The following is a 288,358-nucleotide window of genomic DNA, read 5'->3' as shown; positions in this document are numbered from 1 at the left end:
GAAAGCAGATTTAAAGGTAGAATACCTCCAGAGGTATGACAATAAACTTTTAACAACCAGTTGGGGGGCGGAGAATGTAGGCTTGATGTATTTTTAAGTTTAATCTGTTTTATTAACATTTTCTCAATCACTTTCTAACCAAGCCCTGATTTGAATTGTTTGCTGATTCCCAAGATTTAAATGCTTCTGTGGAAAATGTAACAATTTGGAGCAGGTTCAATCTGGTTCCAACACACTCCAAATACCTCCCTAAGTACATACATAATTGAATTTGTTAACCATTTAGGCAAGATTTAAAGGGAAAAATAAGACTAAGACTTAGTTGTTGACTGAAAGAACAAGATGGAGTGGAGTGCTTGGGTATCATAACAAGAATGAAAAACGTATTTAGGAGAAATGAGACACAAGGAAGAGAGGGAAGAATAGGAACTTGTAGTCAGAGGGCAATAATCAGTAGTTTTGGTTCATGGAGGAAGTAAGATGGTATAACCATCCCTATGGATGGCTGAGATGAATGGAGGATGTAGATCACGGGAGGTAGGGAAGCCAGAGTATTTAAAGGAACAAAAACATGTGTATTGAAATCCTCAAATATAAGAGCAGGGTTGTCATGGAAAGGAAAACTTTGAGACACATTCTGAACTCCTGCAGAAAAGAAAGGCAATGACTTTGGGGCCAGTAGGTAACAGCAGACAAGATCCTGATAGGGTGGTAAAGAGGGATTAAGTGAATCTCAAAAGAAGAGAGGTTGCTGAGGGATGTTAGGAGAGGAAAGGTCTAGAAGTGGCCGTGAGAAACAAGGACCGTATTTACTCATCCAAGCTGCTTAGACACAAGCAGGCATCACTGTGGATAGACTGCTGGACCTAGAGTCACTCATCTTCGCATCTGCTGCTCCATCTGGTTTAGAACAAGATGCCCCTCCCAGGGTAAGCTCAGCACTTACCAGGGTAGTCCTAACTCAAGCCTTGAATGACACTGATTGGAGGGCTAGAGGGTAGTGTACCAAATTCTTCCCAATGCCTCCCTTTATAGAGGGCAGAAACTAGACTCTCAGCTCATTCCACTTTGCGTCTGCTGCTGTGCCTGGTTTCAACTCCATGGAATAAGATACCCCTTGGGGTCCCCAGTTCCCTGCCCCCTCCAACCCAGCTTTCCTGCTTGCTTTTGTGTGTTATCTCCCCCTTTAGATAGTAAGGGTAGGGACTGTCTTTCTTGTTAATTGTATCCCCATCACTTAGCTCATATCCGGCACATAGTACCATTAATAAATACTTGCTGTATTGGATTGGTGTGGATTAGATTGTATTGGAATCAGGAAGACCTGAGTTCAAATCTGGCATGGCGATAAATAAAAACACTTACTTGCGAAGGTCAAATGATATGATATCTGTAAAATTAGGCACATACTAAATGTTTTCTCCCTCCCTGCTCTTCCTCTTTGCCCAATGTGAAGGGGAGCATGAGAAAAGGTACACCTAGTACTAAGGGGTATAGACAGGAATTCAGTGTTTTCTGGGCGAAAGTAGAGTGTCATGTTTCCAAGATGGAAGGAGCTCAAGAGGAAGAGGCTTAATATGAAAGAAGGTTTGTTAATCATAAAAGAGAGGCTCGAAGAACCAAGAGAACATTGTACAAAGTAACAGCCATGTTGTGCGATGACTAATATTGATGAACTTAACCCTTCCCAGCAATACAAGGATCTAAGACGTCTTCAGAGGCCTCATAAATGGAAAATGCTATCCACATCCAAAGAAAGAACTATGGAGTGATTGAATGCAGATCAAAGCATACTATTTGCTATTTTTTTTCTCTTCTGTTGAGTTTCGTTTCATCTTTCTGGTGGTTCTTCCTATTGGTTCTAATTCTCACTTATAACATCACTAATGTGAAAATATGTTAAATAGGAATGTATATGCATAGCCTATATCAAATTTTGTGCTGTCTGGGGGAGGGTGGTCCAGAGGAAGGGGGAGAAAAAATTTAAACTCAAAAGCATACGGAAGTGATTGTTGATAAATCAAAATTTTTTTTAAAAAATTTAATTGAAAAAAAAGAAGAGAGACTCAAGAAGAGATAGTGAAAGAAGAGAGCTAAATTGGATAGGGACCCTAGATAGGTTGCTTTGAGATGGATGGGGATGAGACAGCATAGAAAAAAAATTGTCACTCCAAGTTATATTTGAACAGGATAAGGTCACTTGCTGGCTTTAGGATGGTTGGGTTTTGTTTTTGGTTTGGTTTTTTTACATTTCTTTAAAAGAATTAGGTTTTTGCCCTAGCTAGGCTGAATGGTAATGGATGACTGAAGTAATCAACCCCTGGTGGCTGAGGCTCTCATCTTGACAGCTCATAGGATCACAGACACAGAACCAAAAGGAGTCTTAGTGAGTAATTAATTCAACCTCTTCAATATATAGGTGAAGAAGGTGAGGCCTCGAGAGGTGAAATGACTTTCCCAAGGCCACACATTTAATAATTAGAAAGGAAGTAAAGAAATAAGCATGTATGAAGCACCTACTGTCTACCAAGCACTATGCTAAGTTCTTTACAAATACTATCTCATTTGATCCTCATGGTGATTCTGAGAGGGTAAGTACTATTACTATAATTATTTTACAGTTGAGGAAATTCAGGCAGAAGTTAAGTGACTTGCCCAGGGTCACAAAGCTAGTTAAGTGTCTAGGGCTGGATTTGACTCTAAGGTCTTCCTTCCTCTAAGCCTAGAGCTTCATCTGTTATAGCACTTAGGTCAACAGAACTGGGATTTGAACCTAGTTCCTTGGATTCTAAATACAATATTCCTCCCCCTACATCATGCTCAGTCAACTGTCTCCTGCCTCAGGAGACGTGCCTCTGGCTCAAATGAGATCTTTTTACTTGACCTGGGGGTTTGGAGAGGTTGCCTCACTGGTTTTCCATTTCCAGGACAGCTGAGCCACCTTAATCAAATTAGCATGAGATTTAATGAAAAGAATTCCAAAAGGAAGAGTCTGACTCAGCTGCTCCTAGCACAGGTGACTCTCCTAGGAGAGATTTGTTACTCAAATTTCATTTATTACCACAGGATACCACAGAGTAGTGATTTAATACTCCTGAAAAGGTGGTTCGCAAAGATCACTTACCAGCATGGCTCCATTTTTCTTTTTTGTGAACTGCCATTTTATCTACTTCCCCTGAATTTTTAGTACCTCCCTGAGGGGTAAAGAGGAAAAGGAGGCCATCACCTGCAAGGGCTTTGTGGTCAAACTGGAAGCTTAAGATTTATTTTAAAAAAAAACCCAATCTACAAGCTTCAGGAGTTTTATAGAATGATATTATGTGATGGAGAAGTCTATGGGGGAAATTCATCATGTGTGGGAAAGAAAGGAGATAGACACTCTCCTCTGCTGCTGGTCCTGGCATGCTAACACAAGACATCAGAAGAACAAATTGTCTCTAAAAGTTCAATAAGCTGTTAAAGCTAACTTTCATGAAAAAGGTAAAACAAGAAAAAAGTAAAGTGGGCATTATTGAAGCTGATGGGATGCAGGAGTGTCAAGAGAAAAGTGTGGTGGGAAGCAGTTAAGCTCATAAAGTGACAGATGAACACAAAATTTGCGCATGAAGTAAAAATTGCCCTAGTATGTCAAAAATCATTTTATTTTTTTTAACCTAAGTAAAAACAAAAAATTTGGTTTCCAATAAAGCAACAAGCATTTATTAAGTGCCTACTGTATACCAAGAACCGTGCACTGGGGATACAAAGACAAAAAAAGAAAAAGAAAAGAAACTATTCCTACTTTCAAGGCACTTATATTCTATCAGGACTTGTACTCTGAACTTTACAAAATCAGTCCAAGATAGAAAAATAAAAACTACAATAGGTATGTATCTGACACATAGTTAATAATATTTGTTGTTAACAGTCTAACCCACTGAAAAGACTACAAGGACTTCAGAGTAGTTTCCTCCAAACAAAGTAATTGCAATTTGGTCTGAGGACCATGCTCTTGATACAAATGCGTGTCCTCATGCTAATAATACTATTCAACATCATCACACAAAAGCTTCCTATTATCTACAATAAGCCTTTCATTCATTTATAAATAGCCTAATCTGAAAGTGGCATTTGATCTGACCTTACCAGTTGTTGCATGAGAGACCAAAATTCCATCAGTGAAGAAATATCTAGAACATAGAGGAAGGGTTTGAAAAAGAGAAGATGTTTAGAAAGAAAAAAAATCAATTAGAGAGATTGGAGTAATATGAAAAAGAAAGTTTTGGCTTCTGGTAGTCTGTAATTTTTTAGAAATTCAATGATAATTTTTCATATAGATGTTCTCATACAAAGAAACATCACCCTTAGGGTTTCTGCCCATTTCTCCTATACCATTTGATAATAAGTGATAACAGTTAATATTTAGTGCAACCTTAAAGATTGCCACTCACCTAGTAGAGAATAATAAAGAATAGTCATTTCATTTGCGCCTCTAATAAAACATGTCTGAAATGAGCCAGTCTGGCAACTCAGGTTCAAAATTCAAACAAAATGAGACATAGGCAAAACATCTAGAAGTTAACAAAAGGAGTTTTACTTAGCCATATGTAATCGAAAGGATTACGTACCGCACAGATTCAATTTGGGTTCGGATCTTGTTGAGGGCCGATCTTAAGAGTCTGATAAGGGTTTAAGATCCAAGGCAGAGTTTGACTCAAAGGATTAAGTGGTACGGCTCCCCAAATTCCTTCCTGATAAAGAGGTCACTGAGACATCCCTTCTCTCTCTTTGAACCTTAGGTTTACATATTTACTCCTCTATGCAGGTGGCACCAAGGTGCCTGGGAAAACCTTGGAATCTACAGCCCAATGCAGGAACCCTGGTAAGGAGGAAATTCATGATTGTTACATCCTCGGCAGATGTTCTGGGGAGTATCTCACGGGGAGGACTCTTTGAAGTTAGGCTAGATTTTCCCTATATATTCTGTGCCCTCGGATGAATAAACTGAGTCAGTAATTCTACTCCGCCTGGCCCATGTCATGAGTTATTTCACGCCTCTCCGTTCGGTGTACAATCTGGTTGCGGGCAACAGGATCTCAAGATATAATGACACATACTCAGGATAAACTTAACAAATAATCACATTTATTTACAATGATTATTAATAATTAAAAACCACACAAGCAATAAAGGTAAGAATAACATTCAATGCAATAAGTAATAATCAACATAAAGGAAAGTAGGAATAAGAAAAGAAAGGATATACACTCACTGACCAGGTGAGCTCAAATACCTAATAGACGAGGGAGACTGGAGAACGGCCAAAAGGTCTGGTCAGGGAGACAACAGGGAACATCCTACCCCAGAACACAATGGAATCGGTGCACGCAGTCCACCTCTGACAAAGAATTGGCATCCCTATCTTTGCAACCAAAGTCTCCGAAATCTCCCTTTCCAATGACCCTTTTCATATCCGTGTAAACCAGGGAAAAACAATCTTGATATTTTGTTTTGCGTACATCTCCTTGGCGAGTACTCAGATCCAGGGTGCATCAGAGCTCCAGCTACCTGTTTAATGTGTAATTGTCCAAGGAGTGATCAATTCCTTGGACAATTACATGCTTTTCTTGAGAAAAATGTTCCTTGAGATAGATTGTTTTCCCAGGTAACTGTGTAGTTGTTACTTAACGTTTTAGTTTCCTTGATCCTGGCCACACTTTGATGACTCCATTTTACCTTTATGTCAGGTCATAAGGCGGTTACACAGGGGGCTGGGGAGGATCTGTCCTCCTCAGTTTCCCTTACACCCTAGCAGGGGAATGATATTTAAAATGGGGAAAGGATATTCAGCGAGGATATAGCATTGATTCATTCAGCACAACCTTCTTGCCTCTATGTTGTCCATGGTCCTGGGTGATCTGTGGTCAGAAACCCGAGGGCGTTGACACTGAGCCATATGAGCAGCCCAAACCTTTGGTCCCTGGAACCAATTAAGTCTCAAGGATACTTTTTTTTAATTAATTTATTTATTTTTAATTTTCAACAATCACTTCCATAAGCTTTTGAGTTTTAGATTTTCTCTCCCTCTCTTCCCACCTCCCTCCCCAAGATGGCATGCAATCTGATACAGGCTCTACATATACATTCCTATTAAACATATTTTCACATTAGTCATGTTGTAAAGAAGAATTAGAACCAATAGAAGAACCACAAGAAAGAAGAAACAAAACAAAACAAGAAAAAAAAAGAAAAATAGTATGCTTCAATCTGCATTCACACTTCATAGTTCTTTCTCTGGATGTGGATAGCATTTTCCATCATGACACCTTTGGAGATGCCTTAGATTTCAAGGATGCTTTTGATACCTTCTAAGGAAATGGGGACAGGCCTTATGCCATTGCCCTCACTACATCCCATTCCTTAGTGGCAGAGTCCTAAAGGTCTTCTAAAGCAGAAATGTCAAATATGTTACCCTGCAGGTCTGCATTATAGCCCATGGCATTCCCAAGTTGGACAGAAACAGATTAAAATGCAATTGGGAAATCATTAACAAAATAATTAAAGATACAACAGAACACAGATAATGTTAATATGTGATTGTCTAAGTCATTATGTGGCCCACAGCATGTAGTTTAATAGTTTCTATGTGACTTTGGCACACTGAGGATCTTCTACTATTAAAATGTCTTCCAGCACTATTACTGGATCACTTTGACCTTGGCAATGTGAGAAGCCTTGCAGATGCAGAAAGGGAGGAGGTAAAGAAGAACACAGAAAGACAGCCAAAACAACAGCAGCCATAACAACAAAAGACAATAAGCAACATAACGGCTCCATGAAGGAGTAACTGAATATAAGACCAGAAATCCCAGACTTCATCTTACAGCTTCAGAACCATGGCCTGGATCTTAATAATCTGGTCCAGATGGTAGCATATGATCCCAAATCTTTGTAGTTCACAGTAGGTCTCCTGATGTTTAAAAAAAAAAAAGTGACCATTAACAGAAGTAGTACCAGGAAGAAGGATAAAGCACAGATAATGATACTTCCTGAATAGTCACTGATCCTCATCACAGGTCAAGGCCCACCACACTAAGGGGGCTGAGAGGTTTGTGGTGGGAGAAATTATGTATGTTAAGTTAGTTTTTCTTTAAAGAGTATTGAAACTAAGGGGCAGCTAGGTGGCACAGTGGATAGAGCACTGGCCCTGAAGTCAGGAGGACCTGAGTTCAAATCCAGCCTCAGACCAAACACTTGACACTTACTAGCTGTGTGACCCTGGGCAAGTCACTTAACCCCCATTGCCAAAAAAAAAAAAAAGAGTATTGAAACTGTCCCTGAGATTTCTGATTAGCTCAGGGGGAATAATCCTTGGACCCTCCACATACTTTCCTGGTCCTCTGGATATAAAACAACCAGGACATGAAAGACTGGGGCTCCTTCCTAAAGTTTTAGACCCTGCACTAGCAACATGACCCACGCCTGGGATGCTGTGCGCAACTGAATCAATACCTTATCCTGGAGGAACATCCCTTCCCTGCTCTGAATATCCTCCACTTGCTATGGCAAAGCTAAGGACAACGAGGTGGCACAGCAGACTGAGTTCCACGCCTGGAGTCGGGAAGACATGAGTTCAAATCTGCCTTTAGACACTTGTTGAAAGTTATGTTGACTCAGTATCCCATTGTTCCCAGGCCTGTTTATGAGTCAGTGTTGGGGGAGACTTTGGTGGGGAAGGAGACACCAAGTCTGCAGCTTTTTATATTACCTGTTCTTTGTCAGGTACCCCTATCTGCAAGTTGTCACATTCTTATTCCCTTGGGGAGGAACTGAGCTGCCAGGGCCCAGCTTCTTTTGCTGAGGTTTGCCTATCTGGTAAACTGTTTCCCACCTTAAAGCCATTGTTGATCTTCAGTGATCAGCCTGTCAAAGCATTGCTACTTTCATGTACTTATTTTTTTTCTTTTTTTTAGGCAATGGGGTTAAGTGACTTGCCCAGGGTCACACAGCTAGTAAGTGTCAAGTGTTTGGTCTGAGGCTGGATTTGAACTCAGGTCCTTCTGACTTCAGGGCCAGTACTCTATCCACTGCACCACCTAGCTGCCCCCTGATGTACTTATAATAAAAGACTGTTAGCTCTCTTTTTCCTTAGTTTGGCCTCATTAATCGAGGTGAAAAGCCCAAATGAAGAATTTTTCTTTCAACACACTTCCTAACTGTGTAACCTTTGGCAAGTCATTTAACCTCAGTTTCCTCAACTGTAAAATGGGAATAATAATAGCATCTATCTCCCAAAGTTGTTGTGAGGATGAAATAAAATGATATTTATAAAGTACCTAGCACAGTACCAGGCACATAGGAGGTGCTATATAAACACTAGCTATTATCGTGATTACTATTATGGCTGGGCAGCTAGGTAGAACAGTAGATAGAGCAGCAGGCCTGGAGTCAGCAAGACCTGAGTTCAAATCCAGCCTCAGACACTTACTAGTTGTTTGACTCAGGCTAGTCACAATGATGGGGTATGGGATCTGGACCCCTCCCCCTTTTGAACTTTCCCAAGAATTTCAGGAAGCCAGTCCCTGAACCCAGATCCCTGGCATTCACCTGAGGCATCAGGCTCATCCCAGTATAATCCTTTCAACTGTCCTTTCATTAAGCCCCCACCTCCACCTTTTCATTCTCTGTTACCTCTGAACCACCCCAGGCTACTTCCCACTACTTAATTCCATCTAGACTCCTTTCTCTGTTACCTCCAGACTGCCCCAGGCTATTCGCCACTCTTTAATCCCATCCAAATCTTCCCACAATCTTTTTTCCCTATAAAAATATCCATCTGTGTGGGACAGTGACCCTAACCCAAATTAAACTCAGAGACTTCTCAAGGTGGAAAGCAAAAGTTACTTTTGTTACAATCTCGGGAGAAGGGGTGTCTGCTCCCCCAGTATACTTCCAGGAGGAGAGAGGCCAGGCACAGAAAACAAAATGAGATTATATACCTTAACTCAAAAAAACCCCTCCGCTCACCACTATCCCTTACTCCCATTGGCTGGGGAGGCAGGCTTCCATTCTAGGCATGAAAAATCTTCCTATCCCATTAGCTGGGAGGCGGGCTTACATTCTAGGCGTGAAAATTCAAAGACAAAGAACAAGGAAACAGGGTATAGCCAATCCACACATACATGTCCTTATTTAGTAAATCTAATGCTGATATAGCCGTGGTGTAGTGATCAGGAGGAGGTTTAGGGCCGAATTCCCACGAGTTAGGTAATTCCTAGGAAAATGAAATTTACTGCAGTTTCCCCTCCCTAACCCCCCTTCCCCCTTATCCCAGAGACAAGAAAAGGCGGGAAGCTTTTCAAAGGGCAAACAGTTCAGGTTGGGGCAGGGCTATTCTTTCTGCTGAGCATTTAAAAAAACAGGGTCTGAGAGGGGGAGGGTTTCAATCAAGAAATATCGTCAAGAATCATTGATCCCCTGAGGAGGCTTCACTTCTGAGAGATCATGTCTCACACATCTTATCGTCATCAAATGCATAGACTCACTGGGAGTGTGGCCCGCTTGTTTTGGCCCCCCAAATAAACTTGCTACTTGGACTGAAAGAAGGCTTGAGTGGCTGAATTCTTTTGAGGCAGACCTGTGCCCTTTACCTTTGCATTTCAGGGTTCCCAGCACCCCTAGACTGCAACAACATAGCCCTCCCTATTTGTCTCAGTTTATTCATCTGTGAAATGAGCTGGAGAAGGAAATAGCAAATCACTACAGTACAATAATGAGGTCAGGAGAATCAGACAAAACTGATATGACTGAACAACAACTGTTATGGCAAGGTAAACATCCTTTTTGACTGGTTGATGAATTATGAATCTCATATTTCATTCCAGTGTTGGACCTAAACTACCCAAGGACTGACCTTTAGTCAGGCCCAGACCATTACAATTGTCATACTGATGGGGTTGAGATCTGGGCACCAGAAAGGAAAAACCCTGGACTTTGCTACATGGCCAAATCTCTGGCATTTGCCTGAGGCTATAATCCCATCAACTGGCCTTTCATTGCGGCTACACCCAATCTCCCTTCCATTGTCTTACCTCCCTATGGCCCCTGGCCATTTGCCTTCCCATCCAGATCTCCTTAGGCCCATCACCCCAAACTACTTGGCCACTCCTAAATCCCTCCCACAGGCTTTCTGTATATAAGGTCCATCTTGTCTCTATTAAGATTCTGGGATTCTTATAATCTAGCCACTGCTGGGATTCTTATAACTAACCATTGCTCAAATTCTTATAATCTAGCCATTACACAGATTTTCACAATCTAGCCAATAGCCCACAGATGCTCAGATTCCTTAAGAGTCTAGCTAATATGGCGAATCTTCAATAAATCTTGTTTTTGTCTGAAAGAAGGCTTGGGTTGATTTCTTTCAGACAGGACCTGTGTGTCGTGATTTTGGAATTCCAGGACCCCTAACCTCTAGACCTCATCAATAGCAGGTTTTGGAATGGGATAATCTCCTTGAAAGGGGAGTAGATGATGCAGAGGAAGATGAATTTTAAGTGGTCCCCATGCTTCTTTTATGATTTCTGGCAAAGGTAGCCACTTACTCTGAGGCTTCCCTCTATGGTATTAGTGAGTAAACTGTGGCTGTCCAGCAAGAAGATAGCAATGGGAATATGTTCTGTGTTCTTAAGAACTGCACCTTGAAGATAATCTTAATAAACTGTCCTTTATACACACCAACTGTGTTGTCTTTGGGCCTTCCAGGCTGGTAATTTAAGCCTCCTCCAACTTCTTTAGAACTCAGTTTACCTTCAAGCAACATAGACGGATCAAATTTGGAGGACTGAAATGATTTTTTTTTCTGAAATAGAAAAAGAAATGCAGAAAGATGAGATGTGCTTGGCTTTTGCTGGAACCTGATGTCTTTATATTACAGATGGTCTTCACCTAATTTGCATGGCAGGTAGATGGAAAAGCCCACTTACAGCTACTGAAAGCTTTAGAGTTTTCTATAATGTAAGTTTGATACTATTGTATCTTGGTAGTTTAAATGGAATGGTCTTTGTCTTCTGGGCTTTGCTATGAGATTTGTGTGTGAATGGGGAAAGAACCATTTGGTTTTGAATGGCTCTTTTGGACACGACAAGGCAGCTGAATAAGTCATCCTCAGTCCTTTAAGTCTTAAGTGTAGCCCTTCCACTGAGGGGTGACATGGTGGATCACCAGTGAGGGAATACAAACCAAGGCAGATCCCTGGAATGTGAGGGTTGTTTAACAACTACACTAAATGAACTTTGAGGGTTTTTTTTAAAATGTGGCACTTGAGAGGACATTGGGAATGGAGCTACATGGAATTTGTTGATTCACTGGTGAGAGGAGCTGAGGGATTCACTTGAAAGGACAATGATTGATTCTCCCCCGAGGAGTCCAGAGACCTTTCTGGAATTGGTGACATGGGCCCATTCTACACCCATTTAATTAGCTGAGAACAGGGAATGTAGGAGCGGTTTAATCAGAAAGACAGCTTCCCCTCTTACTCTCAAACTGCGATCTGTGTGTGTGTGTATGTGTGTGTTTGTGTGTGTCTCTGTCTGTTTCTCTTTGTTTCTGTGCCTTTGTCTCTGTCTTTCTCTGTGTGTCTGTCTGCCTCTCTGTCTGTCTGTCTCTGTCCCTTTCTCTTTATGTATGTGTCAGCCTCTCTCTCTGTCTCTGTCTCTTTCTGTGTGTGTGTTTACCTCTCTCTGTCTCTGTTTCTGTCTCTGTGTCTCTGTCTGTCTCTGTCTCTTTCTGTGTGTATGTCTGCCTCTCTCTCTCTCTCTCTCTCTCAATGGCAATGGATTTTGTTTTCCTATCTACTACACAAAGAACAATTCATCTGTCTGAAAGGTAACTTGTATGTTGATGCAGAAACATTTCAGCAATGTAGCTTTTTCATTGATCATTGTACAGCAGGGCATTTCATTCCCATCACTTCTGACTACTCTAATTTTGATATAAAATCAAGTAGTCTTGAGTACACAGCTCATTTCAAAGGAAAACATTTTCCCTGACAGTTCCCATTACCTTAGAAAGTGACCCTAGGCCCTCAAAATTTACTAGTAGTAACAAACGATATATCCCTTATGTTTAGGAAATAGCATTGATTTTTAAAGAAGACTTAGCTAGGTGCTACTAGCTCTTCTGTTTAACACTGGTATGGGCTCAAATCAGAGATGTTCTGAGACAAAGGACTAGTTTGTTTCAAGTAAACGGCAGTTTTTGGAACAATACAAAGGCAATCCAAGCATTTTCCCCTGCCAACACAAACTGACAGGAAAACCGGTAATCTCTACTGTCAGGTGCACTTAGCCAATTAAAAAAAATACATTAATAAAATTAATAAGAATCAGCTGGAACTCAGCAAAGCTTGATACCTGCAGCTAAGTCCTGAGGCCACTTATGTAACATTTAAATATTATTGACAGTCATTGAGTGATTGGCAGCCTTGGGCTCAGACTCTGATGACTTCAATCTAAAGGCACAGGGCATAAAAACAAAGCCAGGGGGATTCCCAAGGAGCCTTCTTAGGCACTGCAGATGTAGCAGTAAGAAAACTGGGGTTGGGGTAGATAGTAGATCCTTAAAATACTGTGATAAAATGAGATATGGATTTCTTTGCTTACTTTGTGTATTTAAAAGGAAACTCTACTGAGCAGATTTTAATAAGCTGACTACAATAAGTCATATTCTATCAACTAATCAATTAATAATTAAGCATTTCTATGTGCCAGGCACTGTGGGGTATAAAAAGAAAAATGAAATAGCCCCTATCCTCAGAAAGCTTACATTCTATGGGGGAGGGGAAGTAATAACATATACATATATGTAGCATCAGTGTTGCTATGGAGATGCGACATTCCAGCATACACTGTCCCAGAGTTTACCAGTTGGTGACATGTTTTCAACTAGGACTTCTGGGGAATTCTGTGAGAGAGGAGCCAAAAAGAGGATTTGTTCTCCATTTTCTGGCCAGATAGGCTAGCAAGTGTCAAGCAGTGCCTTTGAGTGCTTGCTATTCTGCTGTTCCTTCTGAGGCTTTGACAGATACAGTTGCTGCTACTACCATAACTGACGTTATTGTTGGTGATGGTCAGGTGGAAGATGGGCCAAGAGACTAAGAGATCTGGGGATGGTAGTTGGTGAGCAAGGGAAGAGAGCAACTCCTTTAACTGCCCACTTCCTCTGAGTTGGGTTTTTCCCACTTTGGGAAAGGAGTGAAAAGCAGAAGAGCGACTGGGCCAGGGCCAAGATAGCAGAGTGGTAGGAGGATGTACAGTCAAGCTCCAGAAAACATACCAGACTGAGTCCTGTTTAGGAAATCTAAGGGGAAAAAAATCACCATGAGTCATATTTCCAACCCAAGTTAGCACAGGGAGACAGAGAGGTCTACAGACACTGGGGATGGATTTTAGTCAGCAGAGCACCACACTGAGCATGCCAGTGCATGGGAACAGAAAGAGGACCTCGGCTACATCAGAAGAAGTCCCAGATCAAGGCCTGATTTTGTGCAAGATGTAGCAACAGGTGCCAACTGGTAGCTCTGGCATTAACTTCCTAGTTTCAGGTCACTGATGCAGGGTAGGTTTTTAAAAGGAACTAGCTCCTAGGGGTGGCATTCCAGGGTAAGGAATGGTCACAGGCTCGAGGTTGTATGCTCAAGGAACAAGTTAAGAAGCACATAGTAGCTATGCTTCTCTGACCCCAGGGTTTTAGTTATAGCCTCTAGCCCAGTCTGAAGCTTGCAGTAGAATAACCAGGCCAGGAATTCCAGACAAAAAGGGAGCCTAAAGGTCTGTCTCTGTAAGTCTGCAGAGCTTTGCAGCTGGATGGCAGTGGTTGAGTCCAGCAGGAGTCTACTGAAACTGCAACCAAAAGCAAGCCCATAGATGTGTTGTTCACACGTAAAATCCAGGTCAGAAAACTACAGAGCTCAATGAGCTCAATGGACGGCAACGATCAGGTTTTGTTCTGTACCAGACCATCTTGGTACTAGTAAAAGTTTGCAGGTGCCTGGCCTAAGCTATCCTTGAGAGCCTGGAAAATCACAATACTCAATACCCCCAAGAAAGTATCAGAAAGACCCAACAGGACACAATCTCCCCAGAAATACTCAGAGTAAAGCCTTAACACAAAGCCCAGAGTCAGGAAGCAGGTTTAGGAATGAGCAAACAGAAAAAGAATCTCACTATTAAGAGTTATTAAGATGGGGCAGCTAGGTGGCACAGTGGATAGAGCACTGGCCCTGGATTCAGGAGGACCTGAGTTCAAATCTGACCTCAGACACATAATACTTACTAGCTGTGTGACCCCATTCCTAGCCCCATCCCCAAAAAAAAGAGTTATTAAGGCAACATGAATATTCAAAACATGAACTTAAAAGAAGATAATGGCTCCAAAACATCTACAAACAAAGCCTCAAAGAAAAACACAACTTGAATACAAGTTCAACTAGAATTTCTGGAAAAATATGAAGCAAGAGCTGTTTTGTTTTGTTTTTTTCTGAGGGGGCGTAAGAGCTAATATTTTAAAAACCAAATGACTGTTACAGGAAAAAATGGGGAAATAAATGAAAGCTATAGAAGACAGATTTGGAAAGAAAATTAATATCTTGGAACAACAAATAGAAAGTCTTACCTAAGAAATAAATTTCTAGAAAATTAGAATGGATGAAATAGATGATAATGACTCCATGACACAAGAAATATTAGATCAAAGTCAAAAGACCCCCAGAAATGGAAGAATATGTAAGGCATCTCATAGCAAAAGTAAAAACAAAAAACCTAACCTTGAAACAGATCAAAGAGAGAATATATAAGAATCAGCGAACTACCTGAAATTCATGACCAAAATAAAGAGCACAGCCATCATCTTTCAAGAAATCTTAAAGGAAAACTGCCCAGATCTCTTAGCAAGTAGAAATAGAAAGAATCCATACCACTTCCTGAAGCTCCAAAATTCTAATTATTAAGAACATCTTAGCTGAAATCCAAAGCTTTCAGGTCAAAGAAAAAATGCAAGCAGCCAGAAAGAAAGAATTCAAGTACCAAGGAGTCACAGCAAGGATCACACAAGATTTAGCAGTCATCATTCTAAAGAAACAGAGAGCTTAGAGTATAATATTCCAGGAGACAAAGAATATAGACTTACAACCAAAAATAACTTACCTAGTAAAACTGTATAATCCTAAAATGAAAAAAAATGGACTTTTTAAATAAAATAAAGGATAAGAACATATTACTAAGCTCTGAATAAAGAACAGAGAAAAGGGTCAGAGGAACAGAAGATTACATCACACCTAGAGCACTGATGCTGAGGCACTCCTCTCTCATTACCCTCTTTTTCTTTATAAAGAGGGGGAGGGAAATAAAAAGAAAGAAAAATATAAGAGAACTAAGGAAAACAGTGTTAATTAACTATTACAAATATGAGTCTGAATAGGATGAATTTACCTAAAAAAAATAGAATGCATTAGAAAGCAGAATCCAATAATGTTTTGTTTTAAAAGAAACATACTTGGAACAGCAAGGTGCATGAAGAATGAAAATGAGGGGCGGGAGCAGAATCTATTATGCTTTAACTGAAGTTTAACAAAAAAAGTCAAGGAGAACAATAATGATCTCAAAGAGAGCAACAGCAAAAGTAGACTTAACTAAAAGAGATAAACCACGAAACTATGTTTTGCTGAAAGGTACCATAGACAGTGAAGTAATATCAATATTAGACACACATGTACCAAATGGCATAGCATCCAAATACTTAAAAGTTAAATGAATTATAGGGAGAAATTGACAGTAAAACTATAATAGTAGGAGACCTGAATTTATTCCTCTCAGACTAAGCTTCTAAACAAAACCAACCAAAAACAAAACCAAAAAAGAACCTATAGACATAATAGAATTTGAGAAAAAATTAAATACGATAGATAGCTGGAGATTATTGATTAAAATAGAAAGGAGTACATACATTTCTCATCTCTTGAATAGTACCTTTACAAAAACTGACCTTGTATTATAGCATGAAAACCTCATAAACAAATGCAGAAGAGCAGAAATATGAAACACATTTTTACAGGTCAAAATGAAATAAAAATTTTATTCAATAAAAGGCCATTGAAGAAACCATTAAAATTAATTGGAGATGAAATAATGTAATCCTAAAGAGTAGGAGGATGAAAGAAGAAATCATAATAACAACTGAAAATTTCATTAAAGATAATGACAACTATGAGACAACATAACATATTTTGGGAATGAAGCCAAAGAAGTCATTAGGGGGAAATGTATATCTCTAAACAGTTTTAGTCAGTTAACTAGTATTTATTAAATTCATACTGTGTGCAAGGCACTGTGCTAAACCCTGGGGAGACAAAGAAAGTTAAAAAACTGGCCTTGCTCTTAAGGAACTCACAGTCTATGGGGGAGACAACACACAAACAAACACACAATAGAAAAAAGTTCTATACAAGATAAATTCAAGGTAGTTTCGGAAGGAAAGCATTTAAACTCAGGAGGACCAGTAAAGGCTTCTTACAGAAAGCAGGGTTTTTGAATTTCTCAAACTGCATGTTTCTTAGGCATCAAAGGAATATCCAAATTTGAACTCCTCCGTTTTACTCCTTTCATCCTAATTTCCTTATTACTGTTGAGGGGGGCCACCATCCTCCCAATCACTCAAGCTTGAAACTTGGGCGTCACTCTTCACTCCTCACTTTTCTCTCTCTCCCCACTCTCCCTGCCCCTCCCTAATCAGCTATTGAGTCTTACCATTTCTGCCTTTGCAACGTCTCTCATATACATTCCCTTTCCCCCTCTGATACTGCCACTACCTTGCTGTGGGCACCTCATACTCACATTATTGCAATAACCTGCTTGTTTACTTCTCTGCCTCAAGTCCCTCCCGACTCCAATTAATTTTCTACTCAGATACCAAATTGATCTTCCTGACGGACAGGTCTGTGTCATTCCCACCCTGAGCCCTTCAAAACCTGACCCTTCAAACTCTTCCTACCCTTCCAGTCTTCTTATGCCTTACTCCTCTCCATATACTCTGATCTAGTGACATTGCACTGCTTGCCATTTTTTGAACGAGACACTCCATCTCTTGACTGAGCATCTTCACTGGTCCATGCCTGGAACTCTTTCCCTCCTCATCTCTGACTCTGAGCTTCTCTGGCTTCTTCAACCCTATTTGGAATTTGTACCTTTATTGAAAGGGAGATTAAGGAGAGAGGGAAAGATAGGTAAAACAAAAAAACATGAGAAGGGAGAGAATAGAGAAGCTGGGGACAGGTGTCTCCTTTTCACCTGTAAACTCATTACCATTTGCAAACAATGTTTAACTTCTTCAAGAGTTCTATGACCCTGCCTTCATCTACTTAACAGGGTAAAATCAATCATCACAAAATGAACTATTTTATATATTTAAGTCATGGGAGTTTTTATTTTATATCAAAGCTATAGCTCAATGATGATGATAAATCATACTGAATCTTTCTTTGCTCATCTCAAGTGCTATACAAATGGGAGCTGTGGTGATTATTATTACCATACAGAATTACATTGCACCCAGAATTCTTTAAAGCGTATTTTGAAGAATGAGATAAATTTCATGGTCCTCAGTGTCTCTCACATTGTCAGACATAGTCTTTTTCAGGAAAAGGAAAATTAGATTTAAGGATTTTAGATGAATAGCTCAAGCCATACTATAAATCTCTCGTAAGGTATCAAATAAAACCTAACTAAATCTTGACTACCAGTCTATTGCTTCCCAAACCCTCAGTCTTTTGATAATACCTTACTCTTGTGTGTGAGAGAGAGAATAGAAAAACAGATTATGCTCAGTAGGATGCCAATATATGTGAACAGAGACAAAATAATAATGATAATGATAATAATCACATTTATGTAGCATTTTAAGGTTTGTAAAGAACTTTACAAATATTATCTGATTTGATCCTCACAACAACCATAGGAGGTTAGGTAACCCCCTCAGACTAACAGCTAACAAGTGTCTAAGGTCAAACTTGATCTCAGACCTTCCTGATTCCAGGTTCAGCATTCTATATATTTTAACAATTCATTCGTGGCTTAATTCCTTTTTATAACAGAGGATTATTTGAGTATTCTATTTCCTCTTCTGTTAATCTGGGAAATTTATATTTTTATAAATATTCATCCATTTCATTTAGATTGTCAGTTTTAGTTCCATATATTTAGGCAAAAATAGCTACATTTTTGATACTGGTAATTTGTTTTTCTTCTTTCTTTTTTTAAATTAAATTAACCAGTGGTTGATGTATTTTATTGTTATTGTTGCTTTAAACTCATTGATGTTTAATTGGGGATTTTTAACTTACTCTTATTCTATTTTTTAATTGTGTCCAATTTGTTGATCTGCTCTTTCTCTCTGTTATTGATGTAAACATTTAGAGACATAAAATTTCCTCTAAGTATTGCTTTGGCTGTATTACACAAATTTTGGTACATTGTATCATTGTTATAATGATCTTAGTGAAGTAATTTGTTGTTTCTATGATTTGTTCTTTGACCCACTCATTCCTTAGGATTATTTAGTTTCCAATTAATTTTTAATCTATACTTCTAAGGCCCTTTATTGAATACAATTTTGTTGTATTATGGTCTGAGAAGGGTGCATTTAATATTTCTGCTTTTCTGCATTTGTTTGTGAGGTTTTTACACCCTAACACATGGTCAATTGTTTGTGATGGTGCCAAAAATGGATTAAAAAAATAGGTATACACCTTTCTATTACCATTCCACATTCTCCAGAGGTCTATCATACGTAGTTTTCTCAAATTCTATTCATCTCCTTAATTTCTTTCTTGTTTTATTTTTTATAGCTATATTTATGTAGGTCTGAGATGGTTAAATTGTGGTCCCCTACTACTATAGTTTTACTGTCTATATTCTCCTATAACTCATTAATTTTTTCTTCAAGAATTTGGATTCTATGCCATTTGGTTCATATATATTCAGTATCAATAATTTATTGTCTATGGTACCTTTTAGCAAAATGTAGTTTCCTTGACTGTCTCTTTTACTTAGGTGTATTTTTGCTTTTGCTTTGCCTGAGATCATGATTGCTACCCCTCCTTTTTCTTTTTGCCTTTGCTGAAGCATAATACATTCTGCTCTAGCTCCTTATTTTAAATCTGTGTGTATTTTTCTGTACTAATTGTGTTTCTTGCAAACCACATAACGCTGGATTCAGGGTTCTAATCCATTCTGCTGTCCTGTTCCATTTTATGGATAAGTCAATCCCATTCACATTCACAATTATGATTGCTAACTGTATTCTTCCATCTTGTTCTCTTATACTTAGCCTTCTTGTTTTTTATCCTGTCTTCTCTTTAAAAGTCTCTTTTTTTCTGACCACTGCCTCCCTTAATATATCCTCCCTCTTATAGCCCTCTTTCTCTTAACTCCTTTCACTCCTACTTCCCTGTTGAGTAAAATGAATTACGTGTACATGTATTCTTCCCTCCTTGAAACAGTTCACATGAGAATGAGGCCAAAGTGTTATCTACCTCCCCTCACAGCACCTTCCATTACATAAATTTTTCTTTGTGCATTCCATTTATGTGAGATAATTTTCCACATTCTCCCTATCCCTTTCCCTCTCTCCCAGATGGGTTCTTCCCTACCTTTCTATTCTTCTTTTGAGATCATCCAAACATAGTAGAATCACATCTAAATCCTCTGTCTACGTAGATTTTCTCTAAGACCCCTGGTGATGATAGGATTTTTTAAATCTTTTTTTTCTCCTTCTTTAACTCTTCCAGGAATTCTTGTTGAACTTGAGTCCAATCTGCATTTTTTTTGAAGCTTTGCTTGTAGGTGTTTTCAAGTCATTGAAAGAAGGAGACATTCTTCTGAGTTTGTGTTTTGAGCTTCCCTGTCACTATAGCAGCTTTTTATGATCAGGTTCATTTTTGTTTGTTCATTTTCTAGCCTACTTCTGGACTTTGGGTTTTATGTTATTGTTGGGCTCTGATCACCTCAGGAGTGGGGGATGTCTGGCCTGAACTTCTCTGTGTTTTATGTTCTTCTGTTGCTTCCACAGCTCAGTCTGGAACGTTTGTGAGTTTTCAGGACTTCCAACGTGATGTGATCCAGGAAGACATCTATTTGCTGCCTTCTTGGTCCGCACTCTGCCAATTCCTAATCTGGTTCAGATCTGTTAGCTTAGGTGTGTTTGTGCTTCGGTAGACTGCTGCTAGACTCAGGTACTTTTAACTGGGAGGTTCTGCGGGTTTAGAGCGACTAAACTACTGGTTCTCCCTTGGTTTTGGTCTCTTGCCCTGGTTTTATTCCACTGTAGGTTTATGTGTGAGTCTGCAAGTTAGAACTGAGTCCTCACTCTGTTGTTGGGCTCAGAGTCACCTGGCTAAGTTTTCTTAAACTTGTTCCTTGTTCCTTAAACAGGTAGAACCCCTGCTTCCTTCACCATTGTGACCACTCCTCTCTGCCCTGGAACTGTGACTTTGAATGGGGTAATGGACCACAGAACTGCCAGATGGCACCCATTCCTATTTCCAATTCTATTGTGGGGGTCCTGTAGGATCTCTTTCTTCTCAGGTGTTCAGTCCCTTACAGACCCTCGGTGCTGGACTGCTGCCCACTTCTGCTGCCACTGCCATAGCCCACTGCCACTTCCATCTTCTGATCTGTGTTCCTATCCAGCCCCGACTCTAGTGTCTGCAAACCTCTTTATCTTCCAGAGCTGCCTTGGGCTGGAAAAATGACTCACTGTGACTTTTTCTTGACTTTTCTGATCAGAATTCATTTTCACTCATTTTCTAGGTTGTTGTAGAGGAGATTGTAGAAAGACTAAGGCAAAAATTGCTACCTCTCATTCTGCTGTCTTGACTCCACCTACCCAAAAGACAACATTTGAGCTGAGAATTAAAAGAAGCTAGAAATATCAAGATTTGGTGGTGAGGACAGAAAGAGTTTTGAAAAGAATGCACAGCTAGTGGAAAGACATGGAAATGGGAGGTGTAGTATCATGCACCAGAAGCAGTAAATAAAATTGGTCTTGCTAAATCATAGCAACCCATTAATAAACATTTATTAAGCACCTACTATGTGTCAGGCACTATGCTAAATTCTGGGGATATAAAAAAGAGGAAAAAAAACAGTTCTTGTCCTCAAAGAGCTTACAGTCTAATGGAGCAGACAACATGCAAACAAATATATACAAAGTGAGCTATATCAGACAAATAGGAAAAGAAGGAAGGTACTAGTATTAAGAGTGGTTAGGGAAGGTTTCCTGTAGAAGATGAGATTTTCGTTGGGTATCAGTCTCTGGGGATAAGGCATTGGGAATCAAAGGAATTATAGAGGGTTCTGGCTTTCCTCACATGCCTACTCCTGCAAAGAGGTCTCCCATCTGCCCTTCTCTCTCATCACACCATGTCATCATCATTGCTCTCCTCTCTCTTTTTCCTGACCCCTCTCCTTCTTCCCCCTTTTTTTCTTCCCTCCTCTCTCTTTCCTCTTTCTCTCCCTCTCCCTTTCCTTTCATCCCTGCCCACCCCCACCTTTCTCTCTCTCTCACACACACATCCCTCTCTCGTCTCTCAGTTATTCAGGAATCATATCTCCCTCTTTGTACATGGCAGCGTGGAGAAGTTCTTCAGAGGACCACTCACAAGGGCATGGTGCTACATAGTGTTGACTTTGATTGAATGTCTAAGAAAAGGAGAGTGAATTCAGGAGTTTCTAGGTTTAAAGGAATGGCTTATTTGGCCCAGGAATGCTATAGTAGCTCACATTTATAATAAAATCAAAAAGTCAAATCAAACATATGTTAAGTTGTACAAAACTAGATTTCATAAATGAATTATGTACTGCTAATTTACCTAACTATATACAATGGGTATTCCAAATGAGACTCACACTGTAATATATATAGTACTATGGATTCCAAATAGCTGCATGAGCATGTAACATTCTATGACTATAAAGGGTTGATACATGTAAAAAGTAAAGCTGAAGTCTCAAGGTTTCAAGTAACAAAATCCTTTTAGGATGGAAATGACTAGTGGCAGATATGGAGCACCTGTTTGAGAGTGCCTCTAGTATTTTAATCAATTACACAGCTTTGTGTATATGTACAATGACTATTCCAAGAAAAACAAAAGACTTTCCCATTGTATTATGGGCCAGATTTTTAATAATGATAACAACAATAAATAATAGCATTTATGTAGCGCTTTAACGTTTGTGAAATGCTTTACAAATATTATCTTATTTTATCTACAGAACCAATGTGGGAAGTATGTGCTATTATTATCCTCATTTTACAAATGAGGAAACAGAGAGGTTAAGTGACTTGCCCAAAGTCACGTAATTAGTAGTATCTCACAGTATTTAAACTCAGGTCTTCCTGACTCCACGTCTAATACTACCACGCAGTCTACTATACCACCCAGATGCTGGAAGTGGAATGTATCCAACTCAACTAAAGGCATGTAGAAAAAACCCTGTATCAAGAGCTCTCCTACTTGAAGCTGCTTTCCTCTTCAAATTCTTTTTGCTTATCTGTGCATATGTTACATCCCTCAGAAGACAAGCTCCTTGAGGACAGGGACAATTTCATTATCTTTGAAATCACACCTTTACCTTTAACACAGTTCCTCAGGTCAATAAGTGATTATTTAATTGAACTGTTGAGATGAAATTTCTGCTAGGGAATGATACTTTGTGTTTTTGTGAAATTTTAATAAAGTTGAAATGGAGTAATGGAGTGGAAAATTTCTAAGAGCAGTTAGAAAGATATGATGCCAAAGCATAGAGGAGATCAAAGAATGTCAGCAGGGAAATAGTGAGAGGAGTTATGTTTTTTGCTTTTTATTTTTTGGTTTCCATTTATTTAAATCGATTTCCCTCTCATTTGGTGAACAAATATTCATAGTATAAAAGTTAGCTAACAATGTGAAAGGGATACCATAGAGTGAGTTCAGTTATGGATTTGGGATGTTGAACTAGATAATTTCTAATCTATCTTTTGACTCTAAGAGCTTAACTCCGATGGGCTGGCCACATTGTTCAAATACCAAATATACACTTGCCAAAAAGACCATTTTATGGAGAACTCACATAGGGCAAGCATTCACATGGTGGTCAGAAGAAGTGATACAAGGACACTCTCAAGATCTCTCTTAAGAACTTTGGAATTGATTGTGTGACATGGGAGACACTGGCACAGGACTGTCCAGCATGGCGTGCCCATCAGGAAAGGTGCTGTGTTCTATGAGCAAAGCACAACTGAAGTAGCAGAAAAGAAATGCTAGATGTGCAAATGTAGAGAACCCACCCCAAATGTTCACAAAGACTATTTGTGCCCAACCTGTGGTAGAGCATTCCAAGCTCTGATCAGCCACAGTCGGACACATTCATGACTTGACTCTAACATAGTGATGTCATTTTGGCACTCTTCAGGAACAAAGAACAACTAACCAATGTTTTACTCAGATAATTTCATACATACACTAAATAAAAGTAGCAGTTTAAATATTGATGTGAAAGACAATAAACTTAATTCCAAACACAAATTTTAAATTATCAATATGTCAAAAATAAAAAACCCTTCATAATTCATACTGTTCACATACTAAAGGCATCTTTGTTTTCCTACAATTGTCTTTTGAAAGAAAAATGTCCAATAGCTTTTCAAGAGAAAATGTTTATAGGAATTGTCTCCCTCTAGTGGCTATATTGATGAACACAAGAATCAATCCTTGGAATGGAAAAAAAAAGTTTCTGTTTTCAAGACCCAAATTCATCACCCAGTGACTATTTTTGGGGAATGAGACTCTTAGGTACACTGGTCCTCAAACATCAGACACAATTTATTACTAGGATAATGTTCAAAGCCTTTCACTTTGGTAAAACTGGCCAGTCAATAAATATTTACTAAGTGCCAGGCACTACACGAAGCTTCTGAGAAACAGAGCTGAAGCCCCCAAGCCAACCTTTCAAAATCATCTCAGGACAAAAAGCTGAGAACAGTGACCAGTGGCCGTGCTGGCTAATCCCCAGGAAAAAGAGGCCTGGACTATGGGACATTCACCTTATCTCTACCATTTTGGTAGAGATACAGTCACAGATTTCCCCTCCTGAGCTTCCCTGCCAACCAGGTCACAGTTTTTTACAGGAAGCTGCCATTAAGACGGAATGCTTAATTGTTAGTTAAAATGGGGCATGGGGGTGGGATCAGGGAAGGAGGTTACAACAGCTGACGTCTTTGCAGAACCCACCCATGTCATCTCATTGGAGCCTCAGAACAGCCCTAAGAGGTAGGTGCTAACATTATCCCCCTCTTACAGATGAGAAGACTGAGGCTCAGAGAGGGACTGAATTGGCCAAGGTCACACAGCCACTAAATGTCAGAGGATGGAGTTCAACTCAGGTTTCTCCTGGCTATGGTCTTTCCATTACCCCAGGCTATCCCTGGTTTATTCTGCAGCCAAAAGGCAAGAGTTTAATTTTTTCTTTTGGTTAGGCAATGGGGTTCAGTGACTTGCCCAGGATCACACAGCTAGTAAGTGTGATGTGTCTGAGGCCAGATTTGAACTCAGGTCCTCCTGAATCCAGGGCCGGTGCTCTATCCACTGCACCACCTAGCTGCCCCCAAGAGTTTAATTATTAAAGAAAACCACAGGTATTCCAGGATGTCGTGAATGGTTGGCACTGTGGTATTAGGGAAACTGGAGAGTTAGGAGAGCTGGGTTTGAATTTCACCTCTAATCCTTACTGTCCGGGGGAATATGGGCAAGTCATCTCATCTCTCTAGGCCTCAGTTTACTCAGATGTAAATGAGGGGATAGGACTGAAGTCCCTCCAATATCTTTTCCAAGTTTAAAAAAAATTTGATAATGGAACACAAGCATTTATTAAGTATCTACTATATGCCAGGCATTGTGCTGAGTACTTTACTAACATAATCTTATTTGATTTTTACAACAACTGTGTGAGATAGATGCTATTACCTCCATTTTTACAATTGAGGAAACTAAGTGACATGGTCACAGGGTCTGAAACCAGATTTGAATTCAGGTCTTCTTGACTCCATAGCCAGCACTCTATCTACTGCTTCACCTCACTTCCTCTACAGCTTTAAATACTTAAATCAGGAAACAGAGAAAGAGCCCATCAACCATTAGATCAATGCAAATGAAAGCATCAGAAAGCCTACAAAATTTTAAAATCCAATTAAACACTGAAATAAAAATACTGAAAGTTAAAGAAGAAATTAATAACAAGAGCAAAAAAACCCTATATTAATAAGTGAAACCAAGAACTATTTTTTAAAATAAAAGTTGATAAATCATTAGCTGATTTGATCTAAGAAAAGAAAGAAGACAACCAAACGATCAGAAACAAAACTGAAAAAGCTGAATTCACAACTAACAAAGAAGAAATAAATAAAACTGTTAGAACTTATTTCACTGGATTTTATGCCAACAAAATCGACAATTTAAATGATGGATAAACATTTACTGAAATATAAAAGCCCAGATGAACAGAGCAGGAGATAGAAGACTTAACCCAATCTTACAGAAAATGAAACACTCCATAAATTTTCTCTCAAAGGGAAAAACAAACATGAATTATAATTTAAAGAACATTATATTATGAACATATATAAACAAATATGTTATAAACATACATATTAAAGAATATTAATATATAAACTCTTGGCAAAAGTAGGAAAAGGAGCATTACCAAATGCCTACTATGATAGAAATACCGACTTGATTCCAAATCCAGGGAGTGTCAAAACAGAGAAAGAAATTTAAACCAGTATCCATAATGAAGATGATGCTACAAACTTCTATTTGCACAGCACCCTGAAGCTTGCAGAGGGTTTTCCTCCAGGTCCCGGCTCTGCCACTTTTTAGCCATCTGATTTTTGGAAAGCCATGCTAGCCTCAGTTTCCTCATTTGTAAAAAAGAGTGTGTCCTAAATGACCCTCAAGGTTATCTCTGGTTCTAAGGCACTATGAGCCTCTGCATCAGCTTTTAGCAAATACAAATTCATTTTGGAAATGACCTCTGGGGCTCCGGGTCTGTCCTGCCATTATTTCTGTAAAAGAGCTGAAGGGGCAGGAATGTCACCCACACCTGATGTCCACACCAGTGGCTGACGGCTCTGAGCCTCGGGACCTACCTGCAGTGAACAGCAGAAAGGATCCAGGGTTTTCACTTCTTTCAGAAACTTCAGCATCCCAATGGGGGTGAAGGGCACCCCAAAGTCGGGCGAGCTGGTGAAGTGGAGTGGGTCACCAGCTGTGGGGCATTGCAGCCATCGTGGAGCTGCTGAGAAGACCAGAAACCTAGGGTGAGCCTGGCGGGTGGCAGCGGCGGCCCCAGCACTCACAGGCGGCTGGAAATTCTGCCTGCTTCCCCTTAGTGCTGCCCTTAGTGAACTCCTGCCCCCCAGGGAATCCCTGTCTCACTCAAAGCACTCCAGGCAGGAAGATGTACGTTCAGCTCCCATGGACACTGATTAGGTGTGTGTCCAGGGTTCAAAGTCCCTTGATTTGTTTGAGCCTCTGGTTTCTCATTTGTCAAATGGGAATAATAACGTCTTTGGTGCCCACCCCGCAGGATTGTTGTAACACTCTATTAAAATGATGCAATTAAAGCACTTGGCTAACTATAAGGCGCCCCTTAAGTAGCAGCTATCATCATGATCCCTAGCGCCTGCAACACACCAGGCACTGAAGAAATGCTTGTTGACTCAATGAGTGATTACCCCTGGACCAAATTTCTCACTGGATGCGGGAATCAAGAGAGTGGCTTGTCACATCTGCTCCTTGTGCTAGCATCCTGAGTTTGGAGCCAGAAGAGACCTCAGCAGACTCCCTCATGTTCTACATGGGGGAACTGAGCCCAGGGACACTTGGCAAAGTCCTCAGGCTCTCTCTTTCCTATTCTGAGCAATGCTGACAAGCCTGGTGATCTGGATTCCCTACCAATGATGGACCAGAAAAAGGAGGAAGGGAAATTGTAGGGATGGAGGGAAACAGACAGCCTGGCAGGGAGGAAGGAGACAGGAAGAGGAGGAAAAGCAGATGCAAGAACGGAACAGGCTTCAGCCTCTGATTATAACTCTGAGGGGAAGAGTATGTCCTAAACAGCCCTTGATCCTGAGTTTTGTTTTTAATATAAATTTATTTATTTTTAGTTTTCAACATTCACTTCCACAAGTTTTTGAGTTCCAAATTTTCACCCCATCTCACCCCTCCCCCACCCCAAGATGGCATGCATTCTTAATATCCCTTCCCCTAGTCTGTCCTCTCTTCTATCTCTTCCCCCCCACTTCTCTTATCCCCTTCCCCTTCTGTTTTCCTGTAGAGCAGGATAGACTTCTGTATCCCATTTCCTGCATTTCTTATTTCCCAGTAGCATGTGAAAACATTTTTCTTAAACATATGTTTTTAAAACTTTAGGTTTCAGATTTTCTCTCTTCCTCCCCCCCGCCCACCCTCATTGAAAAGGCAAGCAACTCCATATAGGTTGTACATGTGCAGTCATGCAAAACACTTCCATAGTAGACATGTTGTAAAAACCCTCCCATTTATTCTATTCTTTCTTTTGATCCTGTCCCTCCTCAGAAGTATTTACTTCTGATTACACCCTTTCCCAATCTGCCCTTCTCTCTATCATCCCCCTGATCTCTTTCCCCTTTCCCCTATTTTCTGTAGGGTAAGACAGATTTCCATACCCAATTGAATGTGTATGTTATTCCCTCCTTAAGCCAAATCCTATGAGAATAAGATTCACTCATTCCCTCTCACCTCCCCCCGTTTCCCCTCCACTGTAAGAGCATTTTCTTTTCTGTTTCTTTTTTGTGAGATAATTTACCCCATTCTACCTCTTCCTTTCTTCTTCTCCAAGTATAATCCTCCCTCATCCCTTAATTTTATTCTCCAGATAAGACCCCTTAATCTTCAACTCACCCTGTGCCCTCTATCTATCTATCTATCTATCTATACATACATGTAATTTTTTTCCTCCAACTACTCTAATACTGACAAAGGTCTCATGAGTTATAAATATCATCTTTCCATGAAGGAATGTAAACAGTTCAATCTTAATAAGTTCTTATGATTTCTCTTTCCTGTTTACCTCTTCATGTTCCACTGGAGTCCTGTATTTGAAAGTCAAATTTTCTATTCAGCTCTGGTCTTTTCATCAAGAATGCTTGAAAGTCCTCTATTTCACTGAATGACATTTTTTCCCCTGAAGGATTATACTCAGTTTTGCTGGGTAGGTGATTCTTGGTTGTAATCCTATCTCCTTTGCCCTCTAGAATATTATATTCCATGCCTTGCGGTCCTTTAATGTAGAAGCTGCTAAATCTTGTGTTATCCTGATTGTGTTTCCACAGTACTTGAATTGTTTCCTTCTGGCAGCTTGTAATATTTTCTCCTTGACCTGGGAACTCTGGAATTTGGCTATAATTCCTAGGAGTTTTCCTTTGGGATCTCTTTCAGGAGGAGATCTGTGGATTCTTTCAATTTCTATTTTGCCCTCTGGTTCTACTATATCAGGGCAGTTTTCCTTGATAATTTCTTGAAAGATGATGTCTAGGCTCTTTTTTTGATCATGGCTTTCAGATAGTCCAATAATTTTTAAATTCTCTCTCCTGGATCTATTTTCCAGGTCAGTTGTTTTTCCAATGAGATATTTCACATTGTTTCTATTTTTCATTCTTTTGGATTTGTTTTACAGTGTCTTGATTTCTCATAAAGTCACTAGCTTCCAATTGCTCTATTCTAATTTTTAAGGAAGTATTTTCTTCAGTAATCTTTTGGACTTCCTTTTCCATTTGGCCAATTTTGCTTTTTAGGGCATTTTTCTCCTATTGGCTTTTTGGACCTCTTTTGCCATTTGGGTTAGGCTTTTTTAAGGTGTTATTTTCTTCAGTATTTTTTGGGTCTCCTTTAGCAAGCTGTTGACTTGTTTTTCATGATTTTCTTGCATCATCTCATTTCTCTTCCCAGTTTTTCCTCTACTTCCCTTACTTGCTTCTCAAAATCCCTTTTAGCTCTTCCAAGGCCTGGGACTGATTCATATTTTTCTTGGAGGCTTTGGATGTAGGAGCTTTGACTTTGTTGTCTTCTTCTGGTTGTATATTTTGATCTTCTTTTTCACAAAAGTAAGATAATATAGTCTGACTCTTTTTGCACTGCTTGCTCATGGTCCCTGCCAATTACTCGAGTTTTAAACTCTTTGTTAAGGTAAGAGTCTGCTTCCAATGTGGAGAGTGTACTGTCCCAAGCTTCACGGGTTTGTACAGCTGTTTTCAGAGATACTTGTATGGACCTGTAAATTTTCAGTTCTTCCAAGGTGATATGATAAGGGGCGAGGTGTTTACTCCTTTCCTGGCCTGTGACCACAAGTACTCCTTTCTGTCCTGTAACTGTGAGGAGGGGTTTCTCTGCACAGCCACTACGAGCTCCTCCACACCAGCACTCCTCCTCACCCCAGCACCACCACCCAGAACTGTGACCCAGATCCAAGTACAGGCAAAGCGAGAGATTCCTGGCTCAGCACTGGCAAAGAGATCCCTGCAATCCCTCTCTGATCAGTCACTGGATTCCCCCTCAGTCTGTGGGCTGGAAGCTCGGGAAGCAGCTGCCCCGCCCCCAGGGCCACGCTCTTGGGGAATGGAGCTGAGACCCCACCTTCCTTTCTCCCACCTTCCTCTCTCAGCACCGACAGAAACAGACTTTTTCCACTGACCTTCTAAGTTGTCTTTGGCATTGGTGGATTGAAGAGTCTGGAAACCTCCACAGCTGCCCGAGATTCAGTCCTCTGAGGCCTGCTCCAGGTTTGCTGCGGCCTGCGAGCCCACGCCACACTGCACTCCCAGCCCGGCGTTATACACCTTTCTGATCAATCATCCAGGTTGTCTTGGGCTGGAAATTTGTTTCACTCTGCCTTTTTGTGGGTTCTGCTGTGGCTTCAGAATTTGTTTAGAGCCATTTTTTATGAGTATTTGGAGGGGTTTGGGGGAGAGCTCAAGCAAGTCACTGCTTTCACTCCGCCATCTTGGCTCTGCACCTCTACCCCATCCTAGGTTTTTATGGAGGAAATCCCTGGTGTCGATGCTTACTTCGATCCCAGAGCCAGCCCTGGAGAGGCCCAGCTGCAGACAACACTCACCAACTGTATACAGAACTTCCGAATGGTGTGGTCCACCATAATGATGCAGTCCTCCACAGAGACACGGGCGTTCCCATACACCCAGCATCCCTGGTCTGGCCAGTACTGATGGCATTTCTTCTAGAAGAATGGGAGAGGACAGGTTAGCAGATTGGTGGCTCCTGCCTGCACACACACACACACATACATACACACACACACACACACACACACATATGCACACACACTCACACACATATACACACTCACACTCAGATGCACACATACACTACACATTTGTACAGAGGCATACACAGAGAGAAAGCTCATCGAAGTCTTTCTGAAATGTGAGAGCTGGGAAGACGGGAGCATTCCAGCTTTTTCCTCGGGAATACTCACAGTGAGTAATTTCTCAACCAAAAGAAGGACTTGTACCAGCCTATTGCCCGATGGTTGTAGAATTTAATCCTGAAAGGGAGCTTGGAAACGGCCTGGTCCAGCCTTCTCATTTCAGACGAGGAGGCTGAAGGGAAAGAGGGGAAATAATCTGGCCAAGACCATACTCGGTCCTCTCCCTGATCCCCATCTACTCAAGCAAGTGCCAAGTATTGCTGATTGTGCCTCAACATCTCTGGCGTCTGTCACTTTATCTCCCCTCAGCACAGGGGCTGCCTCCTACAAGAAGCCCACGCTGATTCCTCCCTCCTCAGTCATGGCATATTTATGTCATTGTATAAGTTGAGCATCCCCTTGGTAAGAGATTCTGACTTTATATGCCCACACCCCAGCTCAAGGCCTTGCACACAGTAGGTGCTTTAAAAAATAACTGCTGGAGGGGGCAGCTAGGTGGCACAGTGGATGGAGCTCTGGCCTTGGAGTCAGGAGGACCTGAATTCAAATCTGGCTTCAGACACTTGACACTTACTAGCTGTGTGACCCTGGGCAAATCACTTAACCCTGATTGCCTGACAAGCAAAGCAAAACAAAACAAAACAAAAATCCAAACAAATACACACACACACACACACACACACACACACACACACAAAATAACTGCTGGAGATTGAAGTATAATTTTTTTCACTTTATTTCTTTTTGTGTGTGTGTTTTCTTTTGCAATATTGCTAATATGGAAATACATTTTGCGTGACTTCACATGTATAATTGATAACATACTGCTTGCCTTCTCAAAGGGTAGGGAAGGGAGGGAATTCAGAACTCAAAATTTTAAAAAACTCAGTATTAACATTTTTTTAATGCAATGGGAGAAATAATTATCGAAATAAAAATATAATTCAAAATCAGCTGCTGGGTCGAAGGAGATGTTAGTGAATTGCTGAAGCAGCAGGTGGGGATTCCAGTCCAGACTGGAGGCCTGCAGACTTCCCTAAGCACAAGGGATGTCTTTGTCATCTGCATCTCTGCAGCACTGGTTGTTTCTGGCACGTATCACTTAGGAAATGGCCCCTTTTTCTAGGCACAGACATGATCTGTATTCCAAGTGAGGTATAAAACCAAGAAGCGCCAGCAGTCACAGGAGCTTTACCAAGGACACGGCATCAATACCTCCCTAACCCAGCCTCCTCTTGTCCTTCCTTCCCTTCTGATCTGTCAGTCCCCTCCACAGACCCTGCAAGCCAGGGACTCGGGCCTTCTGGCCACTCCTCTCACACAGAGCTTCAACTCTGTTGGACTCTGCTCCTCACACAAGAAATAACTTTCTTTCACTTTCCTGGGCCATGAGACCTGAGCCAACCAGTCACCGGCTGGTCACACCTGCTGCATCTGTGTACATAGAGTCGCTTTCCAAGGACGGGAGGCATCTCCTTTGGTGCTCAGATTCTGGGTCTCCTCTGAGTCCAGGAGCCTGGGTCCCAAGGACAGGCTCTTGACATGGCAGCCCAATGTAAGACTGCAGGTCCAGCTTCTCACTCGTCCTAGCAACCCAACCAGAGACGGTGATCACAGAAGATCAGCTGTCTCTCCCTGGCCCGGGCTCTGACGACACATGCGTCACAGTCATTACAGACAAGTTCCCATGGGTCTTGCTGGCTCTTTCTATTGAATCAAGGTGCCCTCTCCCACCTCAGTTTGGTTTTTAGAAAGCAGATTGCACTGGATATTGAAAAAGGGCAGGAAGAATCCAATGGGAGAATGTTTCAGGAGAAGCCAGTCCCACAAGCCTGGGAAGGTCCTGAGAATGAAATTCCAAAGACCCCAGAAGAAATGATTCCAGTGCAGATGGAGGGAGCTGAAAGAAGAGGCCAATGTGGCCCCATGGGGAGTTCATCTCCCTTTAAAATAACTTTATGGAGAAGGCCGAATAATGGTGGGCCGGCATTAATGTGGTGCCTGAAGGAGTTCATAGCAAGCTGTGATGGAACTCCTGCAGGTACGACTATACCCATTTTATAGAAGAGGAAATGGAGGCTAAGGAACTTGCCCAGGGTCACATGGCCAGACTCGAGCCCTGCCCTGGCCTTCCTCCCAACACCAAGTCCAGTATTCTTTCCCTGACGGCCACCTGCACCCCACCTGCTATTCTATGGGGAAGGAGGACCAGTAACTGAGCACAGATAAACAAGAGAGTGTGGCCTGGGGGAGCCCAGCATGACCTGGATTGGTTGGAAATAGCAACAATGATCATGAAAGGGTGGGGTTTTTAAGCTCTCTTGAGGGGCAGGAGAACCCAGTGTGGCTAGGAGCCTCGCCTGCATGGATGGTGGGATGACAGCAGACAGCACGAGGAACATGAGGCTATTTACCAGCAATATTTATACAGCGCCATGTATATATGTGCTAGCATATATTACATCACAACCCATATTTATGTGGCACTATGTGCCGGGCACTGTGCTGAGCACTTCTTCATTACTATCTCATCTGCTCCTCACAACCACCCTGGGAGGAAGGGCTATTATTACCCCCATTTTACAGATGAGGAAACTGAGGCAGACAGAGGTGAAGTGACTTGCCCAGGGTCATACAGCTAGTAAGTACCTGAGGCTGAATTTGAACTCAGGTCTTCCTGACTCCACTGCATCACCCCGCTGCCTCTTAATGGGGAACAAAAGGCACTGACATTTCCTCACCAGGGAAGACAACAAGCATGCCCGCATCCATGTGACGCTGAACAAAAACAGAATAAATAGAGGGAGGGATGGCAGGGAGGGCGCCCAAAGAGGCTGAAAGTACAGGTGGAGGCCGAGTGGTGGAGGGCTTTGAAGGGCAGAGGAATTCATACCTGGTCCAAGAGGCAGCAGGTGTTGTATGTGTGCGTGCGTGTGTATGTGTGTGTATGTGTATTGTGTAACTGTGTGTATTTGTGCGTGAGTCTATGTATGTGTATATGCATGTGCGTGTATGTGTGTGAGTCTGTGTGCATGTGCACATATGTGCATGTGTTTACACATGTGTGTGTGTGTGTGAGTGCATGTATATGTATATGTGCATGTGTGTGTGTGTGTGTGTGTGTGTGTGTGTGTGTGTGTGGCAGAGAAACAGAGAGACACCTGCATTCATCCCCACAGCTAGGACAGGCTCCCCTGCACCCTCCTTCCAGGCTCATCTGAAAGAGACCCCAGACACTATCGAGTCCAACCTCCTTATTTTACAAATGAGGAAACTGAGGTCGAGGGATGTCACGTGACTTGTCCAAGGACATATGTGTAGTATGAGTAGTCAGAGCTGGGTGCTCTGGCTATCGTGGTTTGGCCAGCAGAGAATCACTTGGCCTCCCCAACCCTCCTATGGCTCTGTGAGCACCTGATGACAGACTGGAGGAGGAGGCCTTGTTCCTCCTACCTGGGAGGCATTTTGGATTAAGGAAATGAAGAGCGCTGGACAGTCATGATTTTTCAGGAAATGCAACCTGGCCAGTGAAGGGGTGTCGTGGGGGAGTGCTAAGCCCAGGTGCCAAAGAATCTTATTTCACCAAGGTGCCTCCTTTTTTTTGTCTGAAGGGTCAGGATTTCACAACCTTGGTCCTTGTGGGTGGAGAGCTGAGAGCCCCAAAAAAGTCTCTTCAAATCAGGAAACAGGAACTCGATTGAGGAAGGCCTTGGTTAGCAATGATTAATCTCAGTAAGAGAGAGAGGGCAGAGAAGGGTGGGGCCTGGGCTGGGACAGAGTGTCCCAGAGGCACTTTTGGGAGGACGGAAGGTCTCCGAAGCCCCCCTGGGATCCCTCATTCTCCCCCAAGGATGGGATGCAGGCACCCCTGGTCCCATCAGAGTCTACTAAGAGGCTCCGAATCAGAAGCTTCTTTCTCTGTAGCAGTAAGGGCACATGATGGAAGCATAGAGGCTTCAGTTAAGCAGTGTTTCTGGTCATCGAGAGTTCTCAGGGGCAGCTCATTGAGGAGGGACCTTAGAAAAGCCGTCAGGCAAGTGGCCTTGGGTGCTTCGAGCTCTAACTCTGGGCTCTTTCCTAAGCCTCCTTTCTGCCAGGTGCCGCTGAGAATGGCCAAATCCCCTTGGCTCTGAGGCCTTCCCTCTGCTCATCTGTCCGAGGGATCCTTCCTAAGCCTTGCTTGGGCCTAGCTGCTGGCCTGTTGTCTTCCCCACTGGACTGACAGCTCCTCTTTGAATGCGGAATTGCCTAGCACGTAGTAGGCACTTAGTATATGTTAATGACTGACTATGTGCTTCACAAGTATATTGAGATGTAAGCTTCTTGAGGGCAGCACTGAATGACCGACTGAAGAAACATTTATCAAGGGCTGGGTACGGAGGATATAAGAAGAAAAGAAAACATGGCCCCAACCTCCAGAAGTTTGAAGTCTAAGAGGGGGAGACCGCACCTACAAATGGGGTGAGTGCTGCCAGATCCCAGGGAGAGCCAGGTACTCCCTATGGCCTTCCTGCTGCTCCAGAGCATCTTGATGGCTCTGATCCCCACTTGGCAAGGAGCTGGCATCGAGGACCCGGGAGAGGTGGGAGAGGCATCAGTGGGGGGATGGGGTCGTCAAGAGCTGGCGGTGCATCTGAGAAGGAATGGGCCCTGACACCCTTGGGCCAGCCTCTGCAGTGCTCAATGCAGGAGGGAAGTAAAAAGCCACCTTCAAGAAAGTTTGTCTTAGGCTCAGGGTCACTGGGCCTTGACACCAAGGAAGGAAACCACAGAAGCCCACCTTCTGCCTTGCCTTCCCAGTCCTCCTCCATCTTGGGGCCTTCCCTGTCTCACTCATCTCCAATTCACTGTCTCTCTCTTCTTTGCACACAGGTGTCTGAATGTTCTCTCCCCATGAGGCTATATGCCAGAGGCTTCGGGGGTGGCCATAGCACACAAAGTGCTGGGCCTGGGGTCAGAAAGACATGAGTTCAAATCCAGCCTCAGACCCCTAGCTCTGTGACCCAGGGCAAGTCACCTAACCTCTGTCTGCCTCAATTTCCTCAATCCTAAAATGGGCTTCATAATAAATAGCACTTATTGTGCAGAATTGTGGTAAGGATCAGCTGAGATAATATTTGCAAAAGCTTAGCCGGGCCCAGAATAAGGGCTTAATCAATGCTCTTTTGTTTCCTTCCTTCAGGGCAGGGACTGTTTATTTTTTGCCTTTCTTTGTATCCTCTGGGATTAACACAGTTAAGCCTGGCACAGAGTAGGTGCTTAATCATAAATGCTAGCTGACTGACTGATGTCTCCCCTGAAAGAAGCCAGGCACAGGTCAGTGGCTCAGCATGAAAGAGAGCCGTGGGGCTGATATCAGAACACCTGGCTTTGGAATCTGGCTCTTCTACTCCCTGGGTGACAGGAGGATAGCCCCCTTTCCTTTCTGGGCCTCAGTTTCCTTCTCTACAAAATGAAGGCCTTAAGCTCCTCACACCCAGGTCCCTTCTGGCCCAAAGGGATGCTGGGACCCCTCACCTGCCTCTTTCCCCCTGTACAGCATCTCCTGACCACGCCCCCTTCTTTCCTCTGACACAGTCCCCCTCTTTGTGAGGGTCATTTCTATGGAGTCTCTGAGCCCAAGACCTGGGCTGCAGGTGAAGACTTTCTTTTCAAGTGTATGGGAGCCCTCTCTCTGCCCTTTATCAACCCTCTTGAGTCTGGTTACAAAGAGCTTCGTCCTTCTCACTCTTGCCACCAGGGCCCTTTTCCCCGCCTCCATCACCAGCCCACCTCTTGCCCATATTCTTCAGAGTTAGCACTTTGCATGGCTCCCACTTACTGGGTGACTCCAGTTGGAAAAAACCACTCAAGTCAGATGAGACATTGCAAGAGGGGTCCACAGAATAAGACAGAAAATAAACGATCTGCCTTAGTCATCACAGGTTTGACTTTGAGATGAGAATGCTGCAAGCCCCTGAACCCTGGGCCGCTGCGGTGGGAGGAGGAAGGTAGGAAAAGGAAGTGGTTACAGTAGGCATCCCAAGGCCGCAGGGGCGGCCCTTCATAAGACGTCCCCCTTACCTTTTTTCTTTCTTTCAAGTTGGTCAGCATGACAATGGTCTCTGACTTCTGCTCCCAGACCATCCTCCAGAAGTCCCTGGCCATCTCCTGTTTGGGGCCTGCAGATGAGAGAGAGGGCCACAGTCGAAAGGCAGTCTGCAGGACCTGGCCCCCAGGCAGCCTGAGGCCGTCCACCAGATGTGCTCACCACCAGCTCTGAGGAGCACAGGGAGAGAGCTCTCTTCTGCCAAGCTGGACAACACGGACCCAACGTGTCGGGTCAGGCGGGGCTTACTAGCATTTATTAAGCCATGACTATATGGTGGGCACTGTGTTCATGGATTTCAGTCCATTCATTGACTGAAGCCCTCTGCTGGTTAGTTAAACAAATGGACCCTGGGAGAGGACCGAGTCTTGGCTGTGACAGAGCCTTGGTTATCTGGGAGTGAGGTCAGGGAGAAAGGGTTCTAGCATGAGGAAGGGGTGCTGGCTACACATGCTGAACCCACCTGTGCAGAGGGTGGCCCAGGCTGCCGTGGAGGATAGGTTAACACAAACCTCAGCCCTGCTGCTGCCTCCAATCATCTCCCACACAAATGAGAAGGAAGCAAAGGGGCAGAAATGAGCTGGGTAAAACACTTTACCTTGAGCAGCCATGAATTTATTCTTCTCTTTGTAACCCTGCAGAAGGAAGATGGTATTTGTGATTCTCTGCAGTGGTTTCAGTGACAGTCAGGAAGGGCTCGAGATTGACCCCGCCTCATGACTTCCTGAGTCTACAGAGCTCCCTGGTGAAAACAACCCCCTCTCCCAGAGCAGGCCCCAATCTTCCCTGCTGTTTATTGTTATCCCAGAGACCTTATTGGGGCCACTGAGAGACTAAAGCACTTGACCCGGGAGGAACCATGTGAACCCAGGTGTCTTCCTGACTCTGAAGCTAAGTCTCTACCCACTAAGGCACACTGCTAGTCATGATTTACCTAAAAACAGGTATTTGAGTAGCACTGGTTGAGGAGAAAACCCTTGGCTTACGTCTATGTACTAAGCATTGATGTAGTCTGAGCATGGAATTCCATCCACTGGGCTGAGAATCACCCTGGAGTGGTCATCTGGAAGAAAAGAAAGGGGGTGTCAGCAGAAGGGTGCCCCCAAAGCCACATCGAGCTGGTGTCTGCCCTGCTGCCTCCAGGAGCAGCCTGCAGCCGCATTGGAAGACCCATTCAAGTGGGCTGGGCCCCACCCAGCCATCTCCCTAAAGACACTTCTCCATTTCTAGGTGCTGGGCCGGGGTGTCCTGAATCAGGGATTGCTCTGTACTCATCAAGTCCAGAAAATTATGCATTCCCTGGGAGCCACAGGACAGTGGAAGATTCAGGAGATCTAAGATAGATGGTTTTTTCTCCAACTTAACCCTGAGCCAGTGAGAGCCTCTCACCCCCAACTCTACAAGATGTAGTTTCTGGGTGGACAAAACTTTGGATCTCTCCTTTGTCCCTATTACATTCCACTTCTAATTCTACTGACAGGTGAACAAATTCATGCAAGTCTCCCCTTGGACTTTAAACTCCATGAGGGCAGCCCCTTGTTGCCCAGAGCCCAAGGCCTTTCACATAGTATATGCTCAGTGGGGGCTGGCTTGAAATACATGAGGAAGCTTATGAGGCCTGAAGGAAGTGGGAAAGGCCAACACATTAATACTCAGAAAGATTTCTCTTGTTGATCCAATGGTTTGAACTTGGCAGGCCTTTCCAAGTCCATCGAGGTCAGCTTGTGCCTAAGCAGGGACGCCTCAGCAAGCCACTGGGTGAAGCAGTGAAGACTTCTAGGATGAGAGCTTTGCAATCTGGACTTGGAAATGTCCCAGGGGGGCACATGGGCTCTGCAAGCAGGGGGAGGTGGCTGGGATAGCAGATTCAGCTCCAGCCTTTGACCCAGAGGCCTACAGCTAGCCTCGATACCCAGGGCAAGCACTTCCCAGAAGCCCCCCCCTTCCCTCTCTCCTGCCTCCATGCTCTGAGACGACCTGCAGGCACCTGGGAGCTAGAGGGAGGGCAGGACCAGGGGAGGAGAGGCGTGTAGCTGGATCCAAGATGTTGGTGATATTTCCCTTTTCCTTTGTCCACAGCTCTGGAGACTGTGGAGGGCAAGGGCCTGGCTGAGGGGAGGTACTGCCTTCCCAGGGGCCTGGGAAGGGCTACCTTTTTTGCCCCCTAACAATGCTTGGTATCTGTCACAGGACATTAGTACCATGCCCAGGCTGTGGCAGACACTCAGAATGGGAGAGGAGATCTTGTGGGCCAATTGCAACACTGCCTCCAATGGCAGCCGAAGGGTATGTCTACACCATGATGCCAAGCAGCCAGAAGGCAAGAAAAGCTTAGTCAGGCATCAAGGCGGCCTTTGAACCCGAGACCCTGAGAATGGCCATCCATCTCACTGGAGGACAGGGTAGGAGCAGGCTACCCACAGCCAAGACTCCCAGGAGATGAACCTGGGGTGACCCTGGAGAATTCTCTGGGATGGGCCTTGGCTTTTACTTCCAAATATCTGGATGTTTGGTCCCAAGTAAACAAACCATACAGATGTTTACTTTAGAAAGCTGTGATCAGATCACAGAGGCTCTGGGGCTTTGGTCAAACTGCACACAGGTGTAGGATGTCTGCAGTATTCACGGCCACCCACTGAAGGCAGCAGTGTGGCCCTGGGCAAATCACTTTCTTCCTGAGCCTTTCTGAGACTCAGTTTCCTCATGTGTAAAGGGGATAATAGTCCTCCCAAGGGTTTTTGTTAGGACCAGATGAGATGTGTATGTGAAGTATTTTGCCAGCCTCGAAATGCTACAGCAATGTTGGTGATCACTGCCTTCATTACTAAAGGTGGATGTATTCCCAAGCAGCCCAGTAGTCTGGAAGCTCACACAGCATCTATCCATCCCTGAAGCCCTCCCTGGGTCTTCCTGAGCCCATATGAAGTCACTCCCTAAGGATAAGTGGTCCCTTCCTTTCCTGCCTTGGTGGGGATTCCCACAGGTGAGGCTTCTGCTGGGGTCCAAGGGCTGGGGACAGATTTCAGAGGGATCTATAGACTTGGATGGAAAACAAAACTGCATGTTGATTTCAACATAAATTGCTTTCCTTTGAAATCCTTTGGATTTTATCTTGGGCATTTAAAAACACCCTCTGGCCTCCCCATCAGCTCCCATCTCTTCTTTGCTGTCCATAACTCTGGGTCAAGAGAGGCCAGAGGAGAGGCCTTCCTGGCAGGGCTGAGAGCACCCCGAGTCCTCCAGAGGTGGCCTCCTGAAGCTGACCCAGGACAAGCTTCCTGGGGTGGCTGGCCAGCTGGGTCACCACGCCAGCATCAGGGCAGGGGCTTCATTCAGCCCAGAGGCTCCCCCAGCCATTGATGCCCAGAAGAAAAGCTGGATCACTGTGATAACTGTTATCTGTACAGCTCTGTAAAAACGCAATGTGAAGGCTTTTGTTTTGTTTTGTTTTGTTTTTCACAAGGAAGAATAGAACCTTTTGTAGAACTGTTTGTAAATTGTTTCTTGTGAAGTGGTGGCCAAAATTGAAATTCTGTTTTTCAGGTTTTTATTCTAGTGTGGAAAGTGCATACTTTCGGATATATTATTGTTTTTGAAAGGATGATAGTTTCCGGTATTCCCACCCCATCCCCACTGTGATCACCAGGTGGGTCCCCCCCTTGTGTGATGTCACAGGGCCCCTCCTTAAGCCCGGTCCCGGGTCCCACCCCTGCCATTTCTGCCCGACAGCAGAGTGAGGTAGGGAGGATAAAATGTGGGTGTGGTCAGCAGCAGGGGGGGCCACAGCCTCATTCCTTTTGGAATTGCGGGAGGGTCTGTGTGTGGGGTGCACTGGCCAAGGGTCGGTCTGACACTCTACCTGGGAAGGTGTCACTGGGGGAAGTACCCCCGAAGGGCCTGGGTCACAGGACCCCCACGCCCCTCCCTGAAACAGACCAGGGCTATAGACCCCCCCAATCTCATTACTGATCCACCTCCCTCAGGCTTGAGGGGGTCTGCCTGCCCAGCTGTCAGGTATCATGGGGGGGTGGAGGGCTTTGGACAGCTCCTCCTCACCTGTCCTTTTGTTTGGGTTTCGGTGGTGACCAGTGCACTGTTCCTGAGCTTGTTTGGGGTCTTCTTCGAAGAGATACTGGGTGTAGAGTGGTTTGCCATTCCCTTCTACATCTTACAGATGACGAAACTGAGGCAAACAGGTGTATCTGAGGTTGGATTTGAACTCAGGGAGTTGAGTCATCATGAGCCCAGGCCCAGCTCTGTCCACTGAGCCATCTAGCCTGGCTGCCCCCTTGTTCTTCCTATTCTGACATCTAACCTGGGGTGGGGGGTGGGCATAGCCCACTACCACCTTGTCACTGGAGGTGGTTTGGTGACTATTAGAGCTCTGTACAAAGGCATTTGAGGTATTCTGTGTTTTTTTTCCCCAGTGTGAATCTTTTTCCCCCCCACAAAGAAGAATGCTTGTAAAACTGTTTGTAAATTGTTTCTTCTGAAGTGATGGGTAAAATTAAAATTCTTTTTTTCAGGTTGTTATTCTATTGCAGAAAGTGAATACTTTTGGATATATTATTCTCATACGGATTGATAATTTCCTGTATCCCTCACTCCCCTGCAACGTGATTGCTAGGGTCAGCCCTCTGCTGGCGGCCCCTTGTGAGACTTCACAGAGGGCCTCTCCTTGAGCCCAGGCAGGCCCTGGAGCAGTTCCATCTTATCAGCAGAGTGAGGTAAGGGGATTCAAATGGGGGTGGAGGTTGGTCAGCAGCAGGGGTCCCCAAGGTTGAGCAATTTTGAATTGTGGAAGGATCAGTGTGTCTGGTATGCTGGCCAAAGGTCAGTCTGACACTCTTCCTGGGAAGGTGTCAGTGCAAGCACTCTCCTCAGACTGTGCCCTTAATTAGGGAATGGCCTGGGTCACAGGACCCCCACCCTCCTCCCTGAAACTGACCAGGGCTCAGGACTGATTCACCAGCCCCAGATGTCAGTGATCATTATTGGGGTTCTCTTTGGACAGCTCCTCCTCATCTGTCCTTTTGTTTGGAGTTCAGTGATGACCAGTGCACTATTCCTGAGCTTTTTTGGGGTCTTCTTCGCAGAGATACTGGGTGGAAAGTAGTTTGCCATTCCCTTCTACATCTTACAGATGAGGAAACTGAGGCATACAGTTGTATCTGAGGCTGGATTTGAACTCAGGGAGATGAGTCTTCATGAGCCCAGGCCCAGCTCTGTCCACTGAGCCATCTAGCCTGGCTGCCCCCTTGTTCTTCCTATTCTGACATCTAATCTGGGGTGGTGGGGACAGCCCACTTCCACCTTGTCATTCGAGGTGGCTTGGTGACTATTACATCTCTGTACAAAGGGAATTTTGAGGGCTTTGGGGGGTTTTTTCCAGTGTGAATCTTTGTAGAACTAATTGTTTGTAAATTGTTTCTTGTGAAGTGATGGGTAAAATTAATTTTTTTTCAGGTTTAATTCTAGTGGGGAAAATGAATACTTTTGCATATATTTCTATTATTAAAAAAATCAGGTGTTGATGGTTTCCGGTATCCACTACACAATACTACTTGTTATTTTGGAAGGTGAGAGCTAAAAATCCATATTCTTACTTTGATGACTAAAGACATGTCATAGCAAAACAGGAATGTTGCTGAGGGGCCAGCACTTGGCTTTGCCCTTCTTTGAAATTGCCTTTTTTATTTCTGCTTTGTTCTTTTTTACTTTATTCTCCGCCCCCCACCCTCATGGTTGATCCTCTCTCACATTGCAGAGTTTTGATAAAATCTTGACAAAACTGTATACTTTTTTTAAACTGGGAAATTAAGCCTAAACTTTACCTCCTTTGTTGGAAATGTGTCAAACATAACACAGGTGTTGGCAAAGACTGAAACATTTGATGCATTTTCTAAGCCTTAGTATAATATCCCTAAAGGAAATTAAAAGTGTTTGCATGTGTTCATTAAAATCATGTCCTAAATCTTGAATATGTGCAACTGCCCAGCTTTAACTAAGCAACCCTGCCCTTTATTCAATTGAATTCAAGGCCCAGAGAACTCTTGTCTGGTGAAGGAGACCAGAGCACCTGCTTGTCAGAATCCTTCTGCCGTGTGGGAGAGAGGAAGCCTTTCACTGTTTTTAGTGGAATTTAGTTGGATCAAAATTATGTCCACTTTCAACTAAGGTGATACAATTCTGCATGCAGCCCCCCTGGCTTTGGAAAAGACAGCCTAGGGCACCCACGAAGCAATAGGAGTGTGCTTTCTACTTGGCTGTAGAATTTAAAATCAAGAGTAATCATTTTTTTGCTAACTCATCCTTTATTCACATAATACCACCATGGCTGCTTTTGCTTTTAAGATAGATCAAACCAAGATAATTTCCTGATGTAAGGGAGAAATTTTGTTGCTCAGGAAAGTACTTTGTTTACCACATGAGGACTGGTGGTGGCAATAGCAAACTGTAATTTTTTTTTAACTCCTTACAAAAGCATATATTTGGTCCATTGACAGAACTTTGATGATAGCTAGCATTTTTATATTACCTATTACAAATCAGGCACCATGAAAGATATCTTGTGTGACAGATGTATCATTTGTGCCCATTTTATAGTTGAGGAAATTCGGAGGCAGAGACAGAAGGGTTAAAGTGACTTAGTGTTTTGAGTCTCTATTAAACTTGAAGGGTCTTCTCGGCTAACACTTAGAGAACCCTAATTCCTAAATCACATTTATGAGATAAGTTTGAAAGTATTAGAGAGAGAATTGAACCAATGTCTTTCTTTGACACTGACAGTGATGAAAGTCACTTTATAGCAATCCCTTAAAAGTTCATACTTTGTAACCAATTTTATAACATTATAACTTATTAGCTTAGACACACACATATACCCTCTGCCAAGTTTGATTAAAGAAAGGGAAGAAACTGGGTTCCCTAAACAAAGGCACTCTGTGGCCTCAACTTCTCCTAGGTAACTTTGGGGGGAGGACACCCCTTTAGTAGGGTTTACTGAGTGTGCCAATATAGTAGTGTTGGGGTTTTTTTGGTGTAGTGTACTAAGTCCCTTCTTTGCCTTAGATATTAGCACTTTCTTAGCCAACATCTTTATAGCTTTGTAAAAAAAAAAAAACCTCTAGTCATGCTTAACTAACCAGTTCATTCTCAAGATCAACACGGAGTGGTTAAAGAGGCAGAATTCTAATTTCCTGGAATGAAAATGAAGGTTTTGTTTCTCCCAAATTTTAACTGTTTCTGCTTTGAAAGCTTGCTTTCAGGTGCCCAATAACATCCAGCACAGACCCTGGCACACAGCAGGCAACAGGCATTTAATAAATATATGTTGTTTACTTAAATACTACTCCCATAAAAGAAGGAACAGATTTTTGTTTCTAAAAGATATTTTCATTCTGCCATTTAGTGTGAAAGGGTATCAATAATAATAATATCAAAACTTGTGTCAAAATTAGCTTTTTTTCCCTGAAATTCTTATAAGTAACACATTCTTTTACATTTGAATTAAGGGATACTAAATGCGATATCAAGCTTCAGCTTCCAGGAGTACCCAAATGGCAGTGCAAGATTGAATTTAATCTACAACTTAAGGAGGCAAGTATGGTTTGACCTGAGTTTCGTTTTGCTTCTTATATATATTTCAGTTTTATTTACTAAAATTGTCTCATTTTTAGGCCATACTGACTAATTTAAATTCTACAATTCCAACTCGGTTAAATGGATCTACATTTTCTCATCCCCACAAAGCTTGAACAAGGAGATTTAATTATCATAATTAATTGGTTGTTTGGGTAGGTGAAATTGGCAAGATCTTTCTCTCTTTCTCCCTATAACACACACACACACACACACACACACACACACACACACACAGAGCTTCTATCATAGGAGTTATAGTGTTAATTTCATAATTACCTGTTTCAGACATTTTTATTAACTTTGTTACTAAGATAAGGATAATTATCTATTTAGATGAGTGTATATTTATTAAATTTTTTAAAGAGAGAACAAATAGAGAGTAGATTGGAGGGCAAACCAAGCCCCTCATTCACAAGGAGAAACTTTTCTTGAATAGGACTTCAAAGACATGGCTGTGTTCCGACTTGAATTTGAAGCTTTTCAAGGTGGCATGTGTTCATAATGGGTCAGTGAAACTGGCCTCCAATTAATTGGCTTGTGGTTAATCAAAATTACATTTCATTTGGTTTCAGTTTGGTCCAGACTTAGCATTTAGCATTATATTAGAAACTTCCCTCTTCCAATGCTGGCTTTGCTGCTGTGCAGATCATCTGGTGCAATGACAGTCTAAAGAGATGCACTGATGACACTGAGAAGGAAAGGAATAGGACACACTTAAGTGGGCAAGTACGGCCCAGTCTCAAACCCAGCTTTCCTCCTCTCTTGTCTCAGCTATAGTGCCCTATTTTGCTATACTGTCATGCAAAAGATTTTTAAATCAGTGATTATTTAATTTACCAATTTGGATTGTGATTTGTTGTGTTACTGACCTGACCTACAAAGAGATCTCTCCTTTCCATTCTTACAAACTAGTTTAAACCCTACATCTTATAGGTTGAAGACCTTTCCTGTCTTTAAATTGCACCATTCCTACCAAACCTCCCTCCAAACACACACACACACACACCCCTTGCCATCAAATGATTGTTCTCCTTACTTTGCTGTTCCTTAAACAAGACATACACTTGACTTTTCAAGCGTTTATCTTAACCTTCCTTCTCTTCCCCCCTCCAAATGCCTGGAACCACTCCCACTCCCTCCTTCTCATCTTTACCTCCTGGCTTCCCTGGCTTTCTTTAAGTCTCGGTTAACATTCCATCTTTGGCAAAGAAGCCTGGCTGCCTCCTTTCTTCACAAAATCAGGGCCATAGTCACAAGTTCCTTTATTAAATAGGCAATCAAATATATGCCTTTGAATTCTAGAAGGAAAGAAAAAGCCAAGTATGATTAATTATTCTTTTAGTATGAAAACCAAGTGCTAATTTTTAAGCTAATAATTTTATACGCATGTGCCAATGTATACTATTTTGTATTATATATGTACATCATTAGGTGGTAATTAGCTTGCTTGCCAGTTTTTAATACAACATTTCAAAATCATTATTTTAAAACTATCTTTACCTTACCTCTAACCCTCTTCAGATTTGAATATCAACATGGCTTTCTAAGCCAAAGAGAGCTAAGAAGGCCTTCAGAAACAAAAAACAAAGAGGTATGAAAGTATAATGTTTTTTCTATTTTGACATTCTAGAAGTCTTCCAATACTTCTTCTGGGCTTTTCATGTCTAATTTTGCTCCGTCAGTGATAGGGTTGACAGTTTTAATTCTGTTGCTAACACTTAGAATTAATTCATGATTTTAACAGTGACATCTGTAAAAAGATTCAGACATTAATCAGATATTTTCTTGGCCATGTTTTTGAAGTCTGAGGTTGTTTCTTATAAGGTGGACCCTACTTGATTGATGCAAAAATAAGTTTAATAAAAACTCATATAGAATATGAAGCATGTTGTAAGCAATCAGAACAATGTATACGTACCTTGAGATTCAAAGAACTTTACAACAAAGTTATAATAGTTTATTTATTCATTAAAATAATGGGTGTTTAGCTTTATCATGGGAATTAACTTAATAAGGGGGCATGGGGAGGGAGGGGCATAGTATCTTTATAATAGTGGTATTCTCCTTATAGGCACAAAGTACATGTAAACATTAGTAAGCACCTGTACCAATTCATAGGTGATACCAACTCCATCCCAAAGTACCTCAGTTTTGGGCCCTGTCAATAATTGTTTCCTTGTTTATCTTTTGGGGGATTTTTTTTGGGGGGGTGAACAACAGTAGAACCTTGTTCAGCAATAGGTTAGAACTGAAACTAAATGAAGGAAAAAAAATAGATTAAATTCTAAGTAATACTTAACATTTTGGCCTGGAGCCAGATAGTGGGGTTAGGATAGGGGAGAGGATGGGGGGGGGTGTTGGAGGTTAGAGAGAGGCTTAGCTACTCTTGTTAGGATCATTTTATACAAGTATATGAGCTAACTTACTTTAGCATATAGTGTATATAGGGAAAGAGGTCGGGGGAGGGACAAGATTTGGTTTGGGAGAGAGGCAATAATTAATTAGGATTTTATATAATGGGTTGTGTTTGTTGGGTTTTTAGTGAAGCTGCTTCATTTGCAGCTAGCCTAGTTGTGGAACTAACTATACAGGGTCCTCAACAGTGTTTACATGTTGTTTTCCTCTTGGAAAATGAAACATTTACTGAGAATTCATACTATTTATATAAATGTTGTATGTGCACTTATGCTAACAAGTATACAAGAAGGACCTTCAATATAAACAGAAAATTAATTCTTAACTTAGGCTATTGTTATATGATACAGTATACATGTTATATATGAACCCGTTTGGGGGGTAACATGACTAAACTCATAGGGGATAGAGGGAGGTTTTTTGGTTTTTAAAAATTCGTTTATAGACAGACTTTAAAAAACCAATAATTTGAGGGAGGTTTTTCATTTTACTTTCAAATATTCAATTACTAATTAATTGTTAATACAATTGACTAATTACCAGTACTAATATATTCCAAGAACATATTTTCAAGCCTTCTCGTGTGTGTGTGTGTGTGTGTGTGTGTGTGTGTGTGTGTGTGTGTTTACTACAGATATAGACCAGGTGTCTTTTGGAAATATCCCTACAAAATACACTGAAGAAAATATTGTAAGACCAAACACATCTATAAAACATGCTGATGCTGATTTAGATAATGTGGAAGACCTTCTCACATGGATAACGCTAACTTCGGAAACCAAAGAACTGACAGAAGGTACCGCAGACACGATTGAAAAAACTGTCTCCACCCATGTAGCAGCTGAAGTTAGTGGAGGAGATCTGAGTCTTTTTTCGACTCCCAAACATCTAGGGAAGAATGAAGAGTTTTACTCTCCTTTTAATGAATTCTCTGGCCTGATAAAAAATAACTTGGACGCCCAGAGCCAACCAACAGTCGATCTGCACGATAGCTATAGAAAACCAGGGCCCTCAAGTAGGGATGATGCAGAGTGGGAAGCAGAGCTTTTTTGTTCGCCCCACTCCAGCACCTCATGGGGCAGCACCGTAAGGTGTGTTACCATCTCTGATTGGTCCAACGACAACAACAGTGACGGCGAAAAAGAACCCAAAGACCCCTTCTGGAGCAACCCTTTGTTACAGTGGGAAGAAAACTTCCTTGATGAAGAAGACCAGCAATCACAGCAACTGAGCATGCCCTCAAAATGGAGGAAGAGTGAAGAAGTACCCGCTGAGAATTCAGGGAAATATAGTGAGGGCTGTGGGAAAGAGGATGAGAGGGAGGTCAGCCCTTGGGAGGGCCCTGGTAGATGCCCAAAGTGGACCCTCTCTTCACACACTCTGGTCCCAAACCAAGAGGCCTGACATGTGCTTCTTGGGGAGTGGTGGCGATGCCCACCTGCCCAAACTGAAGAGAGAGGGTTCACCTACTGAGCAGCCTGTTCTCAAAGAGAGCACAGGTGAATCTGTAGATTTGGCTAAAAATAAAGGAAGTCCGAAGAACAGTGACAGTAACCAATTTAGTAATCCAAAGAAAGCTTCAAATGCAGAACAAACATTAAAAGAAATTGAAGATGAACCATATTTATTTCAAAGACTTGTTGGAAATGGAAGTTTCTAATACATATCTTTCTCCCGGACCAGGTAACTCCTCTACCGATTCCACAAAGAACCCGTTGATGTTTCTTCCAAAATTACCTCCAAAAGATGATGATGAAACCTCTAACAGATCGTTAGATGAGGATGAAGTTGATGAGATGCCTCACTGTGTATCACCTGATATCAGCGACTTTGATATCAGTGATTTTGACTCCTCTTCTGATTCAAGTACTCACATACTGGGTAAATCTTAATTTCTAAAGAGATTTTACATTTCTGCCATTTGCGTGTAGTAGTCTGTATAGTCTACATGTAAACATGTTTATAAGATACATTTAGTTTGGGTTCTTATTTTGTAGACAGAGGGAGTTTTTCTGATGCAAGTTGATCAGCTCGCTTCCTTCCCTCTCAAAATTATTGATTGCCTGCCTCCTCAACAGATCCGGTTAATGAAAAGTTAAATTTTTAGGGTCATTGATAACTGATAACCCATCCAAAGATGCCATCAGGAGGAGGACATTGGAAAGGCAACACTTAATTTTTTTGCTCCCAAAGCCCCCTCAACATATTTTAACAGTGCTTTCCAAGAGTGATTCAGAGTTGGATTCTAGGCAACACAGAACATCCTCTTGAGAAGCCTTTGGAAAGCTCCTTCACATCCCAATTTGTTTCAAGCTATAATGTCTGTGTATTCATATTTTTTTGTTGTATTCAGCATGTGGAGCTAAGTACATGAAAAACAAACGTTTATGTATGTATGTATATATATATGTATATGTTGTGTATACATATATATACATATATATATATATATATATATATATATACTTTTTTAGAAGATGTTACTGAGAATAATAAATCATGTGCAAAAAGGAGGAGAGTTTCTTTTGGAGCCCCTCTGAGACCCGAATTATTTGATGAAAATTTACCTCCCAATACACCTCTTGCAAAAGGAGAAAGCCCAGAGACGACCAAAACAGCATCCACAACCTGTGTCCCAAGAAAGTCAATAATGAAGGTACAATATTTTAGACAAGCATTTAATCTGTCTGTAGTTTAAATTATGCATTTCTCTACGATCCATACCCTAACTGCATTTTTAACAAGTAGTGGTATATATTATCCTATCTTCAAAAATGATTTCCTATTGAATATCTTTTTAAATGGAGAGAGTTCAGTTATTTGTTGTTATGTTGGCTTCTCATACACTAGCGACTCAAGGTATTCCAGCCTATAAGGGGAGCATCAGGTCTTGCCATAGTGCCCTGAGTTTCTCTAGGTCTGCTATGGTTATTGCAGTGTTTAAAAAAAAGCTGAGACATAAAATCTCATTTAACATTTCCCATCATACATAGCATGTGATTCAGAAAATAAGCAAAACCTTTTTTTGCCCATTATACACTCTGCCTTAATCAGACCCTAAACTTGCAAGACCTCAGAGCATCAAAGGGAGGTGACGTGTACACTGTAGGGCCCTCAGACTCTAAACATGTTCAGCTTCTGCTTTGTGCTGCTGCTATTAGTTTTATACTTAGGGGGGGCAAGTCATATAGTCCCTATTTCCTAGGGTCATTGGGAAAAGAGAAAGTTCTTTGCTACCCTGACAAGTGCTGCTAGGTAAAGAAATGAATCCTTTGCCAAACAACACTCCTAACAGTATGCCCCTGTAGTTATGGTTGCTGCCACTGGGTGGTGGTAGACAGTAAATCTGCAGCACTGAGCTCTAGTAGTGATGGAAAACTCCCTTCATGCTTTTCGAGCTGATGGCAGGGGTCCCATCTACAGCAAACCAGTGAACTTGCCAGCATTCCTAACAAGTGGCCAGACAGGCTTTGTCTGAGGACCTCATCTACCTCCAATTGCCTTGGGGAAGCAATCCTTTCCAACTTTGGGGTAGCGTAGCTTTTATTGGTAGGAAGGCAAGGCCTAAACTAACATTCTCAGGACCAATGGTGGCTGGCATCATTGTTATACAGAGACATACATGTTGCTATATCCATCTCACTGCTACCTGGCAGCAGGGGGGAGACTTTTGTCCCCAAAGCTCATTGAGCCTCGAGGGGTGCCTTTGCAGAGATCATCTCTGTAGGATTAGCCCTCAGAGGGTTGTTGTCAGACTCAAATGAAATGTCTGTTACAGGCTTTTGATGCACCTTGGCCATATTCAGTCATTTATTAGGGAACCATAGCACATCTTGTCATTTATAAACTGTATAAAAATGTCCACTGCAGCAGACGCATTCTAAACCACCAGAAAAAGAGCCTTCCCCCAGTGTAGTGGAAGGGATACCGCCATGTACAAAAGACCCACACCAACAGCTTCCTGCCATTCCTAATAAGAAGTCTGCACCGAGCAGGGATAACATCACCTTGTCAAAATTCGTGGAGGAGAGAACAACATCTATTCCCAAAATCTAGACAGACCATCCAGCCCCACAAGACCCTGAGCACACCGTCGGTCTGGAGGAGATCCTCCTCTGCAAGAAGAAGCCAGGTTTTTGATGCGCTACAGACGATTGACTCCAACAGAGGAGCACCAAAAGACAATCTCATGGGTATTTGAGCAGGGAATCATTTTCCGATGGTTTTTACAGGCAGGGGGCAGGCAGTCCCCTGGCTTCAAAGAGCTTAAGACGTTCAGTCTACCAACAGAGGGAACAGATGTAGGAGGAACAGTAAGAAGGCCAGTATATGGCTGGATCAGACAGTGCAGAGCTGTGTGCGGGGCTTGAGGTAAAAGGTGTAAATAAAACAAGGCTGGAAAAGCTAGTAATCTCATGGGAGTGATAGAAAGCTGCTTTTAGAGTTTGTCAGTAACAGGAAGGAGTGGAGACATGATGGGTAAGACTCGTGTGCTGGGGTTAGCCAAAATCACTTTGGCAACTACTGCAGGAAAGAGAAAAGGAGGGAAAACAGGAATTCGGCACTTGTTACAAATCAGTTTGCAGTGAGAGTAGGGGGGCAGCTTTTAGATACAGTATCTGGTGGTATTTGTGAGTGAAGAGAAAAGAGGAGTTTGACCTGATAGATGTGGGGAGAAGAGATAAATGGCAACATTTGGCTGGATGTATCGAGCAAGAAAGTGGGGGAGAGAATGCCTTGAAGTGAGTTGGGTGACTAGAAATAGAGAAGATATCAGTGGTTAGGGAGGTTTGGTTTTCTCTTTGTTGATTGTTTTATCCCAAAAATGTTCATTTATGTTCTGTTTGAATGAATTTTATTTGTATTAATTGTTGGTTACTTTCCTTAACAGTTGTACACTCTTGGGCAGATGTGGTGAGATTAGGTACTAAAAAAACCACAAGCACACATTGTTATAAAACATGGTCTTGAGAGAAGGATAATAAAAAAGCAGAAGAGATTAACCCCCAAGGTCAAGGTACATTACAGAAATGTGGAGATCATTTTTACATGTGTGTGTGTGTGTGTGCATGTTATACATATACATAATACATGTGTGTATATACATATATATCATCATGTGTATTACACATTTACATTTGTGTACTTATGAATGTCATCTGAGCAAACATTAAGAAATACTGAATTTATTTTTGGAAATGTTTCTTTTTCCTTTACAGAAGAAGCCTGCAAACCACTCACAGAATCACTTTAGCACAAGCTTTGCAAACTCTCCCTGCACCCTAGTGATTGGCAGAGCTCATACTGAAAAAGTGACCGAGCCTGTATGGCCCTGTATGATGCTGAACAACTTTGTTTTAAACCCTAAGATGGAGATGAATGAGGATTTAGCAGGTGAAAGAGTGTGCACAGAAGGCCATGAGAATGTCATGCAGTGTGTTTGTAGAAGCACAATTTTAAAAGAGCTGATAGAAGTGCTCCCCAACTCCTTACAGAAGGGGGAGCGTGCATTCTTGAGAGGTCCTGGCCAATTGTTGTGGTCGGATCTGGTGGGATAGCCTATCTTTTCAGCTACAAACAAACCAGCCCCATGATAACTCTGAGTTGGCATAGTTATGCCTCTGGGCAGGGCTAGGCTGTATCTTGCGGTATGTGGTCGGGAAGAATAAAGGTGGTTGTGAAGCAACAAGAGAAGCAGACAGACTGGCCTAAATGCCAGTCAAGAACTGAAAGCCAGTGGAAGGAAGCAGGAAAGGAGAGTTGAGTTTGCAGCCTAGGTTGGGGGCCTTGGACTTTGAAAAGAAATCATTATGCCTAATGAGCAGAGGGAGTCTGTTGCATTGTTTGAAGTAGGAATGAGAGTCAAGAGTTTGCATCTAGATTGATTGCATGCCAGGGATTTTGAGAAGAGATCTTTTTATGAATAGAATGGAAGGGGACTCTGTCCCATTGTTTTCTTGTTGGAAAAGGGTGGAATATAACTTTTTTACTTTTAAAAAATACATATCTGTAATATATACAGTACATACGCATATATGACGTTCTATGTTTTTATTGCATACATTAATGTTACTTATTTTCTTCATTAATAGCATTACCAGGCATGTTTGAAACCCCCATCAAAAAAAAACTGCAAATGTGTCTCCTGACATTGGTAGAGATTTACACAATTCTTCAGGAGATGAAGACTCTTTAGAACGTAGGTTACATGATGACTCTAGTGCTTGGTTTTTCTTTTTTTCTTCTGTGAAACTTTGGAATGGCAAGTTATGATTTGCCCTTGCCATGCCAGTAGAGGTTTCATGAGTTGCTATAGCTAACCTTCAACCCAAAGGGCTGGTCCCTCACTGAATCACAATGACATAACCTATCCATGTAGAATTTTTACTTTATGATGAATAAGGAGAGCTAACATCTAAACGTAGTTCAGACATTCTTGTGATGTGACAATTTAGACATTTCTTATAAGTTATACTTAGCAACTATACAAAGAATCTTTGACTTCAATCTCCCCCATCCAATTGCAAGTCTTGTCAGTTCTCTCTCCAAGGATAAAGGGATGTATCCCTTTTTTCCTACTACTGTGGCCAGCACTCTACTTCTAGGCCCTAATTGCCTCTAGCCCTTAACTGTTAAAATAACTTCCTAATTGGCCTCCTCTCCACAATCCTTCCCTTCACACAGTTTTCAACGTTATTTTCCTAAAGTGCAGATCTAACCCATAGTAATTAGTATGCCCAAGAATCTTTAGTTGGCTTCCTCGTCCTTTGGGATTAAACACAAACTCCCAAAACCCACCTTATTTCATATTGCTCTCTTTCATGTACTCTGTATTCCAACCAAACTGGCCAAATCTTAAAGTTATGTATGTCTATATATTATATTTACATGTAATGCAACATATATACCTATATCTAAATAGACATATATTTTTAACCTGGGTAGGCAGAGATTTGCATCATCTTACTAAATATTATTATCATTGGCCAGGAAAACGCAAGACTACAAAACAATAACTTGGGTAGACCTTTAATTCATAAAGAAGAATTAGTCCCTAGACTAGTGAGCGGAGGCATGGGCTTTGTTTCATAATTATCTTTATTCTGTCATTCATTACACCAGAGAGATTGATACCTACTATTCCTAACACAATGGAAGAGCTATATGGCCAGAGCATTATATGCTGCTGTGCCACAAATGAAATCGTTAAAACCTTCTGAAGAAGATCTCTGAAATTAGAAGTGGTGAAATAACAAAGATTATACTTCGAGAAGTCTTCACCATCTAGAAGTAGGGGCATTAGATTACTCCATGCTGCCAGGGTTGCACCCGAAACAAAGCTAGAAGAGCCAAAGAAGCCTGTGAAAATCCATAAGATTGGATTAAAGTCCAGCAGTAAAAATAAAAAGGATACAGGACTGAAAGGATCTTATCCTGTATCAACATCCAGGAACATAGAAAACTATGACAAATGCACAGGTATTTGCCCTGATAGCTTTAAAAGTTCATTGGTACCTCAAGGAATTTTATGTTTAACTAGAAACAGAAAGAAACAACCTCAAGACATTCATTGGATACCTAGTCTAAAAAAGATTGTTGAAAAGCAGCTTCCAAGCCTGGAAAATAAAGCCGGATAGAGTACAAGAATCCTTTAGAATTAGAAGTCGAAATGAAACTGATGAAGAACTCTATAGTACTCCTTTGCTGAGAGTGATGGAGATAGCTTGGGCTGAGAACAAAAATAGAGGTATGACTGAAGAGCGGTTACATTTAAGGTCTACCATAAGAAGCAGACACAGTTCAGAATGGATAGGATTTAATCCTTTGTCAAAGGACATCTCACCTTTGGGTAAGATTGGAAAAGCAACTGTTCCCCGATTTTTCCTGACAACAAGAAAGCGGGCGATACAGACCTGCAAAGATCTGCTAACCTTAGCAAAGATGACCCATCCACCACAGCAGGAGAATCAACCCCAGAAAAAGTCTCAAATTTCAAGAAAACTTTTTACAGTAGTCTTTTGAGAAAGAGAATAAAATCAAAGACTCCTAGTAGCAAACTCTCAGAGCCAATTGATGTTGAAAAGTATAGCCCAGAGAGGTGTATTCTAAAATCTGTCCCACGGGTCAGTGACAATTTACAATCGGGTTTGCTACTCCAAGGAACCCAGTCAGAGCCTTCTTAGCTTACAGAAACCAGCAGCAGTGCTGTGTTAGAAGATAACAAAAACCATACTCAAGAAAAGGTCGCTGCAGAGCCCATAAAATTAAGTAATCACCAGGAGTTTTCAAACTCATGGAAAACAGGAAAACACAACTTAAGCAGACCAGACCAGCTACCAGAAGTTCAAAAGAGGTATGATGTCATATTTTATGATGTTTCTTTTTAATGGGCATATCACATTTTTTGCTAAATTTCTCAAAGGTTTATGTTCAACTCTCAGTGTTATATAAGATAATCTAAAAATCATTTACATGACTTTGGAATGAGGTAATGTGTGTTTGCTATCTAAGGCAATTTGAATAAAATATAATGCAAAGCCCTTTCTTCTATACCAATCTTTACCTTATTCTGTGCTGGTAACACATATGTGGTCAACTTTTCCAGAACAGATGAAACAGATCTTGTCTGTCTTGGGGCAGAGGAGTGCCTAAGTGTTTGGAATATGTTGAGCTTTCTCCCTAACCTAACAAAGCAAAAATTTTAAATGAGCACTGTAGGGCAGGGAGGTAACCAAGTTTGCTTTTAGTTTTGTTATTCTGAAACAAAAGTGAAAAGCAACCATTTGTTATGAATGGTAAAACATTGATTCTTTTAGGTTCAGCATAATGCCCTGTTTATCCAAGTAGTATCAGATTTGGATAAATATGAAGCTTGGATAGTAGAAGCTAATTTTACAGATAACTGAACCCTCACTCTGCCCTTTAAGCACTAGCTTTTTTTATTTTTTTAACCACTTAAGATAGAAACCTTGCTAAAATCTATTACACACTTCTCTGCTTTCTAAAGCTGAGTATTCAAAATGTAATTTAACCTTTTCTTGATGAGTAGTAGTCATCATTGTGAACATCAATTACTATGCTGTAATATAATGATATTTCCACACCCACAATCGTCCCAGACTCTTCATTGTCAGCTATACATTTTTCTTACTGTCATTTGCTTTCCTTCTCCCCTTTTTCCCCTCCCCCAACCTCCTTGGCAGCTATAGAAAACTATACAACTAACCTGTTACAATTGTGTGTAAAGTAAGCAGACTATCTGGTCTCTCTCTCTTTAGGGTTCTCACACCTGTTCTAAATAGTTGAAGGCCCCACATCCATGAGATTTTTTTGCCCTAAACTATTTACATTTTAAAGCACCTATCCTGAAAGCCTTAATAAGCATCAATTAACTTTAATTTATAGTTACAATTTCCCTGGTATTCAAAAGGAGCTTCCTTACCTTATTATTTCAATATCTCAAGAATTTGTTCTTGTTGGAAGAATAGTTAGGAATTTTTGTGTACTATTCCATAATATTTCTTCTACAGATTATATTACAGTCACACCATAACTTCATTGGGCCCTTACTTGCCTACAGAGGGAGGGCAGCTTATCTTGTGGTACAATCTTGGCACTTTGTTTGGCTGCTCCACAGGCCACCTCCACACACTGTGAAGTCCCTCACTGGGTCTAGATCCAAAACCTTTGAATTGAGTGGAACCTGGCCCAGTTTGTGGCACAGAGATGACTTTCCAGAGCCCTCTGGTCACTGTAGTAGGATTAAAGCAGAGGGAAACCAGACTCTTCAACTGGCCTAATATTAGAATATAGCACATTTGTGAGAAATAAGAATTCAAAGGAATGTTGCATTATCTTGAATTTCATGATAAAAAGTGTAACTTAGTCCTCTCGTCATATGAATTTTAACATTCTGTGCATGTTAATTTGTTTATACATATTATCCATTTTGACCCAGTGTAGGACTCTACAGTTGAAAGTCAATGCTTTTTGAATTTAGAATTTCCTTCAGCCATTTCAAAAGTGATATGAAATTATACAAGTCTACATATCAATAAACTGAGAGGTTTACCCCAGTGTAGCTTCTGATTGATTATGTTAAATAAAATGTTTAAGTTAACTTGTGATTTGTCTTGCAGAGCTTTCCTTTTTTATTCATTGATTTGGAAAAGAAAAATATTAAACCTAAACTGAACAGGTTCTCTTGTAGAATTTTTGTAGAAAAGAAGACTAGTATATGGGATCTAATAGGAAATTGTGTTTCAAGTACTGTGGTTAGATAATGGGATATTGCTTTAATGTTTCTAAATAACTTTGTAATTAGAAATGCCATTACATCTATCTGCTGTTAATACATATGTATAGAAGATAAATATTTACATATGTCTATCTTGTGTTTTTTCTTCTAAATCCAGGCAACAAAGAAAGTGAAGACAGCAAAGATGATGGTCATCTTACAAATAGTAAAATATAATTTTAAGGCAATAAGTGAATATAATAAAATAGTTTGACTGATTGTCACAAAATTTCAAGTTATTTTGTAAATGGGGCAGTGAATGACAATCTTCAAGGCAATGAAGATTCATTTTTTGTTTTGGGGTTGGTTTTTTTTTTTAGCAAATGTAAACTTTTTTTCATTAAATGTTTTTCTTCATAACCTAAAAACTTTTTGTGTGAATTCATTGAATTTACTTACTCATGGTTTTGTGTTAAATAAATTATACACAGAATGTATACACACGCATTTTTATGGCAGTCCCAACTTTTCTTCACCCCTCGCAATGATTATTTTATGAAGCCTAATCTATCTTATCTTGTTTCATTTGTTTTCTCTCTACAACAACTGCAAAAACTGTTGGGGGAGGGAAGTTTTTTTTTTCAAACACTGGCTTTTTCAGATTTCACTGTAATAAGTTTGTTTAGACAATGTCCAATTTTGAAAATTCTAGAATGTGGACAACACGTGGGCCTGCCATTTGAAACTCAGAGATTTGAACTTGTTCCAACTCTTTCAAGGCCTAACTTAATTTACAGAGCGATTCATTTGGCTGTTGGATATCTGAAGGCTTAATGTAGCAGTATTCATAAGCAAAAACTGCTTTGGGAGGGGAGAAGGGGAGGAGTTTCCATTTTCACAGCAGCCAGCCTCTGGCAAGATTCTTATGGTTATAGAGGATTGTATAGGATATGAAATTAAAGGATTGAATGGAAAAAAGGTAGATTACTGGTACCTTGAGCCATCCCAAAGACTGTAACAGGGTTCTTGTGGATGTTGACTGACTGACTGCATCTTTCCAGTGAAAGGCGGGAGGAATAATGGCTTCTTACCCTGGAATCAGAATGCTCAATCCTTCATTTTATCATAGAAGTGTATCTTCTTCTCATCATGCCTTTTGGAACCATAGAGTAACAGAAGAACCCAGATTTATCTTGAGCATATTATTGAGCATACGTAACTAAAGTCAGTCAATAAACTTGTGCCAGGGATTGCTTAGCCCTGGGAACATAAAATTTGGAGGCCAAAGTCTGGCCCTGCCTACAAGGAGTTCCCAGTCTAAATGACTGGAATTTAGTTGAAGCCTAGGAGGCCAGTAGTGAGAGAGAACATTCCAGGCATGTGGAGGAGACAGCAGGCACCCAGAGCTGAGATGGGCATTCAGATAGGAAGGAAGGGTGTCCCCAAACCCCAGAAGAGAGTGATCTCTGTAGCATCAACAGCTCCTGAGAGGTCAAGGAGAATGAGGCTTGTGAAAGGCCCAGTTATTCCCCTATCTCTGCATACATACAGAAATATCTTCTCTCTAAAATCGGCTACTTTTCCCCTCCTATGACATTCACAGATGCCTCATCCCTTCCCACATCATTTAAGCAGCGATCCCAAGATCTATGTTGTAGGGCACTGCCCTATAGGGTGTTTGGGATAGAAGGAATAATCCCAATATTTGAGAGCTTACATGCTAATGGGGGATATGGGTGTGTAAAACTGCACATAGCGTAAATATAAAACTGATGATCCCATGGAAATGCATTCAAGGTCGTTTTAGAGGAATGGTACCAGCAGCTGGGGACTATCAGGAAAGGCTTCATGCCAAGATGGGAGGAATGAGGATAAGGGAGGTGGTGGGCAGTAAGCAGCAAGGCACACTTGTTTGGCTGACTTACCGCGTGCTGGAGGGTCAGTAATGGCCAACGAGGTGGTGAAGGGTTTAAAACCTTAAACAGTTTGTCTTTAATCCTAGATGTTAATAGGTGACCACTGTAGTAGGGGATGTAAAGGAGTCACATCAGATCTGTGCATAAGAAAAAATACTTTTGGAGAAATTTATACAATGACAACAGAGGAAAACCACTTGAAAAGTCTTTATAACCAGTGATAAACTGAGAGAACACAGGTAAAACTTGCCACTCACCTGACAGATGATGAACTTATGGGGTACTAGAGGGCACCATAGTGCACAGTGCTGGGCTCAGGAAAACTCCCTTCCTGAGGTCCAAATCTGGCCTCAGACACCAGCTGTGTGACCCTGGGCACGTAAAGTCACTTAACCCTGTTTGCCTCAGTTTCCTCATCTGTAAAATGAACTGAAGAAAGAAATGGCAAATCACTCCAAATAGAATCACGGAGAAGTTGGACATGACAACATAATGGGAGGATTTGTTTTGCTGAACTATGTAGCTATGTAAATGAGTTTAAATGGGAAGGGTAGAGGAAGAAACAGATTAGTTTTTAAAACACCTGTTGCTTGAAAAATTAAAAAGAAAATTACTTTGGCAGCTGTGTGTAGAATAGGCTGTAGGGGAAAGAGATAAGGCAGGGACACCAAATAGGTGGTAATTATGTAGGAGAATCCAAATGAAGAGAATTGCTTGTGTGAGTGAGTACCGAGACCATAAGAGGAGAGAGGAGAGGAAGAGAGAGAGAGAGGAGGGGAGAGTGAAAGGGAGGAGAGAGATGGGAGGAGGGATGAGAAAGATAGAGGAAGAGGGAGGGGAAGGGATGAGAGGTGAAGATAGAAACAGCAAGATTTGCCAATGGCATGTAGGTCCAGAGGGAAAGGCCAGGGTAGTGCTGAGGTTACAAACCTGGCACATTGGAAGCATGGGGTGCTTCTGACAGAAAAGAAAAGGTCATTGGGAAAAGACAGTTTAGAGAGAAGAGTAATTCAGTTTTAAACATATTGCGTGTAAGTCTATGTGCTCTAATGTCCAATAGGCAATTGGTGATGTGGGACTGAAGCCCAGCAGTAGAGAGATGATAAATACATGAGAGCTGTTAGCCCTCTCACTAAGAGAGGGTAGAGAAGGAGGGCCCAGGAAAGGGCCATCTGGAATGTTCATCATTCCAAGGCATGAGGTGAATAAGGAGCAGAAAAGGAAAGTCAGAAAGGAGAGGTCAGTTGGGCCGGCCAGCAGAGGGCCAGGTGACAAAGACCCATAAAGGACAAACACTCCAGACACATATGGTCACCAATGTCAAATGCAGCAAACAGGTGAAGGCTGAGCCCTGAGGAAATATCCTCAGGTTTAGCAATTAAATCATTCGTCACTTTCAAAGAAACCGAGTGACTCAATACAGTGATGAGGTCAGAAGACAGTGCTAAGGTTTGAGCAGCAAGGGAGACTAAGACGTAGAGGCAGGGAATGTAAACTCACCCAGCTTTGCTGAGAAAGGGAAACATATAGGATAAAAGCTTGAGGAGATGATAGGTTCTAATGAAGGTCTGATGTGTGTTTTTTCGTTTTTCCCAAACAGAGGGGACATGGGCATATTTGGATGTGGTAGGGAAGGAACCGATTGATAATGGCTTTTCACCAGGGGGGAATAACTGAAGATATCATCTGCTGGAGAAGACAGAAGGCAATGGGAGGAAAGAGCAAGAGATGTGAAGGGTTTTTTTTTTAATTAATTTATTCTTAGTTTTCAACCTTCACTTCCACAAGGTTTTGAGTTCCAAATTTTTTCCCCTTCTGGCCACTCCCCCCACCCCAAGATGGCATGTATTCTGAATACCCTTTCCCCTGATCTGCCCTCCCTTCCATCTCTCCCCTGCTTCTCTTATCCCCTTCCCCCTCAATTTTCCTGTAGGGCAGGATAGATTTCTATACCCCACTGCCTGTATATCTTAGTTCCCAGTTGTATGTGAAAATATGTATTTTATTAACATCTGTTTTTAAAACATTGGGTTCCAAATTTTCTCCCTTTCTCCCTCCCCACCTACCCTCATTGAGAAGGCAAGCAACTCAAAACAGATTATACATGTGTAGTCATGCAAAACACTTTCATAGTAGTCATGTAAAACACTTTCATAGTAGTCATGTTGTGGAAAACTAAGTATGTTTCCCTTCATCCTACCCCACCCCCATTTATTCTATTCTCTCTTTTGACCCTATCCCTCCTTAGAATTGACTTCTGATTACCCCCTCCCCCAATCTGCCTCCCCTCTATCATCCTCCTGCTCTCTTGTCCCCTTCCCCTCCTATTTTCCTGTAGGGTAACACAGATTTCCATACCCAACTGAGTATGTTATTCCCTCCTTAAGCCAAATCCTATAAGAATAAGATTCACTCATTCCTTCTCACCTTCCCCCACTTCCCCTCCAGTGTAAAAGACTCATCTTGTCTGTTTTATGTGAGATAATTTACCCCACTCTTTCTTCTTCTCCCGGTATAATCCTCTCTCACCTCTCAATTTTATTATCCAGATATCACCCCTTCATCTTCAACTCACCCTGTGCTGTCTCTCTATATATGTCTGTGTGTGTGTGTGTGTGTGTGTGTGTGTGTGTGTACATACATACAATTTTTTTCCTCCAACTACTCTAATACTGACAAAGGATCCATGAGTTACAAATACCATCTTTCTATACAGAATGTAAACAGTTCAACCTTAATAAGTCTCTTATGATTTCTCTTTCCCGATTACCTCTTCATGTTTCACTTGAGTCTTTTATCTGAAACTCAGATTTTCTATTTAGCTCTGGTCTTTTCATCAAGAATGGTTGAAATTCCTCTATTTCACTGAATACCCATTTTTTTCCCCTGAAGGATTATACTCTCTTTTGCTGCGTAGATGATTCTTGGTTGTAATCCTCTCTCCTTTGCCCTCCGGAACATTCTGTTCCAAGCCTTGAGGTCCCTTGATGTAGAAGCTGTTACATGTTGTGTTATCCTGATTGTGTTTTCACAATGCTTGAATTGTTTCTTTCTGGCTGTTTCTAATACTTTCTCCTTGACCTGGGAACTCTGGAATTTGGCTACAATATTCCTAGGGGTTTTCTTTCGGGGATCTCTTTCAGGAGGTGATCGGTAGATTCTTTTTTCGTTGTTTATTAATTTATTTTGATTTATCAACAATTACTTCCATATGCTTTTCAGTTTAAATTTTTTCTCCCCCTTTCTCCCCACCACTCTCCCCAAGATGGTGCACAATCTGATATAAGCCATACATATACATTCCTATATATGTATAATTTCACATTAGTGATGTTGTAAGTAAGAATTAGAAATAATAGGAGGAACCACCAAAAAGAGGAAACAAAACTCAACAGAAGAGGAAAACAAATAGCAATTCAAATGCCACAGTTCTTTCTTTGGATGTGGATAGCATTTTGCATCATGAGACCTTTGGATCTTAGATCCTTGTGTTGCAGGGAAGGCTTAAGTTTATCAATATTAGTCATCGCACAATGTGGCTGTTATTGTATACAACGTTCTCCTGATTCTGCTTACTTCACTCAGCATGAGACCATACAAGTATTTCCAGGTTTTTCTGAAGTCAGCCCGTTCATCATTTCTTATAGCACAATAGTATTCCATTACATTCATATACCACAACTTGCTCAGCCATTCTGCAATTGATGGGCATCCTCTCAATTCCTAATTCTTTGCCACCACAAAAAGAGCTGCTATGAATATTTTTGTACATGTGGGTCGTTTTCACATTTGTATGATCTCTTTGGGATATAGCCCTAGAAGTGTGATTGCTGGGTCAAAGGGTATGCACATTTTTATAGCCCTTTGGGCATAGTTCCAAATTGTTCTCCAAAATGGTTGGATCATTTCACAACTCCACCAACAATGCATTAGTGTTCCAATTTTCCCACATCTTCTCCAACATTTATTATTTTCCTGTTTTGTCATGTTGGCCAATCTGATAGGTGTGATGTGGTACCTCAGAGTTTTTTGATTTGCATTTCTCTAATCAATAATGATTTAGAGCATTTTTTCATATGACTATAGATGGCTTTAATTTCTTCATCTGAGAACTGTCTGTTCATATCCTTTGACCATTTATCAATTGGGGAATGGCTTGTGTTCTTATAAATTTGTCTTAATTCTCATATATTTTAGAAATGAGGCCTTTATCAGAGAGACTGGTTGTAAAAATTCTTTCCCAATTTTCTACCTTCCTTCTAATCTTAGTTGCATTGGCTTTGTTTGTGCAAAAACTTTTCAATTTAATGTAATCAAAATTATCCATTTTGCTTTTTAATGTTCTCTATCTCCTGTTTGGTCATGAATTCTTCTGTTCTCCATAGATCTGATAGGTAAACTATTCCTTTCTCCCAGTTTACTTATGGTATCAGCCTTTATATCTAAGTCATGAACCCATTTTGACTTTATTTTGGTATATGGTGTGAGATTTGGGTCTATGCCTAGTTTCTGCCATACTCTTTTCCAGTTTTCCCAGCAGTTTTTTTCAAAGAGTGGGTTCTTATCCCAGAAGCTGGGGTCTTTGGGTTTATCAAATAATAGATTACTATAGTCATTGACTACTGTGTCTTGCATATTTAACCTATTCCACTGATCCACTCTATTTCTTAGCCAGTACCAAGCAGTTTTGATGATTGCTGCTTTATAATACAATTTAAGATCTGGAATTGCTAGGCCACCTTCCCCTGCATTTCTTTTCATTAGTTCCTTTGATATTCTGGACCTTTTGTTTTCCAAATGAATCTTGTTATTATTTTTTCTAACTCTAAAAAATTTTTTGGTAGTTTGATTGGTATGGCACTGAATAAGTAAATTAGCTTAGGTAGGATTGTCATTTTTATTATATTAGCTCGGCCTACCCATGAGCAACTGATGTTTTTCCAATTATTTAGATCTGATTTTATTTGTGTGAAAAGTGTTTTGTAATTGTGTTCATAGAGTTCCTGGGTTTGTTTCAGGAGGTAGACTCCTAAATATTTTATAATGTCTACAGTAAGTTTAAATGGATTTCTCTTTCTATCTCTTGCTGTTGGGCTTTGTTGGTAATATATAGAAATGCTGATGATTTATGTGGGTTTATTTTATAGCCTGCAACTTTGCTAAAGTTGTTTATTATTTCAAGTAGTTTTTTACTTGATTCTCTAGGATTCTCTAAGTATATCATCATGTCATCTGCAAAGAGTGATAGCTTTGTTTCTTCTTTGCCTATTCTAATGCCTTCAATTTCTTTTTCTTCTCTTATTGCTAAAGCTAACGTTTCCAGTACAATATTGAATAACAGTGGTGATAATGGACATCCTTGTTTCACCCCCGATCTTATTGGAAATGCTTCTAGCCTGTCCCCATTACATATAATGCTTGCTGAAGGTTTTAGATATGCTATTTATTATTTTAAGGAAGACTCCATTTATACCTATGCTTTCTAGTGTTTTTAATAGGAATGGGTGTTGTATTTTATCAAAAGCTTTTTCTGCATCTATTGAGATGATCATGTGGTTTCTGTTGGTTTTGGTGTTGATATGCTCAATATGCTGATAGTTTTCCTAATATTGAACCAACCCTGCATTCCTGGTATAAATCCTACCTGGTCATAGTGTATTATTCTTGTGATAAGTTGCTGCAATCTATTTGCTAGTATTTTGTTTAAAATTTTTGCATCTATATTCATTAGAGAAATTGGTCTATAATTTTCTTTCTCTATTTTGACTCTTCCTGGTTTAGGTATCAACACCATATTTGTATCATAAAAAGAATTTGGTAAGACTCCTTCTTCACCTATTTTCCCAAATAGTCTATATAGTATTGGAATTAATTGTTCTTTAAATGTTTGATAGAATTCGCATGTAAATCCATCTGGCCCTGGAGATTTTTTCCTAGGGAGTTCATCAATGGCTTGTTCAATTTCTTTTTCTGAGATGGGGTTATTTAAGTATTTTACTTCCTCTTCTGTTAATCTGGGCAATTTATATTTTTGTAAATATGTATCCATTTCACTAAGATTGTCAAATTTGTTGGCATATAGTTGGGCAAAATAATTCCTAATTATTGTTTTAATTTCCTCTTCCTTGGTGGTAGCTTCACCCTTTTCATTCTTGATACTAGTAATTTGGTTTTCTTCTTTCTTTTTTTTAATTAAATTAACCAAAGGTTTATCTATTTTATTGGTTTTTTCATAAAACCAGCTCTTAGTTTTATTTATTAGTTCAATTTTTCTTAATTTCAATTTTATTAATTTTTCCTTTGGTTTTCAATATTTCTAATTTGGTGTTTAGTTGAGGATTTTTAATTTGTTCTTTTTCTAGTTTTTTTAGTTGTATGCCCAATTCATTAATCTTCTTTTTCTATTTTATTTATGTAAGCATTTAGAGATATAAAACTTCCCCTAAGAACTGCTTTCTGCATCCCATAAGTTTTGGTATGTTGTCTCATTATTGTCATTCTCTTGAATGAAATTATTGATTGTTTCTATGATTTGTTGTTTGACCCAATCATTTTTTAGGATTAGATTATTTAGTTTCCAATTATTTTTTAGTCTATCTTTCCATGGCCCTTTATTACATATAATTTTTATTGCATCATGATCTGAAAAGGATGCATTTAATATTTCTGCCTTTCTGCATTGGATTGTGAGGTTTTTATGCCCTAGTACATGGTCAGTTTTTGTGTATGTGCCATGTGCTGCCAAGAAAAAAGTATATTCCTTTCTATCCCCATTCACTTTTCTCCACAGGTCTATCATACCTATCTTTTCTAACATTCTATTTATTTCCTTAACTTCTTTCTTGTTTATTTTGTGGTTAGATTTATCTAGTTCAGAGAGAGGTTGAGGTCCCCCACTAGTATAGTTTTGCTGTCTATTTCTTCCTGTAACTCCCTGAACTTCTCCTCTAAGAATTTGGATGCTATACCATTTGGTGCATATATGTTTAGTAATGATATTACTTCATTGTCTATGGTGCCTTTTAGCAGGATGTAGTTTCCTTCCTTATCTCTTTTGATAAGATCTATTTTTGCTTTTGCTTTGTCTGAGATCAGGATTGCTACCCCTGCTTTTTTTACTTCAGCTGAAGCATAATATATTCTGCTCCAGCCTTTTACCTTTACCCTGTGTGTCACTCTTTTTCAAATGTGTTTCCTGTAAACAACATATTGTAGGATTATGGTTTTTAATCCATTCTGCTATCTGCTTCCATTTTATGGGAGAGTTCATCCCATTCACATTCACAGTTATGATTACTATCTTTGTCTTTCTCTCCATCCTTTTCCCCCCTGTTTATGCTTTTCTTTCTCCTTTCTCCTTTTCCCTCCTCACTAGTGTTTTGCTTTTGACCACTGCCTCCCTCAGTCCTCCTCCCTTCTATTAGCCCTTTCCCTTTTCTTCCCCTTACTGCTTCTTCCCTCCCTTCTATCCCCCTCCCTTTTCTTTCCCCTTTTCCCTCCTACTGCCTATAGGGCAAGTTAGATTTCTATACCTAACTGATTATGTTATTCCCTTCTTGAGCCAAATCTGATGAGAGTAAGGTTCAAACAATGCTCATCTCCCTCCCTTCTTTCCCTCTGCTGTAATAGGTTTTTGTGTCTTTTCCTGTAATGTAATTTACCCTTGTCTGCCTCCTCCTTTCTCAGTACATTTTCTTAGATCAGATTAATCCACTTACTTGGATCCATTTAACCCACTTGATTAGTTTTTTTTATCATTACATCAAAGTCAACTTATATCCACCCCTTTTATGTATACTCCTTTAACATGGTGTAATAACAATACAGTTCTCAAGAGTTGCAAGTGTCATCTTCCCTTGTAGGGATGTAAACAGTTTGCCCTTATTAACAACATATTGTATCTTTCTGTCCCATTTACCTTTTTATGTCTCTCTTGAGTCTTGTACTTGAAGATCAAATTTTCTGTTGAGCTCTGGTCTTTTTATCAGGAAGGTTTGGAAGTCCCCTATTTCATTGAATATCCATCTCCCCCTGAAAGATGATGCTCATTTTGACTAGGTAGTTGACACCTGGTTGTAATCCAAGTTCCTTTGCCTTACAGAATATCATGTTCCATGCCTTACACTCTTTTAATGTAGAAGCTGCAAAGTCCTGTGTAATCCTGACTCTGGTTCCATGATATTTAAATTGTTTCTTTCTGGCTGCTTGCAGTATTTTCTCTTTGACCTGGTAATTTTGGAATTTGGCTACTAAGTTCCTTGAAGTTTTCAATTTGGGATCTCTTTCAGGAGGTGATCAGTGGATTCTATCTATGGCTCTTTTACCCTCTGGTTCTAGGACCTCAGGGCAGTTTTCCTTTATGATTTCCTGAAAGATACCATCCAGGCTGTTTTTATCATCATGATTTTCAAATAGGCCAATAATGTTTAAATTGTCTCTCCTGGATCAATTTTCCAGGTCAGTTGCTTTGCCAGTGAGGTATTTTATGTTTTCATCTTTTTTTTTTCATTTTTTTCCCCCATTTGACTGATTCTTGCTCTCTCATAGAGTCATTAGCTTCCATTTGCCCTATTCTAATTTTTAACAAATTGTTTTCTTCTATTAGATTTTATATCTCCTTCTCCATTTGGCCAATTGAATTTTTTTAAGGATTTGTTTCCTTCAGTGTACTTTTTTTCTAGTTGGCCAATTGTATTTTTTAAGGACTCTCCTACCTCTCTGATTTCACTTTTAAAATCCTTCTTCAGCTCTTCTAAGAAGGCTTTTTGGGTTTCAGACCAGTTCATATTCCCTTTTGAGGTTGCAGATGTGGGTTTGTTGACAATGTTGTCCTCTTCAGAATTTCTGTCTTGATCTTCACTCTTCTCACAATATGAATCTACGGTATGTTTCTTTTTGCTCATGGTTTTTCCTTATTTCCTGGCCATTAAAGAGATTGAGCTCTCCTGCTGGGGAGCAGAGGGCACTGACCCAAGCTTCTTGTGTTGGGAGCCTAGGTTTTGGTCACTGGGTTTGTGTGCTGGGGTCTCCGATGTTGGTAATTGGAGGCTGTAGGGTTCTGGCAGCTTACCTGGTATTGGGCTGGAATCAGCAAGGCTGGAACTCTCAGGCAACTCTAGGTTGCCTGCTTTTCCTTTCCTTTTGCTTTCTTCAGCTCCTTTCAGAGGGATGTTGCAGGGTGTTTATCTGCCTGGGGCCCTTTGTAGTACTGCTTCCCTTATTTTTGCTGAGGCACTGAAAGACCCATTTGCTGTAGAATGGTGAGGCACCTGATGGTTTTCTGAGTAGGTTTCCGCTGGTTCTCCTGCCCTCCCTGAGGCACCCTAAGGTCCAGGTGTTGGTGTTTGCCTGCTCCACCATGGGTTTCAGGATCTCCTCCTGGTGTGCTAAAGTGGGGCTTTCCACTAGCTTGCTGGGATGCTTCCATTCTGTACTGCTCCCCTTCCCCCAGGGCAAGTGGGGCCTTCCCCACTAATCCCTCAAGGTATCTGGCCTACTACACTACTGCTCCCCATCTTTCTTCTTGTTTAGCCAATCCAGGGTTTTTCCTGGGGTGATATTTTCTGGGCTTTCAGAGGTTGCTAGGGGAGGATGAGAGCAACTACCTTTTTACTCTGCCATCTTGGCTCCCAGAAGTCTGGAAGGGATGGAAGACTTTTGATCACTTCTTAGAGTACTCATGATGTTCTCTTTAGATGTTGCCTCTCTGCAGGACCCTCAGAGTCATTGCTTTACAGAGGCCTAAACTAGTTTTTTTCCTCAGTATTTCCAGTTTTCCTCTGCTCCTTATGCAAACACTGCTCTTAGCCACTGCTCCTCTGGGCCAGTGGATTCTTTCAATTTCTATTTGGCCCTCTGGTTCTAAACTATCAGGGCAGTTTTCCTTGATAATTTCTTGAAAGGTGATGTCTACACTGTTATTTTTGATCATGGCTTTCAGATAGTCCAATGATTTTTGAATTCTCTCTCCTGGATCTATTTTCCAGTTCACATTGTTTTCTATTTTTTCATTCTTTTGAATTTGTTTTACAGCATCTTGATTTCTCATAAAGTCACTAGCTTCCAATTGCTCCATGCTAATTTTTAAGGAAGTATTTTCTTCAGTAAGCTTTTGGACTTCCTTTTCCATTTGGTCAATTTTGCTTTTTAGGGCATTATTCTCCTCATTGGCTCTTTTTAGCCTCATTTGGCTATTTTTTAAGGTGTTATTTTCTTCAGTATTTTTTGGATGTTCTTTAGCAAGCAGTTGACTTGTTTTTCATTTTCTCGCACCACTCTCATTTCTCTTCTCAGTTTTTTCCATATTTCTCTTACTTGCTTCTCAAAATCCTTTTTGAGCTCTTCCATGGCATGGAACCAATTCATATTTTTCTTGGAGGCTTTGGATGTAGTAACTTTGACTTTGTTGTCTTCTGGTTGTATGTTTTGATCTTCTTTGTCACCAAAGAAAGATTCTCTGGTCAGACTTTTATTTTTATGAAGTTTGCTCATGATCCTAGCCAATTACTTGAGTTGTAAACTCTTTGGTTAAGGTAGGGGTCTTCTTCCAGTGTGGAGAATGTACTGTTTCAAGCTTCGAGGGTTTTGTGCAGCTGTTTTAAGAGATACTTCTAGGGACCTATAAATTTTCAGTTCTTTCAAGGTGGTATGATCAAGGGCAAGGTGTTTACTCCTTTCCTGGCCTGTGCTCTGGCCTATGAGTGACCACAAGCATTCTTTTCTATCTTAAAACTGTGAGGACAAGTTCCTCTCCACCTCCACTACAAGCTTCACCATGCCAGCACTCCCTCTTGCCCTAGGACTGACACCCAGAACTGTGACCCAGATTCAAGCACAAGAAAAAGCAAGAGATTCCTGAACCAGCAGAGAGATCCCTGCAATCCCCCTCTGATCAGCCACTCAATTTCCCCTCAGTCTGTGGCCTGGAAGCTCTGGAAGCAGCCACAGCCCCAGGGCTGCACTCAGGGACTGGGGTTGGGGCCAAGCTTCTCTCCCACCACAGACACAGAATTTTCCTACTGACCTTCTAAGTTGTCTTTGGCATTCATGAGTTGAGAAGTCTGGATACCACCACAGCTGTCTGTGATTCACTCCTTTGAGGCCTGCTCCAGGTTTGCTGAGGCATGGTTTGCCTGTGTGCCCATGCCAAACTGCGTTCCTCTCCCTACCTGGCCATGATATACCTTTCTGATCAACCATCCAGGCTGTCTGGGGCTGGAAATTTGTTAACTCTGTCTTTTTGTGGTTCTGCTGCTTTAGAATTTGTTTAGAGCCATTTTTTACAGGTATTTGGAGGGGCTTGGGGGAGAGCTCAAGCAAGTCACTGCTTTTACTCTGCCATCTTGGCTCAGCCCCTGTCAAGGGGTTTTGAGATGAAAATGGGGTTCACCTCAAGTGACCTCAATTTTCCAATAAAGTAAGGTGAGCTCTTAGGGCTGGGGAAGCCATGAGGAGTTGTAGGAGACTTCAGAAGGGAACAGAAGGGTTGGAATAACCTCTTTGGGGATTGAGAGAGGGAAACAGGGAAGAATAGAAGGGCTGCCTTGCCTTAGACCTAGGACTGGAAAGGAGCCTCTTACATCATCTGGCCCAATATAATTCTGTAGTCGAGGTAATAGGCCTAGGGAGGTGAAGTAAGTTACTCAAGACTTCACTACTGGTAAGCATCACCCAGGATTTGAACCGAAGTCAGTGTTCTTGCTGTTGTCCTGCCTAAGTTGTTTTTAATTTACTATTCCTATCACCTTGTACACGCCCCACCTGAATTTTGCCTTGCCAGCCATACAATCATATCTGTGTTTCAGTACTATAATGCAGTCCGAGTTAATTCTGATTTTGGATTATGCTAATGGTATATGCCTATGGTCCTTCTCTTGCAACTCGCTCCATTTATGTTCTCCTTGCAAATGTCTACCATAATAACTCCAATTAATTCCTACCTCCTGTGCATCCTTAAAATGTTCTCTGAGTTCTGGTTTGGACATATTGTATTTAAGATGCCTACAGGACATCCAGTTCCAGATGTCCAATAGGCAGTTGGAGGTGCAAGACTGTATTCAGGAGGAAGATGAAAGCTGGACAAGTATATCCCAGGGTCATCTGTATGGAGATGATCATTGAATCCATAGGAGCTGATGAGATCACCAAATGAAACAGTATAGAGGGAGAAGAGAAAAGAGTCAAAGACACATCTATGGGGAACACCCAGGGTTAGCAAGTATGACCTGGATGAAGATCCAGCAAAGGAGACAAAGGAGAGATTAGAAAGGTAGGGAGAAAAACAAAAGCCTAGATAGAAGAGAGTATTCAGGAGAAGAGGGTGATCAACAGTGCCAAGGACTGCACAGAGAACAAGAAGGTGGAGGACTGAGTCATTAGATTTGACAATTAAGAGATCATTAGTTACTGGAAAGAGCAATTTCTATGGAGTAATGAGATTGGAAACTAGACTGCAAAGATTAGGAGGAACCTCTTTTAGATGACCTTATCAATGAATTTAGTCACAAAAGATAAGAGAAAAACAGAATGATGGCTAGCAGGGATGTGCAGCTGAAGGGAGGCTTTTTTAGGCATGTGGGAGAGATGGGCATGTTTGGAGGCAACAGGAAAGCAATCAGTAGACAGTAAGCAACCAAAGACTAATGCCAGAGTAGGGACACTAGAGGGGGGCAGAGATCTGTTGGAGAAGATGGGATGGAACAGGATCACTTGGGCATAGAGAAGAAACTGGTTTGTGTGGAAAAGGAGACAGGCACCCTCTTCAGGTGAAACAGGGTTGAAGGAAAAGATAGTAGCAGAAGGCATCTGAGCATTGTGAGCTGAGAATCAGGAGAGAAGAGAGAGTTGTCTGTGAATGGCCTCCTTTTTTTTTTGTATTTAATGTCTTCTATGGGCTAAACACTTTACAAATATTGTTTTATTTGATCTTCACACCATCCCTGGGAAGGAAGTGCTATTAGTACCCCCATTTTACAGTTAAAGGAACTGAGGCAGACAGAGGTTCAGTGACTTGCCCAGGGTCATACAGCTAGTAAGTAAGTACCTGAGGCTGGATTTAAACTCAGGTCTTCCTGGCCCCAGGTTCAGCACTCTATGTACTGAGCCACCTAGCTGCCTCCGTAGGAAGAGTTTCCATTTTTCTGGATAAGTTCTCCTTGTCTGTAAGGCTCTATCTTTTTCCTTTTGGAATATCATATCCTAAACTCTCCACCTCTTTAACATTGACTCTGTCTCCCTAGTAGTTACATGAATTCTTTCTTTCTGTTCACTTGTAGCACTTATTTTCCCCTTTGACCTGAAAGCTCTGGGTTTTCACTATACTATTTTTGGGAGTTTTTATTTGGGGATTTCTTTCAAAAGAATGGATTCTCTTTTCTTACTTTTACCCACTGGTTCTTTCCTGTTTTTATCCCCCCACACATTGAAAGGACAAGAAAAACAAAACCCTTAATGCCAATATATATGGTCATGCAAAAGAAATGACCACATTAGCCATGTCCAGGAAAAAAAAAGTCTGCTTCAATTGTCCCTGAGTCCATGAGCTCTCTATCTGGAGATGGAGAGCATGTTTCATCATGAGTTCACTGGAATTGTTTCCTATTGGTGTGTGTTGATCAGACTTCCAAAGTCTTTCCAAGTTCATTATCTTTACAATAGTTGCTATTGTATAAATTGTACTCCTGGTTCTGCTTACTTCACTCAGCATCAGTTCATGTTAAGTCTTCCCAGGTTTTTCTGAAACCATCCCCTTTGTCATATCTTACAGCTCAATACTATTCCCTCACATTCATAACTATAATTTGTTCAGCCATTCCCCAGTTTGTGAACATTCCCTTAGTTTTCAATGCTTTTCCACCACAAAAAGAACTGCTATAAATATTTTTCAATATATATGGGTCCTTTGCCTCTTCTTTAATCTCTTCAGTATACCGACCTAGTAATGCTATTGCTGGTTCAAAGGGTATGCAGTTTTATGGCTTTAGGCATAGTTCCAAATTGCTCTCCAGAACAGCTGGTCCAGTTCCTAGTTCCACCTGCAGTGCATTTCCCACAATCCCACCAGCATTTGTTATTTTCCATTTTTGTCATCTTAGTCAATCTGATAGGTGTGGAGTGGTCCCTCAGAGTTCTTTTAATGTGCATTTCTCTAATTATTAGTGATTTCGTGCATTTGTTCATATTACTGATAGCTTGGAGTTCTTCCTTTGAATACTGCCCATCTTTTGATGATTTACCTGTAGTTATTTTATTTTTTAAAAAGTTTCTGTTGAAATTTTGTGTTCTTACATCACCATATTTTCCCAAATATTCCTCTTCTTCCTTTGCCAGAGAGCCATCCTTTTTGACAAATGGTGTTTTTTAAGAGAGAGGAAAAAAAGTTAGCACAACAGATCAAAACATTGAAAATTTCCAAAACCAGGTGCAATGTTCACCACCCGTGGACCTCAGTTCTACCTCCATGAGGGGGTGTGTTGAAGGTATCTTCTCATCTCTTTTCAGTCAATTTCTGCTTAATCTGTGTGATTTTATTACAGGTACTTTTGATTTTTTGGTGTTTTATTGTTCTTTCCATTTACATTGTTGTAGTTACTCTGTGGACTGTTTCTTGCCTCAACTCACTTCACTCAGAATCAGTTCACAGTGATCTCCCCATGCTTCTCTGTAACCATCATAAAAATAATTTCTTAGAACATTGTAATATTTCATTACATTAATATACTGCAATATGTTTAGCCATACCCAGTTGATGGGGATCTACTTGTTTCTAATTCTTAGCTAACACAAACAAGTGCTGCTGTAAATATTTTTTTTCTTGCTGATGGCTTCCTTAGGGTATAAGCCTGGTAAGGGGATCTCAAGTTCAGAAGGTATGGGTATTTATGGACATTTTGATCACTTTAGTTGCACAATTCCAAATGACTTTCCAAAATAGCTGCACCGCTTCACAAGCTCCTCAACAATGTCTTAGTGTACCTTCTATTTTTCTCATTTTTTGCCAATTTACAGGGCATGAGCTAAAATCTCTGAGCTGTTTGGATTTGTATTTATGTTATCGACACTGTTTTGGAGCTTTTTGTCTTTTGTAATTGCCCCTATCTCTCCTTTGGTTAAGAATACATCTACTCATAGTTATGAGAGGCATAGGATCTGTTTCTCTTCTAATTGTTTTATAGCATGATCTTTAATATTGAGTTCATGTATCCATTAACACATGTATTGTGGAATGTAGTGTAAGGAGTTGTTTAAAACCTAATTTCTGCCAGACTGCTTTCCAGTTTTCTTAGCAGTTTTTTATCAAATAGGGAGGGTTTTTTCCCTAGATAATTTATGTTTTCTACTTTATCAAGCATTGGGTTATTTAGTTCTATTGTTTTCTGAATCCCCCTTGTCTAGTGTGTTCCACTGATCCCTCCTTCTGTTCTTTAACCAATTCTTTAACTGCTGTTTTATAATATAGTTTGAGATTCCCCTTCATCCCCACTTTTTTTCCCCATCATTTCCCTTAATATTCTAGATCTTTTGTTTTTCCAAATGAATTTTGTTACCATGTTATCAAGTTCTACAAAGTATTCCTTACAAATATTGTAAAGTATTTGATTGGCACAGAATTAACAGTATAAACTAATTTTAGTAGTATTGTTATTTATATTATATTGGTAAGGCTTTGCTATGAGCACTGAATATTCTTCCAGCTATTTAAGTATATATGTATATATATGCATATATATATACATATACATATATACACACATATATATTATATGTGTATGTATGTGTGTATACATATATATATATATATATATGCATCTATCTATATGTGGAAAGAGAGAAAGACAGAGAGAGAGAGAGAGAGAAGAGAGAGAAGAGAGAGAGAGAGAGAGAGAGAGAGTCAGAGTCTAAATCAGAAGTTCTTAACCTGTGGATATATTTTTATGGGGTTTGTAAATGTGGATGGGAAAAAAAATACAGCTTGTTTTTTACTAGCCTCTAGTTGCAATTGAATATTTAAAGTATGCTTCTGAGAAGGGGTCCACTGGCTTAGCCAGAATGCAGAGGGGTCCATGATGCAAAAAGGCCAAGATACCCTGGTCTCAATGCAGGTAGGAGGGGAATTTGGCTCATGGGCCAATCACTCCACAGAGGATGTTCATAGCAAGTGAGGAGTGGATCAGGAAAGAAAGGAAACCAGCCACTGGACTGCCATTGTCTTCATGGCTGAGAGAAGAATACAGAAGAAAGAAGGTATCAGGTACATCTGTCTGGGGTGAGATTTAGCTCAAGAAAAAAAAATTATTTCAGAATTTAAAATTGATTTTTTATCTCAGGAATTATGTCTTTGTGAAGAGACAGAAAAAGAAGCACAGTTATCTACCAATAATTAAAAGCAGATATGATGTAATCCACTAAGAAGGACGAGGAGGGAGAAAAACATACCATTGACAATTTCTCAAATGAGGGCTTGAAAGATTCCGCTGTGACTCAAGGGATACTACGTTCAATAATATTTTAATCTTTTTGTTTTAATTGTTGTTCTTTAAAGGTCTAGCTGTGAATCAAAGGATTGCATCTTTGAGATCTAGCAGCTGAATAAAACCAGCTTCCCACTGTCTGCACATCATCAGAAATCCATTGATCTATGTGGTAATGAGAACAAATCTACTGCTTGCATGATTCTAGCATCAATCAATCAACTTATAAGAGGCTTGCCAGCCCAATGTGCCAAGGAATGCTCTTGATCAAGAATGCATGTTGCAAAAAGGAAAGTTAATATTTTAACAAAGAAAACAGAAAGTTGCCAAATTATCCACAGCAGACTTGGTTTATGCAGAAAAAAACGTAGCACACAAGAACACAGTCAAGGGAACATTCAATGTGTAAATTAGGATCAGAATAACCATTGTATTTGAAAAAAAATGCTTTCTTCCATTCATCATCTTAATGTTATAAGGGAAAGAGCCTAGACCCTTTTTTTAAATATTATTTAAATTTTTTGCTGGGCAATTGGGGCTGACTGACTTGCCCAGGCTCACACAGCTAGCGGCAAGTGTCTAGTTGAGACCAGATTTGAACTCAGGTCTTCCTGACTCCAGGGTCAGTGCTCTAGCCACTGTGCCACCTAGCTGCCCAAGCCTAGAACCTTTTAAAAGGGCTTATTCCACACACCCTGGCCTCAAAAGCAGGGCAGAGACCTTGTGATTCAGCACAGTGTCTATGCAGGCGCAAGGCAAAGAGCTTCAACAAAGAGATAAAAGTAGGGGCAGTGGCAGAAAACTACTCTCTCTGATAGAAAGAGATGACCAGGGTTGATTTCCACTCAGGACTCAAGAAGCATTTCGTGAAGTGCCTACTGTGTGCTAGGTTCTGCACCAAGCAGTAGAGTGATAAAGAAGGCAAAGATAGTTCCTGCTCTCAAGTAGGCGATGATCTAATGGAGAAAACACCATGCAGATGACTCTATACAAACAAAGTACAGATGGGATGAGTTGGGGCGTCCCAGGGAGAAGGCTCTAAGAGTAAGGACTGGTAAAGGCTTCCAGCAGAAGGTTAGACTTCACCCAGGGAGTCCAGGAGCAGAGGGGAGCAGAGAGATCACTCCATGTGGCAGACAGCCAGAGGAAATGCCCAGAGTCAAGAGATGGAGGGTCTTGTCTGTGGGACAACCAGGAGGCTGGGGTCCCTGGATCACAAAGTATATGTGTAAAACATATGAGACTAGGGAGGGCCAACTTATCAAGTGCTTTAAATGTGAAACTGGGGGTTTTCTATTCATCCTAGAGGTAATAAGATGCCACCGAACAGTGGTGTTTGACATGGTGAAACCTGTGCTTAAGAAAGATCCACTTCACAGGTGAATAGAGGGTAGAGAGAATGGACTGGAGGCGGGAGACAGAGGCAGCAGATCCCTCAGCAGCCATCGTAATGGTCCAGATGTGAGGTGAGGAGGGTCTGCACAAGGGTGGGGGCAGGGTCAGAGGAGAAGGGGGCATAGTCAACAAGTGCTATGTAGTTAGGACCTGGCAACAGATTGGCTACGGGGAGGGTGGAGAGATCTTGATGAGGACCATCCAAGGCTTTTGCTTCTTCTTTTCCCAACAGAGAGGAAGATAGTAATGACTGAGGTTCTGGACCACTAGCCGTGTCAAGGAGCCTTCACCAAGCGCTGCCCCTGACTGGAGTAGCTTGAAAGACTTATTTCTACCATTATCTTGTTCCTTGGACCAAGGAAATGAGTGGGAAAACAAGTTGCCATAACATTCCTTGCTGTCTCCAGACCTTTCCTTTGAACTTAACAGGAGTTTGCGAATTATAGAAAAGTAAAATAATCCTGGTTGTGACATGTAATTAGTGATTAGTATGCTTTGCCAATTTAATTAAATGCTTGTTTTTAATCATGGCTAACACCTATAAAGTGCTTTAGGGTTTACAAAGCTCATTCCACGTATTATCTCTGTTGAAGCTCACAATACCTCTGTGAGGGAGGTGCTAGCATATCCCCACTTTACAGATGAGGGAAAGGAGGTTATAAGTGACTTACCCAACTGGGAAGTCCTGTCTGTGGCAGGATTAAAACTCAGGTCTTCCTGACTTCTGGTCCAACTCTTTAGCCACTGTGCCACCCAGATGGGGCGAGGATTTAACAAAATTGGCTACATTGTGCTACACATCTTTTATTTAAACCACACCTGTAAGAAGTTTGGATTTGGGGCTATGAAATCACCACCATTCTACAGACAACAGCTGCCCTAACCGGAAGGGGAGAGGCAACAATCAGAAGGTCAGAGGACTTTAAATTTAGGACTCTGAAGGACTTCAGAGGGTATTGAGTTGAACCTTCTCATTGGACAGATAAGCAAACTGAGACCCAGGCAGATTGAGGGACTTGCCCAGGTCATACAGCTAGCAAATATCAGAGGAAGGAAAAAAAAAACCACAAGCATTTATTAAGTGCCTACTATGTACCAGGCACTATGCTAAGCACCTTACAAATATTATTTCATTTGATCCTCACACAACCCTGTGAGGAAAGTGTTATTATTTCCCCATTTTACAGTTGAGAAATTGAGGTAGTCAGAAATTCAGTGACCTGCCCAAGGTCATACAGCAAGTAAGTGTCTGAGACCAGATTTGAACTCAGGTCATCTTATCCATATCCAAGGCTCTTCCCACTTTGTCATGATGTCTCGAGTATGAATTCATTTTCATGAATATGAAAAATAGTGAAATAAACAGTCAATCCACCAGCCAAACCCAAACCAATATGGCAACAGCAAACACCACCCAGTGCCTTCTATTTTATTTTTTCTTTCTCATCACCCAAAGAATGTGACCCTCAGAGACTGGGAGGATGTTGTTGTTTTCCCATAAAATAACATTTTGCTGATTTCACTCTAGGGTTTTGTTAATGAGATCCATGTCTACTCAAAAATAAAATTAAATTGGATTAAGAATTGTTACTGGAAAAACCAAGTAAATGAAGATGGCGCACCTGGTCTTGATCATGGTTAGTTAGTTCATCAAGTTAGTTGATCCTTTGACAACCAACCAATGACTGTGGTGGTTGGGCCTCCAACTGGGCCAGAAGAAGGTGGGCTGGGTCACATTTGGGAAATAATCATGGGCTTTACAGGATCCCTACCACTGGCAGGTGAAATCTGGAGTTAAACCAATTCTTGAAGACTCACTGCCATGTTGTAGAGAGACAGAGGGTTAGGGTTGGTGCTGGTGGGAGGGAGTGCCCACCTCGGAGACATCCTGGAGCCTTGAAGTGTGGATGCGGGCCTTTGTCATGGCTGAGCTACTCGTATGTGTTTTTGACACCTGGAATAGGTTTTGTCCAAGACATCCATGGGATAGACATCAGACCAGGATGGAGAATGGGAGGTTGTGTGTCCAGTGAAGTCTCAAAAGACCCAGGGCAAGTTACTTTTCAGGCAAGAATTATATAAGAGATACTTTTTTATACTAGGAAGTTTCCATTGTAGTCACAACTACATGACTTTTGCACACTGAGAATCTTTCCAAATCAAGCGTTAGAAAAGTTGTTTCTTTCCTCCATTCTTAAAAATAAAGCATTATTACAATATAAGATTCATCATGCACCCAGGGATATTGAACATCGTCATCAGCTTCCAAAAAGAACTTTAAGAATGGATATCTTGGGACTTGGCTGATAAAGCCCTGCAAATCGATTCTGAAACTTGCCCACCATTAGAAATGGGAGCCTGGAGCCATGTTTACTGAACATCACTTTACTCATGAAATTGTAACATGATGACGATATGATGACGATTAGTAGTGATGGCTCTATCCAAAAAAATTAGCCAGACGTTTTAGAACAGTCATCTTTAAAACCTAACAGCATGCTCTCTGTAGCAGGCACCCATAAATGGGTAAAAAATAAAATAAAATAAACAAAACCTATTCCAGGTGTCAAAAACACATACGAGTAGCTCAGCCATGACAAAGGCCCGCATCCACACTTCAAGGCTCCAGGATGTCTCCGAGGTGGGCACTCCCCCCCACCAGCACCAACCCTAACCCTCTGTCTCTCTACAACATGGCAGGGAGTCTTCAAGAATCGGTTTAACCCCAGATTTGTTCGCCCACTCAGGCGAACAACTCAGCACTTGGGGTTTTATTTCATTGATATATGTCTTCTTAACTTGGTGACTTCTTAACATCTATGCTTCAGACTCCACTGTTTAATGTATGCAGCCCAAACTCAGCTTCTTTAATGGGATAATTTTTCATTGACCTGTAACCAAAACATGGGATTATAATTTCAGTTCTTCACTGCTCTTGAAGGCAGGTAAGTTAGAGGAGGAGGAGGAGGTGGAGGAGTGGTAGTAGTAATAGTAGTAGTAGTAGTGGTGGTGGTGGTAGGAGTAGTAATAGGAATAGTAGTAGCAGTAGCAGTAGGAGTGGTAGTGGTAGTAGTGGTGGTGGTAGTAGTGGTGGTGGTAGTAGCAGTAGTCATAGCAGTAGCAGTAGTAGTAGGAGTGGTAGTGGTAGTAGTGGTAGTAGTGGTGGTGGTAGTAGTAGTAGTCATAGTAGTAGCAGTAGCAGTAGGAGTGGTAGTGGTAGTAGTGGTGGTGGTAGTAGCAGTAGTCATAGTAGTAGCAGTAGCAGTAGGAGTAGTAGTGGTAGTGGTAGTAGTGGTGGTGGTAGTAGCAGTAGTCATAGTAGTAGCAGTAGCAGTAGGAGTGGTAGTAGTAGTAGTCATAGTAGTAGCAGTAGCAGTAGGAGTGGTAGTGGTGGTAGTAGTGGTGGTGGTAGTAGCAGTAGTCATAGTAGTAGCAGTAGCAGTAGGAGTGGTAGTGGTAGTGGTAACAACAACAGTAACTCACATTGCTTATCGTACACAGGTTTAATGTGATGAAGTCTTGCCATGCTCATGATCTTACTTGATTCTCATAATGCCTCTTGGTCAGGTGTTATTGTTCTTATGATAATTAGATGTGGTAAACTAGGGTTATTTACTGTAATTGTTACTTCTCCTCGTATACAGTAGGTGCTACATAAATTCAGTGATGATGGCCCTGGAGGGAACAGGGAGACACTAGAGTTTGTTGAGCACCACAGGGATGCCCCACTGACTCCCTCCTGCCCTTACTACCAGTGTCTGTGCCCAGGTGTTAAAGCCCTTCTCAGCCTGACTCCAGCCTGCCCTTCAGGACTGTTGCACATTTAGCTCAGAACCAGCCAGACAAGTCGCTGCTGACCGTCTGTTTCACCAGCATGACATTTCATCTCTGGCCTCTGCACCTTTGCACCCAGGCTGTCTCCCTTGCCTGACCTGCCCTCACTCCTCATCCATGCCTCCCAGTATCCCTGGCTTCTTTGAAATACCACCTCCTACAGACAGCTAAGCCTCTGTTCCCTAATGGCCAGGCCCCTCCTGAGAGATGCCTTGGTTATCTCTTTTCTGTATTGTTTCTATTGATTGTGTGTGTGTGTGTGTGTGTGTGTGTGTGTGTGTGTGTGTTTTCATGTGTTTTTCCCTAACAGAAAGTAAGGCAGGAGCCGACTTCCTTTTTGTCTGTGTGTCCTTAGCAGCTTTAGCATAATTCCTGGCACATAATAGGTGCTCCAAGCATGCTTGTTGAATGAATGGATGAGCGAACCAATGAATGAATGAAGGAAGGAAGGAATGAAAGAATGAATGAGTGAAGCATTTATTAAGTGCTTCCTGTGTGCAGAGCAATGTTCCAGGAGCTCGGGATACACTCAGAGAAGTCAGACCATCCCCGTTCCCAAGAAGCTTCCATCCTACCAAGGAGATTGCACAGCTGGAAAGTTTCATCTTCACATCCAACAGAAAAGTCCCACGGTCCTTAGGGCGCTATGGCAAAGCAGATGTCACACCTTTTCTTTGGTGTCCTTCCCACTGGATGAATGCAGGCGACCTGCAGCTCCAGCTCCTATCCCTTGGCCTTTATTTGGCACCAGAGAGAAGGCGCACACTTGAGAATTTGCCAAATACAGCTCCTTCAATTAAATGTAGCTTTTGGTCATTTTCTAGAATTTTCTCTTGAGGTTACCGGAAAGGTAACCTTTATTTGTTCACCTTGAGAAGCCTGGGAGTTGGAAGAAAGAGTCCCAAATGGGCCAAGTGGCTGTCACAAAGCCCACGTCCCATACCCTGTAAAGAAGTCTCCGGACCACCTCAGGTCTGGTGACCTGATGCAGTCAGAGGACCTGGATAACACCTGGTGGCCTTGACAAAGTCACTTAGCACCCAGGGGCTGGGTCTCCTCATCTGTAAAAGACTAAGGTCCCTTCTGGCTCCAAATCCTATGAACCCATTTAATATGCAATTCTAACAATTGTGGTTATCTGATTTTCTAGCTCAAAGCAGATTAGAAGTTGAAAATTGTGGGAGGGGGCATGGTTAAGCCCACTATCAATATGGAAGGCTGACAAGCAAACTTGAAGGGAGATTTAGAAAAAATCTGAAATTCATACATTACATGAGCACGAGGTGGGAAGCAGCCTAACCTACCTCCACAGCCTGTGAGAACATCCCTGTATTGAGGCAGACTATAACTGACCCTTCCACCTCATGATCCTTAGTCCGAAGTAGACCACTGGCTGGGCCTGTCATCTCCCCACCAGCCCCCCTCATGGCCATTATGCCTCTCCCTCTCCATTTCCTGCTTTCAGAATCTCCCTCTTCCTTGAAGGCTAGGTGCTGAGGCCTCCCATTCACCCTGATCAGTCACACACACACAGCACCCTTCTCATGCACTTGACTTCAGCCCTGAGAACACCCTAGCATAAGCTCCCCACTTGGAGGGGATATGCCATTTTTTATTTTGGTACTTTTTTTTCTAATTTTAAACTTAAACACAAAAAGGAAAATAAAAAAGTTTAAATACTGAAACTAAAATAATACAAAATAGGTAAAGAAAAAAAGCATTACCATGTGCACAGTCAAACATGAAAGAGGATTCAAAAGATACAGCAATAAATTTCCAGACCACTTTTTACTTTGGTAGACATTTGCCAAATGTTTATTGAATTGCATTAGCTATTAGGAAAACACTAAACTCGGTTCCATATGCAAATGTTTGATGAGACAGATGAAAGGCAGTCTAGCACAGTGTACAGAGGGCTAGACATGGAGTCAGGAAGACCTGAGTTCAATTCTTACCTCCTAGCTGTGTGACCCTGGGTAGTTCACTTAATCTCATTAGCTGCAGTTTCCTTTTCTGTAAAGTGGAGATGAGGATAATAGCACCAACCTACCTCACAGGATAACTGTAACAAGTTAATGAAATAATGTTCATAAAGTGCTTTGCATGCCTTAAAGCTCTACCAAAATGTGAGCTGTCATTAAAACAGGGAAGGGGAGGATGCCTTTCAGAAGGACATCTGTCCACCTGGGATTTTTCAAGGTTTAATGCTTAAATGGAGAATCTTGAACTATCTAGAAAAACCGTTATGTGGAATTCTTTGTTATTTTTAAACAATGCCCTAAACTGAGATCCTGCCATATTAGAAGTTCAGAAGAGGTGGAGAGAAGAAGGAGCGTGAAATAACAAACCATCCTTAAGTACCTTCTGTATTCCCATTAACACTTAGCAGGTCACTTCATCTTCTCCAAGATCCAGAACAAAGATATTAGAGCAGGCTTATTATGAGTGGAACCGGTTACAACGAACTGGGAAGGAGACTTCAAAGGCAGAAAGGAAAAGACAGTTTTAAATGTGGAACAGGTGCTGAGCTTCCTACTAATCAGGAGGAAGAGCCATGGGTTCTTGGTTCTTGGGGAGCTCACCCTCCAACCAGGGAAGAAAATGGCTCAAGGTCAGCTGCAAGGGGAACAGGGAAAGCCCAGAGGTCTTCAGGTTCATTGATTGGTTAAGATGCTAGTTTGAGGAGGGAAGAGAGACTACAGGATATAGGGCCAGCATCAATGCCAAGGCTGGAGGCCTTAAGGCTGATGTCAGGGTCAGCGAGCTAGAGTTCTCTGGTTGGTATAGAGCCTGAGCAGTCATCTGGAAGTTGATGGCTCCAGCCCTAGAAGAAAGGAATCTGGCAAGAATATTTAGTAAACATGGACCAAACAAACACAAGAGAAGTATGATCAGTAGAGCGATAATAGGGGCCAGTATAGAAAGAAGCCAGGACTCCCAGGAGGAAGATGTTGGAGCATTTCAGTTATTGTGAATTTCTTGCATCCAGCTAGCCTTTTCCAAAATTTGTTCTGTCTGCCCAGAATTGTTAATGTATGTTAGAAATAGGCTTGACACCAAAAATTTAGTATCAAGAAAATTTATTACAAAGAAAGTCCAGAGGATTTAGATGTTTCTGGCCAGAAGCGGGCTCCACCCCTCTTCAGGAGGGGTAGGCCCTGAGTGTAAGGGCAAGTGTGCTTTTATGCAGTTGAATTCGGTGCGAAACCTCCCAAGCCGGGATTGGTCCATCCCTTCCCAGGTTACACCTTTCCTTACATGTTTCCCCTTGATATGCTCAAGTATGTTCCCCCTCCCTTGGTCATACGTCCCATGACTCGTCAATGAGGCTCTAATTTTATGCAGGGTGTGTCAGATAATAGTAATGAAGCTCATTAAGCAGGTGCACTAACATTTTTCAGGTGTCCTCAGGTTGACCCTAACTGGTCTGAGCTGGCTTGACCCTTATCTTGATTTTGGGGTCTTTATGGAACCATCGACTTACTTTTTATTGGCTAAGCCCAATCCCACTTGCAGTGTATTACTTCCTGGAGCTGTTGTTCTTTAAATCTCTGCATTATTCTGCCTGTGGAAACGTAAGCCCTTCTAACTCTAACATTCTCTTTTTAAACAGTAGCTTGAGATCCTCCAAGGGCTCACAGGTATATTCCAGAATCTCTGAGGCGGAAGCAAGAGGTGACACCGGTTTAATCCTAGAATGATGCGTCCAGCTGGGAAGGCCCTGGAGTTTTACTGCGGTTGGAGTGGTGAGTATGACTAGGTAGGGTCCCTTCCAGTTGACATCCAATTGTTCTCCCTTATGAATTTTCCAGGATTTTAAATAAACCCAGTCCCCAGGTTCTACTGGGGTATAACCCTCCTTTTTACAGTCAAGAGGCTTTGGAAGATGCTTATTAGCATATTCTGTTAGTGCATTCCTGACAGTTCCTAATTGGGTTGTAAATTGAGTGATCAAATGCTGTTCAGGGTCTAATAGAATGTCTGAGGTTAAAAAGGGCCTCCCATACAAGAGTTCAAAGGGGCTAAGCTTGATATTTTCCCGAGGTGTGATATGGACTCTGAGTACCACAACAGGAAGGTTCTTGATCCAATCTTCTCGGGTTTCTATGCGAAGCTTAGTAAGGACTGGCTTTAGGGCATGATTCATTTTTTCTACTTTACCAGAGGACTTTGGGCTCCAGGCTGAGTGGAGGTGGTAAGTGATTTTAAATGTCTTTGCCACAGACTGGGTTATTTGTGAAATAAAATCTGGGCCATTGTCACTGTAAGGAGCTAGGCAACCCAAAGCAAGGTATACTCTCTTTTAATAGGAACTTAGATACCTCCCGGCCTTTTCAGTTCTGCAAGGAGAAGCCTCCACCCAATTAGTAGAGGTGTCAACAAAAAACAAAAGAAATTTAAAACCCTTACGAAGGGGCATATGAGTAAAGTCTATTTGGCAGTCTTCACCGGGGTAGGTAGCCCTCCTTTGAATAAGTTTTAAAAGGGGGGGAGGTCTGACTGCCCCTTCAGGATTTACCTGGGCACAGGTTGGGCAAGTCCAACAGACTTGTTGAATGGTTTCTCCTAACTTACTGCCAGTAAAAATAGGCCTTATCAGAGACTGAAGGGCATTTTTTCCCAGGTGTGTGGCCTGGTGTAAGCTAAAAAGAAGCTTCCATTGGTTGCCTCTGGGACAAGGAGTTGACCAGAGGGGTCTGAAACCACCCAGAGGATGAAAGGGAATAGCCCCTTTAGCAAGGGCGTGTTCCTGGAGGCTGTAGGAAGGTGTGAAGGAGTCAGGAAGCACTCGGCCAGCAGCATTCTTTGCTGCAGTATCTGCTAGGCGATTACCCACAGCCTGATCTCTTTCCCCTCTCTGGTGGCCTTTACAAAAGATAACAGCTATCTCAGATGGCTTTCGAAGAGCTTGAAGGAAACGTGAAATCTCCTGGGCATGTTTGACAGGTGAATTTTTTGCTGTCAAATATCCCCTTTCTTTCCAATTGCTCCATGGACATGTAGTGCATGGAAAGCATATTTTGAGTCAGTATAAATATTCACCCGCTTATTCTCCCCTAGCTCTAGGACTCTGGTGAGTGGTATTAATTCTGCCTTTTGAGCAGATGTCCTAGGGGCAGGGGTTTGCCTTCTATAGTTTGGTGGAGGCTAACCACCGCATATCCAGCTCTCCTTACCTCCTGTTCAATAAAACATGAACCATCTGTGTACAATACTAACTCAGGGTTCGGAAGAGGAGAATCTTTTAGATCAGGTCGACTAGCAAAAACTCTGTCTAAAGTCCCCTCACAATCATGAACCAGAGCCTCTGAGTGGGTACTGTCTGGAGGAAGGGTTGCTGGGTTGAGTGTATGGCACACCCAAAGGATTAGGTCAGGGGTATCTAAAAGCAAGGCTTGATATTTAGTGAGCCTGCCGCTAGCTAGCCACTGGTGGCCTTTTGCTTCTAGGATGCTTTGAACTCGGTGGGGAGCCAGGACTTCTAGGGGCTGACCACGGGTAAGTTTAGAGGGTTCCTCAATTAGAATGGCTGTGGCAGCCACTGCCCGGAGGCATGCAGGCTACCCAGCAGCTACTGAGTCCAATTGTTTTGAAAAATAGGCTACTGGTCTGGGGTCAGGTCCTAAGAGCTGGGTCAAGACTCCCAAAGCCTGCCCTCTCCTTTCATCCACAAACAGAGTAAAGGGCTTCTCTAGACTAGGGAGAGCTAAAGCTGGCGTGGTGGTCAGTTTAGATTTTAAAATCTCAAAGGCTTTAGCCTGGTCGGGGCCCCGTTCTAGTAGGAGAGAATCAGTCATAGAGCGGCTTAGCAATCAGACCAAAATTTGGGAACCAGAGTCTACAAAATCCGGCCATGCCTAGAAAAGTTCGAAGTTGTTTTTTTGTGACTGGGACAGGGATAGACAGAATTGTCCTCTTCCTCTCAGAGGTTAAGGAGTGAAAGGCGGGTGTTAATTTATGTCCCAGATACTTAACAGATGGGCGTGCTATCTGGACTTTGTTCAGAGAGACTCTATAGCCTCTAGTGCCCCCAAAATTAAGACTTTCTGTGGCAGCAGCCAGAGAAGCCCCCCGGGTGGGGCTACAAATAAGAATATCATCCACTTACTGGAGCAAACTACTATCCCCTAGTTCCGGGTCCCTTAAATCCCTCCCCAAAGCTTGGCCAAATAAATGAGGGCTATCCCCAAACCCCTGGGGTAGGATGGACATGGTTTCCCAGGTAGTGACCATTCAAAGGCAAAAGTAAATTGTGAGTCCGCATGAAGAGGTATACAGGAAAAGGCATCTTTGAGATCCAGAGTGGAAAACCATTGGGTACCCCCAAGGATCTGAGCGAGTATGGTATATGGGTTGGGGACTATGGGGGTATAGGAATAATAGCTGCATTAAAGGCCCTGAGATGCTGAACCATTCGGTACTCCCCATTAGGCTTTTTCACTGGAAGAATAGGGGTATTACATGGGGATTCACCAGGAACCAGGAGTTTATACTTAAGGAATTTTTCAATCAGTGGTTGTAGCCCCTCCCAGGCCTTGGGCTTAATCGTATATTGAGGGAGATGGGGGAAAACATTGGAATCTCCAAGACAAGCAACAGCTGGGATGACATGAGTAGCTCGCCCACCAACTCCCTGGTCCCAAACAATTGGCTCATCTGTCTCCCACACTTCCAGGGGAACATGGGGTGGGGGTCTCGTGAACATACGAAAAAGAGATATTGGAGGCTTAACTGGAGAAAATTGGCTTCCCAATTTCACCATCAGGTCCCTGCCCAACAAGGGGGCAGGACAAGAGGAGATAGTGAGGAAGGAGTGTTCAAACAACAGATCCTCAAATAAGCAGGGCAGGGGGTGTGTCTCTTGACATCCTGTAATTCTACCTTCAATGCCCATGACCAGATGGTTTGGTAGGGCCAGAGTAATTAGTTAAAATGGAGTAAGTAGCCCCCGTGCCCAAGATAAACCAGGTAACCTTACCTTGAACCTCGATTTCGACCCAGGGCTTGGAGAGAGAGATGGGAGTGGGAGCATTACCAATCCCAGGCCCTCCCGTCATTCCGATTCTTGTGAGGACTGGAAGACTTGGTAGTGGCTGATGGCTCCACCACTTCTCCTCCCTCAGGGAAAATCCTTCTTCCAAAGTCCCTCCTGGTCACATACGGGGCAAGGTCCTGGCAGCTTCCTCTGGGGGGGCGCCCTGGAGGGGCACTCCTTGGACCAGTGGCCCTTCTGGCGGCATCAAAAGTAGGTTTCCCCAGTGCCTGAGTCGCCAGAAGAAACCCCAGGGCTTTTCCTGGCCATGGCAGCAGCCAGAAATTAGGCATGTTCTTTGTCTCTAGCCCTCTCCCTGTGTTCCTTCTCCTCTACTGCAACTAGGGCTCTGTTGTTAAAGACTCCAAAGGCAGTCTCCAATAACTGGGCCTGAGGTGTTTGGGGTCCCATTGCCAATTTCTGTAGTTTTCTCCTAACATCTGGGGCAGATTGGTTAATGAAATACATGCTAAGGATTGCTGCCCCTTCTGTAGAGTCAGGATCTAAATTTGTATATTTTTTTTAATGGCTTGCATGAGCCTATCTTGGAAAAGGGGGGGGGGATTTCTTTTTCCCCCTGAGTAATTTCTTTAATCTTCTGAAAATTTACCTGCTTTTGAAAGGCCATTTTCAGGCCTTCTAACAGGCAAAAATATCATGTGGTCTCCCTTTCCCCTATCCTCACTCTTCTGATAATCCTGTCCTGGGGGGTATCTTGTGGGGTCATTGCTAGTAAAAGCATCCCCCAATTTTTGGGCTCGTTCCCAGATTCTCTTCCTCTTCTCAGTGGTACAACAGGTGGAGAAGAGGACATGCAAATCACTCCAAGAAAGTTCGAATTGTAGGGACACATTCCTGAAGCCCTCAGTAAATTTAGTGGGATCTTCAGAGTACCGACCCAGCCTTTCCTTAATCTGGTTGAGGTCTGAGATAGAGAATGGAACCTAAGTGTCCCGTCAGGGGAGGCAGGTACTTCCCTTAAAGGAAAAATCCCTGAAGGCCCTGCAGGAGCAGGGGCTTGCTGGGGAGGGAGTTAGGAAGTCCCACTTCTCTTGTGTGAGGGACTGGAAAGTGCCGGTTGAACTGGCAAGGCCGAGGAATCTGGCTGCAAGGGGAAAGATTACCTGACACCAAAGGAGAGGGAGGGGTCAGGGAAGAAGATGCCATGATGAGACCCACGTCTGGAAACTGATAGGGGTCCCGTCAGAAGTCGAGGTCTGGGGAGGAGGCAATGAGTTGAGAACCTTGGCCAGAGCTTGAGCTGGGGTCTGTCTGGAAGTAGAGGCTGGGGCGAGGCCCTTGGTCAAGGCCTGAGTAGGAGCAGCCTCTAGAGCAGGGGCCTGGGGAGGAAATGGAGGAGCCAGAGGAAAAGGGAAGGAAAACCAAGGGAAAGAGGGGATGGGCAAGGAGGTGGGGGCATGGGAAACGGGGGGGGTAGGGGAGAATAGGTAAATGCAGGAGGGGTCAAGGGACAATGGGGAGCAGGAGGAAGGGTCTGGGGAGAATGGGGAGCAGCTGGAGAAGCCAGAGAATGGGGTGGAGATAGGTGCTGGGGAGGTGGTGCCGATGGAGGTTGGGAAGAGGGGGTTGCCATAACCCTAGGAGGCATAAGAAGAGGATCATCTAAAAGGTCCATTTGATCCCCACTCCCCACTAGTGGGGTGGCTCTAGCTACAAGCATCTTACAATCCTTTCTGAGAATGGGGTCTCTAGAAAGCTCAACAAAAGCCATTAAGTAAGAAATCTCCACCCATTTTCTTTCTCTGCGACAATATTTTTCTAACTCTGAGAGGGTCTTTAGCCATAATGATCCAAAAAGGGGCCATGCCTCATAATTTTCCAGGTGATACTGAGGCCAAATAGTGTTGCAAAAATGCACCAGCTTTTTCCTTTTAAGTCCTTTAGAGAAGCTAAAATTTTTCCAATTTTGTAAAAGACAGCCCAAAGGCGAATTCTTGGGAATTGAAGAGGACTGACCCATTGGGCTTAGGGGAAAGGAAAAAAAGAAAAAAAGAAAAAGAATATCCAACAGTTTCCCAATTCCCTAGTGCTCAGAGAACTGACAGGATTGGACCTATGCTTCCTGAGAGGGAGTCTGTCCTCTATGCTGAGGAAGATATACCCAGGTCCAAGTGCTCAAGCAGAGGCACTGGACCAAGAGCATAAGAGCGTCAGGTGGAGTTCGAGACAGCCTCGTAGCTGTCTGCCCCAGCGGGACTGAGAGGTCAGGCCCGAAAACCCTTCCAAGGCAAGCCTAGCTAGCTGCTTGGAAATCCCCCTCCCAGCCACAGGACGACAGAGGAATTGGGGAGGGGGAGGCTTACATACCTTCCAGGCGTGGCTGGAGAAGAGTTTGAGATTTGGCAGTTATTTCCCAGTCAGGGAACCATATGAAGAGGTCTAGAGGTTTGTGGGGCGTTGCTGGGCACCCCCAAGATTGTGACACCGGGCACTTCCTGAAAGAATTCAACTCAAATCTTCTTCCAGCCAGAGGAAAAATTTTATTAGTGATAAAACACATAGGCTAGGTGACACCCACAAGGACGAGCAGGCATGAAAGAAGCTCAGCCTTTGCGGCATGAGAGATTCTCAGCGTCTGAATGGGGGCCAGAGTAGATCTTATATACTAAAGTGACTTTGGGTAACCAGGGAAGGGTCTGGGGAAATGGTCTGGGAGAGAATTCTGATTGGAATGTCTAAGAGACTGAATAGACAATAGATAATGAAGGAACTGAAAGGCCTCTGAAAGATCAGAAAGGTGGGGCTAGGGCTTTCAAGGGGAGATAAGGAGCTGGTGTCTATAGACAAATGGGAGTCAGATTCCCTTTGGAGCAAGGGGCTAAGATCTTGGCTTGGGCCCTCCGTCAGAACTAGCATCAATGGGGAAAAGTCACAGGAAGCTAGATTTCAGTTCAATATAAGGAAGTATTTAATTCCAATTGGAGCCAATCAACAATGGAATGGTCATATTCATTCATTCATTCCATTCATTTATTTTTCTACAAGTAGTACTGCAGTCTCAACAACTCTTAATGACAATCTAGGAGCTTTTATACATTTTCAGAATTAATCAAGATTGTTTAATACCTAAGTTTAAAATGTTAGAGACCACAAATTTTGCAGCACCTAAACAAATGGCTTTTGGTTCATTTTTTTTTTCATTCTGAATTTAAGAAGCCTATATAATAAGACACCTACTGTCATCTACAAAACAAAAGAAAAAGAGGACTAAAATTGTAGCTGTGAATCTATATGTTTAAAAGAATAATCAAAGCTGAATAATAAATTGATGAATCATGAAGAATAGAATCAGGCTCTTCCTGGATACATTCCCCTGCAGCTTTTTAAAAAATGTCAATCACACTTTAAATCTAGCATTTCTTATATAATACAAGAGTGAACTGACCTATGGGGCAATTTCTGAGATATACGTAGATATTTCTTGCCTAGGTCAAGTCTACCAAGTAAAAACTTGAGAGGGAGGGGAAAAATCTACTTCTGGACATGTGTGATGAAGGGGCTTGCCTCCCCTAATTGACCCCTGAGCCCAAAGAGCCATTTCAGTAAGTAGGACAGTGAGGTGAGACACCATGGAAAGGAGTCCCAGAGATACTGCTTTCTCCAGGGGGAGACTCACATTTCCAGAATATTTCTACCCCAAGATGCTCATTCACTTAACCATAAAGGAAGAACAAACACGAGCAGACAGAGGTAGGCACGGGCTCGGTCTGTATAATAGCCAGGTTTGATCATGGGTCCAACTATACTTTCCCCTCTCAGCTCTTGGAAACCACTTAGAACAGTCCTGCCTCATTCACTGCCACGAAGTTGAGAGGAAGGCAAAGGACCAAGCGTCCCTTTTGTATGGCTCCTAAGTTCCACTTTAGCAGCCACTTAGGGAACTCTTAATGTCTCCTGTTGCAAGCCCCTACATTCTTCATCATCACTAATTGTAAGTCCCTCAGCCACACATGGCCTGAAACAGATTCTCCTCAGGTTTCCTTGCAGTGAATTTGAATTAGGCAGGGAACAAATATGCATGCTGCAAAGAATGGCCCTATAGGCCAACTGACCCACATTACACTTCATGGAAAGGGAATCATAATGGATTTTAGGTTCTATGGTCACTGTGCTTGCTTCCTGTTTTAGACTTATTCACCTTCCCTATGTGAGAGATGAACTCTCAGACGTGAAGCCTCCTCAGGAGGGTCAATGGTTCTTGTTGAGTGGGATGAGGAGTCCTGTGAAGACTTCTTAGAAGAATAAATAGAAATTGTATTGAGACTCAAGGCAGGCATAGCAGCCTAACAGGCCTAAGTTTTGATTTACTAGAAATCACCTGATTTACGGGAATCCAGCCCCAAGCACCTCCCCCCCCCCCCCCACCCCATCTTGTTGTACCTGTTGCTATATTCCGGTTACGGTGGTAACCTTTCCACAACAGCACAGCGTCTAGCTTGACTGCACATTTTTAACTGTTTCTTTGGCAACACTTCAGTAAACTAAGGGGCTAAATACAGATATGTACATAGTTTCTTTGTTTTGTTTTCTGTTTCTATAGGTTGTGAGCCAAACATTGGCCAGTTGGTGGGAGGGGGGAATTTACCCATTAGGGTTATTTAATCTGGTTCTTTGCTTCTGTAATTTGTCTCCCCTCATCAGAGTATACTAGTGGAGGGACACCCTATTCTCAAGAATAGAAAATAAAAATAAACTTTCTGTTCCTAGAGAAACCTCTAAGTGTTTTTTAATTTGAGTGGCATCCCACACACCTATTTCTCTTCAAACCTACTACATTTATCCAACCTCTCTCAAAGAATCCAGTCTTTCTTCTACCATAAAACCTCATCTCTCACCCATCTGATCCTACAACCCAATTTATTCTCAGCCCACCTCTCTTCCCCTCTCTCTTTCCCAATCACGTTCAGATGTCACTTGGAAAAGTCCTAATGAGAGACAGTTGCTTCCACTCAGGCTCTATGTAGCATGTGGTACTGAGGGAAAAACGGTCCATGTTGTGGCAGCACCTCAGGAGCACAGTGAACACTTTCCAAAGACCAGGAAAACATTCTAATTATGTTTCTAAGCACTCCCCTCCCCGAAACTTCAGGCACAGGCCTTAAGATCATTAGACTGTTCTAAAAGATAGCCTTGAAACATGTAATAATATTCAAAATTTTGCCAAAAAGCAGGTCATTAAACCCCACCCTATAAACTCTTCTGTTCTTTATTAGTGCTACCGGCAAGGCAGACAACAAACATTTATTAAATATTTACTGATGAGATTGGATCTAGACCCCAAAAAGAAAAACCCTGGACTTTCCCACATGGCCAAATCTCTTGCGGTTGCCTGAGGTTATAATCCCATCAACTGGCATTTCCCTATGGCTACACCCAATCTCCCAATTCTAACCTAGCCCTCCATTATGTTACCTCCCTATGGCCCCTGGCCATTTCTCACCCTTAATCCTGGCTAGGCTCCATTCTACCTTGGCCACAGGTCCAGGTCCTTAGTTTACTAGCCACTCCCACCCAGATCCTCCCTAGACCCCTCCCCCAGTCACTCCAAATTACTTGGCCACTCCTAGATCCCTCCCACAGTCTTTTTGCATATAAGGTCCATCTTGTCTCCATTAATGGGCTTAGATTTTTGTAATCTAGCTAATAGCTCACTAACATTCAGACTCCTTAAGAGTCTGCCCAGTATGATGGATGTTCTAATAAACCTTGTCTTTGGCTGAAAGAAGGCTTGGGTCAAATTCTTTCAGACAGGATCCGCAATGTTCTGATTTTGGGGTCCCAGCGCGCCTAAACCCCATCACTTACTATGTGCCAGGAACTGTGCTGAGTGCTGAAGTTGCAAAAAAGAGGCAAAAGACAGTCTTTGTCCTCAAGGAGCTTATAGTCTAATGGAGGAGACTGGCAAACAAATATTTACAAACAAGCTATGTTTAAGATAAATAGGAGGTAAAGAATAGGAAGGCACTAGAATTAAGAGGAGCAGCTAGGTGGCAAAGTGGAATGTATGCAGGCCTGGAGTGGGTATGGTATAATCCTATCAACTAGCCTTTCATTTTGCCTACACCCAATCTACCAATTTTCTGTTGCCCTTAACCTAGCCTAGCCCTCCATTATCTATTTCCCCTGGCCACTTCCCATCCTTAATCCTGTCAAAACCCCATTCTACCTCCCAGTGATTCCCATCAAGATCTCTCAGACGCCCGCTCCAGTCACCCTAGTCTACTGGCCACTCCCATCAAGATCCTCCCTAGACCCCTTCTCCCAGACCTCTCCCACAGTCACCCCAAATTACTTGGCCACTCCTAGATCCCTCCCACAGTCTTTCTGTAGGTAAGGTCCATCTGGCCCCCATTGAGGTGCTCAGATTCTTATAATCTAGCCAATAGCTCACTAACATTCCGACTCCTTGACAGTCTGCCCAGTATGACGGATGTTCTAATAAACCTTGTCTTTGACTGAAAGAAGGCTTGGGCCAAATTCATTCAGGCAGGACCTGCGTGTTATGGTTTTGAGGTCCCAGTGATGGGGTGCTTGTACTTGGACCTCACTTCCAAGATCATTTCTCCCTACCCTTAGAAACACTGCTCCTGACAGCTTTCCTCCAGCCCAAGGACCCTCTCTCTGGCTGTGACTCATGAGTGGCCCCAGTGAGGCAAACGATCTCTCCTTGTTACAAGAACAAGCTGAAATTTCCCTCGTTTGACCAGGACTATCTCGTACAGGACTATCAAGTACCGATGCCCACAGTTACGTACGCCATCCAGAGGTTAAGCTACAGGCGTCAACTCCTGAAACTACCTTGTGACAGACATAACAAACCAAAATCACACCCCTTAGGAAACCCCCCTCCCTGGCTTCCAGTAGTGAATGACGTAGTTGTATGTCACCGCCTGATTAGCCCACTTGGCACATAATTCGCTACTTTTCCTATATAAGCTTTAGCATCATTCTTGTTAGGTTGCCCACCATGGCAGAATTCCTTATGGACCTCTGCCTGCTGTACAGCATGACAATAAATCTTTGCCATCTTGACTGGAACAATTCTTGAGTCTGTGAATTCATTCCAGATGTCCTTGTCCCGTATTCTAGTCCTTGAGGGGTCTAAATCTCTCAGACTGCAATACCAGCACCCCTAAACCTCAACAACTTCAGCCTGTTTGCCTCAGTTTTCTCATCTGTAAAATGAGGTGGAGAAGGAAATGACAAACTACTTCAGTATCTTTGCCAAAAAAAACCCACATGGGGTCACAAAGAATCAGATTGAATAACAAATTTATAATGAATTAGTGAATAGAGTGCATAACACTATATACATAGCAACAACAGAAGGAAATATGGTCTCCAGGTCTAGTAAACAAATTCAGGCATCTATGAATAAATACTGAAAAATACAGGAAAATGACCCAACACTTGATGAGCCAGAGAACCCTGTGGGAATTTGAGGAGAACATGGTACCACAATGCACGGTGCCCAAGTGGTTTAAAAGAGAAATGAGAATTATGAGAGCAGAAGTTATTGTCTGCATAGCAAAAATCACGAGCAGAAAATAAAAACTTGAACCTGCAAAGGCAAGAATCACCAAAGAAACGAAAGAGAGAACAATAAATTGGAAATTCAAATACACAGAAGTGAGGGCAACCTAGAAAAAAAACAAGAAGCAAAAACCAATAATGTTAAAAGAATATGTGATCACTGTGCAAGGAAAACATGGATCTCAAAGACAGGATGTGCAGAAACAATCTAAGGATCATAAGTCTCCCAGTTAGACACAACAGGACACAATAGGACAAAGAGGACAAATTAACTTTAGGACAACATAGGATAAAAAAAATAGTAGGACAAAACAATAGGACAAAAAAACCTTTAATATTATAATGCAGGAAATAACAGAAGAGAACTGTCCAAGAACTTCAAAACATAGAAAATGAAATTTCAACTGAAAGAACTCACAGATTGCTTCCAGGAAAACAAAACCAAACCATGTCTGCAAACTCCAAGACACACAGTAGTTAAATTTCCTTTCACAAACATGTTATGCAAGACATCAGGAGAAAAGACCTTTGACTATAAAAGAAAGGATAGTCAAATAATGCAAGATATTCTGCACCCCTTAGAAAAAGGAGCAAATGAAATAATGTCTTCCAAAGAGTGCAAGAGCTCAGGATACTGCCCAAAGGGTTGCCCCAGACAAACTGAGGCCTGGGAAAGACTTTAAATTAGAAGGGCAAAGGTCATCTACTGTATCCCAGGCCATCAGCAGTCATTTTGACTTTTGTCTTGAGACTGGACTCCTCCAATAACTCTGGAGGAGAGAGTGAAGCTGAAGATGTTGCTCAGCTCTGACTCACTTAAATCCAATTCAAGTGAAAAGTCAAGACATCACCCTCCTGACATCATTGGTCCTTGTCCTCTTTGAGAAAAACAGCAACAGTTGCCTAGGGACATAAATGATGTGGGCCATACAGAGGCAGTACTCCTCAGACTTTTTGAATATTTCTTTTTGATAATGACATATTTCTTAAAATGGCTCAAGCAACAAATGATGCCATAAAAATGTAACTGACTGTATTTTAACAAGAAAAGACTGACATGAGATCTATTCCCCAAATAGGTTGTCTGTTCCCACTAAGACCACTGACTTGTTGGAGCTAAGATCATAATTTATAATAAACAAGAATGAGAGATATGGTATACAATTTAAAAGATTTAACTCTGAGTTATTTAGACAAATGTTGAAAATCAAAAATAAGAAATATAGATTTTTTAAATGACATTGACAATGACTTTAATAATTTCTTCCAGAAGTTTAACCAATATAAACTTATTGACATAAGAAAGAAATCAAAATGGCCCAGAAAATGCCATTGTCAGCAAACATTTGCCAACTGGGAGAGATGACTGCCAAAGGCAATATCTATAGAATCTTACAAAGAAAGACAATGGACGATGATGAAAGTATCATCTCATAAAGCAAGAAGAAGCAGTAGAGAATAAAAGTACCTTAAAGGAAGCATAGCAAGATACCCAATGAAGCAAAATCACCCCAAGGGCACTCAAAAATGAAAATGGAAAGAGGACTTAAAATAGAATAAAAAAGGAAAAGATTTGCAAAAACCATTTCAGAAAACGATTTCCTAACCAACAATAGTGGAACCACTACACTTGGACCCTAACACCAAGGTCCCTGAGGTGTGCTAAGAGAGGAAGAAGAGGCACTTTAGTAAAGAGAACAAAGAAGGAAAAAGCAGCCAATTCGGACCAAATGTATATAGAGAAGATCCATGCTGGATGCAGCACAATTTTGAGAATATTGAGAACCCAATATACAAGGTATCCAAAGGAAAAGATACCAATGGCATGGGAAAAAATCTTAGACCTTATTAATATTCAAAAAAGGTGCCTGAGAGAATATCAATAACTTCTGGCCAAAATACCAAATTTCCCATCTATACAAAATCTCTAAAGATTCATTATCTATAACCAAATCAAGGACACACTTGATGAGTGTATTAATAGGTACCAAGCAGGTTTTTTGAAGCATCATTTAACAAAAGACCATGCATTTACGATCTCACAATCAAAAGAAAGACACTAAACAGATAAAATCCCACTATGCAACTATTTACTGTTTGAGAAATACAAGTAGAAAAAAATTGAGTCAGAACAAAATATCATCCACTAGGTTCTGCATTCACACTTTAAAGACCATGCAGAACTCCTTGGAATATGTATCAATCAGTCAGTAAGCATTTATTAAATGTCTACTATGTGCTGAGCTGGGGATATAAGTACATAAAGTAAAACAATCCCTATTGGCAAGGAGCTGAGTTTATATTCTAATGGAGGAGACAACAAGCTTACATACAAAATATGGAGTGTGAAGTTAATAAATACAAATTATGCAAAGTAGTGAAGGAGAACAGGGCAGCTAGGTGACAAAGTGCATAGAGTGCCCAGCCTAGGCACTCATCTTCCTGAGTTCAAATCTGTCCTCAGATAACTCACTAGCTGTATGACTCTGGGCAAGGCACTTCACCCTGTTTGCCTCAGTTTCCTCATCTATAAAATGAGCTGAAGAAGGAAATGGCAAACCACTCCAGTATCTCTGCCAAGAAAACCCCAAATGGAGTCACAAAGAGTTTGGAACGACTGAAAACTAATGAACAATAACAATGACAAAGTCAAGGAGGGAGGGCACTTAACAGTTCGGGGGAATCAAGAAAGGTTTCGTGCAGAATATGGTGTCTGAGCTTCCTATTAAAAGAAAAGATGGATTCTATGAGGGGAAGGTAAAGAGGGAGTACATTTCAGGCTTGGGAAACGACCACAGCCAAGGCACAAGGACAGGAGACAGAGTGTAACGTGTGAGGAACAGAGAGAAGGCCAGTTTGGCTACGCTGCCAGGTGATAGGGAAATATCCAATAAGGTTGGAAAGTTAGGAGGGGACCTGGTTGTGTAGGGTTTTAAAAGCTAAAAAGAGAAGTTTTTATTTTATCTTATTCTTCATTCTCAAAGAGAACCAACAACATCATGAGGGTGAGGCCTTGACTTGAGTGTGAATTGGATCTGAGTGAGCCAGAGCTGCACAAAGTCATTAGCATCACTCTCTCTTCCAGAGTTGTCTAAGTCCGGCGGCAAGTGATGGGGGGGAAGGGGAGGGTTCCGATAAGATGATCTCTTAAATTCCTTTCTAGCTCTAACATGCAGTGTTGCCCATATGCTCTTAAACAACTTTGAAAATTCTAAGAATTCTGATTAATTCAATGACCATCCATAATTCTAGAAGACCATAATTCATGAAGCATGCTATTTATCTACCTCCTGACACAGAGGTAAGAGATTCAGCTTGCAGAATGAGACATATTATTTGAACACGGCCAATGAGTGAATTTGTTTTGCCTGACTGTGCATATTTGCCACAAGGAATTTTTCTTTTCTTTTATCCCCCAGTAGAACAAAGAGTAGAAGGAAGAGAAAATAGATTTGTTAAATAAGAAAAAAATAATTAAAACCAATTCATTACTAGCCGTGTGACCTTAGGCATGTCACTTAAACTCTTTAAGCCTCAATTTCTTCTCCTATAAGATGGAGTTAATAATAATAGCTCTACCTCCCTTGCAAAACTGTAAACATGAAAATACTTAAAAGTTATATAGAAATGAGTTTTTATTTGCACAGTATTAATATTTAATTCAGCCTCAGTTTCAAACCATAGGATTCTCATCCCATTTTTCCAGCTGGAGGATTTCTTTCCACATTTAACTTGGAATTCTAGAAATTTGAATTCCAGTTCAGGTTTCATAAAGGTTCAAAATGTCAGCTACTTTGGGGAAAGCTTTAAATATCACCTAATTTGGATTTAAACATGTATCAAATAGAGGGGCAGCTAGGTGGCACAATGGATAGAGCTCTGGCCTTGGAGTCAGGAGGACCTGAGCTCAAATTCAGCCTTAGACACTTGACACTTACTAGCTGTATGACCCTAGGCAAGTCACTGAACCCCCACTGCCTCAGCAAAAAAGCAAAAAAAAAACCAAATAAACATATATAAAATATAATTCTAAAGAACTTTAAAGTCTAAATTTTTTAATCATTTTATTTTCAGTATTTAATAATGTTCTTCAATTTTTGCTATCCCTGTTTGGACTTATTTTGTTCAAGCATTAGCAAATATAATGGTCAAACAAAAATTATCAATGACAAACACCAAAGGGCCTCAGATCTTCCTAACTAAATCTACCTTGCCAGCGCAAAGGTCCCTTCCTTCCTCCCTAGCACAGGTCACTTGCTACTTAAAGTGCTCTTATCATTTGTAAACTAGTTCTATCAAATACTCCAGCTTCAAATTAAGTTGAGGAACAGAAACATGGCTATTATTTGTAGAAAGAATCTGATCTGTTAAATACTTTCTGTTGCCTTATAAAGCTATTCCTTGCCATGAGGCACTCTCCCAAAGCACTGATCTGAACAAACATTGCCAAAAACATTACAAAGCATGCCATTAGTGAACAAAGCACACTTTGAGAAATGTCTTTATAAGAGGATGAATGAAAGTAGTAAAACATCAGTCTCACTGAAGCCTCACTCAAAATCCTAGAACAGCAAATTCTAATCCTAGCTTGCTGACTAGCCTGCTGGTTCAGAGTGAGACAAAACCTTGATTTATCTGTTTCTTCATCTATGAAAAGTTAATAAATAATCATAAACTTATCTACAAATTAGAGTATTTTGGTTAAACAGTAACTAGTTAAGATTAGTAAATTTTTAAAAAGCATCTAATTTTGGAGCTTTGCTTTTATTCTAGTTCACATTTATCAATATAATTTCCTGGCTCAAGCCAAAGCAAGAATTTAATTACTTCCTCTCATGTGATTGCTTGAGGAATATAGGATTTTTATTCCACTACCCAGTAGTAAGGTATTTGACTAGATTGACCAATAAGTTATCAAAGAAACCAGCTGCTTCTTACTGATGTATTACGGAGCTTCTAAATGTTTCCTTCCAGTTAAGATTTTGGAAAGCTTAGCTAGCAGAGAGCTATAACCAGCAGAGGACAAATAAAACTTTGACCCAGGGTACTAACATGGGGAAGAACTCTCAGAGAGCCTCTTCCAAGGGGTCCACTCTCCCCTGGAACAACATGAGAATGAGTCAGATCACTCCCTCTCTTTGGGAACCTGAAGTTGGACTATTCTCTGCACCATCTGGTCTCACTTCCCTCCAACTGTTTTTGCCACAGGTGAAAATATTCCTATTAAGGCTCAGCGGTTCTAACTGCTAACAGTGACACTTTGTTTAGAAAAGGGTTTGAATTTTAACTTATAGATTATAGCTTACTTTTAATCTGTGGGGCCTGAAAGAAATGTTAAATATCACTTGCTCTTCCATTATATTTCCTCACTCCAACCCCCAAAGATTAAACTTGGAATTTACTCACTTTTTAATACAAATGTGTGGGGGTGGGGATTGGGGAGTTCCAATGAGATATCTTATGTTCCCTTCTAGCACTAACAATCAATGGTTGGACAAGTGTCTTTTCAAATTAGATTCAAAGCAATTTTCCTATCAAAAAGTTGCCCTTAACGTAAACTCTTCTTCCTCATTTCCACCTTCTTTTTCTTCTCAAATTACCAACTCAACTAAATCTAACCTAGAAATGAAATTCGTTATCTTTGCTGCTGGTAACATAAGAAGGAAAAGGAGGCAAAAAGTAGTTAGCCAGAGACAAAATCTAAGCATAAAGTATTGACTTGCAGACAACAGAACACTCAAACTTAAACGTGCATCCTTCATAAAGGCAAAAAAATTCCCGGTAAGACACAAATATTTTAAGTTACACTTTTTGAAGAAACTGCCTTTATGACTTATCATGAATTATTTTGTGAACCAGATCATCAGTGAAGTCTTGGTTATTCACAAAGCCCAACGGTTGTGTCTTAGCCAGTGTTCTCTGGATTCTGCACAATGGGAATAGGGCTTGTATGAGAAAGTGCCAATACCAGCAACTTTTCTTTCCACAACAGAAACCAACAGAATTACATCCAACAGCTTCAGTAGGAAATAGGTTTAATATCCTATCTTAGGTCCATACTTTCCCAACCCTCCTGTATTCGAGATATTCTATTTCTTTAAAACTGATCTAGTCCAAATATATCACTGATTTAAAATTTTCATTTTATGCACCTTTCTCTAAAAAAGGATCTTTCCCTAATTGTCTAAATTATTTATCTTCCTACCTATTCAAGATTTTTATTCTTTTATTTGCCCTTATACTTACTTGGACCTTCTTTACTTCTTTACCACAGAATTAAAGTTTCAAAGGTCCCTATTTTGGATTTCTCCTTCTTAATAGTTTCTGTGTAATTGCCTTGTAGGTCTTGCCCCTGCTTCCCTTTTTCTGTTGTGTCTTAGATACTGCTCCCATGGTAAGAATTTTCCTGTGTCCCTGATTGTATGGTTCATTACTGACCTTTTTGCCCTTCCCATGGCCTTTTTTTCACTCATTTGCCTTGAAATCTCCCTAGTTCCATGCCTTCTCACATCCCACTCCTTTTTCTGGGTGTCAGTTATCCCCAGAAACTGATTTTCCTCCTGAGACAAAATGAGTGGTCTTTTTAAGTGCCAAATACACCAATCTTATACCGAGGTCCCCATTTCTGTTTACAGAATACCTCTCAACCCATAGGAACGTTCACCAGAGGCACCCCCTCCCACTACTGAAACAAGATTTCTCCCTTCCCCCACTTTCAATCCTACGCTTACCTTCTTGCCCATTTTCCTGCAGGTTCTTCTTGAGAGATGCAGGAATTACTTTCCCTTAATTGCTAGCCTTTGACTTCATGAAGTACATCATGTATTCCCCTCCATTTTCTTCCTCTCCCCTCCATTCTGTAATTTAGTCCCACAAAAACCAGATCCATCTTGTAGGCGGGATATCATGAGGTTTAGCCCACCATTGTATCAGACCTGTTTCTCCACCATCACTTCTATTTGACTTCCGCTTTCACCCTTGTCTCCTAGTGCATTTAGAAAGAAATCTCTTAAAAGTCTACTCTTTTGTCATTGTCCTTGTTTACCCTTCTTTCATTGCTGTTGTCTGGGGTGTTGATTGGCACTTTGTTTTCTGTGTTCAGAAGTTCTGGGCAATTTTCTAATATCCTTTCTTCCATTATGATGTTCATTATCTTGTGCGTGTGTGTTTAGGGAACCCTGTAATCCTTAAATTATCCCTATACATCCTGTCTTCGAGATACATGTTTTGCTTGTATGAAAATTACTTTTTTCAATGTGACTGTTTTTTGCTTCTCTTCTTCCAGATGGGCCTTTATTTCTATCTACATTCCCACACTCTTTTTGCCTCTTTCATGAGACTTGCCGACATAGATTTAAGTTTTTCTATTCTGTCAATTATCGCTGCTATGCAGGCCATAAATTCTGCTTCAAGAATTCTTTCTCATTTAAACCACTAAGGAACATTCTATAGTGGTTCTATACCTTCTTAGGAACCCCAGGATCCTCTGTTTTAGCAAGTGTTCATTCATTTTCCTTTGTTTTGCCGTATTTAGATGTCTAGACTTTTTCACCATACCTGGAGGCCATATTCCCTTTTGTTATATTTTCCTTTTTGGTTTACTTGCTTGTGCCCAAGATTTTTGAGTTTTTTTTCCTCTTAAAATCTCTAGCACCTTTAGCTTTTGTTTTCCCCTTAGTGTCCATTATCAGTCACTTTCTGACTCCTTCCCCTTTAAGTGTGGTTTCACTAGGGGATGAACCTCAAAGTTGTCTCAGTTTCCTCCTACGATAGGTAATTTCATGCTTCACTAACCTTAGGTCTCTGCCCCAAGTGACTTGGGAAGGTGGGAGGTGAGAACAGAACTGACCCCAGCTAGATGCTAGTCTCTTTCCCTCTGGCTTAGTGAAGTGCAACAAAGCCACACACATATCCTGCTCCAATTCTCTCTGATCTTCAGTTCTTTGGCTGAGAGCTCTGGTGTAGCCCAAAGCATAGCCACAAAGCTGTTCTGGCCTGAGTGGCCAGGATTTGGGGGGCACTAGGGGGAATAGATATAAAATTATTTTACAAGCCTGAATCAGCTTGTGCAGCCCTGCTACCAGAGCATAGTCGTGGTGGGGAACAGTGTCAAGTGTTAGAGGTTAGGAATTATTAGCTTTCTGTTAGTCCTTTGGGTTTTTACCTTATTTGGGTTCTTGATGCCCATGGAAACAGCTGAAATTGCTTTATATCTTCTATGTAATTCCTGTTTGAGTTGTGACATGGTGATAATCAGATAAAATGTCTAGTCTCCATCTTGTTACTCAAATCACTCACATTCCCCCATCACTGGGAAATAAAAATTCTTCTACACATCACCCTGACTCCCTGTGAAAGTAGTTTTGTAGCATCTGATACTGCAGCATACACTCCTTCTGGCCGTCAGAGATGGGAAGGCAGGGGGTGGAGGTTGTGTGCAATCCCAGATCCATTAGGGTTGGGTTCCATCATTTTGATCTAAATGAGAGGTGTCAGGTGAAGTGGGGTATGTTCCCCCTCCCTCCTATTTCAAATGAGTCTGACAAGCCAGCCTAGCTGGAGCAGTAGGCAGATCAAACCATTGCCACCACCCTCAACTCCATCTCTTCTCAGATCCTAGTGGAGAAGGCTGTGGACCTGGAAGAGCTGTGGGAAGACTAGTGTCTCCTCAGACCGCTGCCCCTGCTTCCATCTCAACTCCCACAGCCATCACAGAGGGAAAGAACCCTCGTGAAGCTGCAAACTGGCAACTGCTCCTGCACATGCTGCAGCTCCTTAGCTTTAAAGACTCAGAAGAGAAAGTTCTTGCCAGTATCCTTGATGTGGTCAAATGGTTTAACGTCAGAAACTGATATGGTGTTTATCTATGGAAATGCCAATTAAAGATGTTTTACCTTCTGCCTTGCCACTACATTCTAAGGACCACTGGCCTTTCCTTTTGACTTGCAGTTAAAACCACCTCTACATGTTGATCCCCAAAGAAATATGAGCTCCTCGAAAGCAGGGGCTGTTGTATTTTTCTATTCATATCCCCAGCACTTAGCACACAGTGCATTGCACTGAGTAAACACTTATCAAAGGCTTTTTCATTCATTCACTCTCTTCCTCTCCCTAATAACAGGGCTTGGCTAGCCAGTGGAAATGAGCCACTGCACATTAACAGTGCTATCCTTAAATGGGAGCATAGGCAAGAAAGTCACTTTCAAGAGCAGATGAGTAAAAACAGGAGTAGCTCTACATGACATAATTTTTTGGATGGAAGAGGGAAAGCAGGATAAGCAAGAAGGGAGCAGTGTGACAGAAGAGAAGGAATAGTTAACTTGGTAGCTTTCTAATTGAGTGATTATTTCAACAAATGATTTTGCCTTTAGATTATGTGTAGATATACATTGTAAGGGTTAAAAAATAATTATTTGAACAAAATAAAAACAGAAGTCATGTCTGAATAATAAGCATCCCTTTATTTGCTGACACCAGTACAAAACTGATAACATGAGCAACAACAAAAAAAGTGTTTACTTGAGGTTGAAGTCAGAGGCTGCTACTCCCCAAAATGTTAAGTAAAACAGTGTACAACATCAGTATTAAAATGTTAGCATTTTAGAGCCTTGTAATCTTTTGAAACTTTATTGAGCAAAATAAAAGATTACATGTTTATCTTCTGGAATGTAAAGGTCTAATCATCCAAATAGTTTTTATTATAAAACTAAACTCTGAAGGTGTCTACAGAGTTGAGGTTTTTATTTCTCTCTTTAAATCAGTAGTCTGACAAGGATTAGAAAAGACAAAACTCTGTTCAGTGTTTCTGACAAAGTAGAAAGGGTGAAAACATAAATAAGGCTTTAATTTGGCAAAATATAATACAATGCCTTCTGCTATCCTCAAATGAACAGTTTAAGTTTCCCAGTGATGTCATTCTGCAAAAGAAAGGAAATACATCCATTCAAAACAAAGAAAGGAGATGTATTCAAAAGAAAACTGTTGAATATACCATATGTTCACAACTTACTTGGGTCTAGTAATGGGTATTTTTAAACTATGTTTGAAATAATATTGAGCCTTCTTTTCAGTTTTAAAAACATTATCATAAGCTTAACAACCGTAAACAAAAACAAGTAAACATTAAAAAAAAACCTGAATCCACAGGTTTTTAACAAAGCTAACTCTTCAATTTTAAAAATAGGGGAATTTTAAGATAGGTAGAAAGAGGTTGGTCATTCTTTAAAAGTGGAACACAATGTTCCTCCCCATTAACAGAGCAGATTTGGTCACAGAGAGTCATCAGTGCCACCATAAGAAATTAGAACTTTAAATGGCACTGGTGCTCCTATGAAAAGAATTTGAGTGTCTGGCTCCCTAATGAGCTCAGATCCATCTACAATATCACTTATGACCTGCAGACCCTAGATGTAGAAAACTCAGTGCACGGAGCTCACCTACAGATTATTAGTGTTACTTATAGTTAATTGAATCCCTCAGGCCAAAAAGAATATCCTTCCAAAAATACCAAAACAAACCAGCTTAACAAGGCATAGCATAGCAGCAATTTAAGAAAATATCACACCACTACTCATTTAACAATAACAGGTTTAACTAAAAGGATCTATTTTCATAAGTCAAAGAGAAATAGTTCTCTTGGCATATCCTATAGAAAGCTAAAATTGTAAAATGGAGAAATTTTGAAGTGATGATATTCACACCAATCTTTAATTTAAAAAACAAAACACGGCTAAATAACTACAAAATTGTACAATGTATCTTGAGTCACCAGCACAGCATAATTCCCTAGTGTTATTTTAGAATCACATGGTATTACAAAACATCAAGATTAGAATAAACCAACAGAAACACTGCAAAGCTTCAGGAATCATGGAAACGAATAAAACCTTTTTCAAAAAAGGCAAACCTAGCTCAAAGCAGACAAAGAATTATAGCAAAACAAAGTTAAGTTGGAACTAAAAATTCCAGGTGTTTTCTGTCAAGCCATAAGCCTCAGGCAATACCAGAGGGAAGGAAATCTGGTCACAGAAGATTATTTCCCTCAAAGAACTGAAAGTCATCAGATCCCATATCCATACTTATTTTGATGACACCAAGTTAAATAGTTCTAAAAGTGCTGCTGCAATAAATCCTGTCTGATTTTAAGGGATGCTTACTTATATTAAAATAACTGCCAAGCAACACCTACCAATAAGTTGTGCAGCATTCTTTATGCATTTCTTACCTACTATCTGACAGTTTTCTTATTCCTTTGTGAGCTGTTGGTTTACTGCCTGGAGTAGCTGCTGCAACTGTGTTAGAGTCTGGTTTAGACTTACAGATATTGTCTCTTTCTCAGAAGACTCCTAAAGCAAAGAATTCAAAGGCAAAAAACAAACCCCCCCAAACCTTTATTTACAATTTGAAGCAAAACAATTTCTAAACAATACCCAGAAATAACTTATATTGATTTTATCTTTAAGCTATTATGAGTAAGCCAAACAAAAAATCATGAGAATCATATGCATGGAAAATACAATAGTTACATTTCAAAGGATGGTGATAAGGCAGACAGGCTCAGAAACCTTTATCACTAATGCACAACACAAAAGTGTTTGATCAAAGCAAGGATAAAGCAAGTAAATCAATTCCTATGAAAAGTAGGGCACTTGCTTTGATTTACTTTTTAAACAGTGAGTCAACAGCTTCATTTTTGTATACAATATTGCATCATTTAAAATTTACCGTGCACTTCATAGATCAGTTTTCTCAGCAACCAAAAACCAAGAATCACAAATTTAGAGTTGGAAAAGACCTGAGTGGCCATCTAGTTAAATTCATTTTAGTTCAGTAGTTTTCAGTTGTGTCTGACTCTTTGTGACCCCATTTAGCCCTGGCAAAGATACTGGAATAGCTTGCCATTTCCTTCTCCAGCTCATTTTACTGATGAAGAAACTGAGGCAAACAGGGTGAAGTGATTTGCCCAGGGTCATAGAGCTAGTAAGCGTCTGAGGCCAGATTTGAACTCATGAAGATGAGTCTTCCTGACTCCAGCCCCGGCACTCTCTCCACTGTGCCTCCTAGCTGCCCAATGCAATTCATACTAGAGATATACTTAACAAGTGGTCATCCAGTCTCTGCTTGGAGACTTAGAGGGAAGGCTGCCTTTCCACTTAAGATAGCTGTACTTGTTAGGACATTTTTCCTGACATGAAATCTAAATTTGTTTCTTGCAACCTCTATCTATTGCTTCTGGTTTTGCTTTCTGGGGCTAAATGGCAATCTTTCCTTCAAATACCTTAACACAGCTATCAGGTCTCTCCTCTTCCCTAGATTAAATCTTCCTTCAATCAAGATTCAAAGGCCCTTCACCATTCTGGTTACCCTCTTCTAGCTGATCTCTAACTTATCTAAGGTCTTTTCAAACTGTAATATCCAGAACTGAACACATATTCCAAAAATGTCTCAAGAGAGGAGAGTACAGTGTATCACCGCCACCATCTATGCCTCTTAAAAGACAAAGCGGGGCCCAGAGTGGTCTATAAGAGCAGACAGGCTATTTCTGAGGGGCATTTTGCCACTGGGATAAAGTACACATCAGGTAGAGTGTCGTAAAGAAAGCACAGAAAATGTTTCAGGATTTAAAAGAATGGGAGATGAGAGATGAAGACAGGAAAGACTATGGGAGTGTGGGTTGGTTCATTCTAACAACAGTACTATTTATTAATTTTTTTTAAAAATTGCATACTTCAATCACTGTAGGGAATTTTAAGTGATAAAACTTCTACCAATAAAGATCTGCAAATATTCTACAACTCAAGACCCTTAAAGTTTGCTGGGGCACTGAGAGTTTAAGCAACTTGCCACATGCATCAAAGATATGACCTGAACCCAGGTCTTCCTGACTCCAAGGGTACATCACACTTCCTCTCACCTACTATATTTCAAAAAGTTCTTCGTCTATCTTGTGTTGTTTATAAATGAAGGACAAATTTAAAATGGATAATACAATGTCCAAGGAAATATGGACAACAAAAATTTATTGCCTAGGTAAGATATCCACTAGAGAGAAGAGAATATTACTATATCATTTCACAGTAAAAAGGAAGAGAGGAGAAAAGAAGAAGAATTTTCTAGATTTCAAGTTTCATCGAAATTTCTTGGGAATAAAGACATGATTCTTACCATACTCCTTCCCTCTACAACAGAACTAAAGTATAATACACATCTGACTGCATACTGGTGTACTGGCTTGTAGTTTATTTAAAATTTGAGCTACAATACTACTAAGAGTTGAAGAATAAGCTGAACAAGTTAACATATCAATTCTTTTGCAATCATTTCCCAAATTCTTATAATATCTAAAGAAACCAAAAGAAGTGTTGCTTAAGGGCAGAAAATGAGCTCCTATAACGCCAATGCACCTAAAAATGATGGAAAGCAGAACATTTTTGGTAGGGGAGAAGTGAAATGGGAAGAACAACATTTGCAATTCCCACCAATAAGTTTCAGATTTGGTCTTTAGAACAGGCAAAGCTTTTAAAGTATGATAAATTATCCATGAAATAAACAACTCACCTACTCTGAGGAACATCTTAAAACTACTCAGACTTGTAATGGAGCCTTACCATTTATCTGTTAACCAATCAGCAAATTCCCTAGTGTATTTTCATTTTGCACACAATAAACATCTTAAATTCACCTATTTAATTTAAATATATTTGAACCCAAGTATCAAAATCTGAGATGCTTTGTGGGGCCAAGATGGTCCTTATATTAAGTACTGCATGATGACACAGAATTCTAGGAAATGCATTTGAGTCATAATCAAAGCAGACTGTCCAAAGCCAAGATTAACAAACCAGCCACCAATACAAACACTTACTCATTCAACAATTTATTAAGCATCTACTACATGCAAAGTACTGTGCTAGACTAGACATTATAAGGAAAGTCAAAATCTCTTCCAAAAATCACAATAAAGAATGTCGGTTGGGAATAAGGGAATTTTCAGACTTCATCTGACTATATTATAATAGGCATTTAAAAAAACTCTTTGGCAAGCCCATTACTTTGGATTAACGAATTAGGGCTTCTTTTCATATTTTCCACTTAAACTACAAAGAAAATAATGCCTATTTCCCTAGTCTTATCAGCTATGCTCATTTATTTATTTATCTTTTTGTTTGTTTGTTTGTTTGTTTATTTTGGGGGCAATTGAGGTTAAGTGACTTGCCCAGGGTCACATAACTAGTAAGTGTCAGGTGTTTGGTCCGAGGCTGGATTTCACCTCAGGTCCTCCTGACTTCAGGGCCAGCACTCTCTATCCACTGCACCACCTAGCTGCCCCTGTTTATGCTTTTTAAAACTACAACCCAACTTTTAAATCAAAATCGATAAATGCTTTAACATGAACTTACATGTTCATGAAGCTTCTAATATATTTAGAGTAAAAAATAAAAAAGGTCAGAAAAAAACAGACTATTTAGTCCAAAGACCTTTATTTTGTAAATAAGGGAAACTTAAACCCAGGGGTTACTTGCCCATGTTCTCACAGCTATTCAGTGGCAGAATTAAGATCAGAATACAGGTCTGACAAAATTCCAGTGCTCTTTTCACCACACACACCACATCAAAATATGAACTCAACTCTTATTCATTAATTTGTTGTTTGTTCTTTCCTGCAACAGATGTGAGTGTCAATGTCTTCAGGATAAGATATCCAAAAGATAGAATTCTATTTTAATTATTTAACTACACATTAAAAATTGTTTTAATATGATATATTACAACTTCATTTGGATGGAGGGAGACATTGTGATGTGAAAAACTGTCGCTCACAAACAATACGGACTGATCGAGAATAGATCTCTGATAGAAAAATAACGAGAAGATCTGATGCTATGTCACTTTACTTACTTTTACTTACTCCAAAAAGAAGCATTAGCCTGATCCATCAGTAGTAACCCCAGATACTATAAAAGCTTTAGTGGGTATACATGAAAATGCAAGTGGATGGAGGAACTGAGAGAGAACCAGAGCAGCCTTTCATATTGTATGATGCACGGTCCCAACCAAACCAAGACTGAAGTATCTTCACAAACTAAAACTACAGGCAAAATAGCTACCAGTATGAATCTGCTCCTTCCCTTCCCTAATATCTTTGTCTCTCTACTGCACCAAGCAGACAAGGATTTAGTAGTGCTGTATTTCAGTCTCTAAGTACCCTCAACTGCAGCACTATATCAATCTTTAAAAAAGTAAACAAAAATATCAAAAGCACAAGTTATCCACCAGCTGCAATTCAAGTGCAAGAAATTTAAAAGATGGGATTACTTTCTAATAAGAAAGTGAATTTGAGTTCAACATGATTGCTGGTAACAGATTATTTTTTCAGAGGATTTTTTCCAGTCACAGTTGGGTTTTTGAAGTGAACATCATTCATAGAAATGACAATGCAATTAGTCCCTAAAGAAAGAGGCTAGAAGAAAATACACACCACTTCTGAAGAAAGATCACTATTTTCAATAATACTGGTGTCTCCAGCACCTTTTGCTATTTTTGACTGAATAAGATCCAACGACTGCTGAGCCTACAAAAAAATTACAAGAGACAAGTCAGCAATTACCAAAGAATAAATAGTATTTCTGACAACATAAGAGCTTGACATAAAATGAGAGTCTAGACAAATACTCCTGTCTTCAACGACACCTCCTCTGAACAACATTAACTACTTTTACTTGAACCAACAACAACTTAAAGTCAATTTAATGGAATCAAGAGGCTTTACTGAAAAGATACTGACACAGGCATTTATTTAAGCTTGTTCAGAGAAAAGTGTCAAGAAAAGCTTTTTAAATTAAATTTGTGTTTTAAGATATTTAAAAGATTTAAACACATGCCCTTAAGCTTCTACATCATAAAAAAAAATCACCTTGCATTCACTGACCTTATGAAATAATTTCAGAGTGTAATGCTAGCAAAAGCTACCCTTAATATTATCCTCAACTACGAAAGGCAATCACGCATCTATTCCATGAACACCCCTGTAGCTCAAATGTTAGTGAAAACTGATATGAACATATTTCAATGCAGGTGTCACATATAAAGCAGCAACTGTTAAGCCAAGATAAGTGAAACTTGTTACAAGTAAGATTTCTCCACACGTCAGGCTAATTACTCAAATGGAATTCAATTCTATACAGAAATAATGAATGGAAGGAATATATTGCTGATATATACCATGTGCATACATATCTTCTAGTTCTATACTTGAGGTAAATATAGCAAACAGAATTTGCTTTATAAACAAGGACCTATACACAGTCCAAAAAATATGGATGCATTAGATTAAGTACAGGCAGTTTAAAAAAGGTCTGTTAAAGAATAACTTTTAAGTACCCTAAACAGAAATTTAATAAATTGCTTTGAAATGTATAACAAAATGAATGTTCTTAAGAAAGATCTCTGAAAAACAAACCACAGCATAAAATACAGATTTAAAACTGCACAGCCAATGAAAATTCAGAATTGAAGAGTTTACTTTGAACTTTTTTAGGACTTAGACATTAATGAAAATTAACCTTCAATATGAAGAGCCGCGTTACCTTATGCAGGTCACCGGCTACCTTCTGTCTCTCACTTTGTTCCATTTTAAGTTTTGTAAGTGTTTCACTTAATTGTGTTTTCAGCTGTGAACATAAAGCAAGACCATAATGAAATTAATTTGTATTCTTCTCAGATTAAGCCAGTGCCTCAATAACTGCCCATGGAATATGATCACTAACTGTCACTATGAACAAGGCATTAGTCAATATGCTGCACCAGACAGATGTACAGGAAAGCTAAGCAGAGGTGGCTCCATCTGCAATACTAAATACAAGAAAAGAAAGTCATAGGAATAAAGTATTTAGAAAGGGTAGAAAATTGCAAATGCAAAAACAAAATTAGGAAAATGCCTTAAGAAGATATTTTCATTCACTATTCATGAAGCAGCTATTTAGATTATCTAAAATGACTGCTTTTGAAAATACAGTCTAATCTGATTAGATATATTAAAGACTCACTTGAACTAGAAAGACTACCAAAAATGGAATAAATGTAATGTTAATTAATAAGAATATATTTAAACTAAATATCAGAGGGCTAATTTCAATTCCAGTAAAGTGAAACCTTGCGAAAATGCAAAATATTACTATTTAGAACCTCATTATAGTGATAACTATAAAAAGTAGTATTATTTACACACTGGCTCAAATTACACTATTTTCTTAAAACGGTCTTCTTAAACTCTATCAGTTCTTGATTAAAGTCACAGTTTTGGACAAAGTTTAAAAATAATCTTAATCCCAACAGGGGAGTCCTGTGATTCACTTTAAAATATTCTTTCATTTCGGATTACTATTCTCAGTCAATCCACAAAAATATTGTATAAAACATAATAAAATCAATGTTAATGCCATTATACATTTGCACATATGCATGCATCCACACGTCATCCATTTTATTTGTGTGCTGGGTAGTCCCCAATTGTGGAAATTCCCCTTATCCATGTAGATTAACAGTCTGTCTATAACTTAAAGTCTTAGTCACACATCTACTGTGTCTCAGAGGCAAGATTTGCAACTTAAGTCCTCCTGACTCTGAGTCCAGTCTTCTATCCACTAAGCTATGCTTCCTCTCATTCATACTTTGTACAAAAAGCTCTAAGTATGAAAAATGCTCAAGAGAGAGTCCTCTTGTTACGTAGGAAGCTCAAAATGGAGGCATACAAGAAAGGTATTTCAGAAGTTCACTGGAAGGTAGGATCTGAAACCTAGTTTGAGGTCCTCAAATTTAAATACATTGTTTCCAGCTTTTCATTTATATCTCCTTGCCATAAAGGGCAATTTTTGAGTGGAAGACATACCAATGAATACTTGTCAGTTATACTGTAGATGATATGAATGTTTTGGGTAGCAGTTAGCTCCACTAATCTAGGATGATTTTATTTATACATATTATTATGGTCATACAAACTCTGGCCGCACATTTTTGGTTGATGTTGCTTATAAAGGCAATAATCAGGTCACTTGGCTTTAAGCTCAAAAAAAAATGGGGCAGACAAAAAAGAGGTAACTATCAAGAACCATGCAAACTAAAACTGCAACTCTACAGATCTCATGTTATACAACTTGCTAAAGTGCACAGAGGGCCAAGATGGCAGAGAAATGGCAGGGTCTCAGCTGAGTTCTCCCAAATTCCCCTCCAAATAACTGTGCCTCAAAATGAATTCTGGAGTGACAGAACCCACAAAAGGATAGGGTAAAACAATCTGCCAGCCCAAGACAACTTAGGTCAGCAGGAAAGGTCTATCGAACTGGGATAAGAATAGAGTATGGTCCAGTATAGGCAACACTGTGGCAAAACAGCAGAAGGTCTTGGAGGCCACTGAATTGGTAGCAGAGGCCTCCAAAGCTCTCAGGTCACAAGTGACAAGGAGGTCAGACAAATTATCGAAGAAGATTTACTGAACAGAGGCAAAAACTGCTGATAAGAGTTAAAACGGTGAAATATAAATTGTTAAACTAAAAAAGAAAACAACCCCCCAAAAAAACATCAAACAGCAACATACCAGAGAAGCAGACAAGAACAAGAGCTTTGAAAAGGTTTTTGCAGCTCCTTCTCCCTTTTTGGAAGATGCCCTAATGCCCGGAGGGGAGAGAAGTCCTTCGACTAGATCTGTGGACCTGACTAGTGAGGATAGCCTTTTTGATTCTGGTGACATCTTTGCAAAGGTTTCTGGATCAAAGTCGACAGCAAAGACAGCAAACGACAAGGAGAAGGCCTCGGAAGACCTGACCAGCCAGCCCCCAGGCAAAGAAGAAAAGCAGTCTTTGCTTCCGGTGCCGGATGAGCCAGAGATTGAGGAGGATCTCTTTCAATCTGTGAAGCAGAAACCATCTAAGAAAAAAAGTACTCTTCCTCTCCTAGAGGAAGATGATCTCTTCACAAACCAGAAAGCCAAGAAAAAGACATCAGAACCTCTCTGGCAGCAAGACGTTGTCTCAAAAAAACAAGACATTTTTGAGGACGCTATATTTGCTACAGAAGCAATTAAACCAGCACAGAAAACAAAAGAGAAGGAAAAAGCTCTTTGCTGGCTCTGGGTGCAGGACTCTGTTTCACCGCCCACACGCAGATCCAGATCTCAATTTCAGGGTAAGGAGGAGTACTAGCATACCAGAGGCTGCAAGGACAGAGGAGCAGGGACCCTGGTCCCAATTCCAGGGTAGAAAAGGGTGCTAAAAGGATGCTTGTAGTCGCTCAAAGACCAGTACACAGGCCAGGAGAGGAGTAAATACACCTCTCCTTAGATTATACCACCTTGGAAGAATTGAAAACTCACAGACCCCCAGAACTAGCTCTGAGATCAGCAGCAATAAAGGCCTGAAGCAGGGGGCAGCTAGGTGGCACAGTGGATAGAGTAATGGCCCTGGACATCAAGACATCAAGAAACAATAAAACAAAATCAAAAGAATGTGGGGGGAAAAAAAAACAGGAGAAAATGCGAAATATCTCACTGGGAAAACAACTGAACTGGAAAATAGATCCAAGAGAGACCATTTATGAATTTCTGGACTACTTGAAAGTCATGATCAAAAAAAGAGTCTAGAGATCATCTTTCAAGAAATCATCAAGGAAAACTGCCCTGATATTCTAGAAACCTTAGAGTAAAATAGAAATTGAAAGAATCCACCAAGCACCTCCTGAAGAGATCCCAAAATGAAAATGCCTAATAATATTATAGTCAAATTCCAGGGCTCCCAAGTCAAAGAGAAAATATTGCAAACAACCAGAAAGAAATAATTAAAATACTGTGGAGCTACAGTCAGGAGCTTCTATATTAAAAGATCAGAGGGCTTGGAAAACGATATTCTGGAGGGCAAAGAAGCTAAGATTACATCCAAGAATCATCTATCCAGAAAAACTGACTATAATTCCTCAGGGGAAAAAATGGACATTTAATAAAATAGAGGACTTTCAAGCATACATGGTGGAAAGACCAGAGCTGAATAGAAAATTTCACTTTTAAATACAAGACTCAAAAGGAACATACAAAGGTAAACAGGAAAGAGAAATCATGAGAGTTTTAATAAGGTTAAACTGTTTACATTCCTGCATGGGAAGATGATACTTGTAACTCATAAGAACTTTCTCATTATTAGGGCAGTTAGAAGAAGTATATATAAACAAAGGGCACGAGTGTGAGTTGACTATGACGGGATGGTATCTACAAAAATAAAAGGGATGAGAAAGAGGAAAGGAAAAATACTTTTACGAGTAGACAGGGTGAAAAGAGTGTGAGAGTAAGCTAAACAGGGAAAATAGGATGGAGGGAAATAAATAGTTATCATAACTGTGAAAATAAATTCTGAAACAAGTTTTTTTGATAAAGGCCTCATTCCTCAAATATACAGAGAACTGAGTCAAATTTATAAGAATACAAGCTATTCCCCAATGCAGCAAAGGATATGAATAGGCAGTTTTCAGATGAAGTAATCAAACCTGTCTATAATCTTACGAAAAAATGCTCTAAATTACTACTGATTAGAAAAATGCAAGTTAAAACAACTCTGAGGTACCACCTCATACCTATCAGATTGGCTAATATGACAGAAAAGGGAAATGACAAATGTTGGAGAGAATGTGGGAAAACCGAGACACTAGTGCATTGCTGATGGAGTTGTGAACTGATTCAACCATTCTGGAGAACAATTTGGAACTATGCTCAAAAACCCATGCAACTCCTTTGATTCAGTAATACCACTCCTAGGTCTGTATCCCAAAGAGATAAAAAACAAACAGGAAAAGGATCTATATGTACAAAAATATTTATAGCAGCTCTTTTTGTGATGGCAAAAAACTGGAAATTGAGGGGAAGCCCATCAACTGGGGAATGGATGAACAAGGTGTTGCACATGATTGTGATGAAATAATACTGTGCTACAGGAAATGGCAAGCAGGATGCATTCCGAAAAACCTGGACTTACACGAACTGACGCAAAGTGAAATGAGCAGAACCAAGAGAACACTGAACACAGTGACAGCAATACTGTATGATGATCAACTGTGAATGACTAAGCTGTTCTCAGCAATGCAATGGTCCAAGACAATTCTGAAGAACTTGTGATAAAAACTATCCAAGTCCAGAAAAAGAACTGATGGACTTTGAATGCAGATCAAAGACTACTTTTTTAAGCCTTTTCTTGTTTGTTTGTGGGGGGCACCTGTGTTTTCTTCTATAACATGACTAACACAGAAATATGCATGACTACACATGTATAACCTGTATCAAATTGGTTGCCTTCTCAATAAGGGGCAGGAGAGGGAGAAAGGGAGATATTTTGGAACTCAAAATTTTTAAAAATGAGTGTTAAAAAATGTGTTTACATGTAATTGGGGAAAAATAAAATATTAAATTGATAATTATTTGTTAAATTGTAAAAAAAAAAGAAGACAGAGAGAGAGACTGGAAGAATATCTTCTTTTGTTATGAATGCAAACAACTCACGTGGTACTAGAATAATTTAATAGAATTCACACGGGAACACAACTGGTCCTAAAAGATTTTTCATTGGGAATTCATTTATAGCTTCTTCAATTTTTTTTCCCCCTGATATTGGATTACTTAGTCTATTTCTCCTTTTGATAATATGGGTATTCTATATTTTTGTAATTACCCATTTCCTTCCTCTAAGTTATCAGTTTTGAGCAAATCTATATACATAACTGATATGATTATATATCATATCATTACAATATAAATATATAATTGAAAAGATAAAGTGCAAAGAGGTTGGCAGTTCAAGTAAAGTTCTACTAAAACTGGAAGAAATTATTTTTTAAACATATCAATTTAGAGTAAATTAGTAATTAAGGTAAAATAGTTCTTTATATAGTCCTGTAGCACAATCTCCCATGCAATAGGGCAGTCATAATCATTACATAGTCATTGTAACCTTCTAATAGAGATGGACAGAATTATGGCAATTTAAAATACACAGTACAAATATATCTTTCATCTTCAGTGAAGACAGCAGAGAACAGCTTGCTGGCATAACGTAGCTCAGTGATGATACACTGTTCCTAGAAAATGGCACAAGCACTTCTTGTAGCAATACCAGAAAAGCATGGTTGGAAAAATCACTGCGTATGAATGAAGACAGCAAGTGTCCTACTTTGGCATGGAAGCAGTGTTGAATGAAGGAATCCTAAATAAAGCACAGCTTATCTTTAAAGAAGTTGATTTGTTTTTTGTTTGTTTGTTTTTTAAGGAAACCAAAAATAAAACCTGGTAGGAAGGATCTAAAACACTTGTTAAAAATACAGTAAATATTTAGAATTAAGACAGCCACATCTGCCCCTACTACCAAAACTAAGACAATCCAAATCATAAATTTTGGATCTATTTAAGAATCAGATCTAACTCTAATACAATAATAGATTTTCATGGTGCAGAAGGCCCAGAGTAACTAACCTAACTTAGTAACACTTCGAGTCTATATAATATTTTAGCACAAATACACCACTTGTATTCTCAATGATACCTTGACAGTATAAAGGTGGTATGGTTTGCTTTCTCCAGACCTAATTCCCAGATGGGTCTAGATATTATAGAAAAAATATGCTAATGAGCTAAGTAGTTGTGTTCTTTTCTAAAAGAATGGAGCACATTCCTTATAAACATATGAAGATTTTCTTTCAAGCTAAAATGCAAACAAAAACTCCACATTTATTGTCCTCAACTAGCTACATCTAAAAGATTTAGTGAAGATCCCCTTTAGCTCAAAATCTATGATCCTATGAATACCTTTGCAATTCAACAATTCTTTATTTGCATATTTATAATTTTTGTACATAAAAATAAAACAGACTCTGAAAAGTTAGGCTTTATAAAATGTAAAAAAGGTATGAAAAGAGTTGGAAGCAAACATGCCATGTTAGGAGCTAAGAAAAGAAGATAATTTTAAGGATCATCAGAATACAAAAATAATCATAATTTAGAAAAAAAGTGCAAAGCTAAAGATGTTAGCAGAAAGAAAAGGTTTTGGTGGCTTCTCCACATACCAGAACAAGTATTTTGAGAGCCTATCTTATACCCAGTGGAGAAGAAACTTCTTACCAAATCTAGCTCTTCGTTCTGTCTTACTGCTTCAGAATATGAATCATCAAGTTTTTTCTGCAATTCAGTCAACAGATCTTTCAGCTGAAATGAAGTTTAGAGTTTAAAATTGATCTCCTTATGATGTTCCATTTTTCTTCTGCTAAGTTATTAGGATATCCACCTAGACAGAACCTCAGTCATGACCTTCCCAAATCTTACACTGAAATATTTTATCACTTGTCATAAAATTAATTTCAAAAGGGCAACATAGTTGAGAGAAATTACATTTACCTCTCTAACTTCTGAAACATAAGTGGATCGTTCTATTTCTGCCTTCTCTAGTTCACTTTCCAAATGTTCTCTCTCTCTTCTCAGCTAGAGAGATAGAAAAAAAGGTTAAAAATACTTAGATATTAAGATTTTATTTTTGTTGCTTCCCTACAACAAAAAAATTATGCTCATAATACCACTCCTGAATATAAAATTACCCTCCCAAAAACTACTTTGAATATTATCATTAAACAATTAAACACAAAAAAAAACTTTAAAAAAAATCACAATTCTTATTAAGCATAACAGTATAAGATACTCCAGTATATCAAGTAAAGAGATAACAAATGATTTTACTTAACTGTACGTACAGTTTCGAGTTCTTTATTTTCTCCTCTTAATCGCTCTACTTCCTGTTCCAAAGAACTTAATGAAATATGTATCTGCAATTTCAAACAGAGATCAAAAGTCATACTGATATAAATACCCAAGTCAACCAATAACTATGCAGTTACTAACAATACAGTTTAGAACCAATGCAACATTGCAAATTGCTCACTATGAGTTCCTTAGAGTCCAACTACATATCAAAATGAAGCCTAAACTAAAGTCAGGCACTCATCTTTCTCAAGCTGACCAATATTATGATGAAAACTCTCTTAACTACACATATAAAATTAAAAATTATAAAGCATTTCTAAATCACTATTGATTATAAAAATTCAAATTAAAACAACTATTCAAATTAAAACAAATTCTGAGGTACCACTTCACACCGATCAGAAATGACAAATGCTAGAGGGGATGTGGAAAAACAGGTACATAAATGAAATGGTGGAGTGGTGAATTCATCCAACCATTCAGGGTGAACTAATCCGACATTCTGGAGAATCCAGAACAATCTGGATCCATGCCCAAAGAGTTATAAAACTGTGCACATCTTCTGACCTAGCAATACCACTACTAGGTCTGTATCCCAAAGAGAGCAAAGAAAAAGGAAAAGGACCAATATATGCAAAATTATCTGCAATAGCATTTCTTTGGTGGCAAAGAACTGGAAGTTAAGGGGATGTCCGTCAACTGAGGAATGGCTGAACTAGCTGTAGCATATGATTGTGGAAGAATACTACTGTACTATAAGAAATGATGAGCAGGATGGTTTCAGAAAAACCTGGGAAGACTTACACAAACTCATGCAAAGTGACATGAGCAGAACTAGGAGACCACTGTTCAAAGTAAAGGCAATACTGCAATGATGATCAACTATAAAAGACTTGGTTACTCTGATGAATCCAATGATCAAAGACAATTCGAAGGATTCATGATAAAAAATGCTATTCACCTCCAGAGAGAAAACTGATTAACTGAGTGCAAACTGAAGTATATTTTTTTGACTTTTTAATTTTTCTCGCTTTTTTTGGAAACACGGCTAATAAGGAAATATGTCTGTATGATTTCCCATTTGAAATTGATATCCTACTGCTTGCCTTCTCAGTGGGTGTGGAAGGGAGAGAATGTGGAACTCAACATTTTAAAAAAGGAATGTCAAAAATAAATAACTTTTAAAAATTTATATAGCATTGACCCTAGAGTAAGTACAATCCTTTTCTGGGTTACAATGGGCTCACATCCCAACTCCAACATTTACAATCTGTGTTATCTTGGTCAAGTCATTTAACCCCCTGGGAATCAGTTTCCTCATCTGTTAAATCAAGAAATTAGAAGGGAGCCTTTAATATGTTTACTGATAAACCTAAAATGTTTAAACATAAGAGCACTGCTCTGAACAGAAATCATGGGTTTTGTTACAGAATGGGACAGGCAAAATAGACAGAATAGAGTATATGCCACATAAACAGAAGGTAATACCACTGTAACTTCCAGATTCTATGGTGGATGAGTGAGATAGATTACTAGCTACCACTTTTCCCAAAAGGTAGAACCTCCCTTCTTCAATGTCAATTGGTTATTTTAAAAAATCAGTATACATTGATCACTCAGGAGGTAAGTAGGGGATGGGTTCTACAGGAACGGAAGAAGCACCTCCATCACTGAAATCAGAAATCCACTCAAGTATGGATACCCTTTAGAGAAAATAGATATTCATTTAACTTTTAAAAAAAGATTTATTTTTCTCTAAACAGATTTTGAGTTACATTAGTTTACAATACTTCAAATCACTTTACATATTAATAATCTTTTCTAGCATTATGCGGCCTTCCTGACAAATACCTGTCTCACAGCTTTTTGAGATTCTTCAACTTTAATTTTCCATTTGTTTTCTTCTTGCTCCACACTTTGCTGTAACCTCTGTAAAATCCCCTCCTACAAGAAAAAAAGTTAGTTGTTTTATAACACATACACATTAAAGAAAAAATATTAAGATGCTACTAGATGTTAGTTAAGTCATGTGAAAACAATGTGGATTAAAAATAATTCCTACTGTTTCTGCAAGAACAGACTTGTATTTTTCACATTCTAGCTGTAACATCGTGTGCATATCATCAGCTTCTTTCAACTTTTGCTGTAGGACCTGCAATAATAAAATCACAAAATACCAATGCTCACTTATTTGCACATGAAAATTTTGTACTATAATTTTATTATCAATATGCAATATTCAATACATAATTGTTACACGGCATGGTAAATAGTTTTTGTTTGTTTTCTAAGAAAACATTCCTTAGACTACTCAATTGGTAATGGGGAAAGAAGTTTAATACCCTCAAAGTTCTTTGCTATTAAAATTCTAGTATTTTCCATCTGTTTCTGTTATCAGAAAGTATAATTTTTAAATGAAAAGGTTTGGCAATTATGTCTGAGAAATCATGTAGCATTCTTAAAGACCCATTCCCTAGTCTTCTCTAGGCAGAATGAGAATAGTATACTGCCTCTTTCTTGATATTAATGGAAATCAGTCAGTCTTTAAAAAACAGAGTTAACGACTAAAATAAACAATACTCAAAGTAAATAAGCAAGCTAGTGAAGACTGCTAAAGAATAATAAAACATGCTCCCTAAAATTTTTTGAAACCAACCTGACGCAAACCATACCAAGTGGAACTTTCAGATAACATCTAGGAAACACCCCCAAACAAACACAACACTGACAACAGAGCATGGAGATAACAAGTATCTATAGCAAACCCATGTCTCACTTTCACTGAAAACAGCTACCCTTGGAAATTCCATCCATTTCCTCCAACATTAAATCACCATCTAAGCACAGACAAATGTCAATAGCAAAGGACAGAATCCATTCTACTTGAGACCACTCTCATCGCATCCCTTTGAAATACTGCCTCCTACCCAGTCAAAAATGAATGATCTGTAAAAAAAAAAAAGCCATAATTTGATCAGGATGGGCATTCCCTCCACTGATACAAGTAGAAACCCTTTCCAAATCTGCTCATCCTATTCAATATTTGTCCATGGCTTCCCATATATCTTCTTTCAGTCAAGGAATGCACGTTTAAACACTTACTATGTACCAGGCCCTAGGGATGCAGAGGGGAAAAAAAATAAAATCGTCCCTACCTTCAAGGAGCTTACATTCTATCAGGGAGACGACATAAACATAAATTAGCATATATAAAATAGAGAGTGATCAAAAAGCATTTTTTAAGTGCACACTAGGTTCCAGGCACTATACTAAGCATTGAGAAGAAAAAGAAAAAGCAATCTCCATTATCAAGGAGATTGTAATCTAATGAGAAGGACAACATATACACATGGAGTAGATACAAGGAATCTCAGAGGGGAGGCACTGGCATCTGGGAAGACTGAAAAAGGCTGCTGAGGGAAGATGGCATTTACACTGAGACTTGAAGTCAGATATTCCTGACTTCAGAACAGAGGTGAAGAGGTAAAGCATTTCGGCAAGAAGACAGTAAGTTCAAAGACACAAGGAAGGGAGATGGAGCACTGTGTGTAAGGAGGACCAAACAGGCTAGCTTGTCTGCATGGAAGTTATGTGTAATGAGAATAGAAACAGAACTTGAGATTAAGGAGATAGAAGGAGGGAGGAGAGAGGGAGAGAGAGAGAGAGAGAGAGAGAGAGAGGCCAAGTCAGCACCTGAACTGGACCTTCAAGAGAATCAGAGTCTGGAATTAAGCAACTCCATGTAGAACAGCAAGCAACGGGAGCATCACGCAGCACCCAGACAGCAGATGAACAGGAAGTGGACCTATTCCCTCTTCCTCCCACCCCCATCCAAGGTCAGAGTGATCTCAACCTGGCCCCACCAAAATCCCAGTCTAGGAACTGAGTCTTTAAATATGAGTAAGTACAGTCAAAGGCAGTTAGGGGGCGCAGTGAATAAAGTGTCTTGCCTGAAGTCAGAAAGACTCATCATCTTGAACTCAAATTTGGCCTGAGATACAAGCAGTATGACCCTGAGCAAGTCACTTACCTCTATTTGCCTCAGTTTCCTCATCTGCAAAACGAATTGAAAAGAAAATGGCAAACCATTCCAGTATCTTTGCCAAGAACATTCCAAAAGAGATCACAAAGAGTCAGACATCTGAACTACTCAACAACAAATACAAGCACTGAATACAATTTAAAATTCTATAGGTGAGAGAAGCCCAAAAGTTTAACCCCAAAGAAGAGAGCAACCCTACAAGCATAGCCTCCGAGAAAAAAAAATGGCTTAGCCAAAAGAAAATGGATATAGCTATGGGAAAAAAATGAAGCAAAAAATAAAAGATGATATTAGAAGTAAAGGTAAGAGGTGTAGAGGAAGGAAAATAAACAAGAACAGAGGAAGAAACCTTAACTAAGTAATGAACTCTTAAAAAAAACCGGAACAAATAAAACTCAATGGCTAACCAGACAACAAAAAATATTAGAAAAAAAGATAAAAGACTGAAAAATTGGAGGAACATGTAAGGTGTATACATCAAAAATGACTGAACTGAAAAATAGGGGAAATAATTAAAGAATTATCCAGCTCTCTGAAAACCATGACCAAAAATAAACAAAAAACAGATGTCATTATTTCAAGAAATAATAAAACTTCCAAGGGCTATTAGAATTAGAGGGTAAAATTAAGATAAAAAATCCGCTTATCAAAGAAACCCCAAACCAAAAACTCCCAAGGATGTTACAGCCAAAATCAAGGGCTTCCAAGTTAAAGGAAAAATACTACAAAGAGAAAGAGTTCAAGTATCAAGGAACCACAGTTATGACCACATAAAACTTTAAATATAATTTTCCGCTATGATATTCTGAGAGGCAAAAAACTACAAAAAAACCTGCCCCCCAAAATTGGGTATAATCCCACAGCGGGGAAAATGGACCTTTTCAAACATTTCTGATGAAAAGATGAGAGCTAAGTAGAGATTCTGAAAAGCAAACATAAGAGACAGGCAAAAAAGAAAGGTATATACATTTGGGCAACTGGAAGGGGCTAAAAGATGATAAAATGCCTATATTTAATAAAGAGAAAAGAAACAGGCATCCTCTTCAAAACACCACTGTCTTCTACGGAGACGGAGTTAAATAAGACAAACACAAGGCCTGGTTTTGTTCTGTTTTGTTGGTTTTTGAAAAGGGTGGTGGAGAGAGGCAAAATGGAATCTACAAGGGAAGAAATAAAAAAAAGGGGGTGGGAACTTACTATTCCTCATAACTGGAGTGCACAATAAGATTAAATACAGAAAAAAATGTAGAGATAAGTGAATATCTCAGGAACTCATTCTTATCTGGACATACATAGTTGGTATACAAATAGATTAAAGTCAACAGGTTAACAAGTTGCAGGGTGGAGGGGGGGGAGCATGGTTTGGTAGAGTTGGGGAGGAAACAATCAAAAGTAAAACAAACTTCAATTTCAGAGAATAGAGCATAAAAGGAGAAAAACAGCATAAGAGGCAGGGATCTGGGCAGAGAAACCAGAACAAATAGCATCAATTACAGATTACTTGTACTGATCACATTCATACTCTTTCTCTACTTCCTTCTCTATGAAGAAGGATGAGGAAGAAGGAAGAAGAAAAAGTATAAGTAGATAATGATGGAGGAAAATACGCAATTAACAATCAAAACAAAACATGAACAGGATGAATTCACTTATAACACGGAGAGGGAGGGAGTAAAACAACCAGAAAGAAAAATCCAACAATATGTTGTTTGCAAAAAAACAACTGAGGCAAACATTCATACAGAGTTAAAATGAAGAGCTACAGCAGAAAATGTTATGCGTCAGGTAAATCCAAAAAGTCAGGGGTAGTGATGTTGATCAAGGTTAACAGTAAAAACAGATATGGTTTGAAGAGATACGCAAGGAGACTCCATTTTGCTTAAAGGCATCATAGACAATAAAATAATGTCACTTTTTAACATACATGCACCAAATGTCAAAGTATTTAAGTACTTAAAGGAAAAGCTAACTGAATTACATATAGACAAAAATAAAAAGATCATTCAGAAGGACCTGAATAAAAATTCATAAAAGTTAGATATGAAAAGATCTCTGGTAATGACTGAATCAGAAAAGAATATAGATAGTTCACAGCTGAGCATGGCATCTTTACAGAAAATGGCCATGTGTTAAGGATATAAAACATAAAAATAAACGCAGAAAAATTAAATATAATGTTTATTGACCATAAAGTACTAAAAATTAGAATAAAAAAGGACATCTAAAGAATTCGAGTTTAAATAATTTACTTCTAAAGAACTGGTAGGGCAAACAAATCAGATCAAGAATAATTTTATCAAAGAAAATTACAAGACAACACAGGAAAACTTTTGTGATGCAGAGTAGTCCTTAAGGAAAAATTTTTTATCTCCAAACACTTTCATCAACGAGAAAGACTAAATCAACAAATCAGACATGCAATGTAAACACACACACACACACAGAGAAGAAAACAACTCCCAACTAAATACAAAAGTAAATTTTCTAACACTCAAAGGAGAGAAACAAAATATTTTAAAACACATTCATTAACTTGGATCAATAAGATTAGGAACTTAATTTTATGGAAAAAACTAGTATACTGTTAGCTATTACGCTTTTTTATTTAAAAGAAAGAAAACTAAATTGTTGAAATAAAAATGAAACAGAATATACAATAAATTAAAAAAAGGGAATTATTGGAAACTTTTTAACTCAACAAAACAGATAACTTAAATGAAATTAATAATTAAAATACCCAGATTAACAAGACAAAGGGAATTTAAACAACCCTGTCTCAAAAAAAAAGAAATTGGACAAGCCATAAAGCAACTCTCAAAGAAAAAATAAATCAGAACCAGATGGGTTTGCAAAAGAGTTTTATCAAACATAAAAGATCAATTAATTCCAATATTCCCCCTTTACATTCCTTTCTCCTCTTCCCGCTCACTATCCCTATCTCTAATTCCATAACTCCCCCCCCATAAGTCCTTCTCTGTAACAAATAATTATAATCAAAACAAATTCATACATTGGCCATGTTTGAACATGTATGTTTCATTCCATACTTCAGAACCATCAGCTCTACTGAGAAGAGAAGCGTATTTCATCACTAGTCTTCTGGGGTTATAATTAATCATTGCATTGATCAAAGTTCTTAAGTCTTTCAAAGTTTTCTTTGTTTTGCTTTTTGGTGAGGCAATCAGGGTTTTTCATAACTTGGAGTTTTCCTCTGAAAACTGCTTCTTCATAGCCTTTAATGACTTACCTATTGGGTCATGGCTTATATGTTTGTATCAATATATATTCTTATATACTTGCATCAATACCCTATACATCTTGGTCACTTTTTTTTTTTTGGTGAGGAAATTAGGGTTAAGTGACTTGCCCAGAGTCACACAGCTAGTGAGTGTTATGTGTCTGAGGCTGGATTTGAACTCAGGTCCTCCTAACTCCAGAGGCCAGTGCTCTATCCACTGCACCACCTAACTGCCCCTAATACCCTATATATCTTGGGTATGCGATCATTACTAGAGAATTTTGCCACAGAGATTTTTTTCTCCCACCATTATGTTTTTCTTCTACCTAACTGCACTGATTTTGTTTGTGCAGAAACTTTTCAATTTTAAGTAGTCCAAATTGTTCATTTTATCTCCAGTAATTCTTTCTTTTTCCCACCCCACCCTTCTTTTTGGATCAGGAACTCTTCCACTATCCATAGGAAAGTATCTCCTTTCTTGTTCCTAATTTGTTTATTGGCGGGGGGGGGGGGGGTGGTCTTGGGGACCTAATCTGTTATACTGATCAGCTTTTCTATATTTTAGCTATTATTATTAATTTTTTTTCTGCTGTGTAGTAGTATAATTTGAGATCTGGTTCTGATAGCATTCATTTTATTTCATAATTTTCTTCCAAATACTTAATCTTTTATTCTTCTAGATAAATTGTTGTTATCTTGTTCTACAAAGAAACTTTCTGATATTTTGGTATGAAACAATCTGTATGTTAATTTAGGGTAGTATTGTAACTTTTATCATATTGATATAGCCCAGACATGAACCATGTCTCTTTGATTATGTCTTCTCTTATATCTGAAAAATTATTTTGTAATTGAATTCATTTTATTCCTGCCTCTCTCTAAATAATTAAACTCTCAGGCATTTTTCATATTCTGTCATTATTTTAAATGGAATTTGATTTTTCCCTTTCTTCTTGCTTGATTTTGTTGGTATTATACAGAATGGCTGACAATTTAAATGGATTTATTTTTATTTTGCTATTTTGCTGAAGTTATTAAATGTTTCATTTAAGATTTTGGATCCTTAGTTCTCTAAATCACAATATTATCTGCAAAAAGTGATAGTTTACTATCATTTACTTTTCATTTACTCATTTAGTTTTTCTTGTCAGATTGTTAATAAAACATTTCCAGAACTACATAAATATAGTGGTGATGATGGAAAGGCCTTTAGCATTTCTCTTACAGATAATACAGTGTTAGAAATGAGATTTTATAGTGATAAACATTTTATCCTAATTAAACCTCAAAAACGTTAGTCATTAAGCAAAAGGGTTCTTCTCCAAATACAGTCATATACAAATCAAACTGAAGACAACACAACAACACTTCCATACAGTCCCATAATCTCACATTACTAGGTTTACTTGAAAAGTAGGAAAATGACAGCAAAAAGTATCTACTTATAATGGATCCAATATTTTTTGCCTGGCTTTCAGCAGCTCAGAACACAGGTTTTTACTGGTTACTTATAATGCTCCTAGGAGAAATGATGAAGATAGATTTCCTATAATGTACACAAAATTTTTGTCCCTTTGAACAGGAGTCATCTATATACATTAAAGTCACCCCCAACCCCCAACTAACAGGTTGCCAAGTTTTGCCAACTACTCTTCCATAACATATTTCACATCTGCCTCCTTTCCGCTGATATAGTCACTATACTAGTTAAGGACCTCATCATATCTCACCTATTCTATTTGTAATTCTATTGCAAAGGCGTTAGCAATTTCAGAACCTACTTTTTCCACAAGGCTGCCACATTAAATATTCCTTAAAGACAGGCCTGGCTGTATTCCCTTGCTCAAAAAATTTCAACAGCTCCCTAATGCATATAGGAAAAAACACAACAGTTCATATTTAAGGCTCCCTACAATCTTACTCCCATCGACCTTTCCAAACTCTCTTCTACCTACCAAACAAACAACCTTATTAGAGTATTTCCTAAAATTCAATATTCCGTCTTTTGTTCCTTTACATAGGTTGTCCTCCATGCCTAGAAAGGTGAAGACTTTTTCCTCCTTGAATCCCTACAGCTTCCTTCAAAAGCAAGGGTCAGGTGCCATTTATATGAATACTTCCTGATACCTCTCTCCCTCTAGAATGTAAGCTTCTTGAGGGCAGAAGTTTTTGACTTTGTATGTGTAGGACCTAACAGTACTTGTCACAGTAGATACTTGATTTTTTGAATTGAAACTTGAAATTAAAAAACATTTGTTGAATCAAACTAACCTTGACATCTTCTGAAATGGAAGCTTCAGTTACATGTTCTTTTGCCTTCTTTTCAAATTTGTGTAACCATTCACTAAAATTCTGGGGGAGGAAAGAAGTGAAAGGAAATCAATGTCCCAGCATTAAAAAAGGTAACATTTTAAAAAACAAAATAATTAAAATTATGAAGAAGTTTAATGGAGAACTCAGGCAAGCACCACCACCTCCAAAGGAAACTTATTTTGATATAATCCAGTCTTGCAAATAAAAACTAAAAATTTATCCATTTCCCCCTCAAAGGAAAAGACAATCAAAGTAAACTGAGTCTTATTTTTTCTCCACCTTCAGACAAGCATATATTTGGAAAAAGACATGACCCACTCCAATTAAGTCATTGTGTAAACACAGGCTGTTGCTTCCATTAAATTCTTTGTTAAGACTGACGGAAAGAAAACAATAAATTCTAATATGAAACAGACTGTTTATCATGTACAGATTATTATTCTAAATCAGCAAGAAAAAAAGCTTGTAATTTATAGTTCTTTCTCTTCACTTTTAAAATATCTTTCAAAACCTTTCTTCAAAGAATTTTGGTTCTAGAAGGGGACTCTGGTTCACACTAATGAATGCTGATGCAAAAATTTTAAAAACAATCTTAACAAAAAGACTACAGCAATACATGTGGAAATTATTCACTATGATAAATTTGTATTTAATACTAGGGATGCAAGGATACCTCAACATCAGGAAAACCATTAACATAATTGTTAGAACATAATGTTAAAAATACAAACACTTCAAAATATATGATTAAATCAGTACATACAGAAAAGTCTTTTGATGAAGTACAACAGTCACTTATCTTTAAATTTCTTTACAAAGTATATCACTTTAAATATGCTAAAAAGTATATCTGTCATATCAAAAATTTGCATTTTATTGTATAGGAAAACTCTAGAAAGTTTCCTGATAATAAGAATAAAACAAGGATGGACTCCTTCCTCATAGTTTTAGAAATTCTCCTCATGGTAATAAGGCAAATGAAATAAATTAAATACATAAATATAGGCAAAGAGGGGACAAAACTTATTCCAATTTGCTCACAACAGGATGGCTTACTTAGAAAATCCCGGAGAATCAGCAAAGAAATTAAGTGAGACAATGCCTACAGTATGTAACAGAATACAAAACACACACACACAAAAATCAGCATTTTGGTATAGGAATAACAAAACCAAGGAAGGGTTAATAGAAAGGAAAATCCCATTCAAAATAACTATAAAATGCTAAAATCTGCAAGTAAATTAAACAAGATATATTCAATAATTATATAAATACAAAGTATTACAAAACATTCTTTAAAGAAACAAAAAAAGAGAAGGAACTAGAAAGATATCATTCACAAAAGGGTCATGATAACATTAAAAAAAAACCACCAAAATTAATGGACACATTTAAGGCTATGTCAGGCCAAACTACAAAGGTAATATTTTATGGAGTTAAATAAAATAATGATAATTTATTTGGAGAAAAAGAAATTATAGATCTTCCAGGAGAAAAAAAAAAGCAAAACTAAAACAGAAATAGCACTTTCAGACTGCAAATTCAGTTATAAAGTAGTGATCATCAAAACTATTTGGTACTGGCTAAAAATTAAAAAGCAAAACAGCATAACAGATTAAATAAACAAGAATCTAAAACAAATGCACTTGAAAACTCAGAATTTAATAAACATGATAAATTATTGAAAGGCAAGAACTTCCTACTTGACAAAAACTGCTAGGAAAACTGGAAAACAATTTGACAGAAAATAGATTAGGTCAAGATGGATATTGTCCTGAATATTTAAGGGTAACACCACAAAAAATTAAAAAGAGAATGAAATCAGGTACCTTTCTTCTGTTTAGGGACAGACTTCCTAACCACAATAGTTACAGAGGCAATCACAAAAGTTGAAAATGATAATTTTAATTAACTGAAACAAGCTTTTCCCAGGAACAAAAAATCTATGCCATTAGGACAAAGGGGTGGGGGTGGGAGAAGGGATATCAACTAGGGAAAAAAATCTTTATCAAGTATCTCTGAGAAGCATCTAACATTCAAGACATAAGAATCATAGATCCGCATACGAAAAGACCAAAGAGGCCATCTTAGTCCAACTTTGTAGAGAATTTAAAAGTGGAAGCACTTGGATACAAACCTAAATCCTCCGATTCCAAAATCCAGCTGCAATGGAGAATAAAGAATGACCAAAATAGTTTACAGCAGCGGTTCCCAAGCCTTTCAAGGACCCCTTTTTGGATGTCAAAAAATATCTAGTTTTCTCAAATGATTTAGTAAGTTGCCATATATTTTATTGTAGCTAAAGGTCACATTCCCTGGCTGTCTCAATGCCTACAATGTTTTTTCACCTCATCTCCATCTACTGCCTTCCCTGACTTCCTTTAAACCACAACTAAAATCCTATCTTGTACAGCTAGCCTTTCCCAACCCCTCTTAATTCTAGTATACTCTCTCTTTAAGTGTTGTCTCACCCATTAAATTGTGAGCTCCTTGAGGTCAAAGATTGTATTTTGTTTCTTTTGTATCTCCAGTGCTTAGCATAATGCTTGGCACATAGCAGGAAGTGTTTACTATTGACTACTAATATATGGATTCAAGTACTTCTTGCAATTATATTACTACTCTTCACCCTACCCACCACTAGGAACCAAAAGATTCCTCAATGGACCAACAGTCAAAAGATGTGAACAAAGAGTTCTCAAAGGAACAACTGCAAACACTAATAACCATATGAAAGATTATTCCATATCAAAATAACTAGGCAGTTTCACCTCACACTCAGCAACATAGCAAAAATGACAAAAAAATAGAAATGGTCAAGGATGAAAAGTTATTAAAAAAATGGACATGCTGTTTGGTAGAGCTATGAATTTGTCCAAAGTTCTAGAAAGCAATTTGGAATTCTCTTTTAAAAAGTGTGGGAAATGTTCAATTGTTTGACCTAGATATCCCAGTGGCAGGCAAAGGCAGAAAGAAACATCTCATATAAACCAAAATTATAGCAGCATTTTTTGGTAACAAAGAACTAGAAATAATGTAGATACTGATTGACTTGAGAATGGTTCAACAAAGTGTGTTACATGAACACAAAGGCATATTATTGTGCAATAAGAAACAATAAATATAAAGTCAGAGGAGCATGGGAAGACTTAACAAACTGATGCAAAGTGAAATAAAAAGAACCTGGAATGCACCGTAACTACAACCATGTAAATGGAAAGAATTTTTAAAAAAGAAGAAAGAAAAAGTGAAGCCTGCCACCTACTTAAAACGACCAAACTTGGTACTGAAGATGAAATTAATACAAAAATGCACCTTTTTCCTCCCTCAATTGTAGGTCTGGGTGGCAGATGGAGGGGGGAGGAGTGGTAGATAATTGATATACTGTCAGCAATGTTGGATAGTTTTGTTAAATTGTCCTTTCTCATAAGGAATGGCTTGATAGGCAGGGAAGTCAGGGAGGGACATATTTGAGAATTAAGGCAACTGTTAAACAAAAGATAATACCAGTTAAAATTACCTGGTTGGAATATCTCATTTTACAGATAAGACGACAGGCAACAGGAGGTTTAAGGGACTTGCCAAAGGGTGTACAGAATTAAATGGCAATGCCAGGAAGTCTTCCTGACAACAACTTTGCTACTCCATGTTGCCTCTAAATGTACCAATTTATTCAATTTACCAAAACAAAAAATGATGCAAGGTATCAACGTCAAGTCCCACTCTCAAGTCTCGTGTTTTAAAAAGCACCCTAAATGTGTTAAAGAAGGAAAAAACCCTGTATTGTAAATCTTTGAAAGTTTTCACATGGTTATTGATAGTTTGGATTTCTTCCTCTGAAAACTGCCTATTCACATCCTTTGATATCAACTGGGGAACTGCTCTTGTTCTCATAAACTTGAATCAGTTGCGACGTATCTTAGAATTGAGATCTTTATGGCAGAAATCTGGTGTAAAGATTCCCCCACCCCGCCCAATTTACTGCTTCTAATTTTAGCTGCATTGGTTTTCTTTGTGCAAAAACCGTTTCTTTTTTTTATAATCAAAACAGTCCATTTTACCTTCTGTGAACACCTCTATCTCTTACTTGGTCACAAACTCTTCCCCATCTAAAGATTTAACAGGTAATTTCTTCCTTTCTCCTCCAATTTGTTTATGATGTCACCCTTTATGTTTAATACATATACCCTTCTGAAGTTTGTCTAGGCATATGATATGAGATGTTGGTCTATACCTAGTTTCTGCCAGACTGCTTTCCAGTTTTCCCAACAGTTTTTCTCGAATAGTGAGTTCTTGCCCCAATAGCAGCTAGGTGGTGCAGTGGATAGAGCACTGGGCCTGGAATCAGAAAGACCTGAATTCAAATCCAGCCTCAGACACTTAAAAGCTACCTGCCTCAGCTTCCTCAACTGTAAAATGGGGATAATAGTAACACCTACCTTCCAGGTTGTTGTGAGGATCACTTAAGATTATATATGTAAAACCCTTAGCACAGTACCTGGCATTTCACAGACATCTAATAAATGCTTCTTCTCTGCCTTCCCACCCCAATCAGTCAATACATTAAAACACTTAACATATGCCAGGAATTATGCTAAACTTGTTTGACTGGGAGAATGGTGGTGCTCTTGACACAAACATGAAAGTTGGGAAAGGGGGAGGGTTTGGGGCAAAGAAAATGAGTTCTGATTTGGGCATAATAAGTTTGAGTTACCTACAGAACATTCATTTGGAGAGATCCAAGAGGTAATTGGTGAATGGTGGAAGGTTAAGGCTACATAAGCAGATTTAAGAATAATCGGCATAGAGATAATGATTGAATTCATGGGAGCTGATGAGATCATGAAGTAAAATAGTATAGTGGGAAAAGAGGGCCCAAGACAGGACCCTGTGGACATTCGTGATTAGTGAGCATGGCCTGGATGAAGATCTAACAAAAGACCACCAAGGAATGATCAGACAGGTAGGAAGGGAATCAAGAGAAAAAAGCGTCATAAAAACCTAAAGAGTACTCCAGTAGAAGAGGTGATCTTCAATGTCAAAGGCTGATTGAAAAAAGGCTAGTAGATTGGTCAACTACCTCTAAAAATATGCACAGTTGGGGGCAGCTAGGTGGTGCAGTGGATAGAGCACGGGCCCTGAAGTCAGGAGGACCTGAGTTCAAATCCGGAATCAGACCAAACACTTCACACTTACTAGCTGTGTGACCCTGGGCAAGTCACTTAACCCCAATTGGCTAAAAACAAAAACCAAAAAAAAAAAAAAAGCACATTTAAGTGGGCTCTTCTTTATAAAATCCAAAAGGCAAAAATCCATTTATTCTAATAAAAATAAGTGATCAAAAAAATTAGATAAAGTTCACTGTAATAATTCCTCATTTCACTGTTAGGTTCATAATGTTAAAATATTAAGTAAAATACTGAAGAGCTTTCCATAGATTTACCAGCTGAACCTAATCAGAGATTGTTTTTTCTATCAGTTCAACCAAGTTGCTTAGACAAATGCTTAGCAATTGAAAAATAAAATTAAAAATCAAGATACTACTTCTTGTTTTCCATTATTTTAATTGCTACCATAAGTAAACAGCTAAGTCAGAAATCATACACATAGTTACTTTAGTTAAATTATGTTCATGGAAAAGATTTCCAACTATTCTTTTACACAATTAATTTGCTTTTTGCTGTTCAGTTAATCAAATCTGTGGGAAATTATGCTTAGAATGGTGTCTTGTATGCTATTAAATAATTACGCTTATAATTTATAACCAAATATAATTTTTATAATTCCTCCTTAAAACACTATGAAGCACTTTATTCCAAAATGCCATGCTAGGTATGAAGGGAGGCAAAAACAAACCCCTAGTCCTCTTTCCCAGTGAAGCTTTCTTCCTGACCAACACACCTTCTGCTCTGTCTATCCATATCAGGCCCATCTCTCCCTTCACTGTCCCTATCTCATTTTTCTATGTCCTTATACGCTGTTGTCAGGAACTCTTGTTCTGTTATTATAGGAGTCTTTTAAATCAGACCTATGCCCTCACTGAGAAGAAGCTCCTTTCAGTATACTTTGTATTCACTTATTTGCATACATGTTATTTTCCCCACACAGAATAGTTCCTTGAGGAGTTATGTTTTCTCTTAGCATCTCAAGCACCTAGCACACAGAATGTTTGTTCATTTTAAGGAGTCTAACTTTCTTATTTGTTTAAATCGTTACCATTAGTCACCTAGGCTCACAGTCATCCTTCATTCTTCCTTTTCCGTCAACTTTCACATGCAGTCTGTTGCCAAGTCGTGTTGATTCTACCTCTACATCATCTCACACATTCATCCTTTTTTCTAGCTGAGGTCATCACGGCTACTCATGTGCACTATTGCAATGGCTTCCTAACTGGTCTCCCTACTTCCAGTCTCTCCTCTTTGCAATCTCTCCTTCACAAAGCTGCCAAATTAATCTTCTCAAAAGCATACAAATGATTGTATCACTTGCCTATTCAAAAAACCTTTAAAGTTTCACACTGCCTCTTAGGATAAACTGGAGACTCTTCAGCTTGGCCTCAACAACTTGACTTCCACTCACCTTTCCAGGCTGCACAGACTATCCCTCCTCAAACGCTCTATGTTCCGAGCAAGATGGCCTACTAGGTGAACTCCTCACTTCCATCTCCTTCCTCTGGGCATCTGGGTAGGCCATCTGCCATGTTTGAAATGTACTCCTTTTAGACCTCCCTCTACCTCCTGGAACCCCTAGCCTCCTTCAAGGCTTAACTTCAGTGCCACCTTTTATAGGAAAACTTTTCTGATCACATTTGGTCAATATTCTTTCCCTCATCAACTTATCTTGTATTTACCTATCTATATATTCAGTATATTACTCTAACAGAAGGTAAACTCCATCAGGTCAAGGATGTTTTTTTTTTTTTTATCTTGGTAGCCCCATTGCCTAGCATGCAATAGGCACTTATCAAATGTTTATTAAGTAAATCTGAATTCATTAGGCATTGGGAAGTTAATTAAAGTTTTTGCTCAGTGTAGTGACATAAATGGATCTCGCCCTCAGAAGATTAATCTGGTAGCAGTGTGAAGGATGAAATAAAGAGTCAAGAAAACTAGTAAAATAAATTTGGGGTGGGGGGTACTGAAGGTTTCAATTAAAGTGGTAGCTTAGGAATGAGTGGAAGAATCAGATGTCCAAGATACTACAGAGGTCTGAAACACAACTCTGAGGTTTCAAGCATCTCACAATAATTGACATGTACATAATTCTTTAAAATGTTGAAAGGTGCTTTATATATTTCTTATTTGTTCCTCACAACTACCTTGTAAGGAAGACTTATAAGCAAGGAACCTAGTTAAGACTGCCCAATATACTTCATTAAAGATCAGAGTCCAAACGACTAAGTAGTAAGAGTCACTTAATAACAGCTGCATTTTAAATAATCCCATCTGGAAAAGGCATTATTTCTTTCCCTGCAATGTCTGCAGCAACCTGATACGCTCTCATATACAGGAAGCATAAGTTTACAGCAGAAAGTTTGGTGACTAGTAAATAATCTTTAGAATAAAGTTTGGTTTCTGTTTGAATTCTCCTACTCAAAATGTATCCAAGATCTATATTTAATAAGGAGCATAGAACAACCTTACTTTCAAAAGCAAGGATATCATGTAACTGTTAGCATTTCAATTATTCTTTTAAAAAAATGGACTTACCAAGTTAGAAGGAACAGAAATTCCAGGAAACAATTTTTTCAGAATTTCTTTAGCTTGGGTCTCAACAGCTTCCAATTGTTGTTGTCTCTCCTAAAGCATACAGACACACACACACACATACACACTGGTATAACATGAGATAATATATATGCAACTTTTTTTTTTTACAAGAAAGTCATCTAATTTAAAATTTCATTTTCAAATTGTATTAAGAAATACTTCTATAAGGTATCAAACTAATTCCAAATTAGTTTTTAAAAAACTGTAAATGTTTAAGGTATCTGGTATATCAAAGCCAGATATTATACCATGTAAATCAAGAACACCTAATTATGCAAACATTTTCAATGTAATAAAGTAATTCTGAGTATATAAAGCAATCCTAATATAAAGTAATAATACTAATCCTAACTATAAAAATAACGCCTAATAGGATGAAACTTAGCACTTAAAACTTTGTTAAACTCTGGCTTGAAAAGTACTGATGCTAACCAGTGCCCTAGACTTTCATCTGGGCAGTACACAAAGCAAGCAGATAGACTAGCAAACATCGATGTGCACACAGCCCACAGTGGATGGCCAATAAGTACAGTGGTATAGATTCAAATTTTTTAGGTGCATATTTCACAAACCCAGATTCATTATGAATTTAAACTATATAAATTAAACAAGAAAGCAAGAAATTTGGAACACTGTAATTTGATAAGTACTACATTTTTTAAAGGTGGGTAGGAAGTTGGAGGAGTTTCACAAAGGAAATGTATTTTATAATGTTATGCAGATAACAAACATATGGGTATTGTATTTGTATTTTAGTATCTGTAACATATGGGTATTGATACCTATAAATTTAAAGAAACACATAATGAAAGAGGAGCATAAACATAATCTCAAGAGATTTTTATTCTTAAAATCATTTATAATGAGTGTTAAACTTTGCAAACTAAGGTTTGTCAAAATTAGGTTGTTTTAACCATGTTCTATTGGTTTAGTTTGATAGAACAACATATATGTAAGCAAAAAGTTATCTACGAAAAAAGAGATGAAATCTGTGAAAAAACACATTTGAACCAGCCCAAGAAAACAACCTTTTCTTTTCAAAACAGTACTTGTCAATTTTTGTAGGGTTCATTCAAACATTTCTAGCCGTGTGTGGAACAAGAGAATTTTACTAGAATTGGCAAAATTTCAAAAACATTTTTAATCGATTTTAAGACTGTGATCTAGAAACAGATCACAAAGGTAACTGCGACTTTGAAGTCTGCAAAAGTGAACTTTAGGTAGGCCCAATACATTTAAAAAAATCAAATCAGACAAATTAGGGAGTGATTTTTACAAAACGCTTTACAAAAGATTTCTTTCTATGATGCAAGACAGGATTCCATTAATAGTTGGTTTCTGAAATACATTTTAAATTATTTAATTTATGGCAATTCATATGCCATTTTTCAAGGACATATCTGCAAAAAATGAGGTGAATCTGTGTAGAAAAACCAGAAACTTACTATTTCAAAAACAACGAAGGACAAAATAATAAGCACTATCATTCTTAACTATGGAATTAGTGAAACAATTTAAAATCATTCAGGTAAGAAATAAAATAACCACTTATATCAACTCAGAGGACATCTCCCAAAGTTTAAAAAAGAAGTCTTAATAATTATAAGGGTAAGGAATTTTATTTCTACCTATCAGTAATGCTAAAAGAAAAAGTTCGTAGGACAATAGATTTAGAGTTAGAAATCACTTTAGTGGTCATCTCATCGGGTAATGAAGCAAAAGGGGCCCAGAGAGAGAGGCTGAGTGCTTTGTCCAATGCCATAAATATAAGTAATAAGCAGCAGGACTGGAATTCAAACCCAGGATCTCTGACTGTAAGATAGCGAACTCTTTTTTTACTGTACTATATAAATTCTTCCATTGATCATATTAGCAGTTAAGGGCTTTACACTGAATTCATTTCAATTTTTAAGCACATATCAATACTGAACCATCAGTGTTTCTAATTAGAGTGCCAAATTGAAACTAAAATAAGATGGCTGAATGTCTTACCATTTGTCTGAATATAAAAGACGTCAATAGTATTTAATACTGAATTAATAAAACTGATCATGAAAATACAACATAAATAATAAACACATTTGCCATTTTAAATTAGCTTGGAAACACGTGACTTTTCTATTCAACTTAAGGCAATTCTTTCCTGATAAAGTTCTTATACTATACCTTAATAGTGTCATTACATGAAAAAAATATATCTTCTCAAGGAAGAACATACATTTTCAATTTTACACAATTTACTGTATGGCATCAATATCACTTTAATCCATGGCATCTGTCAGTAATTAACTACTGGAGTATGAGAGAAAGGATTATAAATCAGATCCCAAGAGAGACCCATCATACTCCACCATTGCCGGGAAATAACCTACTTGATGTCCCTCGGATAAAGGGAAAAAAACCAAAAACTTGACCACTTAACATAATGGGTAGGCAATGTAGTCTGGTAGAGATCAAGTTTGGGGGGTCGTTTTTTTCACCAATGGAGGTAACTCCCCGTGAGGAAACTCCCCTGAACTTATTCTGTAACTTGAAGTCTGGAAGTTTCCTGAGGCACCAAAAGGCTAAGTAATTTGCTCAGCAACATACAGTTTATATATGTCAGAAGTCAGACTCAAACACAAGTATACCTGAGTCTGAGGTCAGCTTTCTATCCCCTTATCTCTATCCTTAATGTAATCAGAACCGAAAGTGTAGTTCAAATCAGGACTAAAAGGATTTAGGGAAACAAACCTGCCTACAAGATTGGCAGCCTGGTAGCACTAGTTCACTAGATTATTGGAGTATACTAAAAAGATCAGAAAATTTTGAATAATGAAGAAATGTAGCATGGTGGAAAGTACAAGAATTAAAAGACCTGAGTTCAGAGTCACAATTCATCTATTGACTAGCCATATAATTATGAGTAAAGTCACAACCTGTGAGCCTCAATCTCATTTGTAAAATGAAAATATTATTTCTGCTATTTGGTAAAGGATATCTGTAAAAATTGAGATGTTACCTATCCTCTAACCCATTACACAGATTAGAGGAGAAAGAAAGGGTCAGGAAGGTCAGAATGTAGACAAAGAAATCCAGTAACTTATTACCATTACTGGAAACAGTAAAAATAGTTGTCCAACAGTGTCAATCATCGAAAGGACGACCCATTTTATGATTCTGACACTTATAATCCATAGCAGTTTAAGGCACTGTTATCATTTCTTTAACAAATGTTTAAGATTTGCATTTAAAATTTTATAGGTGAGCTATTTTTCACAAGAAACTGCTCATGATCAAATATGACTATTTGTCAATCACTACTCTAAAGGCAAATTTGTACACACTGAATCAATTACTTCAAGTAACAAAGTTAAAAATTTTTCAGGAATTCTGAGTGCTACTCTGTGCTCAAGAGTTGTACCATGATATTCACAGGAGAGGAATCTAAACATTCATTACTGCCAAATAATTCTGAGTTCAGATATTCTGATTTAAAGTTGTGTTAATTCCAACAACAGAAATCCTTTAGAAGCCAAACACACACACCCCTAGGCCAACAGAATAAGCTCACTAGACAAATGATATAGCCACTAATGAATCACAAATTAGGTCTCTGTCCTCAGATTCTTCAGGCAAGAGTACACATCACCAAAGCTTAAACAATTAGGTGAACAAATAAATCAGCATGCCCAGAAATTAAAGAAAAAAGCTTAACAAATAGACAGATAGAAGCAGGTGAATGTATATGGATGTTCATTAAGAATAAATTTTTGTATTGAAATTGCAGTAAAAGTTAAATGCACCAGTCGGATTTTTTTTTTTGGTAAAGACAGGCTGCAGATTGTTTCTGTTCAACTCATTGTTTCTCGGACTTGGCATTACAACCTTGGCGGTCTTGTTCACTTTGTCCTGCAGCATTTTTTCAGTTGATGCCAATGCTTCCATTGCTTTCCAGTTTTTCTCCCGAAGGTCCTAATTATTTTTAGAAAGAATTATTTCAGTTCAGCCAATATTAAAAGTATCTTTTTGTCTTTAATTTTGTCAGTATTTTGCATTACATTCAGTAATTTGCATTTAATTGCTGGTTACTGCAAAATTATTTTGTTGAAATATAGCAACAAAAAAACCCCACAAATGTGATGTTCAAGCATTAAAATGGAGAGAGAAAAATGACAGTTGTCGCATGTGTTTTGAATCTAGACACCTAATACAGTGGTTTTAAGAGTGTTATTACCACACTGTTCAGTACTTTGACTTTATTTGTGACAGAAAAAGAAAGCATTAAAAAGTGAAGCACACACAACAAGATTACAAACAGAATTTTAGGCGTGATAAACTGCAAAGAATTAACAAACAGACTAAAATTCAGCAGTATATCAAGGGTTTATATAGTCTGGGCAAAGTCCAATATCAATAACAGAAACTACATATTATTTCCAACAAAATTCCCACGAATTTATCTATAGATTTCTCCCTTGACTTAGAAAGACATTCCAACTATTTCAGGGACAAAGGCACAGTAACTTTTTAAATTCCTACATCTTTCTTGGCAGGGTCAATCAAATGCATACTCCACAAGACACCTTGATATGAACAATCTAAACTAGCTGAGTAGGGCCAAGTGTGTAGACCACACACACACACACACACACACACACACACACAAAATTCCTCTTTCTGAGGAACAAACACTGGTGGCTGGAAATCTAGATTTCTCAGGACTCAATTTAACAGCATTAATGTTAGCAAATACAAAAAAATACACATCTGAATACAGTATTTCAGTTATTACTTGAAGTTGCAAATTCAAACAGTGACACTATTGGTACTATATGAATTGTTACTTCCTAGAATCCAATAAGAATCCAAACAATTAGAAATGTCAAAGTACAGCACATTGCTGAGCTCACTTTAAGTACTGGGGATATGCCTTCTTATTAGAATTGTTACAAGCATGCACAAAGGGCATATCATAGTCCTAATTCTGACAAACCCAGAATGGTAGGAAAATGTTACTTTAAGTACATAACAAATATTTTATGCACTAAATTTGCGTTAGAAAATATACATATCAATAACAATCACCTTATAGTTTTAGGATGTTCTCCTTCCCCCCGCCCCCATTTAATACCAGCAATTATCCTTTTGCAAGTAAAAATACCTTGACTTCTAGTTATAGAGGTCTTTAGATTAGGTAGCCTAAACACTCATGAAATCTGCATTTAGTATTCACTTACTCAATTGTGGTATTAGAAGTAGCTAAATACCAGGCTACATATTCCAGAAGGTATCACCTCACCCACTCTCAAGCCAAACAGTAAGTTTAAACAATGTTCATATTACCTCCAGTAACACTCAATTAATAAACTTCAGTCTTACAACTGGGCCTTGCACTTATCTCACTTAAAAAATGTAAATTCTATTAGATGGACAACAGCTACTACAATTTATTTTTAATGTCAAAAAGCTGAGCCTATCAAATGAGAAGAAATGCCTTTAACATCATTTTTTATATTCAGTTGAAAAATAAGTTTTCCAAGTAGAAATACAAAAGAAATTTTTTATTTTTTTATTTTTATGCAATTGGCATTAAGTGACTTGCCCAGGGTCACACAGCTAGTGTCAAGTGTTTGGTCTGAGGCCGCATTTGAACTCAGGTCCTCCTGACTTCAGGGCCAGCGCTCTATCCACTGTGCCACCTAGCTGACCCCCAGAAAATTATTTTAACAGTATTGCTCCAGTAAAAAAAGAACTAGTGTTTTGACAATGATTATTAATTGCAAATTATAAATTCAAAAGAACTGGCCATTATTAAGTTTTCCTCCAAAAGTAAATCCACTATCCTTCAAAATGAAATGGTTATGGAAAAATCTTCACATAGGAAAAGGCTGTCGGTGTTAAAGAAGTAAAGTAAAAAAACAAACAAACAAAGAAATAAAGGTATTTCAAAACTGAGGTACAGAAAAAACTTTAAAGACGTGTACTTACATTATTTTTCTTTCTTTGTTGTTCAACTGCATTTTTCAGGGCATCTAGCTCATTTTGAAGACCAGTAACCTCTTTCTCTTTTGCTGAAATCCTAAACAATGATGAGTAAGTGACCAAAAAAAGTAATTTAAATATTCTCACATCTTCCCAATGGGAAGAAAGGCAAATGCTTTAATTATCACCATGCCACTAAAAATAAGTCTACCTTAAAACTAAACTAATTTGTAGACATAAATGAAAGGAAGTTCTCAGAATTTTTAAGTGTCAAAAATTTGTTGCTTATGCTGAGAATGAACAGCATCCCCTATGCAGGGATCTGATAAGGTAATTGTGGCAGAAGCCATTTTCATTTAAGCCACTAGCAGAGGTAGTGCAGCTAAATGTAAGAATACTGGGCTTGGAGTCAGGAAAAAAAATTCAAATACCTCTGCCATTTACTTGCTACATTACCAATGATCAAGTCACTTGACCCCTCAGACTGGGTCCCCTCATATATAAAAAGGGGTTAACAGTATCAACTGCAAAAGGGTTGGAGGGGTGGAGGGTAAGAGTGAGGATAAAAGTGAGATTATTATTTGCAAACCTTAAAGCGCTATATAAATGTCAGGTAGTAGTAGTGGTGGTGGCAGTGGTATAGTAGAAAGCATGTATTTTCAAAGATGTGAAAGAAAATTATACATAAAGTCTAATTTGAACACGGAAATCCTCTCTTTTCAGAAAAGTTTCGTAATAATCAAAAGTAGTATGATACTGACTTATCTCTTTCCCTTTCATATTATTACATACTTTACATTTTTGCTTTGTCAAATTCATTTTCTTCTAATCCATTTTCTACAATTTACTAAAGAACAATACAAGAAGGAAGACAAGAACCAGAAGAACAAAGATAAAGAGAAGATTGTGCATATATGTTACAATCTATTTATCTTACAATGAAAGAAATTACTAGTCAGAAGGTAGGCCAAAACTATAAATAACCCTTTCCTAATACTAAAGCCCAGTTTCTAGTTAACTTCTGGCAAATTATTCATTTACACTATGGATTATTATCCTCAATAAATTTCTAAACTCTCAATAACAAGTTTAAGAGGGAAGAAACTTTATTTTTAACTATTTAAAAAAAATTTCTATTTATTTAACTTTAATACAATAGGCAGATATTACCTTGATATAAACATACCTATTCATTCAATTTAAAAATGAGAACTTGAATGTAGCCACATAAGAAACTATGATGCAAAGAAATCTGTAATTGCTTTTGGGAAAGATTAACTAAGCTGAAACATTAATTAACTCTCCCTTCCCAGATGACACGAGCCAAAAAGATAGTAAAACCTAGAATGAAAGGATCAGACCAATGATTTACATCATTCATCCTAAATATAAACATAGAATTAGAAAAGGCCTCATTAAGGTTATAATAGGGATTTAGAAGGATGGCCAATATTTTCAAATTGGTCTTCAAAGAATAGCTTTGTTATTTGGTTTGAAGGACTGTGAATTCTAAAAAACTGAACACATCCTTGTTAAATTAATAAAACTAGATATACTGTCAGACACAACTGATGTGTTGATTGGTTTTACTAAACTTTTTTTAGCCATTGTTACAAGGGATGGTCACTGGGTAGGGAGAGGGGAAGAACATAATAGAAATGAAGGTGATGTACAAACAAAACACAGTAGTAAAAATAAGGTCAAAAGAGAAATAATGTATAAAGATGATTCAAAAATATAAATAAGAACATCCTGCGGAATCATCTCTGCCACTGTTCCCCTTCAATGACCAGAAGTAAATTCTAGTTGTTGATAGTTCAGTGCGTACATATAACACAAGAAAGTGAAAGAAGACAATGTTATTTCACACAACAGGTTTGCAAGAAGCACAGAATTAAGTATCTCAGAACCCTGCAGCACAAAACAGCACAAAAATACTGAATGAGGCAAGTACCAAAAAGTGAATCAAAATTCTTACTTACATTTTTAACAATTCTTCATGTGGGGGCACAGAAGATATCTACAAAATAGTTTTAAATTTTATTTTTAAAACACTGCTTTCTGGATGATATTTAGCATCTTATATTCTGCAAGTGCCACACATGCAATTCATTTTTATTTCCAACATCCTGAGAATTTTAAAACCAGCATTTTTCTAAGATCAAAGTGAGTAGAAAAAATTTCCCACTCCAAGATAAAATAAAAACCCACCTTCCTCCCTCACTTGTTTTCTCTACCATTTGCTTTAACAATGGATCTTACAATCTAAACCTATGGAAGCTTATTCACAACATCCTCTATCACAATAACAGAATATTAAATGCCAAGAAAAAGTTGCAAGTATAAGAAGGTTAGCCACCAGGTTATGATTATTTGATGGTGAAGGAAAACTCCCTAAGGTAGAAGAGGATTTATAATTTGTACTGGTAGACAGAGTGCCCACATGGATAAACGAAGTGATTGGACAGTGATCCTCTGACGCAGTGGTGATGGGGACCTGAACTAGGGTGGCAGTTATGTGAGTAGAGAAAAAGGAGGGATGTTGAGAAAGGGAGTAGAGTTGGAACCAACAAGCCCTGACAACAGACAGAATATGTGGGGTAAGAGAGAGTAAGGAAGCAGAGTCATGGATGATTCAAAAATTTCAAACTTGGGTTACTAGCAGGCTGGTAGTACTCTCAACAAAAAAAAAGGAAGTTTGCAGGGAAATATAACAAATTATATATACTGGGAAAAGCAGTGTTTTGGACATGTTGCCTTTGAGATAACTGAAGGCCAATACAGCTCTGAAACTGCCAATAGGCAATTTGTGGAAAGACTAAATTTAGAGAGTAATCTATATTAAAATGTTATTTAAATGTATGGGAGTTGATTATGTCACCAAGAAAGAATCAAGTAAGAAACCAGCAGGGCTCAGCACGGAGCCCTGGGATCTGCCCACAGTGAGAAATGCATGATGACAGAGTCACTGTCATGAAAACCTCTAAATTTTCAACTTTGTAGGTCTACCTTGTACAAAGCACTAGCTTAGAGAATCAGGGTATAACTGAAGAAGTCATAGACTTGGAGCCAGGAAACCTAAGTTCTCATGAAAGCCTTAGAATTCCTTAGCTCTGTGACAGGGTATAAATCATTTCCCCTCTCTCAGCCTCAGTTTGAATTGTAAAACAGGAAAAATTACACTTGTACTACCTCTCACATAAGATTGTTATGGTAAAAGCACTTTGTAAACCTTAAAGCTCTATATGAATGTGAGGTACATTTTTTTTCTGTACCGCATATTTTTAACCTCTATACTGTCTTATTCATGCAAAATATCTCTTGGTCAATGTGTTGTCAACTTAGAATTTCAGCAAATATTTGCATATTTTCCCTTCTTTTCTAGAACTAGAAGAAAAAATTTCTTAAACATATAGGGCAATATATAGTACCCAAACTATTTTACATATCTTAGTTTCTTAACAAATTTTAACTTTTAAAAACAAGTAATTATACAAATCAAGAATGATGAGTCAAGAATGTTGAAATTACTTAACTTGATTGTCTTATAGGTTATTATTCAGGCCTGGGGTAGTGTAGTAGGCAGTTTTTGTGAAGTCTGCTATTGTTGGGATAGTCTTTTAAATTAGTAATTGGTAATATTATAATGAAGCATCAGTAAATATGTACAACATTCTTTTTTTTGTTTGTTTGTTTTAGGCAATGGGGTTAAGTGACTTGCCCAGGGTCACACAACTAGTAAGTGTTATGTGTCTGAGACCGAATTTGAACTCAGGTCCTCCTGAATCCAGGGCTGGTGCTCTATCCACCGTGCCACCTAGCTGCCCCCTACAACATTCGACAAATTAAAACACAAACAGAAATTCACTGGATCCATAAATACCAATGAAACAACCAAATGCACTCTGACTTAACAAAACAGGATAGATGGCAGAGACACACCTAAACAGCGGTTCACATAACAAAAGACTCAGGAGAACAGCCTCACACGACTGACATACAAGATAACGCAGAACATGCAAGGGAGGCAAACTGAAAACATAAGAATTGGTTCAAACACTAGAAATGTTTCCTCTCATAAAAGAGAAGAGAAGAGGGAAGAAAGGAAGTACATTTTGTCTTCTTCACTGGCTGCCCTCCTGACCTTTAAGTTGCAGTGTTTCCTGAGGTTTGGGTCCTATTCTCTATACACTATGTTAACATTATACCCATATACCCATAACAATTTCATCTGCTTCCATAATTAATTGATCTATGCAATGTGGCTCCTGATCTCTCAATCACAACTGAAACTGCTCTCTCCAAAGTTACCAATGATTTCTTAATCGCCAACTCTGATGGTCTTTTCTCAGTCCTCATTCTTCTCAACCTATCCACTGCATTCAATCCTGCTGACTATCCACTTTCCTTTTGGATCTTCTCTACCTTTCTGGATTTCCATGGTACTAGTCTCTCTTTTGATTTTTCAACTACCTGCTACTTCTCTACCTCTTCTGGAGGCTCATCAACCATGTCATGCCCCCTAACTCTGGGTATTCCATAAGATTCTTTCTTGAGTTCTCCTTCTCTCTTGGTAACCTCATCATTTCCCAAGGGTTTAATTCTCATCTCTATGCAGATGACTGACATTTGGTATTCGTTCTAACTTTATAATTTCACCCACTCTCCCACTTCAAAAACTTTTCATTCCTGTTCAAATTCCTTCAGTGACTTTTTGTTGTTCACTAATGAAAGGTTATTATTCTATCAAATAAAAACTCTTTCCCCGAGTACCTCCACAATATTCCAGATTTGGCTGATATTATTCTCGTCCACATACTGTATGCTCTGATCAAATTGAACCGCTTAATACCCTCAGTTTATATCTTGTGCTTTCCTCTTCTTGTGTCCCTGCTACTGCTCCCTACACCTAGAATGTCCTCTCAACTCAACTGCTGAGAACTTGATTCTTTCTTAAAATCTTCTCTTACCTTCCCAACCATCTGTGTCCCCTTCATACTCATCTATTTTGTTTCTACCTCCTCCATATCTATTATTTCCTATTATGGTTATTTATGTACATACTGTATCCCTTAAATTATAAACTCATTGAGAATAGAGTGCCTTGTCCTTGTACTGTACCATCATTACATAGTAGGTCTTAATAAATGTTAAATGAAGACTGATGTCAATTCAAAAATCTGAAGTGCTTTCATATTAAGAAAGTATTAGACTTACTCTGTACAAAACAACTCACATTTAAATGGCGCTTTACAGCTTACAAAGCACTTTATAAAAATGGAATAGTATTTGCACTATCTACCTTTACAGCGTAGTTGTAAGTAAAATGAGGCTTATGGTGGCTACATGTCAGTCACATGACTAATAAGGCATTCTGACTCCAAGTCCAGAGATGTCTCCAATAAAACATACTGTCTCTTCATACTATAGCTACAGAACTAGGAACATAAGGAAATTTAAAAGAGCCAGATTTCAGCTCAGTGAAACAGGAAACTAACCATTATAACTGTCCAAAAGTGGAATAAGTTGCCTTGTAAAGCAGTGAACTCCTTGTCAGTGACAATAGTTAAAGGTCACATGATCACTTGCCAATTGTTATCAAGGAGATTTCATACATTAAAGAGGAGACGGGACAAGATGACTAAACAAAGTTTTACAAACTGTAGAATGTCACCACTCTGGGTACGTACAAAGAAACGAAAAGGAAAAAAAGGGTATTTTTATTATAACTCATGCATAAATAATCTACTTTTTTTCAACGATAACAAAGTTTAAATCACTATCATCAAATCCCACACTGACATATAAATTTGCTCCAGTGGAAGTGGAGTATAGAAAGGAATCATACAGTGACCCATGGAGCCTATGTTCTTTTCCTGCTTCTGGTACAGACCATACCATAAGCAGAAAAAGGTCAGGACACTTCACTGGAAGAAGGAACAGTGATGGTGTATCCCCAGTGCCAATCAGTCCTGCTCACCAGCCCCACCTTTGCAGGAAATGGGACTAAACTGACTAATTATCTACAGATGGAGTGGGGTGGGGCCACAAAGAAACAGTCTAGCAGTCAGGAACTACTACGCTATAGCTCCTTAGCCCCCTCTAGTGCCAGTATAGTATGCACAGTCCTCCCACATATCCCTGGGGTGAAAAGGGTTCCCAAGGCCATGTACTGCAGGTTTATCAGTTAAGGCCCTATTACGCCTACCAATAGGGGGTAGGACAATAACTCCAAGCATCTAGGCCATTTCCTCACAAAGGTTTACAGATTTGATTTACAAGCCACCACTGTATTTTCTTGTTTGTCTTTGAAAGGCAGTGTGGCACAATGGAAGGAGTGCTGGAACTGGAGTCAAAGGACCAAAATTCCAATACTGACTCTGCCACTGACTACCTGTATACTGCTGGACAACTCACTTAGCCTCTCTTGGCCTCAATTTCCTGAAATGTAAAACGAGGAGGGTAGACTCAATAAACCTTGAAGGTCTCTTCTAATCTATGATGCCACAATTATACACCTGGGTATAATATAGTTAAAATTTACATTTATTTTTACGAGACTGATACTGGTGTTATAAAAATCGTAGTAACTTTATTTTATCTGACTAAAATAAGCACTAAGAAAATTATTTTCATAGGTCATTTCATGAAATGTGTGTGAGAAATAAAAACAAAATTTTAAAATAAATACAGGATATCGCTCCATAAAATTTGGAAATGACTAATTTCAAAGGTCCTTTCCAACTTTAAGATTACATAACACTAAAAAAGATTAAGAAAGGATACTACCTGTTGGTAATTCTGTTGCTGAAGTGCCTCATGTTGACATTTAAACAGTTTGTTTTCATCTAGTACATCCTATTAAAATAGAGACAATAAACTGTTGATTTGTATTAAATTCATATAAACAGAAATTCATTAACTCAATCAATTATCTTCACCTGTAGTAGTTTCCCTTTGTAACAAAGATCTTTCTCTTTTTCTTTTAAAATAGTTTCCATTAACTTCATTTGATCTTCCTTTGCCTTTAAGCTAGAAGAAAAATAAATTTTAATCCTTAAATTCATCTGTCACAAAAAAGAAACTATAACTAAACTTTAGTATGTCTTAGTCTAAAACAGGTACAAACCTACAATACCCATGGGTTTCCTTTCCCAACTACACTGAATATCCCTCAAACTCTTCCTACAACTACCTTCTCTAGTACAACTCTGCAACCTTATTGCCCTATATCATTCGAACTGTTGAAATTGCTGCTATTGTTTATTTGATGCTTGACACTTACAAAAGTAATCATGAAGGGTACTTTTAGCTAAGAGGTATTTCTCAGTCATAATTTCTCTGTACAACAACAACTATTCACCACCATTTCATATTATGCAAGTAAAAAGTTATCAGATGAAAACAACTTTCTAAACACCTTAGCCACAAATAGCTGATATTAGGGTTCCAAAATACAAAACTTTTGTACTAGAATTCAATTCCTAGGATTCTCCCCTAGATATAAGTGCTTGTGAGAACAGAAATCAGGTCTTAGTGCTTCTTTTGTACAGTTTACCAAAGCACTGGGAACTTGGCAGGTACTCAATACCAACTTTAGTCCAAAACACTAGGCTTGATCAGACCAAGATGACAGGATTTTCCTTGATTAACATCTAAAGGAACATCAAATGCTGTTGCCATTCTGTAATAATCATACCCAAAAGGTACATTACTTTCTCTCCTGCCATACAAAATGACAACTGATATAACAGTCATTATTAATACCAATTCTTAATACGCAATTTGTAAAATAAAGCCAAGTATAAGAATTCAGATTATATTCAAAGTTTCTGGTAGAGATTTTTCTGCTCACTTTTTTTAAAAGTCAAGAATATATTCCTAGTCTAGTGAAAGACAGTGATCTATATGATATCTACCCCTCAATATTTCAAGGTTTTGTTATATTTTGGTATCCATCTATACTGACCTATTGACATAAATACTAAGAAACAGATACATATAGACATAGCAACATAAGTATTCTCATAAATAAGGAATGAGTTAATAAAATATTTAATGCCCTTCAGATGTTTGACAATAAAATTAAAAATTGTTTTAAAGCTGAACTAATTTTATATTATTAAAAATCAGTAGAATTTAATCACAATCTCCCTGAAGACCCCAAAAAGAAAGTTCTTGTTACCAAGGTCAAATGGTTCAAGAACAGAAACTTTTAACAATTTTCTCGGAGAAAATGACATTAGAAAAGAGGCATTTACCATGTGTATTGCCACTGTACCCTAAAAACGCGGCACTTTTTCATCTGACTTGCAGTTGAAACCTTACACATGTGTTGTTAGAATGAGAGTTTCTTTCTTCTTTTTTTTTTGGGGGGGGGGTTGTTGGTAAGTGTCCTGTGTCTGGGACTGGATTTGAACTTGAATGTGAGTTTCTGGAGAGCAGAGAGTATCTTATTTTTCTATTTCTATCTTCAGCACTCAGAAGAATACTTCGCACATAGTAAGCACTGAAAACTTTATTCACTCAAATTATAAAAACCAGTATGTGCTAAGCATGCAGAGAGCCATATGAGAAAAACAAAGAAAAGGGAGAAATTCCTCTAGATACTCATAAACACTCCATGTGACTCTGCTTTACAAAGAATCTTGGTGCACTTACTTATCCTAGGACAACAACTCGCACAACTAAAAATCAAAATTTTTGGCTTTAAAAAAAAATTCACACAACATTCTTTAACTATTTATAAGCAAACTCAGAGAGGCTAAAAAATACATTTGAAGGTTCTACTACATATGTCTGTTGCTAAAAATAAATACTCACATATTCTCAAGTTCCTGAATTTGTGATGCAGAAGATGCCTAAGAAATAAATTCACACTTTTGTATCACATCAAAAAAAAATCACTTATTGGAAAGACACTATATACTCAAATAAAATACAATTTATCTTGATAAAATTGAGAGGACAGATTTGCTTTTCAACATCAACCATGACGTAATACAAAAAGGAAGTGATATCTCATTCAATTACTGAATCTAAGATGTATAATTATCTGTTTCCAGAAGGACTTAAGGCAGTTGATAGATTAAAACTGCCTAAGGTAAGATACTTAAGGATAAAAGTACAAAACCTATTAGAATGAGTAGATTCATTCTGTTACAAGAGTTTAGAAGATTTACAGCATCTGGCCAATAAATCTGGCTTTAAATTTTCTGCTGGCTAAAACAAAACAAAAAAAGAAAACAGTTTTCTGTAAACAGAAAGTGTACACTCATCAGAAAATAATTTCCCCAGAAATAAACTTAAGCAAGACACATTTACCACTTTGCTCTTCAATTCAATAAACTAATTAAATCCATACACAATCCCCAGGTGGAATTAATTCATAACTTACCTGCTGTAATTTCTGTTGCATTATTTCCTGAACATGTGCTTTTAAAGCTGCATTTTCATCTTGAAGGTCCTTGGATATAAAAGTAAAGATAAGCATTGCTGGCGTTCTGATTCTTCACTTCAACATAACCACGATTACATCAGTGTCAATACCCCTCTACTGGTGCAGACTGTAAACCATCAAAAATCTTAGCAGAGTTTCTTCATGATTTAATATAGCCGAGAATTCATGATAGGGTGGTCAAGATTTTTGAACTTAACTAAGCTCATCCCTTATTCAACAATGTCACCAATTCCACACTCAAAACCTTTCTAGCTTGGCAAGAAACCTGCAGAGCTATGCCCTGCAGCCATAAGGAACACTTTCATAGCACAATGAGGCTTCAAAGTAGGACCTGAGTGGAGGATTCTTATTCACGCCCCAGAATGTGCACCGTGTCTTTATTTTGAAACTTCTCACCTGCAACAAATTTCCTCTGTTAACAAGATCTTTCTCTTTCTCTTCTAATATAGCCTTCAAGGTATTCTCCTGTTCTTCCTTGCCTTTTAATCTGTACAACAAATTTATAAGAACTACAGATAAAATGTTCAAACAACTTTTTTTTTAACAGTAAAAGCCTAAACACCAAAATCAGTATATATTCCAAGGACTTAATAATATTTTTGCCAATGAGTATTTTTTCATTCAAAAACATTTCAAAATAAATGCTAAATAAAGTCTGAGACAATTATAAAACTAGCAACTAATTAGATATAATGTTAGAGATAATATATTTAATCCAAATGTAAGCCATGCCTTTCAACTCAAAACCTCAGGGCAGTTTATTTTTCAGACTCCTATGAAAGGAAAATAATGAAAATAGTGATAGCAAAGGAAACAATACAAATGACAAAACAATGACAAAAATGAATAAAACTTTATTTTACTCTAAAGAAGTACATACATTTTTTATCTATTAATTATATTTTATAGTGTATACCTATATATTTTTCCTTCAAAATATCTCATTTAAGCCATACCATCTGCAATACCTTTCACAGACTTTCTTCTTCCTTGATTTCTGTGACACTGCTATCTCTTGATTTTCCTCATATCTATCTTACTACTATTCCTCAGTACGCTTTACAGTACCATCATCCTTGTACAGTCCTCTCTGTGGGCATCCCCAGGAATTTATCCTGGGCATTCTCTTCTTTCTCTCTCTCTACACTCTCTTCTCAGTGACCTAATCAAGTTCCCAAGGGTTCAATTACCATCCTTTTATGGATGGTTCCCAAATCTATATACCCAGTCCTACTCCCTCTCCTGAACTCTAGTCATGTATTACCAAATGACTTTTGGACATTTTCCCCCAGGATGTATTAAAGAATTTCAAACTTAATATGTCCAAAACATAACTTACATTTCCTCCCAAAACTCCTGTTGATAAAGGATGTACCGTTCATCCAGGCAATCAAACCCAGAATCTCTCTCTCAACTTCCATATCCAATTCGTTGTTACGTCTTGTCAATTAAACCTCCACCAGAACTTACATCCATATCTTTTGTTGTTGTTGTTGTTTTGGTTTTTGGTGAGGCAATTGGGATTATGTGACCTGCCCACAGTCATACAACTAGTTAAGTGTTATGCGTCTGAGGCCACATTTGAACTCAGGTCTTCCTGACTCCAAGGCCAGTGCTCTATCCACTGTGCCTAGCTGCCCATATCCATATCTTTCTCGCTACTCATACAGAGTCCATCCTAGCTCGGGCCCTCATCACCTTTTACCTGGATTACTGCAAAAGCCTAACTGGTCTCCCTACCTGCGGTCTCTTCTACTAACACTCCTTCCTCCATGCAGCTGCAAAACCTAAAATCTGGATCTAACTCATGTTGCTAAAAATTCTTTAAAGGATCTCTATTGCTTCTAGGATATAAGAATCCTCAGCTTGGGATTTAAAGCACTCTACAATTTAGCCCCCATCTAGCTTTCCAGTTTTATTTCATATTATTCCTCTTCATATTTTCCTTTCCAGTCAAACTAGATTACTTGATATTCCATATACAAGACATTCTAGCTTACTGTTTCTGTCTTTTCATAAATGGTATCCCCCCCCTCCCCAATGTCTAGAACAGACTCCTCACCTCTGCCCCCATAAGCCTTAGCTTTTTTCAAAGCATAGCTCAGTAGCTAATTCCCACATGAGGCTTTTTCTGATCACTCCAAGTATGACCATCCTTTCCCATCTTGAAGTTATTTCATATATGCCTTGTATTTACTCACTAGTGATCATGTAGTGAAACTATATCACATCTTCCCTTCCACTCCCCCAAATGGTAGATCATAAGTTTAAGGTTAAAAACAGTGTCATTTTTTCTATGTATACTCAGAGTCTACAGCCAGTGTAGTATGTGTTTAATGTACACTTATTTGTAACTATAGACCACTACTGATTACAGAATCATTTTTATTTATTTAAAATCATTTGTAATGATTTAGGTATTTAAAATATTTTAAATCACTTTTAAAACAAGTTTTTAAAACTCTGAATTTTAGAAGTAATTAGTTAAAACACAGCTTAATAAAAAAAGGTAGTCTGGTTTCACCAATAAGCTTCCATCCAGATCTAAAATGAAAATGTTGCATTAAAAAGAAAATCAACATCAGGACTGGTAATTCTATAAGTTTGGAAATGGAGCACAGAACTTGCTCCCTATAGGTTACTCAATGGCATAAAATAGCAACAGTTCAGCCTGAATGCAAAACAAAAACAGCAAAGAAGAGAATTTTGTTGCACAAAAGATCTCTTAAATATCAAATTTAAAATGTGTCATGTTCAGTGAGCCAACTTTTAGAAATTTTAGAAAGCAGACATTTTCATTATAATAATATCTAATTCGAGAATGCACAATAAAGAAAATTAAGAAATGATACTTACAAATTTTGGAGTTCTTGAATTTGAGAAGCAACTAATACCTTTAAAAAAGAAAAAAATTCATACTCATGTCAAATTACTGATGGATTTAAGATATCTAGTACATTACTAAGCTATGACAGTGACTGGGTGTCCTTTTTGGGTGGAACACTTCCAACAATTCATCCTAAACAGGCATGTTTCAATCCTCCTTCCCAAAACCAATATTATAGTAATTACTGTTATTACAATCAAAGAAGGCAGCTAACTACAAACAACTCACAATCCTTAGTGACAAAAGTATTTAACTAAAAATTTGGTAATTGTGAAAAATAGAAGATATTCTTAATAATCCTTAATCACAGTGGAATTGTTCCCCTACATTACACCTCAAAGCCAAATGATAAAATTACTAGAAATGAACCTCAAAATCATTCCTTAAGATTGTGGCCCAGAAAGAAGAACTATACTTGGTCCAAAATTGTAAGAAGTATTTCATTAATGAATCAGAACTAATATATACATTACCTGACTCACCTAATACTGCCTTCTTCATAACCTTCTTTTCTGAGCACCTTCTCATCCTCTTATTATGACACACAAGACATCAATAACTTCCTTTCTCTCCTTTCCATGGACCGTCTCTTCCATACAATCACACCATTTTTTTCTCCCCATAAAGGCATCCCAGATTAAACTCCATCAATTTCCAAGAACCTAAATAATTACTGATACTTCTTTTATGGTATTCTATTGCTTTGCTTTGTTTTTTGCTTGTTGTTTCCTTTTTTTTCCCTACCCAGATTATAAATTCCTTGAAGGGGGTGGGGAATCAAGAACTCTCTCATAACCTTTCACCAAACTTCTACAGACAGAGAGGAAGCTCAAACTTTGCTATTACTAGGTTGTATTTTTAAAAGCATGGGAACCAGAAAATGAAATATTCTACAAATTCATTTGCGGCCCATAGAGTGAAGTATATGAAAGTAAACTAAATACTGAAAAACATTTAAAATTTTTAAAGTTGGCAACTTTTATCAACAAACAGCAAAGCAAAAGAATTCTTCTTTTTATGAGTCTTCAATATTTGACTATAGTCACAAGATTTAGGCATGTTAATGAAACTAAATTTTCTTGCATAGCAGAAAAAGATCATCAGCAATACCACCACCCTAAAAATCTACCATGCTCTGGCTCTGGGTTTTTACCTGTTGAGCCTTTTCAAGCTGGATATTTCCTACTTCTTCTTTCAGAGCCTCTATTTCCTGTTTCAAAGCCTTTACAATGACAAAACAGACAAGATTGGACAATGGAAACACAAAAGTTGACAAAAATGGACTGAGTTTCTTATTATAAAACACAATGCAGAGTCAAACAAATGAAAGTTAATGGTGTGAATTGAGGACAGGAAAACAACTATCTCCTACTTAATACCTGAACAGTCTTCTCCTTGTTAGCAACTTTAAGAAGTTCAGCTTCCATGAGTTCTTCCGCAGACTTAATCTTTCCATCCTTCTCACGGATTCTTCAAGAAAGAAAGAGTATTAATTATAACACAGGCGCATACATGTACAGAAGCGCGCGCGCACGCGCACACACACACACACACACACACACACTCCCCCCCAAAACTAGAATCCACAAATAGAAGTGGCCCACAAATATCCTCTTCACATCTACAACAACAGTGACAGTTTATCCTTTTAGGGAAAAAGAGAAGAAACCCTCCCTCCATCCTTTTCAGCTCCTGGCCAAAATGAAAGAATCACTCCTGTGAGGGGCCTATAATCATGATCAGAGTTTGGTGATGCTGCTTCAAAAGCCCTTAAAAAAGATTAACACTGTCCTAGAGAAGTGATTAACGATAGTTTTTATTCTTGAACCGCTTTCAAGAACAACAAAGCTATGCTATGAAGCTCTAGTAGGGTAATTTAACATACAAATTACACTGCTTATACTGCTATTAAAGGATTTTTAACTAAAACCCTACAGACCATCACCTTAAGCCACTAAATGGGAACCACTACCCTAGTTTATTGGGCAAGAATATTCTACACTATTCTACTCTCCTTTTGCAGAGCGAAAATTTCAACAACATAATGCTCCAGCAGTAACAACTTCTAGAGTACCAATATGTGAGAGGAATTATTTAAATGGCCTTCTCATTATCCAGATGATTTCAAAGAATACTATTATTCTAGAAATAAGTTAAAATTCTGGTGTCAAACCTAGTATGATAATTGGACCAAATACAAGAATCTATAAAACTATACTGAACTCAAACATTTGCCACTGATTTCATACAAATATATTTTCATTAACATCAAGGTTAAATTTGAATATACATTAGTCTTTTTTCCCCAAATCATAAAAAACTGCCTTTGTATGTAGCTAGTATTCAAGTATTTGTGGATTTAAGGAAAATAAGGCAGGTAAGAAAAACCAGTGAGAAACATATGTACATACAAATTACGTTATACATTAATTAACCAATACATATATTAGTAACATAATATTAACATGACTTACATGTTCTGAAGGTCTTCAACTATGGCTGTAAAAGAAACCTAGAAATGGAGAAATTGCAGTGATAAATAAAGTATACTTTCCCCTATATCATGACTGGGTAATAAATACAATAAAGCAAATACTCCCATTAAAATATATATATATATATATATGTATATGAAAACTCTATTTGGAGTAATTTTATCTGTAATTCAAAGTAACAAAAAATGACTCATGAGGTGAATATTATTGTAAGCACTTTATGAGATGAGGAAATTGAGGCTTTAAGACACAAAGGGATTTGCACAAGGCCCCAGGCAGTAAATGTTGAGAGCCAGGTCTCAATCTTAAGTCCAGGGCTCTGGCCACCACAACACAGTCTAGCATAAACTTCCCTAAAAATGTAAGTACCAGATTTGTTAGCATAAAGTGAAATGAATAGAAAATTAATACAAGTTAACCTTCCCTAAAGAGTGATTAAGATGGGGGTAAGGAGGAAAAAGTGGAAGTTACTTCTGACATGATTACACAGTTAGCTTCTCTGGGTATTACTGTTATTACCTACAGTGCCCTCGAATGCTCAAACTTTCTAATTACAGGTACCTGAATCGATCTCACTTCATGCAGATCAAACAATGCTACAAACTTTTTAATCTCCATGACAATAGGTATTAGCAGATACAGAGAGATAAAGACTGAACCTCATGGAGTTTCTGTCCCTTTAGAAAAGACAGGGCATGTACAGTTAAAGAACTAGAACATAAGTGCATTACAGATCGAAGCATACTATTTTCACTTTATTTTTTCCCATGGTTTTTTTTTGCTTTTATTGTTTCTTCTTTCATAATATGACTTATATGGAAATGTTTTACATGACTGCACATATATAACCTATATTAAATTGCTTACCATCTTGGAGAGGAGGAAGAAGAGGGAGGCAGGGAGAAAATTTGGAACTCAAAATTTTATTAAAAAATAAATGTAAAAATTGTTCTTACATGTAATTGGGGAAAAAAATTACCATTTAAAACAAACGAACAAAATAAACAAACAGCTCTGGGCCAAGTACACATACACACCCCCACAGAATACAAGGGAGTCCAAAGCACTATGATATGGGGCTAGGGGAGCTAGGGGAGCGAGGGGGTGGGCAGGAAGGATTACTTCCAACTTTTGGATGCCATAAGAAAGTTCCCTTCTGGTTTGTTTGTGCCATCACTCTTCTCAGTTCTCCTACCCCTTTTCAGGCTCCTTTACTGGTTCATAAAACATGCCTTCACTTAAGTGGTCTCCAAAACTTTGTCCCTCACTTTCTCACTCTAGACCCTCTCCCAAACCTCATCAGATTCCATGGGTTTGTTACCTCTATGCAAATCCCTCAGCCCTAGTTTCTTGAGTTCCAGTCTCCATTCCCCTCATCTAATCAAGCGACATCTCAAATTTCACGTCCCTAAGGCATCTCAAACTCAAAAGATCAAAAAGAATTTCCCTAAAACCCACCCTTCTTCCGAACTTCCCTTATCTTCTGGGAGCGCTATCATCCTTGCAGTCACCCCGGTTCACAAACTCAGTATTATCCTCAATTCCTCGCACTTCATATGTACTCAACTCTCAAGTTTAAGAATTTCTACCTCTAGAACATCTCTTAAACCAGACCCCTCTTCTTTCTACTCATGGTTCAAGCTCACATATCCCCTTTCACTTTGACCACTGTAACTGCTTCCTAACTGGCCTCCCTTCCTCAAGTCTCTTCCCCTCTCCACTCCTTCTTCCACACAGCTGCTTAAGTGATTTTCCTAAAGACTAACCATGTTATTCTCCCACTCAATAAACTCAAAATTATCTCTTACTGCCTTCAGGGTCAAATATAAACTTGTGTTTGGCACTTAAAGTCTTTCGCAATGCAGCCACAACTTTCCTTTCTAACCTTATTTTAACTTTAACATTACTTTACTTCCTGGATTTTATGATATAGTCAGACTAGTCTTCTTGTTTGTCACAAATAATTTTCTATTTCCCACATCCATGCCTTTGTACTGGTTAAACTTCATGCTTGGAATGAAAACTCTCTTTAACTCTACCTTTGAATTCTTTCTTTCCTTTAAAACTCAGTTCAAATACTACCTACTACATGAAGTCTTATTAGACACCTCTCACTACTAATGCCTCTCCCACTCATTACTCTATATTTGTTTTACATGTATATGCTGTCATCCCAGAAAGAACATAAACTCCTTGAGGGCAGGGACTGATTCACTGTGTCAAACACAGCACCCAGCACAAAGCAGGTGATCACTACTTTCTGACTGACTGACAGAGACAACATCTGAATTAGACTAAGAGCAAGGGTAGGAAGTAGAATGGGATGGGAAAAGGGTATAAGAAATAACACAAAGGAAGCTGTAGAGGAGGAAAAGTATGGGATACCTTCAGTAGATAGGAAGCCATTAAAGTTTTTTGAACAATGACGTAATAATGATATTTAATAATATATTTATATATTAATACAATTATGTATAATAAGTATTAATATAATAATATATTATATTAATAATATAATTATAATATTTAAACACCAACAAGGCCAAACTGGTAATAGTATGTTAAGAATCATAACATATCTAGGTACAGCCTCCCAAAGCATGTTACATTTTAAAGACAATTTTGTCTATTTGTACAAAAATTCACCATGACTGCTATCAACTAATATTTTAGTTGTTCATTTGAACTAAGGGGGATTGTTTTTAATTTGAAATGCCTTTTCTGAGAAGGGTGGGGGGAGACAGTCAAAGAGTTAATACTCCACAACTGTGATTCACTCATAAACCAAACTTACCCCACCAAAGCAGATAAGCAACTCATCTTTAATTTGCAGTCTTAGAGAGCTGCCTGAGGTACTAACAGGTACATCATACAGTTCACCAGTCAGAGACAGGTCCTGAATTCCCATGTCTTCTTGACTTCCTCTATCTTCTACATTACATAGCTTTTCAATGCTTCAAATGAAGGTAAAATTCACAATGCCTTAACAATTTTAATTATTACCTGAGACATCTGTTGAGCCTTTAGACTTTGAACTTCATTTTTCAAGGATGAATTTTCTGTTCTTAATACCTTTTCAATAAATTGTATCAAAAAAAGTTTAAATGCATTATGTCAACACAAGTGCTTATTTTCTTACTCATCCTATTTTGTAAACATCGTTCTCTCGTCATTCAACTGCTTCTTTTACAGTCCCTATATACCGTAACATCTTGCTACTTCTTTCTGGGCCACCCACAATCTTTCTTCTCCTGTTCTTGTGCCTACTCCTGGAGTTCAAACAGGAGCTTTCTTTTGGTCTCATTGCTCTTTCGGCCTACCTCCCTCTCGTACGCCACGACACTACACTGCCCACCTCTTGAACACTGAGCCATATTCCTTTCTCCATTCAAAAACTTATTTTAATGCTTTCTCTGTTCATTAAACCCACCTTAGTTAAGTTAGGTAAGGCTACCAACACACACCACAAAACATAGCTATGATCCACTTTTACTCTAATTTCCCAGAATAATCTAAGAACTATGAACCTTCCTCTTTCAACAGGCACTCATTGTCAGAAGGGAGAGCTTTGCACTCTACACACTTTTTATCCCACTGACCCTCTACTTGATAATAAATTAGTCATCTCATGACTTAACATTAAGCTATTCTTACATATCTAAGTTTCAGTGAAATAAAAACCAAGTAAGATCAAGTTTCAGAAGGCATTCTGAGTACTGTAAATGCAAACTTTTCAAGCCATAGAAAATCATTTGTGCATCACACTGAACCCTATCACAGCTGGCTATTACAGAAGACAGTGAAATGTTTTTTTACCTTTAATTCTTCCTCTTTATTGGCCACCTGTATAAGACCAGTTTCAAGTAGCTCTTCTACTGTCTTTAATTTCTCATCCTTTTCTTGAATACTAAAAATTTAAACACATTTGACATTCTATACATGCAAATAAAATTTTCAGTAAGCCTCATTTAGAACACCTATTTTGATCACTATCGCTGGTCAAATTTTAAATGATAACGCTAGTTTCCCACACTCATCCAGGATGCTTTTGAGTTGCCTCTCCTGTGTCATCAGCTGGTATATACTCAGGAAATTCAGTTGTGATTATTCTAAATAAAACAATACTGTCGATCTGTTGGGGAGAAAAAAATCTAGTCCTAAGCCAAGCATTAATAACTTCTGGGGCCTCAAGGACATTGCTCTCTTCTACTCCTGCACACAAGAGGTACAGCATCTAGATTTCTTATTTATCTAATTGAAGGTCTTAGCACCCTCAAATTCAGGAAAAATGGCTCCTGAGAAAGAAAATTAAAAACTCTTACCTTCTTTCCATTTGTTCCACAACATCTTTATTGGCCTTAAAAGACACAAATAATGGTCATTCTTACTAAATTTATATGAGATTATAAATGTAAAATAAAGCGGTTGGACTACATGGCCTTTGAGGTCCCTTTTAGCTCTAGATCTGTGGTCCTAATCAAAACCAAATTTTAAAAGGCTCATTCAGTAAAAAAATTACTAATAACAATCTGAAAGTTTAATTAGCCACGAAATCTAGGAAAGAACAACTGGCATCTTGATGAGGTAATAACTTTTTGAAATATTGTTCTCCAAAATAAAAGGGGATGGAGAAAATAAGAATACATGCAAATGATACACAAAAGCAGGAGAGGAATGCAACAAATTCCAAAATATCATCTTCAAGTTATTTCCTACAATTAGCCAAGAACATAACACAGTATCTCTGATGCATTATTTATATTATCTATCAAAATTCACTAAGATTTCATCACTGAATGATAAAAAGAGGGACAATTCCCAACTTTTGCTGTATTTCTCAAGGTTTCTAATCTAAAGTTTCAGTGCTTATCATATACAAACTCCTAACTCTCTCCAAGTTGTTAAACTGAAAAACCTGGGCTATGAAACCAATTTTAGTGTCAATTTCCCTGTAACTAAATCTGTTCTTTAATCAAATGATCAAATTCCAGGAATCAAATTCCAACTCAAGGCTTATCTGAATGCCCCTCACCAACAAAATAGATGAAAATCATGTTGTTCTTATGTTACTTCCTTTTTATTCACCTAAATTCATTTATCACTAAGTACCTACTATGTACAACAGATTGTGCTAAAATAAGCGTATTACTACGGTGAATTTCATTGGCCCAAGAGGACTACAAAGGAGCACTGGCCTTGACGCCCAGGGTTCTGGACTCAAGCCCAGTACTAAGCAGTAAATCAAAACATCAGCTAGACCATGATGACATAGGTAATGATGTTCTACTGCTCCTCCTCCCTTTGTCTGATTTCTATAATTACCATGGGGCTTCTTTGGGATCTTTGCGGGGATTCACTGCCTGGCCACTGACGATCATTAAACTCTTGATGGAGATCCACCATATGTCTGGCCACCACCCCTGACTGCCCCTAATGTAAGTAACTCATATGATTATTAAACCTCTCTTATAATCATCATCGAGTTCCTGGCCTCTTTCTTCAGTAATGACCTTGCCCCACTGTTGGAGAGCGGGGGAGACCATGAAGATCCCTGTGCAGCAGAACTCCAGAACCTATAATTGGTAGTCGACAGGCTACCAAAGAAATGCCAAGGGTAGCTGGGAAGCGAAGAGAAAAGGGTGGTGGCTGACATGGGACAGCCCTTTCCCATGGTGTTGAGGGAAGCTACCACCAACTGAAGGAAAGGGGGTGGTGGCTGACATAGGATGGCCCTTCCTCACAGCACTGCGGGAAGTCACCACCAGGTGCCTTGATCTGGAAAGGGAAAGGCTGAGAATAATGGAGGAGATGCAGTTAGAAAGAGACATGTGGAAAGCCAGGCACCAGTAGCTGGGGACTTGGCGGACAAGGCAGACCAGAAGGAGAAGCCTATAGAAACACTGGCTTGCCAGTTGGCCAGGCTGGAGGGAAGTAAGCATGCAGACAAGAAGGCAATAAGGTGGGGGACCCCTGGGAAGACAGCAACATGGGGAAGATTCAGAGGATGGTACAAAAGACAGAGAGTTTCTTCCTCTTCCTCTCCCCCTCCCTCTCTGACTGCAGCAGCCTCAGAGGGGTGGGTGGATGAGAAAGAGAAAGACTATATTCAGTGAAATGAAGATTTGAGATATGATTGGTAAAAGCAAGTAGAAGAAAGTAAGAGAAGTATCAGATCAGAACAGGAAAAAAAGACATGTGCAGTTCTAAAAGGACTTTAACCAAAGTCCATTAGAGGAATATATATATAGAAGGAAAAGCAAGAAAGTTTAAGCATGTTGGAATGAAGGTAAGCATTTACAGAAAGAAAGTCGTGATCTGTTTGCACAGACAGCATGGAGGATTTGAGAGTAAATGGCTTGGAGACTTTTGGGGGAAAAAAAAGGGGGAACTGTCACTTTAAAGCTCCAGAAGTAAATAGCCTGCATTTGCATAACTATCAAGAGGCAGGCTGTGAAGGGTTCAAGACTTGCACTTTGGAACTGGACTAGCACTTAACCCTTTCCTGGCTCATGGAAAAGGGGAAAGTTTTTGGGTACCAGAACACAATCAAAAGGTAAATTAATTCATTCTGGTCACATTTTATGTGAAACATGTCTCTCCTTATTTGATGGTTAAGGTAAGTTAAAATTCACTATACCATTTGGCATTAAGACAAATTGGGAAAATGCATGGATCTGAAATTTGTTAACTGGGTGACCTTAAGTTACTTCACATCTATTTCCCTCAGTTTACTTCACATGATTATAAAGTGCCTAACACAATGCCTGGCATAGGGCAAACACTATAAATGCTAGCTGTTAATATTATTTCCTTAATTAGGTGTAATTGATTCATACCTTTATGGTATTTTAGATGTGATCAGTATACAATGCCAATTGTGATGAAATACTTGATTTCCTGTATAAGGTAATCTGGAAATGCATTCAACCAGATTGAAGGCACCTGATCAGTAACGGGTTGGTTTCAAGTTTCAAATATTGTGCAAATTGGTAAATTTCTGTATCGGGTATGTGGAGCAACTTTTTATAACTTAGATGTTATTAGAGTATGAACTGAAAGAAACTAAAACACAGTGGGAAAATTGTTTAAAACCAGTTATTTTATCAGCCCACTAATCCTGTCTTACAATGTTTTGTAAATGCAATTTAGGGAACTGGATATTTCCACCTACGCCTGTAGTTAAGAAGAAGTTAACATCTACAACTATTTGGCTACCACTTATGAAAGTATAATGTTAACTAAGTTATTCAGGGTTATTGTCATGATGGTGAAACCTAAAATTGGTAACTGATTACTGTGCGTAGAAAGGAGAGGTATGAGGGTGTGCAGCAGGGTCAGTCTATTCCACCTTGCACACAGTGGAGTTGTATATGTCAAACAGCACAGCCCACAGCATCCATAAGGGTAGATGGGGTAGGAAGACAGGGGCATCAGGCTCAGCAACATCTCTAGGGTCTCTGTAAATTCCTCTTACTTTGTAAACTTGCCAGGTTTTTGGAAACTACCTGTGTGGGCAAGGTCATCGGCTCTGGGAAAAAAGTTTGTTTGGGTTATAATGTCCCTAAACAATGAAACTGATTTACTGATAATTTATAAGTGTGTATGTAATACAGAAAGGATTTCTGATGATTGGTCTTTACACCAGGACAAATTTAAACTTAAGAAAAGAAAAACAAATGAAGAACATTAAGTGAAATCTCTTGTATATGTTTGTGTCATGGTACAGTTTTATTGCTCCTTTCAACTCCATGAGAGGAAAAATAACTGTATCCAAGCCTAAGCTGTGATTGGTGAAACTTGTCATTTGAGGCAAAAGCTCTGGGGACTGTAACCAATTTTGTTTTGAGGTTGGAATTCAGGTATAGTTGTATGATGGATCACTAAGTCAATAATCCACCATTCCAGAGAAATGCCACAAGCTAACAGAGGGAATGTACTCCTCAACTGTTACAGGTGGAGCTTTGTATCTGGGAGAAAGTTAAGAGGATGACCTTTGGCCTAGCCTCAGGTAAGATCCTTCTGGCTCAGTTTCCCTATTGTGTTCCTTTTGAACAGGAACCTGGCTATTCTTCAGTTTGGCTGAGGTGGAACTGTTACTGCATGACTGGTTGTCGACTGTGGCTCTTATCTGAAGTCTAACAGAGCAAAGGATGCTTTCTCCTGCCACATAAGGATCACGTCATGAAGGACCAGTTTGACGCTATTATAGTCATGTCGCTACTTTTTCCTTTTATAGCAAATTTCTATAATCTGAGCAAGTAGTCAATAGAAGACATGGCCACAAGGAAAGTATGTAAGAGCTTGCTATTTTCAATCTGAATTTGTAGTCATTCTATATCCCAAACTCAGTAAATGACTATTTGGCCTAGCCATCTGTCTGTTATTTATATATGAGTTATATCTGTGTGTGTATGTATATACATGTATACACACATATTTCTGTATAAAATAAGATCCTTAAAATGTTTCAAAATAATGTAAGAATAAGTGGATATGGATACAACTCTTTGTGGGACCTAGCTGTCATTCTATTAATTACTGAAACTAAATCAGGAACATCTTCAGTTTGGTTTGGAGAAGAGAATTTTAGTGTAGTCAGGTTCTTAAAAGGATGGAATATTTTGTGTTACATTAATGGAAAAGTCAATTCATCAGTAAATTTTGAGTCTGTGCCAACTTGTATCAAGATCTGTTTTGTTAGAGATTTTAGCAGGAACATCTGAGGAGTCTCTACAAGTAACTTGGAACCAGAAAAACAATTCTAATAAAGAGCTGCCCCTGAGGACAAGACATTTTCCGGGTTGCCCCAAGAAAAGATGTTCCACAGACCAGATAACTATATGGGACGTCTGAGTTCCAAGATGAAATTTGCTGATTAAATGGATATCAGGAGTAGATTAATGGTCATTATTGTACTGCTTTTTTGTCATTGTTTTTGTTTATTTCACGGTATTCAGATATCTTGATGTCATGTAAACCTCCACTCTAAAATTAGTCCATGGCTTTGGATATTCTTACTATGGCTTGTGTCGTGACTGCTCAAGCTCATTGTCCTTACATTAACTTGTCAGGAAAAATTATGACAAGTCTCCCCTTGAAAGGGAAAATTGAGAAAAATCAAATGATTTCAATCCCATTTTGTAACTGATTCTATTCTCCATAACCCCCAGTATGCTGTCAAATTGCCCAAGCCACGTTTGTCTCTGAACCTAGTTCAGAAACTCAGCAGGCCTGTACTGAGTTAAGTTCAGAAACTGAGCTTACCAAATACCATTAATCCTTGCCTCACCATTTCTACCTTTACCAATTGTAGCAATTATGGCAATTTTCTTATTGGTCATGTTGTTTTCCCATCTGTGACTTTGTTGCTTTTATGGTTTATGCCTACAAATGGGACCCTTTCTTCTGGATATACCCAAGAAGGTCCTAAAAGCCCCAGTGTACAGCTGCCCCAGGGACCTTGAGGAAGATATTCAAAAAGCATGTATGGGCATCTTTCGGGGTAGAATGTGGGGTCCTTATTAGTGAAAGCCATATAGTGAAAGTCGTAACAAGCATATAGGGACCAGCACATGTACTTGTGTGTCTGGACATCTACTCAAGAGCACTGGCCTTGACACCCAGGGTTCTGGACTCAAGCCCAGTACTAAGCAGTAAATCAAAACATTAGCTAGACCATAATGACATAGGTAATGATGCTCTATTGCCCCTCCTCCCTTTGTCTGATTTCTATGATTACCATGGGGCTTCTCTAGGGTCTTTGCAGGGATCCACTGAATCATCTGGCTGCCGCCCCAGATCACCCTTAATGTAAGTAACCCATATGATCACTAAATTTCTCTTACAATCATCATGGAGCTCCTGGCCTCCTTCTTTGGTATTGAACTTGCCCCGCTGTTTTGGGGGGAGTGGGAGAAAGGGGGGAGGGAAACCCGGTGAATATCCCTGTGCAGGAAAATTCTGCACTCTACAGAGGGCAAGCAGGTATAAACCGGGAAACGGAGAAATTGATTTACATGACATTCTTATGGGTAGTTTTGGGAGGTGACGGGTTGTTCTTGGGGTTATTTTTTAATTGTCTGAACAATAAATATTTCTTATCTTCTAGAATTAGGCAACTAAAATCTGCAAATCTATTGACCCTTCTCTATATGACTTCAGGGTCCTACTGAAATTACAACATAAAAAAGCTTTATTCAGGAGTGGGGAATCTGTGGCCTTCTAGGTCCTTGGGTGCAGCCTTTTGAGTGAGTTCAAGTTTTACAGAACAAAAATTTATTTCCCCTACCTGGCTACTCAAAGGTTTTGTATCTATACTCTTCTCCTTATGACATATAAGCAGCCTACCCCACCTGACATTTCTTCCTGCACTGAAAGAAACAACATAAGACCATTCTGCTATCTGTTTCTCTTTATCTTCCAGGATGAAGATGGAGATATTCGAGGTAGAGTAATTGATTGGACAACCAAACTGTCCCTCTCCCAACTGTGACTTAGAAGTCTAAATGCTACTAAAGGGTTAAGAAGGGAAGAATTATATCATTCTTTATACTCTCTTTCATTCACAGTATGAGCAAAGATGAATCTAAAGCACCAATAAAAAGAGATGGATTCTTTCATCTTCCATAAACAAACAAAAAATCTCTCAATACACATACTGTAGAGGTCAGTTACTTTCCAGAACTATAAAAAAATCTTCAGAAATAGGAAAGAACTGAATTGCTTATTCAGCTACAGTTCTAAATAACTGGTTTCAATAGATAAGTGGCAGCTTTCCTCTTTAACAAAAACACCGACATGTTAGATTTTGGCTACAGACATTTCTAAAACTTAACCTACTTTGGAAAGCTGCTATTTTAATCAAATATCCCAAAGTATACAAAATGGTTACAGTGACAGGAAAATAAATCATCAAAACTAAAGTTAAGGTGGATTTATGTTAACTGTTACAAATGAGGCCTTAGAGGGTTAACAGAGATTAAGAGAATTCACATAAACTTATTAGCATGGACAACACTAAGAAAAGCAGTCCAGATCAAACTATCAGACAATCTCTGTATGAGACTAATGTGGAGATTCAGACTTAGTAAGTGACTTATGTCCAATCACCAAGAACATTTTTCAGTGGAAAAGAAGGCAGGTTAAAGATAATTCTGAAAATTGGGATTTTCTGCAGACTTAAGATTCTTGGGTGGCTTGATGAGATATTGCAATTATGGTTTAATTTGGGAATATGTGGGAAGTTTACATCCAAATACATTTGCTTTGTCTCCATCACATAAGTCCAAGAGAGGAACCACAAGATTTAACTTGTATAGTAGTAACAACATATGACATTTACAGAGAGCTTTAAAAATCTGCAAAGCATTTCTTGTATTACCTTATACAGGACTCACAACTTAGTGAGGTAGATAGTACAAGTAGCAGTATTATTATCATTTTACAAATGAGGAAACTAGCTGGGATAAATTGAATGACATGCCTCATGAGTGCCAAAGGTTTAATCTAAACCCAAGTCTTCCTGATATTACTACCAAAATTCAATCCACTATTTTTTTTTTTTTTGCTTTTCGGTGAGGCAGTCGGGGTTAAGTGACTTGCCCAGGGTCACACAGCTAGTAAGTATCAAGTGTCTAAGGCCGGATTTAAACCCAGCTCCTCTTGACTTCAAGGCCAGAGCTCTATCCACTGCGCCATCTAGCTGCCCCTAGTGCATCTCCTAAAATTTTGACATTATGAAGGGAGAACTTAGGTTCTTTTTTTTTTTTTTTTTGGTGAGACAATCAAGGTTAAGAGACTTGCCCGGGTCACACAGCTAGTAAGTATCAAGTATCTGAGGCTGGATTTGAACTCAGGTCCTCCTGACTCCAGAGCCGGTTATTCAATCCACTATTCCCACTGCATCTCCAACAAGTATAATCTCCCTGCCTCAAGTCTTTCTCCTTCATATGGCTGATAATGTGATCTTCCTATAGCACAGGTCAAACCATGTCATTCACCTACTCCATAAACTATAATGGCTGTCTACTGCTTAACAGATGAAATAAAATTGTTTCACTTTTTTTAAACCAATGATCTTTTTTCAAAACTGTCCTACTGGTCTGTACTTCCTTCTCTATGTCCTTCTATTCTCTCCTGTACATTTTAAAGAAAGTTTCAATGGCCTCCTGTTGGCATCACTATTACTAACCTCCTCTTCCCCCTGACCTCACTATCGATTAGGGATGGGGGGGGGAGAAGAGAAGACTCTTGTAAGAAATAAACGTAGTCAAGCAAAATGAATGCATGCAGTTGACCATGTTGAAAAATGCATGTCAATTTCTGTACCTCTTATGTCTATCACCTACCCTTCTGTCAGGAAAGGGATAATATTCTTCACCACAGGTCTTCTGGATTCCAAGTTAGTCACTGCATCACTTTGAGTTATTAAGTCTTTCAAAGTTGCTTCAACAATGTTGCTCTCCTAGATTAAGTTGTTGTTCTGGCTCTGCTCAATTTACACTGCATCAATTCAGGATTCACCAACACCACCTCTTTAATCATCATACACTCCAATAACATTCCAGTACTCTCATATATGACATTATTTAGTTATTCTCAATTGTCTAAGAGGCACTCCAAGGTACTTCTTTAGATTCTAGTCCTTTGCTTTCTGTCCTCTTCCCCGCCTTTCAATTCCTCCTCTTCAGGATCAGGAAACCTGTTTTGCTAGTGACTACCCCCTATTCAACATTATCCACCTACTTGACTCCCTCTCTATTGTCTGATGTATTTATACATTAAATTGTTGTGATATGTGAATTCAACCATCTTTTGTTCATTTCGGATAAGAGTAAGGTATATTTGATACAAGCTTTTCCTACTCATTCCCTCCTATGTTGGTATGTTCTTCTCACATATTCTAATTATGAAAACTAGTAAGCCCTGCCCCCTTTTTCCTCCTTTATAAAAATTTTTATTCCTTTTACTCTACCTTCTCTTACCCCAATTCAAGTACTCAGAATAAAACCAATACACTTTTATGGACCTCTGGTTTTCTAATTATCTCAATACCCATGCAAGACATTAAGTTTCTGAAGGGACAGTTGCTTCTTCTTTCTCCTTAAGAATTGTGGCACCATATCATCCATCATATAGCTGCTTCCAAATGCTCCGAATAAATGTATCTTTCTAGGTTTCTTTAAAACTCTGTATTTGTATTTCCAAGTCTCCTACTGAACTCTTGGATTTTCATCAGAAATGCTTGAAAATCTCTATCCCATGATATTCAGCCTTAAAGGGTTAAGTCCATTCTACGTTGTTAGCCTCTCTCTCGTCTTCTGGAATACTGTATTCCAGGGTAAGATTTTCTAAGGGCAGCCCTCTCTGCGTGCTTGTCTCAGGACACAATGCTTTGGAGGTTACATGTGTTGCCGCCTGCTTCTGGTCATACTAGGAGGCTACTCTAAACTGATGCTGGCTAACAAGTAGCCTGCTTTCCTACTGCCGTCGGGCTTCTGGAAGGCCTCTCTTGGGTAGTCCTGGACTTGGAAGAAGTCAATTAATATAATTTCTCACTGGATGTCTTGATCATTATTTGGTCTGGTATAAATTTCACGGTTCTGCTGCAGTAGATATCCCACTGTGGTAGCTAAATGTGGTAGCCTCTCATTCAGACAGGTATTTTGGTTACAAGTCCTTATCTTTGAAGCTTTATTATACATTACTCCCCTTCCCAGCTTTCTTGCTGTTCTTCATACATGACACTCCATCTCCCATTCCCCATGTCTTTTCATTTTGTTTTTGCTTTTGTTTTGTTTTTGCTAGGCAATGGGGTTAAGTGACTTGCCCAGAGTCACACAGCTAGTGCGTGTTATGTGTCTGAGTCCAGATTTGAACTCAGGTCCTCCTGAATCCAGGGCCAGTGCTCTATCCACTGCGACACCTAGCTGCCCTTCCATGTCTTTTCAATAGCTATCCTTCATCCCTTGGGTATACTCTTTCCTCATCTCAAGCCTCTTAGAATTCTTTGTTTCCTTGAAAATGCTACTCAAGTACCAGCTCCTACATGATGTCTTTCCGATCCCCTTGGCTGAAAATGTTCTCCCCTTCTTAATTATCTTGAATTCACTTTACACAAAATTTTTCTGGGTTTATAAATATGTACTTGTTATTTTCTCTAGGACAGGGCCTGATACACATTTGTCTTTGTTTGCTAGCACCTAGCCAAGGACCTGAGAAAAAGCATCGCTCAATAAAGACTTGATGAATAAGCCACAACTTCTGGTAGGTAACTTTGAGATTTTCCCTAATAATTTGGGAATCTGACTCTAACAATCTTCTGGTTCTAAATGAAATTCATTAAGAATTCAAACACTAAAAAACATATGAAAATAAAGAAATTAAGGGAATTTACTTCCTGAAGACTGAGGGTTATTAAGTAATTTTGTAATCAAAAACCAAAGGAGATGACTAGGATTTCTCAATTGAGAATGTTTTGGCAAATCAGAACACCTCAGGGGAAAGAGGCCAGCCTTTTCGATACTAAATTGAGTAATCTGATTCCAGGCACAGAAAGTGATTTAAAAGGTTAACAGTAAGATTTCATTTTAAACTTTCGAAACTAAATAAGAAGCTGTGAGATCAATATTATGCTACATATTTAACATCAGTACTCACTTCAGATCTTTAATTTATCCAATTTCTTCTCTTTTACAAAATGACAAGATGTACAATGCAAAGTATGTTCAAGAGTGGGGAGACAAAATAACATAAAACATACACCATAATTATATGATGCCAGCTACCTTGCTAGAAATTTAAGCTATAAAGACAGACTTCTACAGAAAACCTTCATAATAAATTCTATCAGTAATCACTAAGGATTTAGTCCCATGAGCTACCAAAAAAAAAAAATGATCCTTTCCCCAAATGAAAAGTGGAAAATTTTGAAATAACCTAAAAGAAATCACTTTAGAAAGCATTATGGGGGGCAGAGCCAAGATGGCAGAGTAAAGGCAAGAACTCACCTAAGCTCTCCTAAATTCCCCTCCACACGATTTTAAAAATAACACCTGAAAACAAATCTGGAGCAAAAGAACCAATAAACCGAAGGGGAGGAACAATTTTCCAACCCAAGACAACTTAGAAGGGCAGGAGGAAAGGACTGCCTCAAAGGGGTAAGACTGCAGCACAGTCCAGCATAGCTACTGAACTGGCACAGCAGTAGCTTCTAGAGTTCTCAGCCCACAGACAGTTAAGGGGGTTGGATAAATGGTCAGAAGGAGATCATCAGAGATCCTTTGCTGGTACTGGATGCACGACTGCTGCATTCCCCACAAGCAGTTCTGGGTCACAGTTCCAGGATCACAGTTCCAGGGTAGAAAAGAATGCTTATGGTCCAAGAAAGCATTAAGTACACCTCTCCTTAGACCATACCACCTTGTAAGAACTGAAAATTTACAGAGCCTCAAACCTAGCTCTGAAAACAGCTTTGCAGAAAAACCCAAAGCAATGCCTCCTCCCCACCCCAGGAGCAGAATTCAACTTTAACATAAAGTTAAAAATTAAGAAATAGTCTGGAAAAATGAACAAACAACAGAAAAAGAACATAACCATAGAAGGGTACTATTGTGAGATGGAAGATCAAAATATAAACTCAGAAGACAAATGGCTACAATCCAAAGCTTCAAAGAAAAATGTGAATTGGTCTCAGGCTCAAAAAGAATCCCTGGAGAGCTCAAAAAAGGATTTTAAAAACCAAATGAGAAGTAGAGGGAAAAAATGAGAAAAGAAACAAGAGGGATACAAGAAAATCATGAAAAGAGAGTCAAAAGCTTGGTAGAGGAGGCATAAAAAATACTAAAGAAAATAATACCTTGAAAAAAACCAGAATAAACCAAATGGTAAAAGAGGCACAAAAATTCAATGAAAAGAAGAATGTCTTAAAAAGCAAAATTGGCCAAATGGAAAAAGATATAAAATACACTGAAGAAAATAATTCCTTAAAAATTAATTCTGGAAAGCTAATGACTCCATGAGACAACAAGAAACCAAACAGCATCAGTTTCCTCATCTGTAGAACGAGAGGGTTGGACCAGATAGTATCAAAGGTCCCTCATGCTTGATCCTATCTTCTCATATTGGTACAGACACCTGTGGCATTTCACCTTTTAAATGAGTAGCTGTATGCCACTAACACTTAAAAGCTGTGCAAGCATGAGCTAAGCTATACCTCTTCTAAGCTTTGGCTTCCTCATTTGAAAAATGGGCATAATAATACCTGTAGTACTTATTTCTATGGATTACTGTAAAATTTGATGTTTTAAAAGTGCTTTGCAAATTTTAAAGTGCTATATAAATCTAAGTTGCTCATAATAAAGTAGAATTTTTTTTGAAAAAGCTACTTCAGTATGTCAGTATAAAATCAATACAGTAGGTATGATATTTAAAATTGAAAAAAGATATGAACATTGCTAATTATGATTTTGTTCTTATGTGAGCTAGTGTTTCTTAGTTCACACATATATCAGTGCCTTCTTTCACCTTCCACATCTTTCATGTCTGCTTCTGACAGGTATATGTCAAAGGCAAAATAAAATATTTCAAGTTATTAATTAACGTAACTTTATTGGATAGAAGACTCTAATAAGCCACCACTGTTCCAATCTGCTGTGGAGATATTCAGAAGTTTTTAAAATAGGAGAATAAATAACTGTGGAGATGAAGATGAATGGATTACTCATATATAAAAAGATTAAGTCTAAGCTTAGAAGAAAACACATAAAGTATTCTCCAAATATATTAACAGTTATATGCAGCTCAGAGCCAGTCAATCATAAGAGTTTTTCTAAATAGGGGTCAAATAAATAATAGGGGCACGAGAAAACAGAATGGAGAGAAAAGCCTTTGAGCTGGAAGCAAAATTAGCCATAACTATATAAGCTATAACTCAGGATCTTTATTCTGAAAGTACAACACAGATCAAATAAATATAGTTACTTTTATATCTTTTTATAAACTGGAACACCTTTAGCAGGTGCTTACAGATGTCAATTAAGAATGACTTTCTTCAAAAACAAAAAATTTCTGGATTCACACGTATATGCAAAGTCCAAAAAATAAACAGAAATATCAATTAAGTTATACACAGAATTGAAATAATTTTACAAAACACAGAAAATATTATAATTTTTTTAAGAACTAGCCCTTATGAGATACTGACTTTGTATCTAAGATACTTACCTGTTCAGCTATAATAGCCTGTAACTTTTGAAATTCTATCTGTAAAGTTTTGTTTTGATCCTTTAGAATCTGAAAGAATTTAGGTTCTCATTAGTAATCTATCAAAATATTATCATCTTATAATTACATAATCAAGCATGAATTCCAATACCACTGATAAGAAAAATTAGGCTTATTGTCCCATGCGACCTTGATCAAGTCACTTAATCTCTAGATGTGTCTTAAGCAACTACCCGACACTTATATACTAGATCATAAACTGGCTACAATCTACAGGTTGAAGAAGTTCCCACACATTACTGAAATCACAGACACTTCTACTACTCTATGTATGAAAGTAAAGAACCCTGCCACCTAGAATACTCTAGATTAATTGGTTTATCATAATTCTTTGTTTTGGTTTTTATTACAGTGTTAGCCAAAATGTAACTTGGTATTTGTCACAACAACTGAATATAAAACTGCAAATTATTTTTTAAGTTGACACTTAAGTCCAACTTAAGCCCAAAACAGATCTATATATTTTTAAGAACTATACATAACTGAAATAATTGGCAATATACTGAACTGATCCGAGTCACAGACTAAAAGTACTATTTTAGATATCTACTTGATTTTAGAGAAAGAAACAGCTCTTCTAAAATTATACCACATTTCTTCAAATAGTTATGAAAAGGCTTTAAATAGGTCTTTTAATAGATTTTTTCCTTACCTTAAATTCTTCCATTTTATGTGTAAGTTCGCTTTGTAACTGTTCTTCAAGTGATCTTATCTTATCATCCTTAACACGAATGCTAGAACACAGAAAAATGGGGTTAACTAAAATGTCACATGGCAATGGTTACATAATGCAATTAACATTTGCATAGCAAGAATTCTGCAGTTATTATGATTTAAAGTAAAAGAGACCTATACTTTTATACCATAACACTGATTTTTTAAAAAATCACCTTTTTTGCATCTTTTCTAGTTCATGAGCAGCAGCAGCCTATATATCAAAAGAAAGATAAAATCATTATCTTATCACAAAAATCACTCATTTTTCAACCTGAAAAAGAAAAGAAAACCAAGAAAAAGGAAAAGGCAAGCTTTCATACTTAATATTCTATATTGGACCATTTTTCTAGTAACACAATTAAGAATCTAAGATACCACTGAACTTAGTGATTTTAAGAATGTGACCACAAAACTAACTGCACCCCGGAAGGCACTCTTCAGAAAAGCTAACATCCAAACATCCTTTGAAATCTACAGATATGACTAGAAATAATTTTGCACAATGATTTTCTAAGTATCAACATCCTCCAAGCTGTAAAACAGGAAGATATGTTTGACAAAAGCAGTTTATTAATGTCATGGTTGTACAAAAGAAAGACTCCTGTTGATGGCAAGGTTCACTCACTCACTCACTGTGCTACTTGCACAGGGGTCCTCAGAGCACTACAACGCTTCTTCAGCAAAATACACAACTACAAAAAAGACAGATCAACCATCTACACTGGAAAAACGAAGTGGAGCCAAGTGTAGTAGCATATACATATCCCTGCTGCTGGGTCATCTGAGCTCGGGAGCTCTAAGCTGCAACACGGCTAAAACCAATGTGATATCTTCACTAAGTCCAGCACAAATACAGTGAGCCCTTAGGATCAGGAAGCCATCAGGATGCCTAAGCAAAAAGGGAACTGGCCAAGACCGAAACGGAGATGGTCAAAGCTTTCACGCAGATCAGCAGTGGGAACTGGCTCGGGAGTAACTGCTACACCTCCAGTTACAGCAAGATGGGGAAACCCAGTCTTTCCCCCATCCTTTCTCTGCCAAGAAAAACATAAAGTTAAAAAAAGGTAAGTGGATAAAAAAGATATAATGCTGAGAAAGGATGTGCAACTGGAAAGGCAGCGAAAAAAACAGTCCAAGATGATGAGCCTCTTAGACAAGCACTACAGATGGATAACGACCTTGACAAAATTAAGGAGAGACCTAGGGCGTGCTAATATTTTTTCACAATGCTACAAAATCCCAAAAGGTTCACTGCTGCAAAAAGCCATTATCTTCAACGACAATATGCTATCTATATAAACTGTGCGTCATAGCACCATAAGACACAAGAATAATTAAAATTACAAATGACAAAAAGAGCAACGGGAAGACAAGGTACTACATAAGGTAGAAGCAGACCATTGGACATGCTGCCAAAAAAAAGCCTGAATGCAAGAAATGGTGGACAAGATATGACAAAGGACCTAAATATCTGGATAAACAAGTGGGTGAGTTGGTAGTCAGGAAGAAATTAGAAATGAACAGATCTTAGGAGTACACTGGTATCCCCAATATACTTTTAAAAAAACCCAAAAAGGTATACGGTATATTGGATAGTCTATGGAACGAGAAAAACACAACATTTTTTTGGGAAGAGGACACAAAATGACAAGGAGGCATTATGCTGTCCATCAACATGGGAGTACCTCTGCATTAATCAAAATAAAAAGAAAAAAATCAAAAGAAAATGTATATGCTGCCCTCTACTTGGAGTATAATCACCTTTTTTTGGTCTGAATGCCTTGCAATTATTATCACACATTACTTCTGAAGTATATACATGTGCTGTTTATTCCACCTGGGTCTGCTTTACAACTTAATATCCTCATAGACCAAATAAAACATTAAAAATAAACCAAAATTACAATTTTAAAAAAATAGGTTACATCAACAATTTTCCAGAGGCGCTCATTAGCAACTTAAGCATTCACCAAGAGGCAACTAAGGCCAAAACCATCATCATCTGAAAACATAGTTTCCCTTTCTAGTATAATATGGTTGGCATAAAATCAATAGCTACGACTAGACATTACACTTCTTTTCTCCATATAAAGAAATCAGGTAGCTACAATCCTAATCAAAATAGTTATAAAGTATTTTCTTGCTTTTTGAAGCTTACCTACCAATGTATAGTTTTACCTGTTCATTTGTCAGAGCTTGTAATTTTTGTACTTCAGCTTTTAAAAAGAAATTCATGTTCTGGATAACCTAGAATAAGGAGGGGAAAATCATGTTAGGTGGCCTACTTGACAGAGTGCTAGATGTGAGTTCAAATCCAGATTCAGACACATGCTGGCTGTGTGACCTTGGACAAATCATTTAATCTCTCTTTATCAGTTTCCTCCAAAATGAAATGAAATTAATAACATAGCATATGTTATCTCACAGAAATGGTGAGTCTCATGAGATTACACAATTAAAGCACTTTGCAAACCTTAAAAATACTAGCTATTATTATTTTAGAAAATTGTCAAACACTCAGGATTTGGATTTTATAGAACATTGGTGCTACTAAAGACACGAATAATTAAAATTCAGACATGAGCCCTTGTTCCTCTTAATTCTAACCTTTTTATAGTACTACTTATACTTTTCAATGCATTAACTATTACACCAAAGCATTTGAATTATTTTGAAGATGTATTTAAAAAAAAACTTTGGAATTTTTTCCTAGAAGAAAGAAGCTTTTACTCATTACAAGTGAATACTAAAGTCTTTTTAAAACCATTCAAACTTTAGAGCACGGGACTGAAAAGACTTTATATTCTTCACTAATGCAAACGATCCCATTATCAAATGGAACTATTTTGCGCAAGAGTTCTCTTCTCGGAATAAGAGCAAAGCTATCAGCTACATAATAGAATTGCTACATTTCAAGAAATCCCATTTCCCAGCCTTTGTAAGTATATTTAATATTATGGCTGTATACAACCTACAATACCTTAAGCTCCTCTTCTTTGCTTGTTAAATGATCATGTTCATTCGCTAAGGAGTCTTCAGTTTGTTTTATCTGTTTATCCTTTTCTGCAATCCTTTAAGAATACATACATAATAAGTGACAAAAAAGTGGAGCCCTGCAAGCAGTAAATATTGTCATCTTAACAACTCCAATACTAAACTCTAATTTTGATGTCTCATCATGGCTTAGAGGCAACATTTATTCCCAAGGCCATATCAGTGGAACACAAGGCCTGACAGGATCAACAAGGCTAAAAAGTTTCAAATGCGGGATGCCAGGTGGAATGTCATTTAAGAACTTGCCTATCAGGAAGTCTCAAAAACAAACAAAAAAAATCTAACCACTAAGAACAATTTGGCTTTTTGGCTATAGGAATTCATTAAACCATCTGCTAAGATTCTGTGGTGGTTTTGGAGAGGTTTAACCTTCACTGATGGACAGATTATCTCTAGCAATGAAATGGCAAAATTATGAAGCATTGTTACTATTATGCTCATTCCTAGATATTGCATACTTAAAATTTTTATAACAAATTAGAAGTTGTAAAATAATTTTTCTTTAGATTCTTAACACAACCTCAAAAAAGATACCACCACAAATGAACATATATCACCCTTACTCAAACAGTATGAGGGTATTCCTAACCCACAATGAAATCAATCTTTAATGACTAATTGCTAAAGAAAGAATTTTTTGTTTTCTAAATAATAGGAACAAAGCAAGGTAACTACTACAAGGTAACTACTCTAAGATGACGCAGAACCTTTTTATTACAAAACTGGAGGCATTATTTCAAATCTATAAATCAAATTGTAGATGCTATGCCTGCTATAGTGACTAAATGATGACCAAGCAATTATCATTTTTTTAAAAAAGAATAAATATACGAAGTTAATCTTACACTTTATGCAATTCTTCTGCTAGGACTGAAGCTGAGGTCTGAAAAACAAAACAAAACAAACCAGGGTCAATGCAAAAATATAGAGGAAATATAAACATGGCACAACAGAATTGTCAAAATAGGAAAGAAAAATCTATTAAGAACCTTGAACTATTACAGAGGTTATTAACCAGGGGTATTTGAATTTAATGGTTTTTTTAATATTTTGATAGCTATATTTCACTATATCTGTTTTTCCTTGTAATACTATGTATCTTATCTTATACATTCAAAAACATTATTCAGAGAAGGGGTTCATAGGCTTGACCAGATGGCCAAAGGGATCCCTGACACCTTAAAAAGCTTAAGAACCTGATCTAGGTATTAAGTAATAGCCACAATTAAAGTACTACATTACAGTAAGAGACTAAATTAAAAATTGATGGACAAGTATATAAATTAAAAACAACAAGCAAACAAGTATCACATGGGTTTCTTTTCCTCCTTTACAATCAATTATGCTAAAATGATCTATTTTTAGAAGCCAATTAAAGAAATGTAAAGTATTCATTCCGTATTTCTTTTTAAAATGGTTATAATTCCCCTATCATGTGAATCCTGACTGAACTCTGGAAATGTTTAAGTACTCTTCAGTAATTCCATATTGCATGAAACCTTGCATGAAACAAAGGCAAGTCATTTAATATTTCTGTACCTGAGTTTTCCTCATATGTAAAATGAAATTGTTGAGCTAGATAACCTTTAAGGTCCTTTCCAGCTTTAAAATCCTATAACTAATGATATCTTACAACACTGCTAAAACATTAAATCAAATATCCTTTGCAAAACTGTGAAACGTGCTCACTATCTTACTAAAAAGCAAAATCAAAACCTGTCATTTTAAGTTATACAAATAGCACTATAATAATTCAGTTACCTGATGTTACAAAACTTTGCATGGTATCAAACAGTATTTCTAGCTACCTAATATGTAGAAAGCCCTGTTCTAGGTGGTGAGGAATAGGAATTCGCTAAAGAGAAATGAACTTTATATTTGAAGTCCATTAAGACTTATGAATCATTGACCTAAACAAGAAAAGTCCTCTGTGTTCCTGTAGAGTACTCTTTTTCAAATATTTCTAACACCCCAAAGTAAAGGTAACACATTTACAAATAAATGTTGTAACAACCAAGAAATCCATCAATTCACAAACACTTATAAGCAAGCACCTATGTGCCAGGCACTATGCTAAGAGCTGGGGATACAAATATACTCTCTCTCTCCCTCTGTCACACACACACACACACACACACACACACACACACACACACACACACACGAATAAGGTGGCACCTAAGCTGACTCTTGAAGTCACAGAGTAATTCCATGAGGCAGAAGTGAGGAGGGAGGGCACTCCCTACTGCAAAGGCACAGTATGGAAGAAGGAATCTTGTGTGTGAGGAACAGAAAGAAAGCCAGTTTTTCTAGATCACAGAGTATGGGAAGAAAACTAACACATAATTATGCTGGAAATATAGATTGCAGCCCAAGTTGTGAAGAGCTTTAAAAGCCTTAAAGAAGGGTTTATATTTTATACAGAGGCAAGAGTGAGCCATTGGAACTTGTTCAATAAAGGAATGATGACACAGTCATTTGTACTTTGGGGAAATCAATCTGGCAGGTGTACAAACAGTACTGAAGAGAAAACTGAGCCAGGGAGAACAATTAGGCCATTACAATGTTCAACACTAGAAACAGTACCTAGAGGGATCATGAAAAATTTCATGTTGTCATTCTTGAAGGAAATGAAGGACCCTACAAAGCAAAGGCGAGGAAAAAAGGCATTCCCAGGCAAGGGGAAGAGCCAACGAAAAGGACTAGCAAGAAGACAAGGAGTATCAGGTGAAAGAACAGCAAGACCAGCTTAGCTACACTACAGAAAAGAAATGTAGACCAAGGTTAAGATGGTGGTCTGGGGCCAGGTAAAGGGCTTTCCATGCCAAACAGAGGAATTTCCTTTTGATCCTTAAGGCAAAAAAGGGATACTGGAGTTTACCAAGTAGAGGAGTGCTATGCACTAGCCTGTGCTTAAAATAACTTCGGCAGTGATATGGATGATCACGAATAAAAGGAGCTTGAAGAACAGTCATACAGGTGAGAAGTGACCCAGGAGAGAACAGAAACATGAAACGCAAGACAAGAGAATTCTCAGGAGGAGAGGCAGGGTAACAATGGCAAAAGTGGCAAAAAAAATCAAGAAGGATGAGGACTGATGAAAGATTATCTGAGACAGCAATTCAGAGATCACTGACTACTTTGGAGAAGCAGCTCCAGTTGAATGATGAAGTCAAAAGCCAAGGTGCAAAGGCCTAAGAAATGAGAGAAGAGGATTACAGACACAAGTACAGATTGATTTTGGGAAGAGTTTATCTGTGAAAGGGAGAATAACAGGGTGAGGGAATAGTAGGGTCTAGTGAACCATTTGGGGAGAAGACTAGGGAGGTTTGTTCACACCAAGGAAGAAACAAGCAGGTAAGAGAAAACAAGAGGCACACAGAGAATGAGTGAATGAGAAAGAAGAAAAAGAGACTAAGCAATAGGCAAAGATGAGGGAGAGGAATGAATGAGTGGGTAATCTGCTGGGAATGCAATCAAGGACACATACAGAGAGGCTGACCTCATTATCAGATACTAGAATCCAGGAAGAGAGAGCAGAGTTTAAGGTCAAGGGGATCTTGTGACATACAGAAAGGGAGAAGAGAACTCATAGAAAAAGTCCTCTACTTTCTCAGTATTAAGCAAGACCCTCAGCTGAGAGGGTAGGAGGGTAGGAAGAGGAGGTAAGCGGGATTTGAGAAAGTTTAGAATAGCCTCTATAGGAAAGAACTGAGAAACTCTGAGAGCAAACTGACATAACTTTCTCCCTTCCTTTGTTGTTTTGGTTTATTAGGTTTTTTTTCTTTTTCTGTAACATGGCTAATACGGAAATATGTTTTGCATGATTTCACATGTATAATTAATTGATATAATTTTGCTTGCCTTTTCAGTGGGTAGGGGAAGTGTGGAAGGTAGAGAGAGAATTTGGAACTCAAAGTTCAAAAAGAATAAGAATGTTCAAAATAGATGTTAAAAGAAAAAAAAAGAACAGCCTCTGTGGGGAGTGGGATAGGACTCACTTGAACAGTGAAAACCTAGCTGAGGTTAAATAACATAAATCTGTAGTGGACCCAGTTAGCTCAGCTGCTTGACAATTTCCAATTCTTTTCAGCAGAGGGTAGCTAAGAATAGAAGAGGTGGATGATAACAAACGAAAGGATGCATTTATTAAACATGTAGTATGTGCAAAGCTCTGAGGATACAAATAGAAAAGTAAGACAGCCCTTGCTCTCAAGGAGCTCACATTCTAATGAGGGAAACAATACATCTAGAAGTTTCAGCTACAAGTTAAGATGGAAGGTCCCATGGTCCTTACACTCCAGTGGTAAAAACAGATGGCAATGCCTTTTATTTAACATCCTTTCCCCTCAATAAAATCATATCAGTTTCTGAACCATCTGATAGTGCCAAGGACTTTAGTGGCAAGAACCTTCTTTTCTGGAACTTTGATAGACATGACTACAGCTCCTGTGAGAGCAGTTTTCCAGGCAGTAACTCTGCAAGGATTCCATCTCAGAATGATGGAGGGCTATGGACGTGAAGCTCCAGAGGCTTTTGGGTCCAGGATCCTAGGCTGTCTCCATCAGAGTCAGAGAAGAAATGGTGATCAAGGTCCTGGCAGTGATCTGACTTGTCCAGCACTTGCTACCTCAGTGTAGCTGGTATGTCTGCTCTGTGAATGGCAGCTGGATGGCAGGTGAGACAGATATGGCTCTTTCCTTCTTTCTTTTCTTCCTTCTCTCTCTCTCTCTCTCTCTCTCTCTCTCTCTCTCTCTCTCTCTCTGGCAACTGGGGTTAAGTGACTTGCCCAGAGTCACACAGCTACTAAGTGTTTGGTCTGAAGCCACATTTGAACTCAGGTCCTCCTGACTCCAGGGCCGGTGTGCCACCTAGCTGCCCCAAGATATGGCTCTGAGGCTAGGCTGGAAGCTAGTTTGGTAGTCTGGGCATGCAGTCCCTCCCAAAGCTCCTGGCCTTATCTGCATGCTGGAGGCAGTTGTTCAGAAGCTATTGGTGATGAGGAAGGTGGGCCCTTCTCCATGATGATTTCTTTCCTCACTGGTGGCTTCAGGGGCTGGCTAGGAAGCAAGCTTGGGGGTTTGGTGGACACTGTGGTTTCTCAAGGCTCTTGGGCTCAGGTCCTGGCCTGTCCACATTAGGATCCATATCAAGATGGGGTCAAGGTGATAGGGTGGAGTTTCTAACATGACCAGCATTCACTGCCTTCTGCTTCTCCCACAGGATGTTCTGTTGCTTCAACCAGGCAGGCTTGCTGCCCTGGCAACGGCAGTCAGTTGACAGCTAACGTTCGGGAAGGCTGGCTTCTTCTCCACAGGAGCTGCCTCCCCAGATGATTACTCCAAGAGCTGGGCCAGAAGCCAGACAGATGGTCTGGGCATGCAGACCCTCCCAAAGCTGCTATGCCTGTCTGTCTGCTGCTGGCAGTTGGCCAGAAGTTGTTGATGGTGATGAGGAAGAAGGTGGCCCCCTTCTCCACAATGATTTCTCCCCTAAGTGGTGGCTACAGGGACCGGGTGGGAAGTAGGCCTGTTAGTCTGAGGGACACGGTGATTCTTAAAGATCTGGGACATAGGGACCTGACTTGTTACAATCAGAGTCCCAAAGGGAGACGATGGTCAAGGTAATGGTGGTGGTTTGACATGTCCAGCACTTGCTGCCAGCGAGGCTGGCTTGGCTGCCCTGTGGGTGGCAGTTGGCTGACTTAAAAGCAAACCATAACTACATAAATAAGAGCAATAAGAATTTGGTATGGTAAGAACAGCACCAAGACAAGGGGGAAAAGATTTAAGAGCAAAAAACAAGAGTAGAGTTTAATCAAGTAACCATAAGGTCAAAACTGTGAAGTGAAGAAAGTTAAGTCAGAGCAGAACTAAGGGGTAAAGGAAGTAAAGCCACAGTGAAGAAGAATGCACTCTAAGAGGAGTGAGGCACAAAGAGAGATGAATGGCAAACTGTGTTCAGATAAAGAAAATTCAGTATTTGATCAAGGAAATGGGATGATTACTAGCAGTTACCTATTTTTTAAACACAACATACTGAAATTAATAAAAACTGGAGAAGAGAACATATATGTATGACACTCCATCTACTGGTTCTATTTGTAGAACACCCAAATATCTACATTAACTACCTTAACTAAATATATGAAAGAATATTTAGCTATTAATAGCCTTCAAAAACTTCATAATGCAAAGTAGGAAGATAACCTTATTACCTGGGCTGCCATCTCAGTATGAAATTGCTGAATCTGAGCTTTCAAAGCCTCATTTTGCTCCAGAAGATCCTTTCACCAAAAAAAAAAAAAAAAGGACATGGAGATAAAGCATATGTTCATGTTGAAAAAGAACACTGGTTAAGTGGGTAATAACAGGTAATTAATCTTTAAAACTTTTTAAAGTAAAAAAGATTATTTTCAAAATAAGCTCTACATGATAAAATAAGCACAAGGTTGCACTGTTACAAGTAGAGTGAAATATATAACTATGAGCAAAAGTCCTCCATTTCATAAAGAAGCTTCCCAAATTGAAGCATACCACCAACCAGGATTCTCCTATTTGATAATCATTTGATTGAATGAACAGGTTATCTAACATCACCAAGCACTGGTTTCTCTAAACAGAACGAAAAACAAATGTGATACCTGTGCTTGCATTTGTAGAGAATCTTCTTTTTTAACTCTCTTTTGTTCAGATTCCATCAGCTGCATTAATCTTTTTTCCAACTGCTGTTTTGATACCAAGGTATCTGTAAGCTTACTATGCAGGCCCTGGACTTCATTCTCTTTGGCCACATATTTATTCTGTAAATCTGAAACAAATACCCAATATTTTAAATGGTTTTACTTTTTAATAGTATTTCATTTTCCCCAATTCCATGTAAAAATAATTTTTAACATTCATTTTTATAAAATTTTGAGTTCTAAATTTTGCTCCCTCCTCTCCCCTCCCCTCTTCCTAAAACAGTAAGCAATTTGATATAGGGTTATATATGTGTAATCACATATAACATATTTCCATATTAGTCACAGCTGTGAAAGAAGAAACAGCCCAAAAGGATAAAAACACATAAAAAATAAAGTGAAAATTGTATCCTTTGATCTGCATTAAGAGTCCATCAGTTCTATGTCCATAAGTTGGGGAATGGCTGAACACGTTGTGGTATATGAATGCAATGAGATACTATGCTATTGTGCTAAAAAATGATGAGCAGACAGACTTCAGAAAAGCCTGGAAAGACTTATATGAACTGATACTAAGTGAGCAGAATCAGGAGTACATGTACACAGTAACAGCCACATTGTGTGAGGACTAACACTGATAGACTTAGCTCTTCTTAGCAATGTAAGGACCTAAGACAACTCCAAAAGACTCATGATGGAAATGCCGTCCTGAAAAAGAGCTATGAGTCTGAATGCAGTCTGAAGCATATTATTTGCTCTTTTTTTTGTTGTTTCTACTTTCTCATGGTTTCTTCCATTGGTTCTAATGCTTTTTTACAAAATGACTAACTTGAAAACAGGTTTGATATGAATGTATACATACAGCCTGTATCAAATTACATGCTGTCTTGGGGTGGAGGGAGGGGAGAGATGGGGAGAAAATTTGGAACTCAACATCTTATGGAAGTGAATGTTGAAAACTAAAAATAAATAAATTTTTTAAAAAATCTGCAGGACAGTAGCAGTATACTTACAATTCAGATACTCTGGCAATGACAACATAGCATCCACATATAAATCCTAAGGATATACCAAAGTATTATTCTGTCAAAAGATTTACACTGAATTTGAAAATAACCTATTTCCCTGTGGGCACTGTGGACAATTTAAAAAAAAATCTCTCAAGTTACACATTACTTTATAAAAACCATTTGAAACCTCAGAATGCTTCACAATATGAGAAAAATTGTATGTAAAAGTAAACATTCTGACATGCACTCTGGGTGGGACAAATAAGATTAATAAAATGGATAATATATTTAATATGTTAAAAAGAAGCGCCCATCAGCTCTTTCTCCAAACGTGGACGGCATGTTCCACCATCAGTCCTTTGTAGCTGTCTTGGATCGCTGTATTGCATTGTTGATCATCCTGCAATGTTGCCATTACTGTGTACAACGTTCTCCTGGTTCTGCTCACTTCACTTTGCATCAGCTCATATGTCTTTCCAGGTTGTTCTGAAACCTGCCTGCTCATTCTTTCTTTTTTTTTGGTGGGGGGGTAGTGAGGCAATCGGGGTTAAGGGACTTGCCCAGGGTCACACAGCCAGTAAGCATCAACTATCTTAGGCTGGAGTTGATCTGAGGTCGCCCTGACTCCAAGTCTGGAGCTCCACCCACTGTGCCACTAGCTGCCCCCTGCTTATTATTTCTTATTGCACAACAGTATTCAATTACATTCATATACCACCGTTTGTTCAACCATTCCCCAGCTGATGGGCATCCTCTCAATTTCCAATTTTTTGCCACCCCAAAAAAAGCTGCTATAAATATTTTTGTACATGTAGGTCCTTTTCCCTTCTTATTTTAAATGTTTTTAAAGGGCTATGGATGGTGTAGTTTAAAGAATAGATAAATATTTTATCTATCTACTTAGTGCTTAGCTCAATGCCTTGTACATTTTGGTCTAGTCTTATGATTCCATCAGTGTAGGCGAACCTTCCAGTATAAAAACTTCCTCTACCAATGTAAATCAACTGATTTGTAACCTGCAATCTCTTAGAGAATTAACCAAGAGGTTAAATGACTTGGCTATGGTCAAAGAGCCGTATAGGTCAGGATTTGAAGCCGGGTCTTCCTGATGCATTCATCCACTACATGACATTTTTCTTCCTTGTACTTAGCAGATGTTTAATAAATGTTTAAACTTAATTTGTTGAATCTCTCATTTCTTGAAAAACATAGTGGAGGCTACAAATTTTAACTCTACAACATGTCTTTTGTAGCTCCCCTCCCTTCTACTTCCTCAGTGGCTAGCCCATAATAGGCTCTTTAAAAATGCTGGTTGGTTGATTAGATTCTCATTTTTTATCACCCAGAATAATATTATTTACAAGCTCATTTCCTCTCTCCAATCAATCAGTGTTAAACACACAGCACTCAAGCCACAAACCAACCCAAACCAGATTAAAATGTAACTGGGGAATAAATGACAAAATAATAAAAATACAGTAAAATATAATGTTAATATGGCTTTCTAAGTCAATATGCAACCTGGAAAGACCCTTATGTATGGGCTAGTGGCCCTCCCTTTCTACTTGAGTTTGACACCCCTGATTTACGATACTGTGTAAGAGAGCTTCCTAGGGCCTGCTTTTATCATACCACATTTCTACTCCACCAAGCACATAAACTATGAACTCCTAAGTCTACTAGTAAAGGTCCTTCAGCATCTTTCACCAGTCTAACTTTCCGTAATTCTCTTACAACATTGTACTTCCAATCTAACCACGCAACTCTCCAACCCTTTTTCTTGTCTTTTCTATTGCTCCCACCATCCCCTCGACTGGAAGACTTCCTTCCTGACCCCCAAGCACCCATTTTCACCTAAACTCCTTTTCTCCCTTTAAGACCCACCTCAAGGGCACTCACCTTCAAGAATCACCATGATGACACCATCACCCTTTACCTTTCAGCACAAAAAGAAATCTCAATTCAATCCAACATTTATTATCAACATACTACACGAAAGGCACTCTGCTAAGTGCTAAGGATACAAAGATTTAAAATAGTGCCTGCACTCAAGGAATTTGTAGTCTGGTGAAGGAATAGAACATGTACACAGATGAGTTAATATGAACAATTTGAGGAGCAAACGAACACTAACCATTGGGGAACAAGGAAATGTGCTACACTGTTAAATGGCACCAAGGTTAATCCATGAAAGAAGCTAATGATTCCAAAGCAGGTATGAGAAGAAAATATGCTTCAGGCCTAGAAAACAACCAGTGCAAAAGCATAAAAATGGGAGCTAGAATACAATTTGAAGAACAGCTGGAAAAGTATGTTTGAGTCAGACTGTGGAGATTCAAACTCCAGACTGAATAATTTTATTTTATCCTAGTCCAACAGGGCTTTTGAATAGAAGAATAACAGTCAGGCCTGTGGCACAGGAAGACTAACCGTTGGCAATTACATGTAGGATGGACTGGAAAAGAGAGAGACTAGAAATGGAGGACCAATTAGAAAGCTAGTGTAATAATCCAATTCTTTCCCCTCATGATACTCTCATCTCTGAGTTTTGAGGACGCTGTTTTCTTAGTTCTTCTTACCTTCTCAGATCCTTCTAGGGCTCCTTTACTGGAAGGAGCCTATATTCTGCTCTATACCTGCGGGTGGATCCCAAGTCTCTATACTAGCAAATAGATTAAATAGATTAATCTCTCTATATGCTCTTTGGATTGTCTCATCAGATCCACAGATTCAAATATCATCTTTATGCAGATTATTGCTAGATACATATACATAGAGATATACGTATGCATTCCTAGTCTCTCTCCTGAGCTTCAGTCCCAGATGAACTGCCCTATTAAACATTAAAGAAAGAATGCCTCAGAGGGATTTCAATCACATCTGAAAAAGAATTCATCATCTTTCCCTCTAAACCAGCTCCTCTTCCAAACTTCCCGATTTCTGTTGAGTACAAAACCAACTTTCCTGTCACTAAAGTTTGCAATTTCGGTCATGTTCAACTCCTTCACCCCACACACCTAGTCAGAACTGTAAATCTTGGAACTTCTATCTCCACAATATCTGACATCTGTCCCCTTCTCTCTAATCACATGGCCACCACATCTCATCACCTCTTGCCTGGACTATCACAATAGTCTACTAACTGGTCAAAGTTACATTCCTAAAGCATAGATCTGACCATGACGCTCCTCTAATCAATAACTTAGGACTCCTCTGGCTTTTCAAGCCCTTTACAGCTTGGCCCTAAATTACCTTTACAGCCTTATTTCAGATTTCCCCACACATATAAACACATTTTCCATACCAGCCAAACCAGCCTTCATACTGCTCCTCAAAAATAACACTCCTGTCTTTTTGCACCTTTGCAAAGGCTCTATACCCCATACCTCAGATCCCCTTCTTCCTCAACTTGGCCTTTTCCAAACCTCAGCTCAAGTAATACTCTCTATATGAATTCTTTCCTGATCTCCCTCAGCTAGTAATGATTGTATTTATTTGTTTTGTATAAACTTATATGCATGCATTGTCTCTCTCTGCTCCCCGAGAACAGTTTTCATTTTTGCTTTGCATGCTCAAAATCTGCACTTAGAACCACAATGCCTGGCATATGGTATATCCCACCCCACCCCAACCCCCCAAAAATACTTGTAGAAAAAATAAGAAACTAATTGTGTGGCTACGTAACAGATATAAACAGTACCTCTATAATCTCCCACGATATCTAAAAATTCATTGAATATGTGGAAGGAAGGTGGTTACTCTGGGGTTATGAACATGGTTAACAGAGAAGATGGTCTGGTATAAACCTGAGATGACACCTTTCTACCTTCTCCCAACTACTACTGCCTTCCCTTCCAGGTCAACGGAATAGGTAGATGGGACCCCAGCAGCCATCGTACCATGCCACGTTACTAAAGAAAAAGTACATACCAAGTCATTTCTAAGGCAGGAGAAAACAAAAACACAAACACACAGTGTTGGGAGTTAAACCATGAAAGAGGAAGCATGTCAAGCTGAACATACCAAGAGGTAAGAGATGAAGAGGGAAAGCATTCCAGGCATGAAGGACAGCCTGTGCACAGACACAGGAAATAGAATGTTATGTACAAGGAATAGCAAGTAGGCCAAATTTGGCTTGAATATGCAGGATAAGTAATGTGAAATAAGTCTAAAAAGACAGGCTAGAACCATACTATGAAGGGCTTTCACAGCACAGCTGCAAAAAAGTTGAGAGTCACCTATGTTTAGGGTATAAAAGATGTAAATACTTATCACACGCTCCATGCTTGACTCAGTATTACTTTTAAAAAAAAGTCACACCTTTTAAAGTATAGAAAAGGTTTGTGAGTTCTTTCCCCACTGCTTTAAACAAAGAGTGTGCTTAACAGTGTTAACTGAATTTATTTAAATCTAAACACAAGGTCCCAGGAGGCATAAGAAACTGTGTCTTCCCCTCTCTGGTCCACCCAAAAAAAGTGACAACAAAATCCAAGGGTATAAAAGGAACCAAAAATTTAGTTTTCTATCCTATGGTCCCTGAATAATCCCTTTTCACCAGAGCACTAGACCTATCATAAAGAAAATGAGGGAATAACATTATCTACTTGTTATCTCAAGAACAGAGAGAGTCAGAAGCAAAGGGAAACAAAAGAAAAAAGTTATCAACAGTTAAAAAAAAGCTGCGTTCATTTGAAATGTAAGGATCTTATTATCCTTTGTCTTCATAATAGAAACTGAGTTTTCAAAAAGCAAAAACAGAGTTCATAGCTACTGACAAGTTACCTAGTTAAACTGTTTATTCTGACCTCTCCCATAGGTATTCTAATGTTACATCTCATATAGCTGTTAATAAGGGAAGCCAGAGAAGAACTTCCAGAAAAAAATACAAACTCTTAAAAAGGATACATCAAAATTAACTCCTTTTCTTTAAAAGTCATGATCATTCTCAAACCAAACAAAAACAGTGACATGTTGAATACTTACCCACGTGAAAATTATTATTATTACTTAGAAATTGTTCCTTCAGTCCTTTAAATTTTTTAACGTGGAGTGAGGAATTCATTAAAAATTTTACATGAGTAATATTTCTGCCTACCTTGTTGTGCTGCTTCATGCTCTGATGTTCTTTTCCTAATATAGCTCTGGACTTCTTCCCATCTTCTCTCAGCTTCTTGTAGTTGAACCTTGGGGTTTTAAAAGAGAGAAGAGCAGAAAAGCCTTCAGCAGGTTAATACTATACATTACAAGGTAAATCATCTCTTTCAATTTATGTTGCCAAAACCATTTTTTCCATACTTTCCTTCCTCAAACCACATATTTGCAAGGCCTGGTAATGATGCATGAACAAAGATTAACAATTTAGTGGCTAATTAAAACATATAAACTCTCAAAACTGCTAGATTCTAAGATGCCTATTATAGTAACTGATCCAATAGGTAAGCCTTATTTTCATTACCTCTCTTTACCTTCATTACTTCCCCTCTGTACCTTTACTGACAAATCTTACATCGTAAGTATCCAAAAGCTTAAGCAAATATTTGTCAACAGTGACTGAAGTAAAGCAGACCAGAGCAACCAGAACCTTTCATGTCATTCATCCACCTGGTACATAACAAATGTCATGGACTACCACAACCATAAATAACGCTGTAACACCACCGGCAAGACCAATGTGGAATAAAGGCTAGCTAGAAATTTTCTCTTCTTTCTCCCCTGAGCACAGAAAAGTATTAAAATACTGAGAAATGTTTATACTCTGTCCCCCACACTCAGTTTCTCTCTCTTCCAATTTAATTAACCCCCAAGTCTTCTAAGACTGATACCGAGAGGCAGCTAGGTGGCACAACAGATAAGAGTACCAGGCCTGGAGTCGAGAGACCCCAAGTTCAAATCCAGCCTCAGACACAACACTCACTAGCTGTGTGACTCTCGGCAAGCCACTTAACCCCAACTGCCTCACAAAAAACAACAACAACAAGAGTGATGACTACTATTAAAATAGTCTATTTATCTTTTTATCAGACACCTTGAAAAAGCAGCTATTCCATTTCTTACAAATGAAAAAAGTCACTACAGATAGGGTAAAACTATAACAGATCAATAATAGTTAGCATTTCTACAGTACCAGAAGGTTTGAAAAGTGTTTTTACATATATGACATATCATTTCATCCTTAAAATTGCAGTGCTAATTCCTATTTTACAGAGGAGGAAACTAAGGCTCAGGGGTGAAGGGCTTTGCCTCAGATCATAAGGCATCCATTAGAAATAAACAGCATTTGAACCCAAGTCCAGTACTATTCATGCTACCATATGGCCATTTTTATGTCAGCATCTCATTTCTGTGTGGCCACGCCACCTCAAAAGAACAAAAATTCTATTAAGACTCAAGCTGCATTCCTTGAAGCTATAATTTACATTTCAGTAACCATTCACTATGGTGCTCATCTAAAATTATCAGGTTTACACAAGGGCTTAGCACATCTCTGAAAAATGTGTGAGTAAGTCACCTTCAATTGAGCAACTGCTTGCTCGGCATTCTTCTTTTGAATTTCCTCCTGCTGCAACTTTCCTGCTTTCTCTTTGAGTTCATTCACTAACCTAGCACAATCCTGGCGGAACTTGTTCAATTCAGAAGACTGCCTGAAAATAAAGCATAAGAAATAAGGAAAACTTGTGATATTCTTAAGTAGATATAAAAAGAAATTAACTCCTAGTTTTATTTTTCTATCATCTCTAAATTTAGCTATTAATGAGGCTTCGTGACAGTTCATTATTCTTAAAAATCAACTCAAAATTATAGCTACTGTAAAAGGAAGCCAAAGTCAGATATAATTTTTAAAAATAATCTGAGGCTCTTATTTTTACATATTATGAAAAAATTTAGAACTTCAACACAAAGTTGATTGTTTCAAAAATCTGTTAATCTGAAGACGGTACCATTTACATGTGAATGTAACTCCAGCTAACCTTGCTTTCAAAGGTTTAAAGAGACTTCAGTCTGATTTATCCCCACTTTATGTAAGGTTTGTATTACAATAAAAAAAATGTGGTGAGGGTTTACTATCCTATTTAACAAGGGAACACAGGATACATGGAATATAGGAGCAATAATATATAAACACATAAAAATAAAAGCAACTAAATAGTTCAAAGATCAGGTCAAGTGACTCACTTTGAGGATCTATTGATCTTGGAGGGGATAGGGAACAGATGGAGTTTAATAAATTGGGGGGAATATGGGGGAGGGGAGATTTACATGGTGGGATCTGCACTTTAGGAAAATCACACTGACAGCTGAATGGAGGATAAATCAGAGTGAGGAGAAACTTGAGGCAGGTAGACCCACCAGCAGGTGATTAAATTAATCTGGACATGAGGTGATGAGGGTCTGCATTAAAGTGGTGGCAGTGTCAGGAGAAAGAAGGGGACATATTTTGAGAGATGCTGCAAAGGTGAAATCGACAGGCCTTAACAATAGATAGGACTGGGGGGAAGAGGAGGAGAGGGAGATAATGAGGAGCCCAGGAGGACATCTAAGTTATAAGCATAAGGGACAGAAAAGACAGTATTGCTCTCAATAAGATAAAGGAAAGTAGGAGGAAGGGAGGATTTACAGTGAATGGTGAGTTCTGGTTTTGCACGTGTTTTGAGTTTTGAGATTTCTACTGGACATCCAGTCTGAGATGTCAGAAAGGTAGGTAGAAATGTGAGACTGGAAGTCAGTAGGGTGGTTAGGACTAGTTAAGTTGATCTGATAATCAACATCATAGAGATGTTATCAATGAACCCAAAGACACTGATGAAATCCCCAAGCAAATTAGCATAAAAAGAGAAAAAGACCCAGGACAGAATCCAGTAGGACACCTAAGGTTAGAGGGTGGGATCTGGGTAAGAATCCAGCAAAGACAGTCTGACAGGTAGGAAGAGAACTAGGAGAGAGTGAAGCCCCAAAAATTTAGAGAGAAGACTGTCAAAGAGAAGAGGGTATCACCTATGGGCAAATCTGCAGAGAGGTCAAGAAGGATGAACATTGAGAAAAGACTACTTTGGCAATTAAGATACCATTTGTAAATTTATAGAGAGAAGTTTTAATGAAATGCTGAGACTGGAAGTCTAATTGTGAGGGGTTAAGAGACTGATAGGAGAAAAAGTGGAAGGACCTTTTAGAAACATCCTTCTTAAGGAGTTCTGCCACAAAGTGCAGAAGAGATACAGGACAACAGTTGGCTGGGATGGAAGGAACAGGTAAGGGATTTCTGGGAATAGGGGAGACATGGGCATATTTACAGGCAGCAGGGAAGAAGAAGCCAGTAGATAGGGAGAAAGAGTGGTGATGAAAGGAGGGACCATCTGCTGTTAGAGACGTGACAGAATGGGACTGCTTATGCAGGTAGAAGAGTTTGTCTTAGTAAAGAGTAAGGTCACATGTGAGACAGGGGGGCAAGAAGTCACAGTGGCAGAAGGCATATGAGTAGTAAGAGATGATGAAGAGAGAAGAAGAGGGAGCTCATGTGAACAACCTCAATTTTCTCTGTAAAACATGAGGCAAGGTTCTCAGCTGAGAGAGCAGGGGAAGGAGGAATTATAGAAGTCTGAGGATGGATGAAAAGGTTTAAAAGAATCACTCTGAAGAACTGGATAGCGAGCTGATAAAAGAGTTTAGAAGGACTGCATATGAGGACCCAGCTGAAGCTGTGTAACATAAATTTACAATGGACCCAATCAGAATGGTTTCATAATTTTCTCTACCTTCATTCAGCAACATATGTGTAGAAGCAAAGGCAGGGAAAGCAAGAAACACTGGGAATGATAAAAGACTGAGGCTTGGCAGGTAGCACTCAACACTGTAAGGGAGCCAGGAACTCCTTGAAAAGGTCAATGTAGAGTTGAACTGATTCACCAAGAGGTCAAAATGGGGAAAACAAGAGAGGGTAGCTAATGCAGGGATAATATCCTGAAAGAGAACTGAAGGGTGGAGGGATTAGAGGTTACAGTGTAGAAGAATACAGTTTGGAAAGGGAAGACAGAGGATGAGGTAGAAAGCCAAGAGCTTATGGTCAGATAAGGGGATTCCTGAAATGATAAACATGGAAGTGATGCATTTGTGGGTAACAGCAAGATCCTTTGTGAGGCTGAGATGGGGAGGAAGGAAGAGTAATGAGAAGTGAATAGATTAAGGTGTTTGAAGGACAGCTGATATGTATACTTAAGTACCCTGGTATGAGGTCAGGAATTGAGGAGAGAGAAACTGTGAGCCAAGTACTGAACTAACTAAGGAGGGGAGTAACCTGGAGGTCTGTCAAAAACAGCTACCAGAATTCTGATTAGGTGGTACACATGAATTGCAGGAATCTCAAAGTAAAAGAGGTCACTGAGTGATCGGTTAGCCAAAGGGGAATGAGTGAATGTACAGCAAAGACTGGAAAGGGTGGCCAGGAAGGCTGTCATCCAGGAGGACAGCCAGGTTTCAGTGACTGTTAGAAAATGGAACGGGAAAGAGAGGAAAAGATTTCAGATGAAGGGAATTTTTAAGCATTCCAGAAGGCACACTAGAAGGGGTAGACAGCATTTGGTTTGGACTCTAGAGTGGGAGGGTTCAGGGAGATAAAAACAAGGAATCATGTGGTTAGGGATGAGGACGACCTGCAGAGGTTCCGAATTATTGTAATATGTAGGATGTGACCAGGTACATGTTCACCACTGAGTGGAAATTGCTACCCCCTTCCCGGCATCACTGACTTCTTAGCTCTTCACAAGCAAGACATTCTATCCCTTGGCTCGAAGCATTTTTTTTTCTGGCTGTCCCACATGCCTGGAATACATTTCCTCCTCACCTTTATCAACTGGCTTCCCTGATTTCTTTTAAGTCCCAACTAAAATTCCATCTACTATAGGAAGCTTTTCCTAACCCTTCTTAATTCTAGTGCCTTTCCTCTTTTAATGATTTCCTATTTTTCCTATACATTGCTTGTCTGTCCCTTATTTACTTGCTGTCTCCCCCAATAGATTGGTAGCTCCTTGAAAGTTGTGACTATTTTTTGCTCCTTGCTGTATCCCCAATGTCTATCCTAGTGCCTGGAATACAATAGGTGCTTAATAAATGCTTACTGACTAACAAATTAGGTGATTCGAAGTCCTTTCAACATTGAAAATGTTATCAATCTAGAAACGATAAAATTACCAAAAATAAAAACATCAACTACAGAAAACACAAGCACCACAAAGTAAAGACTAAAGCTCAAAAACTAAGAAACATATAAACACACACTAGGACAGGAAGTTTGAAAGTTATCGGACAGATTTCCTTCTGCAGTGTAGACAGTTAATCTACAAAAAGGAGACAGAATTAGACCTGTGCAACATCAGTGTTCTTCATGTAATGGCTTAACTAAATCACTGTCCTACGGGCTCAACTTTGTAGAGTTTTTCAAAGAAGAATCAGCATTAGAAATGAGATAATAATCATAAGACGTTTCCATCACCAATCGACAAATGCATCTTAATAATTAAACAAAAAAGTATTAATACTAATTTTTCCCACTCAGACACAAATGGTTTAACTAAACAATCTCCTAGGCTAACATACTTGCTTTCAATTTGGTTAGTGGTGTTGCTGACAGCATCTCTCAGAATACCATTTTCCTGCTTCAAGTGGGTAATTTCTTCTTCCATTTGCTCACGGACTTTCTGAAACTATAAACAAAATGATTTTTATTTTAAATTACTTGTAAAAGAATGGAAAAACATAAAAATTACTTCATAGAAACCATACTGTAAAAACAAAATGGCATCAAAAAGGAAAATAAAACTCATTTCATATCTATCAGTGTCAAAAAAAAAAAGTCAAAGGTTTCAATATGGAATGCAGAATCACAGTAAAGCTAACAAGGCAAATTAAATAGATCCTGATACACTTATCTCAATGTCATGTTATATTATAGAAAAAAGTCACCCTGACAGATCACACATAAAAAGCAACAGTAAAAAGAGATATGCAGGTTAATTACATTATACTTAAAAAGTATCATGGATTGTGAAATAATAGAAATATCCACCTAATGACACAGCAACTAGATGCTTAATGGGAAGGCAAACCTAAATACTGGGAGAAATAAAAAACAAAACCATTACAACTGGGAACAGTCAATGTACTTCTTTCAAACATAGGAAAATCTAACAAAAATTTATACAAGAAAGAAGGTAAGGACCTAAATTGAATTTTAAAAGATTTAGGTATGGTAGTTCTCTGGTGACAACTCAAAGGGAAACGAAAGAATTATAATTATTTTTCAGTTATGTATATCACCTTTACAAAAAACCTCATTAAAAAATGAAGAAAAACAGGACTAAAGTCCTTTGCTGACTATAATGTAATTAAAAGTATAACCAGTGAAGTGTCTCTGCAGAAAGAAGTCAGATTGAAATGGAGAGTAAATAATTTCATCTTTTAAAATGTGGGTTAAAGACACATGTATAACCTGTATGAAGTTGCTTGTCTTCTCAATGAGGGTGGGTTGGGAGGGAGGAAGGGAGAAAATTTGGAACCCAAAGTTTTAAAAATAAAAGTTAAAAAAAAATCGTTTTCACATGCAACTGGGAAATAAGATATACTGGAAATGGGGTACAGAAATCTATTCTGCCCTATAGCAAAATTGAAGGGGAAGGGGATAAGAGAAGCAGGAGGAGAGACAGAAGGAAGAAGGGGTATACAGAATGCATACCATCCTGGAATGGGGGGAGGGACGAGATGGGGAGAAAATTTGGAACTCAAAATCTTGTGGAAGTGAATGCTGAAAACTAAAAATAAATTAATTAATCAAAATAAATAAATAAATAAACGAACAAATAAATAAGTAGTGTGGGTTAAAGATGGACTCAGAGCGCAGAATGAAGCATATTTTTTGTCTTTCTTTTTTTCCCCTCCAGAACACTGCTAATGCAGAAATTTGACTTCATATTTGTAACCTGTTTTATGTCTTTTGCCTTCCTGATAGATTGGGGAGGGGAAGGAGGAGAGAAGAGAAAGAAAGAGAATCTGAAATGGAAAATAAAATTGAATAAAATAAAATTTTTTAAAGTCAGTGAGTTAAGATGAAAATCATAGGAAGAAAAGATAATTTCAAGCAAAAAACAGAGGTGGGGGCATTGGAGGTAGGGAAAGGCAGTGAAGGGAAAAGAGGGGGAGGTGGTGAAGGGAAAAGGGGGTGACAAAGATACACTCTATTCTTCAAAGCACAAACATGTAACACTTTGAGAAGAAACATGAAATTAAAATTCAACTGAATCTCTCCAACACTCCAAATTAAATTTTTTTCAATTTAGCCAGTATAAGTAATAGAGGGAGAAAAAAAAAAGAGGCAGCTAGAGGTGAAGTGGATAGAGAAATGGGTCCAGAGTCAGGAAGACTAAAGTTCAAATCCAGCCTTAGACACTAACTAGCTGTGTGACTCTGGGAAAGTCACTTAACCTCTGCCTCAGATTCCTCACAACTGTGAAATGGGAATAATAATAAAGCACCCCTGAGGGCTACTGTGAAGATCTAATGAAATAGCTGAAGCCCTTTCCATAAGACCATGGAATAGTGCACAACAAATATCAGATATTCCAATGGGAGTTTAGGTTTGTCCCATCTGAATTCCAAGCAATGTAAACATACCTTCACCTGCATCTGTTGAGCCTCTTGATACCCAACATGCATTTTGTTCTGTAAAACATTAAGCTCCTTTTCCAGAGTACCAATTCGTTCTTTCATCCTTGTTATCACCATGTTACTTCTGTCCTTCTCTGTCATCATCTCCTGAAATTGTGAATCAAGAAAGTAAATGGAGTTTTTTTCAACTAAAAACAAAAAAAAAAGAATCACAGTATTTTTAAATCTTAAATTTAAGTGAAGGAATCAAAACCTGAAATGTTAAATACTGACAGCAGAATGGCTTTTACCTATGTACATTATCACCTGCTCTGCATGTAACTTTTACTGACTCACTTTTCAATCACACTCTGTAGCTCATGAGAGGGGTGAACCCTTCCCATATTCAGGACTGGTTAATAAGATCATTTAAATTCAAACAATTATCTTCCCTATTTCCAGAGCTGGCCTCAGGACCAGGTTCACGTACTGCCCTTGACCTATCATGGCTGTGGTAATCTCAGGAAGTTCACTGAACCTTAGCTCACTAGATCTATAAGGTACAGAGAAGTTGTTGGCCCACATGGGAATCTGCTCAACTGGGAGTTTTCTACACCAATGAAATCACAGACTCACTCTTTTCCCTTTCCTAATTGATATTTCATCCAATATTTTCTCAAATATATTTCCCTAAATAGGAAATTACACATGGACTAAAGGCATTTTGTTAAAAAAGCACTAAAACATACTAGTTCAATTTGCTCAAAGTCAACAAGGAACATCTTTCAACAAAAACCATCCTTCAGAAAAAGGCATGTGATAGCAGGTTCTTTTCTTACCTAGTAAAAATAAATCTTTTTTGATAATCAAATCAAATTTTTTCTTACTCTTGACTCAAGTTTACAGCACCAGATGGTTCACTGAACAATGAGTTTAGTTATTCACTGTTTGATTCATCCTACATCAAATCTCAAAAGGAATGGAAAATTTAAGACATTTCTCTAAAATGTTTTCCTAAGGCACAAATTAGCATGGCTATCATGGCCCAATTTAAGTTTCATTTTAAAAGAGATAACTTTATGTTCTCAATGTTTTAAACTAAAGCCTTTTAATTTTGTTTCATTTAAATTGGACTTCATTATCACAGTGACCAACACTGACCCCAAAGAAAAGATAAAGTACTTTAAGTTCCCTTACGACAGACCTGCACAATTTGGCAGTAGGTAGGGCCAAAATTAAAATGTGCTAAATTTCTTAGGGCCACAGATAGGTAGACTAGAGACAGACTGACGATGGTTGGTTGCCACCGGTTATGTGACAAACAGGAGAGAGTGATAACCCTACGTTGGTACCCTACAGCGGTAACCCTACATTTTTTGAAGGCTGCCCAAAATCCTCTAACAGGCCCCAAGTGGCCCAGAGGTCGTATGCTGTGCAGACCTGCTTCAAGTTAAAGATCTTCCCTCCTTTTTTGAGGGGAGGAAGGGAAAGAAGAGACGTAAGTCTACAAGAATGGAGCATCAAAAAAGAATGTCAGATTTGGTTGGTGTATTAAGTAGTTTTGCTAAACTGCTTTTTTTCCTTTCTTTTCCATTCTTTATCATAAAGAATAGCTCTCAGGGAGGGGGAAGAGAATATAGAGGAAAATTAAGATCATGTAAAAATAAAAAGATATGAATAAAATTAAATAAATACAGAAACTGGCCTTCAATGACTATAGTAGAATGTTTGCCAAACAAACCCCTGCACACAAATTCTTTTCCTGTTGTTTCTTAATTGGTTTTTGGAGCTAAAGTTTAAAAAAAAAAAAGTTCAAAGGATGCTGATGTTTCCCTCAAGAACCTGATTTGAACAAATGGGAGTTCTTTTATTCCAGAAAGAAACAATTACATGCCAAATCCCAGTAAGATAAAAACCAATGACATGTCCATGTTCTTTTGCTGAATTAAAAAAGCATCTACAAATATGGAAAGTAGTTTCATTTAAATAATTTAAATAAGCAGAGGAGCATCATGAAACCCAGCCAAAACCCAACGTCATCAAGCACAAAGAAGACTTAATCCATAAAAGAAAATGTTCCCTTTGTTTTGTGAAACTCTCACTAGACACAATGACTAAACTCAGAACCACTGCCTAGTTCTTAGAGAAGGGCTCCTTTATCGCCTATTCTGACTCTCCGGGGGCACTCACAGCAGAATTACTTTACCTGAGCTAACTGCTTGCACTGATCCTTTGCAATGACAGCATCTTCTTTGACAGCAGCAAGTAACTTCTCTTTTTCTTGAAGCTGATGTACGACTGCTGCTACTTCGCCTTTACTAGACTATAACGAAAGAAGTCAAGGCAGAGACAATTTTTATGACTTGTTAAAGAATCCCTACAAACAGTTACACCTACTCCCAGCAGTAGTGAAAGGTCTCTTCTTATCTCAGAGTTTGATAACTAATTCAGGAGTATGTGGCTCAGAAACATATCTCCATAGTCAACTGGATATCATGGATAATCAAACCAGGATACATTCTACAATCAACGATTCACACACCAAAAAACTTTAAAATCTATGTTCAAACAAAAACAGCTGCCTATCTGTTCATTCTTAAAAACGGGAATGTCTGCCAAGTAAAACACCAGGGCCCTTATCAACAGCATTAAAAAAACCAAACTGGCCAGCACCCATCAGCAGTCCCCACTAAGTCAAAAGACTGAACAGCAAATCAGGAGGGAAACAAAACTTACTACTGTATAACAAAAGTAACCCAAAAAAGGAATGATGCTATACTTTTCATTTCTAATAGTTAATATAATGATGTGGTCCTACCCCTTACCAGGGCTAAATCCCTCTATTTGTTCAAGTGAACCCATTCCATTGTATCTCCTCCAACAGGCTCCCTCTGTCATCCCCACTCTCTCGCTTATTTTCAATCTCTCCTTGTCTATTAACTCTTTCCCTACTGCCTACAAACATGATCATGTCTCTCCTATCCTGAAAAAACTTTCACTTGACCTTTCCATTCCCACTAGCATCCTCTATCTCCTCTGCTCTTTGCAGCTAAACTTCCTGAAAAGGTCATCTACAATAGGTACTTCCACTTTCTCTCCTCTCACTCCCTTCTTGATTCCATATTACGCAGCTTCCTAACTTATCATTCCACTGAAACTGCTCTCTCCAAACTTATCAATGATCTTTTAGTTACCAAATCCAATGGTCTTTTCTCAATTCTCATTCTCCTTGACTTTTCCATTGCCTTTGACGCTACCAATTACTCTCTTCTGGACCCTCATCTCTCTAGGTTTTCAGGACACTACTCTCTCCTGATTTTCCTACCCGACTGCTCCTTCTCGGTCTCCTTTGCTGGATCCTCATCCGAATCATACCCTCTAACTGTAGGTGTCCCTCAGGGTTCTATCCTGGGTTCTCTTTTTTCCCCTCTAAACTACTTCACTTGGTGACCTTAGCAGCTCCCACAGATTTAATTGTTTGTCACTCACTTCAGTCATGTCAGTCTCTTAGTGATTCCATTTGGGGTTTTCTTGGCAGACACTAGAGTGGTGTGCCATTTCCTTTTCCAGCTCATTTCAGAGATGAGGAAACTAAGACAAACAGGATTTGTCTCAAAGGATCACACAACTAATATGTGTCTGAGGTTATATTTTAACAAAGTAAGATGAGTTGTCCTGACTCCAGGCCCAGCACTCTATCCACTGCACCACCTACCTGCACCATGGATTTAATTACCATCTCTATGCTGATGATTCTCAAATCTATGTATCCTGCCCCAATCTCTCTACTGACCTCCAATCTTACATGTCCAACTGCCTTTCAGACACCTTGAACTGCCTGCCCAGTGGACATCTTGAAACTCACTATGCCCAAAACAGAACTCATTATCTTTCCAAATAAACCTTCCCCCAATCCTTTCCTATTATGGTAGAGTGCAACACCATCCTCCTAGGCCCTCAGGTTCATAACCTAAGAATTATCCTTGACTCCCCCTATCTCTCATGCCTGTACCTAAGCTGCTGCCAAGGCCTGTTGATATTACCTTCGCAACACCTCTCAAATACACCCCCTTCTCTCCTCTGACACTGCCACTCTAGTGAAGGCTCCCATCACCTCACACCTGGATTACTGCAATAGCCTATTGGTAGGTCTGCCTGCCTCAAGTCTCTCCCTTCTCCAACTCATCTTCTCTATAGCCACTAATATGATTTTCCTAAAATGCAGGTCAGACTACGTTACCCCCTACTCAATAAACTCTAGTGGCTCCTATTGCCTACTTCTTCATACTTAATCTCAGATCCAGTGACACTGTTCTCTTTGCTGTTTCATGAACAAGACATTCCATCTTTCCATTCTGTATATTTTCTTTGACTATCCCCCAAGCCTGGAATGTTCTTTCTCCTCATCTCCACACCTCCTGGTTTCCCAGGCTTCCTTTAAAAGTTACTACACTCCTATCTTCTTCAGGAAGCCTTTCCCAATCCTAATTCTGTGCCTTCCTTCTTTTAGTTATTTCCCATTTATCCTATATGTATGTGTGTGTATATATATATACATACATATATATATATATATATATATACACATATGTTTGTATATGTTTGTATGTTGTCTCAATTAGATTTTGAGCTCCTTGAGGGAACAAACGTCTTTTGCCTCTTTTTGTATCCCCAAGGCATAGAATAGTGCCTAGCATTTAGTCAGCATTTAATAAATGTTTATTGACTGATATTACCCGTATTGTATTTTATCTTTTTTAAAAAAATTTTTTAATTGATCTTTTTTAACATCTCCTCCATTTTCCACTGTGTGCTAGTACAACATCACTGACAAAATATTACAGAGGCTGACAAGATACTACATTAATAGTATTATTTCACTGAACAATGACAAATAATGAAGGCGGTGAGAAAAGGCTGCTAAGTTTAAAAATGAGTTGCAGCTAAGCCAGATTATTCCAAGAAATTTTATAGATAAAGCAAAAATGAACAATTTCATTTCCCAATGGAATAAATGTGCCAGCAATTCTGTAATGATCTAGTTTCATCCAGCATGGTCCAATGGGAAGAATACTGGCTCTGGTGACACAGGATTTGGGTTCAAATCCTGTCTCTGATGCTTACTAGCTGGGTGACCACCCTGGTAAATAATTTAACCTACGTAGGCATCAGTTTTCTCATCTGTAAAATAAAAGTGTGGAATTAAATGACTCCTGACTTTCCAGCTCTAGTTTATTATCCTATGATCTACTGACAATAAGAGAAGGAACCATCACAGTTGGACTTCATCAATTCCCTTCCTGCTACATGAATATAACACTGTGAAGTGGGAGAGAGAATAAGAAGCTTGGAATTCTTAGACCTGGGTACAATTCCTGGCTCTAATACTCACTAATTGTGTCAGTTATTTCACCTTTGAGTCAATTCCCTCATCTGCAAAATGGGGGCAAAAATATATTCACTACATACCTTATGAAGACGTCATAAGGAATTAATCTTGTAAACTTCTATGAAGAAGTGGCAATGGATAAGATTTATGTTGATTATAATTTACTTCTTGTTATTCTGAACTTGACAAACACAATCATTTCCATATACAAGGAACATAAGATTGTATATGAAACTGGACATGTCTTACATAACAATCTATTTTTTCCAAGCAGATAAAAAATTCAATAGTTTCAAAGCTGCTCTGCTAGTTTTTCCTCTCCCTCTGAACTTCATTCAGTTCTTCTCTGTGCATTTATTTTAAAGTATTTCAATGACCCTTTTTCTTTGGCATCACTATCACTTAGCCTCCTCTTCTCCAACCCCCTACCTCCCAGCAGCCCCCCCCAAAAAAAACCTCTCTCACAGCCAATAAGCATAATTAATAAAACAAAATCATGTATTGGTCAATTCTGAAAATACATCTCTCATTCTACACCTGTAATCTATCACCTCTGTCAAGAAGTGGTTATTAGCATGCTTCATCATCAGTCCTCTAGAGTGGTGGCTGGTCACTGAATTGGTCAGCTTTTTAAAGAATGACATGATGTTTAAAAAGATGAAATTAGGAAAAGTGGCTGTACCTACCCAAATATAGTACATACAAAACAAATCCATGCTGTGGAAAGTTTCAAAGGTAGATGTAATTAACTGTTAAGAGGGGACTATGCTAAAAGAAAGGAAAAGCTCATTGATGGTATTCTTGCCATTCTACTTCCCTCCCTCCTCCCTGACAACTGAGAATATTTCAAAATTAGCAACACATACATCTAGTTTCTCATTTCTATAAAAACATTTGGGCATGGGGTATGCAGTCAGAGTAACAATGAAACACAAGAAGGCAACATCCAAGGTTTTTTGCACTGCTTTGTACAATAAAACTACATCCTGAGAGCCACATAGGTGACAAGAGATACTGAGAATAGAATATCCTACTGATTACCAAAAACACTTGAGTAATTGCAGCAAAATATAGTCTTAGGAGCTTCTCTTCAAACTAGCATCCTCTTATTCGTGTCAAAAATAATACAAGATTCAACTGCAGATAAGAGATATTACTTTGCTCAACAATATTCCAAACAGCAGCCTCAAGTGTTGTATAAAACAAGCAAACACATGCCTGTACAAGTCCACACAAGTACCATTACAGGTGCTTTTTACCTTATCTTGTCCAGAGCCAGACCTCCACATGACTTCTCAGACACCACGAGTCTATGTAACATCTCCCCCTGTTTAGCTCCTCTTTGTGGGCTGCCCTCTCCCGTTGGAATGTAGAGTAGGGACTATCTTGCTTTCTAATATTTGCATCCTTCATGCTTAGTACAGTGCCTAGCTCATAGTAAGGACATGATAAATGCTTTACTCTTTATTCATGAGGTACTGGAGCAAAAGGCTCCAGTAAAAAGCAAAGAGAAGGAAATGATGCCCAACTGTGAAGAGCCCTAAACGTCAGACTTAGCAGTATGGACTTACTTTTTCTAACAATAACTGCTTATCTGAATATATTGTGAAACGTCTATTAATTATTAGTCACAACAGGGACAGCTCTACATATCTAGAAGTACTGACATTCTTTTGCTCTTAAGTAATCTATAATCTGGGCAGCTAGGTGACACAGTGGATACAGTACCAGACCTGGAGTCAGGAAGACTCATCTTCCTTAGTTCAAATCTAGCCTCAGATATTACTAGCTATGTGACCCTAGGCAAGTCATTTAATCCTCTTTGCCTCAGTTTTCTCATCTGTAAAATGTGCTAGAGAAGGAAATGGCAAACCACTCCAGTATCTTTGCTAAGAAAACCTCTCACGAGGTCAGGAAGAGTTAGACATGGCTGAGATGACTCCACGACAATAGTCTACATTCTATAACTAAATTAATCTTTAAGTATAACCCTGATGAAAAGCAGAAAAACTTAGCTCAAAAAGTAGTTTTTGGGCTACTAAAAGTAAAAACAGACTTATTTGCTCACCTACATCTACAATTCTCACCAGTTTCCCCTTCAATGAATATATACCCAAGCACATACTTACCTTCTTTAAGGCATCTTGTATAGCACCAGACTTCTCCTTCAGCAAGTCTACAACACAAAGAGCCTCGGTTTCAGAGAATATCATAGTCTTCAGAGAGAGAAGGAAATCCTTAAATTTTACTTCTGCATTTTCTAAAATGAAGAAAATTAGTTTAACATAAATAAGCAGCTATGTGGCATAATTCCAAAAAGACCAAAATTAAACAGGAAAAAAATATGTAAAATAGCAATGAACTCGAGGACCATTAAAAAATTGCTATTTAAATGTTATCTTTACCAAGCTATTGAAAAAAAAGTTTCTCAAAGCTGGATAAGAATACATAAAATTATTTAAGGAGCTAGTAGTAAATTCTATCTTTTATGACAAAAATAAGATAGCATGTATAAATAATTCAAAGAAGATATTTATAGATATTCTACACTTATAAATAGCCCATCTATCTCATCATCTGCCTGACATCTCATTTTCCTGCTGTTAGACCCTTACCCCATATCTTTCACTGAAACCATTATCCCTTCCCCAAAAGAGTCCCTTACCTCATTCATCTGCCAAATTGGTCACCCAAATCCTAGGCTCAAGCACCCTTAGTACTCAATGCAATCTATTAGTACAATAGTCAAATAAGTCTTTGTGGACAACCATTAGACTACAACTAGAACTATAAATTTGAACAAATCACCTAGTCTCTTTCTCAGTTCCTTATCTACCAAAATCAGTTTGGACTGGTGACTTCTAAGACTCCTTCTCCTGCCCTAACAAGACATAAGATTCTATGACATCACTGTTAACCTTGATTCTACATCTAATGTACTATAACAGGTTGTTCAGATATTTTTAAGGAGACTAGAATTAATATGTTAATTTTATTACCTTTGTCGGTTTCATTTTTCAGTTTTTTCGTTCCTGTTTTTTGGATCCCTTCTACTTGATCACTTTTAACCAGATCAATCACTTCTCTCTTATCTGCTGCAGGATTTGGGTCAGAGTTATCCATCAAAGAAGTGTAAGAACTTGAGTGACTATGACGTTCATCCATCATCGCTGTTTTGTAAATTCAATAAATCATTGCTTTTTTTTAGAGTAAAAGTTAAAGTAAAGCATGCAATTTAAGGTAAATATATGATGATATATATTAAAATTTTACAGTTCTAAGTGATATTGTTTCCACTACAAGGGTGTGTGGAGGGGGACAGTGTAAATCTTTTTTTTTAAATATTTCTTATCTATATCACATAAATTCACATTATTAGTATGAGGTGACTCAAAACTAAAAGTTTCAAAACAATATTTTACCATTATCTGTTTTTTGTTTCTTTGATGAATTTTTCTTTTTTCCAGATCCACTGTCTTTAGTCTCCTGGTGGAGGGGTAATGGTTCTTGTTTTTTGGTAGATGACAAAACCACTTCAGTCTTTTTATCCTGGTCATCTAAAAAGGATGATCAGTAATTTATGACATGAAACAGTAAAAATATAACACAAGCAAGCAGAATCAGTCCAAGGTTAATTCTATATGCTAGACTTTTTTCAGTATTTTGTATCACCTGTATTCATATGCCTTTAAGGAGCACAGCAGTTCTCAATAATATGTGCTGCTGTATTACACTGTAAAAATCACTGACCCTGGAATCAGACCCAGGTTCAAGTTTTGGCTCTGACACTTACCAGCTGTGTAGACTATGGGTGAATCACAGCCAGAGACTTAGTTTCCACAGCTATAAAGGTTTACAATAATACTAAGAGTTACTGTGAAATGCTTTGTAAATCTTTTAGGTCCTACATAAATGTGAATTATTGTCCTACGTTTATATTTTAAGAACTGAGAACCTATCAAAATTTGACATCTATTCAGTTGTCAAAGAATAGTTTCAAGACACCAGGAAAGATATATCCCAATAACTGGAATTATACTCAGTAAATAAGACTGAATATAATACTATATAAATTAATGAGTTAGGTCAAAATCACTTGCGCTTATTAAAAAAAAGCTATCTTGAATCAATATAATTTCCGTCTCAACAAATAAAAATGCCTTTACATATTAATATCATTTTCTAAAAGAGTATTTACATTTACAGAAGTAATATAATATATTAAAAAGAATGCTGGACTTGTAGCTATGACACTGAGCAAGTCACAATTTATAGAATTCTCAACTTCTTCATCTATAAAATGGGATGATAATATACTATCAACCTCACGTGGCTGATGTGAGGTCAAAATGGAGAAAAAAGAGACGACAGAGCCTTTTCTTCTTACCCTTCCCTCTGGCCTTAGTAAACAAATTATCCTTACTTTCATTTAAGGCTAATTCTTCTTGCTTTTCCCTTCATCCCTCTATCTTGATCCTATTCATTAATGATTGCTTCCTTCAGCACCTAGTTCTAGTAATCAGCTCCCCCCCCCCCATATCCTCAAGCCCTCCCTTTTCATTGCCTCCTATATCTTTGCTTCCCAACAGGTCAAAGTGTCTCCTTTTGTTTTTTTTTAAAGTCTCTCTACTACCCAGTCCTCCCCTCATTCATTGACAAACTTTTTTTTAAGTACAGGACAACACAATCACAAACTCTTTAAACCTTTCCAATCCTTATCCCCAACACTTCACTTAAATTTCCAATGACTTCCTTATCATAAAGTCCAATGGCCTTTTTTTTTCTTTCCCCATCCTCTTTGACCCCTCTGCACCATCTGACATTGTTGAAACTACTTCCTGATGAACCAGGGTCTCTTCCTTACCATGCCTCCAAAAAAAGTTAGGTTTTTGATTCTTTTACTCCTCTATAATCAATTTCTCTTTCCCAAACCCTTAACGGAGACATTTCACAGGGTCTTTTTCTGGATACAGTCTCCCTGTCTCTTAGTAAATATATTTCAGTCCTAAGGTTTCATCTCTAATTTAGCTCTCAAAATCTATGGCTAAAATAAAAACCAAAACAAAAAAAAAAGAAAAGGGGCAGCTAGGTGGCGCAGTGGTTAGAGCAACCGCAGACAAATAACACGTATTAGCTGTGTGACCTTGGGCAAGTCACTTAACCCCACTGCCTAGCCCCCTCCCCCCCAAAAAAATCTATGGCTATACCTCTAATATCTCTTCCAAGCAACCATGGGATCTCTTTCCATGTATTCAGTACTATATCCATGATCCCTCCCCTTAAACCTGCTCCTACCTCTGATTCCACTATAGCCTGTGGCATCACTATTTATACTGTTCTTTCCTCTCCACCTGTCATATCCAATCAGTTATCAAGTCCTGTCAATTCTACCTTAACATTTTTTTCCATCTATCCTTCCCCTGCTCCATACTCATCGCCATTATCCAATTACAGGCCCTCATTTTCATTCATCTACTCAAATACAACTTTAGACATTTCTTAGCTAGGTGACCCTGAGCAAGTCCCTTAATCTGTTTACCTGAGTTTCCCCAACAGCAAAATGGGGAAACTACCTCACAGAGTTGTTGGGAGCACCAAATAAGATGTTTATAAAAACTGCTTAGCACAGGGCCTGATACACAGGAGGCAGTATATAAATGCCTATTCTCTCCCCCTTCCCTACACTATTTATCCACACCGATTTTGCTGCTTCTGCTCTCTCTATCTATTCTTCCTCTATCTATTCCATCCTCAGTCTATCATTCATAACACTGCTAGATGAAATTCCTTTTGCACAGATCTGGTTATGGCAGTATATGAATGGCAAGAAGAAATCACTGAAGAGTTCTAAGGAAAGAAAAATTTTAAATCTTTAATAGAGCATTCAAGGTCCTCTACCATCTGGCCCCATGCTACCTTTCGATTAATAAGTATTATTCTTAAGCACCTGTGTGCCAAGCACTGTGTATTAGGTATACAGATATGAAAACGAAACAATCCTTACTCTCGGTGAGTTTAACATCCCAAGAGAGGAGAAAACAAGCACGTGTAAAATACAGAGAGTTCTAAGTGTGGGCATATATATATAAAATTTCGCATATATAGACATACACTTATGTGTCTATACATGTGCACGTGTAGACACACACATATGCATACACATAGATGCACAGGCACAAAGTGGCTAAAAATAATGTAGTTTGGAAGGGAGAGCACTAGCCATCAGCAGAAATCAGGAAACAATTCATGGAGGAGATGGTACCTGAGCAACATCCTACAGCCAATCCTTAAAGGCCGCAGCATTCGACAGCGTCAGTCACCCTCTTCTGGTTGATCTTCTCTTTTCTATAGGCTTCCCTGACAACATTCTAGCCTGGTTTTTCTCCGACCTATATGACTATTCCTTCTCAGTCTCCTTGGCTAGATTTTCATACAGGTCAAGGCTGTTTGCACAGGGCTCCGCCTTGGGCTCTCTTCTCTCCTCCCTCTATACTATTTCACTTGCTGATTTAAATGAGCTGCCAAGGATATAATTACTGCTATTCCGAGAATTTCTGAAGCTATTTGTCCAACCCTAACTTTTCTCCCAACCTTCAGACTTGCATCTCCAACTGTCTATTGGACATCTCCAACTAGATCTAGTTCCATGGACATATTAAGCTCAAGATGTCCAAAACTGAACTCCGGATCTTTCCCGCCCTGCTGCCAATACTCCCCCAAACACCAAAAAACAAAACAATCACTCCTTCCAAACTTCCCTATTATTACTGAGGATACTACAAGCTCACAACCCAACTGTTATCCTGAACTCCTCACTCTCTCATCCCACTCCCAAATCCAATCTACTGCTAAGTCCTGTCACTTCTACAATGTTGAAATCTCTCATATATACCCGCTTCTCTCTCTGGCACTGGCACTGAGGCCCTAGGTGCAGGCCCTCATCATCTCACACCTAGACTATTGCAATAGCTTTTTGGTTGGTCTGTCTTAAGACTTTCCCTACTTCAGTCCATTCTCCAAAATCATCTTCCTAAGGTGCAGGTTTAAACCATGTTACCTCATCTATTCAATAAAATCCAATAGCTCTCACCTCTAGGACAAAATATGAAATCCTTCATAACCCAGTCCCCTGCCAACTTTCCAACCTTCTTATACTTTACACCCCTCTATGTAATCTATAAAACAATCATTCTGGCCTCCTTCACAGTTTCTTACAAAATATTCCATGTTCCAACTTATGGAATGTTCACTAGCTGTCCCTCAGGCTGGAATTCTCTTCCCCATCTACACTTCTTATCTTCCTTCAAATCTCAGCTAAAATTCCACCCTGTCCCCCTCCCCCCAATCCCCAGAAGGAAACACTTTCTGCAAGATCTTCCTGATCTCCTTTAATTCCTTCTACTGATAATCTCCAATTTAACCTGTAAATATATTTTTAGTACTCTGTTGTTTTCATGTTATTTCCCCCATTAGACCATGAGCTCTCTAAGGGCAGGGGTTGTCTTTTGCTTTTTTTTTTTTTTTGCATCAGTGGCATATAGTACAGTGCCTGGTACATAGAAGGTACTTGATAAATGCTTGTTGACTTAAAGAAAGAGAGGGACACTAAGGCTTCTGAGTAACTATGTCCCAGGAATGGAAAACAGCCAATGCAAAGGCCCAGGGAGAGGAAATGGAGTTTCATATTTGAGAGGAAAAGAAAGAAACTAAGTTTGACTGGATCTCAGAGTATAGGATGGAAAGTAATGTTCAATGAGGGTAGAAAGATAGACTGGGGTCAGGTGGCAGAGGATTTTGAAAGCTGAAAAGAGGAGTTTATATTGTCCAGAAAGCCACTGAACACAGATGAGTAGGGGATTTATAGAATCAAATTCACACTTAAGGAAAATCATTTTGGCAACAAGTATGGTGTAGGATAGACTAGAATGGTGAGAGACTGAGCCAGGAACACCAACTAGGAGGCTATTGCAGTAATCTAGGTGAGAGGTGTTGACAGTCTGAAATAAAGCTGTAGCTCTCTAAGTGGTGAAGCATTGTGAAGGTGTAAATAGCAAGATTTGGGAACTATCTTGATACGTGAGGTGAGGGAAAATAAAATGCCACGCTTACAAAACTGAGACATTGGAAGGATAGTGGTGTCTTTCCAGCTTTTTCTTATATTTCTCCTCTCCATGTACTCAGGGCTTCAGCCAAACTGGTCTATGCATCATGAATACACATCCCATGATGACCTGCTTTCCCTCCGCTAATACTATCCCGTATGCCTGGAAGGTTTTCCTCTAATTTCTAACCATCCTTTAAAACCCAATCCAAGTGTCACACCTCCTCCATGACTAATATCCCAAGTTGGAGACAAACCTACCTTGAGCTCATAATGTACTTGATCCTCACAAAAATCCTGCCAGATAAGTGTTATTATTATCTTCACTTTACAGTTGGGGAAACTGAGGAAAGCAGAGGTTAAGCAACTTGCCCAGGTCACACAACTAGTGAATGTCTGAGGCCAAATCTGAACTCAGGTCTTCCTGACTTCAAGCTTAGTGCTCTGTCCACTGCACCACTTGCACCAATTGCTGCTTGGTAGTAGTTCTTTTTGCCTAAAGAATGTGCATAAAGGGCCTTGAGTTCAAATCCTGCCTCAGACACTTGACACTTACTGGCTATGTAACCCTGGGCATGTCACTTAACCCTGATTGCCTCACCAAAAAAAGAAAAAAGAAAAAAGGGGAAAAAAAAAAGAATGTGCACTGAACATGATTGAGAATTTTGATAAATCTAAAAGAAAAATACATCTCCCTCATGCCTACTGCAACTATAATCAAATAAGAAGTTGAAATACAGGGTAAAATGGCTTAAATTAGATACCAGATTCTCTTCTTAGACCATCAACAAGTTATATTACACCAAATTCTGTACAGTGCTGTTAGATATAATACTCAATCTACAAGATAAACATGTGTTTAAAGTCAAGTACATAACTTGTTTGGAAAGATAATCACCCTGGAAAATAGACTGCCAAAAAGAATTGGACACTGAAGAGATGCCCATCAACTGGGAAACGGCAGAACAAGCTGTGATATATGATTGTGATGGAAGACTATTGTGCTGTAAGAAATAATGAAGGGAATGGTTTCAGAAAAACCTGTGAAGACCTATATGAGCTAATGCAAAGTGAAGTGAGCAGAACCATGAGAACCACGATACACAGGTAACAGCAATACGGTAATAACAATCAAGTGTGAAAGATTCAGCTTCTCTGATCAATAACCCAATACAATTCCAAAGGATTCATAATGAAAAATGCCTTTTACCTTCAAAGAGATAATTGATGAACTCTGAGTGCAAACTGAAGTACAGTTTTTTTTCAAAAGAAAAAGAAAACAAAGCACCAAGCACTCTGAAACTTTCAATAGTTACTGTTATTTACTGAGGAAAGCATTTCTTGATGTAATTATTCTGTTCAATTTCCCACTTACAACCCTTTTTTTCTTAAAGAGTTGGTTAAAGAGGAAAACTGCTAAAAGCAAAGAAAGAAACAAACCTATTCAGTCTATCTATATACTTGGCAGAGGTGGAAGAAGTGTATTAGTTATAGGTAAAGACTGATTTTTCATCAGTACTAGCTGACCATTCACATTGGGACTTTTAGACAAGGTAAGCAAAAACCACTGACCACAAAGGAAATATGTTTTAGATCTCTAATGCAGAGAACAGAGCTATCATATTCAGAGCCTATTAGTCTTAACAGGTGATCTGGTATAACTTGTGTAATGCATCACTATTTATTTAACAGTTAGATTAGTTTTCTTTAGGGATTGAAAGGAGGTTCCTGTTAGCTATCCTTCTGTTCAATCTATATGACATAATTTAGAAAAAAATTGTGACTAGTATAGGCTGCAATGTCATTACATTTTTGAACATCAGTTCTCTATCTTCTGTCAACAAAGCACTGAGCTTTCATGTCTCTTCATGGCTAACAAATTAAACTGGAATAATAGCAGGCTGGCTAAAATTTAATGAGGTTGTACTGAAAGTAAGAGAATTTCGTGGGGATATCTGATAACTTTATTTGAGTGGACATCATTGCTCTGACCAAAGAGAGAAATTTACAATTCCAGTAATTTATACATTCATTTGGAACCAAGGGTCTACTATACGACCAGGGTGAATTTGACCATGCTTTTAGTCAAGAAGGTTAATTTATTTCCTACAAAACAATGGATTCTTGTATTTAATTTTTTGCTACTTGGATGAAGGCTTTTTTAGATGATATATGCCACTAAGTTTCTATTTCATGCCTTAAAGATTTTTTTTTCAGATTTTAAGCTATGTAAGAAAACTAAGTAACTACATAATGATACGATTATTAAAATTTATGGAAGATAACTAAAGCAGACACTTGTGAAGCATAGCACTGGTCAAATACATCTCTAAACAGGTTTTCTGTGAGACTACATTCATCCCTCAACACTTCCAGAATATTCTGCTCAAAATGAATTGGGTTTTTTAATGTTAGTGAAAATTATTTTTTTAATTAAACAGAATATTTCCAAAGACTTAATTTATTTCTCCCAGACATCTCTGTTCTTCCAAATTCTCTCCATAATCATCCCATTTGACAAATTTGGTCCAACCCAACAATCCTTCAATCATATCAAATTGGTAAGTAGCCAGATGAGAAGAAGGCTTGAGACCACTGACAAGCTTACAAAGTATTGTTCCTATAAGTATGTTCTCTCTAGACAAACAGACAGTGTGAAAACTTGAAACTAAAAGCACCTCATTAAGCATGAACAAAGTTGTCCAAAATAACTAAAAACTGATACTCACGAGATAGAGTAGTACTATTTAGACTAAATCTTTAGGAGTTTCAGGAAGACCTATAAGATTCGATTCCTACTGGTATCCATGAACTACTGTGACCTATTTTAATTACAGAATATAATTTAAATTATATGAAGAAATGAGTCTCAATGTATGTTGGTTATATTTAAATTTTTTTTACAAAAAGTCTTTAAAGAAAAAAATTTGATTTTTCTAAAGCTGATTTTTATTTACCCATCAAGTTTTATCCAAAATAACTCTGCAAAAGTAACTCCATTTTTGTTGGTACAAAAATTTCATGTGAACTTTCAATCAGGCTACTATGCCTAAGTGTTCAATCCAATAAAGCCCTGAGGTATCAGAGCCCTTATTATCACAACACCAAATCCATTCAATGAATGTGGCTTTCCCTTTGTATATAGAAATCAAAGACTCTTTAGCAAACCACAATGATAAGTGCATTTCCAGGAAGGTTGGACAAGAAGGCAGCATTGTACAATAAAAAGTTAGATTTTTTTTTTTAAGTCAAAGGACCATGTGAATATGACTTTGAATTTCCTTGTGACCTTGGGCAATCATTTAACCCCAGCTTCCTCATCTATAAAATGAGGATACAGGATTAGATGGTTTCCAAAGACCCTTCCAGCTCTAAACCTGTGATTCTACAATTTAATCTAAGTAATCAAGGGCCTGAGTAATTAGGCTAATTTTTCAGGATGCTTATAAACTGGTTCTTGTGGTCCAAAAGTATTTTGGCCAATGAAATCATTGCTAATTAGCAAACAGAACGCCAGGGTGATTACTATGAGAAACAATATTCATTTTAGTAATAAAATCTGGTCATTTTGTATTTTTAATTAGTATCATTAATAACAACGATGGGCTATTACTAAAAAAGAGAATTAGACATGTTTTTAGGCCTCAAGTTCCTGAGTTGCAAAGTGTCAACTTTAGGCCCGATATAAGGGAAAAATTAGAGCTATCTAAAAGTAGAGGGGCAGCTAGGTGGCACAGTGGATAGAGCTCCAGGCTTGGGGTCAGGATCTGAATTCAAATCTAAACTCAGACTCTTGACACTTACTAGCTGTGTGACCCTGGGCAAGTCACTTAACCCCACTGCCTCACCAAAAAAAAAAAAAAGTAGAGTAGGCTCCTTTGGAAGTAGCAGTTTTCCAATCCCCACTGGAGGTGTCCAAGCATATGCTAGACGTCTGCTTGCCTGGAATGTTACCCAGGGAATTCTTTTTCAAGTATAACTTGGATAAGATAGCCACTGAGATTGCTTCCAATTCTGACATTTCTGTGACCTCATAACTGTAAATGCACAACCACCTACCTGTAACTACCTTCAAAGACTAGTTGGAAGTAGTTCATCAAAATAGAGCCATTAGACTAATTACGCAAGAAAAAGGATATTACTCTAACAATCCACATGCTTCACTATCTAAGGACACTTCAAGATGTCTATTATTTCCAATATACAGTTAAAGACTTAACTAACAACACAACATAATGACCATCACTTTGACAATTAACAATCATGTTTAAGAAAAAAGATTCCAGGGGCAGCTAGGTGGTGCAGTGGACAGAGTCCTGTAGTCAGGAGGACCTGAGTTCAAATCCAGCCTCAGAGACCTGACACTAGCTAGGTGACCCTAGGAAAGTCACTTAACCCCAACTGTCTCACCAAAAAAAAAAAAAGAAAAGAAAAGAAAGAAAAGAAAAAGACTCCATCACAAATAAAAAATTCTTCTAAGGAAAACAAAACTTTCTAAGGAAGGTCTTCATTTTTTTTTCACTGTGTAGAAGAAAATCTCAATCGCTAATAACTGGAAGACTAAAAAATATTTGGTTGATTTTAGCATAATAATTCTGTATTAGAGATTTAAATTGGTTTTTAATGCTCTAAAAAGATTTGCTCACAAATGAAATTTTATAAACCCATAATTTTATATTGTATCTGAAAACGAAAGTAAAAGGGAAAAAAACTACCAAAAAAACCTTCCTCTTCATTTTACCCAAGTTCAGTTGAACAACTATTATCTAGCATATTGTGAGCCCTCAAGTATTAAGCACAAAAACTAAAGTTCTAGAATTAGTATTTATACCCTCAATATAACCACAGCATGTCACCAAAATCATATGGATCATAATACCGATTCCATTTTTAGGCTTTTTTTGCCCTGGTTTCTTCTTTGAACTTGAAGCTTCAGAAGGTGGTGTGGGCTGTTTGGTAACTGGCACTGGTTCAACTTTTTGGCCTGGACTCTTTGCTCCATCACTCTCTTTAGTGGCCTGCTCCTCCTGTACAGGCTTGTGTTTCTTTTCTTTTTTCTTCCGCTCTCTAACACCACTGGAAGCTTCAACAACCCTCAATTGAACAGGTGCTACTTGCTCATCACCTATACTCAAAGCATCAGTTACTTTAAAGTCCCGGGAAACATTCTCAGAATCAGATTCGTGAACGTTCCCATTCTGAGTTTCTTTCTTTTTGTTCTTTTTCTTTTCTGCCTTCTTTTTATCAGTCTTTGTAGGCAGAAGTTTTTGTTCTCTTTTCTGTTTTGCAAGAACTTCATCATATAATGTTTCTTTCATGAAAAGCCAGAAGAAGAGGAAAATTACTGTAATAACTACTGAAGGAATAAGGATAATAAAATACGTTGACTCGTAAAACTCCATGGTGCTTCGTAATGTCCTATAAAACCTATGTACAAAAGAAAAAATATTTCATGAATCTCACAAAAGTTTTTAAAATACATACTTTAATTGGTATTTAAGTTACATTAAACACAAACCTAAGCAACTCAAAAAGTTATCTAAATCACATACACTTGATTAATTTGCCAACTATATTTAAAGTACATTAAAATAAGACATCTATGTGGTACCTAACTAGGAAAACTATTTGGGAACAAATTCATAGCCAGTATTCTAGTATTTTTTTAACTTTAAGACAACAGATCATGGTGACAAAAAAAAAGCACCTTTACTTTATTTTCCAATGTTATTTCTCATAAATGTGTAAATATCTTGATTGATATATTACTCTTCCAGCACAGTAACACTGAAAAGCATAATGGCACAGCGGATGGCTTTAGATGAGGAATAACTAGGTTCACATTCTGCTTCTCTTTCTGACATAGATTACCTGTGTGAACACGAGCAAGTCACTTAACATATCTCAGTGTCCCAGACAACATTTTAAAGGCTCTAAGTTAAAGATGAGTGGAGATAAGATGCACTGCTGAAGGAAGTTTCTACAAGAGTTATTCACATTAATGAAGTGACAGGCACAGCATCCCCTTTCCAAAACACAGTGCCTCATTATGGACAGATCTAGTACAGTATCTTGACAGTAATGAAAAACTTGAAAACCTGGATAGCATTTCCTTTTGATTTGCTAACAGATGAATAAATGCATTTCATACTTAAATGTATCTGTACTATCACTAAGATAGACGTTCCCCATCATGGTACAGTTTTCTCATTCCATCATGTCTACTATTCCTGTGCAATTCTTATCCATGTCTTCCCATAATTCTTCCATAGGTAGTCTACTCAATGTTCCAGGAACTTACCTCTACAATGGATAGGTATTAATGGAATACTCGGGCTGTCCATTTAGTACCTTTCCCTAAGTTCACTTACTTTTTCCCATCATACATCTCTTTGATGTTATTTCCAAATGCCCCTCTCTACCATGGAGGATTGATTACCCTAAATTTCTTGAAGATTATCCCAGAAAAGATGGAACATTTTTAACATTCTTCAAAAGGTTTCACATATAGTTCTAGGAATAAACTACACCAACTATCTGAAGATCAGGCTATTTAACTACAAAACCAGCCTTAACAATAGTCATGAGCAAATTATACACAACAAAACACTAGCAAAATTTGTGCTGGGCAATTTTTACTACCGTTATAAGTACAAACATCCTTCAAAAGGGACAGAGTTAACTTTAATGGACAGTGCTGTTCCTAAAACACTTGTTACATAGAAAAAATTATATATAATAGTAATAACTACAACCAGGAGAAACAGCTTTGGACAGCAGAAGGAAAACAGGCTTCATTCAGAAAGACCTACATTTCAGGTCCTACATAATGGCACTATATATCTGAGCAAGTCATTTAGCTCCTAGGGAAGGGTCTCCAAAAAGAGATATGTGAAACAATCCAATGGGGTGCAAAAAGAAAATATCAAATTTTGTTTCTATTTATCTTTAACAAAGAAAGAAATGAAATTTCACTAAAATCAAATATATGGAATGACACTAACATTTGAACACTTGGTCACATATCAGTCATATCACAAAGTATCCTAAAGAAGAATGGGAATTCTTCAACGTAGAGAGGTTGGCAGTACTACCCTTTCTTGTTTATTAGCTTTCAGCATACTAAAATATTTCAGAGTACATGTGACCAATTAAGTAGATTTATGAAATTATCTAGCTTTAACTAAGCTAATGCTCACAAAATCAATAAGTGGCTTGAATAGGTTCCCACCAAGAAATCATTAGAGTACTAACTATGTGATAACAATTGAACAAAAACAGAATTAACATTTCCACCATTACTAGTACAAACTCTTCATCCGACATATTATGCAATAAAAACGATGATGATATAATCTGATCTCACAATTAGATAAATAAAAAATCAAAATTATCAAGATGATTTGAAATAATGATTTATAAAGACTAAGTTAGTATGACCTTCATCAAGTATATATTGTACCTTTAGGTATTAGCTAATGTTGGTATCAAGTCATCATAACTAGTAAGACATTTTAAAATTAAGCTTTTCTTGGTCAAAGCAATACAAGAGCAACAATTAATAAAAACACTTTATTCTTAAAAATCTTGGAAACAGATTTTTAAGGTTGTTTTCAAATCTTCTAAATACAGAATTTCAGCAGATTTTGAACATATCTGTTAACAGAAGAATGAAATACCTTCCAATTAATTTGTAAGACTAATGGGCCAACATCAGGGAAGATAGAAACGCAGTAGCCACATTTCAACAAAAACGGTCTAATTAGTGGGTAGAGTTGCAAAATAAGTTATCGTGATTTAATATATACAGCCAACACTGCACTTTATGCATTCAGAACTATAAATCTTTGTGAGGTCCTTTTATTGGCAATGTCAGCCATTAAAACCAAGGGCTGAAATGAAGGCGGTAGTTAAGTGGTGCAGTGAACAGAGTGCCAGGCTCGGAGTCAGGAAGACTCATCTTTGTGAGTTCAAATCTCGCCTCAGACACTCACAAGCAGTGTGACCCTGAGCAAGTCACTTAATCCTATTTGCCTCAGTCTCCTCATCTGTAAAATGTGGAGAAGGAAACAGCAAACCACTCTAGTATCTTTGCCAAGGAAACCCCAAATGAAGTCAGAGTCAGACATGACTGGAAATGCCTGAACAACAATAACACTGAAATAAAGTGAACATAAACCGTACTTCTGATTTGTGTCACAAAATTCTGTACAACTATTATTAAAATTTTAGTGAGAGCAACATTGATAGAATATGCTTCATTATTTAATAATCTTAGTTTGACATCATGATAAAATATTGAGAATATCTTAGTGAGAAAGGTTTATGTATCATTAATAAATTTTTAAAAATATATTCTATTTCACCTTTATGTCATTTTCATATTTATTTTTGCAAGTAGCACATATATGTAATTTGTAAGTAAATATACTTTGGAGATAAATGTTCACTTTCTTTTTTAACTTATCCAATGCGTGCTAAGTCGCAGAGAAGCTGCTGAATGGCCTTGGCTGAGGCAGGAGTGCCCCGCTCACAGATGCCACCACAGGTTCAGATCGGGAGGGGAAAAAACCAGCAACTTGAACCCACGATGACAGAGTTCTTTAAAGTTTGCAAAGTGCTTTACATAAATTATTTGTTTTGAGATTCACAACAACTTTGTGAGACAGGGAAGAGGAATGGAAGGGAGCAAGCATTTACATTAATGCCTACTGTGTGCCAAGCACTTTAACAAATATTCTCATTTGATCCTCGTAACAACCCTGAGGAGCAGATGCTGTTACTATCCCATCTCACAACTGAGGAATTACCTTAGGCATTGTAGCCCCATTTTATAGGTGAGGAAAGTGAAGTTCATATGCCTTAAGTGACTTCTCGCGATCATACAGTGATCAATCACACAGTAGCTAAGCGTTAAAGTTTAGTGTCAGCTTGAAGTCCTGATCTCCCTAATTCCAAGTCTAGTATAACACGCCCTCTCTCAATTAGACATTAAATCTTACTATTAGTTGACAAAATTATCGTGATACACTCAGTGGATCCATGCAGCACCACTATATCCTTTCAAAATTAAGTTCAGGGAAAAGATTTTGGGAAGATGGTGGAATAGGGTAGGAAATTACCTGGCTCTCCCAAATTCCACAAATAAATTAAAAATAATGCCTCAAAGTGAACATTGGAGAGGTAGAAATAATTAGAAGTCGAGATAAAGCAGCTGTCCAGCCTACAACACCCTGGGAGGAATTCAGGAAAGACCCGACCTCTGGTGTGGTGGTCAGGCATAACTGAAGGGCAGATAGTGCCTAAACCACAAATGACACGCTCTGGAGGCAGCTGTGTAGGTGGCAGCCTCCACTTCAGGAACTTTAGCCCCATGAACAGCGTAGGGGTCAGAAGACTGATCAGGGAAAGACTGTAGGGTCTTCTGCTGGCACTGGATATGGGCCCAGGCGTGCTGACTAGACATGGCCCCAGGCTGTGGCTGTAGCCAAGAAGGACCCAGCACACACAGGTGAGTGCAGGCCATGCTGTGGTCACTCAATGGGGAACGGAGTCCCTAGTTTGGGTTCCAGGGCACAGTAATAATCTTAAGCTTGCAGCCACAGGTGGGAATAAGAGCATTTGTGGTGACAGTATTGCTGGGGGCTCTGGTAATGACTGAGGGGCAGAAGGAATACCTCTCAGAAAACAACAGCATGAAAAACCTGAAGCATGAGACATTATCCCCTACATCTCAGGACTGAAGCCGACCTCTAACAACAAAGTAAACAGCCAAGAAATAAGAGAGAGAAAGAATAAGAGGAAGGAAGGAAGGAAGGAAGGAAGGAAGGAAGGAAGGAAGGAAGGAAGGAAGGAAGGAAGGAAGGAAGGAAGGAAGGAAGGAAGGAAGGAAGGAAGGAAGGAAGGAAGGAAGGAAGTAAGCAAAAGGGAAAGAAACTGACCACAGAGAGCCACTATGGTGATAGAGAAGATCTGGGTTCAAACTCAGAAGATGGTGAAGTTAAAACAGCTACTTCTACTTCAAAGAAAAAAGTAAAATAGTCACAAGCCCCAAAAGAGTTCTTAGAAGACCTTAAAAAGGACTTACTAAGATACCAAGAAATAATAAATCAAAAGAATTAAAAAATAAAAGAAAATATGAAACATCTCATTAGAAAAACAAGTGACCTGGAAAACAGATCAAGGAAAGACAATATAAGAATTACTGGACTACCTGAAATTTATGATAAAAAAAAAGAGTTTTAGACACTATACTTCAAGAAATTATTAAGGAAAATTGCCCTAAAGTTTTAGAACTAGAGGGTAAAATAGAAAGTGAAAGAATCCACCAATTACTACCTGAAGGCAAACACAAGATAAAAAGTCACAGGAACATAACAGCTAAATTTTGAAGCTCCCAGGTCAAGGAGAAAATACAATAAGTAACTAGAAGGAAACAATTTAAATACTGTGGAGTTACAGTCAGGATAACACAAGATTTAGCAGTTTCCACATTAAAAGACCAAATGGCACGGAACATTATATTCTGAAGAGCAAAGGAGCTGGGTATGCAAACGAACAATAATTTACCCAGCAAAGCTGCGTATAATCTAATGAATTAAAGGACTTTCAGGTATTTGTGAGGAAAAGACCAGAACTGAATGGAAAATCTGATCTACAAGAATCAGGAGAAACATATGAAACGTCAAATATATGACCAATTATAAGGGAGTTAATAAAGTCAAACTGCTTACTTATTATATGGGAAAATGTTATCTGTAACTCTTAAGAATGTCATCTTAAAAAAAAAAAAGAATGTCATCATTACTAGGGTAGTTTGAAAGAGCACACATACAAAGATAGATGGCTCTGTGTTGAGTATGATAGGATGATCCTAAAAAATAAAACTGGGTAGGGACAGGTAAAAGGGAGCAATTATCTCATAAAAATACAGCATGAATGGAAGAACTGTTGCAGTGCAGGCAGGCGGCAGGAGGAGGATGGAAGGACGGTAGGGCTAGCACCTTATTCTCATCAGAACTGGGTTAAAGAAGAAATAACATACATCTAGAACGGTATAAAAGGCAGATAGGCAATTACTGATATATTCTGACTCACTATTTTTGAATGATAATAAGGCCTATTATCTTTTTCCATTTTTTTTATACCTTATTGTGAAGGAGTCTGTCTTTATTGGATCCTATAGGAATGAAAGAGCCACCACTGGCCCAGCGTGAGCAGGAGAGTGACATGGTCAAACCTGTGCACAAGCATGTACACACACACACACACACACACAGAAGGAAGACAATATTTCTTTAGGACCTGAAGAACTGCAGTACAGGTAGCCCTTCCCTACCAGTACCAAATGAAGAACGATTTTATCTTTTCTTACTTATTCCTGATGTCCTAACAGTCAAAAGATCTGCAATCCATTCACATCCCAACCTCCAGGGCTACTTTTTCCTGATTTTGTTCCTCTTAATGCTGCTTCTATGTTCCTCAGCTTTTTCCCAAAAGGCCTGGTCTTTTAGAGATAATAAAGCCAGAATATTCCCTTATTTCTCCGGGACAAATCAAATACAGATTATCAGATGTAATCTTCAAGCTTTTTTCTTTGACCATTCTGATGTGCTGACAGGGGCTCCAGACAACTTTATTCAAGGATAGCAAAAGACAGGGTGATATTATGGATCAAGAGAAGGGGCTTAGAATTAAGAAAACCTAAGTTCAAATCCCACCCATAACATACTGGCTATGACACCCTAGGCAAGTCATTTAAACTCTCAATGCCCAGACAACAACCCAAGACTCTCAGAGATGAATTGTACATGGAGTTTCCACACTATGTAATTCCCATAATCATGAAATAATAGGGAGAGACCTTGCTACGTTCACTCCCCACCAAAAAAGAAAAAAACAATAATACTCCAATATCAGGCCATTTGAGTACTATAGAATATAATGAAAAAGTGAGTTGACAGCTGTATGCCTAAATGTAACTTAGAGAAAGTATTCCAAAACTCTTTAACCAAGGATTTGAGTTGACTCTCCTAAAGAGTTATTACAGGAAGGGGGGGAAGGGGGGAAGAATGCTTAAAAAGTATTTATTCTCTTCCCCTGTGACTTCAATGAATTCAAAGCAGGTACATGGTACAGTGCCAAATTGTTTTTATCAAAAAGTACACTGATTAAATAACAAAGGCTTGATCCAATGTAAAACTATGTCTTAAGAAGTACCGTAGGGGCAGCTAGATGGCACAGTAGATAGAGCACCAGCCCTCGATTCAGAAAGACTCAAGTTCAAATCTGGCTTTAGTCACTTGACACTTACTAGCTATGTGACCCTGGAAAAGTCACTTCATCCCAATGCCTCGCATAAAAAAAAGTATTGATAAGGTAAAGGTGATTTTCCCATTTAAATTTACACTACATGAATCACCAGCTTCTCCTCTTCCTGGAACTACCATCAAGCAACTACCAACATTACATAAAACTATTCACAAAAGTAGCTCTGGGAGTCCTAGTTTGTTGCCCAATCAAACGTCTACTGAATGAAATTCCAAATCAGTAGTTAAAGGAAAAAAGTTTGGGTTTTTTTATATATAAGTGATTTCACTTTAGGATGAAATAAAGTACAGCCAAAAGTTTGTTTCCTTTTCTGTAACTTTAGGCTTAATTTTACATTTAAGTACTAGAAAAATTTCGACCTAGATAAAATCTCATACTCCTAAACCGAGAATACATGAGTCAACACATATATGGTAAGTACTTACTACATGCCAAGTATTGTGCAAAGTTGTTGTTCAATCCTTTAGTCATGAAACTCTTGTTTCAGTCATATCTGACTCTTCATGATCCCATTTGGGTTTTCTTGGCAAAGATCCTGGAGTAGTCTGCCATTTCCTTCTCCAGCTCGTTTTACAGATGAGGAAACTAAATCAAAGAGTTAAGTGACTTACTCAGGGTCACATCCAGCTAGTAAGTGTCTGATCCGAGCTCAGGAAGATGAGTCTTCCAGCCTGGCACTCTATCAACTGCAACACCCAGCTGCTCACTGCGTTACACACTGGGATACAAACAGAAAAGTGAGACAGTCCCTGAGACGCCCACATAAAACTATTTAAAGCAATTTTATAACTAAAAGGGGTACTTTCAACGAGAGTGCAATAGTTCTAGACTCCTTATATAAATTTCCAAAGCAGATACATAGATTGGATTATTCTTAAAGCTTCAAAGTAGAAAAAAAGAAGGAAAATTTAAACCAGAAGCAGCATTCTCAATTTCCATTCTTTCAGAAAGTGATTTTATAGAATCACAATTCCTAACCTGATAACATTACAGTAGAATTAGAAAAGGCAAAAACTAACATTGTTCAGATTTCCTAAGTTTATAGATATATAATGTCAGGTAATAATTGATCCATTTATATATATTTCCCACTAAAAATTGTACTCATGGAATTGACCATGCACTATCAAAGGTTGAGTCCTCCCTGGGCTCAGTGGCCAACTACTGACCTAAGTCAAGTGGTGCTAAGTTTTAGGGCCACAGAAACCCTCAAGCAACAACTACAAAGTTAAGGAGGGGCTGGCATCTGCCTCAGTCAAGGGAATATCAATACCTACCAGATGACAGATCCCTCAAGATAAAACCTGAGAATTTAAATGAAGATTATTACAGTAGAAAGACCAACTACAATAAGTTTATCAAAGCAAGAGATTTAATGGCTTAAAATAAGGTGTTACATGCAACTGTGGCTTTAGAAAATGATCATTCATTAAAAGCTGTTTATTAGATGATAGGTTTTCTCATCAAAAACTATTTACTTAGACATACATCTATTAGAGGTAACAGGACCCAGGCAGTCCGTGGGCAGGAGCTTAACAATTATTTGGCTATTTCCCTAATACATTCATGAAATGAAGAACATTTTTGGAGATTTGAGCTCAAATATAATCTCAATGATTCAAGAGTCTGCTTCAACCATGTCTATCACAAGCCATGCAAGCCAGCTCCATCTTATACAGCTCCCACATTCGTAAAAATTCACTATACAGAAAAGACGTCAAATCCTCAACCAGCCACACATGGCTCACAACACTCCTGAGTGCAGCCCAAACAAAAGTAATTAAAAATACAATAAAACAATGATAACAGTAACATTACTAGTAGTTTTCTAAGTCAATATGCAGCCCATTTTGTTTATATTTTTAGTCATGTCCAAGTTTTCATGACCCTTTTTGGGGTTTTCTTGACAAACCCCTCCAGTATCTTTGTCATTGTCTTCTTCAGCTCATTTTTACAGATGAGTAAACTGTGCCCAGGGTCACACAGCTAGTGTCTGAGGCCAGATTTGAACTCGGGAAGATAACTCTTCCTGACTCTAGCCCTGGATCTCTTTCTACTGTGCCACCCAGCTGCCCACATGCAACCCATATGCATCCTTTATATAAGGTTTTAAATTGGCCCTGTTTCTATTTGAGTTTGACACCACTACTACAGAGGATTCACCTATGTGCCTTTTTTGTAACGGTACCAGTACAGCATTCCAAATATCCACTTTCTCAACATGACGAGACCATCTCCTTTCTTTACAACTCTTCGGTGACATTCTTTATTCCTGTTCTTCAGAGTTCCTCACTGGATATATGTGGTACTCTGTTTATACTCATCTCACACACTTTTCCATTGACCTTTGTGTAATGTTTATCTTTAGCTCTTTGGAGGTAGTGGTATTCTAGGCTTCACTGTCATGCAGCAGCACTGTTAAAAAAATGTTTGCATTGAAAATATGGGCCTGTGCTATTAACGGGAAGCCTGGGATCAATACAAGTACAGCTCCCTCTCCTCCCTTTTTCAACTCTGGGCCCAGCTCACTGTGCATCTGCATCATCCATCCCAGATATGCATACTACTGGTCAAGCTCTATGGGAGTATTCAGATAACTGCCAAAAATCTGGGCAAGAGATAGTCTACTCTCATTTGCCCTTCTCTTTGTGGGTGGCCAGGCCAAGAAGGCTCTGCAGTGCCTTGGGGCTCAATGCAATCAACACAATTCAATCCACAAACAGACATACCAGGAGGCCTGACCTTTACTATTCCACAAGGAATCATACTGGAACGTATGTTGGATCCTTGCCATCAGAGTTAACACCTTTGCTTTTGCATCTCCCCGTTTTGTGCCTTACATGATGCTTGCTATCAGGTTTGTGCTACAGTTTATTTATTCTGTTACATCTTCAAAGGAATTGTGAATTGTTCTGATATATTGATGGTAGACCCCCTGTTGTAAAAGTCTATAATGCAGTGTTTTGTTCTAAGTAAAAAAAATTTTAATAATCAACAAACAATAAGCACAATGAGATTTTATATTTGCTACATCTTTCAGTTAATTGTGAGATACTGAAGATAAGGTTAATGTTGAATAATGCTTCACAAAGCCTACTTTGGACAGTTTTGAAAGTAATGTGTGAAATTTATTTATCTGTTTGTTTTTAGGGGCAGTGCAAAACAGACTCCATTTTGCGGAGTTTCAAATACAAGCCCTTTTTCTATTCTGTTATGGCATACACCAAAATACTTTTATTATTATTTTAAAAGAAAACTTGACTGCTTCCCACTAAAACCCTCATCAAGAACACCCTTTACTCTCATAAAAAATTCATACAGATAGGAGAATAGACACATAGACAGGTAGTTATCAATGTGTTTTAGGTCGCTTTTTTTTTTAAGGCAATTGGGGTTAAGTGACTTGCCCAGAGTCATACAGCTAGCAAGTGTCAAATGTTTGGTCTGAGGCCACACTTGAACTCAGGTCCTCCTGACTTCAGGGCTGGTGCTCTATCCACTGTGCTACCTAGCTGCCCCAGGGTCACCTTTTTAAGATATTAATAAGATCCAAGATTTTTTCCATGCCTTTGGTCTTATCTCCCCTCAAACAGAGATCCCCTTTATATATACTTGATCCAAATCAGCTGCTTTTCCTTTTCTTCTACCATTTCTACTTCTTCTGTAAGTACCTCAAGCAATGTGATACTAAGATCCAACTAAGGTCATTTCATTGTTCTTGATGAAAACTGTTGCATTACTTTTTGCAACATTTCCCACTTTCCTCTATGAGTAGTCCTCTTTCCCTTTCAGCCTTAAATGCCCTTGGAATTACTTTGCCTAGTTGGATGTTTTGCCAAGATTTCTTTCTTTTTTTTTTTTTAGGCAACTGGGGTTAAATGACTTGCCCAGGGTCACACAGCTAGTAAGTGTCAAGTGTTTGGTCTGAGGCCACACTTGAACTCAGGTAGGTCCTCCTGACTTCAGGGCCAGTGCTCTATCCACCGTGCCACCTAGCTGTCCCGCCAAGATTTCTTTACACTGATTTTACCCTCTACTACTTGTTTCCTTCCCTCTGCTTTAGGAAATTATACTGCTCATAATCATCCATTCTTCTTCCTAAGTTTTTAAAAACGAGTTTATATTCTAACTTGGTTTTGCCTACAGCAAACAACTCTTCTACTTTGTGGGCTCTTTTGCATAAATTAATTTACATTGCCATTTCCCATTCATGATATTAAAAAATTTGTTTACATAATTTAGGGTTAAATAGCAGCTAGGTGGCACAGAGTTCTGGGTCTGAAGCCAGAAAGACCTAAGTTCAAATCCTGATTCTAGCACTTACTACCTGTGACCTTGAGCAAGTCACTTATCCTATTTGCCTCCGTTTCTTCAACTGTAAAATGAGAATAATAGCATTTACCTCAGAGTTATTGTAAGGCTCAAATAAGATACTATTAGTAATGATCTTAGCATGGTGCCTGGGACATAGCAGGCACTATAAAATTGCTTATTCCCTTCCATCTTAATCTTAATTGTACATCTTAATGTAATTGTACTTAATTGTACATAATATCTTTTTCATTACTATTCTTTCTTCCTATAAATTCTGATCTTAGCTCTGACAAGTCAATGTTCCTAACTCTACACAGACAGCTGACTTGGGAATAACGCCCACATCCATGAAATTTGTTCCTGTTTGTTAAAATGTTATCAATTTTTTTCTCTGATGCTATTGATGCTTGCTACATCTGATGTCTACCAATGTTTTTTTAAAGACAGCATTTACAATATTGAGGCAAAAAGCTTCTGTATAATCTTTAAAGCTTTGCCTCTTCTCATTTCTTTCTCCCCATCCTCACCTTTTCCCATCTTTGCATGTAAGTCACCAAATACCAAAGTTCATATTTATTTGAAGGGCCTTTTCACATTCTTCATAAAAATTTTCTACCACTTCATGCTTAGCAACAGATGTTGATACATAAGCTGCAAATACTAGCATGGTGGTCTTTTTGCAAATAATTATTAGTACTGTACTTCATCACGACCAAACATCAAATCAATTAATATTTCCTGTAGCATCTGCGTGATAAAATTCACTCTGCCAACTCACTTCCTTGCCTCTCCAAGGAGGCAAGTGTGTTTCTGATTCTGATAGTATCTGATTCATCCTTCCACTTAACTACAACTTCGTTCTTTCTTATTTCATTTATAGCAAGAATGTCAAGATAGATATGATTCAGCTAAATAAGGAAAAATTTCCTATTAGAGCCGTTCAAAATGAATGAGGAAGAGTCTTCAGATGAAGATAAAAGAATATTTAACTTGGAGTCAGTAGGCCTGAGTGTGAATCCCAACTCTGCCAGTATTTGTGTGACCTTCAGCATGTCACTTAATCTCTGGTCTGTTTCCTCATCTGTAAAACAAGGGAGCTGGACTACAAGCAGGGGTGGGGAACCCGTGGCCTCGAGGCCACACAAGGCCCTCTAGGAACTCATGTGTGGCCCCATGAATCCAAACCTCACAGAACAAATCCCCCTAATAAAATGTTTGTTCTACACAACTTGGTCTTAGTCAAAAGGCCGTACCCAAGGACTTAGAAGGCCACTTGTGGCCTCAGGTTCCCCACCCCTGGACTAGAGGATCTTAAACACGCCTTCAAGCTCGAGCCCCTAGGTGATTCCATGACCTCTGGCTGCCTTAAGGGTGCCCACGACCAGACAATGAATGTTAAGCAAATGATGGTGTGCCATTTGTTGGGTATGTTATAAAATGGGTATATGCTTTCAGATCTAAATTCTCTACCTCATACTCCCCACCCCCACTTCATCTCTATGTCAAATGTGTCAAATTAATAAAGATATGTGCGCGCACACACACACACACACACACACACACACACACACACACTGATTTGGCAGAAAAGGAAAGAGGGAAACTAACCTCCCACATAAGCAGTCTTATACAGTCTATGTGAAGCTTACATTTGTTCTGAAAGCAAATGTCACTTGAAATACTGTATACACGAACTCTACCTATGCGCATCAGTATAGAAGCAAAGTGTGAAACAAAATAGTTAAGGACCCTTTGTCTGGTCATAATAAGCTAGTTTTGTTCCTAGACCAATGAGATTATGAGAATACGAAATCTCACCATGACCATAAATGACTTTTCCTGAAAGTATATGGTGGAAGAGAGCATGAAAGAGAGCACTTAAAAATAGAAACACAACCAAAGTTACTAACTGGACTAGATTAAGACAAAGATGGTGAAAAGTACATCCATATTTTCACATTTTTAACTAAGAAACTTATACCTACAATAGGATGAAGAGGCATGCAAATTTTGTGTAAGCTATTTGCCCAATTCCCTCCCCTTCAATATTTCCTATTCCTTTTAAGTTAGAGCACCCTGCACCTCACCCCAAACCTCTCCCATCCCCCCTTGCCACGAGTCACTAAATATAACTCCTTAATGAACACAGCAGGCCCTACATTAAAATACTAATAGAACTACTACAGAAGCTTTTAATAAAGCAAAGCAATTTAATAAATATGGCATCTCTGATTTGAACATGCTAAACTGCCCTATTATTAAAATTTTTCAGAAGATTTAGAACTATTTTTACATTGCTCAATTAACATCATTAGAATATTATTGGTACCTACTGAAGAGAATCACTTTCTCAACTAAAAGAATATTAATGGGCAGTGAGGTGATATAGTGGAGAGAGCACCAGGCCTAGAGTCAGGAAACTCGAAGTTCAAATCCCATCTCAGACATTCACTGACTGTGTGACCCTGGGCAAGTCACTTAAGCCCTATTTGCCTCAGTTCCTCATCTGTAAAATGGAGAAACACCAGAGAAGGAAATGGCAAGCCATTCCAGTATCTTTGCCAACAAAACTCCATAGACAAAGTCTACAACTGAATAACTGAACAACAAACAAAGGCAATAAATGAAATGGAGCCTCCACCCTCAGAATAAGAGTATATTGGGATCTGTGCTCAAACGCACTGGGCCCACCTTTACTAGTAGAGGGATGAAAGATACCATAGTCTTTACATGATACATTGTCACTGGGTTGCTGCCCCCTCGAGAGACAACCTTTTGTTCCCACTAAACGTGCCAGGCTAAATGGAAAGGAAGCAACGGGTCAACAGGTAATGGCTACCAGTTAATCACTGAGCGTCCACTACACAATAAGGTCTGTGGGGAATGAAAAGTCCTTGCTTAGCAGACTTCAGAAAGACCTGGAAAGACTCGTATGGACTGATGCTGAGTGAAGTGCGCAGAACTAGGAGAACGTCGTACACAGTGACAGCCACGCTGTGCGATGACTGACTTTGATAGACTTGGCTCTTCTCAGCAATGCAAGGATCTAAGACATCTCCAACAGTCTCATGATGGAGAGCGCTCTCCACATCCAGAGAAAGAGCTATGGAGTTTGAAGGCAGATCGAAGCATACTACTTGCTCTTTTTTTTCTTCTGTTTTGTTTTGTTTCCTCTTTCTAGTGGTTCCTCCTACTGTTTCCAATTCTTCCTTACAACATGACTAATGTGAACACTGAAAGAAAAAAAAGAGTCCTTGCTTTCAAGGAGCTTGTAATTTAGCTGGAATGATTCTTACTTTCGTCTTGCCACTGGACTCTGACAACTCTGGAAGACAGTGAGGCTGACAACTTTGTGCAACTACGCCTCACTTAAATCCCATTCACACATGAGGCAAGACCTCCTCAGAGCACATTTGATATAGTCCAGCTGCTCTCCCTGCATTTGTTCTCTTCAGTGTCACTGCCAGTTCTTTAAATACATCTGGGACAGTGATGTCAGATTCCAAATATGGTAGCACCATTATTCTTGATGATCAGAAGTTTGCTACAAAAAGCCTTACAGAACTTTTCCATCTTTTGTCTGTTTGTGGCTTTCCATCCAATTTCAACCTTAAATTCTTTAGCAATGGCTTTGCTTATACAGGTCTATCACCAAAGCTTTTTAAAATATTTTTCCCTCCACTGATTTTGTTTTCTAAAGTGCTAATGCTCCTTTTCTTCCACTACCCTTCTGCAAAAGACTTTGCAAACATTTTACTCTACTGAGCATTACCCTTGCTTGCCATCTCTCTCATCTTGATACATAGGTCAAAAATATTCTGACAAAGTACAACACTGAACCAACTCTAATAAGATGAAATTTAACACCGAAAAATGTAAAGACAGCCTAAAAGTGTAGTGAATAGAGGACCAGCTTCATAGGGAGGATGAGGTGGGTTCAAGTATTAATATTTTTGTGCAATTATGCTAAAGTCTTTTAACTTCTCAGTGCCCCCAAGCAATTCTAAAACTAAAAGTTACAGAACAATTAACTGATCTTCATGGCAGAGAGCGTTTCCTCACAAGCAGTTAGTCCCCTACATCAATAAATAGGAAAGGTGTGGCTCGAACATCAATTCATTTTTATAAGATCTCAGGGGTTTATCGGATGCTCAATATGACTTAACCAACAGTCAAAAAGGCTAATGCAATCTTAGGCTAAATTGAGAGACACATCATATAGGAGTAGGGAAATTTAGAGTCCCAATACACTCTACCCTAACCAGACTACATTTGTAGTATTATATTCAGTTCTAGGTACATCCCTGTAGCAAAGGCATTCATAGGCTAGGAAATGATAATGACAAGTATGGTAAACAGTCTCAATATCATGTCATATTATGATCTGTGAGAGGAAATGGTGTTGTGTATTTAAGCCTGAAAAAGGTAAGACTGGGGGAGGACGAAAAAAGGGAAATCCATAGCTAGCAGACAGATTAGATTTACTCTGCTTGGTCCTAGAGGAACAAACAAGGAACAACTGGGTAGAAACCACAAGCACAAAAAGAAAAAATTGATTAAGTTCAATGCAGAGATTAACTTTCTAATAACCAAAGCTACCCAAAAATGGAATGGACTGGCTTGAGCATTACCTTGTATTGGAGGTATTCAAGCAAAATCTAGATCAGGTCATTTAGCTGCTACTTTATTTTTATACCCTGCAAGTCAAGAATGGTTTTTATGTTTTTAAATAGTTGGGGAAAAAAAGGCAAAAGAACACTTCATGACACATAAAAGTTTATGAAATTCAAATTTCAGTATCCATAAATAAAGTTTTATTAGAACACAGTCACACTAATTTGTTTATGTACTGTCTATGGCTGCTTATGTGCTACCATGGCAGAGCTGAGTAGCTACAATAGAGACTTATGTGATTCTCTCATTGCAAAAAGTGAAGCAGTTGTAACTCCATAGTGTAGAGTATCATGTATATTGCCATACCATGACATTTTTTAAAATTACCAATACATATCCATCATTTCTAAACAAGAAGAAAAAAAAGCTGTATTATAAATTTTTTTTAATCTAAGGACAATCGGAAACTTTTCAGTGAAGAACTACTTTTACTCACTATTATCAAACATTGGATGGATAAGGAAAATAGTTTTTACTTCAGAATTCATAATGCTTTTTAATGAATTTTACCTAAAATTACTAGGCAAAACAATTCTCACATGCAAAACTTAGACTGAGGCAAAATTAATTCAATGACAAATAATGTGGGAGCAGTGAGGTGGTGCAGTGGATAGAGCACCAGCCCTGGATTCAGGAGGACCTGAGTTCAAATCCAGCCTTAGACACATAACACTTACAAGCTGTGTGACCCTGGGTAAGTCACTTAACCCCACTGCCTAGCCCCCCCCAAAAAAAAGACAAAGAATGTCTGGATCACAAGTAATAGCAAGGTGCTTTATATACTTCCCATGCTGTATGTAAAAAGTTAAAACAAGAAGCAAGATCTCCACACTTCCACACAAATTTGCTGTGGATGTATTTTCCAAGTTCAAACTACAGTTCCAGTAGCATTTTTTGGAAACTCAATCCTAAGTGCAAAAGAAATTTCCACATTTAAAAATCCATTTAACTGTACAATAGAGGAGCTCCCATCTAACCTTCAACTGGAAGTTATCAATTTGCAATTCACTGACATGCATGATAAGAGGCAAATATCAAGAGAAGAATACAGAATTCTATAAATGTCTTCCAAACAATAAATTTATTCAAAATCATATGTTCCTAGATTGATCAGTATTGACAGTACCTATCTATTTGAAAAGACATTTTCAAAGATGAAATAAGATCTCATTACAGATCAGCATTATCTGTACATTTGCAACCAATTTTTATAATTAGGATACCAATTAAGTAAAATGTTATCTCCCCCCTCAAAAAAATTCCATTCTTCTTCTTAGTAGATCTCTATTACAAAAATACATACTCATTATAATTACATTTTCAATTTCATCATTAAAAAATTCGTGGAAATTTGTTTTCTCTCCACTTATGAGTATCTACATAATAGCCTCAAGTTTGCCTCTTGGCCTGCCAAAGCCTAAAATATATATTCTCTGACTCTTTACAAAAAAGAATTTGCTAACTCCTAGCACAGATGATGCCTAGCACACAGTATTTAATAAATATGTGTTCACTGATTGACGATTACCAGGAATACATGCTGCAAGGCAATAAAAGATAGTCTCTGAGGGCCCTTACAACTTGGACTCTCTAAAATAAGACCCTTGAGAAAACTTCTAACTATCTTATTCTTTATAGGTATATCAAAGTTTTCAACCCCTTTCTTCAGTCACTATACACTCTGAAGATCCTTGGGACTGACCTAAATGAGAAAGATAAGCCCTACAGACTATTTAAGATAACTGCCTCTATTATTAGACAAAAAGAAAGAAAGAAAGAAAAAAGCAGGACAATCACATCCTAAGTACTGTTCCAGTTCATCATCTGCCATGTTGAGAATAGCCATCCCAAGGAAATACATTAGGCAGTGGTGACAGAAAAGCCACAGAAAGAATAATATGACAGAACCCCTGAAGAGCTATGACAAACAGCCAAAGGGATTCCAAAATTCTCTATCATCAAGTTTCCAAATAATATCAGAGTTCTTTATTTTTTATTAACTCCATGAAAAACAAAAATAAATATTGTTGAAGAATTACACAGTAAAAGGCAGAAGATACAAGAATTAGAAGATATCGACATTTGGTTGAAAAAACGCTTGGTCACTCCAGACAGATGAGCAGCCAGCCGAGCTCTCTGGCTTAGCTGACCACAATCCATATCACATGACGGTCTGTAACTAACACTGAAGGCGCTCATGGAAACAGCGCCCTGAGTGTTCACAAACCAAGAGGAGCAGGTATGTGCTTGAAATACATGTTTAAGCCACAGCAGCTGTTCAGACCATGATTCAAAGATCCCGTCACACGAGAAATGCCAAGAACCAATAAGACAGCCCTGAAGTTTAACTGACATAACTGATTCCACAGAACCGCTTTTTATTAATAGACGTTTTTATATAGGGATTTTTATATACAGACTCATATAAGCGAAAACATTTCCCATCTGGCAAACTCTGACTTTTTATTTTTATTCTCGTATTAGCAGATCAAGAATCATCATGCTTTCTTCACTTTTGAAGATACCAGTATCGATAGATGCCCGGTCACTCTGGAAACTAGCGGCTCGCTATAAGAGTGACCTTACCTACGCCCCATAAAAATCTACTTATTATAATTTTCAGTTGTTTTTTAAGTCGTATAACAATCATCCATTTGGTTTTTTCCCGCACTGGTTAGTAGATCACTTTCTTGAGTGATCATGGCTCTCACTGAGAAAACTAACAATGGGTTTGTTCAGCACAATACTATCCTCAGTGAACAATAACTACTTATCAAGCACTTTATACTTGATATAAATTATATTTATATTTTATATTCTGCAAACAGAAATGAATAGCTACCTATATATCTATCTACAGGAAATCCCCTCCTCTTTCTGCATCCCTTGCTTATGCAAGACCTGGGCAAACACTTGGGTGAGTTTCATGAACCGCTTGATTTTAATAAGGGAGGAAGGTACTGCCGAACAGAGCAATGGGGTTGCATTTATCCAATAAGTTTTTATCATCTTAACATACACATGGGCGACCCCTTGTTAGAAGACACTTACACTTTGCTCTGCCAAGTTAAATGCTTTTTTTTAACCTAAAGATAACCAATATAACATTGTGTGATACTGTACTGATCCCATACTCTTCTTCAGCATACTATTCCTCAGTAATATCCCTTTCTCTCTAATTTTTCATTTCTCCTTATCTGCTGGTTCCTTCCCTACCACCTTCAACAAACCCAGCAACCTTCCCTCTCTCAAAAAAAAAAAAAAGAAATAAACCTCATTTGACCTTACCCTCTCCTCAAGCTATCATCCTATATATCTATCCATTCTTTCTTTGCCAAATTCCTAGAAAAAGGTTTCTACCATTCACTGCCTCCATTTCTTCTCTCACTATCTCAACCCTTTGCAATCTGGCTTCCAACCTAAGCACTCAATAAAAATGCTTTCTCCAAAATTATCAACAACCTTTCAATTGCCAAATCTGATGGTCATTTCTCAGCCCCTATTCATCTTGACTTCTCTGTTGCATTTGACACTGTTAACCACCTTTCTTCCCGGATAATCTTTCCTCTCTGGGTTTTCATGACACTATTCTCTCCTGGTTCTTCTCCCACTTTTCTGACTGTTTCTTCTCAGTCTCCTTTTCTAGCTAATCAAACCCATATCATATACCCCCTTAATGATGAGCATTCTCAAGTGTAACAGGAGCAACACCTGCCTTGTGGGCTAATCTAGTTTTTCCTTAAAAGTTACTGAAACCGTCCTGGATATTTAAACAGTTTCAGGAGTTAAAGCTCAAGCCCTTGACACAGCTTCCTGGTACCCTAAGAACAAAAAACCAGTCCACCACGAGTCAGAAACTCCTCCTTCAGGTTTCTGACTGGCAAAACAGCATAGCGAACAGAAGTAGGGAAGCTGAACTCAAATGAATCAATGTTGCATCCTTGCACAGCATCTTTTTCATACTTCAGTTAGGTTTACCTTCTTCTGTTACCTTCTGTTATCTGTTAAATGGTATATTCATGGCTCATGTCATACCAATTCCATACCTGATGCACCAGGCTGACCTGAATCAGTCAGGGCCTATAGTAAAGGTGTCTGTCATGAGCATTCTTCTGTTCTCTCTTTATACCAAGGGTTCTTAACCTTTGTTGTGTCCTGGTACCCCTTTGGCAGGCTGGTGAAGCCTACAGACTCCTCCATGTTTTTAAAAGCATGAAATAAAATATATAGGATTACAAAGGAAAACAAATTAAATTGAACCAGAGTTATAAAAAAAATTTTTTTAAAACAAGTTTACAAATACCAAGTTAAGAACCCCTACTTATCATTTCTGTGCAGGTGAATCACAGATCTACATATCCAGTCTTAATATGTACCTTCAGCACACATCACCAAAACAGTCTACTGGACATTTCAAACACAGTGTTCCAGAAATGGAACTCAGCATGTCCGAAACAGAACTAATGATTCCCCCACCCCGCCCCCCAGCCAAAACTCAACACTCTTCTGTTGAAGGCAGTGCCTCCAGGCTTCCGGATTTTAAATTTTGCTATTATTCTCAGCTCCTCTCCTTCATCTCCTATATACCATCAAACGCCAAATGTTGTCCTTCTCTGTAAATATACGGCCACCACCATAGTTCAAGCCCTCATCTAGGTAACCTCTATTACAATGGCCTCTTGGCCACTGGTCTCCCACCTTGAGTCTCCCTCCACTCCAATCCAAACTCCAAACAGCTGCCCTGAATAATTTTTCAGAGCACAGAAATGACACATCACTTTCCTAGCAAATAAACTGCAGTGGCTCCTTATTGCCTCTTGGATAACAGCTACTCTTCTGTTTGGCTTTTAAGCCCTCCACAACCTGGCCCTAACCTATCTTTCCAGCCTCATTACACATTACTCCCCCTTCCTGTGCCCTACAAACCAGCCAAACTGACCTTTGTGCGCCTCAAAAAAGGCATTCCATCTCCCAACTATGTACCTTAACCAGCTATTCCCCCAAATCTGAATATACTCCAAACCTACCTCCACCTCAGATTCCTTTTCTTCCTTCAAAAAGCAAATAAAGTATCATTCACCTTTTACACCAAGTTTTTCCTGATCCCCATCAACTACTATTGTTATCCCCAGGGGTTAGCACATAGGAGCTTAATAAATGTCTTAGACTGACTTAAAAATAAAGCAATATATTGTTAAACAAGTGCTGGATGTGGATTTAGAGGACTGAAGTCCAAAGTTCAGATTTATTGCAACTACTCTGTGACCTTGAGCAAGTCGTTAAACCTCTCTTAGACCTCATATTAGGCATATCTAAATGGAGGGAGTACAATAGATCACTTCCTAACATTCCTTCCAGCTCTATTTCTTTGATTTAAGCTTTTTAATTAAATCTAGAATCATGGGATCTGAAATTCCTTGTGCCTTTCATTCAGTTGTGAGAAAGTCAATTCATAAACATTTACCAAGTCTCCAGAATGGAGACTGGAAGTCAAGAGAGAAAAGTATATATGTGTGTAACCAAATCTGAGACTAATCAGCAGAGAGAAGTTAATCAAATCTATTGAGAGCTGATGACATCATAGAGTAAAATAGAACAGAAGGAGAAGAAAAGAGGGTCCAGGACAGAGGGTTGGGGGTCACCCCTAGATGAAGATCCAGGAGGAAGATGCAGGAGTGACCAGACAGACAAGAGAACTGGGAGAGAACAGTGTCAAGAAAAAGCCGAGACAGAAGAGAAAATTAAGGAAAAAAGAGTGATTCACAGTGTCAAAATCTACAAGAAGTCCAGAAGGATGAGGACTGAGAAAAGTCCATTCAATCTGTCATTAAGAGACTAGTAATGTTGGAAAGAGTAATTTCAGTTGAATGATGAGGTCAGCAATTACAGTGCAAAGAGTTAAGAAAATTAAGAGAAAAAGAGTACGTTGCATTGTATTTGGGAAACTTTTCTGTGCTTCTAATAGTACAGAAATCCATCTTTTTAAAAGTATTGTATAATTGTGATTCTTTCAATACCACAACCTACAAAAAAAAAAAATTCAGGTGAGCAAAAGTAATTAACTGAAGAAGCACATAGTGGGTAGAAGTAGGCTGCAGTACATTTCCAGTTATGACCCAAACACAACTGACCTAGAAAACAGATCCAGGAAAGATAATTTAAGAATTATTGGTCTACCTAAAAGCCATGACCAAAAAAAAGAGCCTGGACAGCATCTTTCAAGAAATCATCAAGAAAAACTGCCCTGAGGTCCTAGAAACAGAGGGTAAAATAGTCATCAACAGAATCCACTGCTCACCTCCCAAAAAAGATCCCAAATTAAAAATGTCAAGGAACATTGTAGCCAAATTCCAAAATTACCAGATCAAAGAGAAAATACTGCAAGCAGCCAGAAAGAAACAATTTAAATATCATGGAACCATGTCGGGGATCTGTAAGGATGTAGAGGGCCACAGGCTGTTCGTGGGGTCTCACTGATGGGCGGAGGCCCCTCTTGGGTGACTGATCTTTGAGCAAAGGCCTCCTGGTTCGGTGATCCATTCTATGCATCTCTAACTTCCCTAGTTACTCATTAGTCATTAACAGTATATATTATTTATGATTGGTGGTAGATATGTGCACGGGGTGTACATGCACTGTCCTTGAGCACAGCATGGGTTATACGTCATTGTAACTTGAGAAAGAGTTTCTGTTATTTTACTATATAAGTGCTTTGCTAAAAATAAACGGAGTTGCTGCCATCTTTTCTCCCACCTCATCAATGCGTGCTCAGAGTGAAAGATCAAGCTGGTCTTGATTCTTCAGGTGATTGGGAAATCCTAGGTCCTAGGTAGGCTCTGTAGCCGAGTGAACTAGTTGTGCACAACAAACTGGCGCCCAACATGGGGCTGCACTGCTGCCGTGAAGCTGCACTGAAGATATGGAGAGTAAGACAGTTGCATGAAACAGTCAGGACACATCAGGACAAAGAAGACGCAACACCCACATCCAGACACCGAGGTCTGTTGGAGCCAGGCAGCCTCCTCGTGAGAGGTCTCTGAAACATATCCCGTTGCAAAACTACGGAGTGGTAAGAGAATTTCTTACCATGAGGCAAAATCTAGGTTAAACTCTCAGATAAGGAACAAAGTGTTAAGAGTAATATATCAAGTGATCAAGGAACAGGGGTGCTCAGTAACTCCCAAGAAAATAAGAGAGTTTCTAGACATTATTGATATAACATCTCCATGGCTTCCAAGGGAAGGGAGTTTAGATTTAGAACCATGGAAGATAGTCGGGGAACAATTGACAGAATTTTATAAAACCAAAGGCCCGAAATCAGTTCCCCTGGGCACTTTCACTATATATAATCTTATAAAAATGGACTCGCAAGCTGACATACAGGGTGAGATGAGAAAATTCCCTGCCTGTACTCAAACAACTTCTTCGTTGTGCTCACCTAACAATAGTAGAGCAGGCTCTCCTGAGAGAGAGAACAGACCTAAGATTTATTATAGGTTATATCCTGACTTAGCTGAAGCTTCAAAACCCCCTCCACACTCTCCATACCCTGAGCTGTTAGATAGACTCAAGCAGCATTACGAGAGGTGATTTTGCCTGGTTTTAGAATACCATGGAAAGAAAAGATAAAATAAAATAAAAATAGTATTATTTCATTTGTGTAGGGAATTTCTGACAAGTTTCTCGCTTTTGGATTCTCCCTGTCATTTTGTTCTATGTTTGTCTGTCTGTGTGAATGATGGTCTGTGCTGAAATGCTGTTAGTGACTTTCTCCCCTTCCCCCTCCCTAATACCAGCCGCATTCCCGGGAGCGGGTGGATGGGGGAGAGAATGGGTGAAAAAGCACTTCATTATATAGGTTATATAATTTGACAAAAGGCAAGAAAGTTTAAGCGTACAGGAATACGAAAAGTATGGATAGAAAGAATAATATCTGTTTGCATGAATAGCAGGAACAGATGATTTGAGAGTAAAAGATTTGGAAACTTTTGGAGAAAAAATTCTCTTTCTTTTTTGACTCTAAGGCTCTGGCCAAACCTTTGGGTGTAAGATTGAAAAATTATGTTGAAAAATATTCTCTTCCTTTCTCTCAAATTCCAACCCTGGCCAGGTTGGGGTGGGGGAGAAAGAGGGAAAAGATAAGGAGGATGAGTTTTCCTCTTAAGATCAAAAAGAAAAGTTTTTAAGTATTGGAACACAATCTAAAGATAATTTAATTCATTCATATTAGTAATATGCATGTTTCAAGTTTTAAAAATCTAGTCTCATTATAAATTGGTACACTTTTATGTGCTATGTCAAGCAATTTTTAATAATTTAGACGTTATTAAAATGTGAACTAAAAGAAACTGAAAGGTAGTGAGATAACTGTGTAAATTCAGCTAAATTATTTTATCAAGTCCGGTTAATCTTGTTCTATGATTTTTTATAACTGTCATTTAGAAAATCAGGTATTTCCGTCTTTACCTATGATTAAAGAAGAGCTCAGAGCTAAACAATTTCACTATCACTCAGGAAAACTACCAAATTGTTAACTAAGTTATTTGAAGTTACTGTTTTAAAGTTAAGACCTAGAATTTTTAATTACTTCTGAGAGAAAAGGAGGGGCACAAGGCAATTCCCTTAACTTTGTAAGCTTGCCAAAAGCTCCTACCAGCTGTGTGCCAAGGTCATCTGCTCTGAGAAAAGAATTTGTTTATGTTATTGAGTTCCTAAACAATTCATTTAGCTTACTGAGAAACTGCAACCAAGACAAGTTTAAATGTGGGAAAGAAAGGATGTTAAGTAAAATTTCTTATATATGTGAGACCTAGTAAATCTTTATTGCTTATTGCATTTCTATGAAAATAATTAACTGTATCTGGCTTTAAGCCATAATCAGTGGAACTTACTGCTTGAGGTAAAAGACTCTAAGAACTATAATTAATTTTGTTTTGAGTTTGAATTTGGGTATAGTTGTCTCATTAAATCAGTATTTCCCATTTTCCCTATTATGATCCTTTAAGGAGGAATGTTTCTTACCATGTGCTGAAATTTAACGCTATTAAACTTGTTAGTCAGAAATATTCCCAGACAAAAATAATTTATTAAAACTTGTTAGTCAGAAATATTCCCAGACAAAAATAATTTATTATATAGATGATAAACTTTGCAATTGTCTTACTACTACCAAACTCTCCTTATTAATGCCCAAGTTTTAACAAGCCTTTCAGTCTCATAGATTTATAATTACCCCTGACAAGAGGTATCACCCTTTGCTTACTTTAGGTATATTGTTCTACACTCTACAAGCATACCACCAAAATGTTACAAATTAATCAAGATTCCTTGATAATTTTTAATAAGTTTCATACAATTTTTACAGATATTACTTTTAGCTTGTCTAATAAATCACCACTAATCAATTATTTTAAGATGAATAAGGCTTCTATCTGGTGCCCTAAAAGAAAGGAATTACAGGTGATTAATACACCTTTTACCTCCACACAACAGAATGAATTATATGCTGCCTATTGTGCCTTTCACAAATATAAGGAGCCAATGAATATCATCACAGATAGTAAATATGTGAAAGGAATCCTAAAACACCTAGAGACTGCAATAATAAAAAATACTGGTAATAATATCTGTCAGTTGCTTCATGATATACAACATTATATACAGAACAGAACAGAAAAATTTTGTGTTTTGCATGTTTGGCCCCACACTCTTGCTCCAGGACCAATTTTTGAAGGTAATGATTTTGTTGATAAATCTTTAACAAGGAATGTGGAAATAGCAAGGAATAGCCATAATCAATTACTTTTATCTGCTAGGTCTTTATGAACTTTATATGGCATAACAAAGTCACAAGCACATAAAATTGTTAAGCGCTGTGCTACTTGTGTGCCTTTTCAGCCCCCTTTTCATGTCGATGTACACAACCCCAAGGGACTTACACCTAACGCCTTATGGCAAATCGATGTTACTCATTATCCTCCCTTTGGAAGACAAAAGTATGTTCGTGTTTCTATTGATACTTACTCAGGCTTTATTTTTGCTACTGCTCAAGCGGGTGAGGCTGTCTGCTATGTTATTAATCATTTGCTTCATTGTTTTTCTTCTGCTGGCCCACCTCAATGCTTAAAGACTGATAATGGTCCTGCACATATTTCACAGGGTTTTAAAAAGTTTTGTACTGAGTTCTCTATTAGTCACACTACTGGCCTTCCTTATAATCCTCATGGTCAGGTCATAGTTGAATGCACCAATCGTACATTAAAGATGGTGCTCCAAAAACAAAAAGGGGAGCTAAGGGATCCCCATGGCATCAGTTAAACACTGCACTCTATACTATAAATTATTTAAAATTCGACAGTTGTAACCTCTCTCCTGCAATGAAATATCTGGCAGGAAATGACAACAGTACTAGTGACACCACTAAATCAAACAAATTCCTTTTCCTAAACACAGTATGAAAGTCACATAGAGAGACGTTGATGGTGTCTGGCAGGGCCCAGGGCAGGTGCTAACCTGGGAGCAAGGGTTTGTTCTTATTTTCACAGGTGATGGAGAACTTTGGGTCAGAATGAAGGATGTCCACATTATCCATTCAGAAGGGACAAGGCAAGCAAAAAAGAAAACACAGACCGGCCAGGAATCGAAGGAGTCGAAAGAATAAGAAGGCACTACATGAACTTGTAACCAAGCTGTGACTCTTGTCGTTATCATCGGCAGTGGTACAGAACACAGCAGCAGAGACAGGAAATACAACAAGATGGACTTTTGTGACAAAATCACCATGGCCAAGACTGGCTACATGGGGAGAGACAATACCTGAGGTTATTTTACAAGAGAATGCATCTGCAGGATTGGGGAAAGAATTTAATTTTACACCTCAAAAGAATGGGTCAATTACAGTAAAGTTTAATTTTCAAAGATTGGTATGAGTCATGTTCTGATTATATTTTTGGAATAATAGACCAAAGAAATCAATTAGCAATTGTTAGGAAGAAGAGATATATTTCATGTGTAGTATTAGGAATTGTATTGCTTATAGCTATTATAACTGCTTCTGTATCTTTATCTCAATCTATATCTATCGCAAGAAATGAAACAGTTCAAGTTGATTTTATGAATCAATTAGCTCGCAATGTATCCAAGGGTTTTCAAGTACAAAAAAGGATAGACAATGAATTTTACCACATACTTGAGGGAATGAAGGAAACCATTATTGAAATAGGTGATGAGTTGGATATTTTAGAATATAGAACACATTTAAAATGTGATTATAGGTGTGAATTCATTTGCCTTACCAATGTTAAATACAATGACTCCCAATGCGAGTGGCAGAGAATACACAGACATCTGAATGGGCTATTTGGGAATTCTACTGTTGCACTGGATATTGATGATTTATATAAAATTGCTGATGATATTGCGAGGGCAGCTTATGAAGATTTGATGCCAGATAAGACTGCCCAACATATACTTGATCGGCTAGATGAACTCCATAACCCTTTTGATAACCTTGGACATTGGCTTATATCTTTATTATCTTCTTTATTGCCATTATGTTTGCTATTGCTGGCCATGCTGTTTTGGACCATGTTTGCTCAGGTGCATTGCTAATCAGATAAAGGACTTTGGGAGTGAGCTTCATATGCTCTAGCTCCAACAAAAACAAAAAGGGGGAGTTGTTGGGGATCTATAAGGATGTAGAGGGCCACAGCCTGTTCATGAGGTCTCACTGATGGGCGGAGGCCCCTCTCGGGTGACTGATCTATGAGCAAAGGCCTCCCGGTTCGGTGATCCATTCTATGCATCTCTAACTTCCCTAGTTACTCATTAGTCATTAACAGTATATACTGTTTATGACTGCTGGTAGATATGTGCACAGACCATGCATGCACTGTCCTTGAGCACAGCATGGGTTATACGTCATTGTAACTTGAGAAAAAGTTCCTGTTGTTTTACTATATAAGTAAGTGCTTTGCTAAAAATAATCAGAGTTGCTGCCATCTTTTCTCCTGCCTCATCAATGCGTGCTCTGAGTGAAAGATCAAGCTGGTCTTGATTCTTCAGGTGACTGGGAAATCCTAGGTCCTAGGCAGGCTCTGTAGCCGAGTGAACTAGTTGTGCACAACAGAACCGCAGTCAGGATTACACAGGACCTTGCAGCTTCTGTATTAAAAGATCAGAGAGTATGGAAAATGATATTCCATAAGGCAAAGGAGCTTGGCCTACAACCAAGGATCAACTACCCAGTAAAACTGAGCATAATCTTTCAGGGGCAGAGACAGACATTCAATGAAATAGAGGACTTCCAAACCTTCCTGATGAAAAGACCAGAGCTCAATAGAAAATTTGATCTTCAAATACAAGACTCAAGAGAGGCATAAAAAAGTAAACAGGAAAGAAAAAAAAATTATTAAAAAGGGCAAACTGTTTACATCTTTTTTTTCTTCTTTCTCTTTTTCTTTTTTTGATGAGGCAGTCGGGGTTTAGTGACTTGTCCAGGGACACAGCTAGTGTCAAGTGTCTGAGACTGGATTTGAACTCAGGTCCTCCCAACTCCAAGGCTGGAGCTCTATCCACTTTGCCACCTAGCTGCCCCAACTGTTTACATTCCCTACAAGGAAAGATGACACTTGTAACTCTCGAGAACTATACAGTTATTACATTTAAAAGTGGTGTACATAGACAGAGGGTGTGGGTATAAGCTGATTTTGATATGATGATAAAAAAATCTAATTAAGTAGTGAAAAGGGATTGTTCTGGGAAAAGAAGAAAGGAGGAGGCAGACAAAGGTAAATGACATCACATGAAAAGGCATAAAAATCTACTACTAGTAGAGAGAAAGAAGGGAGGGAGATGACCATGGTTTGAACTCTCATTAGATTTAGCTCAAAGAGGGATTAATCTAATCAGTTAGGTATAGACATCTAATTTACCCTATAGGAAGGAGGGGAAAGTGGAAAGAAAAAGAGGGGATGGATAGAAGGGAGAGAAGAATTAGTAAGGGTTAAAGGGAAGAAACGGGAGGTGTTTGATAGGAGGAAGGGCAGACTGAGGGAAGCAGTGGTGGAAAGCAACCACTCTAGTGAGGAGGGAAAGGGAGAAAGGAGAGAGAAAAGCATAAAGGAAGGGGGGTAGTAGTATGGAGAGAAAGACAGGGATAGTATTCATAACTGTGAATGTGAATGGGATAAACTCTCCCATAAAACAGATGCAGATAGCAGAGTGGACTAAGAACCATAATCGTACAAAATGTTGTTTAAAAACCTGGAAAGACTTATATGAACTGATGCTGAGTGAAATGAACATAACCACCCTAAAATTATATTCTTCAAGTAAAGCTCCCTAGTTCTAGTGTTCCAAGATTTGATGAAAAAAGATTTTTATACCATCCATAGCTTTCACATTTTTACAAACTTACACTTGCTACTCACTTCCATTTTAACTTTGGGAAAATCACTTAACAATAAATATTTGGCATTTACCATATATTATATATGCATATATAACTATATAGCACTTTATTATAAGCATGGGAAAAAAATCTCATTTTAACTAAACTTTTTTCTAAAGATGCTAAGAAAGGCATCTGGGTTTCATGTCTCTTTGACCTAATTATCTTCAAGAGAAAAGTTTAAGATGACATTTCAAATATGGGAGTCTGGATAAATAGAGCAAATAAAAAAAAATGCAGCCGCAATGGTCTAACAAATCACCATATCTGAAGTCACAGGACCTGGGCTCTGCTATTAATCACCTGCTCAACTCTACTCAAGTCCCTTTGCCTCTTTAGGCCTCGGGTTCCTCATCCACAAAATAAATGTTATTAGAGTAGGTCATCTGAAAGGTCTCTTCTTGATCTAAATCATAGTACTAATTAAACTACTTTTAGAAATGAAACAAGTGATTGATCCAGGAGTGAGGCAGAGAGTCCATTGTTCAATTATCCTCGTAAAAATCAAAGTATGGATTAATGAGGAAAAAAGTCCTTGAAATAACCAATCTCAATCTATTCAATTGACAATCTTGTCCATAAAGCACAAAAGGCATTGAACCTTAGAGCACAAGAAATACCATAACAAGACAAAAATATGAATAAGTAGCTTTGTAATTAAGTACTTTTTTTTCTCTGAATAAAAATCTTTAGATGTGGTTTCATGCTCAATGATTAGGATGATCACTATATGTAAGAGTTTTCTCTAACTCAATGTGGTTCAGCTGGCCATTTTCAGAACAACTGGATAAATTTTATATTCTTTTTGGGAAAATCAACCCCCTAACATTGCTTAAAACAAGCGGTATAACTCAAAAACATTTTAAGTGAATAAACTGAAGAAGTAAGCACTTGGACTGAAAGTGATCTACCTTTCTGTTTTGTCGTCTACAACTGCGATTCTCTGCCTCATTTTATTAAGCCTTAATCACTGAATGGAGGCTGCCACAGCCTGAAACCTGTTAAAGATCTTAGCTTGAAAAGGCCAAGGTCATCCACTACATCCTGGGCCATCTCCAGTTGTCCCGATCCATATCTGGTCACTGGACCCAGATGACTCCAGAGGAGAAAGTGAGGCTGGTGACTTTGCATAGCCCTCCCTCACTTAGATCCAATTCACTTGCATGTCATGGCCATCACCTCCCTGATGTCATGGTCCTCTTCGAGAACGAAAAGACAAACAGCAAGCAGCCTCAGCAGCAACTTGCACTTTTAAGACCTAGAAATTTGCTGAAGAATGATAGATGCACATTCTTACATTAGTTTAAGTCAACTCAATTAGTTCTCAATTGTGCCTACCAACATTCCCTTCTAATAGCAAAAGTGATCCAGTTACTTTGTGTAAGGAAATGACTGGTGACTGTATTTTTTTAAGTCTGCTTTCTTTTTCAGTGCACGCTAACAAGACTTCAGGCGTAGTGATTTAAAAAAAAAAAAAAGATGACCTAGATGGGTCAAGCCCTTATTCCTCCCAGAATTTCCAGCTACCAATTTAACCACTCATTTTAACATTAGGAAATAACTCAAAGATCATACATGAATAATTACAAAGACTATAAGAAGTTGATGTCAAAACTAAAATACATGGGAAGCTAAAATGACAATGATCCTTTCCGTGCAAAGTTTTTCAATAAATACCAGAATCAGTAGCTATCATAATAGAGCTTGAGGTTCTGATTTCAAAATGGAATGATGAAAATTCAATTAATTTCAACTCCTAAAAGAAGTATATCATATCCCTGAAATAACATTCTAACAAAATACTCCAATAATATCTCCTTGTATTATACAAAAAAATTTCTCCTCCCCGAACCCACACCCGTACTCTACTCTCATTATATCCTCCCTATGACCTTGCTGGGGAAGGTAGTAATTTTAATATATTTCACAGATATAAAGAGAAACCTAAGTCAAATGATATGCTCAAAGCCATGCTAAAATAGGACAGAGATGAGCAACCTGATTTCTAGTCAAATGGCAAAGAAACATACCTTAAGAAGTGACAACAGTGGGCCAGAGATACATCTCAATGGAAGTTCTAGTTTCTACCAAGGTCTAGATATCAATTAGACACCAAACAAGGAAACTGTGATCAACTTTATCAATTAAAGTAAATCACACCACTGAAACCGATATAAGTAATGGTTGAAGATTTTAGGTAGTAAAGAATACTCTATCCCATATGAGTAAATAATACTACTACATACAGATTTGTATTATGTCGTGCCTCTCTTCTGTGAATAGTTTCTAGTGGGGTTTCTATGACAGCTATTCATCAAGTCAATCACTTAAAACACTTTCCCCCAATTATCCTTTGAATATACAACTATTAATGAAGATGTACAATTTGCTCTTTCCCCTCTTCAAGCATTGAAAACATTGAAAAAAACTAATTCATAGCTTGATAAACTACAGTAAATTATGATTTCATCTTTCCTGTAACTTTGTACAACAGAACAGAGCATTTGCTTATTCATCTAAATCAAATGTTTTCCTACATTTTATATTTTTTAAAATCAATATGCCAAAAGTTGTTAGCATGCACAGAAAAAAGCAAAGATTAATTTTTTAAAATACAATTAACATTTCTTTACACAAAGAAGTTGAATCACTTTCAGCCCTTGGCCAAGTAAAAATGCTCTGGACTTTAAAAAGAGAAACTGATGGGGTAAGCAGCAAATACAGGAAAGACAAGATCAAACAAGGGAGCAATGTTTTAAATTTGTCAGGCTGTTTTGTCTAGAAATCTAAATGCATCGTAGCTATTTACCAAGCCTTCGGGTAACATCAGAATTAATGTGGAAAATCAGTAGTTAAATTTTCAGGCCTTTAGAAGTTAAATTTCCTTTCTAAGTAATTCATGAAAAATACAAAGGAATGGTATGAACACAATACTAATAAAATATCAGAAGACACCCATCACTTCTCCAAAAGACTGGACTTCTAATAATCTCAGTGCTCCCAAAAGTAAATTAGAAAAGGTCTCTGAGCTCTCTCACAAAATACTTATGTCATTCGTTGGGGCCTCATTTAGACCTTCAGTAGCACGGGGCAGCCTGGTGGTGAGCAATGCACAAGTATCGGGCCTGAAGTTAGGAAGACTCATCTTCCTGAATTTAAATCTGACCTCATACACTTACTAGCTGTATGACCCTGGGCAAGTTACTTAACACTGTTCGCCTCAGTTCCTCATATGTAAAATGAGATGGAGAAGGAAATGGCAAACCACTCCAGCATCTTTGCCAAGAAAACCCCAAATGAGGTCACAAGGAGTTGGACACAACTGAACAATAAATGTAACATAACTTTCACTTCTTAAAATTTAATTACATAGTTTCCCCAGCTTACAGCAAATTAGAAGCAAAATGGAGGTCATATGTTAGTGGTAGTTAGCAAAAAGACAAAAGTGACCACTGATTACCAAGAAGACAAAATTAAAAACATTTACCAATTCAAATTACAACACTGTACAATAATGGATGCTCATGATGATAACATAATCAGAGAGAAAAGGTTAAATAATACAGTTTAGTATACTCTAAGAAAGCAGGAGAAGTCAAGTGAAAAGCAAGTATTTGCAAGATGCCAGACGCTTCTTATTTCTGGGGATACAAAGAAAGGCAAAAAGAGCCTTTCTGAACTGGGAAAGGATGCTTACAGAAGGTGGGATTCAACTGAGATCTGAAGGAAGCCAGGGAAGTCAAAACAGGGGGATGAGGAAAGAGAACATTCCAGATATAAAGGACTGCCAGAGAAAACCCTCAAAGTTGAAAGACAGAGCATCTCCTGACACTGAAAAGGAGGCTAGTGTCACTGAATTGAATAGAGGGAAATAAGGTATAAGACTGAAAAGGTAGGAAGGGGCTAGGTTATTAAAGACTTTAAAAGTCAGAGGATTTTATATTTGATCCCGTAAATAGGGAGCCACTGGAGTTTATTAAATAGGGGTGAAACCCAACTTAATAAGATCAAATTGCCAGCTGAGTAGAGGATGGACTGCAGTGGGGAAAGAAAGAGAAAACTGAGGCAGGGAGACCAACCACAAGGTTATTTCAATAGATCAGGAGTGAGGTATGATGAAGGTCTGCACCAAAGTGGTAACAATGCAGAGGACAGAAGGACATATAGGAGACATTTTGTAAAGGCAGAAATGGCAGGATTTGGAAATACATTGCACACAGGGGAGGAGATAGTGAGGTAGAGGGTACAATACCTAGGAAGCAAGACTGAGTGACTGAAAGGATGGCAATACCCTGCATAGTAATAGAGAAGGCAGGAAAAGAGAAGTATAAAGAAGCTCCACAATTCTGAAAAAAAAAAGTTTTATTAAAAATTAAGTTTAAAGGTTTTAAGGTCTTGAAGATGTAAATTTCAGATATCTGTAAAATTCATTTATATAGAACCCAAGAATCCCTAACAATGGTACAGCATAATACAGCTACTGCAGTTTAAAAAACAAAAAGATAGGTCAGATGCAGTAGCTTTACAAAAAAAAACTAAGAAAATTTTGAGTTTATCAAAGTTTGATGTAAGTGGTTTAGATTTAGGTGCCTCTACTTCCTTTCTTCCCACTTTTCTTAACCTTTTGTAGTCTGGCTTCCAAACTCAGTCTTCAATAGAAATCTAAAGGTCTTTTCTCAATCCTCATTGCATTTGAGAGATGACCTCTCTTCCATTTAGACAAAATAACTTTATTCCACCTGATATTCTCCTCTCATGAGGTTTTCATGACACTGCCTTCCTGGTTCTCCTACCTACCTGTGTTCTTAGCTAGATCTTCATCAAGATGATGCCCACTAACCATAGAAGTCCCCCAAGGCTCTGTCCTGGGACTTCTCCCTCTATATTCACTTGGTGATCTTATTAGCTCCATGTATTTAATTACCATCTCTTTGCAAATGACTCTCAGACTTAGTTTTCCAGCCCTAAGGTGGACATCTTAGACATCTCCAAAAGGATCTCAAACTTAACATTCCAAAACTGAATTACTGCTTCCCCCCTTCAAATGCTCTCCTCTTCTGAAGTTCCCTATTATTGTCAACTGTACTAACATCCTCCCACTCACTCTGGCTCTCAACCTACACATCATCCTCAACTCCTCCATCTCACATAGACTACCCAATCAGTAGTCAAGACCCTCTGTTTCTACCTCCATAACACATGTCCCCCTTCTAGTCACTGCCACCAAGCAGATGCAGGCCCTCATCAACTCACACCTAGTCTACTGCAATAGACTGAATCTCTCCCTGCCTCAATTTTCTCACCACCCCAATCCACCTTTCACTCAGGTGTCAAACTAATCTTTCCTCAAGTGTAGATTTTACCATGTCAACCTCACTACTTAGTAAATTCCAATGGCTCCCTATTTGCCTGTAGGATCAAATATAAAATCCTGTAGTTTTCAAAGTCCTTCATAACTGACCCCCTTCTCCCTTTCTAGCCTTCTTACACCTTATTTTCCTCCACCTATTTTTTGATCCAAAAAGTCTATCCATTTTTTTAAACTAATTAATTTATTTTTAGTTTTCAACATTCACTTCTACAAGATTTTAAGTTCCAAATTTTCTCCCCATCTCGTCCTTCCCCCTACCCGCAGATGGCATGCATTCTGAATACCTCTTCTCCTAAATTGCCCTCCCTTCTATCTCTCCCCCTGTTCTCTTATCCTCTTCCCCTTCAATTTTCCTGTAGGGCAGGATAGATTCCTATACCCCATTTCCAAATATCTTATTTCCCAGTTGCATGTGAAAACAATAATGCTGTTCTCCTTGCTGTTTCTCATACAAGACACATCTTGAACACTTCATTTGCTGTCTCCCACGCCTGGAATGCCCTCCCCTCCTCATTTTTCCCCAGGTCTCAGCTAAAATCCTACCTTTTGCAAAAAGCCTTTCCTGGTCCTATTTAATTTAGTGCCTTCCCTCTAGGATTATCCCCGATTTCTCTTGTTTATAGCATGCTGTCTGCTCCCACTAGATTATAAGCTCCTGGAGAGGCAGGACTTTTTTTTTAATCTTTCTTTGTATATCTGAAGCTTAGCAGAGCCTCTAGCACACAGCAGGTGCTTTATAAATGCTAGCTAACCAACTGACTGGAGTATTGGATACATTTTCCTAACATTCTGAACCAAAAAAAGGAATTGAATTCATAAAGAAAAAGTCTAGGACAAAACCTGACCCAATACCTCAAATCAACTGAAGAGTATGTCTACAGATTTATTTCAAAGCTAAGTTGAAATTACTCCACTCTCAACCTCAATCATCTTTGGAGCAAGAGGCTGAAGAAACTTTGTTGGTTAATGAGTAGTAAAGGGCCCAGGAGCTCTAAGCTAATAACCAGAATTGGAGGGGCTTAAAAGATCATAAAAAGATCACTGGATGAGCCCAAAGAAGTCTAAAAACAAAAACAAAAACTGCAGTGTTTTTTTGTTCAATTTATTTATTACATGGTGTTTTCACCATGAAAATCTATTTACAGCGCTATCCAATTTCTAAATTTCTTGACACTTTCCACAATGTATCTCAACTGTGACACATTTCTTGAGTTAACCTCAACTATTTGCGCTTGCTCCATTAAACTCTCCAGGACCCTATAGCAGTTCTGGTTTAACTCAAAAGTCGTTAGGAACCAGGTTTCCCTTTTCTCCCATCAGAAATTGTGACAGCCTAAAATTAAAACTGCCTTGTCTTTAACAAAAATTAAAATTACTCTCAAACAGAGCTCTGATGCACCTTTCCTGGTCCGATTTTTTCTGTTGCAATTAAATGCTCTTTCACAAGAGATTAATGTAAAGAGCTGCGGTGCTACCTTATTATTATTCAATACAAAGCATTTTTATCAGCGATTTTTCTGAGTCAGTCCTGATTTTTACCGAGATTTCTATAGTACCGAAAAACACAAAAACTGCCTGTGGAAACTAAGGGGAGGAAACGGCTCAGGAAGGCTCCTCCACCCCAAGGCTCCCCCAGCACCGACTGCATTTATTTAAAGAGATCACATTTGTAAAGGCTTTTCACGCTTTGGGGAGGGCGGGAAGAAAGGAGGAGGAGGAAGAGGGGGCGCGGGAAAAACTTGGGCAAGGGAACTGCTCTTCTCCGGGAAGTCTCCGGGCGAGCGCGGCAGCATGGCAGCAGCGTGGCCCGGCTCGGTGCAGCAGGGAGGGGGGCCGCTGCCCCGGCCACGGGCGATAATCTCCCCTTCGTCCGAGAGGCCTCGGGCCGCGCTAAAAATAGGTGCCTCGGCCAGTCACCCGGCCACCCTACTCGAAGTAGCCTCGGACACCGCCGAGCCGCCCCCGGGAGGAGACGCCGCAGAGCCGTTGGGCTGCCCGGAGACTTCGGGAGACCTGCCTGCCTCCCTCCCGAGTCCCCAGCTCCGGGGCCAGGCGCGGAAAAGCCAACGAAGGGAGAAGGGATGGAGCCCGTGCCCCGGCTCCCCCGGCCCGGGCCGCGTCGCGTCGCCTGGGCCTCCGCCTGCCGCAGCGTCCCGGGAGAAGGCCGGGAGAAGCGGGCGGCCCGAGGCCTAGAGCCCGCTAAGGCAGGGAGGCCCGGCCGAGCCGCGCCTCGGGATGAATCCCCGCGGCCGCGCCCCATTCCCAGCCCGGCCCGTCAGAGGATCGCCCTGACCTCGTTCGCTCGCTCCTTCCCCCCGGGGCTGGAAGCTCCTAAGGCTCCGGCCCGATCCTCCTCCTTCCCGGCCTTCCCTCCTCACCGTGCGCGGCCGCCGCGGGACCGGTGAAAGGGAAAAGGGGCGGAGGCGGGAGGAGCCGAGGATGGTCCCGAAGCTCGTGAACGGCGGGGGAAGCCCTGTCCCGACGCACCGCCGCCGCCGCCGTCGCGGTCACTCAGGTGCCAGTGTCGCCGCCCGGCAGGAAGCGGACGGAGCTTGGGGGGCGGAGGCAGCCGCGGCACGTCCCCAGCGTCTGGGCCGCGGAGCCCGGAGACTGGCCCCTTAAAGACACAGGCGCTCAGCCCTCGCTCGCCCGCCCCGCCCCCTCCTCGCCCGGGCCCGCCCGGCCCCGCCCTCCTGGGACGGGCGCAGACTCCCTGGCTTATCCATCACCACGCGAGTTCCGCGCGCTGGAGGTGATCTGATGCTCTGCCCAGCCGAAACCGCCTCGCGCCGGAATTCAGGAGCCGCGTTCCGCGACAGGGCCACGGGGACACCTTATTTGGAGCTTACCCTACGTCGCCTGCGCCCAGCTACACCGCTGCCCTCCAGCTCTGATGCAGGCTGCAAGTCACATGCCTTGCAAAATCCTCTGCTCCCGTGGGCCGTGTTCACACCACCTACCGCTAGCCCGTCAGGTGCTTTGAACCTGGAAGAAAGGCATTGAGGAATGCAACGATGACAACCAATGAATACACATTTATTAAGCGCCTACTGTGTGCCGGCCACTGTGCTAATCGCAGGAGATTTACGAGGAGGCAAAAGAGTCTGCTTTCAAGGAGTTTACAACATGCAAACAAAAAGATACAATCTGTGTACAGGATAAATACGAAATGATTAGCAGAGAGAAGGCACTAGAACTAGAGGCTGGAGAAAGCTTCCAGTAAAACATTGGATTTTAGTTGGGACTTAAAGGAAGCCAGGGAGGTCAGATATAATAGTAATAATATTGCTGAGTATGCACAATTTAATGGTAGATTGTTTATTTTTCGTAGTTCCGAATTATTTTCCACAGTGGTTGGACCAGTTCCCAGTTCGATCAACAGTGGATTAGTTCACCTTTTTTCTCAAATCCCAAATTCAGTGTTTTTCATTTTGCTTTCCTGTCATCTTAGGGTGAGAGGTGGTACCTCAGAATTGTTCTAATTTACATTTCTTTAGCTGTTAGTGGTTTAGAGCAGTTTTAATACGACTTGATAGCTTGGATTTCTTCCTCTGAAAACCACCTATTGATATCCTTTTTAATTGAGGGAAGGCTGTTAGTGCATACATATCTTAGAAATGAGACCTTTATCAGAAAAACATTCTGCAAAGATTTTCCCCCCAATTTCCTGCTTCTCTGTTATTTTGAGCTATGTTGTTTCTGTTTGTTTAAAATATTTGCATAATCAAAATTATCCATTTTTCCTCCTGTGATCTTCACTATCTCTTATCTGGTCATGAATTATTCCCCTCTCCCTAGATCTGGCTGGTAATTTGCTTATGATATAGCACTTTTTATATAAATCATGTACTCATTTGGAATATATCTTGGTATATGATGTGAAATTTTGGTCTGTACCTCGTTTCTACCAGACTACTTTCCAATTTTCCCAACAGTTTTTGTTGAGTAGGAAGCTCTTGCCCCAGTAGCTGGGATCTTTGGGTTTATCAAACACAGGCTTACTACATTCATTTGCTTCTGTATTGTATATTGTATACCTAACCTGTTCCATTAATCATCCTCTCTATTTATGTGGCTCCAACAGTCTGTAGCATGTGCAGTGGCCACATCCCAGTAAAAATGTCTCAGCAGACAGGCTAAACCAGGTTGAGGATAATTCGACAGGCCTCAAACCCATCAAAGCTTACCCTGAGCACATGTAGAGCTTCCTGCCATCTCATCCCCACCCAGGAATGGGCAGATGAGAATAATTTGTTCCATTGGCCATGAAGGCAACTAAAAGCAGGTACTATGGATCAGTAAGAACTTAGTCAGATGTCAAAGACCCCAATGTCATCCACTGAATCCCAGACCATCATCAGTCAGCTTGACTTTTGTCCTGCCACTGGACTTCGAGCTGACTCTGCCTCACTTTGATCCAATTCACAAGCAAGTCAAAATGTCACCAATTACATTGTGATATCATTGGTCTTCTTTGAAAATGAAGGACAAACAGCTATGATAATAGCATTCATATAGAGTGCAAAGCATTTTACGTATTCTTCTTTGATCCTCAATAACAACCTATGAATTAGGTGTCTGTGTGACAAATGACAAGCCGGAAAGACATAGTTTCTAGGTAATTAATAATCTATTAATTATAATTACCAAATTATTAATAAAATGAGGTCAGTGGCATCTTGGAAACCAAAGATAAACCTTGGGTGCCTGTTGTGTGTTTAAATAACCTAGGAAGACTGGGTGGTCCTAACAGGCAGAAATCAACTCCAATTAACAATTAATGAGAGAATATTGTCTCTAAGTCTCTCTAATAATGAGAGATGGGCTTATTCTAATGGGAGACTGGGGGAACTTGATTCTGATCACTTTTGCACAAAGAGGCACATCCATCCCCACCTTGGGCAATCTAGACAAAAGGATGTATTCTCCACCCAGTCTTAGCTGAATAGAACAATGGTGGGGTTACAGTAAGAATTCCACTTAAATAAGATGATCTTTACCCTTTAATCAGAAGTAAGCTTTCCCAGTTGGATGGGGCTCTCACCCAGGATTGAACCCAATCTCATCATCAGCCCAGTCTTTTAGAGGCTGCTCCATAATTGGTTATTAATAATTGTTTATCTCAGCTTGTATTATCCCTGTTTTACTGATTAGGAAACAGGCTGTAAGAGGTTAAGGGACTTGTCCAGGGTCACATAGCTTAAAAGTATCTGAGGGAAAATTTGAACTCAAGCCTTCCTGAAAAAGTCCAGGAAGTACTAGATTCACTTTGCCACCTAGCTCACACATCCCTTCTTTTTCATTCCCCCCTTTTTTTTTAATTTTCCTTCCCTTGACTTTACTGGGACAGAAAAGAAATTCTCAACAGACATAGATAGATAAAATGTGGGCAAATATGATGAAGCCTTTTATTTGCCAGATGATGGCCCTTCATAGATACCACAACAGTAAAGCACGGTCAAAGGCCCCAATCTGTGACTTGTTTCTTCCTCAAGCAAGTGAATATTTGTTGATGATTATAAATATAGCTAATACATATATATGTACATACACATATGTAGATAGAGAGAACTTTAAGATTTCCAAAGAAACTTAAAAACGTATCATTTTATCTTCATACAATTCTGAGAAGTAGGTTCTATTATTATCCCCATTTTACAGATAAGGGAACTGAGGCAGACAGAGGTTAAGCAATTTGCCCAGGGTCACACAGCTCTGTCTGAGGCCAGCTTTCCACCTAAAACAATTTGATCAGTTTATTCTCATTGGTTTTATTTTGCTGTAAATAAATATAACTTTATTTCATGCTAAGTCGATTAAATATTTTATCCAGGAACCAAGATATTTAGATACAGTACTAGTATACAAGGACATTGAACCAATTGCCAGTGGAGTCTTGTAGTATGTGTTAAGTTGTTACATACTTCTAATCCTGGAAGAAATCATTAAAATCTTTAGGAACCTTGGTTCCGGATTCCCTTTCCAGATTCATGGTTCCAGATTCAAGTATCAATTGACCAGAGAAAGATTTCCTTTCCTGAAATGTCCTTGAATAAAATAGCAAATCTATAGGCTCCTCCCATCAGAATGGCACCTTGCTAGGATGACATAAGAAACCCTTGTGACTAGGGTTACTTTAGTGACAACTAAGCACCAGGGAGAATAAACTCTTATTGGAGAAACGTTTCCCCAAGGACTCTATAAAAACTTCAGAAATAACTCCATCCTTCACTTTTGGAACCTTCTCCTTCTGCACATTGTTTTTTGTCCCTTAGATGAAAAAGGTCAAAGAGACTAGCAGAGCTGTGGCAATGTCAGCCTACAGAACAAACACATATATATTTGCTATAAGAAATGATGAACAGGCTGACTTCAGAAAAACCTGGAAAGACTTATATAGTCTGATGCTGAGTGAAGTGAGCAGAACCAAGAGGACTTTGTACACAATAACAGCCACGTTATCATGCGATGACTAATATTGTTAAACTGAACCCTTCTCAGCATTACAAGGATCTAAGACATATATGCTTTGCCTTCAGGGGTGAGGAATCTGAATGTTTGACTGCCTTCTGCCTTTCTCTTTTCTTTTATCAACACAGGTCAGATATTAATGATCTTGAGAAATAGCTGTTTCCAGGGTTGGCAGTGGTCTTACGGTCAAGATTCCCTGTTCCAGATTCCAGCATCCATCAACCAAAAAGAGAAGTAATTCCTTATCAGCATGCTTCTTGAAGGAGAAGATGACCGCTATCAGGATCACCCTGAAGTTGAACCACTAAGCAAAGCCATGCCCCGTCTGGTCATGAGATCTGGCCCTGGTGAGGTGCTCAGACAGTGCAGGTCTGAGGTGAATGTGAAATACCTTTTCAGCAGTCCCACAAAGTTGCCTTTACCTTCCAAAGGAAGAACAATGAGTTAATTGAAATGTTTTATGATTCCTGCATTTGTTCTTTGAGTCTTTTATGTCTTATGCACATTCGGTAAAGATGAAATAAATAGCCGTCCTACGTAGATTGAGTAGATTTTCTGGAAGAGACCATGTTATCCATACTTTGGAGAGACTCTAGAAATGGACCATATCTAGCTTTGTTTTAGAGATTTCCCTAGACTTTAGCAGGGAGGGAAGGGACTAATAGTAATAATTGCAATAACAACAACATTAATAAACATTTATATATTATATGTTTATATAGCATTTTAAGGTTGTCAGAGTGTTTTACATGCATATTACCTCATTTGATCCCCATAACAACCCTGCCAAAGAGAAGGACACCTGATCCTTCACATTGGGTTCATTCTCCACCCAGGTCCACGTGAACCTAGAACACTTCCACTACTTGGGTCCCCCAGAGTACACTTGTCAACAGGTTTAGTGAAACTTACATGATCTTGGGTAACTTAGATAACTTCTCTGGACCTATTTCCTTTTCCATAAAATAAGGGATTTGAAAAAGATGATTTCTTTTTTTTCTCTTTTTTTAAAATTTTATTAATTTATTTTGATTTATCAACAATCACTTCCATATGCTTTTGAGTTGAAAATTGTTCTCCCCCTTCTTCCCCCCAACCCTCCCCAAGACAGCGCACAATCTGATATAGGCTTTACATTTACATACCCATTAAACATATTTTCACATTAGTGAAGTTGTAAGTAAAAATTAAAACCAATAGGAGGAACCATCAGAAAGATGAAGCAAAACTCAACAGGAGGTAAAAATAAGTGATAGCAATTCAACTTCCATAGTTCTTTCTTTGGATGTGGACAGCATTTTCCATCCTGAGGCCTCTGGAGGTGTCTTAGATCTTTGTAATGCTGAGAAGGGTTCAGTTTAACAATATTAGTCATTTCATAACATGGCTGTTATTGTGTACAAAGTCCTCTTGGTTCTGCTCACTTCACTCAGCATCAGACTATATAAGTCTTTCCATGTTTTTCTGAAGTCAGCCTGTTCATCATTTCTTATAGCAAACAGTATTCCATTACATTCATATACCACAGCTTGCTCAGCCATTCCCCAATTGATGGGCATCCTCTCAATTTCCAATTCTTTGCCACCACAAAAAGAGCTGCTATGAATATTTTTGTACATGTGGGTCCTTTTCCCATTTGTTTGATCTCTTTGGGATATAGACACAAGTGCTATTGCTGGATCAAAGGGTATGCACACTTTTGTAGCCCTTTGGGCATAGTTCCAAATTGTTCTCCAAAATGGTTGGATCATTTCACAACTCCACCAACAATGTATTAGTGTTCCAATTGAAAAAGATGATTTCTAAGGTCCCTGACAGTTCTATAATTTGTTTTGCAAAATATACTACTCACCGTAGACATAGATCACTTAGTTTGACATATGATTTAATTAGCATTTTTATTTTCCTTCTTGACATAAGTAAATTTGTTATTCTTTCTCTTTGCCAGTTAAATTTATCAGCCTTCTCAGCCTCTCTGGGTGATTTAACACTGACATGCTTATTATGAAGTGGAATGGATACCAAATCTACAAGGTGTGAACACCTCATTCTGTTTTGGATTTCATATTATCCTACATGAAAAGATTTTCTGTAAAAAGTATTTGTGGCAGCCCTATTAGGAATTTCTACCAATCCTCTTATGTTTTGAAGTACAATATAATATGATATAATTAACTATAATTAACACATTTAATTTACCTAGCATGTAATTAAACTCCACAGTTTACTGCAATGGAATTTCATTGAAACCAATAGCTAAGCTGTGCAAAAAAAGGGGGGGGGGAGAATTTAAGCTTCTGACATCTGTGATACCACTAACTAGAAACTTGTGCTCTGGCCCAGCTCCTGATTGTCCCCTTGGTCCTGTTGAAATGGGACTAGGGAAATGGGCGTAGAAGATGATTTGGCAACTGAGACAGGAAGAGCTATCCACTCAATCAGCTATATAATGGAGAAAGGAGAAAAACTCCTCCCTCCTTCGAGCATAGCATAGCACTTTAGGATTCTGTCAGTTCTCCCTTGGACTTCCAGCAAGGGTAAAAAGGGTTTCTCTTTCCTCCCCACCTCCCTAGAAGCCGTGGTAACTACACACACAAGGTAGTGAGAACATGTGCTTGCCTAGGTGAGCCTAAAATAGGATTTAAAATCACTGGACATGGGCAGCTAGGTGGTGCAGTGGATAGAGCCCTGGCCCTGGAGTCAGGGGGACCTGAGTTCAAATCCGGCCTCAGACACATAACACTTACTAGCTGTGTGACTCTGGGCAAGCCACTTAACCCCAACTGCCTCACATAAGAAAATAAATAAAATAAAATTGCTGGATGTCTCTTCTATTTTGTGTTTCTTTTGTGTTGTGTTTTCTTGTGTTTGAGTACAAGGTGGATAAACAGCAATCTTGAGAGATGGTTGTCTCCAGCCTTTGCAACTACTTCACGAATTCAAGAGTCCCTAAGTTGGTGCTAACTGCCTAGTGGGAGGCACTTCCTGCAACTACACTGCCTTATGAAGCCGAAAATGAATTCTGGCCCCTTCCAGGGAGACCTATGTTCTGATCTCTTGCTGAAGGACATACATGACCAGAGGCTACTGGTTGGTCCCTTGCTCTCCATGAATGAAGTGTTTGGTCGAAGACCTGCCATCAGGGAAAGAAAAATAAAGCAGGAAAGGCAACCAGGGACTTGAGGTCCAGTCTCAGGTTCCCCTAACCAAGCATGTGTTACTTCTACCATGTGCAGGGAGCTGCCATTGCTAATAGGAAGAAAGTCCCCTCCCTCCCTGCTAGTAGTCTAACGGAGAGCTAGATGAGCTTCAAATTGTTATGCTCACAAGGAGGTTTTTCTTCTCAGTCCCTAAAAATGGAACAAATGAAGAAAAAAATTACAGATGCTTCAAATGACTGTGAAAAGGAGACAGACTGATTTAGACTGGAACTTTGAAAAGACCTTTTTTTGATTTTAATGAATCCAACTAGCAAACCAACTATACCAAAACAAGAGTTGAGATTTGCTTTAACCATCACGAACATGCTCTCACAATATTTGACAGAAAGCACTTAAAACATTTCAGGACTTACACACAACAGGATATATAATAGCCATTGCCATGGTAAAAACCATAGGAAGAAAGATGCTCCTATAAAAGAATATCAAAGACAAACATCATTATGGCAAAAGCAACTTGAGAGAGCTATCGAAGATATACAGAAGGAGAGTGGAAGATTACATCAATATCTACCTGGTAAATGCAGTAGAAAATCTGACTGCCATATTGCCTTAATAAAACGGACAAAAAATAAGCATGGAATCCAAAAGTGTATCAGAGATTCTAGCTCTTAATTGTCAATTGAAAATAAAAGGTGGGGCAGCTAGGTGGCGCAGTGGACAGAGCACCAGCCTTGGAGTCAGGAGGACCTGAGTTCAAATGTGACCTCAGACACCTGACACTTACTAGCTGTGTGACCCTGGGCAAGTCACTTAATCCCTAGCCTAGGGGAAAAATTAAGGTGAAAAAAGTTAAATCAGTGCAGGGAACAAAAAGAACAATTCAGCATCTATCACAAACTTGAATCCAATGGCTTGAGAAACAGAGAGAAAGAGAGAGAGAGAGAGAGAGAGAGAGAGAGAGAGAGAGAGAGAGAGAGAGAGAGAGAGAGAGAGAGAGAGAGAGAGAGAGAGAGAGAGAGCTCCTAAAAGATGATATAAAAAATTCACGATCTATATTGTCACAAGTAGCCCAATGCAAAGAAAATGCAAGTTGGATCAGCAGAAAGGTTATGCACCATTTATATAATGAATGGCAGACCAATAATGTCAAGGGAGGTAACAGAAAATCTAGCTTCTTTGCAAAACTGGAAAGCAGCAGGGCAGGATAAGATCTGTAATTAGTGGCTCAAATACTTCACAGTGGCACATAAATTACTATTAAATCACCTTACCAGGTTCCTCTCAGATTGATCCCATCTTTAACAGGAGGCATCAAATATTTACTTGTGGTAGTGGTCTGGCACATGCACAGACCCCATCAGCTTGCTTAGCCAAGGTAACCTGCCCACAGGGAGGAGGCTGGGCAGCTACTTGCAGAAGAATTTGTAATAGCATGTGAAGAAGAAAGTGCAGAGTATTCATGAACATTCTGTGACTGGTTCTGGTTAGCTAACCATAGAGCCATTTTCCAATGGTTTTGTAGTCAGAAGTAATAGAAAGGCATAAACAAACTTTAGATTCTCTCTCTCTCTCTCTCTCTCTCTCTCTCATACACACACACACACACACACACACACACACACACACACACACACCATCTATTTGTCTCTGGAGCTTAGTTATCCTTTCTCTCGCTGTCCAGCAAGAGACCGTGTGATAAGACCAAAGGCCTTAGGGCTTTTCTCTTCTGAGACTATGTAGACCCAAGAAAAAGGCCTGAGTGTTTGGCCTTTTCATTCATTTTAGGTGCTGGGTATGGAGTATCTGATCATGCACCAGAGAATCCAGGAATAAGAATTCAGGTTGGGTTTTACAGCTAGCAATATTAATGCCCAGAGCAGCAAGAAACAATTTTCAAGAATGAGCTTTGGGACCCAAGCCTTGTGGAAAAACTCACCAAGCAGTCATGCCATATCTGGACATGAACTTTTTTGGAACAATACTATACAGGAACTGGGCTAAGTTTTGAACCTACTTCCTCAGAGACCGAAGTGGTATAAGAGAATGTTCCCTAGAGATATTGAGGGAAATGTTTGTAAGTTTGTTCTTACAAAATCTTTGAAATAAATATCCCTTTGTAAAAGCTACCTGATGTTAAGTGGCTAAATGGAACTGGGGTGGTAGCTAACAATTAAAAGGAACACAGTGATATTATGGCATTAAAGAAGAGAAATCCCAACCCCTCAAGGTAACTTGCAAGTCCCTGTGTCGGGAGAGAAAGCTAGAGCATGCATGCTGTGAGCTCTTATCTAATGTAACATTGGGTCCTTCACATTTGTGGGGACTTTCACCTGGGACTTTAAATTTAGGATACCCTAGTTTGCAGAAGCCTAGAAATATGGACCAAAAACATTACTCTGTAATTATTCAGTCAGTTCTCTGGTGTGTAACCTCAACAGTCAGTTTCACTTGAGGTGATTTTGCAAACCTTGCATTTGTTGATGTGTTGAATGTTTAAAAACAGATGCTTGCTATTACTGAATTCTTACTGGGTCTACTAAGAGAAATATGGAGTTTGTATCGCTAGAATGCTGGTGCCTAGTTGAGAAATGTTTATGGGGTTTTTTCTTTTCGTATTTAAATAGATCTAGCCTGCTTATGAATTCTTATAACTTTGGATTATTATGATTTTCAAGGTCATAGGATAAAATTTGCCCATTTGCCTAGAAATTCCAATTAAGCAACTTCTAGTGCTTGGTTCCCTTTCTTGGGAGCCTCACCCAGTCTCTGGGGCATGTGTGACCTTGTTTTAGATTTTTTTTCTAACAGCCTACTTGCCCTGTTTGATAAGTTTGCAATTCCATTTGGATTCTCCTTACATTGGCTGGGATTTTTTGGGGGATATTTCCAGTGCTCTTTGGAATAAGGATCCAGAGGAAATTTGCCTGGACCTTTAAGGGAATTTCCTACGGTAAAGGGTCTCTCCTAGAGAAATTTTGATGTATCCATGCATAGAGAAAGAGATATTTGGAAATTTTGTCTAGACTCCAGTTGGATGGTCTTACATAATGAAGAAATCAAGGAAGATGTTTCGCCTAGGACAGTTAGTTTCTCCCTAGAGGGTGATAAGGTGACTTCCTGTCCAACCCAGGTCTCTAATCTCTATGTAGTGAGTTCCACATGCTATGGGATTAGGATAGGGAAGCCTCTGATACAAGAAGCTTCATTTGATTTTGCTTGAGGATTTACTCATTTATTGAACTTGTCCTGTGGCTCCAGAGTAAAGAAGGGGGGACTGTGGGAAACAAAACTGTTTGGTTTTTTGAGAGCGTGTGTGTATGTGTGTGTGGGGGGGTAACTTTCAATCAACTCAAAGTCCTAAATACCTTCAGGTAGAGTCTAAGTGGTCTGGAAAGCTCTGTTTGGACCAGATTTCCTTTTAAGGTAGAAAAATGATTTTCTTTTACTTTTCTTATTTTCCACTTTCGGGTAAAAAAAAAAGATATTTGAGCACCAAGTCAGGCACTCGTTGAGTACAAAACATGCAGTAATTTTTGGTAAACTTCATGAAATGTGCCATTTGATGAAATCTGCTGGACTTTGCATTTGGGTGTAATTGTGTTTTTTGCCTCTGTATATGTGATGGTATCAGTTCAAACCACACTAACTATTTTCAGTTGTTTTCCTGTACATCTCTGGGAATGAAATAAAAAGGCAAAACTCATGCCTCTTCAGGGAACCCAGATGATTGCTCTGGGTTAGAGACATGGACAATTTGCTCAAAATAAACTCTGCCTATTACATGGAAATAACACATTTTTAAAATAGGAATTGTAATAGGGACCTGGCATATTAATATCAGCTTGCTAAGCTGATAGAACCATTCCATGTAGAATATGGTAGGGAGCTGCATCTGGTAGAACTATGATGGTGTATAAGAGAAATACCTTGGAGAGACTGTGGAATATGTGTAGACACCTCTGTAACTGGTTTTGATCAGCTAAGCACATGATAAATGAGAAGTTCTTTGAGGCAATTAAAATACCTTGAGGAGCAGAGTGATCTTCAGGAGCAACCTTCTGAACCTATGCTAGTGAAAGAGGAAACGAGAATTCATCTATATCGATGATGTCAGATTTGAACATGAACTTGGCAGAACCAATGCTATGTAGAAAGTGAGCTAAGTTTTCTCCCAGAGATTGAGGTGGTATAGGTAAAAATATGCCCTGGAGGTATTGAGTGAAATGTTTCTACTTTGTCATTTTTCCATTTTTAAAGTACCCCAAAAGCTACCCAATGATAAGTAGTTAAATGAAACTGGGTCTATAGCTAGTCAATAGCCCCTAACAGTGGGAAGGAACATAGCCAGTGGGGGCTTGAGTTGATGGCAATACAGAAAAGAGATACCTACAGTCCTCTTATGGTAGCCAACCTGTCTTTGACAGAGTAGGACCAGATGATTCATACTACATACTGTACTGTGAAAAATTGAAAACACCTGTAGTACCTCAAAGTACATGCCAATTGTTTAAGTACTTTATATAAAGCATTCATAGCTTGTATAACAATTAAAACAAAACCTAAGCTAAAAAGCTAAAAGACTGAGGAGCAAAAAGAATCTGCCAGAAAATCTCGGGGGCACAAAGAGCAAAATTATTATTGAACAAGCCACCTGAAAGTGCCATAACTTCTACACTGTTTTTATATCACAATGCCTTTGACAGACTCCCACATTCATGAATTGCTTTTTTGTACCAAGAACATACTAAATAGTTAAAACTATTGTATGTTCTATGTCCACATGGAAAATAGTCTTCTTTTTAAAACATGTCACCAATGTGATATTGTTGAGAACAATTGCTATAAAATGCAACATTTTTCCAGAAAACAGCTTAAGCCATTATGGTTCTGCCTAGTCTTAAATCCATTATCATGTCTTCCAAAAAGAACTATAAATGTCTTCCAAATTAAAGAGAGAGTCAAACCAAAACATTTTATTATACACTTAATATACATAGCCATCAACCTAAATATCCCCACCAAAAAAAAGTATTAAATAGCTCTTTCTTCTTATGGAATATTTTCCAGTAAGATCAAAATGTCACGTGGACTTAAAAAGCGTAAAATGTTTAGTGTACACCATCCACAGGTTATGCCAGAGGTGTCAAACACGTGGCCTGAGCCAGACTAAAATGTAATTGGGAAATATTTAACAAAAGAAATAAAAATACAATAAAACATAAAGAATGTTTATGTGGGATTGTGTAAATAATATGTGGCCTGCAAGGATTCTCATATGTGGTTTATTGGCCTATATTTTTATTTGAGTTTAATGCCACTGAGCTACATAAATATAAAAAATGAAGGCTTCAAGCTTGAATCTTGAGTTCATATTGAACCAAAAACGAAGGCCATACCTATAAATACCTTGATGTCCTCCAGTTAAGAAACACCAAGTATATCAAAAGATATCAAAGAAAAACTAAGTAGCTGATATGTTAAGAGAGTTAATGACATCCTGAAATCAAAGCTGAATGGGAAGAACTAAAGCATGTCACACCCACAAAATACTAATCTTAATATACCCTTTTGGAATTGTAAAATAGACCATGACAGATTTGGAAGCTATCCTATCAAAAATCTATGTGATATTAAACATGGCGTCCTAAAGGCAGCTACAGAAAGATTAGTCCTTCCTCACCAAAAAAAAGGAAGAGAATTAGTAGACATTCTTAGAGCACATGATAGTTCAAATACCTACACAAATGCTTTTGAAGCCAACATCACTTCACTGAATGATAGCCGAAATTGGTAACAGGTATATGCCATTGCATATGTTGAATATAACTAAAAGTGGTTTGTCTCTGGATAATACTTATGAAATAGCACAAGTCCAAGAACAGATTTAAAATGTCCACCGTGAGTAACACATCATGAACTTAGCCAACAATATATAGATGAAGGAATACCAAATATAAGGTTAAGTAACACAGATTTGTTTGTAGAAATGGAGGAAAACTGGTAGCAATGCCAGACCCAGGCATTGCCACTGAAAACTATAAAAGAGTTATTGTTAAGGAGTCTGTAATTAGCGAGAAATATAGATTATTCAAGAAAATGGTAATAATACCCCACATTGAGTCACTTTAGCTCTGAGTTTGAGGCAGCTAAGTGGTGCAGTAGATAGAGCACTAGGCCTGGAGTCAGGAAGACTGGAATTCAAATCTGGCCTCCGACACTCATTAGCTATGTGTCCCTGGGCAAGTCACTTAACCTCTTTCTCTCTCAGTGTCCTCATCTATAAAATGAGGATAATAATAGCATCTATCTTCTAAGCTTGTTGTGAGGATCAGGTGAGATAATAATTGTCAGGTGCTTAGCACAGTGCCTGACACATAGCAAGCACTATGTAAATGTTAGCTTTTATTATCATTGCTGTTGTTATTAACCCCACCCCTTGGATAAAGTAGAGGGGGAAAAGAATTACCTTGGTTAACCCCTTATGACATCACTTGCTTTGTTCCATGACATCATCCACCCATTCCATGTGACATCACATGGGAAGTTTCCCATTCATATCCTGCTCCTATGACATCATACGAGAATTTTCCCCACCTTTACCTCACCCGATGACATCAGTAGTTTTTTCACCATCTGAGGTTATGCTTCTACCTCAAGGATGTAGTAAGGCAAACCCAAGAACACTTCTGCAACCACTCTCGCTTTGGGATTATTGCTTCTGCTCCCCAAATTTTACAAAGTTGATGGTATCTCCTCTAAAATTTACAAATTTTTCTACCCTTCTGACCTTTATAAAGAACCACCTGGAGTTTACAAATCTGGTTTTGTTTTAGTGGGATTTTACAAAATTGGACTAATTTCTCTGGGGTTTACTGATGTCTCCTCAGCTTTGACATAATGTCATATAGAAAATTTGTGTAGAGACAGGGGTGTAGCATTTCCTCCCACGTGCATTCGTAGAAAGCTATTCAGAGTCCATCCAACTGACGCTCTGCTTTTAGCTATTAAAATGAGAAAGACACTTTGGAGAGTCTAGTGGAGTTGAAGAGTGTGCCTACCAGAAATAGAGGTTACTGATCAGAATGATCACAAAGACTTGTGTCAGTGGGCTAGACAGTGACTGACCCCTGTTTCTCACTCTTAGATTTTTCCTGAAATATAGGTTTGCATCTCCATTGATAAACAGGATGACATGTATCATCCTCCATAGGACATCCTCTGTAGGAGGACATCTCTTTCTAGGAGAAAAGATTCTATCAGTCAACACTTTGATAGATTGTGGTATCATTAACCTGTTAAATCAAGACAGACAGAAGGAAGTGAGAGAGCTGTGTAAAAAGAATAATGGTTGGGGGGAAGTGCAACTATTTAAAAAGCAAAAAACAAAAAAGATCTCTCTATATTGAACTTATATCTCTGTCAACCCCAGTACCTAGAGCAATGATGTCAAACTCAAATAGAAATTGAGCCATTGAATCCTATATAAGGATCCCTTGGGGTTACAATTGACTTAGAAAACCACATATAAACATTACATATATTTTTATTGCATTTTTATTTATTTTGCTAAATATTTCCCAGTTTCTTTTTCATCTGCTTTGGGCTGCACTGGGAAACATTGGGGACTATTCTGCCCCCCAAGTATTTGACATATACCTAGAGGACTTTATGATGGTGGACAGCACTACAGAGCCTATTTCAAAGGTCTGCATATGTTGTTACTGCTGGGTTGTAAAGAAGGAGGAGGAGAAGCAACAGCAGCACTTTTGTGGCAGCTTCACCCTAACTTATATCCCCCTCCACATCAATCTTTCAGGTCTACAAACCTGGCTTCCCATCAATGCTCAGTCTCCCACCTCTACCCACCCCCCCACCTCACCAGCCCAGATGCCCCACAAAAAAAGCACGAATTCCTTCTTTCATCAATCCTCACCCAATCACATAAATGAAGATAACACAGATCATATGTAAAGGAACCAAAACAAATCTTTATTTATAGTATAAGCCAAGCATTCCTCTTGAGTTTTTTTCAGTTTTCAGAGCTTGTTCACGATCCACCTCTTCAAGGATACTATGAGGATCACCAGGTGATCATACCAACAAATGTCCCTAATCTCAAACTACAATGAACAAAATAAGCTTTCCAAATATAGAGACTTAGCAGAGGAGATCAAAATCATGTGGGAACAGGATGATACATGTCATCCCTGTTCTCTGGTCAGCTAATGGAGTTGAATCAAGGGATGCTTTCAGAGAACCTACAGAACTAACATCCTAAAACTTTTATTTAACCACAAAAAACGATTATTTTATTCACTTGTATAAGAACATCTTAGAATATGAAATATAAAAACAGTAACAGTAATGTAGTAACTTCTAGGGGGAAAAAAGATTATTTATACTTGAACCTCATAGAAAAATGTTGAAAGGACAAGACAATAACAAGAGACTTGGTTCTTGAAAATTCAGGACCCAATCACAGAAAAGGGGATGATAACCAGGAGTTAAATTAAAAGCAAAAATGCAACCAGGTAATCCCTTTTCGAGGCATAAATAAGTCCCTTCAGTAAATTAGAAAGGGAGCCAAGTGTTTTGACAAACAGTAGGGTAAATTAACATAGTAATGTAATGCAGGCTTGTCTAATCATAGCATCCTGAGGGGACCTTTGGAGCATGTCCAGATGGTACAGCCAGCCAACCCAGCATGGAAGCCCTGAGAAGTCAGAGTGCCTGAGGCTTGATTCAGAGGGGAGTTTTGGACTTGAACTGGGATTGTGCTCTGTAGGAACCAAGCTAAACTGTGTCCTAACTCCTATTCCCCAGAGATTGAGGTGGTGCAAAGTGGGAAGAAAATTATGCTTCCTACATGTTGGGAGAACAAGTTTGTGTATTTGTGATTATATCTTTTGTAGTAAATATTTCTGTGTAAAAGCTAATCTGACTGTTAATGACTAAAAGGAACTGGGGTGCAGGGGACCTGCAATTGAGGGAACACAATCAGTGGGACTAGAGCCATGTGCAGAGAGCCTAGACATCACCCCCAATCCTCTTAATGGCACCAGAAAACCCTGGGAGAGCAGTGAAATGTAGCCTACCTAACCTTCAGGCAGTGGGGGGCCAGGTAGTTTGTGTTAAGATTGCAGTTTACTCACAGTACAGAAGCCATGAACTGAATTGATAAGAGGGGAAGTCCTTCATTCCCTTGCTCCCTTTTTTACCCTAGCTGATGTTTGTTTCTGTTGTTATTTATCATTCCTAGTTTCAGATGCCAGAGGTAATCCCCTTATACTCAGGTGTTGAAGCCATGGAGACCTTAGAGCCAGGATTCCAGGAGATATGGTACAGCCAGCAAGCCCTTCACAAAAGCTCTGAGAAGCCAGGGTGCCTGGGAACTTTATTTTCTTTCTTTTTAAAAAAAAAATCAAATTGAAAGGGCAGCTAGGTGGTGCAGAGGATAGAGCATCTGCCCTGGATTCAGGAGGACCTGAGTTCAAATCTGGCCTCAGACATATAACTCTTACTAGCTATGTGACCCTGGGCAAGTCACTTAACCCCATTGCCTAGCCCCCCCCAAAAAAAAATCAAATTAGCCAATGGTTTATTTATTTTGCTGGCTTTTTTCTCCCATAAAACCAGCTCCTAGTTTTATTTATTAGTTCAATGGTTGGTTGTTGCTTTTTAACTTTCAGTTTTATTAATCTCTCCTTTGATTTTCAGGATTTCTATTTGGGTGTTTAATTGGGGATTTTTTATTTATTCTTTTTCTCATGTTTTTTGGTTGCATGCCCAATTCATTGATCTGTTCTTCTCTCTCTCTCTCTCTCTCTCTCTCTCTCTCTCTCTCTTTATTGATGTAAAAGTTTAGAGATATAAATTTCCCCCTAAGTCCTGCTTTGGCTACATCCCACAAATTTGGGTATGCTGTCTCATTGCCATGTTCTTTAATGAAATTATTGATTGTTTTTATGATTTGTTCTTTGATCCACTCATGCTTTAGGATTAGATTATGGTGGTTTCTTTCAATATCTATTTTGCCCTTTGGTTCTAAAACATCTAGGCAGGCTTCTTTTATAATTTCTTGAAATATGATGTCTAGGCTCTTTTTTTTTAAATCATGGCTTTGAGAGAGTCTAATAATTCTTAAATTCTCTCTCTTTGATATATTTTCCAGGCCATTGTTTTTCTAATGAGATGTTTCATATTTTCTTCTATTTTTTTTTCATTCTTTTGACTTCATTTTATTGTTTCTTGATGTTTCATGGAGGTGAGGTCTTTTTTTTTTTTTGGCTAGGCAATGGGGTTAAGTGACTTGCCCAGGATCACATAGCTAGGAAGTGTTATGTGTCTGAGGTCAAATTTGAACTCAGGTCCTCCTGAATCCAGGGCTGGTACTCTATCCATTGTGCAACCTAGCTGTCCCAAGGTGGGATCTTGTACTTCTTTTTCCATTTGGCCAATTCTGCCTTTTAAGGAGTTATTTTCTTCAGTATTTTTGTGCCTCCTTTACCAAGCAGTTAATTATTTTTTCATAATTTTCTTTCATTTCTCTCATTTCTTTCCCTAATTTTCATCTACTACTCTTATTTGATTTTTAATTATTTTTTGCTCTTTTAAAAAATCTTTCTTTCGCTCTTCTAAGAATTTTTGTTGGGTTTGTATCCAATTTGCATTTTTTTCTTTGAGGTTTTGTAGACATTTTTACATTATTATCTTCTTCTGAGTTTGTCTCTTGATCTTCCCTGTCAACATAGTGGCTTTTTATGGTTAGGTTCTTTTTTTGTTGATTGCTCATTTTTCCAGCCTATTTCTTGACATTGAAATTCATGTCAGAGTTGGGCTCTGCTCACCTCTTGGGGGAGGGGAGTGTCAGGAGAGGTGGTCACTGTCCCAAGCTTCAGGCTTTTTCACCCTGCCCTTTTCACAGCTAGTTGTGGGGGTCTGTAAGTTTTGTGCTGCTTCCAAGTTGATGTGATCTAGGGATTGGTGTGGTCACTGCTTTCCTAATCTGTTCTGGTTTTCACCCAGGAAGGCTTCCTGTTTCCTTGTGACAACAAATGCTCTTGCTTTCTCTGCTCTGAAACTGTGATGAGGGCCTGTTGAGCAAGACTTAGAAATTTAAGGTGGAGAGTGAAAAGAAAAAAAGGAGAGAAATATTCGTTCCTTCTTCTGGTCTCTATTTTTAGAATTTGGGGTGTAGCTACTCTTCCCTAACCATACCTTCCTATCTCAGTGAGCAAAGCTCCTCAGTTGCCACTCTCACTATCCTGGGTATGTTCAAAGAGAAAACATTGGGGATAAACAATGTGGCTCACACATATTCATCCTTTTTCTGGACCACTCTGGCTGCCATGATTTGAGTTTTATCCAGAGGGGGAAGAAATTAAATCCTGCATGATTTTGGGAAATTTATCAAATGTTAATAAAATTCTCTGTCATAACTTGGAATGCTCAAGCAGGGATAAAAGACAGAGGGGTCAGATTTTGTCTCTATCAAACCCATTCACTAATCCACTCCATTGTAGTCACCTGTTCACAAATTAATAGCAGACGTTAATCATAGAGCATTTATGAGTGGTTATAATTTTATATCAAAGGCGAAAGAGTTTCTAATAAGCTATGGGAATCAGGAATTGGAAAAAATTTAAGGAACAGAAAAGTCTTGTAGCAAATGCCCATAATATTCAGGCAGAGTGGGAAGAAGAGATTAGACACTTCATCAGTCCATTCCAACCAGTGCTCTCTCCTGAGGGATTCAAAGAGACATAGGTGATGAGCTGGGAGAAAGTCCTTTCACTACCTCAGTCATAGTTCCCATTCAAAGTATCTTATAGCACATCTTTCCCTGACCACCAGTCTCTGACCAGAAGTTTTCTGCTGCTCCTTACTCTTTGAATCTCCCAAGATAGCATCTCCTCCCAGTCCTCTGTGTCAGTGCACAAACTCCTAAAAAAGTCTCTCCCAATCTCTCAGGGAGTGGGGGTGGGGGGGGAGAAAACAATGCTATCCATTCTGGACTACAATCCCTAAGATTCATGCCATTAGGTCTCTGAGGCTCTCAGGATCAATAACTTGCAGCTCCATTTCTTCAAAGATATAATTGCAGCACATGCTTAAGTTACTTTCCCATTCCCCACTTGCAGTAGCAGGCAGGATCCCCAACAGTCAGTTGCTACATCTTCCCTCAGGGCTCTAGGCATAACTCTAAGCAATGGGGGGGGGGCTATCTTTTCTAATGCCCACAAGCCTTCTTTCCTATACTTCTCCTATGATTATGCTTTGATATCAATTAGCTGGGCAAATTTAATTAGCTTTGTGAAACAGGTATTTACTACAGTGGTATAGTTAGTGCAAACCAGCCCTCAAAAAAAGTTTCTAACACACTCTCCAATCAATCAATCAATCTATATATATATATATATATATATTCTAGGGGACAGTAGACTCAGGCTTAGAGAGCACATGTGAAAAGGGCTAACTCATCACTCCTGGAAATCCTTTTGCTGAAATTCTCAAAATGTTCCCCTTAGATAAAACATGGTTTATCTGCTAGGCTCCTTCCAGGATCTTAACCTGGGGTCCACGAACTTGTGGGGTTTTAAAAATAATTTGATAACTGTATTTCATTTATAATTTTATTCACTTAGAAACATTATTTGGAGAAGGGGTCCATAGGCAAAGGAGTCAGTGATACAAACAAAAAGTTAAGAACTGCTATTCTTGTGCTTCAAATCTACCCTTCTTCAACTCATCCAATCTGTCCTCCCCTCCTGATCCAGACACTGTTGTGTGCTACAGCTGCCCAAAAATAACACTCAGAGATTTTCTAGGTATAAAGTGAAAGATTTATTACGTTCTTGCGAGAAGCGGGCATCTACTTCGGCCGGCAGTCCGAGCGGAGCAAAGCAAGGCCACAAAGGCCAGGACAAAGGTTATATAGCCCTAACACAGAGATACCCACCCACCCTGGTGTTGAATTCCCATTGGACAGGAATTTCAGCCTTACAATCTAGAACACGAAAATCTACTCCAGAAACAAGAAACCATATTATAATACTACCAATCCTAGCTATTTATCTTTATTTAGTAATTAGCCATTACCTAATGCTGATATAACAATACAAATCATGTGATTTCTAGGAATCTGAAACTTAAGCCTGTTCAGGCTAGTGTAACCAACCTTGAGTTTGTAACAGTCTAAGAAATTGCTACACTCAATCCATCTGAGAGATCTCACATTGTTTACATTGTTTCACTCAGTAGAGTCTTGACAAAAGTTTGCAAAAAGGAGAGATCTCTTTATTGACTTTCTCAAGAAAGTGCACCCCCATGCTACCTCAGCTGCCCCAAGAGTTCAAGTGCTCTTTGTTTAAGGCAAGATTATATAGACCCTAACGTAGCAGCCCACTCTAACCCGCTTCCCATCGACTCATTGACTGAGCCTCAGGTATACAATCTATTCGTGTAAAAACCACCTCAGTAACAGAGAGAACAAAGAGGTATAGAAATTATGTTAGCATGTTCCCCTTTTCAGGGCCTCACAGTTTCAGCAGCCTTTTACCCAAGGTCATACAACTAGCTAGAGGATGAGATAGACAGGATGCTCTTATGGCTCAGGAATTTCTGCAAACACTATCTAAGAGTAGGGGAGGGAGAAGGCTAGGGGAGGGGGTCTTGTATTCTGATGGGTCTTCACTTAGTGTTGATACACATGTACCACTCAAAAGCAACAATACCAGAGCCATTAACAAGAACTAATGACCCTTTGAGGAGGCTTCACTTCTGAGAGATCATCTCTCACACTGTCACCAGCTGTTGCTGTCCCAGGGATAGTGCCAAGATGCTGATAAAACTCTAAATCTCCTGACCTTTTGAAGTTCACTAGGTCCTTTTCTGACAAAGGTGATGTAGCAGAAGGGAGAACAAAGTGATCTGCTTTCTTCTCTCCTCCCCTCTTCAACAATTCTCCCTTAAGGGTTTGGTCAGAGGCAATCTGCTCTCCGGGAGTGGGGAACCTGCAGCCTCAAGGCCACATGTGGCCCTCTAGGTCCTCAGGTGTAGCCCTTTGACTGAATTCAAACTTCACAGAACAAATTCCCTTAATAAAAGGATTTGGTTAGAAAAATTTAGATTCAGTCAAAAAGCTGTACCCAAGGCCCCCCACCCCTAGACACTTTAATTTCAATTCCAAATAGTTCATCAGTTTTATACAAGCAAAACAGGGCATGACCAAGCCCCTCAACCATTCTGAACAGGCTTTTCTGTGTAGCATCACATCACTTCACACAGTGGCTTTCAAAGACATCTAAATTGATCAAGGTCTTTTCCTACTAAATCTAAAGCCTATGATTGATTGAGTGGAAATTGTCCAGGCCTTGGTCACACCTAGTGATCCACTGAGAAATGTTCACACCCGGTTAAAATATTAGCATCTTGTGCTTACTTTTAGTAGGGTGGAGCAATTGATTAAGTTGATATTTTCCCTAACTTCACAGAACAAATCTCCTTAATAAAAGGATTTGTTCTGTAAAACTTGGACTCAAAGGGCCACACTTGAGGACCTGGAGGGGGTATCATATGTGGCCTTGAGGCTACAGGTTTCCCACCCCTGGTATAGTGAAAAGAGCAATGGATTTATAGTCAGAGAACTTGGGTTCAGATCCCACTTCAGTGGAATATACATATAAACCCCACAAGTTCATGTGCCCCATATATATGTATATATATGTATACACACACATATCTGTCTGTCTATCTAGATATAGATAAAATCAATTATAATTATGTGACCGGAGCAAGTCACTTAACCTTCCTATGCCCCAGTTTCTTCATTTGTAAAATGAAGGAGTTAGATTAGATTGCCTAAAAAGTCCTCACCTGTAAAATGAGCTGGAGAAGGAGATGGCAAATCATTCCAGTATCTCTGCCAAGAAAACCCAAATAAGGTCACAAAGAGTAGGACTCAACTGAAAGACAACTTAACAACACAAAAAAAAAGGTCCCTTCTGGCTGTAAACCTATGATCTTATGAAATATAATTTTATTTTTTCCCAATTACACGTTAAAATAATTTTTTAATATTTGGGTTCTTTTTAAGTTTTGAATTCCAAATTCTATCCTCCTTGAGACAATAAGCAATCAGATACAGGTTATACATGAGCATTCATGTAAAACATTTTCATATTAGTAATTTCGTACAAGAAGGCTCAAGTAAAAAAAAAAGAATGAAAGAAAGTGAAAAATAGTATGCTTCAATCTGTATTCAGACAATATCAGTTCTTTCCCTGGAGGTGGATAGTATGCTTCACTATTAGTCCTTTGGGATTGTCTTGGGTCTTTACATTGCTGAGAATAGCTAAGTCATTCACAATTCTTCATTGCACAATATTGTCGTTATTGTGTACAATGTTCTCCAGAAGACATCTTAAACTCAATACGTCGAAAACGAATTCATTATCTTTCCCCCTAAACCCTCCCTTTCCACCATCTACTTTTCTGTTTCACTGTAGAGAGTAACACCATCCTCCCAATCCCTCAGGCTTTTAAACCTAGGTGTGATCCTATATCCCTCACTATCTCTCACCTCTCATTCCCTTCCCATCCAAACTGTTGCCAAAGCCTGTTGATTTCATCTTTGCAATCTCTCTCCTATACTGTGCCCTTCTCTCTTCCGACACTGCCAGCATTCTAATATAAGCCTTCATCATCTCATGCCTAGATTATTGCAATAACCTGCTGGTGGGTCTGCCCATATCCAGTTTCTCCCTACTCTGTTCTATCCTCCATTCAGTAAAGTGAATTTCCTAAAGTACAGGCTCAGTCATGTCACTTCCTCCTCCTACTCAGTAAATTCCAGTGGCTCTCTGTTGCCTCCAGGATCAAATACAAATACAATGCTGTGGTTGGCATTCAAAACTCTTCATAACTTAGCCCCCTCCCACCTTTCCAGTCTTCTTACCCCTTATTCCCTGCTATGTATTCTTCAATCCAATAACACTGGCCTCCTTGCTGTTCTGTGAATAAGCCATTCCATTTTTCAGTTCCTGGCATTTTCTCTGGCTATCCCCTATGTCCCCTCCACTCTGCCTACTAACCTCTCTGGCTTTCTTTTTTTTCTTTCTTTTTTCCCCTTTTTGAAGTTTATTTTATTTTTATTTTTTTTTCTTTTTAAGATTCATCAATTTATTTATTTTTAGTTTTCAACATTCACATCCACAAGATTTTGAGTTCCAGATTTTCTCCCCATCTCATCCCTCCCCCAACCCCTAGATAATGTGCATTCTGAATACCCTTTCCCCTAATCTGCCCTCCCTTATATCTCCCCACCCCTTCTCTTACCCCCTTCCTCTTCTATTTTCCTGTCTATAATTTGCCTAATATTGAACCAACCTTGCATTCTTGGTATAAACCTACTTGGTCATAACAAATAATCTTTTGATATGTTGCTATAGACTCCTTGCTAACAAGTTATTTAAAATGATTGTGTCAGTTTTCACTAGGGACATTGTTGTATAGTTCTTTTTGTCTGTTTTTTTTTCTTCTTCCTGGTTTTGCTCTTAAGACCATACTTACATATCATAGAACTTTGTACAATTATCTCTTTTTCCATTTTTGTAAATAACACGTATTATTAGAATTAATTGTTCTTTGAAAATTTGAGAGAATTCATTTGTGAAGTCATCTGGTACTAGGGAATGGTAATCTTTGGGAGTCCCTTTATAGCTTGCTCAATTTGTTTTGTTTCATTTTTTGATATTAGGTTATTTAAATTCTGTATTTATTGATCTGTTGATCTGAGTATTTTATATTTTTTAAATAAGTATTCATCCATCTCATTTAAACTGTCAGTTTTGTTGTGGCCTTCTCACACTGGAACATTACTTTGCTCCTAAGCCTCCTTCTTACACTGGTGAGTACCTCCTAGAACATCCATTTTTAGGAAAAGCCCCAGCCAGTATCCCTCATTCATCTCCTGGCTCTGCTTCTGACTCTCTGGACTTCACCACCATGCATTAGTTACTTTCTTACCCTGAAACCTGCCTCCACCATGTAGCTCCCTTTTCCCATTGGTGAGTTCCTCCTCAAACTTCCATTTTCAGGAAGATCCCAAGCTCTGCTTGTGACTGTCTGGATATCTTTCTACATACACACAAACAAATTTAAGTTCTTTGATTAGTATTTAGGTTTGTGAAGGCAAGGGCTGTCTTTTTTCTTCTTATATTTGCATCCTTAGTTATTAGCATAATGCCTGGCACACAGTAGGCACTTCATAAATATATGTTGACTTCATGTGGAGTAAAATAGTTTTAAACACTTTCTACTAATTTCCTTCACTTCTTCTTAATTCTTAATTCATCATAAATTCTTTTTTCCTTTTTGATAATGTCAATTCAGTTTTCCCTTTGCTTTTTAAAGATCAGGCTAGCTAATGGTTTATCTGTTTTATTGTTTTTAACAATAATCTTATTTGAGATATTTAAATTGACATCAATGGGGTTTTTTTTTGCTTTTGGTTTTATTCCTGTCTTCTGATTTTCATAACTTCTATTTGGGTGCTTAATTTGGATTTTTACATTTGTTGATTTTCTGATTTATTCTGTTCCACACTCAATTAATCTATTCTCTCTCTTCTTTGTTGATGAAAACGTTTAGAATTAAAACATTTTTTTCTCAGAAATGCTCTTGTATCCCAAAAGTTTTGATAGCGTTTGATTATTTTGATTTTCCCCTGAAGGATTATATTCAGTTTTCCTGGGTAGGTGATTCTTGGCTGTAATCCTATCTCCTTTGCCCTCTGGAATATTATATTCCATGCCCTCCGGTCCCTTAATGTAGAAGCTGCTAAATCTTGTGTTATCCTGACTGAGTTTCCACAATACTTGAATTGTTTCTTTCTGGCTGCTTGCACTATTTTCTCCTTGACATGGGAACTCTGGAATTTGGCTACAATATTCCTAGAGTTTTCCTTTGGGGATCTTTTCAGGGGAGATCTGTGGATTCTTTCATTTCTATTTTGCCCTCTGGTTCTAGAATATCAGGGCAGTTTTCCTTGATAATTTTTTGAAAAATGATGCTAGGCTCTTTTTTTGATCATGGCTTTCAGATAGTCCAATAATTTTTTAAATTCTCTCTCCTGGATCTATTTTCCAGGTCAGTTTTTTTCCAATGAGATATTTCACATTGTTTTCTATTTTTCATTCTTTGATTTGTTTTACAGTGTCTTGATTTCTCATAAAGTTGCTAGCTTCAGATTGCTCCATTCTAATTTTTAAGGAAGCGTTTTCATCAATAGGCTTTTGGACTTCCTTTTCCATTTGGCCAATTTTGCCTTTTAGGGCATTCTTCTCCTCATTGGCTTTTTGGACCTCTTTTGCCATCTGGGTTGGGCTATTTGTTCAGGTGTTATTTTCTTCAGTATTTTTTTGGGTCTCCTTTAGCAAGCCGTTGACTCATCTTTCATGATTTTCTTGCATCACTCTCATTTCTCTTCCCAGTTTTATCTCTACTTCTCTTACTTGTTTTCAAACTCCTTTTTGAGCTCTTCCATGGCCTGGGACTGATTCACATTTTTCTTGGAGGCTTTGGATGTAGGAGCTCTGACTTTGTTGTCTTCTTCTGGTTGTATGTTTTGATCTTCTTTGTCACCAAAGAAAGATTCTATGGTCTGATTTTTTATGTGCCTTTGTTTATTGATGATCCCCAGCCAAATGCTTCAGTTTTAAACTCTTTGTTAAGGTAGGGGTCTGCTTCCAGTGTGGAGAATGTACTTTGGGGATTTTGTGCAGCTGCTTTCAGAGATACTTGTAGGGACCTGTAAATTTTCAGTTCTTCCAAGGTGGTATGATCAAGGGCGAGGTATTTACTCCTTTCCTGGCCTGTGCTCTGGTCTGTGAGTGACCCCAAGCACTCTTTTCTGCCTTGGAACTGTGAAGAGGATTTTCTCTTCCCTGCGACTCCAAGCTCCGCCATGCCAGCACTCCTCCTTGCCCCAGGACCACCACCCAGAACTGTGACCCAGATCCAAGCATGGGCAAAGCAAGAGAATCCTGAACCAGCAGAGAGATCCCTGCAATCCCCCTCTGATCAGCCACTCGATTCCCCCTCAGTCTATGGGCCAGAAGCTATGGGAGCAGCTGCTGTCCCAGGGCTGAGCATGGGGACTGGGGCTGGAACCATGCTTCTCTCTCACTTCATAGACTTTTCCCACTAACCTTCTAAGTTGTCTTTGGCATTTGTGGGTTGAGAAGTCTGGAAACTGCCACAGCTGCCCAAATCATCTGAGGGCTGCTCCCGGTTCACTGAGGCCTGGTCTTTCCCTGTGCACCCACCCTGAGCTGTGCTCCTCTTACTGCCTGGCACAATGTACCTTTCTAATCAACCATCCAGCTGTCTTGAGCTGTAAATTCATTTCACTCTGTCTCTTTGTGGGTTCTGCTGCTTTAGAATTTGTTTAGAGCCATTTTTTACATGTATTTGGAGGGGTCTGGGGGAGAGCTCAAGCAAGTCATTGCTATTACTCCGCCATATTGGCTCCGCTCCCCCCCTCCCCCACTAACATACTCTTGTTGAAGCTGTGAACTAATCCAACCATTCTCCAGAGCAATTTAGAACTCTGCCCAAAGGGCTATCAAACTGTGCATACTCTTTGACCCAGTAATTTCACTGCAAGGTCTGTATCCCAAAGAGTTTTTAAAAAAGAAGAAAAGGACCTATATGTACAAAAATGTTTATAGCAGCTTTTTTTGTGGTGTCAAAGAATTGGAAATTGAAGAGATACCCATCAATTGGGAATGGCTGAACAAATTGTTAGCACACAATTGTGATGGCATACCATTGTGCTATAAGAAATGACAAGTAGGAGAGTTTCGAAAAACCTGGAAAGACTTATGAACTGATGCAAAATGAAGTTAGCAGAACCAGGGAGAATATTGTATACAGTAACAGCAATAGTGTATGATGATCAACTGTGAATGACTTAGCTATTCTCAGCAATACAAAGATCTAAGACAATTCTGAAGGACTTATGATGAAAAGTGCTATCCATCTCCAGAGAAAGATGGAGTCTGAATGGAGATTGAAATATACTTTTTTTACTTCCTTTATTTTTCTTGTTTTTTTTTAAATTTTGTATTTTCTTTTGCAACATGGCTAATATGGAAATATGTTTTGCATGACTGCACAGGTATAGTCCATATCAAACTGCTTGCCTCCTCAGGGAGGGAGAGATAGAATTTTGAACTCAAAAATGTTTTTAAAAAATGAATGCTAAAAATTGCTTTTCATGTAATTGGAAAAAATACTATAAAAATTTTTTTAAACCATGTACCAGGGCAGCTAGGTGGTATAGTGGATAGAGCACCGGCCCTGAAGTCAGGAGGACCTGAGTTCAAATCTGGCCTCAAACCAAACACTTGACACTTACTAGCTGTGTGACCCTGGACAAGTCACTTAACCCCATTGCCTAGCCAACCCCCCCAAAAAACCCCATATATCATTGGATTGTGTTTCTGAAGACATTATACTACCCTCTTGTTTTACAAGTGAGTTAATTTTATTCATATTCACAATTGTGATTTTAGTTCTATATTTCCTTCCATTTTTAATTCTTCCTTAGTTAATACACCTTTCTAAAAGTGAATTAAGTCTAAACTAGCTAATTAATATCAATTGATTATTATTGAGGGAGCATTCCAGTGGGCACTTATAAATATTTGGAAAAAGCCCCAATCTCTAAGGGTTACCCCTAGAACTCTGAGGGAAGAAGTAGCCAGTCACACTCTGGAGACCCTGCCTGCCATGAATGGGGGTTTGGAGTAGTAGCCCCAGGCCATGTACTACATTGATATTCTATAAATACTTATTTGTATAAATGTTGTCTCCTCTATTAGAAGGCAAAATCCTTGAAGGCAGAGAACTATTTGACTTCTGTCTTTTTATCCCCAGTGTTTAGCGCAGTGCCTGGCATAAAATATGCATTTAAGGAAAAAAAAATAAAAAGAAACTTCATGGTAAGGTCGTGGACCACAGAATGTCCAGCGGTGTTCAAATCGGGCACATTTTTCAGAGCTGGTCATATGAGGAAGACATAAAAGTAATGTATAATATTCATCATGTAACAGTTTCTGAACAGTGAAGAAATGGATGCAGGGGCATTTCTAAAATTAGTCAGTAGAGGAACTGTAGTAAGGATACATTGAATTAGGACTTATATCATCATGTGGTTTTTGACAGAAATCAAAAGCTGCATGCAGAGCAACATGATGCATTCAGAGAAGACCTACTGACTTTGAACTGAAAAAGAATAACTTGAGAGGCAGAGAAGGAAGCAGTAACCACAGTCACAAACCAAAATGTAAACTATTCATTAGTCATTCTAACCACATTTAATGGCCTTTCCTTTCTGTGCCCTCTATTGTTAACCATTTTTCAGCCTCACACTAGGTAGTATCTTATTTATCCTTGCTCTTGAGTGTTATATAGAAAAGTAGCTTAAAGGTGTGTTGTCTGGGACTATTTATCAGTAGATCTTTTAAAAAGGGCTGGGGATACCACAATCCTCTGATAAGTGGAACTAGATTTTATGCAGGATCAAGACAAAGCTCCATCTATTTCATTTAAGTTGCTATTTCTGTCATTCATTAATGGATCTCGGGGAGATCCATTAGCCAGTAGGCTTGGCAATAGATGGCTCACCAAGAGTGAAGGCATTGTCCTTTAGATAGAATTTATCCTAACTCCTCTGTAGCCCTGATATACTACAGTTTGTGGGACCTAAGCCTTATATTGGGTCATAAGTGAAATTCCTGAATGGCTTGTCTGGAGGCGAAATTGTGAAATAGCTTATCATCAGAACTTCCCTACCTTTCCTTGCAGTGCTATCCTTTCCAGTGGCACTTTTTCCTCCTAGCTGTCCACCAGCAATATGAGGCACCCAGTATATTCACACTGACTGCCCAATACCTTCCACAGGCAGTGCCCCCATGCTCCTGACCTTTCTTTCTACTCTAAAATTTGAATTTTAAAAAGTTTGACTGTGCTTATTTGTTACAAGGGAGATGTTTTTTGTTTTTTTGTTTTTAATTGTGAGAGGATTGAGGAGAGAGGAGACTAGTGTTAGTGGCCAAAGAAAAGAACATGAATAAAATACTTAAAAGAACGCACATGGGGGCAACTAGGTGGCGCAGTGGATTGAGCTCCAGCCTTGGACTCAGAAGGACCTGAGTTCAAATCCAGAATCAGACACTTGACACTAACTAGCTGTGTGACCCGGGGCAAGTCACTTAACCCTGATGGCTTCACCCAGAAGTTAAAAAAAAAAGCATCTTAAAAAAAAAAAGAGAGAATGCATAGAAGAGAGTGGGAAGTTCAGGGGAGTCCAAACAAGCATGAAAGCTTTAAAGCTAATGTGTTGAATTTATTATATACTTTTTAAAAGAAAATAAACTGGACATAGTGTATGGTTTTTATTTCAGATTCAATCCTCTGTTGCTGTTCATTGTAGATGGAAATATTTGTTTTTGTTGTTATTTTATCAAGTTCAGAATAACAAAAAAATTTTTGAAGAAATAAAAATGTTTCAGTCCCTCAGGATCCTATACTCAGCTGGCTGTTCCACTGGGAAGCAATTTCATAAACCAATGCTAAGGTGTTAATGACTGATGGTGTGTGTGGGCAGATGTAGCTGAGGTGAACAGGGGAACCCCTAATTTGCTCTAGAGAAATTCCCTGGAGCTGGACATCCTGGCTAGGATAACATAGGGAAATTCTGATCAGTTATATCAACCCTGTGGGTTTAAGGCAATGCAGATGACTCTCTGATCTATATTATAGATAGAGATATCCATATCTCTATATTAATGTTGATATCTATATATCTATATCTGTCTACAAATCTCTATATCATATGTTATATATCTATATCTATTTCTATATATACCAAACTCCAGTACTGTGTCACCAACTGCCTACTGGAAGTTTTTAGCTGGATGTTTTGTAGGCATCTCAAACTCTACATGTCTAAAATATAACTCAGTATCTTTTCCCCAAACTCAACTCATTTCTGAAATTCCCTATTTCTGTCAAGGGCATAACCACCCTTTCAGTCACTCAGTTCAACAATCTTGATGTCATGCTTGACTTCTTACTCTTACTCAGCCCTCATCTCTAATCAATTGCCAAATTTTGTCATTTCTATCCACAGCCTTTTGGGGAAACCCATGATCTGAGCATTTCAATTACATACTGCTGAACATGCTACAGGATTCAAACAAGAATTGTTCTCACCTAGCAAAGATAATTATTTTTAAGTGGGTGGGATAATCAATGGAGCCCTACCTTTACAAAGGTGTCATGACTAGAGTTTTTTGTTAGTTACTTCTAAATGGGGTATGGTAAATGATTCATTCAATCTACCTCCCCACCCTTACACATTGTTCCAAAGACTCCTCTTTCCTGCCCCAGATTGCTGTTGCCCAGGATTCCACTGGTTGGCCCATGGACCCAGCAGGAACAGGCACCAAAGAAACTGAAATTTTCCCCTCCCTTGCCTCAGGTTGCCTGCTACCCACACACCAACTGGTGCCTAAGGATCTAGAAACATCAGTCTCTGCCAGGGACCTTCCCTTTCCCTGTCCTCACCCTCTGTCCTACTCCTATCAGCAGTTGGAAGCCCCTTCCTGGCTGGATGCTGATTTCTTATCCCTACACCCAAAAGAGGTAACCTAGAGCAGACAAAAATAGGGGTCACTAAACTGAATATAAGAATCCATATGAGGGGCAGCTAGGTGGTGCAGTAGATAGAGCTCTGGCCTTGGAGTCAGCAGGACTGAGTTCAAATCCAGCCTCAGACACATGACACTTACTAGCTGTGTGACCCTGGGTAAGTCACATTAAAAAAAAAAGCAAAAAAAAAAAGAATCCACATGGGCCACATATTGATTTAGAAAACCATACAGCATATATTTTCCTTTTTTTAATAATATATCGACACATTAAAATCAATAAGAACTATATTTTATTCTGGTTCAGGTTGCACCGCACATTTGGCACCTCTGACCTAGAGCCTTGCTCCACCCAGACCCATAAACCCCTTCCCAACAGTTATGGGTCAGTGACATGGCCACTCACACCTCTGGACAATGTAGGGAGCCACCAACTACAATCCTTCTGATAAGATGGAGGACCACCATCTTCTCCACCATGATATCCTAAGATTCACTGGGCCTTACCACTTGCACTGCCACAATATACTCCAGACCCCCCACATTGCATTTCTACCTGCTGAGGTACCCTAAGGACTTCTGTGCCTTGCTTTCTCCCCTTCTGCTGCACCCTAAGTACTACTAAGTCTTTCCATCTTCCTTGCAGTTGAACCCTCCTATATGTGAAGTCTTTGAGAGCAGTGAGGATTATTGCTTTTCTATTTGTCCCCACCCCCACAACGTGCTTAGTACAGTGTTTGGCACAAAGTAAGTCTTTAATAAATGCTTGAAAACATGACATGCTATTCTGGTGGGTGTACAGCCAGTAAACTATGCAGTGGGTGGAGACCAAAGACTTCTGTTCAAACATACTTTAGTTTCTCTCTAATCCTTTAATCTCTTGAACAGAAGCCAGAAGGCATTTTTTTAAGATGAGAGAAGCTATCTAGAATCGGGATGATCAAAATTAAAAGGATTCTTGGAACTTAAGTATCATAATTCTGCTAGACAGCTGACCAGTAGACAGTCTGATTCCCTTTAGTCATAGCTATTACAAAATGGATATTCTAAGCCTATCTACTAATTGCTCCAATATCATTGGCCCTCAAAAACTCTCATCCAGAGAATGTACTTCCTATTTTTTATTGATCTTTTTTATTAACAAATCTTATCATGAAGTATCATGAAGTATAACTAGATCTCCTCTATAGTTTTTAACATGGTAGAACTAGATTGTTGTAAATGCTAGAAAATCCACTGATTTGCCATTCCATACGACATATCTACCACTATTCTAGGAGCACTGATTATGAATCAACTAAATTTTCTTAGGAGGCCTGATCTCCTATTCATCACAAAAGACTACCAGGCCCTACATGCATCCCTCCCAGCATGAAGGCAGGGTCCTACAAGTCACGGCCTTGTCTCCTCCTCTATGAGATTTTAAACTTGGAAGGTGCATTGTGAATGGCCACACTTGTATCCTGAGATCCTCCAGGCATAATCACATAGCTGTTAAGTCAGAAGGGACTCTTGATTCATTATGAAGAATAGATCATCAGGCCAACATTAATGAGCCAGGTTATCAATGTTGGCCTCATGGTCTACTCTCTGGTTCATAGCTGGTCATGCACAGAATGCTATACTTCAGAATATGTTCTGTTCTATTAAAATACCTTAGCAGTTTGGCAGTCTCACTTATTTGTGAAAAGAAATCTCTCAATGTTGTACTCAGACAATGGTACACAATTTAGTAATGCAAGTGGAGAACTACTCTATCACATTTTGCCAGTTTATGAGACAAAGTAAATGTCTAAACACAAAAGGGTAAACAGATTTAAAATAATTAATTTATTTATTTTTAGTTTTCAACATTCACTTCCATAGGATTTTGAGTTCTAAATTTTCTCCCTCTCCCTCCCTTCTCCCATTCCCCAAGATGGCATGCAATCTGATATAGGCTCTACATATACATTCATCTTGAACATATTTTCACATTAGTCATGTTGTAAAGAAAGATTAGACCTATGGGAGGAACTATGAGAAAGAAGAAACAAACAAACAAAAAAAGAAAGAGAGCGGGCAAATAAGATGGTTTGATCTGCATTCAGACTCCATAGTGCTTTCTCTGGATGTGGATAGCATCTGATGAGAGTAACGTTCAAACAGTGCTCATCTCCCTCCCTTCTTTCCCTCTACTGTAATAGGTAATAGGTAATAATAATGTAATAGGTACTGTAATAGGCACCTCTTCATGTGATATAATTTACCCTTTTCTGCCTCCTCCTTTCCTCTTCTTCCAGTACAATCCCTTTTCCCCTCTTAATGACTGTTTTATCATCACATCAAAGCCAACTTATACCCATCCTCTCTATGTATATCCCTTCTAAACGTCATAATAAAGATACAGTTCTCAAGAGTTACAAGTATCATCTTCCCATGTAGGGTTGTAATAGTTTGCCCTTTTTTTTTTTTTTTTGGTGAGGCAATCAGGGTTAAGTGACTTGCCCAGGGTCACACAGCTAGTAAGTGTCATATGACTGAGGCCAGATTTGAACTCAGGTCTTCCTGACTTCAAGGCCAGAACTCTATCCTCTCTACCACCTAGGTGCCCTGCAGTTTGCCCTTATTGAACAACATGTTTTGTTTTGTTTTGTTTTTTCTTTCCTGTTTACCTTTTTATGCCTATCTTGAGTCTTGTATTTAAAGATCAGATTTTTTGTTGTGCTCTGGTCTTTTCATCAGGAAGGTTTGGAAGTCTCCTATTTCATTGAATTTCCATCTCCTCCCCTGAAAGATTACACTCAGTTTTGCTGGGTAGTTGATCCTTGGTTGTAATCCAAACTCCTTTGCCTTACAGAATATCATATTCCAAGCCCTAGATCTTTTAATGTAGAAGCTGTAAAGTCCTGTGTAATCCTAGCTGTGTTTCCACAATATTT

At 38.8% G+C, this 288,358-nt stretch overlaps 1 protein-coding gene, 1 long non-coding RNA gene and 1 pseudogene across 18 annotated transcripts; 1 reads left to right on the top strand and 2 right to left on the bottom strand.

The window, feature by feature from the left end:
• Positions 1-26,124: 26,124 nt before the first annotated feature.
• Positions 26,125-37,319, bottom strand: LOC144456406 (receptor-type tyrosine-protein phosphatase epsilon-like; annotated as a pseudogene). Its single transcript, XR_013485506.1, has 4 exons — positions 37,238-37,319; positions 36,615-36,712; positions 30,222-30,341; positions 26,125-26,363 (listed from the first exon to the last, which is right to left on the bottom strand). The product of XR_013485506.1 is annotated as a receptor-type tyrosine-protein phosphatase epsilon-like (transcript).
• A 13,017-nt stretch (positions 37,320-50,336) lies between these two features.
• LOC110208491 (uncharacterized) lies at positions 50,337-52,866 on the top strand. The gene is made up of 3 exons (XR_013485452.1): positions 50,337-51,715; positions 51,918-52,092; positions 52,791-52,866. It is a non-coding gene; the product is annotated as an uncharacterized LOC110208491 (long non-coding RNA).
• A 51,712-nt stretch (positions 52,867-104,578) lies between these two features.
• Positions 104,579-254,555, bottom strand: KTN1 (kinectin 1). 16 transcript variants are annotated; one of them, XM_078151502.1, is made up of 45 exons: positions 254,464-254,555; positions 224,888-224,994; positions 216,826-217,373; positions 207,268-207,402; positions 206,845-207,015; positions 205,975-206,105; positions 200,663-200,779; positions 198,484-198,624; positions 196,414-196,520; positions 192,335-192,467; positions 190,922-191,009; positions 184,778-184,944; positions 184,352-184,420; positions 178,980-179,017; positions 178,061-178,151; positions 177,259-177,327; positions 175,254-175,291; positions 175,016-175,097; positions 174,304-174,372; positions 161,403-161,437; positions 160,897-160,987; positions 160,084-160,152; positions 157,060-157,097; positions 155,965-156,055; positions 155,739-155,807; positions 154,555-154,592; positions 152,095-152,185; positions 151,636-151,704; positions 151,062-151,099; positions 149,180-149,270; positions 149,028-149,096; positions 144,221-144,258; positions 142,245-142,335; positions 140,142-140,228; positions 136,215-136,304; positions 128,464-128,544; positions 120,975-121,064; positions 120,764-120,856; positions 118,903-118,974; positions 118,553-118,636; positions 118,280-118,363; positions 111,699-111,806; positions 110,615-110,707; positions 106,361-106,481; positions 104,579-105,053 (listed from the first exon to the last, which is right to left on the bottom strand). In XM_078151502.1, exons 3-44 carry the CDS (start codon positions 217,346-217,348, stop codon positions 106,380-106,382), a joined length of 4,071 nt encoding a protein of 1,356 aa, XP_078007628.1. In that variant the 5' UTR covers positions 217,349-217,373; positions 224,888-224,994; positions 254,464-254,555; the 3' UTR covers positions 104,579-105,053; positions 106,361-106,379. The 16 variants fall into 16 exon arrangements, 15 of the variants coding, with proteins under 15 accessions (XP_078007628.1, XP_020842096.1, XP_020842097.1 ...); XM_020986437.2 differs by lacking the exon at positions 224,888-224,994 and having other exon boundaries at positions 254,464-254,546; XM_020986438.2 differs by lacking the exon at positions 224,888-224,994 and having other exon boundaries at positions 111,723-111,806; positions 254,464-254,546.
• Positions 254,556-288,358: the final 33,803 nt, after the last annotated feature.

The sequence above is a fragment of the Phascolarctos cinereus genome, unplaced genomic scaffold, assembly GCF_003287225.1.
Source record: "Phascolarctos cinereus isolate Bilbo 61053 unplaced genomic scaffold, phaCin_HiC Scaffold_3;HRSCAF=262, whole genome shotgun sequence".
Lineage (NCBI taxonomy): Eukaryota > Metazoa > Chordata > Mammalia > Diprotodontia > Phascolarctidae > Phascolarctos > Phascolarctos cinereus.
Note: the sequence above shows the minus strand (reverse complement) of the source record. Positions and strands in the feature narration are given on the sequence as shown.

Coding starts and splice junctions, on each gene's coding strand:
- KTN1 (XM_078151502.1), bottom strand. CDS start 217,348: ATGGAGTTTTACGAGTCAACGTATTTTATTATCCTTATTCCTTCAGTA. Junction 200,780..205,974: donor TACAAGATGCCTTAAAGAAG/GTAAGTATGTGC, acceptor CTTTCGTTATAG/TCTAGTAAAGGCGAAGTAGC. Junction 174,373..175,015: donor ATAAAATGGAAGAATTTAAG/GTAAGGAAAAAA, acceptor AAATTCTTTCAG/ATTCTAAAGGATCAAAACAA.